Source organism: Papilio machaon, chromosome 14, assembly GCF_912999745.1.
Source record: "Papilio machaon chromosome 14, ilPapMach1.1, whole genome shotgun sequence".
Lineage (NCBI taxonomy): Eukaryota > Metazoa > Arthropoda > Insecta > Lepidoptera > Papilionidae > Papilio > Papilio machaon.
In genome coordinates this window covers 106140-342096 of record NC_059999.1, presented here as the reverse complement: position 1 = coordinate 342096, position 235957 = coordinate 106140, and the positions used below count along the sequence as shown (strand labels likewise).

The window sequence follows — 235957 nt, the reverse complement described above, 5'->3', positions numbered from 1 at the left end:
TTTCTAATTATTTGTATAATTATAATTTACTGCTCATATGAGATACAAGCATTTAACATTTTAATGCGTTAAGATAAATTGCATATTACGTAGATATATTAATGTAAATGAAAACGTTAATACTAAGTACATTTAAAACACCAAGAAGCTAAAAATATTTTATTTGTTAACCTTGAAATATTGTTTCTTTAAACTTTCTGCCTTTCCGTCCAGTATTTATTTCTACGCTTATAATCCTGCTTTGAGCTACAATCAAGAAACATTCAACAATGAAAACAAATGTCTCTTAAGGTGAAGTATACACTAGAGCATTTTCTCAAGCATTTCTATGTAAATGTTATTACGAATGGTATATTATATGTAAAAGCATAGTTTCCAAAGCACGTCTGGTTCGTGAAAGTGTACACTAGAACATATCATAGAGCGGCTCGTTATTTTGTTACAAGTAAATGCTCTAGTCTATACTCACCTTTATAGTACGAGTACGAGTATTAAATTAATAGCGTATACCTCTTTTTTGACGTAGGAACTAATTATCCCAGCTACGATTCAAATAAGAATGTGCATGAAAACGTTGTCATTATGTGTTTAAGGAGTTTCAATAGTTTTTAGTTAGATGTCACATAGAAAAAGAAGTAAATTATAATTTTGTAAATATCAATGTCAAAAATATTTTGTTTTTTTCGTCTTTTCTGTTCATATATGATACAATGCTTACACATTTAAAAAAAAAAGTGAATTATTATTTAATCCCTTAAACATCATGTGACACTATAATTTGTATGTCAAATCGAAATTTTAATTGTTTTAGAGTTAATGAAACCTTTTTTTTTTGTCCAAGGACGTAATTAATTTTATTCCACTCTTAATATGTCGAAGTCTTCAATGCACATTTTTATTAGAAACGCATAGTACATAATATAATATATTTCATAGTAAATTTATGTAATAGGAATGTCCCATGTGATGAATGCACTGCGCGATTTGATACTGTAGATAAATAATTATTGTCAAATATTTTATCATATCAACAAATGAATAGACGAAAAAATATATCTAAAAATGTGGAATTGAGGAAATTATCTTTTGAAATTCTTTCTAGATTTTATAACATGTAGATTTTGATGTAGTAAATCCATATGTTATAATTTATTATTATTCGCGATTATGTTATAAAATGTTTACACAATTTTATTAATTTTTAAAGCAAACCTGTTATAGATATAATGTTGTTTTTAAATCGAAAATATTTATTTTATATTTACCAATTAATTCTAAATGTAATTTTGAAATGACATTAATTTGCTCAAAAAAAACAGTATTTTCTAATTATTTCTGTGATCCCTTTTTAGTCGTAGTATGTGCTCAATATTTGTGATTTTTCAAATATTCCTCTTCTTATACATTCATTTGCTCAAAAGTCGTTATTTATATTTAATAATTTTAAAATTGTTTATTTAAATTTTACTGTTAAATGAAATACATTACACTACTTTTGTGCCAATTTCTAACTTTAATTTGGTTGTAGTTACATTGTAATTTGCGTTTCGTACTATTATTATTATTATTATTTATTTAATCTTACGATCCATTTTTATATGGAATTGGAACTATAATTATATAAATAGATTTTAACATGGTTCCTTAAATGATTCCATTACAATATAACAACAGTAACTGCATACTTAAAATGAAAGTACATATTTGTAAATTCTAAATCTATATATATAAAAGAAAGTCGTGTTAGTTACACCATTTATAACTCAAGAACGGCTGAATCGATTTGACTGAAAATTGGTGGGCAGGTAGCTTAGAACCAGGAAACGGACATAGCATAATTTTTACCCCGTTTTTTATTTTTTTTTTATTCCGCGCGGACGGAGTCGCGGGTAAAAGCTAGTATATTAAAATACTGATTGATTACTTGAAAATGCAAATGTAGTTGAATAAAAAATAATAAAAAAATAAGTGTAAGTATAATATTTGTAATAAGTAATTAAATAATACTTAAACATAATAATTAAATAAATATTTAAACTATTCAAGAAATATCGAATGTATATGATATATTATTCGCCAAACTTAATATTAAAAATTGTAAAATATTTAAAACTATGTAAATACATATTATTAATCAATTAAATAGAATTTGAAATTGTTAAAATGATGATTTATATTGAATTATAGCGTAAACACTTCAATATACTTTTGTTTTGTTGTACAGACGAGTGCAAAAGTGCATTCAAAATTTTCAAACCATGACCAATCTGAATAAGTGGCATGTGGTTTAAACCTTTGAAATTATAATTAAGTTTTCTATTTAATCTAGTTATGTTTATTTTTTACGCGAGTTGTGATGAATCTTAAATATAACATTCTGTTTTTACAAAATGTCGTTTGATTTTTTATACCTTATTCATAATATTTTGAAAATGATGGAATTTATCTCACTGAAGTCTCATGATTTATTTCGATTAAGATCTTAGTTGAAAATGTGTTTGTTTTTATTCTAAATATAAATTAAATTGTATAACAGAAAATTAAATGTAACTTAAAAGTTATGTTGAAAGTTTACACAGGCACTCAAGTTAGCCCTGAATAATACAGGCGGGTGTAAGAAGCGAGCAAACAGGCTATTATACTGAGCAAGTCGCGTCAAACACCTTTTGTTAGGCATCGTACCTGGGAGTTGTGAGCATTCGCTCGCTGTTCACAGCGTACAGTAATAAAGGCAAATTATTTACAATAGAACGCAACATTTCAAAGTTATCTCCGAAAATTTGATATTATTTAAAAAAAAATGTTCGCCGCGTGTTACACTTTCTTTTGAAGCAACTTTAATAAAATCGATACTTAATTTGCTTATAGTTGCATTTGTAATTTATTCCCTTACTAAGGACTACGGAATGGTATTAACATATTAATGTAACTTTACGTTACTTGGTATGTATAATAACATCTTAAAATAACATAAAGATTTCATCACGGTTCAAATCGAGGGGACATTAAAAAATCGCACTAAGGCTACACAAGGCAACAACTTCAGTAAATCTTCGAAAACAAGCGATTTTAGTACGAAATGAATTATCATAGAGTTTCGTACACAGCGCGCGATGACATTTCTAACTGTCATCGCCAAAATCAGTCGCAAACTGTTTATCAAGATCGCCGTGAGAAAAGTTGCTGCTATTTTCAAGATGGCGAAGCAAATCTATACATTTTGTAGTCCCTATCCTTGTACTGACCGTATAGACGACACATGTCCACGATTCAACGTTATGTGTACGGAGCGCGCGCAACGCAATTCTCGCGACGCAATCATGCAATATTAGTTTCCACGATTATATTGCCTTGTGTACGAAGGGTCTAACGCTGCCTCGACAGCTTAATTAAAACAGCAGCGTTGTGTCGGTATTAAAACTGACGCTTTGTGAAGCAAAAAATATATTAATAGCGCCCGCGTTGATTGAAAGAAATCGCTGCGGGTTTTACAGCGCAATAAAAAAGCGCACGCTACATTTATTGCATTTTGATTCATTCAACTTTACATTGGACTTACTTTAGTGATGTAATATTGACAATTATAGCAGGGGTATATTATTTTTATTGTGTGTCGCATTCTTTAGCCAAAAATTGTAACTTGTCGCTACATTTATAGCCTCACTAGCTGTTGTCGTGATTCCGTCCGGTTATTCCGCGCATAAAAAAAACATAAATAGTAACCTATGTATTCTTCCACACTATGTTTTATATGTATGCCACAAGATCCGTTGAGCCGTTCTGGAGATACCTTTTAACAAACATCCATCCATCGATACATCCAAACATTCGCATTTATAATATTAGTAAGATTAATTATCTAATTACAACATAGGTACAGTAAAAGACAGTTAAGCCAAAAAAAAAAAAATATGTAGAAAATTTTAATTCGTGTTAACTGGCTAAGTTCCAAAACAGAAAATATAAAAGACATGTTAAAATTTGTAGGCCAAGAGAAATTATTTTCGATGACAAGTTTGCTGAAATTACATTCTTTAACGCCGCGCTGGTTAGTAAAAATTCATTTTAAAAAACCCTGACTTGGCGTTTTTATACATCGCCTTTCATCCCTATTATATTATGCAACTCGAAAATTATGCTCGTGGATGTTAGATGTGGGTATAGAATATTAAAACTGCTGCATGAAATATAAAAACGCTCACGCCGCTAAACTCAGGTAGTAGACAGAATTAATGGATGCCATTAAACAGTGTCTTGTGATTGTGAAACTTCTCGTACTTCGTCTCAATCAGTTAAGTTAAAAGACCATATTCTAAAAAATATTTACCTATCAAGACTCATATCTCTTAAGACGAGATTATCTCGAGGTTACGCTCGTGTTCATTCGGCCACCGCTAGTGATTGTTTCTCGCAATTCAATTAGTATCGCTACTCCATTCGCACGGCAACCGACAACTTTACGGTCGAGAAATATTTACTTAATTGCAGAAAATAATCTTACCATAGTAAATAAAAGTACAAAATACTTCAGTATTCTTAGTAGTACAAACAAGATAATATTTAGCCTTCCGTGTAGTCACCTGCGTTATCTCTGATATATTTAGTACTATCTATTTAGTGTTATTAGGACGATTTTGCATAACAATAAAACCGATATTATGTGCCGAGAAAACTGGCTGACGAGTGAAATAGCAACCGTAGCTGATACCAACTGTCAACGGCGAAAGTTCGCGCAATTTAAGCTAAGTATATAATGCGTCTTCATAAGCAATGCTGTATTTTTTTCTAAAGCATATAATACAGTAGTAAAGCTAAAAATATTCGTATGGTAACAGCAACGCCAAGTTGTCTACCGCGTCTTAAAAATCGTAGTAGCACTGAACGTGTTGAAATACGACTTTAGTTAGCACATTTTTTGGACACGTTTTAATCACAATTCTAACAGTTAAAAGGCGGTGCTAATTAGTTAAAAGGTAATAAAGAATCAAATAAATTATAAGAAAGTGACCGATAGGAATTATGTTTGTGTACATTTGACCCCAGATTTTCCAGCGCAAAGACCGACGACCCCCCTCCCCCACCCCCACAACGCCGGCTAATGAACAAACAATTCAATTAGTTCCGCCAATGTAACGTCCAAGTGGGGAATTGACTTCGGAATTGCGTAGAGTAGCCGATACTCGTTAAATAGCAGTATATCAATTAACCATATATAAACGAATTCCAATACTGATAGGATTTATACGTTTTTTTATTTACATAATAGGAAAGTTCATCATCATTATCATCATCAGCTCATTATACGTCTCGGGACGGTCTTGGAGGGGCTCGGAGCCTACTTACTCTAAGTTAGGGGTGACTAAGCCATAGTCAACCACGCTGGCCCTGTGCGGGTTGGTTGACTTGACACATATCATTGAATTTCTTCTCAGATATGTGCAGGTTGCATCACGATGTTTTCCTTCACATACATAAGTAAATCGAAAATCGAAAATCGAAAAACACATTGGTACATGGCGGGATTCGAACTCAGGACATGCAGATTGCAAGTCAAGTGCTTAACCACTGAGTAGGGATTGCAATCCGGCGTCATTTTCAGTCCGGCCGGATACGACCGGATTCCCATCGATCCGGCCGGATCCGACCGGATCCGACCGGATTGATTAAATCAAGATGATTTTCGCTTTTTAGTACAAAATAAGTAAGTTAATCAAGTGTCACTGCACTTATATGTAGGTAGTTTATTAAAAATAAATCACAAATATATAAAATCGACTTTATTTCTTAACCAATGTTAAGACAAATAGACAACAAGAAAACAATTAAAATTTAGTAGTGTAGGTAACTAGTAATAATTTTAAGACGTTACGAGTAGCTTAGTCTTTCTAGATTTCACTTTCACAGATAGATCAATTTATAAGTAACAATATTAAATATCAAGTAACTATAATATCTAATAGATACAATTAACCTTACGTAATTAACTGAAATGAGATCAAAATCATTATTAAAGTATTTGAGAATGCTAACAAACAAGTCTTATAGGTATTTATGATTATAACAGATACCATCATGATTTGATGAATCTGTCGAACGAATGAATGGCAAAAATTATCACAATAATGAGTTTAGAACTCTTTAGTTTAATCAACTTACGATAAATAATTATTTTAAGTAATAATTGTAAAAAAATATAAGTATTAAAAGAAAATCAATATTGATTTTGAAAATAAGATCGTAGAAAACAAATATTGTTAATTGTGTCATCAGCTAAACGACTTCTAATAGAGCTGCAAATATATACGCACAACGCATTTAAAGTACCAACTCATGCAACAGCTATATTATTTTCCCACAAACTGCTAGCACCGGATCCGGTTTTCGGATCCGGTATATTGGTACCGGATCCGGTAACCATTAAATGATGCCGGATCCGCCGGATTACCGGATCCGTTTTTCCGGATTGCAATCCCTAAATGTGAGATACGACGGTGCCTTTTCTTACAACATTTATAGTTGAAATGTCTCAAGCACATCTCGTTGACCGAGTAATGTAATTGTGTTAGTGTAGGCCGCTCTTCAAACCGAAAGCCATTAATATTTTACGAACTAAGGAGAAATAGGCAGCGATGTCCGACACTCAAGTATAAAATAAATACATATTTTATAGTAAGATATATTATTCTATTATCTATGTTGTTAACGACAATACGGTTTAATTTCCCAGCGACAACTTTGTTAAATTATTATTATTAATTATTTATATACAGTACACACTACACGGCTTCTAGCAACAATATTTTTTTACTGCTGTATATCAAATATTAAAGACCGCATTCAATAAAAATGTTGATCCACGGGAATATAATTGATTGAAATATTAAATTAACTTTTATCCTATATCTTATACATTAGAATATTTACTTAATAAAGCAGTTCAACGCAAAGTTCGCGATGCATTTAAGAACTGACGGACATTACACATCAAGTCGTAGAAATAAAAGGGCTGAGGGTGTCCCCGCTGAGGGGCTCGGAACCTACCCTAAGTTGGGGTGACTAGGCCATAGTCAACCACGCTGGCCAAGTGTGGGTTAGTTGACTTCACACGTATCTTTGAATTTCATCTTAGATATGTGCAGGTTGCATCACAATGTTTTCGTTTACCGTAAGAATGTCGGATGAATGTACATATGTAACTCGAGAATCGAAAAATACATTGGTACATGGCGGGATTCGAACCCAGGACCTGCAAATTGTAAGTCAAGTGCTTAACCACTGAGCCACCGACGCTCAATCATGCACTAAATGCACTATTATCGTGTCTAAAAACATAGATTTTTATTACATTTTTGAAATTTAATGCATAAAAATGATGTCCTTTGACTGTTTCAAGAAAATAATTTTTAAGTTACAGTTTCAGAGTTCATACACAATTATCTGTTTATTTAAGTAGAAACTTTAATTACAATCTTCTAGCTTTATGAAATGTCAAGTGAAATTAATTTTAATTAAATTACATATAACGCCTTTGATAACTCAGTTTCTCAGCTTAAAGGATACGTACTTGTTGTCAAGATGGAAATCTTAAGCATTCTTCATTTTATAAGGTTAAATTAAATTCTCGTTACAACATCCTGTTTATTGTTCTTTTAGCGTACATGATACTAGCAGTTTTACTAAGAAACGACACGAATAAATATAGCTAAAGGCAAATGGCTCAAGATATACTAGCAGAAAGTATACGGAACACACTTTGAATACGTTGAAAAATATTTGTTTCATAGCACATTTAGAATACAGTGTTAAATGAAAACCACTGATTTTTTTTTAAGTATCAAATATCTGTCTTAGTAAAATATTTTTCTGTTACAAAAGGTAAATCTTGAAGAAATTTTTACTTTTTCAGCATTAGTTAGAGATGCAGGTGTTGCCAACAAATTGTAAGTTATCAGCTACAATATATTTTACGTCTTCAAATATCACACCTCTTGCCAGAAAATTTTTAGTTACGGTTACATCTATTAAAATTTATACGTTTATTCGTACTGTAATAAAATGTTGAACATGTCGGCCATTTTTTTTTTTTTGTAGAATAAAAATATAACACACAAAACCCGTTAAGTTTGCACAACACGTGTTCTGTGTCGTTACGGACCAAAACATTAAAACATGCTTTTGCCATTTCACTGCGCCGTATCGTGAAATATTGTTGAAACAGAATCATAAAAAAATACATGACACATTTGCTAACGAATTTACAAGAGATTTTATAAAAATATTATTTTATAACCGCTATGAGACTCGTAGCCTAGTCCTAATTGACCATTGATTCCAAAAGATCTGCCCCGTGGCGCCCTCGTCCGACGCACTCTCGACTTTAACCAGATCATTGGCCCATCTTGTGGTAGACCTACGCTCGTTACCTGCGTATCAACAACTGTGACTATCTATAAAAGCTAAAACGCAGAATCAATATATCGTACAGTTTTAAAACGTAATTGTTAACACAGTTTTTGTTATAATTAAGCAGTTGCGACAGTAAAGACTTTGTTTTACCATTAGCTTAATACATTTCAACTTAAAGTGGAATAAAACATTTAACACAAACCTGCAAAGGTTTATGAATAGTGTGGTTCAAAAGGAGCAACGCTAAGTAGCGTATGCTAATAGAGGACCGTCAGATGCTGGCACAACGACTACAGCCTGCACACAACGCAAATACACTACGAATTTATTTGACAGCTCCCAATGAATATTCAGAAGGACCTTTGAGGTAACTCAGACCCTACCTGCGATGTTTGGGCCGCATTCCGCTCGTACACAAATTAGTAAAATGTGCTCTGACGGAATTATTTGTTAATAAAGATAACAAAATGACTGAAATTTAGAATTGTACAATAAATATGCTTATCTCTGTAATGGGAGGTTTCTTTTTAAATGTCTTCTGTTTGTAGAAATTACAGAAAACAACTACTCAAACACAATTTTTTGTTATATTTCATGCAAGGTACAAGTCAAGAATAATTGAAGTTCAGGAGGTAAATACACACCGAAATTAAATATATATGCAAACCATTATATTCCCATTGAAATGGAAACCCACGTAAACTAGTACTTGTATATGTTATATATTGGTGCAGTCGCAAAGAGCCATGTACGAGTACGAGGTGTAGCGATATGAAATATGGATGATAATATAAAATGCAGCGGTCGAGGTAATAAGCTGCAGTTCGCTCGAACATTTATCCCTCCTTATATTTTCCAATATTATCTTTCTATATACTACATTCATTTATTTTCAAACATACCACAATACATGATAAGGATCCTCGTAAATAACGAAACTGAACAATTTTAAATCTGATTTAATTCCCCTTTTAATATTATTCAATTGTCTAGTTGTACAATTTGTTTATGTAAATTCTCTTTATTTCTTCTATGAGAGATGAGAGAAAAGACCTTGCCTTTCAATGACACAGCCATTCCAGATCAGAATTAGTTCTTAGTCCCTAAGAACATGGCATAGTTTATAATACACAAAATAGTGTGTTCATTAAAGTGTAGGAAACACGAAGAGATCGGTGCTGTCTGCACCAATAGATTTGTTTGTACAACTTCTATCAAATCAATGTTTCAAAGTTGATTAGGTCTCATTTTAAAGGATTATTCACTTGAATTTTAAGAATTTATAAACATTTTTTATTCTATAAAAGTTGATCTAACACTTGCCGGTGCGGTTGAGGCAAAAGTTTGAAACGTTTAAAGAAATCGAGAGTGGGGAAAAAAATAGAAAAAGTGCTGCTAACTTCCCGCGTTCCAGCGCTTTTGAATATAAAGCAGTTAGAGAGGCGCGGGCGGTGAGCAGTGAGTAGTGAGCGTTTAGCGGTGAGCGGTGAGCGATGGTCGTTTGAAAGCTAAAACTATATTTACATTTCATTTTACACTTCATTCTAAATACACGGAAACGAATATCAAAACCAAAGGAATAGTAAGATTTTTTATATCTTTCGCTCAAATTGTATTATTTCCTACAGTGACTCAGATTTTTATTTAATTTGTTATAATTTAATTGAATCACAAAACAGACGTCGTATCTAATGAATAACAAAAGCTAAGAGGACCATAAACAATGATCTAAAAAATGACTACAAGCTTACAGTATTAGCAGTCGATGGATCAATTTTTTCTTTTGATTTATTAGGTTGAGTAACAAGGTGACAGATACTTTTCTGTTCTCGGTTCTTTTGATGTTGATAAATGGTCGCATCGCTTTTCAATTGAATCTGAGAGTGCACTGTCAACCGTCAGGTAACGACAATAGATTGATTACTGTTGTTGCATGTGAAACAAGCATTTACCTGCGAAAAAACTTTGAATTTAATGATTTGTCTTATAAATGTAAAAACAATATAATACGACATCAAGGTGAGCATTTACAAAAACTAAACTAAACGCTAGGGACGTAATTATGAAGAGAAAGCGAAATTCGTAAATTAGCACGGTTCGTTCCTCTTAATTGCTCGGGGACCGTTTTATCGCGACGCTTTTAACGTAATTCTTTTCGCTCGAATTGTTTATAAAAATTATTTCTATTTGCTACAATAAAGGAAAAGGAAAATATGAATCAAAGTGTCGAGATTTACGAAATTCGTGTACGAACCTTAAGTATTTTTCTTTTTAACACTTCTGTTAACTTCTTTTTAACTCTTCTTCATTTTATCAAGTTTAGAATCATTAAAAAATACACAAGTACTCTAGTTACTAGGAGTATTTTGAGTGTACACTAGTTACAAAATAAACGGGTCGTACAGTGAGATTATCGAGCAGGGGAGTGAGGGGCGAACAGCGAGGGCAGGGATTAACGCTATCTGCTCCGGCAGTTCCTCCTCGATTTGAATTTACGATGAATCGAGGACATTTTATTACTTCTTTTGATAATGTCATCCCATATATGTTTTTAAAGCATTCCTACTCTAAAGAGGAACGATTTATATTTTTATATATTTATAATGAAAAAAGCCAAACAACCACGCAAGCTAGACTTTTATAAAAAATGAGAGAAATTTTCTGCTAGTAAAATCGTGTAACCTATTAGTCTACGTTCAGGCCGAAGTTAGAATCGATTCCGTGCAGTTCTGAGTTATCTGCAGATTGAAAAAGTTTCTTGTCTGTTACAAGCAGCTCTTGATCTTTGCAGATTCGCTAGTTTACTTTGTTTTTATTCCGTTTCGATTAATTGAAGCTTGCAGATATCTTTTTCGTAAATAGTACTGCTGATTTAAAGTACAAACATGATGTGTACGGATAAAGGGGATCTATACCCCTTAATGGGGGTCTAGTCTATAAAACAGGTATAATCCGTAGCTCCCACAATTTTAAATGTACCTCATAATGCTAGTAAGAGGATAAGAAAATATGCATGTTCTTGCTAAACGACGATATCTTATCTTGATATGGTAACTTTTTATTCAAACTCTTCCTTCGTGTTTCCTGCAATGTTTCCTTATAGCCAATTTACGTGTAAACGGTAACCCGCAGCTCTAATTTATTAGCCACTCGCATACATTGTTGTGCCGTGAAGAAATTTGGAGAAAAATAAAAGAATATTTTTTTCTAAATATTTTTCCTACTAGAGATTTGTATTCTGTTGTATGATCTTAACAAAACCATAATAACTTAAACCACTGTAAAGGTTAAAATCTTTATTAACTTAGGAAAATATTTTTTAAAATATAAATATAATACATGATGTAGATTTGTCTCAATCGTTCATTCATTCATTATTATTATCAATCGAAGTATATTACGCAATGTATAAGTTAACCAGAACTTAAAATAAAATGCACACTGGCTGCCAGTATTTTAATGAACATAAATTAACAGGAATGTAATTTAAATAAACAAGGACAGAGAATTTAATTAACTCGTAAAGAAATGTATAAACACTGCACTACGGTCAGTGCCAAGTTAAAACTAAATTAAGTGTTCTTATTAAAATACATTTCGTAGCAGAACTTATGAAGCTCCGCTGCCACGATTGTTGAAAAGACATTGATTAATGTAGGAATAGTGTGGATTAACACTTTGTTACTTATACTATAGCTGTGTATATAACAACTGATTAAATTCGTCTTGCTAATGTTAAAAATGGGAAAGTTTTGATGGATGGATGTTAGAAGGTATCTCCGGAACGGCTAATGGGAACTTGTTGAAATTTGTCGTAAAATATAGACTGGAAAACACATAAGCTACTAAGTTTTTTAAATTCCGCGTGGATGGAGTCGCATATCGGAGAAAGCATATTATCTGTAAATTCTAGGTTAATTTCTATACAATGTAAATTGTACATAATAGACAAAAGTTGAACTGAGAGATTAAAATTAATTTAAGAATGTATTAGAAATAAATTTGAATAGTGAGAGTTGAATTAAAAGGTCTCTTGAATAGTATATTCACATTTAATAGAATTGGTCCACGGTTTATAACTTACATAGTATTGAAACCATTTGAATCTAAACGGCTGCTATATTTAAGTTTATTTATTTATATAAATCATTTGATGAACAAAATCCTATTGTCTTCAGTATACGAGCGTACAATAGACTTAGAAAATAAGGCGTCTTCAACAATACGTACGGGGAATGAAAGATAACAGAGCCATTCTTGTCGCGGATAATATGAACGGAATTGACTTCGGGATTCGAGACAACCGTTGGAGCGACTTAGCGACGTAGCGACAGGACGTAGCGGAAAAGTCAATGGATTTCCTGGATGTTCTTACTTTAATTATTATTCATAAGAAAACGTTTAATATTTATTGATTAAAATTGTCTGTATTAGTCGTAATATCAAGTAGAGTAGATTTTTATAGACACATTTAATAAAAATGACACATTTTAACAATACTTTTGTTTTTAATAACCTAACCTTAATTTAAAAAAACCGACTGACTAAGGAAATAATGGATAAAGTACCGTCATGTATTAATTGCATTTTAAAGCAAAGATTTTATATTTTTTTATCTTAAGACTTTAAATTCCGGGGAAGACAAATCGGATGACAGCTCAGTCGTCAAAATCTGTTCAGTTCAGCCTCGCAGGAATATTTGCGACAAAAGTCTTTTTGTATCTTATTCGTCAATTGTGTCAAAATTAGTATGACGTTTTTGGTGTACATTACGCCTGATAGGTGGCGCTGCACAAATTTCAATAGATTTTTTGAATGACGATGGCGGTTCTTAAAAATATTCGTGCCAGGCCCACAGCTGTTTAAACTCTAGGCCATCAAAACAAAATTACATACACACAAATCCCCATACATACATAAAAACACATGTACGAGTACGTGCAAAAAACATTACTCTCTTGTCAGTTGGGTAAAAAAATTCAGATTTTAACTTTTAGGTATTTATTGTTATAAATAAATAAACATTTACTTGTTGGTGATTTCACGTAGTACCTTATTTTATTTGAATGACAAAGAAGATAACGTTTTTATTTCTTATTTCTATTTGTACATACAATCGCCTTTCTTATTAGAATCGGGCCACGGGCGGGGATAAAATTCTCGCGGGCGATATATTGTCCATTGTGTGCTCTGACAATGCTAGATATTGCCATCACTGCTTTCAAAAGCATGTCGATTTGATAATCCTTGACTTTTTCCATCTTTTGAACGTCAATTGAATACGATTCTTAAGAATGTGTTGGCTGAATCTCACTCGTCTCACACAAAAAACAATTTAAATATGCTATTAATAAAATGAAATTAAAGATATAAATGTAAATTAATAATTGGATACCAGTTGAAAATAGTTTTCAAATATTTAAAGTAACTGAACAAACGCAATGTGAACATATTTTAATATTGGAATCTACTGGGGAGTTTTTATATATTAAATATTACGACCTTATTGACGTTACATTAAAATATATCAAGTGTAGAATACGACAAGAATGAGATATTACTTTAATTCAACCCTTAATACATCCACATAAATTTATATCCAATCAAAATAGGTTGTATTAATAAATTGCTTACATTTCGCAGAATTACGTAACATGAAGTAATTGTTAAACATCTAGGCTTTCAATGTAATTTATCTGAATGAGAATTCCCTTAACGATAATAGTTGACACAGTGAGAAATAAGATTTGCGTACATATAAATACAGCAAGTTTAATATTATTTTGAATTTACTCGGAGATAAAGGAGCAAACCTCTGATGTGCCAGTTGTCATTTAAAATTATTTATATTGAAAGAGACAATATGCAACTCATGTTTATGTCTAATACTGTTTAATTTATAATTTACATGTCGAAGAGTGTAAGTCCTTTTTCCACTGAGTTTAGTGAGAATTTTTCTGTCAACCGTAAAAAGTTTATGGTTCTTCTTTGTATAATTTCAATCGAGAATTTCGCAAAGCAACAACTAAGTCAAGTAAAAGCTGAAGACACGCTCTTGTATAGATTACATGCAATTGATCCGGTCTTAGTACCTTGGTGATCTGATTGCGTCGAGTAGCTCAGTGTCGCTTCGGAATTATCGATATCTCTATAAGTATACAGAGTATGGAATGTTAATCCGATTATTTATTATCTGTAGCAATATTAGGAGATTTGAAAAGTAATTTTACTACACTAAACTGAAATCTCAGAGATTAAATACGAATTAGTATAAATTTATGAATGATATAATATTTAAGGCGGGAAACGTCGGGCGCGATTTTTCTTTTAATATAATAAATAGCCAGTGATCCCGTATAATTGTCATTCCTGTAGACGAATTAATTTCCTTTATCAAACAATAATATTCAACGAAATAACGCAGGTGTGAAAGGTATCATTTTTTTTTTTAATATTGAAAAAGTATATTTTAACGTTTGTATTTTCATATTTTTATTGCATTTGTTATCTTTTGTTTTAAAACATGCTAGGAGATGTCGCTATTTAATATAATATGATCATGATATTGAGTTTCATGTTTACTTCAATCTTATGAGTCTGCAACAAAATTCTGTTTATAGCAATACTACAATAGTACTACGTGGCATTGTTTAAATTTTTGTTTATATTTGCTACTAGACAAAAGATGGCAATGTTGATAACATTACAACACGATATTGAGTTTCAAGTTTATTTAAATTTAACTACTAGGCAATAGATGTCGTTGTAGGAAATGATACAACGCGTTGTTGAGTTTTGCTCTCATTTATATCTAAGATATTTCTGTAAACAATTTATTAGTGGCGCCCTGTCATCCCAAGCCTGGTGATGGTAAATACCTCTATAAGGCAAGCGTTGTGGACTATTAAAAAAAAACTCACGGTATGATATTCAAGGTCAAAGTAAATGTTGTAGCAGCCCGGGAAGATTGGTGATAGGTCGTAAACGGTTTAGGGTTTCGGCGTTAGCGATGCCAAACGGTTAATTTGTTTTTCTCTACTAGTCGAAAAACTCGTTGACTTTGTCAACAAGTTTCTAGTCATAATTATCTTTAATTTCAACTGTCTTCCTAAAATAATACCATATTCAATTTTTTACAAAGCGGAGTAGTTGATTTGAATCCTGAAGTCAATTTTATACTTATTGTCCTCAAAGAATGATCCGACGGGAGACTTGTGATATGATATTGAAACCGTTCACAATGATGCCGGCATAACATAATGCAACTAATTCAAGGATTAAAGCGATTCACAATAGATTCATCTCAAGATCTCGTCATATTAAAAAGAAAACAGAATCCGTCTTTAAATGATTGAAAATTATTTAAATTTTAAAGTAATAGCATCGCCCATAGATGGCTCTGTAGGTTGAGTTCGTTCTTAAATAGAATATTACTTTTTTTTAAATGATTGTTTCGTTATACTAGTAATATGAAAAAGGTAAACAATTATTTCACGCAATATTTTTACATACTTATTCAGAATTAGCTTCTTTACGGGACCACCATAATTCGAGAACATCCTAGCGCGTTTAAGCGAGCTTACAAACGGGCGTAAAGTTAACTTCAACGTCGAAATGTTCTCTTTACAGCCGCGTTTAACTAAACATGTTAGAGGGTGTCTGTTTTAATACGAACATTAAATTTTATGAGTAAACTTATTATCGTCCAAAAGCTAGAGCTGAAATTTCGTAAAAAATTTAGAAGGATAATGTTTAAATTAATTTAACAACTTTATCTGCAAAAAATACAGCAAATGTTGTGCGAAGAAAAAATTGCTATTATAAAAAACTCCGTGAAGTCGTATTAAATTAAACGAAATATTATGCTAAACATGACTGAATAGCGGAGTTGAGACTTACTCAAAAACATTTGTATTTCTATTTGATAATGTTTGAAGTTAAAATATTAGCAATTCAAATAAAAGTATTCAATAATTGCTTCAGTAAGGGGGCGCTGTATTCCTTATTCTCTAAATGTTTTCGGCTCGAGAGCTCAGCGGTATTAAGAAGAGTAGTATTTGTGTTCAAAATAAATTGTTCGAAGCTATTAATAAATTTAGCATTTTGTTTAATTCACTGTATTCTAAATATTATTTTGCCAAAATAGCGAAATGACCCTGCCAATAGCCATCCGCATTTGCAGATGTATTGCCTACCTTTAAACGACAGAGGAGGGGAAGCATTAAAAGAGGATATTACTCCTTCTTATGCGTCCTCTCCTCCACCAAATCCACCTCCCCTTTCCGTACCTTCCTTGCAAGAAAAGGATGGGAAGAGGATGAGAGCCAAAATTATAACTCCGACACGTTCACCCAACAACGAAACAAGCTTCCACTTGACGCCTGTCTTCTGTGTGGTCGTGGTATTTCACCGGGCGAGTCGGCCCATTGTTGCAAGAAGTGTTGTTGTGATGGTGTTGTGTTGAAACATTTAGTTTTTAACGTGTTCAATAATCCAAACAAAATACACACAAAATATAAATTTGTTTTGTATTATTTAGAATATTATTAATTATTTATTTTCCACCAGACTATTGTAATTAAATAAAAATTAGTAATCTCATACTCTTGGTAAAGTTACAGATGTAAAATTTTGTAGGTATGTACCGTATCAATTCCAAAAGGCCGAACGGATCTGAATGAAGTTTGGTACAGCTACAGATTACAGTCTGCAATAATGTAATAGGCTACATTTTAAAAAGAATAATGGTTTCCGTAGCATACATTAGTTTTCGTAACTCAGCAACGAAATAATCTTTTTTTAATATTAATACCACGCGGACGATGTCAAACAAGGTAGTAAACATTTGATATCAAAATTCAGAATGAAATAACAAATCACAGTCACAGAATCGGAAGACGCCCAGCAAATGTCTTATGACTCCAGAGTCCGGGAGCTACTCCAGTGATACATGCATAAATTAAAAACATAATTTGTACAACATAATTCATTTGTTTATCGTGCTGTAAATAATAAGTTTTTTTTTTGTTCGTTTATTTATTTTTAGTAAAGAAATTTTTTTTTATATCATAGGAATTATAAAGATCTTACACGAGGGGGATAAGAACAGGGAGATGTATAAAACATCTCCCTGTTCTTATCTGTTTATAATAAACTATCTGTCGCCCGCGACTCCGTCCGCGCGCAGTTAAAAAAAAGTAAATGGGGGGGGGGGTTATAAAAAATAGATGTTGGCCGATTCTCAGACCTACTGAATATGCTCACAAAATTTCATGAGAATCGGTCAAGCCGTTTCGGAGGAGTTCAAGTTCGAACCCCGTGACACGAGAATTTTATATATGATATGAAAAAAAAAATATGGTAAACATTTATGTAAATTGGATAGAAATCATTATATTATGGAGAACATATTATAATAATTTCAATGTACTCGTAGAAGTTGTTACATCGAAGTGCTACAAAGGGTTTTCGTATTTTAATGACATCGTAACAAAATTCCGTTTTCTTACGAGACAGGAACAACACTTATTTTAAGGGACCGTAAAAAGATGCTTCAGTTTAAGGGGCAATTTCGTTTTCGAAAGGGCTTTGTAATGAAGAGCTAAGCATTTATGAAAGTTTCTCAATACTTTGCATACTTGTGACGAATATGTTAATGCTATTTTTTAAAATAAACTACTAAATGGCCAACACACACGGACTGTTTCAAGTAATCGACAGTTTGAGCAGTCAGCGTTAGACGAACTATCACGTCGTGAAGCTATCAATACTGCCTATTTAAAACAGTCACTAAGTAAATACCTACACTAAATAAGTACAAATATACATTTGTTGTAAAAGATTTGTTTCGTGTAATCGCAATAAAAAAGGATTGGATGTAACGTCGGGCCACGAAACTGTCGCGGCGTTGATTTTATTTATTTCACGCCCGCCTCGAGCCGCCCTTTAATTTATGCGGAGTGTGCACTTTGACAGAAACGAAGCACTCAAAGTAAACTTGGAATTTATTCAACAAAACTATATTTACATGGAGGCTTTTTAAGCATTCGACGCTTTATTTGAAGTCGGTAGTTAGTAACTTTCCCTACAGAAGTTAGTACAGCTACCGCAAGGAAGTTTATGTTCATATACAAAGTTACAATTGAGGGGAATTATGAAAAAAAAAATGTAAAAAGCGAGATCTACAAAAGTACAGACAATTTTAAAACATTAACCTGTTATGCAGTAGTTATAATTATAAATAATATATCATTCTAATACTATGAAAATATAAGACTTTAAAACCTGATCTGTGTAGTAGCAAAGATCTCAAGTGTACATGTACGGCCTCTGAGTGGAGAGCTGCATTTGTGTGGCTGCAGTGTGCAGCGCGAGGCGTGCCGTCCGCCGAGGGATTTGCACCTCATCATCCTTGAACTAATATCTTTTGATCTTGTGAACTTTAGAGTTAATATTTTGAAAGGATTAGCAGCTACGTGTTTCTTTACCGCTGAATTAAATGAGGACATTCTCCTATTTCGAAGTCAAAGATAGTCAACGACGAGTATACCTAGTTTTTAACAATTTATAAATTTTAAGTTAATCCTTATAGCTATTCTTTAATAACGCGATTTCTTTATTATTTTAAAAATACAGAATATTTGTATGGTATATTAAAGAGAAATTTTAACAAAGGCTTAAATGTCAACTAAACTAATTTACATCTATCGAGATACACAAAACACTTTCTAGTTTCAGTAAAGATTTTTTTGATTTTTGCCTTCGCTTTCTCTTCGTTTATTTGAACAAGATTCTTCAAACAAATTTCCCAAACTCTATACAAATGTACATATTCAGATAGTAAATGTAAAATCCTAAACCAACAAATACGTAGTTTCACTCGTTCCACAGCCGCTGACGTCGACGCCGACTGACTGATACAATATTTGTGCCGATACACACTAGATTAAAATCATTTTAATGAATTCCCTTTCTTTCCTTTTGAAATGTTAAATATTTTTCACACTATCTATTTATTCATTTTCATATTTTATATCTAAATATTTGTAATATTGAAGAATTTTAACTGACACAATAAAAAATGTTAGTATCTGGAGACGTGGTCACTAAACGTAGATTTAGTAAGGGAAATTTTTAATTTTTCAATTTATTATACTAAGAAGATGCTTAATACTTCAACCGACTTTGTTTACTACTACACTAAATCGTAACTAGCCACTATTGTATTCCATTGTACTAATCCACAGGGACACCTGAAGATAAAGCAACATTATTTAAAGCTTGTACATTGAGCATAAACATTTGGACATGTACAATTGGTGTACATATTTAACGTATCATCCGCCGCCGCGACGTCCTCTCCACTTTTAATCTACTAAATACGAGTACAATCTGCATTGTAAATGACTTTCATTTTACGACTCAATTTTTTATTCTGTAACAAGAATGTATCTGTAATATTCTCACGAGTCGGAAACTATATTTATATAGTTATTATTTAGTAAGAATACGAAATGTGATAAAGTGCCCTGTGAGTAGTTACAATAGTAGCAGTGGTCTCCTTGTTTTTAATTTGGTCGGATAATAGCCTGTGTAAACTTCTTTTTGTGTTTAAAAATGTGTAAGCAAATAGAAAAATTATAAATATATTTCTTCTTATTACGATTTCCAGCAGTAAGTAATGTTTAAAAGAACAAAATAAAGTTGCAGAGCAGCTCATATTTGATGCAGATTTAGCTCGGCTTTGTGGACGGCGCTCAGAATGCTTGAGACAAAAGGAAATAAATAAAGAATGGACATTGTACAGAGCTCTTGAAACTTCTATGGAAAGTAGGATGACTGCATGTCCTCACTTTTAGTTCATCCTCTATACATAATAATTTGAGTTAAACTATGTTTTCGGTCAAAGATATGCGGAATATTTCATTAGATCTTGTTTACTTTTACTTGAATTTAATAAAATTTAATCACACAAGGATATTTCTCAACGTACAATTTAATAACCAAAGAAATTAAAATAATATGTAGTTATAGAGAGGACAAAAGGCCTACTTTCCTTCAGACAGTTTAATGTCCTGTCCTTATATTCTTAAATGTATTTGGTTGTATATTAACGTCCAAGTGCCATCACCACTTTGTGGCCAGTTTTAGTTCTGTCTCACAGTTGACGTAAATGTATTTTAATGTTCCTTTTTTTTTAAATTAACATTCTGTGCATTAGAATAGAAGAAGGAACTATTTATTTCTGTTTCATCCTGATATACCTTTTCAGAAACATGCTTTTCTTCTATGTCTTCTTTAAAATATAATTAGTGAAGGTATTGAAGTACGGTTACGAACTTGTGTCAGAACTAGCCGCTCCTAAAATGAAATTGTTTTTTCTTTCCAAAATTGTTTCTATCGATCTTTTTATCCAAACTTCTTCCTGACACGACAATTTATTTATAAAAAAACTTTCCTTAAATCGTTTACGATTTCGAGTGTGCGAGAAGTTTCACCCGTGAGGTGGGAATTTCGGACATCAAAAAAATGTCACGTGAGAAAACTTGTTAAACCTTGGTATAGGAGGCAACTCGTTAAATATTGGCGGTGAAAAGGTAAAATTGGGCAAGTTGACACGTTGCGTAAAACTATTTCATATCGTAGACATGTATTTTATAAATTTATTTTGCTACAAAATTTTCTTAAAAGCGTTACTCGTTTACATAATAATAATAATAATTCACATAATTTGTGCTTTATTTTGCTATATTTTAAACTACAACCAGTTAATTTAGATTTTCGTAGAGATCATAAATATGATCGAAAAAAAGACGATGTGATTTACTTAACTGTAAGTTTAACCTCAAAGCTTATGTTTGAAAAGAAATTGTTGAAAAATTTGATAGAAAAATTTGTTGAATAAATTATTTTAAGCGTTTAAAAAATGTAAAAGGTAAGACTTGTGTAGAAGTTCTTCAATGTTTTTAGAGTAAGAAAAAAAGACTTCAAAATGATTGAATTTAAATTTGATCATTCTTAAAAGAACTATACAGAAGTAATTAGTGCGGCCTTGTATTGACAAAGGTAATTAATCACAAGTAAATTTATTAGTTTCTCTCAAATATTGATCAGTCACGGAGGTCTGGAAACAGTGGTGGGCGTTTCGAATCACAACATAATTGTAATTATCGTTACTATCTGATATATTTAAACTGAAGACAAACTAATTAACGTTTAGAGCTGTATCGTATATCTATAGAAATAAAATATTGTCATCTCTATCAGTCTCTAAGAAAAAAATGATATAAATAATGTGAATGGATGTTTTAGACATTAGTTATCCAGCTCTAAAGAACTCCAAACAAACAACTCCAATTAAATTCACTAATTACCTTATTAACTTGTTAAGATTTTACTTTGTGAGGTTCTTGGTCTATGTGTAAAGGCAAATGTACTAATTGTTTGTAACTTGGTTTGTTTGGTAAAATGAATAAATGCATGAAATATAAACAACTAAGCGAAATAGCTTGCAGAGCGTTAATACACTCGATCAATTAACGTCTTTATAAGCAGAGAGTTAATTGGCTCGTAATCCTATTACAACATAATTTAATAGTGCATTACATCTGATTTGGATTGAATTTAATGGAGCTTCAAATTCGATAAACCTTACAGATTATACAAACACATTATCCAATATTGAAACGTTATACAAATTCATAGATTATATTGAACACATTGATACATGTGTCGATTGAATTCAAGTTTAATGTGTTATTTTAAATGACTGACTTGTCATCATGTAAGTATCAGGTAATACTACTTACTATGTATAAAGACAACATCGCGTTGTATAATCACGTCCCATTTGCGACACGCGGCGTCTCAAAACTAATCCTTACTTCCTTACTAATATTATAAATGCGGAATTAACTTTAACTGGCTTTCTCGCTTTCACGCCAAAACTACTGAACCGATTTAAATAAAATTTAGTACACTGATATTATAGAGCCAGGGAAAGGACATATGCTACTTTTTAACGAGGAAAAAGGGCAAGAAAATTTTAACAGCTAGAAGTTTGAAACAAATTTTTTAGGCTGTTAATTTTATATAAACAAATATGACGTTTGTACAAGTTTTATCCTCATGCGTGTAAAACAAGGAAATAGGGGATGAATGTTTGTATGGGAATATGTAAGGATTATGTGATTATTTTGTAAGATTAATATGTTTTAACTTTAATTAAACTAATTAGCCTAACTAATTAAAATGCTACCCGTAGACAGTATTTCACACAGACAAAGTTGCGGGCGCAGCTAGTGTTGAAATAAAACGTCCATACGTTTTCCCTAAGCATTTCCATAGAGCGCATTTACGCGAGTGGCTAATAATTTAGAGCTGCGGGTTACCGTTTTCACGTAAATTGCCTATAAGGAAACATTGCACAGAAACAAAAGGGGTCGAGAAAAGGTTTGCATAAAGAGCACTCGTCCTCAGACACGTTGCTGTCTTTTACAAAACATATATTTCCGACAACAAAAAATGTGCACGATCCTAAAGCGATAATGGTACGACCAGGGATAATGACACGTCTGCTTTGTCCTATTTCTATATTATTGAGTTACAACAATATTTGTTGTTACGTGATATAACATACGCAGAATATTTATTATGCTATAGTTATGTTAAAAAAAATTGAATTTAAATTGTTATTTTATTAAAAAATATCATATTTTAATAGTTTTAAACTTAGAATAGTGAAACTGTAATGAATGTAATATTAATTATAACATTTTATGTACTCGTATATTAAGTTTTTAAACATTTTAAAATGAAGAAACAAAGAGAGACCGGATCCTAGGTCCCTGACCCAAAAATATGTAGTAAGAATAAGAGGACGGCATAGCGCTGGACAGTAAAAGAAAAAAAATATGTTAAAACAACCAAACCTAATACCAATCAATGTATATGTAGTCCAATGTTTATAATAATTTCTTTGAATTCTGTACATTTTTCCCGTTTTTTTTTTCAGGAAAAAATAAATAATATTATAGCTTAATTTAAAACATCTGTAGCTACAGTTCATGATAATGATTAGATTAGATAGAATTTTCGACATTCCATTCAAGTATTCTAATTTGAAGACGGTAATAACTAAAGTTGAGACAATAGGATCTTGTACTCTTGTATTGAATCTGCACATATCAAGAACTATCTTAGAATGAACGAATAAGGAACAACTTTTTCAATCTACCAGCGTCTGTTCCCGCTTCTGCCAAATTGATTTAAACTTCGAATATTGATCAAAGCCGCGTTGTACAATAAAGCTGTAGTTTCAACTTAATTTTTATTAAATTTAAAGGCAGATTAATTTAAAAGAACAGCCTCAGTGTAGCTAGATTTTTCAATATGTTTGACTGCTTTTGGGTTCTTGTTTCCTTTGAGGCGGATACTTTTAATTCTTGTTAGACGTCATTCAATTTATCTTCGGGCTCGACGACTACGACTTACTCACTATTGGAAAAACTGTTCAACAATTTGGCCACTTATATGAATAATTTTGTCACTGCATAAGATTAGCTGTCGCTTATTTATCGAAGGATTTTATTTATTTAGCCCAACTAGAAGCTATTTAAAGGGTTAATGTTATAACCTATCAATTTTTTTTATCTTTTTATCATCGTCAAAGAATATATATTTTATGTTACTGTTATTTAGGTTGACAGATGGTTGCTCTATGGCTGACCCTCGCTCTAAAACATTTGCATAGGACAACTCTTAACGTGAAAGCTTGTTAGATCATAAAAATATAACGAACACCTCGGCCTACTACAACTTTTATATAACAAATGTTAAATGTGTTTGACATGATTTTGTAATATACCTTTTTTATATATAATACACGCAACCTTTATAAAGTTACTGGAAAAAAACTGAATTAAAGCTGACAAACGTGTGGTACTTTCAGTGTAAATTCCGTTCTAGGTCTACTTGATGATAACCTTTTAAGTTTTAAGAAAGCCAACATATTATCCATAATTGACGAAGATAAGCCATATGGCTTCTAACCAGAGATTTGTGCAAGGACCTCGAAAATAAGTTCAATGTACAATTCTTGTATGTTAAGTCAACGTCTAAGTATACACATCACAGGTTAAAGTAAAGCTTTAAGAGCACATAAGCGTCTAAATACATCATGTAATGTCAATATAAGTCAATAATCTTTTGAGCGCACTCTTCTAATATCGTAAGTAGACGAGGTCGGAGCTTTGAGCTTAAGAGTTCTGATTTCCCAAGACGCGGGGATTCCCGCAATCACAGGCGATTCACCTGTTGTGCAATTCGCTGTATTGTGACGATAAAATACCAAATTCCTAGTTTTCTGTCACCTTGTTAGTTCTTTCTAGGCATGGTGATGTTGGTAGCGGTCGCGTAGGTTTAACTTTCGTTGTCAATCAGTTGGCACCACTGTTATCTTGTTCATGTCAACTTTTACCACACTCTACGTCAGTTAGTCCGAAAGAGCAGCTTGATAAGCAGCATTGCAGATTGATATAACTCTGTTGATATAACTCTGTTGTGCTTTATTTTGATTTGTTACAATAATACTTGTTAAATAAGCTGTTTTTATTCGCTCGAATAAAGGACAACCCTCCCTTTAATCTAGTCTAAATGATCGATTGCTTAATTTCCTTTTTCGCGTTTATGGGACGTAGTTTTTTCTGTATATATTTGAATAATAAAGGAAAAGGGTCTGTCGGAAAAGAATAATAAAAGTTGTGTAACTCGTCTTTGATTGCCTGCCTTCCAGTTTTTGTTTAAATCATTTAAATATCTAGTATTTAAAAAGCATTATAATATTAAGAAAGAACGGTTTTATTTTTACTGCGAACAGTAACAAAAAAGATGCTAATTATTGATAATGATAGTCAGTGAACATCACAAAATTTATTATTTGACGTGTATTATAACTGCTAGGTTAAAACTGTTGTCAAAAGTAAGAAAAAAAAATTAAAGTAGTGCGTGCTGATGCTGAAAAATGCAGTCAAATATTAAAATTAATTAATCATGCTCGAATGCAATTCAAAATTTCCTCCAAATTATCACCACCACCAGTAAATCACCACGTCTAAATTACAATCATTTAAATGTATCTGTGTGGTGAAGCTGCTCAAAAACAACTTTTCTACAAGTCCCATTTAGTATTTTGTGAATTGTTAAAATTTATATCAAATGTTTGTCTTAAATATTTGATATTAATTTTACTTAGGAACGTAATTAAAAAACCTACATCTAAAAGATTAGCATGTTTAATAATTTTAATCTTTATTAATTTTTACAATTTTCGAATAAATAGTTTTGAGTTTTCATTTTTATGAGACACTAGCTTTTACCCGCGACTCCGTCCGCGCGGAATAAAAAATAGAAAACGGGGTAAAAATTATCCTATGTCCGTTTCCTGGTTCTAAGCTACCTGCCCACCCTTTTTCAGTCAAATCGATTCAGCCGTTCTTGAGTTATAAATAGTGTAACTAACACGACTTTCTTTTATATATATAGATGTCGATCTGTCATCAAAGTAATCCCATCCTCGGCAATCGAATGCACTGCCGGAACTATTAATCCCGTGGGATTGCGGCCAGCTCGCCGTCGACGCCGCAATTGTCTTTAATTGTTAATTAACAACATGAAACATGCATGATACGAGGTTGGTTATTTACATTACGAAGACTATTTAGATTTCTAACACTAGTATTCTCCTCGAAACTCGCTTTTACTACACTCCAATAACATAACAATCTATTTGGTGATTGGAACTACTAACTACAGCTCTATAATGTTGATTAGCTGTCTCTTAGTTCGAATTTCAAAATGTCCGTTCAGAATTCTAGAGTTATACATCGCAACAAATATCCATGCCCTGCATCTATCCATCCAAACGTTGACATTTATAATTCTAAATAATCTAATTGTACCTGCCACTTATAATTTATTTGACAGCAACGCACTGGGCCTGTCTTCTAAAAGTTCAACCGGTAGACCTCCCGGCGGATAACTAATTAACGTCAAAGCGTGGTCACGATAAATTCCCGCCTTTTCAAGTCCTTCAGTAATTAAGCGGCTCGAAGGCATTTCTTTTGTAAATTTTAATTGTCTCGTCGTAACAAACGATTTCTACTTTAAATAATAATTGTAATAATTATCTTTGTGAATGTAAGTTTTTGAGAGAAAAAAAATTGCATTTATTCAGCTTAATAAAAGCACCCAGAAGATAAATTTAATTTAGTTTGGTCTAATATAATTTTAAATCAAATTTTATTAATTTTTGTGTGTTTTGCCTATGATGATGATGATGTAATCCCGGCCGATATCGGCCACGGCGACTGTCTTCAGCTCCGGTTTTGATGTCGGTGTGCTCGCATGTGGCTTATGTAGCCAATTTTGTTTGCGAAAATCCTCGCACATTGCGGACATGAGAGCACACCGTTCACGTAATTATAGCTGATAGCCGATTGTTTTGCCTATAACGGTAGAGGAAGACCAAAGAAAGTATGGATAGATTGTGTGAAAGAGGATATGCGTAACGAGGGGGTAAATTCAGATATGACGGCTGATAGAGATGTATGGAGGAGTAGTACATACTGTGCCGATCAGGGATCAGATCAATAGGGATAAGGGCAGGTTGATGATGATGATGAATTAATTTTTGTGTTCCTGCACTATAATCACGGATAAAATAGAAAAGTACAATAATTGTTACGCTATTAAACTCTACCCGCCTTATTATAAAACGTGGTCTAACAATAAAACCTGGTTTAAACCTACATTCGAAGTGGTTTATTTAAAATTCATATTACAAAACTTAGTTTAACGTTAAACCTGGACTATCTATGGTAACAACTTTAAACCATTGCGTTCCCAGGTTTAACTATTTAGACCACAGATTTAGACTTATGTCAAAAGTGTAAAATTTAAGGTTATTCATTTGAATTTGCTATAAGCTTAGTTACGAGTTTTGTGCCTTATCGGATTTTTGTTAAAAATCTGATTTGGTTAATTTAATGGACATGGAAGACATTGAAGATATTGAAACATCTCCAATATTAGAAATGTCACGTCAACCTAATAAACGTCAAGTTCGTTTGGATCCTTTTGTCGAATTGTCGAATGAAGATTTAAGACAAAAGTACCGATTTACTAAACGTTTTGCGGAAAAAATAGTGGATCGAAAAAGTAACGCACGATTGTGCGACTAATTGATGCAGTATTTCCTAAAATATTAAAAATTAAATAATTCCGGATTCCTTCTTCCGGATCAAAGAAAGTTTTTAAACGTAGTAGTAAATGAAGTAGTAGGTAATTAATTATTTACTTTCTTCTCAGAAGTCCAATTTGCAGATCATTTTGCATATCGTTGATCCATTTTCAATTAGTTTATTGACAATTACACACGTAAAAGCAAAGGTCGCGCGGGGCGGGCACTTTCGAAAGAATTCCGTTTGACGTGCTTTATTCTATTCCATTGTATATACATACCCGATAAAAGATAGCCAGATGTTACAACTTTCGCAGAAACGGAACGTTTATTATCGAATGACATTTAGTGAGCGAATGATTATCTGTCATAATCGATTGACCGTGGTTCAAATTCTTAGTTTATGAAGTTCTGGTTTGGTCTACGTTTTGTAATACGGATTCATTTAGACCATGGTTTTAGAGATTAAGCTAGACTACGTAGTTCGGGTTTAAACCAGAGTTGTTGAGATTTTTTGTAATAAGGCGGTACAAGTCCATTTCTTATGACCGTATAATAAAGGAATAATTTTTAAGTGTATAAATTTCTAAAGTAATTCTCTTGTGACTTGGGCCACACCGCGAAATGCAGCGATAAGCAATAAATAACGCGAGCTGCAGGCGACCGCTGAATTAGCTTCCCCAGATCTCTCCGCAGCTGTTTGTTGCAGCTTGCAATGCAGAGAGGAAATTGCATTCGCAATTAAGCACAAAAAGCGCTACCGTTTGTCAGGTAGTCACGAGACACCAGAACTATTTTAAAAAGGTCAATGAACTATTCATTGTTTCTGACATTAGCTGTCAAGATTATTCATCAACTAAAACTATTTTTTCTAAAATTACCGCTGTATTTCTTCGTCTAATTATAACAATAACTTTTATAAAGGTATTACAATTGAATTTCTAGTAAAACAAGATTCGTAGACACACTAGCATAATCTATGACAATGGTGTTTAGATGTACTTACAGCAAAATGATCAATTTTATACAACTTAACAAAGATTACACTATTTTTTTTTATCTATACAAGGCGTAGCATTATGTTCGCGTTTGTACAACTCCTCAGCTATCTGAATAAAACATTTTTCATTCTTGCACTCTAATGAGAGTTGGGCCATTCACCCTCAAATGGAATGAGTAAGTGTTAAAAGAGCGCTCTAAGAAGCCCTGTGCAAAGTCATTATGCATAAGGTACTTTTTATGGCATTAGAAGATTCATTTTGTCAAACATTTAATTGATTAATAATTTTTAATTTGTCTAGTTGCTCTTGCTAATGGGATTATGTTCATTTGAATGTTTGCTATTTTACATTGGTAGGCGTTCTGGAAAACTTTGTACGCAACTACGAAGCAAAGGAAATTTTTCTATGGGCACAGTATGCTTGTAATCTATCGTGGCCAAATGTTATTTGGTAAGTAAATAGTTAATCTCAAACTGCGAATGGCCTAACTGGTTAACATTACATAACAGTTCCTACATATTTTTAACAGTTAAATATGATTTATATTTTTAAAATACAATCGTAAAATGATGAAACATGTGACAAGCAATCGCCCTCCGCTTATCAATTGCAACAGAAGAGTAATTAGGACGTTTAGTTATCAGTGAGGCACTAAATATACATCTTAACCTTGGGTTTCCACTGCTGAAACATCCATATCAAATATTTTGATTATCTTGGTTTACAGATTATTAAAAACAAAAAGAAACGACAGATTTAAATATTTAGAATACAAAAAATGTATCATTTTACAACATCTGGATAAAATTATCCACAAAAGAATAATATTTTACAGTTGCCACTTAATTTTTCATTCTGGAACGTCCGAGCGAGTAGGGCTGTCGAATGTTCGCCGAGGGATTTACTTTCTGTATTTTATTAAAAGATGAAAGGTATGTGGTAAATATGTTCAATCATGTTTACCACAAAACTTGATTAAGCTAAATCAACTCATCTATGGCGTTTAACACAGTGATGATTTCTGTTAAATACTGAATCATCATTAGCAAAGGCCATGTCTGTTACTGGTATATTTCTGAATAAATATACATATTATGGATATATTATATAATGTGTGATTTGCAAAATTAATTGCATTGTATTATTTATATAATTCTAACAGTCATTAACAGTGTTGACAACCTTAAAACTAAACTGTATCTCATTCGAACCGCGTCTTTCAAAGGCATTTGTGATTTCAACGAGTAGGAAACCAGAGGAATGAAAATCTTTTATTTAAAATGTATAGTTTTATTACATATTTACAAAAGCTCAACAAATCCTTGCAACATCAACAACGACAGAGGAAAGAAGCGATTTTAAAACTTCTAAGATTTATGTACATTTTTGATAGCTCCTTAGATGTTATTACGAATACTGTAAACACATACATTGGACACGATTTGAAGCAAACAAATGGTAATCAATCGCTTAATGATACCGGTAGAATCCAAGTCCGCCGTATCCACCAAGACCACCGTATCCACCGAGACCACCGTAACCACTTTGACCTCCGTATCCATTGTATCCATATTTGTAGGGTCCACCGCCATAGTATCCATAACCTACATTTCCACCGTAACCTGAAATCAAGCACGATGTCATATGTATTAACAATATGGGAATAAGTTGGGACCTAAATTGTAAATTGAGATTAATGCTTCACCACATTCGCTCCATACAACTATGTACGTATGTCTTTCTTTAATACGTCATTTATATGGTCGGTTTACTATTCGACTAGTTGACAATATCTGTTTCTAATCTGCTTTCATAAATTCCTTGCAGAATGAAAAAACAAATTTTTAGACTTACCGGAGTATCCTTGGAGACCGCTGCTGTAAACTGGGGCATCTGTAACAATCACAACATTTAAAAAAAAATTCAGTCGAATTGATAACCTCCTTCTTTTTGAAGTCGGCTAAAAATCAGTCCAAATTCAATTATGAGTTATAAGGTGTTAAATTACTTGACAAAATAAGACTATTTTTTATTTCTTTGTTTATTATTTTTATGATAATATTATTTGCATTTTATTACTCTAGTATAACCAATAATTGAAAACAGATGGCGCAGCCTTCGCCGTATCGCACGAGCGCCCGCGACCACAATGTTCAATGTTAAGGTTAACGTAATATTATTGATGCAATGTTCAATGTGAAGTTTAATTTCTTTCTCTTATTTTTGATAATGTTACATTACAATTTTCTATTTAGATTACTTTTAATGTTTGTGGTTCATCATATCGTAGAAATTTTCCTTTATAATTTTTAAAATTTAATTTCTTAAATTAAATTTTATTTTACTTAATGTTAATTTTACAAAAACCAAAGTATAAAATAAAAACACGTCAACTGCAACACGAAGACGATTATTCTCTGGATCGTTAACTTTTATGGAAATTAGCCTCTTTTCAAACAGATTCAACAAAAAATATAGATTTACTAAAGTAAAAACTACTCGTAGGTAATTGAATTTCGTTCATAAAAAATATAAATTGATTACACGTGGATTGGCTGTTTTTTCCTAAAAGTTATATTAGCCAGACTCTCATAAATTATTAACTATATTGTTTTTGTTAAACCTCAAGACAGAAAAGATAAACAAAAGTCGAGTTATAGCAACAGAAGAGGCCGCCTTCGGGAATTTTGAAGTCGCTTCAACTCAAAAGTTGGCAATAACAACTAAGTTACTGGAAACTTTTTAGAAGTGTTCCTTAATTCAGGTAGAAATTATTCTAGCATTTCGCTATACTTTATTAGAAACAAGAACATTAATTGAAGAAATTTTGTATCGTTCATAATCCTAACGTTCGCTCAACTGTGGATTCTATACAGCTTGCGGGTGTTGCCAACAATTAATTTTTTGGTGGTTACGTTTCTTTTAATTTGTTATGTATTGATATTATTCAAAAAATGAAATTGGTAGCTGCGCCTTTCAATCAAATCAATCAATTCAATCACATGCAACATGTTATATATAAAATTCTCATGTCACAATGTTAGTTACGATGGTCCTCCGAAATGGCTTTAACCGATTCTCATGAAATTTTGTGAGCATATTGAGTAGGTCTGAAAATCGGCCAACATCTATTTTTCATACCCCTATTAAGTTTTTTTTAACTACGAGCGGACGGAGTCGCGGGCAGCTACTAGTTTCATATAAAAAATTCTCGTGTCACAATGTTAGTTACCATAGTCCTCCGAAACGGCTTGACGGATTTCTATGAAATTTTATATGCATATTCAGTAAGTCTGAGAATCGGCAACTACCTATTTTTATACCCCTGTTAAGTTTTTATTTTTAAATACGCGCGAATGATGGCGCGTGCGACTAACAATATACTATTGTTTAACAAAATTAATCTCGCTATTTATTGCGTTAAATGTTTATTAAATGTATGAACATACAATCTTTAGCTTTATAAATCACTAGCTGTCGCCCGTGACTCCGTCCGCGCGGAATGAAAAAATATAATTATAAGTAGCTTATGTGTTCTTCCAGAATATGTTCTATAAGTGTACCAAATTTCATCAAGACCCCTTGAGCCGTACCGAAGATACCTTCAAACAAACATCCATCTATCCATCTAAACATTCGCATTTATAATATTAGTAAGATGTATGTTTTATCAATAAGTGAAAACATATAAGTACAATGCAGCTACTCATTCCCTAACAGCTAACGTGGGAAACGCAAAGCCTTGACATAACGCATTTAATTATCATTTACTATGTCACCTTTGATTACTGTTTGATAGACACATAGATGAAGACATATAATAGGAAAACTGTATATTATGACACTAAATTGATCAATCTTTTTTACTCGTTTTTGTAGGAATTGTGAACAAAAACTGAAGCTTATATACATCGACTTACATTATTTTCCTGAAGTAAATTGAAACCAATTTTTTTTTATAAAACTTTAGATACTAACAGCACTCGCACTGAATACAAAATTATTATACAATTTCTTAGTCGTACTGTATGCTAATATTAGCTTATAAATTGAAAAAGAATGAAACATTATTTCCAATATTGATACTCGTAGCGACCGACGCCGGCAGAATTTTTTAAATAAGTCCAAAAGAATCGACAATGAGTCAAAGGAAAGTTTAGCTTAGATTTTATTCAGAACTAATGCGAGAGGGAATCAACTATTTGAATAGGAGCTAGTTGGTCTAGAAGCCGTGATCTGAAATCTTTTAGACAGTTTACATTTAGAACTTGTTTTCTAACCAAAAATAATTAAATAGAAAGTAGCAAGTGTTCTCTTACCGTAACCATTGTAACCGTAGTAGCTGTTGTAGAGTGGTGCGCTGTAGTAGCCTAGAAGGTTCCCGCTATAACCGTGGTCACCGTAGCCGAGCCCGCGGTACCCGTAGCCGAGACCATACAGACCTCGTTTTTCAGTCTTCTTAACTTCTTCCTCGCACATTACAGTTACAACTAAAGCAGCAATGAGCTACAAAAAAAAATTATGCTATACAATATGGAACTTTCTAGTTACTACCAAATAACATAAATCTAAACTTGAAGACCATGCTAATAGAGATGCCTAATTATAGAAGACTTTCATTGGGCCCCAAAAGTACCCAAATGAAAATAAAATTACAACAGTCACACTAACCCACCTAGTGTTTCGAGTACATTACAGGTACATGTTAAGACACACCAAACGCAAACATAACCTCACTTCCTTCGCTGAACAAAGTTACGCTTCGGCAACTTCAGTTTGATAATGCTCGATTGTCTTAAAAGCACTTGTGTTTCCTGCTATTTTTCGGACTTTGGTAAACAATAATGCCTTTCTCTTTATCAAATAATGAAGGTGATTTCCTTTGATTCATCCGCCACTATTGTTCTTTTTGATTAAATTCATTAAGAAATCTATTAATTAGTGTTTAAGAAAACCTTTTTTTAATAATAACTAGATAAGAAAAAATAGACCTGCAGATTCTTTGTAAAAAGACGGGTGCAGAAATATGTATGGTTATTCCCAGAGCATGTCACTAGAGTTTTAAGAAAGCAATATTGCAACGATTTATTTATAAAGACGTATTATGAGGAAGGTGAGAAAAGGATCAAATCTGGAGCAGACTGATTATGATCATACAAGAATTTGAAAATTCTTGACTACATAATTCGATCTCATTACTATCTAGTAATGCTGTTAGATCATTGTAGGAGATTAAATCTTTTTTCACAAGCATAAAATACCTACACCTTTTGTGAAAATTTTTAGATTACTAACAATTTTCACAAACTGTGCTCTCGCCGTTTTACCTTCAAATTAGGCGATGTCAAACATTAGGGGCTGATATACTGGGCTCAAATTATGATAATCTGGCATATAACCTTTGGTAAAGCGTCAGGGTTGGAACTGTTATGCTAATGTTATACTTTCCCGGATGGTATGTACGTGAGCCGCTGTATTTCCCCTGATGAAATTCACAGAATTACGTATCATCGTAAAAAAAAAAAATTCTGTCGTGCTCGTATGTAAGCGTTGTGTATTTTTTAATCCCACGTAGTTTAAATGTATTGTTAGTGATAAACCTGCATATTAATTAAACAACAAAAAATGTATTTTTAAAAGACATGCAAATTTGAATCGAAACCAGGCTCTACACCCAAAGTAACAGCAAAGCTTTTGAAAAAAAAATGATAGTTTTAGATAAAGACAACCAAGACAATCATCAATAGCCGGGAAAAAAACTCAAAGCAGACCAATCGAAAATGTTACGGAACTGAATACAGTTAGTAAACCCGACTCTTCAGCTGTTGTGGGTCCGGTAAACTTTATAATAAACAACAGAATTCTTACCAAGAACTTCATGGTGATTGGTTTGTGAGGTTTGTTGGTGCAGTGATGGAAGCTGAGTGGTCACTCGGCGAATGATGTCTTGAGGCCTCGCTTACCGCTTTTATACAAACCTCACGGCGACTCCGATTTACTAGGCTTTTTTATGTTCCAAGGATATTGTGAGCTATGCGCCACGGCGTAACGCACACGTTGGATATTGCTTGGCCTGATACGCGCTCAGTCTCAGTAATATTAGCTCGCAAATCGATTAAAAACCCCAAATAATTAATTCAAATTATTTTATGGTGTAAAGTGATATTCAATAAGATCCGTAGAATTGGGTTTAATTCATGGTTTGATATGTTTCATACCATATTTATTTGATTGCAATTATCTTTAGCAGCATGAAGTTGATTTTCTACTGTAGTTATATTTATTATCGTCGATGTTTTGAAATCGGAAAGTACGAGAAGATTCTTATCTTTAAAAAAAATTATAAAATATGAAGCTTTAAGGTAGATTATCTACCTTGGATGGGGGTGCAAGCGAAACAAAGAACGAGCGAAAAGAAGTTGAGTGAACTTCGATACAGTTACGATACTTTTACTTGGCGAACCTCCTTCCTTCCACCTTCTGTTAAAAAGATAATTATTAGTAAAATAATGTAAGTAAAAGTATATTACAACAAGATAGAATATGAAATTTAAGTAAACGATGTAAAGATTCGTTCTTCTTATTTAATATAATCAACAAAAATATCAAACCGCAACTTTTATCATAAACCGTAAAAAATACAACAACACAGACACATTATCATAATGTTTATGTATGTGTTAAAGGCATGAAGTTTTTGCTGTCTTTTCAACTTATCATAATCAATTAAAATTAGTTCGTATGGCAAATGTAAGTGTTACAATTGAAGTTTTAGACTCACCACAGAACCGTTTATGTTACAAATTATTTTCATGAGCAACGGATTTTAAAATTATTAAAGAATATTTATACTGTCAACATTAATCTGCGTGGCAAAATATACTTAAAGATTAAATATACATTTTGGTATTTAAAAAAATTTAATGATTATTAAAATAAAGTCGTTAACCATGGCTCTCTCGTCTTCATTTGTGACACTATCTTCTCCTTTTTGACAGAAAGACAAGAAACGCATCCATAAGATTACTGAAAATAGACGACATTGGACAACAAACACCCACAAAAACAACAATAAACATACTTGACATAAAATATAGAGTGATTTGTATGAGTGAGGGTAATGAGCTAAGTTTTAACCAGTAAGGTAAATCATAATAAAATTTAACAGTGATAGACGCCAGCAACAAAAACATCTGTTGCACGAATAAGCCACACGCAGTACAATACCACGGTAACACAGAAAATCGAAGTCAAGTCGAAGTAATTCTGCGTTTTGGTTTGATTAGTGTGCGTGCCGGAGGCCTAATTTTAGTCCCTTTTTTTACCCACCCTTTTCTCATAAGGAAATTATGGGAAGAGGAAGTGGATTTGACGGCGGAGGGAACACTAGGAAGGGGAAAAATAATTTTTCTGTGAGTCCCCTCCTCCGTAGATTAAAGGTAAGCTGTCTATAGTCAGTGGTCGCTTCGCTCTTAGGGCAAATTTGGGTGGCCACTTGCTCGTGTGCCGCCTTATGATATAAAAAAATATAAAAATGTGTAATAGTCATTCGGACATAACGCGTGACTTAACAAATGTATCACATAGACACGTCCGAAGCGACGGGACAACACGCTTCGTTCAATTTGAATTTGTATGAAGTATAAATGTAAATTTGATTTGGTCCAGTGAGTTAATATGACACGACTGAACATTGGACGTGCAAATGCTACCTCATCAAATACGAAAAAATTAAGTTACATACATACATGCCTACATGACAGTTTTAGATTTTCTATTTTTTTTTTATATTGAAAAAGTTAGCGCTTGACCACGATCTCACCCGATGAGGTGAAGATGTGGTCTAAAGATGGTACGCGCTAGCATTGTAGATGCCTACTCACTATACAACATAAGAGATGTCTAATATGTTTCCAAGCTATTTCCCAGGCCTTATCCCACTGACGTGAGGTCGGCGTACAAGGTTTTTATAAGCCTTAATGTTTTGCATAAATTTTTACGGCCATCCGCCTGCCTGTGACAATAATTTTTAAAGCAAAAAATGCATTATAGTGTCCTAACATTCTCTTTCAAAATTTCTTTGCTCAATTTATTACTTCTGGTTCTGTTTACTAAAAAAAGGTCATCCAAATAGACTTTCTCTAACGGCAATTAATAGACCATTGTTTTATGTATTCTTTAATCGAAAAGTTAGTTCTGTAAAATTGATGTGCCCCGGGCGCCGCGCGTTGCCGTGGATTCCAAGTGCCTGGGTGTCCTGGTGCTCGGGTGTCTATGTGCCCAGGTGTTCGAGTGAAATTAGTGCACACAATTCCTTTTACTACGCACATTTGTGTTTCTGTCTGCAGTCGTTCGTACAAAAGTTGGTGATGCTAATAAAAAATAAATAAACAGCACAATACGTAACGTTTCCCACGATAGCCGTTTCATTGAGAATGCGTCCTTTGAAGTCAGTGTAGTTATTTTTTACTAACGATCTTTTTAAGATTTCTGAGGCGATACGTGACAAGAATCATACCTACAGCCGACCTTCCCGATCCCAACTTGTCATCCGTTTGTCATGTGTAGTGATTATCCGTTAACTTTATTTGTTTTATTGCCTAGATTTCTATATGTATAAAATACCTAATATTGAAATGTCTAAATGGATGAACATACGATGTGCAATAAGATAGAACCAGATAGCGGCTTCTTGTTTTGTTTCCTGCCTAACATAAGTAGACAGATAAAGATAGTAAATGACTGTTCAATAGGACCTGATATATGTGATTTTGAATTAATTTCCCCAAAATGTTCATTCATTGAATGATAATTAATCTCAGTAAAAGATTCTATCATAATTAAGCTGCGAAATAATTCCAGAAGTACAGAGATCTCTATTTGTTCTTGTACACCTAGTATTTGGTATTAGTTTTGCAGCAGTACCTCACAGTACAATTTTTATTGTTCTGACACGACCTCGCAACTGCTGCGGTGGTCACTGTACCGTCTGCGAACGTGACCACTTTACGCTCTGTGAACCATAGATACGTATAATAGAGAATCGATAGACCACAAAGTAAATAAAAACAATGACAGTTTATGGTCATTATCTTTACCTTTAGTTGTCCATGGCGATATTACGTGTCATTTTCGCGTAGATTGATAGACAGCACAAGATGTTTCAATTCAATTTCATGTTACGGCCAAAAAACGCTTTTTTACTTAGTATTTTTTAAGTAAATTAATTTTCTTAACATGGCGTATAATTATAAACTACGAGATAATTAAAGCAAATAGATGTAACTTTAAATCTCATGCAGCCTAATTTTAGTCCTCTTTCCCTTTTCATCATTTTGTTGTAAGGAATTGATCGGAAGAGGAAGTGGATTTGACGGAGGAGGTAATACATAGAAAGGGGAAAGATTATCTTTCTGTGAATCCCCTCTTCCGTCGATTAATTAACACATCTGAAATTCGGATGTCTATGGGTAACGGTCACTTCACTAGTTCGGTGAATTCAGATGGCCGCTCCCTCGTTTGCCACCTTATGAAATAAAAAATTACATATCATGAACAATATTATCTACAAATCGTTACAAGACGTTCTATACACGTTTCTCACAACTTATATCGCATAGTTTATTAATTAAGACTTCCGTTTGCTAATTAACCTTTCGAGATAATAAAGAATTTAAAATTAAGTTTTTTGGTTACCAAAAAAAACATAAAATTATAATTGTTATTACTCTTTAAATATTGTATTGTATTTATAATACATTACATATACACTAGCTGTCGTTCTGTGATTTCGTCCGCGCGATATTAAAGAAAAAAGTAAGTAGCTTATGTATTCTTCCAGACTATACGAAACAACTGCTACAACTGTACGAAATTTCATCAAGGTCCGTTGAACCGTACTGGTGATACCTTTTAACATATATCCATCCATCTATCCATTTAAGCTTTCGCATTTATAATATTAGTAAGATATATTAGTGCAAAACTTATGGATTTAAATTTAATGGCAATCAGACATCAATGCCATCTATCGGGTGTATTATAAAATACTTTACCTTTATTGTCGGAAAATAAACACATAATCCGTAAACAATTTTTGGGGCGTTTTAAAATATTTTACGCTTAGACTAGACGAGATTTAAGTTTTATATTTCATACTCGGTACATTACTATAACAAAATTATGAATTATGTTTGTTATTTACAAAAGAATTCGTTAATGTAATAACCCTCTCTTTCATATAGGAAGCGGGAGGCGAGTTTTTTTCGCGCGGGCCGGACAACCCTTATGATAATTGCATTTGCAAATATTTGGAAAATAGGGCTATTCCAAATACATTGCAAGACAGGAACATGTTATAAAAAAAGTTCAGATCTATAATTTCCTTTACAAATACTAAACACTTTATTATCGCTAGGACAAATCCAGTCTTATCTTTAGGCGCCCAAAGTATGGCAATCTAAGGATTGTATTTACAATTTGCTTTTAAATCCTTTGCAGGGAGCAAATTTTTACAAGTTCTTTAAAATCTGACCTATAAACAAAGAAGTGGTAAAGTTTTAGGCAACCCTATAGCTATAATAAGGTAACTCCAAATTGTGACGGAGCCATGTGTAGCGGACGCGTTTGTTTGACGCTTTGTTATTTAATAATGAGCATACGTGTTTCGTGTAAATCTCATGTTTCCGCTACGTGTGATTTAGACGACCCCTATAACTTAGTGACAAATTCTCATGTGATTTTCTTATCTGCGTAAATCAGTTATTACCTTTCTCATAACTCCTTACACTTGCCTTGCTCATCTTACCTATCATATTCGATCTTTCAAAAAAAATTTTTTAAGATGTATTATGTTGATGTACGTTTAAATTTTACGCTTGTATAGCAATAGGCTGTGTTAATATTTGCAAGAATTTTACAGGTTTTAAGTAAACAACAATGTACATACTTTTAGTTTAACTACAAAAGATTTTAAACAATTCAACTTTTTAAGTATTGTTAACATAAGCTTCATTTTAAAAACCAAACAACCCGAGTCTCTAATTGTTGAAATTGCGCCATCTATTGGCAGCATATTAAAATAAGTTTTCAAATTATTACATTTTTTTATTTAAACTGTAATGTAATTACTATGTAACACATTCTTATTTTAAAATATAATAGAAAATGTCGAAAAACTTATTTAGCAATGTAAAATAAAGTTATGGCGAGTGATATTCAAGTCGCTTTTCACTAAATTAATAGTTTATTTTCTACTGTATGTTTTTTGTGCCAATGTAATTATACTAGTGAAAGAAAACCAATCTAATAACATCTCACTCGTTGAATTCGATTTCGTTGTTTAGGTTCTAGACTGTCACAATGGAATTTATATACATACAAACCCACATACATAAAAACAAACATACATACTAAAACAAACTTGATATTGATTATATCCTCCCTTTTTTAGATATACTTATAAGACTTACTATGAAGTCGGTAGTCAATTATTTCTAGGTAGAATGGCCACAGTAAAGTGGTTGAGTGACGTCACAATTTTCTCACAGCACAATATGTCTCACAGCTGTTTATGTGTCCGTCAGTACGTGGTACTCGACTAGCACTCCTTCAGGGTTACAATTGCAACTAACATAATGACGATATTCAAACAACGAGAAATGTAATAGGATCAACATAATAATATTAAATTATTAATTAATAGTGGGGTGTTGTTGTAGAAAAATAAATATACTTATTGAGCGAAATTTTTCACAAATGCCTGCAATTTTTTTAATTGATTAAGATCTTTTGGACTGATTGCGTGTCAATTTAAAGAGCTGAGTAGACTCAAAACCGACATAAAAACGAAAATAATATGGAATATACATTGGATATAAGTATACAAAAGTTTATCGTTATCCTACAATCCTACTACTATTATGTAGCATCAACCGGCCACAATAACTGACTCATATTGCATGCAGGTGCCTATATTACAACATTCAAGCTTTATGACAGCTCGTGGTTAGCTGCAAGCGCATGTCTACGAATGTGGTTGTTAATGCACTCTACTGCGGGTGGAGGAAAGTACACGCGAGTGTGACCCGCCCTTGAAATAAATAAGCTCCGGAGATACATAAATAAAATTGTGTTAGTCGCACGAATCGTTCGAAATAACACCTCGTGCGAGCAGCATAAAGTTTGTACACCACTATACTTACATTGTTTGTCCATTAGGCCGCCTGGGCCTGATGGAGGACCTAATGACTAGACTTGATTGATCACCGAACATCACGTCCTTTTATTTACCTACTTACGTACCCTTTGTTTATTACTTGACGCTCGATGCGTAACACATGGCAAGTAAACTAATAAATTACTTATTTGTTTATAGTAATAACGATATTATTTTACTTATGATTTACATAAATTACAAATCATAAACCAATTACTCCACAAAACAAAGATAAGTTATTATTTAAGCTGTCCTTAGCGATTGCATCCGCGCGGAGTTAAAAAAACTTAATAAGTAGTCTGTGTTCTACACTGTGCCATCAAGATCTCTTGAACAAACATCCATCCGTATTTATATTAGTAAGATAAATTTATTAATAATCTTAAACTGTTATTTAATAAACTTAATAAAACAAAACGTTCCATAATTCCATTACGATGCATACATAGCATTAGCACCTGGATCTGTCTCCCTCTCAATTGTTATCAATTTCATCAATTTTTTTTAAATAAAGTGGCCAAAAACAGCGTCAGTTAATTCGACACCCGCCTCTGCGATAGTTGAGGCGGGAGCGAGCGGGTTGTAATCAAAGAGATCATCTCCCAAGTCATCACTCGCTGTTCAGTCGAGTCAGTTAAGACCCTCCTGATGGCAACGAAACATGTTTCAGGCAGCGGACATACTATTCTTAGAGTGATAAACGATAACGCGATATAAAATACTACTTGCGCCATCTATTAATATTTTTCTTAACTATTTGTATAAAAAAATAATCGCCTTAAAACTATTTCACTTATTTTGCATAAAACAATTTATACTTTAAAATATAATAACAAATTAACCTGATTAAAATATGACTGCGAATGTGAAAGAAAATAAAAACACTAACGCCATCTAGTTGTAAGTTTCATTATATTGTTTAAAGAAAAAAATTGAGATAAGAAAATTAAACTTTATGTTTATTATTATATTATGTAAACAATTAACGTATTACGGCTAATCTAAAAAACTATTTGGGTGATTATTTTAATTTATTTCTATTTTATTTTTTACATTTCTTGTATGTTTTGTTGTGTGCTGCATGTACGGTTGGAATAACAAAACAATAACAGGAAACACTTTTAGATCCCTCTATGATTGAATCTCGTTTTAAAGGATTTGTATAAATCTAAGTAATGCGGGACTCATTTAGGAATGATATAGGAAATCTATTGTTCTTGTTACGAAGCGCCTGCTTAAGAGCGACATATTTTCCTTCGATTTTTTTTTATTTCATTACACACTCAATCACAATGAGATCGAGAAGGATCGTTGTCACATAGTTTTTGATTATCTTTTATTGGTAACACAAAAATGATAAAAAGCATTGGTACGATCACAGGGTCCAGTCTGAGTAAAAAATCCCTCAGCTTATGCGAAATGTGATAACCGGATGGTAACTTTCCCAATAATTTGCTTTTAAATTTTCACAGGCGCTGGTTTTTACAAATAATTATAATGTCTTGTTACATTATTAGAAAAACTGTCAAGTCTTAAATAAATAAATTATTATTAATAACATTATTTATTAATAATATTTAAAGTCTTCAAATTTTGTTGCCGCCGCTAAACATATCTGTTCTGTGGTGTACGGGCCATCTGAAAATATATTTAAACACAATTCAAAAATTAAGACATCAGCATTGCTTTCATGTTTATAGCTTTAAGAAATAACTAATAAAAACAAAAATAGTTAAATCTTACTGATTTGGAACCACTGATTAGTCGGTATTCCGGACTCTAGTCTTGCCGCAGAGATTGCTTCGCGCATCGCCAGCGGTATTGCTACTGCCAAAGAAGTTCCCGGTTCCCCAGTAGCTAAAATGCAGAAAACATCACTTTGTTATATAAGTTACAACTACTTTAAAAACATGTTTTTCATACCTTTAGCCCCAAGATAAGTGTTGGTACTATAAGAGTTTTCTCTGAAATAAATACGGAAATCTTGTGCAATGTCTTTAGCTTGCGGCACCCAGTAGGTCCACGTACGATCGGAGAGCACCTCTCCTGTCCTCGGTTCATATTCCATTTTTTCACACGTCCAATATCCGAGACCCATGATAAAACCTCCTTCGATCTGCCGAAATAGTTGGTTTAACAATAAATAATTAATACCACGTTTCAAAACAACGATGGTTAACAATTACCTGACCAACGTCTATTTCAGGACTAACACTTTGTCCTACGTCTTCTAATAGATCTACACGTTTTATTTCAGATTGCCCAGTTATTATGTCGATTTCAACTTCAGTCACAATAACACCATATACTTGAGAAGAATTCTCGTCTCCTAAATTAAGAATTCCTCGACCTTGTAAGTCAATGTTTGATTTATACGCTTTTTTCACAAGTTCCTCCCAAGTGGGGTTCCCACCCATCTGTTGTTTGATCGGTTCCAACCTTCGAAGTAAATCTTCGCAGCCTCTTTGGACACACAGGGCAACGTTAAGTGATGCCACACTTCCTGAAGTTGGAGCCGCATTAGGAGAAATAATTGTATTTTGCCCTTTCACAAGAATTTTACTCAAGGGTATTTGGAGGAAGTAGGCACAAATCTGAGCTAGCTTAGTGTTGATACCCTGGCCTATCTCGATACCACCATGTGTGATAGCAACGGTTCCGTCATCGGAGAACACGGATACAGTTGCAGATGTAAACGTAGTGTTGAGAGACGACCACCTCATGAAAGCTACTCTCAAGCCTCGCTTCAACCATCTGTTTTCTGAATTGAATTTCTGTACGTCCGCACGCCTCTCGTCATATTGTGATTTTATTTTTAAATTATCCCACATTTCCTGAACTGCACTACTAGCCAGGTCTAGGTTAGCTAGACGAACATTGACCGGATCTAGGTTCATTTCATAGGAAATTCTTTCCATTATGAGCTCGGCGTTTGCGATTGCTTCCAACGATCCTGCAAACAAAACATATAAAATCTTCTCTGGACTTGCAAGGAATTAAAATAAATTAATCGTAAGCTTAAATACCTGGTGACCGGCACCATGTGTTCGACGCGGTGTCAGTAACAACGTTGTACAAATTGTAGTTCCAAGTGGCTTTGTTGTAGCAGTTGTTGAAGACCGGCGCGGCGAGCATTATTAACGGCTCATTCACTGTGTATCCGTTGTCAGTGTACAAGTTGGAATTCAAGTATTGAACTACACCTTTGGCGTTTACTCCCACCTGAAAAACAAGTCGACATGCGTGAAATGGAATTGTTTCCTCGTTTCGTCTGATGAGTCTCTCTTTTCTAATATTGAAAGGATGGGAGAGGGAAGGGAATTTGAAGGGGAAAGGGTGTTGTCGGTGCAGGTTCGTGAAGAATCATTGAAAAATCTTACTTGATCGCGTGCTTGTTGTAAGGTTGAATGTTGAAATTGAAGTGAAGTAAAAGATGGCGCCGACGACCGCCGGCCGGTCGGCCGTCGGCGCGAGAGCAGCGATGACAGTGCACTGTCGCTGCTCTGTGGCAATGTTGCCACTTTTTAAATATGGCGTAGACAGGCTGCCCCCCTTGGGTCAGGAGCATCCTGGTCCAACGCAGCAGGTAGTGGGCAGAGGCGGTTGTAGGCTCTGCGCAGCGTCCCGGTTGTGGTGAGGACGTCAGCGACGCGGTTGACACCGTCGCTGCCAGGGTGGACGCCAGTGATCCTTCCAATCAGCCATCGGTTTGGTGGAAGGCGATCATCCTTCACGACGACCATTTCTCCTAATTGCGGTTGCGTTCCTCGCGTGCGCCACTTGCTGCGGGACTGAAGTTCTGAAAGATATTCCTTATAATATCTGGTCCAAAAATGACATTTTAATTGTTGAATTCTCTTGAATTTGCTTAAAGTTGATAATTGATGATTTTCCACCTGAGGTGCAGGCGACATAGTTATTGTTCGTCCAATTAGAAAATGGGCCGGTGTTAAGGGAATGAGATCCGTAGGATCGGACGAAAGAGGAGTGAGAGGTCTAGAATTTAGTATCCCCTCTATTTGTACTAAAAGAGAATTCATATGTTCGTAGTCTAAATGAGTCATAGATAGGACTCGTTTTAGATGGTGCTTTACCGATTTTACTGAACCCTCTGCCAAACCGTTAAAATTGGGACTATAAGCAGGACAAAATTTAAAATTTATATCATTTTCAGCCGAATATGAAACTATATTGTTGCAGTTATCCTTTAAAAATTTTGACAATTCATTACACGCCCCTTTATACTGAGTTCCATTGTCAGAATAAAGAGTTGCTGGCTTACCTCTGCGGGCAATAAACCTGTTTAACGCGTCAATAAAACCTTGCGAAGTGAGATCGGTGACGAGCTCAAGGTGTATTGCCTTTACTGCCAAACATACAAACACAACTATATAGGATTTGATAAGTTGTGCACCACGACCCTTTCTGTTCAATATCATGATTGGACCGGCATAGTCTGTAGCTGTGTTTAAGAATGCGAATTCAGACTGCAACCTCTCCGCAGGAAGTGTACTCATGATTGGTTGGTAAGTTTTGCCTGCAAATCTGAGACAAGTTGTACATTGATGTGTTATTTTTCGGCAGAGGTTGCGTCCTCCAACGATCCAAAATTTGTGCCGCAGTGTAGATAAAAGTAATTGTGGTCCTGCATGTAATAATATTGTGTGGTAATGTTGTACTAATGTTTTTGTTATGTGATGTGATGCATGTAACAGTATTGGATGTTTTGTGTCATAGTCGTAGTTGGAGTTTGACAATCGACCTCCAACTCTAATAAGATGGTCATTATCAATAAAAGGGTTCAATTTAATCAGTTTATCTTTTGGTGAAAGTTCACCTTTCATGAGTAAAAAATATTGTTTATTAAACATATCTAGTTGCACTCTTTTGCACAACACTAATAATGCTAGTTTTAATTCTGAAAGTCTAAGTGGACCAATATGTTTATTATTTTTATTTTGACAATTGTGTTTGAATCTTAATAAATAAGCTACGATATGTTGCATTTTGTTAAAATTTGAATATTTGGTTGTGAAATGTTCATCAATATCTTGCAAGACTGCAGTCGCAGAAATAGGAAAGTTAGATTTTATTTCTGGTAAATTTGAAATATCTAAGTTTTGAGGTTGGGCTGGCCAATCTATGTTTTGATGCCGCAAGAAGTGCGGACCTTCCCACCACATTGAATTGTTGTGTGTTTGTTTTTTCAGACATATGTCCTAACTCTATGTATTCATTCATGAAATTGATATATTCGTTTTTGAAACTAGGATTTCTTTTAAATTTGCGTTCTAAAGAGTTAAATCTAACCAAAGCTTGTTGGCTTGAATCACCCAGACAGTCCGGGGACTCTTTAAATGGAATTGTAACAATAAACTTGCCATCTGGGTGGCGTTTTGTTGTAGTAGTGAAGATCCGTTCGCACTCACTCTCAGCTTTAAGATCGTGCAATTGTTGAGTGACTGGAGCGGCTTCAGATTCAAAAAAATAGTTTAATTTTTCATCAAGCTCGATATCGTTTGTGAAATGGCAATGGACTGTATGTGAATAAAATTGTTTTGATTTTCTTTTGTATGGTAATTGAATTGAACCAGAAACTAGCCAACCAAGTTTTGTTTCAACGAGGATTGGTTTGTGTTTACCCAGAGATATTTGATTTGAAGAAAGAACATTCCAGAATAGATCAGCACCAAGCAACATGTGCACCTCTGACGGCACAGCAAATGTTGGGTCAGCAAGTTGAACTTGGGAAGGAATCTCAAATGAATTGGTATTAATGGGAACCGTGGGTATCAGCTGAGTGATATTGGGAACGATAAAACAGTTGACTTCTGTTTTATAATGATTTTGATATAGAGATGAAATTGTGACGTCACATCTTTGTGAGATGTTGGACGATTGTTGATTTAGTCCTTGGACTGATACACATGTGGAATAACTGGGTATCCCTAATTGCCTTTGCAAAGATTGTGTTATGAAACTGCTAGTGCTACCATTGTCCAATAGAGCACGTACTTTGTGTAATTGCCCAGCATGATCTTCTATGGTGATCATTGCTGTTGATAATAAAACCTGGCTATTGTGTATTGATGATAGTGTAACAGGTTTAGATAGTTCCTGTATATTTGGTAGAACAACACAGTCACTTTTAGAAGATTGATTAACCGGAGGTTCATTAAATTGTTTAGATGGATGCAACATAGTATTGTGTCGCTTTGAGCATAAGCGGCAGGAACTGAGTCTACAATGTTGTTCATTGTGCCCAGACCGCAAGCAATTTGTACAAAGATTCAGGTCTTTTATTTTTGTTAGCCGAGATTCTATGGACATTGCCTTGAACTTAGGACATTGATAGATGGAATGAAAATTTTTGCAAACAGGGCACTTAAATTGTTTTTGTTTAGATGTTTCATTAACAATAAATGTCTTGGGACGGTTGTGAGTTACATCACTATAACGTCGTGACTTAGGTTGTCCCTGAGCTTCTTCAATGGTTTCTAAAAGATCTGCACGGTTTTTTAAAAATTGCATGAACTCTTGCAAAGATGGTACATGCTGAATCCGATTACGCTCAGTTTCCCAATCGCGTATTGAAACTAAATCAAGTTTGCTTGACATCATGTGAATAATTAACACATCCCAATGTTCTGTTGGAAGTTTTAATGTATTTAGAGCCCGTAGGTTTTTATTTACCCAATCTATTAAGTTCCGCAGAGCCTTGGAAGACTCTTGCGTGACAGGCTGTATGTTAAATAGAGCTTGAATATGGTTGTTAATTAAAATTCGATTGTTATTGAATCTGTCACAAAGTAAGTCCCAGGCAACATCATAGTTCTCCGTTGAAAATTCTATAGATTTGATAATTAAAGCCGCTGTATCCTTTAATGAATTTCTTAAATAGTGAAATTTATGTATTTTTGGAATTGTGTGATTGTCGTGTATTAATGATTTGTAGGTGTCATGATATTCTAACCAATCTTGATAGCGACCAGAAAAGGTGGGTAAATGTATTGTTGGTAATTTGATGCTCGGCCCACCTGAATATCCAATAACACCTGAGCCCGACACCGATGCACTGTCATTGCCCGCAGCAGAAGCAGCATTAACAGCGGCATGCCTGCTGAGCAAATCCTGCGCAACAGCCATGGCGCTGAAGTAGCTGTTCTCGAAAGCAGCTCGTTCTGCATACTCGTCATCTGGAATGTCGGTTAATCCTTCTATATCATTCTGTACCGAGTCAAAATCATTGTACATTTCTTGCATTTTCCCATTTCTTATGGTTAATTCATGGGCCTGTACATTATTTATAGTTTTGCTAGGTAATAATGTATCTAGAAATTTTTTAAACACTGTTAGTTTTGATTTGAAGCTTGCTCTAGATTTTTTCAAAGTTTGGATGTCCATTTTGATTGTTAATTGAAAGTAAATTGATGATGCAAAGTTAATTAAATGTTAATGAAAATGAAATAAATTATAAATCCCTGCTGTTGTAAAGAAAATTAAACAAAGTTACATATGCAAATAAAAAATTAAATTGAGGGTAAGTAAAAAAAAAAAAAAATACTTAAATTTTGTAAAAAAACTTGAAAAAAGCAGGCAGAACGTTAGGTTATATTCAAGCAAGCAGATGGCAGAACAACCGAAGGCTCATGAGGGTTCACTCGGCTACCAACCGGCTTAAGCGGGAACAATGACCCCACATGGATTTCTGTAATGTTCGAAATTTAAGTTAGCAAATGGTTAAAATTATGCTGCATTAGTACAAATAGAGGCAATACACCGTTCTAGACCCTTTAGAAATGTACAATAGTTGAATTTTTTTTTTAAAGTTAGTGAAGGTAAGTGGGATGACGCGACAATTTTTAATTTGTTGAAACGAAATAAATTATAGTTTTTTTAATTTGGAATAATGATTTTTGAAATGATTAATAACAAAGAAATTGAATAACACACCTTTAGATAGTTGGTATGATTGAACAAATAGATTGAAAATTGCAATAGTGAGATTTACGTAAATAGTTGGAAAATAGTTGGAACGAACTCACTCATCTCCGCAAACCTCTCTAGGTATATATTGGCTTGATGAATTGAAGATTTGATATTCAGCACGCGTCCATGTCGATCAATCTTCTTTTTTCGACCGCACCGCTTCGAAATTTTTCTTCTTGGCCCCTTTTGATTGTTGAGTTCCAATAGAAATTATTCGAATCCGGCTCGAAACTATGTCGCTGCAGGTTCGTGAAGAATCATTGAAAAATCTTACTTGATCGCGTGCTTGTTGTAAGGTTGAATGTTGAAATTGAAGTGAAGTAAAAGATGGCGCCGACGACCGCCGGCCGGTCGGCCGTCGGCGCGAGAGCAGCGATGACAGTGCACTGTCGCTGCTCTGTGGCAATGTTGCCACTTTTTAAATATGGCGTAGACAGGTGTATTGGAAGGGAAAATATCCTTTTTCCATACATTCCCTCCTCTGTCCGTTAAAGATAGGACACGAATCGGACTTGAATGGGCAGCGATCACTTTGGTATTTTAATGATACCAAGTGACTGCTACTCTCGTGCCACCTTCTGGTACATAAAAGAAACATACCTATATAAAGACAACTTAATGATTTCTAGAAAGCAGATACTCACCTCGTAATTTGTAGTACAGGGACATCTTTTGCCGACAGCTCTGAGGTTCGTTGTGAGATTTTGTACGAAGCGACAGGGCCGGCCAAGGCGTAGAGTGGCGAGGCTGGCGGCCACAATGCCTTGATTGTTTCGCGTCAATTTATACCCATAAGCGCCGCCCACTTGACGGACGTACACATCAATCCTGTAAGTAGATTTCTTATACTTTTAAATTATTTTTTTTAGCCTTTTTATTCCAATAGTTGAACTCGTTTCTGGTTATAGGCCTAACTATTAAAAATTGATGATTTCTACACAACTACTTCTATATAATCTCTCAAAATTAAATATTATTAGTTAAAATCGAGTACATTTGAATGATATCTGAGATTTAGCAACTAAGAGTATTCACCAAAGTAGCGTCAGTCCACAAAATAAACGCTCCGTATTTGTCTTTGTAATGGCGAAAGAAACAGAGTGCTACTCAAAACTTCTCTGTTGACTCTACTTACCTCGAAAACTGTTATTGTTATACCATAACAAGGTTCTGTCTCATCATTCTTCTCATCTCGATTGAATAAATACTCCGCGAAATATATCATTTTTCAAAACATATTTTACTTACTTATTTAGTGGAATATTTAAAGCTCGAGAAATCGCAACCTGTACGCCCATTGAAAGTTGTGTTGCCGCGTGAACTTCTAATCCATCTTCTGATGGGATAGAAACGCTGCACAAAGACTCCATACAAAATGGATATTGCTGATAAATAGTCATGGACCCGTTTATCACCTTTGATACATCGGAACCTTTATTTGTTGCTGTTACTGAAGTATAAAGGCTCAATCTATTCGTATCTTTTATAGCCTCTGTAACATCTATAACTGGTTTCTTAACGTTGCTGTAAGAGACAGTGACGAGCTTCGCCGCTCTGTCCGCAATATGTTGAGTTTCTGCCACAATCATACCAACGGGTTGATTGTAATATTTTACATCACCACTGCATAAAATCTCTTCATTTGTTAAGAAAAACGTATCATCAACTGGACTGAACGAGTTAAGTCCGGGTATATCTTTGGCGGAATAAAACGCTACAACTCCTGGTTCTTTCTGAAAAAGTTTCGAGTAACTTAATAGTCATGCTTATGAAGGTGTTAAAAACTGAGTATATTCTCCGTTTTTAATATGCAATTTCATTTTCCTATAAAATGATTTTCTAATATGACACTTTTCTTACTTTGAATAACAATATATTAAGTAATGTTTACGATCTTACCAGGGCTATGCTAGGATCAATAACGTCTATATGTCCCAAAGGTACTGTGCTCAGCACAAATGATATGAAAACTTCATTTTTAATGGGTGGCAAGTCGTCAGTATAAATTGTTTCACCAGAACACTGCCTCTGAATATAATCAAAGAAATTCACATTATTAAAAACAGCATCAATTTTTAGGGATTGAAAAGAAGTAAATGGCTAGTAGTGGACTGAATAAATTATCACTAAAATTTTCCTTCTTCATTAAAGCTATATCGAAGCTAAAGTAAATTAAAAAACTCATTTACACTTGTATATAAATATGTTATGACATACCAGTGCCTCAATCTTTGGAATGGGTTTGGTGAGGGGCCACAAAGTGGGGTCGGTCTGGATCTCCTGGCTGCCCTGACTCACAGGGCGTGTGTCGTGGATAGCCACTGCTCCAGAACGGTATCTTGCACCGACTACATTTGACGGACAGAGGTGTAGAAGACCCTAAGATATTAAAACATACCTTTAAATCTTCTGAACAATAATATAAAGAGAATAGTTTATTAGTATAAAGCCGTTTGAACAATTTACTATACAAAAAGAAATCAGATAAACACGGTGAAAATGATACAGTAATTCCAGTAACTATGATTTTTACCTTATAAAACAATCCAATGGCAAGCCGTCTTCTATACTCTACGGAAAGCTTGGGCAGCTCCCGTGTTATGACCAGTTCATCGTCCAGTACTTTGATGGCACCCTGTAAGGTCTCGTTTGCAAAGAGATACTTTCCCATCAAGTAATTTTCTGTTTTACTCGCTCTGGTGAACGTCGGGGACAGACCACCGAATACTAACCTGCTCTCTAAGACTTTACCGTTTTCATCGAGTTTGTAAAGAAATCCTGCGTTGGTTATAGCATGGACACTTTGTGATCGTGGCATTATCTGTGTTAAATAATATTGTCACATTAATGTTTTTCATTTATTTATAATGAATGCTCCATATATTGATGATTACACTTATTATGATATGTCATAATTATCTCACCTTGTAAGTAACTAATTTATAGTCCTGAGACAAAGGCGGACAAAGTATGTTCAGGATTATTTTTCCTGTCATATTAACATTTAAAAATTCTTGCATTGTTACAATTTTTTTCTCTGCAGAACTTACTGAAATAATTACATAGATGCTGTTAAAATGAGAACATTATAAAATATAATGCGGTATTTGTGCAAGTAAAAGATCTACTTATCTGGTTTCAAAACACTGTTAAATTTTTATATCACAGACCAGAAATAAGTATGAAATATACTGTATACACTAGCGACCACTAGGTCGCCCGCGACGTCGTCAGTGCAGAATTTTAAAAAATAGCCTATAATATTCCCGAGTGCATCAGATCCCGCCAAAGCCTCGTCAAAATAAGTCCATCCGTTCCGGAGATTACCCGGAACAAACGCAGCTTTGATGACAGACATACAGGTACACAGACAGACAAACAGATAGACAGACAAAGTTTTGTTTTTCGTTATCAGCAACACAAATATTTTATTTATATGTGCACATATTATGATGCACTTGCAAAGAAAATGTACGTACAAATAGTCAATAGTGCTCCAATGGTTTCGAACAAAAGATATAAGTCAGAAGCAAAGTCACGATGTTTATGTTTTGTCATCAAGTTGCCAGCTATGGTGCCGATCTGGAAACCAGTATCACCATTTTAGAAACTTTTAGTTTTAAACATACTTATAAACGCTCCACCCAATGCTCTCCTACATATTTTTAATCTCACATATAGCCACTTAAATTGGTTACTTAGGAATTATTGATAGTCTTCGTAATACTGAGCAAATTACACAATAACATACGGCTAACTTACATTCCTCACAGGAATATGAGCTACCATTTGAATGTGATCGTATAGTTTCCGTAAATAACTGAAATTTTGTTTTTCACTCGACAAAGACTTGAAAATATCCAAAGCCTCCGAAAGTGTAGTCCCAGCTCCTAAAACTAAATTCTGATCCACTACAAATCCTTTTAACTCTGATATTCCAGTGGTATCTATTAACACCTGTGAATATTCCGCTATCGGATATGCCCCTGGAATAACAAAAAGCCTAAACTTAATTTTATAGTATTTTTATACCAAACTTGGGTTTTAATTCTTAAGATCTAAATTTCCACTTTAATTAGAAAGAACAATCAGAAGATTTAAAATATGTTTATTGACTATCAATGCGTGTTTAATATACTATGATATGATAACTTGTATCTATTTTGCATATTAACACAACTGTAGTGGAAAAGGATTGATAAATATTCTCACCTTTCGCTGTGTTGCCTGCAACTAACATGTATGAGTCCTGTCCTTTAGATACTAGAATATTAAAAACTTCATTTAAGTCGTATACCCTGTACCAATCCCTTCCATCTTCCAGTTTAATGTGTACCGTGGAAGCTTTATTAACTTCCTCTTTTAATACCATACACCAGTCATAGTCATCGCAATTCGTTTTTTTGCATCCATCACCCTTCCGCTTACAAATATGCAAGTCTTCTATGTCCATAATTCGTTTTGATGCAGGAGCATCTACTGCGAATGTCTTAAATGCCTCGAGGATAGTCCTGTATCCAGTGCACCTACAGATGTTGCTTCCAAAAGATTGTTCTATTTCAAGCATAGTCAACTTTTTTCCGCTTTGAAGTAAACTGTAACATTGAATATTCTTAGTTTGTCTTAAGGCTAGTTTGAATTGTATAGCAAGATTTATCAGTAAACATTGAATTATATAGTTAGTAGATTTTAGAAGGGTAGCACAGGACCGATCATAGTGGCGATTTTTGGGGGAAGCCGATGCCTAGCAGTGGGCGTTAAGTGGCTGAAAAGAAAATGAAGATTTTAGTAGATATACCTATGCATAGCCATGACCCAGCCGGGGGTGCAGTAGCCACACTGTGTGCCGTTGTGCTCTGCAAGTGTGGTCTGCACTTTGCTGTAACCCGCCAGCCGTCCGCCTGTGCCTTCCACCGTCGTGATATCCCAGCCCTGGCATGACGTCACCAGCACCATGCACTGAAAATGAAATTACCCTCTCAGTTTAGCTATGAACAGCGTGTTTTATGTGGTGTGGCGAAGCGGTGTTACCGAGTTGACGGCGGTGGGTGGCGTGTCCTGGCCCCGCACGGCGGTCACGATGCAGGCGCCACAGCCTGCCTCCAAGCACTTGTACTTGGTGCCGGGCAGCCGTAACCGGCGACGTAGGTACTCCAGCAACGTCACATCCGTGTTCACTTCGCTACCAACTTAGAAAAGAATTAAGTACTTATAACTATGTTGCAAAAACTTAAATGTACTGTACACTTTTCTGCAATAGGTATACATTGAATTGAAGCAAATTAGGCAAATCGAGTGAAATAGACATGATAATTGTTTATCCATGGGATAGAGGAGGAAATGGACGACGCACCTCATCATCAGCAGTATTATATTATTACTTAATCTTGTTTTCTACTTTTTTTTTCTATAATACTTTACAACTTACCTGAATATTCAATTCCATTAACTTTAAATGTAACGCGATCCATAATTACATCAAGCAACTGAACATAAAAAAGAAACTGACAAAAAATTTGCTAAAATATAAACTATGTTCACATTCTTATATTATCATATAAAATTCTTGGTCTTTACTAAACTAATATTTAAACTTCTTTTATTGTAACAGTGATAAAAATGCATCAGTGAATACACAGTTACAGGAAGGGGAAAACACTGATTTTGGTTCCGCAGAAAAAATATTTTGAATACACAAAAAACTAAAGGTTTTTAAGTTTAAGATAATCAAGTAAATTGATACGAATCCGAATTACTACTAACTTACAAAGTACTACTTACAGGCTACAGTTCAGTGGCTGTGCTGGTGACACAAAAACTTGAAGAATCTCTTAATTACAATGTCGATTCACATATACATACTTACATTTTAGGTTTTGTAATGCTTAATCGTATATGTTTGAACGCATCGATTTGTCACGTTCGTGTAAAGATCATGTGCAGAAAAGTACAGGAATCGCCGGAAAGATAGATACGTGAAGAAAATAAATTTCAAGTGCAAATTATTCAAGGTGCCCTTAGTCAAATAAAAGACATGTTTTCATTTTCATAAGTTTGTATTAAGTTTTATCAAATTTCTTGACACTTGTGATATCGTACTAAAAATCTTACTGCATTGTGTTGTTTATTTAATTTAACATTTTATAGGTATATTTTACTTCTTACTAATAATATAAATGCGAAAGTTTAAATGGATGGATGTTTGTTAGAAGGTATCTTCGGAACGGCTCAACGGATCTAGATAAAATTTGGCATTGACGTGGAACATAGTCTATAAGAATATTTTCAAAGTTTTTTTTTTTAATTCCGCGCGGACGGAGTCACGGTCGACAGCTAGTTATTTATAACCAAGAGAAATAAAATTATGATCATATATAAACAACATACAGTTTACGACATTTACTATATTATAGCGGTCGCCCGCGACTTCGTCAGCGCGGAATGAAAAAATGAAAAAGCATTCTATAGTATGCTCGTGTCCATCAGTTACCTCCCCATCAAAGTCCTGTCAACATTGGTCCAGCCGTTCCTGGGATTATCCGGAGCAAAGGCGGTCTTGCGGACAGACATACAACATTTTAAATATTATTTTTCGTTATCAGCAATGCAAATACATCTTTTATACAAAATTCTTGACTTTTTTATAGACATCATTACATTATAGACCAGCCGTCGCCGGCGATTGTATTAGCACATAAAAAATGGAGTGTCTGAAAAAATAAATCCCGCGGCATTAGGGGTACAAAATTGGTGTCGGCTCCAATGGCCGAGGAAAACTTGGAAAACTAGATATCGCACGCGACTCCGGCCGCGCGCAATTAAAAAAAACATAATAAATCTACATCTATGCCAAATTTCATCGAGATCTGTTGAGCCGTTCTTAAGATATCTTCAAACAAACATCCATCCATGCATCCATCCAAACATTCGCATTTATAATATTAGTAAGATAGGTTGTGTTATTAGTATGATTTCAGCATATTTTGATCAAACTGTCTTATTGGTGTACATAATATAGTATCATATAAATCAATATATTTGGCATTTTCGGAAAACTCACCACAAAAAGTGTTTTTTACTACTCGGGAACAGGATACAAATATCGCTGAATTGGGAAAATTACATAGTGCTTAGGGATTTTCGCTTGTCTGTCTTAAAAACTTGGTCTTTATTTGTATAAATGTACATATTTAATAAAAAATAAGAAAGTGTCGAGATATGAACTACGTGAAATTTTAAAAATTTATCAAGTTGCGAGAATAATCACAATTCAAAAATATTTTAGTCTAAAATAAGAATTCCGTGGTTTACAGCGGCAAAAGGAGCCAAAGTAAAGTAAAGACGTTATCTCTTAACTATTAGCAAAGTGATAAGCAATCTGTACCAAATGCCTAATTCATACCTACTTTCTACCTTCTACTTTCTAAAACATTGACAGATAAATATTGTCCGATATACGAAACAACTAATGAGGTGCTCATAAGAATACAGAGCAGCCATTATTAGCGCTTTGCTAGAAACATTCAAAATTAAACAACCGTTAAATTCCACTGCCCAACGGACATTATATTACACACAAATTAATATTGTCGTCTCTCCCATTCCCTTTTAAAACACAGGAATAACAATTTGTTCTAACACAGGTTTAAGGACAATGGAAACTTGCGGTAACGGATAAATGGCTGAAGCAAAAGTACTTTTTCGGTGCTTTTGTAATAAAAATATTATTTTGATCTGAAACAATTAATGCCGCGAATTTGGAATACAGCTGACCATTACACAGGCCACACACCTTACGTTTTGCATGACGAGCAAAATTAACATTTGTAGCCCGAATTACCGTAACGGGAAACGGCACGCGCACTTATGGCTTTACAACCTCAAATATCACATCATCAGCCTGCCCTTTTCTCTGCGGAGGGTCGCGACAACATGTACAACTGTTCCATACATATCAAACAGCTACAATATTGAATTCATTCCCTTCTTAAGTATATTATCTTTCACACAATTTATCAATACTTTCTTCGATGTTCCTGTACCTTTAGATTCTTTCCATCCACATTCAAATTCATTACTTTCTCGTTTATGTGATCGTTATCTCTTCACATAATTTCCATCATCTTCTACATCACTAGTGCAAATTACAAACTTCCTCTAACTATACTCTTACTTAATTTTATCCCTCCTCCTCACACTGCGAGTGTGGTGTGGCAAGAAGGGATGTGTATCCATCAATACGCCGCTTTGTGGCTCATTATGTTATATTGCTTCGCCTTCCTGTGTGCGCACACTCAATAAAATGTAATTTATGATAATTGATGTTAATTGATTTATCAACGAGGTAACATTGTATGTAGTTTCAGGTAATATTAATTCCATTCAATATTCATAAACCTGTGAACATAAGTAGTCAGCGAGCTGTCACAGTTGCTTCTGTCAGTTTTGTTATAGCAGACAGTTATGGATCGCATCACTTTCAAAGTTAATGGAATTTATTATTCGGGTAAGTTGTTGCTTGAAAATATTATTTATAATGGGGTGCAACACGTAGTTTGTTGGTGAAAGTAATACAAGTCAACTTGATTGAATTCAATAATGACTTAATCGAGGAACCTCCATCTCATTACATCAGTAGAAATGGACTATCAGCGGAGAGAGGTTAGAGGTAGCTTGAGTCGCATTGCCATTACAATAGATAACAATGTTGGTATTTCATTGGACCATTACTACCTATCCCTTGCAGCTCTGAAGCTTGATTATTTTCCAGTTGGTAGCGAAGTGAACACGGATGTGACTTTGCTGGATTACCTGCGGCGTCGGCTGCGGCTGCCAGGCACAAAGTATATGTGCCTGGAGGCGGGCTGCGGCGCATGCATCGTGACCGCCGTGCGGGGCCCGGACACGCCGCCCACCGCCGTCAATTCGGTAACGCCTCGCCACACCACACATAACACGCTACTCGCAGCTAAACTAATGGCGTGATTACGTTGTCAGTGCATGGTGCTGGTAACGTCGTGCCAGGGCTGGGATATCACGACGGTGGAAGGCACGGGCGGGCGGCTGGCGGGTTACAGCAAAGTGCAGACTACGCTTGCAGAGCACAACGGTACGCAGTGCGGCTACTGCACTCCTGGCTGGGTCATGTCCATGCACAGGTACATCTATTAAAACCTATTAACTAGACTTTTTTACTGACTACACAAAGCAATGATCTACACAATTCTTTTCTGTCTACTACACAATCTGTACTTATAGATTATCACTAAATATTATTTTCCAGTTTGTTTTGTAGCAGAAAAAAATTGACTATGCTAGAAATAGAACAGTCGTTTGGGAGCAATGTGTGCAGATGTACTGGATACAGACCAATTCTTGATGCTTTCAAACAATTTGCAATAGACGCCCCTGATTCTAAACGAATAACAGATATAGAAGACTTGCATATATGCCAAGAGACCAAAAATGGATGTAATAAGACCGACTGCGAGGACTACGACTGGTGCGTGGTGTTGAAAGAAGAAGTTGATAAGTCTTCTTGTATTTACATTAAATTGGAAGACGGCCGCGACTGGTTCAGGGTTTATGCTTTAAAAGAAGCACTTAAAATTATTTCTTGTAAAGACAATAACTCTTATATACTTGTTGGTGGTAATACAGCTAAAGGTATGAACATTTGATAAATCTATTTACGGTTAGGGTACGGTGTCAGAAAAAAACTAAATACTGAATTAAGCTTTGTAGCTAAGCTATTAAGCTTTGTTAACCACAAAAAATCATGAAAAAATCGTGTCCAAGTAAAACTCTTTCTCATTGAAAAATATTACTAAGTACATGTACTTTTGTCCTTGCACTGTATCGCACGATCCCAGAGCTACTTTTTATCATTTACAATTTCAGATAACTACTTTCAGAATTTACACTAAAGTCTTTTTCTTATTTTTAGGCGCATATCCAATATTCGATTATCCTGAAGTATTAATAGACATTACTGGAATATCAGAATTGAAAGGTTTTGTTTTGGATCAAAATCTAGTTTTGGGAGCGGGTTCGACCTTAACCGAAACTTTGGACATCTTTAAGTTATTGTCTAGCGAAAAAGACTATTTCAGATATTTAGAAAAACTGTACGATCACATTCAAATGGTGGCTCATAATGCTGTGAGGAATGTATGTATATGATATATTTACCCGTTGAAAAGGTATATGTGCACTTTTCCTGAACGTGATTTTAATTTACAGATTGGTACAATTTCTGGAAATTTGATGATAAAACACAAACATCACGAATTTCCCTCTGACTTGTACCTTCTTTTTGAAACTGTTGGAGCACAAGTCACAATTTGTACGTAAGAAATGTTTATATTCAATATATAGCAAATATTGATTTTCTATTTTGACCAAATAATTCAGTGTTTGTAATTAAACATTTTAGTGTCCCATTTAAAAAAGAAAACAGTGACAATGCAGGAATTTTTAAAAGAAGACATGTCAGGAAAAATTATAGTAAACGTACTTTTGCCACCTCTGACGCGTGACTATAAGTTGGTCACCTTCAAGGTAAGGGATGAAAAACAAACATAATAAAAACAATCTTCATATCATTCATTTGTCCGAAAATTTACAGATAATAACGATTTCCATCATCCTCAGCCCACTATGTCCGTCCCCGCTGAGGGGCTCGGATACTACTCTAAGTCAGGGGTGTCTAGGCCATAGTCAACCGTCATACCGGTTAGGCCAGATATATGCAGGTGCTTCACGACGTTTTCCTTCATCGTAAGAACGTCGCATAAATTTACCTATTCATATGTAAATCAAAAATCGAAAAGCCATTGGTACATGGCGGGATTCGAACCCAGGACCTGAAGATTACAAGTCAAGTCCTTAACCCCGGATCCACCGATGTTCTAGATCTCTATGTCCATGACATCAAGAATTTTTCAGATAATGCCCCGAGCCCAAAATGCCCACGCCATAGTTCACGCGGGCTTTCTTTATAAACTGAACAATACCAATACCGTTGTGGAATGCAGACTGGTTTTTGGTGGTCTGTCTCCCTCATTTGCTAGAGCGTACAGAACTGAAAAGTTTTTGGAAGGGAAATTTTTGTTTTGTAACGAGACGTTGCAATCCGCTATTAAGGTGCTTGATGATGAACTGGTTATAACACGGGAGCGACCAGAACTCTCCGTAGAGTATAGAAGACGCCTTGCAATCGGCCTGTTTTATAAGGTAGAACATTGCTATAGCAATCACACAACACACTTATTAATATAAATTAAAGAACTGGAAAGGGCTAGGAACTTGTATTTCCTGAAATTCAATTCAAATATTAGGTCCTTACATATGAAATTGGCGTTTTTCGTACTGGCCACTTTAATCACGAATTTCTCCTCTTTGGTAAGGAATTCCAAATTCAAATTTGTACAGCTATAGACTCATGTATTTGTGGTTCGATGACCGTCATTCATTTGTTTTTTTTCTTCTGTTTTTTTCTGTTTGCGTCACTCATTTTACAAAATGGAAAACTTAAAATATCGCATTATTTACGAGTACGAGTTCCGCCGTGGCACTAGTGCTGCGGAAACGACTCGAAGGGTGAATGATGTGTATGGCGGTCGTGTTGCAAAAGAAAACACAGTTCGTTTTTGGTTCCAACGTTTTCGTTCTGGAAATTTCGATCTGCAGAACAAGCCCCGTGGACGGCCTGAGACTCAAGTTGATAATGAAGAGTTGAAGGCTATTGTGGAAGCGGATCCATCGCAAACCACGTCCGAGTTAGCTGCAGGCTGCGATGTTAGTGATAAAACTGTTTTAATTCACTTGAAGCAAATTGGGAAGATTGAAAAGCTTGAAAGGTGGGTACCTCACGAATTGACTGAAGCAAACCGGCAAACGCGCGTCGACTGTTGCGTTACATTACTAAACCGGCACAATAATGAAGGTATTTTAAACCGAATCATTACCTGTGATGAAAAATGGGTTCTTTACGATAATCGGAAGCGCTCAGCGCAATGGTTGGATCCTGGCCAGCCAGCCAATCCTGCCCCAAGCGAAAATTAACCCCAAAAAAGTTACTTGTAAGCGTTTGGTGGACTAGTGCCGGTATTGTTCATTACAGTTTTCTCAAATCTGGCCAGACTATTACGGCTGATGTCTATTGTCAGCAATTGCAAACCATGATGGAAAAGCTAGCGGCTAAACAACCTAGGCTGGTCAATCGCTCCACGCCACTGCTGCTTCACGACAACGCTAGACCACACACTGCGCAACAGACGGCTACTAAATTAGAAGAGCTTCAATTGGAAAGTCTAAGACATCCTCCGTACTCCCCGGACCTTGCTCCAACAGATTACCATTTTTTTCGAAATTTGGATAACTTCTTGCAAGGGAAAAAATTCAACTCCGATGGGGCAGTCCAAATCGACTCCAAAGATTTTATTGATTCCCGTCCGACTGGTTTTTTTAGTAAAGGGATCAATGAACTACCTATGAGATGGCAAAAGTGCATAGAAAATAATGGTTCATACTTTGATTAATTAAATATATTATATTAAAAAATATTCGACTTTTTGTTCCTCCCATACAAAACGCCAATTTCATATGTAAGGACCTAATATTAAACTAGCATCATTTATCAGCTGTTTATAAGACAATGTCGATGAAAACGTTTCCCTTCACATCACTCATACGTTCGTGATATCACAACAGTAGGTAACAATTATAAATCGTGATTTTTTGCCAGATAACACAATAAGTTTCACTCGAAAAATAAAAAAAAAGTAATACAAAATAGCAATAAAGTATCAATATTGATATTTCTTGTGATATTGATATTTCTTGTGTAATGGACCGAAGTACTGGACAACTTTATCATGGTATTTCTATCTGGTATTACTAATCGACAATTAGCAATTAACTGACTTTAGTGATTTACACAGTCCTAATTTTTTCATTTCATTGTAATGTCTCTGTCTTGGGCCATTTTGCCTCTGACTGTGAACACCACTACCTCAGACCTTTGATTAATTTAGTCTAAAGTAGTTTAACGTTTACAGGGTCTTCTTCGCCTCTGCCCGCTGGATATAGTAGGGCCGCGATATAAATCAGGCGAGGTGACCGTACACGATACTCGCCCTGTCAGTAGCGGCTGCCAAGTTATAAGAACTGATCCAACACTATGGCCTCTCACCAAACCGATACCTAAACTTGAAGCTCTGGTAAATGTAACTCTGATTAATTTAAGCACGGACGGTTGACGTTGAGTTGGTGTGTAATCTAGAACATATCGTTGACACATGAAGACCTGTACATATTTCTAGTTTTCTGATATTTATCATGTGCCACATAAAAATATTACGTCTATACTCATTGGTTTAGTTTCAGAACTATCAGACATGAAGACCTACAGGTCTTCATGAAAATATTGGAAATTTTACAGCTTCTTACAAGAAGCTGTAAAATTTCCAATATTTGTATTATTACATTGTTGAGAATTTCCTTGTCTTCTACAGTTTCTGTTTCATGATTTAGCTGCAATGCTCCGGAGAGGCAGTGTACACGGACGACATGCCGCCCATAAAAAACGAGGTGTTCATTTCATTTGCGCTGAGCACCGCGCCTCTCGGACATCTGGATTTCATTGATCCCAGCAGGGCACTGGTGAGATTGTAACAGTTGGAATATTTAAAAAAAATATCTATCTACTATTAGGTTATTTGTTTAAAATTTTCAGAAAGAACCTGGAGTTACAGCGTTTTATTCTGCAAAAGATATACCCGGATTAAATTCTTTCACACCTTTAGGAAAAAAGCTTTATGTGGCGAACGAAGAAATATTTTGCAGTGGTGAAGTAAAATATTATAACCAGGCAATCGGTATGATCGTTGCCGAGACGCAACAAATCGCAGATCGAGCTGCGAAACTCGTAATCGGACATTACAGTAAAATTAGAAAACCAATTTTAGATGTTAAATTTGCTAAGAACGATCCGAAAAGAGTATCCCTTTACACATCAATAGAAGCAACCGACAGAGGACTAGATGTATATAAAGTTATACATGGATCGATGACTATATACCAACAATATCACTTCTGCATGGAAACACTTACGAGCATCTCAATACCAGTGGAGGATGGACTGGAGGTGCACGCGGCGACGCAGTACACAGAGGCCATACAGGTCATGACGTCGCGCGCCTTGAACATTGACCAAGCTAAGTAAGTATCATAATAAATTTAGATATTCGATATTCGCTAATATTGTCTAACTGCTATTTCAATTTCCTCTGCTGAAAATTGTACTTAAGTTGATCAAAACACGTTAAGATTAAGCTGTTTAGTTATATAGGGTGGATGTGCATGTCCGTCGTGTAGGAGGAGCGTACGGCTATAAAATATCTCGAGCAATCCAAGGCGCTGTGGCGGCCAGTCTCGCAGCGTATCTGTTGAACCGTCCATGTCGCTATATACAACCCCTGACAACAAATACCCGAGCTGTCGGAAAACGACTGCCGTGTACTACGGAATATGAGGTATATATTTTTGTTATGCTTTATAGAAACCATAGAGATTGGTTATTTCTTTTATACCAAAATAATGCATTGTACGTGTTCACCAATTTTCAGATTCATTATGACTGCAACGTTTCCTTTTCCTTTTCAGCCTTGTGTTTCATGTTTATAATACCATGATTTCTGATTTTACTCGTAAATAAGATGGCGTTTACTACAGCTCAATTCTTTCTTTCAATTCAATATTATTTATTTAATGTTGAACTCTTGTGTATACTCAGGTCGGTGTAAACGCTGAAGGTGTTATTCAGTACATAAACTGTGACTTATACACGGACAACGGCTATATAGTAAACGAAACTCTTATTATGATCGGCATCCCGATCTATAATAATTGCTACAAAAAGACGAAGTGGAATTATAAGTTTTATAACACTATTACGGATACTGCATCTAACTCGTGGTTCCGTTCACCAGGTAAATAATCTTTGTTATCGTAACAATACGTGCAATTGAACATTAGGTATCTTCCATATTGTTGCAATACTTGCACATTGCTCCTTTCCAATTCCTTACAGGTACATTGGAAATAATTGCAAACGCCGAATTTATATTGGAAAAAATAGCATATGAAATGTCATTAGATCCGGTGCAGGTGCGACTAGCTAATCTAGATAACGATAACAGAGACGCTATTGTTGAAATGTGGGAAAATATAAGAGCAAAATCTCAATATGACGAGAGACGGGCGCACGTGCAGAAATTCAATGCACAAAACAGATGGTTAAAGCGCGGACTTAGGGTCAGTTTCATGAGATGGTCGTCGGAGAATCCTCAATTTATCTCCGCAAACTTATCGATATTTTACGAAGACGGGAGTGTTGCTATTACCCACGGTGGGGTTGAAATAGGACAGGGTATAGATACTAAAGCTGCTCAAATATGTGCCTATTTTCTAAAAATACCGCTGAGTAAAATTCAAGTGAAACAGCAAATCACTTTTATTTCACCAAACGTAGGAGAAACGGGAGGCAGTGTCACATCCCTTAATATCGGCCTAGCCGTTCAAAAATGCTGCGAGGAAATATTGCGTAGATTGGAACCGGTGAGAAAGACTTTAGGTAATCCTACGTGGGAGGAACTCGTTGAAGCGGCGTTTTTGAATAATATTGATTTACAAGCACGAGGGACCGTCAATCCAGCGGAGTCGTTCCCGTATGATATTTATGGTGTTATTGTGACTGAAGTTGAAACTGACATAATAACTGGACAAACTGAAATAAAACGAGTGGATCTTATAGAAGATGTAGGTCAAAGTGTTAGCCCGATTATAGATGTAGGCCAGGTAAGCCGTATTTATTTATTCGAAATAAAATGATAGCAATTTAAACCGTAGATTTAATTTATCAAGTACTGTAAGTGAATTGTCTTTTCTTTTATAGATCGAAGGAGCCTTCATAATGGGTCTCGGATATTGGACGTGTGAAAAAATGGAATATGAACCGAAAACCGGGGAGGTGCTCTCTGATCGCACATGGAATTATTGGGTGCCACAAGCTAGAGATATACCTCAAGACTTTCGGGTGTACTTCAGGGAGAAGTCACGTAATTACGAAATATATCTTGGAGCCAAGGGTAAGTTATTGGATTATTATAGTAACTCAATATTTCTCTACTAATTTATGGCGGACTCTCTTTCACTTTTCGTTGAAAATTTATACTTACTACATTTTAAGAACCAGAATATTTATTGCTTATCTGTTAATTTATGTTTCCTTTGTCGCATAGTTTTCTAATTTTCTTTGTGCATAGTAGTGAAATTGATTTGCTATGCTAATCTTTACCTTCATGAAACATTCATATTTTCAATGGAATATTTCGAATGTAAATTAAACATGTTTTCAGCAACTGGAGAACCAGCCACGAGCCTCGCGGTGGCGGTGCCATTCGCAATGAGAGAGGCTATCGCTTCAGCGAGACAAGACTCCGGAATACCCACTACTCAATGGTTTCAAATTGGTAAGATATTCAATACTGTCGCCTACTTGATAATTTCTCCAAAAACAATTTCATTATGTTTTTCCAGATGGTCCGTACACCACCGAACAGATTTGCTTAGCAGCGGCTACGAAGTTTGAGGACTTTAAGTATTACTAATAAGAAGATAATTTTTATTCAATAAAATATACTAAATAATGACAATTTATTTATTTAACCAATTACCAACGTATTATTCTAATTATTAAATTACTCATTACAACCTGTTAATATAATCTTAAAGTGGCGTACTTGTTAAATTATATTGTTTTTCCAACGAACGGGTGCGACGTACTACGTTAAAGTAAATAAAAAGAAGTCATCGATAAAGGGGTTTCAATAAAAGAAAATTAATAATTTTAATATTATCTAGTTATAGAGTAACAGTATCAATGAGACTAATTAAATTTGAAATCTTCATATTTGGTATCGGCAGCTAAGCAGATACGTTCCACGGTCCAAGGTCCATCTGAAAGTATAAAAAAATAGATAAGTGATGTTATAACAGACACGAATTAATGCAGAAAATCCTAGCTAATCTTACCAATTTGAAACCATTTCGTAGATGATATCCCAGCGTCTGATCTAGCTGAAGTTATAGCTTCTCTCATGGCGAATGTAACTCCCACTGATAAACACAAAGGCGGTTCTCCAATTGCTGGAAAATATAAATTAATGACTAATAAATGTAAATACTTAGCATAGAAAAATATATTTAATGGAATTTGCTGTTTAAATTTTTTTCTTTAACAATACGTCTCAAGGCCTTCCATAACAAGTATGTTGTTTACTCAGTTGTAATCAAAGACTACGTATTTTATGTTACGCTGATAAAAGTATAAGTAAACAATTTACACATACATAAAACTGGGACAGCGGTAACGTTCTTAGTTAAGTTATATAGAAAATATATAACACCTCAAAAATTATTGAAATATACGGAGTACCTTTAGAACCTAGAAAAGAGGAAGGTCCTTGAGAATTTTTCCTGAAAGCAATCCGAAAGTCCTGCGGTATATCTCTCGCTTGTGGCACAAAGTAGTTCCAGGTGCGATTCGTCAAATTTTCTCCAGTCTTAGGGTCATAAACTAGCTGCTCACTCGTCCAATATCCAAGACCCATAACAAATGCTCCTTCTACCTAAAATAGCATATTCGCCGTGTTATGCGATATCAAACGTCGTTTTAAATTTAACATATCTATTATTCTTACTTGTCCAACATCCACGTCTTGATTGACACTCATGCCTGCGTCTTCTAGTAAGTCAACCCTGGTTACTTCAGACTGACCGGTTAATATATCAACTTCCACTTCAGTCACCGCTACACCATATATGTTGTATTCCTGAACGTCTTTCCGGCTAACAAAGCCGTGTGCCTGCAGATTTACGTTTTGACTATGAGCAGCGACTATTAGTTCCTTCCAAGTCGGATTTCCAAGTTGCTCCCTTATAGGTTGCAATCTTTCAAGCAACTGTTTGCAGGCTCTTTCTACACCCAATGCCGTGAACATCGAAGCCACACTTCCTCCGGTTATGAACCCGTTACACGCAATTATAGTATTATTAGGTTTAATTTTTATGAGGTTTAAAGGTATTTTTAAAAAGTAGGCGCAAACTTGAGCCGCCTTAGTATTTATACCTTGACCCATTTCGATACCACTGTGTACAATGTCAACAGTACCGTCGTCGTGATAGACAGATAGAGTGGTGACAAATATTGGACCTCCGGCTGGAGACCACCTCATCAATGAAAACCTCAAGCCTCGTTTCTTCCATCTATTTTCCTTATTGAACGTGTCAACTTCAATCCGTCGACGAGCATAGTCCGAACTTTCTTTTACTGTATCTATCATTTCTAACAAATCTTTGTAGTTATCTGTATCCAAATTGGCCAAACGCACTTGAAGAGGATCCGCTGACATCTCGTATGCTATTCGTTCCATTAGATATTCAGCCATAACGATGGTTTCCAATGAACCTGATTTAAATACAAATTTAAACAAGAAATACAATTAAATTAATTTAAGTCTAAACTTAAGATATATTCAAAAACATGTGTACTTCGGCAATATTATAGCAATATTGACCAGACTTAATTTTAATGGAATAACAACCTGGAGACCTGCACCATGAGTTGGAAGCGGTGTCAGTGATGCAGTTGTAGGAGGCGTAATCCCAACGCGAGGCTCTATAACAGCTGTTGTACACGCCATCTCCGATCATTATGAAAGGCTCGTTAACAATGTATCCATTGTCTTCGTATAAATCGTATTTTAGATACTGTATAGTTCCTTTATCATCAACTTCCACCTGCAAAATTTTGTTGGACACCGACCATCACAGAGAACAAGATATTTATCTGTTATACTTTTTCATATCGACGATTTGATAAAAATGTTGAAGAAATTTTACCTCAAAAGTAATAGTACAAGGCAGTCTCTTTCCGACGGTTCTCATGTTAGTGGTCAGGGATTGAATGAACCGACAAGGTCGCTTTAATTTTTGAACAACCATGTTACAAGCCACCGCTACTTGATTTGACCGTGATATCTTAATGCCAAAAGCTCCACCGATACGACGAACATAGACATCGATACTTAAATCACATAATAAGATTAAGGTACATATACATAATAACTAACAATGTTTAGGTTTAAAATGAAGATTAATTTTCTTACAAGCAAACAGCGCAATATCGTAGATAAAAACGGGATTTACTTTTACTTAAAAGATATACCAATAACTATTTATTTCTACTGCATTATACAATTTTAAATTTAAAATGCTAAGTACTAACCAGTTTTGTTGCAAATTCAAGGCCCGAGAAGTCGTGACTTGGACTCCGTCTATCCATTGAGATGCGGGATACACTTTTATTCCTTGCTCGGTTGGTTTTGAAACACATACTAAGGTTTCCATACTGAAATGGTATTGACCGTATATAGCGTTCTCTCCTATTATCTTTTTACAAACATCAGTCCCTCTATCTGTGGCGGCATGCGTTGTATACAGAGTACGCCGGCTAGAGTCATCTTTCGCTATCTTAATGTCCAGTACTGGCTTTTGAACATTGCTGTACTTTGCCTTTACTAACTTAGCAGCAACGTCTGCTATATAGCGTGTTTCCGCTACAATTATTCCTATAGCTTGGTTGTAATATTTAATCTCTTTGGCGCACAACAACTCCTCGTCTTTTTCATAAAAGACCTCACCCGCCGGTGTAAAAGAATTTACATTAGGTATGTCTTCAGCTGAATAAAATGCGATAACGCCTGGTTGTTTCTGAAAAGTTTTAAAAATACGATGATTTTAATTCAAATTGTTAATAATTTCTTCACAGTAATCAAAAATTTTATTAAACTTACCAGAGCTTCGCTGGCATCAATGGATTCCAAAGTCCCCAATGGTACTGTACTTAGTACAAACGCGGCAAATACTTCTTTAGGGATAGGTCGCATGTCTTCTGCATAATGTGCTTCTCCAGAACATTGTACCTAATTATTAAAATTGTAACATTAACGTATTTGGTACTAAAAAAAATTAAGACAGCTGTATATCTTACCGCCGCTTCTAATTTCATGACGGGCTGGTTAAGCGGCCACAAGGAAGGGTCGGTATCAAAACTTTGTCTGCCACTCGATAATCGCCTACTATCGTGTATCTCAGTACCACCGGATTGATACGGCGACGATAGTATACTTGGTGGACAAAATGAGAGTAACCCCTGGTGAATACAAATTGTTGTTAAACTTTGAACTTTTTTTCTAATATGCAATTACTTGTAATATGTATTTTGTATCAACGCTCACCTTATAAAACAAGGAAATAGCTAGATGTTTTCGGTATGCTACCGATGGTTCCGGAGGATTGTCAGTTACAACTAGTTCCTTAACTAAAGCCTGTATGGCCAACTGCAATGTGGCGTTATTAAAAATAGTTTTGCCTACGAGAAACTTTTCTGTATTAGTTGCTCTCGTAAATCTTGGTGACAATCCACCGTATGTAATTCTCGCTGAAGATACTATGCCTGTCGATGCAATGTCATACAAGAAGCCAGCGTTTACTATAGCATGCGCGTTCTGCGCCCGAGGTGCTATCTGGAACAGTTATGCAAATAACTTATATCCATGGATATAAGTAAAGGATAGCATCCATGTCATGGATCCAAAGACACACAAAAAAACAAGTGACTTCAATTTACCTTATATGTTACAATTTTATTACTTTTATTTAACGGGGGCAACATCACATTAATTATGACTTTCCCTTCTAAATTTTGATTAAGAAAATTCTGCATATTTAATGTAGTATTACTTAGTATGGAATTTGCTGTAAAAAAAACAAGTATCATTTTAAGAACATAATTGGTACTTGATATGCAATATATTATATAAAGTAACCATATACTACACCTATAGTAACTTGGGCTCCTACAGTTTCCAACAGCATAAATATATCTGACTGAAATTCAGGATTCCGATTTTTTATAACCAAGTTTCCAGCAATTGTTGCAATCTGTAATTAACAGGAACTATCTATGGACTGATTACACACAAACAATGTTTTGGAATAGTTAATGTGACTTACATTGCGCACAGCTATATGGGCTACCTTTTCTAAATGTTCATTAACTGTCGATAAATAGCTAAAATTTTCTTTTTTCGACACTGTCTTAAATATTTCAATAACTTCTGTTATTGTTAATCCTGCCCCAATCACTAAATTTTGATCAATCACGAATTTCTTCAATTCAGACACGTTATTAATATCAATCAATACTAGAGGATACTCAGTTATTGGATAAACTCCTGCAAGAAAATTATTACAATAGTTATGCCGATAAATTATGTCCATTACAGTGTCATATTATTCAACTGTAACCATAACATTACCTTTGGCCGTATTTCCTGCAACCAACATATATGACTTATTGCCTTTTGTTTTTAAGATGTCAAATATTTCACGAACTGTTTCTACTGAATACCAATCTCTATTATCGTGTAATACGATATGTTTGACAGTGGTTGCATCGATGTCATCTTTTGAAACAATACACCAATCATCATTTTTACAAGAACCTTTGCATGTGCTACCGGTACGGCTACATATGTGTAGATCTTCTATGTCTTCTATGGTAACTCTATCAGGGGCGTCGCTGCCGAATTTTTTGAACGCATCCAAAATGGGCCTGTAGCCAGTACACCTACAGATGTTACTCGATAACGACTTTTCAATTTCAAGCCTTGTTATATCTGGTTTACTTTTTAGAAGGCTGAAATTTGTTTTAAACTTCACATATAAGTTTTTTAATTGTTTTCGCATTCATTAGACAATACCAACCTATACATAGTCATGATCCAACTGGGGCTGCAGTAGCCGCACTGACTACCGTTGTCTTTCGCAAGCTGCTTCTGTAACTTGTGATAACCCTTAGCTTGATCTCCCAAGCACTCAATGGTCGTTATCTCCCAGTTCTGGCACGATGTGATTGATACCATACACTGAAAATATACAGTAGAAGAAATCATGGGTAAACAAAAAACAAAAAGCAAAATATAAGTAAAACTGTACTGCGTTCAGTGAAGTGTGCGGCGCGCCGGGTCGCTGCACGGCGGACACGATGCAGGCGCCGCAGCCGGCCTCGCGGCACATGTACTTGGTGCCGAAGAGATGCAACGACGACCGCAAGTAGTCCAGCAGGGTGGTCGTGGAATCTACCTCGCTTCCCACTGCGCAAATATTTTTAATGATAAGATAATTTCACTTCTGTCAACTTTATGGCATCTTTTACTTGTTAATAAAGCTGAGCTTTAATGTCGAATCATTATTTCGTTGTTATCGTCTAATCTCGTTCTTGATCTAATGATCGGATCCGGAAAGAGATAGTTTCAGATAATTTATCAGTGCAAGCGAAGAATTCCGAGACAAAGATGCGTGTTGGGACTCAATCACGATCAGATTAGCTCTTATTTGCTTATTACTAAAACATCAACTTACCTGAATATTTAACACCGTTTACTGCAAACCAAATCCTATCCATTGTGTCACTGTTGGGGGAAACCGTTCTGAAAATGTCTCGATCTATCACTCAGTGATCACTATTACAAATATCTACTCACTAAAACTTCGATTAGAAAAAACTAATTATTTATTTCTAATGTTTTATTTTGTTGTTTAATATTTAATATTCATTACTAATCGAAGCAGTAAACGCTCGTCGCTATTATAATGCAAATCGAATGATAAAAACCCTAGTTACAATGAAACATGTTCAAAAGGTTTGCTTGATAAGACTAAAGTGCTATTTCATAATTTCACACACACACACACACACACACACACACACACTTGAAATTAGGTAAAAAAACTCATATATGTTTGCATGGTAATGGCACATATACATAAACCAAACATTGTTAAGGTGCTCGTGTAGTTAACAAGTAACTATATTGAATAGTAATACAAATATTTTTTTTTATAAATTGTTTTTTTTTTTTGTAGTAAAAGGTAGAAGATGAGCAAGAAGTTGAGCAAGCAATACACAATGCGTTAGAAAATTGCAAATGCGTTTTTAGCCTACCTTTAAAGGAAAAAGGAAAAGATGTATTTACAGAATAAAGATATTTATTTTTCAATTCCTCTATGTTAATCCTATTCTATTCCAAACTTATCTTTATTAGAAAGACGGGAAGGGAAAAAGTGGTTCGCATTGACCTCTAACACACATAGCATCAGATGAGACGCGGATATATTTGCACTTCACGCCTGTCTTCTCTGTATGCTTCTGCATATCGTACCGGTCGAGTGTTTTATTCATGCACCAGCTAACGCTTTTGCATTTGTAATATTGGTTAGATTCATGTATTCCGTTTAACGCATAATACGGCAACAAGCCACCAATTTTCACGATAACTGCTATCAAATAATTTATTTCGAACCCGGTTTTTTATCTTAAGTAGTTATTGTATAATTTTTATCGCATTTACCTTTATAAAGCTTGTTTTTTGCGAATTAAATTCAATGAAAATGTTAATTGATAAAACAGAACACGTAGCAATGTAATTTTATTGCGTGTGTAAGTTTGTTTTACGTTTGTGGGTTTGTATGTATGTAAATTCCATTGTTACGGACTAGAGCCTATGTAATTGCATACGTTTGTCTCGCTCTGACTCTGAAACGACTACCGAGCGTTGTTCGTACGATTCCGGATTATGTCTGAACTTTAAGCAACTGATCCTAATTTGATGAGTGAGGAGTCATCCTATTTTTCTTCTTCCACAGAGTATCATTACAATGGCACATAACAAATACAGTAGATGTAAGAAATAAAATTCAAATTAGTGAAAAAAGAATTCGAATCTTACTCGACTTAATTTTTTTTTCACATTGCTAAATCAATTTTTCGTTGTTTTGGAGTATATCCTAAAATTATAATGTCTTCTATTACATAAAAGTTCCTTCAGTTTTTTTTCAAAGTAAGTAATAAATGGCGCTTCAGCCAGTCGGGGTTTACGTTTTTTTAAATTAGGTTATTCATTTATAATTGAAATGAAACTACAATTTTAATGCAGTTTTTATTTTAAAAAATGGCGTTTACAAACTCTTCATATACTCGTATAAAACTAAAATTAGTAAAATTTAAATAATTCAAAATTTGTAGCGGCTGAGAGACATATTTTTTCATATGTGTAAGGTCCATCTGCAATCAAGAAGTTAATAATGTATTAATTTATGTTATAGCTAGATAAATAGCTCATGTTATAGCTTTACAGAAAAATATTAAATTGTACTCAGTACTCATATGCTGCATATGCTGTAATTAGGTATTGAAAAGTGATGCTGACAATAATATACTTGCCTAAATCAAACCATTGATTCGTAGGTATACCAGATTCTAATCTTGCAGAGGATATGGCCTCTCTTATTGCAAAAGGCACAACTATCGCCATACATGTTGCCGGCTCTCCGGTTGCTATAAAATACAATTAACAGCATTACTTCAAAATGAATATTTAGACCTACAAAAGTGATATTTTCAAATGTTCACTGAATCAGTTGTGGCATATAGTTCAATTTACCTTTGGATCCGAGTATAGCGTCGTTGCTATAAGATCTTTTCCTAAAATATATTCTAAGATCTTGAGGTATATCCCGAGCCTGCGGTACCCAGTACTCCCACGTGCGATTTGTTAATAACTCTCCAGTATCTGGATTGTATACTAAATTTTCCGAAGTCCAATAACCAAGGCCCATGACGAAAGCTCCTTCGACCTGCAAAAAATATACGTACAATTAAAATATAATCAAAACTTTTAAAAAGTTGTAACTACATGTAAGTAAACACAAGTTACATTTTCATGTAATATCAAGTTGCGTTAAGTACATATATGAAGATAAAGTATTTTTAAATGTTTATTAAATTTACTTACTTGACCAACATCTATTTCCGGGCTGACACTTCTTCCAGCGTCTTCTAATAAATCTACCCTTAACACTTCCGTTTGACCAGTTAATATATCAACTTCAACTTCGGCTATTGTTGCACCAAATATGTTATATTTTTGCACATCTGTATTATTAACATGGGCGTGCGTTTGCAGATCAATGTCAGCAGCAAACGCGCTTTGAATCAGTTCCACCCAGCTAGGGTTAGTCATCCGATTTCTGACAGGTTCTAGTTTCAGTAAGAATGCTTCACAAACTTTCTGTACGCCGATTCCCACGTATTGTGATGTCAAGCTTCCACCTGATATGAATGCATTAGGTGCTATGATAGTATTGTTCGCTTTGATTTGAACCATTTCTACTGGTATTTTGAGAAAATATGCACAGATCTGTACAGCTTTGGTGTTTATGCCTTGACCCATTTCGATACCGCTGTGTGTTATGACTACTGTACCGTCATCATGGTAAACTGACATGTTAATGTCCAAATAGAAACTGCCTACAGGAACCCATTTCATAAAAGCAACTCTCAGACCGCGTTTCTTCCATCGATTCTCTCTATTAAATTTGTCAACTGCACTTCTACGTTCTGTGTACTGAGAATTCTTCATAATAGTTTCAGACAACTCGGTCATATCTTTTTCTACTTCAGGATCTAAATTGGCTAAGCGCACTTGTATAGGGTCTAATGAAAGCTCGTAACTTATACGTTCCAGTATTGATTCCGTCATTGCTATACATTCAAGTGTACCTGTAAAAATATAACACATATCTACGTTATACCCAAATATCTAAGAAACAAAATGAAAATATAAAGGGTTTAATAAGGACCAAAATATATCCAGCAACCTCGCAAGGTATAATTTTTTGTTCTGAACATTCAATATATATTTATTAAGTACCTGGAGACCTGCACCATGTATTCGATGGATTGTCAGTAGTGGTGTTAAACGATCTGTAATTCCATCTGGCTTTGTTGTAGCAATTGTTGTAAATGTCTGTTGTGAGTGCTAAGAAGGGTTCGTTTATGATATACCCATGGTCATCATATAGATCGTAATTCAAATATTGCACCACTCCTTGAGAATCTACACCAACCTAGAATCATTCTTGAATATTAATAAAGCTAAAGTAGAAAATTTAGTATGAAAAATCTACAATTAGCACTGTTTAAGTGACATTAAAACTGCTCTGCTTCAGGCAGGTAGTTATAATTATCTTCCTGTTATTGTAATTAACAAATCGTACTTCAAAATTAGTGCTACAAGGCAGTCTCTTGCCCACAGCCCGCATGTTGTTGGTGAGCGACTGTATAAACCTGCAGGGGCGGTTCAGGCGGTGCGCGACCAAGTTGCAGGCTACGGCCACCTGCAACGAGCGCGTTATCTTGTATCCGTACGCGCCGCCGATCCGACGCACGTGCACGTCGATCCTATAAACAATTTAAATAATGTCAAAATTTGACCATGACCTTGGTAAACATAAACTGCTTTTTCTACAACTATACGCAAGTTCTTGCCGATCACAGATATTCTTAATCTTTTGAACATGCTTCCCTTAACAATCTTCTTAATTTTTCCTTTGCTCAAAAACCTTTCATCGCTTAACTTACTTGTTCTCTGGTAGATTTAGTGCTCGCGACGTAGCCACTTGCACTCCGTCCATCCACTGCGTGGCCGAATGCACTTCTAATCCTTCCTCAGTGGGCTTGGTCACACAAACCAGCGTCTCCATACAGAAATGATATTGTCCGTAGATAGTAAACGAACCATTTATTACTTTAATTACATTGCTTCCCCTGTCTGTTTGAGGTATATTCAAAAACATAGTATTTCTCCCTGCTTCATTTTTAGCTACTTTAATATCAAGAAGAGGTCTTTTTACATTTTTATATTTAACCGCTACCAATTGAGCGGCTCTGTCAGCTATTGCACGCGTTTTAGCGACAACTATTGCTATGGGTTGGTTATAATATTTAACTTTTCCGTTACACAAAAGTTCCTCGTTAATCGGACTCAGCAATGAACCGGAAGGTGTAAACGAGTTAACACCTGGTATGTCTTTTGCTGTGTAAAGTGCTACAACACCGGGCTCCCTCTGCGAACAAGAGATTCAAGTAATTAAAAGTGCTAGTGCAAGATTTGCTCTCATTAATTATTTTTTAATGTGGCAATACTTCAAATGCAAACTACTTGGACACTTACCAATGCTTTAGTTGAATCAATGACATCTATATCTCCGAGGGCCACAGTGCTGAGGACAAAGGAAGCGAACACTTCCTGCGGTAAGGGCGGTATGTCTTCCACATACATAGCCTCTCCCGAGCATTGGATCTACAAATATGCTGCTATACTTATTACTTAGGTTTAATTTAAGCGAAAGACTTGAGATTATATATAGGCTTGAAACTGCACATGAGATTACTATAGAAAATCAAATCACATCTAAAGTAACTATTGTTTTTAGAGGAATTACTTAAGTTGCAAATGAATACATTATTTATTATTACTCGCCTGCCCTTCCAGCTTTGGTATCGGTTGATTTACAGGCCACAGGGTCGGGTTTGTATCGAATATTTGTCGGCCGTCAGACACAGGCCGGCTCTCCTTGAGTTTGATCGCACCTGACCGATACCGCTGGTGCAGAATGTGCTCGGGACATAATGTTAATAGACCCTGAAATTTAAAAATATACCTCAGTATAATTTTACATATCGAAAAAAAGGTTAACATTTAAATAAATACCTTATAAAACAATGATAGGGCCAACTGCCTCCTGTATGCGACTGAGGCCTCCGGAGGATTGTCAGTCACCACTAACTCAGAGTTGAGTATGTGCAGCGCACTCTGCAGCGTCTCGTTCGTAAACAGAGCTTTTCCGACCAGATACCGCTCAGTGTTAGTTGCCCGCACGAATGTCGGCGACAGACCACCATACACTATTCTTGTTTCATGAACTATGTTATTGTATCCTTTATACAGAAATCCAGCGTGTACTATTGCGTGAGCGTTTTGAGCTCTTGGCATTACCTGTAATATTATATTCAATTTAGTTTAGTAGCTTAAATATTTGACTGTACAACTTTATAAACAAATGGAAGTGAACCTTAAAAGTCACCACTTTGTAGTCTTTCAGAGGAGGTAAAAGCACATTAAGAATAATTTTTCCTCTCATGTTTTCTTTGAGAAAACCTTGCATTGTCACAACCTTTCGAAGTCCAATTGGATACACTGAAATAAAATTATTTTACTATTAAAAATTACTGTAATAATTTTAAACATGTGTTTATCTGTAATACTTACAAATTGTGATTTGAGCTCCGACTGTTTCAAATAGCAGAAAAATATCTGATGTGAATTCACGATGCTCATGTTTAATCATCAGGTTTCCAGCTATTGTACCGAGCTATAACATTAATATTTAAATAAAATAAGTAAAAACTACTATCATATTCTAATAACTTAAGGGTTGTAAAAAGTTCATCAATGTTTATCTAGTATAAAAAATAGTCATCTTTTAACATAAATTCTCATCATGCACGAACCACCTAAGAAATATTAATTTATTCATTCTCTTTTACCACTGTAGAGCTTAAATCACTTACATTTCTCACTGGTATGTGGGCAACGAGAGTAAGATGATCGTAAAGCTGCAGTAGATATTCAAAATTATTGCGTCTTGACAATCGCAAGAACACCTCCATAGTCTCGCTGATGGTCGAGCCCGCTCCAATCACCAAGTTTTGATCCAACAACACTTGCTTCAACTCGCCCACCATGCTGATATCTATTAGTATTCTGGGATACCGGAATATAGGATATGCACCTGACAACAAATACAATATGAAAATCTACGAGAAACTCGCAAGATGGAATTATGAATCAGGGTAGAAATACAAACCTCCTACTAATCATATTGGTATTCAAATGGAAATGTTCAGATTTCCTAATTAACTGTACTATTATCTATGAATTCAGAGTAGAAAATTGTAAATACATAATTAGACTTAACAATGCAAGTTTGTTAAATGGTCCTGCTGTTTTTTGATTTGCATAAAATAAAAAATGTTTATATCTAATTGACATTAGTATACCTTTAGCAGTGTTCCCGGCGACCAGCATGTAAGAGTCGTCGCCTTTCACTCGCAATATATTGAAGGCATCAATTAATTCCAAAACTCTAAACCATTCGCGACCGTCCTCTAACTTCACGTGAATAACCTTTTGATTTTCTACTTCATCTTTATTTACAACGCACCACTCGTAGTCATCGCAATCGGTCTTACATTCGTCTCCTGTCTTTTTACAAATCTGTAGATCCTCTATATCATATATCTTGTTCCAATTCGGAGCATCTGTTGCGAATTTCTTGAATGCGTGAAGAATTGGCCGGTAGCCTGTGCATCTGCAGACGTTGCTCCCGAAAGACTGCTCTATTTCTAACATGGTACGGTCCTTTTTGCTCTGCAATAGACTTTTGTATTGAGTGTAATATAGGGGAGTGTTATTTACATCCCATTCCTTATGTCTTACCTGTGCATGGCCATTACCCAGCCGGGGCTACAGTAGCCACACTGCGATCCGTTGTTCTCTGCGAGCGTCTTCTGTATCACGTGGTAACCTTTCAGTTTGTTCCCCAGGTGCTCAATGGTCGTCACATCCCAGTCTTGGCAGGATGTTACGGAAACCATACACTGTATTAGAGAAATTAATACAATTCTAACATTAAATTTTATTACATTAAATTCATTTGGTATTACTTTTAATACCGCAAACATAATTCTCTACCGAAATTATTTAACTTTAATAACTGAATACAAATATATAATCAAGTCAAGGTTAATAACTATGTATTTTTTGTATATATTAACTCTGAGATACTTTCATATACGCAACTAATGAATGTCCATTGGCAGCGACGCCTAAATTATGAAGTATTTATTGATGTGGACAGAAAATACTTTTCTGTGAGTCAATAGACTAACAAAAGAAGTTACACCTACCGCGTTGACAGATGTGTTTGTTGCGCCGGGACACTTCACAGCGGACACGATGCAGGCACCGCAGCCGGCCTCGCGGCACATGTATTTAGTGCCCGGCAGACGCAAAATGTCCCTGATGAAGTCCAACAGAGTAGTGTCCGAGCTCACCTCGCAACCCACTGCAACAAACCTTCTATCACTCACTCTCCTGTTCTAGTACACTATTTTTTCCACTTGGTGTTTGTGTGTGCGTTTTCCTACACTCACAATTGCCCATCTATCACCCAACTGCGAAGACATGCATTCTGAATTAATCATGAGCCGCAATAAAATTTTAATATTTAATGTATGGTATTTTGAATGTAGACGTGATTCAGACGGGTGCTTGTCAACAATGGTTTAAAATGCGCTTTATAACTCAAGTCACTTTGTGGCAAAAGTCCTCAAACACGAAATCTCAAAAATTTAAGAATAATTAATTCTCGTTATCATTTCAAAAATCTTGCAGAACGGGATCCCACATGACCTAGGCTGCGGTGAAAGTGCATGACTTGGAATTTTAAAACACACTTCTTAAAACTGAGCATGGCTATGATAATAATTTACTAGGACGTACATTCACTTTTGGTGTAAAGAATAAATTAGATTGTAAGACGTAGAGAGTTAGATGATTTGAGAAGTTCTTTGCTCTTTCCTTTGCAAGTCCTTAGTCAAAGGACTAAGTAATAAAAATAATAACAAATGTTCTATTGTAAGAAAAAGCTTAATCAAAGCGGATAAATTTTCAATGTATTCTTAAACATTTTTAGGTCACAAATTTGTCCGGCGTTCTCAGAGGAGCCTACCGAAAGTCCATTTGTCTGTCTAGTGGTTTAGAAATGCATAGGAGACAAATATTGTTTTTATTTACCGCGACCGAGTTCGTGTATAGTTAAAAAAAAACTGAGTAGAGTCCTAAATGCTACTCCAGAATGTAATGTAAGTCTGTTCCAAATAACGTCGAGATTCATTTAGCCAAACAAGCATCCATGCAGACAAACTTTCGTATTTGTCATATTAATAACTAAGATAATAGAAGATATTAAATCTCAAATGTTTAGTTACGACCATAATTTGTAACTTTTTGATTTTATCTTTTTTTTTAGATGGCTACAGGTTTTATCATTAGATCAATTTAAATTTTTCTCACTGAATTAAAAAAAGTATAACAAAAAATCTCATAAAAACGCACCCGAGCACTCGACTCCATTGACTTTGAACCTGATGCGATCCATGACCAACTGCCACGCGCGCCGCCCGCCAACTGGTCAACACGGTCAGATCACCATGTCGCCACCACCACACAAACAACATGCATTCTGTTTATATAAAAATTAATCTTTGGGTAATCTTATTATTCTCGTGGGTTTCGCGTTTATGGAATTATGCAAATTGTTTGTAAAAGTGGGGTTATAGAAAAGGTACTCAATTTTTTTTGAAACAATAAAAAATACATTTATACAAGAATACAGTCCTTGTCAATTTTTATAGGCTTTGTTGTGCTTCTTACAAAATGTGACTTCAATTAAAGGTCACAGCTGCAATATTTAGATGGAAGTGAAGGAAATATTTAGGTGGATTCAAGAAGATTTCTATGTTCAGTACAGAGCCTCTGTTGTCTCCTAATATGCCGATTGCAAGTCTTTCATATAATACTTAAAGCTTAATTAAGTCATGTAACGAGTACTTTCGATGTTATTAATAGGTGTATCTCAGACCTTTATAATATCAGGGAACGCTGCATCAGCAGTTCCTCTGGTTTTGCAGATGTCTATGGGTGTCGTTGATGACCTCGGTGTTAGCGCTGATAGTTTGATCCTTTCTCTTATAAAAAATAAATGTTGAGATCACTTACGAAAAACTTGTTAAGAGAAAGCGTAAGGGTTTAAGTAATGTCATTTGCTCTAATAACAAAATAAGTAAACATAAATCAGTGAACTAACGCTGAGAATAATGAGCGTATAAACATTTAAAACAGGTTTTAATTTGTCAGATTTTACGTCTTGTTGCAGCAGGTTTTAGTTTTATTTGTTTGTTTGTGGGTCTTCAGACTTATAACTCACTAGCTGACGCCCGCGATTCCGTCCGCATGGAGTTAAAAAAACTCAATTACAGTGAAACCTGGTTAAGTGAGACATCATGGGACCTGCAATGTCGTTTCACTTATAGAGGTATTCCATTTACCCAGTGTCTCAGATATACAGGTATAAATAAATATCTGTCTCATTTACAGAGGGTTCCATTAATAGAGGTGAGAATACAGGTTATTTCAGTTATACAGTTGCGATCATTAAATAAAATAACGTTCAAAATTTGTACTTACGTACTTGGAATTACGTGTGGAATTTGTGGGTAGAATAAGAATGAGTAAACAAACAATGTTATCTCAGTTACAGAGGTTTATGCATATAAAATTTACTCGCTGTCTCAGTTATAGAGGTAACTACGATGATAAATCGAAAGAACAAATCCCAGATATAGAGGTTTACCTCGTCCCACTAACAGAGGTAATTCAGTGCCAAAGTGTTGGGACCTCAGCATGAGTTCCAGTTATGGAGGTTTCTCATTTATCCAGGTCCCACTTAACCAAGTTTCACTGTAGTAGCTGTTAGAAGTCTGTTCTTCCAGATTATCTTCTACATTTGTGCCAAGATCCCTTCAGCCGTACCGAAGATACTTTCAAACAAACAAACCATCCATCCATATAAACTTTCGCATTTGTAATGTTGGTATGACTAGTCCAAAACAAAAATTTATAATTATATTTTATTTGCCCATCCAAAAAACTGGTTTTAATATCAGATAAAGGGGATGATAGGTCCCAACTCGCACTGCGGTACGTTTCGCGAAGACATAAACGCTACTTACGCACAATTTGTTCAATTGCATATTTTAAAATGTAAAAATTTGTAGATAACAAATAAGAATTTATAAAATAATTTAACTTATACATTTGAAACACTCAACTCACACACATTCAATTTTGTTATCAAATAATACTTATCTTGTTCGTTAACGCAAGTTTGAATATACATTATTAAGACTTATTATATTGCGATATACGAATTTGTAATAAACTCACATTTCCTCCACATTATTGTATAATATAATGCCATTACAGTAAACATGAGTTGTTAAGACCACGTTTCCACTAGCGTTACTAGCCACGTTTCAGTCGCACGCCTATTTATTATATTATGTATCTGTGTGTGTAAACTACATATATCCATTTTCATCATTGGCGTAACGGCTAATCGCTTAGTTGAAACGCTGTTTTAGTGTGGCCCCCTTGTATCAAATTATACCATGACGCCACGCTTGGCGGATCAACGCTGAGAGGAAGACATTAAGAAGCTTTGTTTTTAATTCTTTTGTTACGACTATGCGTTAAAATCAGCAAAGGTTGTTTTTTCCTATAGTAACTTAGTAACATTAAATTACAATATGTTGTGAAAATGTAAACTTTGTTAAGCGTTAATACTGTCGCTTCTCTTTTCTTTATTGTTGTATTTTTTTTATGTTTTTATGGATTCAATTATAATAAGGGTGTTGTCATTTAAATGAATTAAAGTTATATTCGTAATGAAGAAAGAAAGGAAGTTAATTATATATAACATTTAATTTTGTTGTAGCCGAAATATTAGCTGCGCTGTTTTCTAAGAGAATAAAGGGGTATTAAAGCATATTCTTGTATGAGTTTCGATAGAGGATATATCTATTATCTATTAGTATAGCTGATCACTGCAAGTATCCTGCTACTTACTTGTAAAGCGTGTATTTTGCCAACTTTCATAAAAATGGATAGCTCGAAAGTGATACACCATTGGCAAGACTTGTGTTGCAGTCAGACTGTTTAACATGATAACTATAATTGAACAACTACCATTCCTACCATATTACCGTGACAGTTATGTATTTGACCGACAGATTCAAGTGGATTACATATATACAGGGAAGTTTCTATTTTAATTACAAAACATTCGTTGAGATTTAAAAAAGTTCTTATGCTTTTATAAATAATGAATTGCATTTATTCGGTTTTGTGAAACAATTCTCTCATGGCACGGCAGTTAGAAATTTCGGTTCCAGCAAGTGGTCCTGTCAAGCAAGTTGTAGGCGCTATGAAGTTTCGATGATTTGTCTTATAGTGTGTACGATGCGCTTAGAGTACGATACACTAAATATTACAATCAAGATTTTATAATTACACTAATAACTGTTCATAAAAATATAGACTAAGGTCGCAATGACCCCGCGAAACAATCAATGAATAAATGTTAAAATGAAATTGTCACAAATAATAATAAAAAATCAGTAGACGAATGTAAAACGTGTATTGCTTAGTTTAATACTTTTAATAACAATCTTGCCGCGGTAGCAAAATTATATTTTGTTTATTTCATAAACATAGGATTTACCAATGGTCACTTTCTTTTTCATAGGATAATCAACTGTAACACTCTGTATCTTTCTCGCAACTTCTTCAATTTCCTTCATTTGTCTTTCTTTATCTTCGGGTTGTTGTCTTCTGAATCTATTTTCGGGCTGCGGGTACACAATTTTTGGCACTTTTTTCTTTCCCTCGGCAGCGGCATTTTGAAAATATTGTCTACAATTGTGAACTATCGGTTCTAAAAGTTTTCTCGTTTTGGGGAAGGTCTTATCTTCATACTTTTTCCTACACGTAGGGCACATGACAAGGGCGTTGTACGACCGCTTATTTTTGTTGAACATATTTTTCAGCTCTATTCCGTATAAACTTTCAAGACCTAGGTTCTGCCCATCCACCGTCACCGATTCTCTAAAATTACTAACTTTTGATCGCTTTATAGTTTTTTTCTTGGCATCTTTTTTCGGCGTCATCGAGGTGGTGGTCTTATTACGGAAAAAAAATGGGAACTTGAAATTTTTCAACACCCTGCAATGAAAAAACACTTTGGATAATAAAATATTTTTAATACATATTTATATATAAAAACATTTAAAAAGTTACCCTTTCTTTTCTGGATGATGGATCGCGGTGTAATCTACGAGGTTATTGTGATAATTAATTTTCGGTTGATAGTGTTGATTACTCGCCGAGTTATCTTTCTTCGATTCGGCCAAAGATGCAAAGTCGTAATCGAATTCCTTTTGATTTGGCAGCTCGTCTGACGCCTTGACAGCCTCCGTGACTTTGGCCACGTCGGTGTCTTCTATGTTAAGATAGTCCGTCCAACTATCACGTCTGTCGTCACCTGAGTTTTGATCCATAAGGTTTTTAAGATTTTCATAATCCATATAATCATTTGAACTAAATTTTCTGTAGCTGAAATGTAATACCCAATTACAACAAGATATGACATGTTTGCTTCTCAAATCAAATTTCTAGACCAACTTGGAATCTCAATTTTAGAAGATCGTCCAAGATAGTCAACAACCAGATAGTCGTACTTCGAATTTCCATTACGTACAGAAATATAATAACACAGACTGTATACGAATAAAAAATATTATTTTTATAATAATTTCATAGTTTAATGAGGTTACAGTTATTATTTCATGATAATTATTGACTACAATTTTGCAAAGTATTTAGGTAAACAGGATCCTGATCCTACTTCAGAATATTTAGCACAATCAATCCTCACTCCTATGCATGTGGTCTAAGGTCATTAGCTTAAAGGTTATTTTTACATACTCTTTCCGCTTTCCGTCGCCGTACTGCAGCTTGTGCTGTTTCTTGTTGCCTGAGTTCTGTATGAAGCTGGCCACGTCGAACTGCGCCACCGGCTCGTTGTTGTCCAAAGGCACCTCGTAGCGTTTCTTGTACAAGTTTCTCTTTTGCGTTTTAAACTTTTTATAATGGCTCACGATGTCGTGTCTATGATTACCCTTCAGTCTAAAATTCCTTGATTCATTATTTATATAATCATAACAAAACGATAAGTGAACAAAAAATAAGTAACTTAGTAAAAAATATCGTAACATCTTTAGCGTGACATGATCTGTCAAATCGTAATGAAATGTTCTTTTAAAACGTTAAATTATCACCATACAAATGAGTTCGTAATAGATAGTAATAGACACAATTTCCTTGCTGAAACCTCTTTAGTTCTCTTCATATCTAAACCCACTGATCTCTATAAATGGACAGGCTATAAACCGTGGTATTTTGTGCCTATTTGATTTGCGCCATTTTGGCGCGGACGACTGCGGTTGGTAGCGCAGGTGAGGATTCTAACTAATATTACAAATAGAATTAACTGTCAAGATTTTGAACTGGCGCGTTTAAAGTCTAAAAGAAGCATAAGCTGGCATTTTCAAGCAATGTGGTTTCCATTTGTGGAGATCACTGTCTAAATCCTAACGATTGGAAGTGGTTAATAGAAAGATGAATAAGCTCGACTGACTTAACCTCTATAACACTCCGAGTCGAATAACACCTCATTCGTCAAAATTGGTTTAGGGTACAGGGTGCCACAATGTAATGGAATAACCCTACTTTTGGACCGGATACCGAATGTCCGGATACTATGATATACTACGAATATATACGTTATAATGTTGAAGGGATATTTCTCATGACCGCAAGGTACACTTCACCGGAGCCGACCCTTACGTGACGCTGCGTAGCAGATCAGATCTGCCTAACGGCGTGGTCACCGTAAATCTCCTTAATTTATGGTAACCATTTGTCGACACTTGTTAAGTTGGCCATAATATATCATGTTACGAGATTGTCTTACTCAGTTTACTCAGATTGTTTCAACCAAATATCCATCCATCTAAACTTTCGCATTTTTAATATTAGTAACTCGCTGAAAACTTTGCGTTTTAATACACAAATATTTTTTGAATATAATTTAGCTGTTCATATTTCCCAGGTCTTTGATGCTATAGATGTTGTTGAGCAATCGATAAGAACTCCGTTAAAGTCAAACTTGAACCGTAATAATTAATTTAAAAAAACGCTTAGTAATTTACACTGTGATACAAAAAAGAAATACCATATTTTTTTTATTTTTTTATATTGAAAAAGTTAGAGCTTGACCACGATCTCAACCGATGAGGTGAAGATGTGGTCTAAAGATGGTACGCGCTAGCTTTGTATATGCCTATTCACTCTACTCTTGAAGGCCCCCACATCGTACTTGGACGGAAAAACTGACGCCGGCAACTTATTCCAATCCTTAGCAGTACGCACAAGGAACGATGATTCAAACTAATGAAATAATATAATCCCACTGAAATCAGAGCTATAGCGGAAATTAATGAACTGTTATGATTTCAAAAAAGAAGGAAAGTATCTAATGATCATAATAAACTTTGGACTTTCGCATAATATGTTAGAGAATCTCGTTCCAAACATAATCTTTAATTTATAATTTGATCATTCGTCTTACAAGAGCTGCCAGTGTCCAGGAATGTATTCAAGTTGTTGTCGTTGTAGCGCTCCGCCTGCTCTATGTAAACGCTAAGTTATGCAAGAGGGGATCGACAAGCTCGTAGTTTGGGAAGGATCATGCCTAACGTTACCTTATTGAAATGTTATAAAAAAAACGGGATATTTATAATTATTATTGTACAAATTTTATAAAAAACTACTTCAACGTCGATATAATTTTATAAGTGACACTGTCGAAACCAAGTACCTGTTATGTAGAATATAATAGAATATAATACCCTCTCGTAAATGACACTCGATAAGGGCAATAAACCATAAATGTGGTCTATCTCTACCAGTAATAAATCAAGATAATCGAAAGAAATATTTCTCAAAATTTGTTTTTTCCTTGTGCAAATTGCTGTATCGCATCGGAGCCATATAAATCCCACATATCCGTATGTCGACTAAATCCTTTAAGCTTATCGGATCAAACATGTTACCTGTTGAGTTAGGACATTATCCCCGAAAATATTGTGAAAATACAAGGCCGTCTAAAGTGAAAACACCTACTGAATTATTTATATATGTTACGTGAAAATAGCTGAGGTAAACCTGCCTTTTGTTAGGAAAATCTGTTATATGCTTCTGTCACTTTTACATAAGAAAACATTTAACAACATTGAAGAGGAAATGTTATGTGTAAACACAAAGGAATTTGGTTAAGAAATTTATATTTAAGGTTAAACAATAATAATATGTTTTACTAAAATGTTCTGTCATCTACTTCGAATACCTTAGGAAAAGATCAGTTATGGAATTCGTTAGGCACGTCGAAGGGCTGAGGCTAGTTGGATGCCGACGTAGAGCCTTCCTTTAAGCGGCGAACGACATTGAAGCCGCGTTCCTGAAAATCCTAAAATATACTGTTATCAAATTAATAGAATAAACTTTATCAACACAATTTCGAATATTTAAGAGAGAAACAATCTTGCTAATAATAATGTAATTTGATTAAATAGAGAAAACGTAATTAGTAATTTAACTCCGACCGGAATCAAATAGAAAAGCAATTCAGTTAAATAGTGTGGAGACATCCGTATAATAAACCCATATTTGATATCTCTGTCTTTTTCCAAAACAATGAGAGGGTCGAAAATTATAATACCATAGTATGAATGTTTCGTCATTCGAAACTCCCATTAAATAAACGTCCACAAAAATAAATTCAGTTTAAATTTAATATAACTAACTTAGCAAGCCCACCTCCATTACTCGCTGACAGAAGTCCTTTTAAAACAAAATAGTACTTATGTGCGATTACTTAACCGCTGAGACTGTACTATGATAAATTTAATTACTTGTTATCTTAAATAGAAGGTAGATAGAGGTCCGAAATAAGTGAGATAGCGCGGCGAGGCGTGCTCCGAACCTCGCCGCAACCCATTAAGGAATTTTGGTGCGGTCGCGCCGAAAGGCCCACCGAACTTACTTAATAGAGATGTCTAGTGCCGACTTAACTTAATCTTAAATAACGTTACTACAGAATTTAAAATTAACAATTCATTCATTTTATAATGTAACATATAACGTAACTATTGTATAACTGAATCTTATCTGAGAGTAATCGCTTGTCTTACGATTTTCTTACATTTCTATTAGATTATAAATTAAAAATAACATCGACTAAGTACACGTTTAGTTGGTTTTCTTCTTACTGCTTACCTTATTAGTTTTGCCGAGTCTTCTTGAAATATACTTCAGTACAAAAAAATCGAATGAAAGAAACTTACGAAGTAGGCTCATTATTTTAGTTTTGGAATAGAATTTTTGATTCAACAAAAAAACAATTACTCGTGTTCGTAATACATAAAGTAACGAGACAGATAATAATTAATTCATTTCTGTGTCGGTGAGCATGCGGCGCGGACGGCGGCGTCAAGTTGATGCAGCTCGGTCCATGCCGGATGAATATTCAGAAAGCCTTTGAGGTCTCGCTCGAGGTATTTCGATAAAACGCGGCAATGCAAATCCACAAAATGTTTCCCAAGTAGTACCGTACATAAGAAAACCTGAATAAACATCGAGGAAAAAAACATGTTTTTGTTTTTTACTTTTAAAAATATGAACAGAATTGAAAAAATAATAGGTATTTTATTAATTTATTTTATAAAGTTACTAAGCATTTTATGCCAATGGCCGCACATTTTCTGTGCTGTGGTTTAACAAATAAAAAAGTTACCGCTCGCTAAGTGAAGGTGATAAAAGATAAATGAATCTATTCCGGTAATTTTGCGACGCAAAATTAACTTGCAAGCTCTTAATCTAATTTTATGTAGACCGTTTATTTATTCTACTTACTTCCAACGTTCTACTAACTCTACCTTTCTAAAAATATGTTGCTTAGTTTTAAAAAAGAAATTACGGTCAATCATCAACATCTAATGAATAATTGTCAAGACTCTATCTAGATCTCTTAAACAACTTCTGGGATAAAAAAAAACCTTACTAAAAGTAAAAGATGTGTTTTATTTTGCTAACCACGAATCCATTTCAACTATTGTCTAACTTATAACAGACGTCAAGCAGAGAACGTAATAATAGTAAATATCTTTAATATTTTTGACAACCCCGAAATCCAATCCTTTCAAAGCGGATTTTATATAAATACCATTTTAAAAAATAGGATAATTTAGATAAGAAAAAACGATTATAGTTGTTATTAATAAAAATTTGACAATTTATAGTGATATATTGGTTATAATCATTTTATATTATGACTAAACTGTAACGACTGTAAAATGTAAACGACATTTTATTTAATTTAAAATATTACAGAGAAAGGTTCCGTTTAGGAATTGAACATAATTTTCAACGACATAAGTCACTAAGTGACAGTCGCCATAAGAGTTCGTCGAAAGCAGTTGAACTTGCGAATTGAAATTGAATTTGAATTTATGAAGTAACTTAGTCCTATTTTGTGAGAAAAATTTATTAAAAATGGACAAAAAAAACATCGCCATCGTGGAGATAACTAGACCGCTGAGGAAAATGTTAAACTATTTTTCTAAGGTATTTTTAATAGAAAATTCATTCGGCATGTACTGCGGAGGATACCGCATCACCGGTTTTCAACGAACCCTAAAATGCATTGTAATATTTTGTAGTTTTGCTTTTGTTATAAATATCTTTGTTGCAGGAATTAGCAAATAAACACAAGATCCAATTACAATCTAAGATGTTATCGTAGATACTTCAAATAATGAGGTACGATTTCACTTTAAATGAAAATCTCCTTTAGTCCACATATAGTTTCAAAAAACTTCACTTTTTTACGGTTTAATTTTTATGGTTCTTAAGTAATCCCTTAAATGTTGCCCTTTTTGGCTGTAGTCTAAACTGTCACAGCTGTATAAGAATTATTTAAAAAAAATTACAAAAAAGTTAGCGATGATATATTTATCTTTTACGTTTTTCACACAATAGCCATTTTATTATATTAAAAAAATCAAAAATTACAATGATATTACAAAATTCTTTGACAACTCGGTGAAAATCAACATTGTTAATGCCATTACAATTTTTTTTGCTAATGATTCTGTAGAATTGAGCAAAAGGTTAAATATTTAAAAGTTAATAATGTCATGGTAGAAATAATTGAAATAAAATTTACTACAATTAACAGCATCAATAGGCGAAGGGAAACAATACGACCCTGTACTAAATTAATAACTTTTTGAACTACTTTTTCAAAAGCATCTGTACAAATATGAGTTGAGCGTATAAATAGGTCGAAAAGATAGGTGGTCGTAATTAGTGCACGAAATGAAGCCAGCTTTACATCGGACATCCGACGCGACGCCAGCGCCACCCCGTAGCTCGCCAATTACCACGAAAAATACACTTTTATAAATCTCACTTCACGTCAAACTATTTTTACAAAATTCTTTTATCATACGTTGTTTTATTCAAGTCTCTTCTAATTCTTTGTGTGCTCTTAAAATGAGAAAAATATTTTTATAAACTGCTTGCTTTAAATGTGATCAAATTTTTATTTAGATTATATAAATATAAAATTTTATATGAATGAACCGTTTCTAAATGCAATATATTTTGAATTATATAAATAATGAATGACTTAAAGCATATGCTTCAATTTTATAAAATACTGAATTAATTGTGCACACATAGAGCCAGCTAAGTCCTAAGAACAAAATAAGCAGCTTTATTGAAGTCACTCTGTATAGATCGATCACTTGATACTGGTTGCTTTCTGAGACTAAAATCTCAACTTGGACTGCGAAGTTCGATACCACGATCTTTAATATTATGTTACTATTTTCATTGTGTTTCGCAGTAAATTGATAGGAAAATGTTACACAAAATATTCTGTAAAAGAAAATAAAATGACGTATTGTATTTATAAGAATTACAAAAATTTAAACGACCTTCCATCAAAAAACTTAGTAAGAGACAAAACAAGCGCCCGCATAATTTGCGAGCAATAGTGCAAAAGTGTGTTTATTTGCGATCGTTTTGCAACAGGCGCTATCGCCCGCACTGGAATAGTAAAATTGTATCGCATTCGTTTTGGAAAATGATAGAAAAAATGCTCAAACATAAAACATCACTTTTTTACAGAAATATATTTTCAAATATGACGACTTACGACTGACAAGTAGTTAAAAGTTTCCACCTAAAACTAGGTTACACCGGAGAGGAATGATTAAAACGCAATCTGTCAGCGGTGCGTAAGGACTCGTCGAGGCAACAGAGCGTGAGGACTCGGCGAGGCAGCTGTGAGAGGTCTCGGCGAGGCAGCGACGCGGGCTAACGACGTAAGAAACCGCCGCACCGGGACCTCAGGCGCGCTTCTAATTGCTGACGGTGGAATTTAATGAGCGATAGAGATTATTTTAACAGTTTCCGCACGCACGTGTAGTTGCTAAAGACGAGTGGAAGCTCAAGTACTGACTGACCTGTACTGTAGTTAGTAACAGTACTAACCATCATATAATTCATACTAACTAATGTTACTTCAAACTTTCGTGGTTTTTATTAATATACTGAAATATCGGGAGCTCAAAAAGCCAAATCGTGGTAAGAATCCCGTTTCTTACGAACAGTAACTAGTATAAGTCGGGGCCAGTGTATTTAAAATTGGGTGTCCTGCATAATAGTTATTCAACACACAGATCAGAGCACTGCACTGTATTTACATAAAAAGAGGGAACCGTTGTTAGTAGTTAAAGATTTCTCGGTAAAGTAAATATAAAAACAAATTCATATTATTCATCATTTTGACATTTAGTGCGCTTTTCTAAAGCGATTTCCTTTTTAACGGATTATTTATTAAAATAGTTGGCTAACGGGCAATGAAGCGAAACCCCTGCAATTGTAGTGGTCGCCCAAGTTGCCTCGTAAATTCGTCGGTGGGCGGAGTGAACGACTTTATGGTTACATTTTGATACATTTCCTTCTTTTAAAATACTTTTAGTTTCCCAAAATATTGTTACTATTTCTAGTTTTAAGACATGGAAGATTTATCATTCATCATGTATATTATTTCGAAATAATTACCTAATTTCTGAAGGTTATCAAAATATTGGCATTCTATTGTTTCTTGAGAAAGGAACTAAAATTAGCGCGGTAATAATACAAGTGACAAAGGATTTATAATCTGTTATTACCGTATCTGTTTAATATATATATAATCTGTATAATATATGGAATAAAAGGCTTTTTTATTTTTATTTTTTATTTTTATTTATTTTATTATTACCGTATCTATACTTTATGCAACCTTAATGTTAATATATTTTATTTATTATGAACAACGCTTGACAACTGAAGCAATCATTTTTAACTACTTCACAAATTGACGAATAATCAACTAATTTTACTAATATTAAAAATGCGAATGTTTAGATGGATGGCTATGGATCTTCGGAAAATATTCTGGAAGGATACATTGGTATATTTATTAAATATTTTTTTATTCCGCGCGGATGGAGTCGAGGGCAACAACAAGTATTTCATAAGTACTTAACACAATAATTTTCGTCCACTATTCGATAGTAAATAAAAGACGAATAATATGTAGTTTCATATTAAATATTTATTAAAATATTACGGCATCACAGTTGTACAAAAACAAACGAATATTTTGGTAGTAATTGTATTTACAATTTACAATTATTGAGAAATTATATAATTTATCAAAACAGTGATAATTTTCAACATTTGTGAACATTCAATAAAATCTGAAGCCATAAAGTATGTATATGACAGTACAAACTAAATCTAAAGACTAAAAGTGTTTTAATATTTAAATAACAAATAAATAATAGTCGAGGATATTTTGAAAGGGTGTTAGGAAATTATGATGATATTGTTGAAAATGGAAAATAGTTTTAAACTTATGGATATATTTTTGATGGAATGGATTTATCTTGATAGAAAAAGTGTAAGAAACGATGATAATATTATGCTATTCAAATTGTTATTTATGAATTGATAAAATATTGATGAGGTTTGTATATATGTAAGTGGTAGATGTGATGATTGGAGATGATGTAAGGTGATGATTTGTCATAATAAGATTTTACATTAAGTACATAATAGTGTTTCTATCTAAATACTTTCACATAATTTATATTAAAATTATTTATGACAGAAATTTATGTACACTTTCATATAAGTTCTTAGAAACAATAATATCATAATTTTACTACTACCATAACTTAGTTTAGTTATACTCTATCATTGTTGGTTTTTATTGAAAATGGATTGTGCATATTTTCCGAAATATTGCACAGCTGGGAATGTGGGAGCGGCCGCTACTGATTGATCTTTGTACCCGGGATTAGGTTTTGAATACTGAACTTGTGGTTGGTACGACTGAGGCTGGTTTTGTGCTAATAATTGGGGTTGAATTTGAAGTTGAGGACCAGATCTGAAGTACGAGAGATTCTCATGGCCTGACACTCCTTGGGAAGGCGCTTGCTGAACGTTCTGCTGATATAACGGATGATGTACGACAGACTGAGCTTGATCTTGAGAGAATTTCGTGAAGCTCACCGGACCCTGAGGTTGTGTCTGATAGTTCTGGAAAAAAAGTTTAATTAACTTGATCCATATTGCAACCAACACGTTTTCTTTTACTTTTGATGTAGTAATAGACACCTTTAATATTATAGTTGAGGCTAAGTAGAAACAAAAATAGGTAAAAAATGAATACCTGTGGCGCAAACTGTTGTCTCTCAAGGACGCTGCTCAGTGCGGGTTGACTGAACACTTTCTGCTGAGTGTCGTCCTGTCGGTACGTGACTGCCGGCTGAATGTACTGGACATTCTGGGCCGGTTGCTCCTGTACGTAGGGCTGCTGATACTGCTGCTGACCTTCCGAATAATACTGCTGAGGTGCCAAGTTATACTGGCCCGCGAGCAAACTCTGTTGATTGTCTGAGTAGAATGTTTTAGGCGACTGCTGATACTGGAGCGCTTGTAGAGCAGGTTGGTTCTCTAATTGTTTATTCTGATGCGCTGAATACTGGGCTGGTGATATTTGATTGTAATTTAACGGCTGCGCCTGAGCTTGTATTGTTTGGGGCAACTGTTGGTACGTTTGTTGCAAAGGTTGTTGATATGCTGGTTGCTGTTGATACGCTTGTTGCAAGGACTGCTGATCGTATATCTGTTGAGTCTGGGCTAAGACTTCCTGCTGTGAAATCTCTGGTTGTGTGGATAATTTTGCATTGTATACTTGAGGGTTGTACTGCAAGTTGGGCTGCTGGAAATGCTCACTGTAAGCCAGCTGCGACGGCACAGGGGCAGACACTTCATATGTTGTTGGTGTTCCAGTCTGAAAAAATATATGTTGAAATTAATATTTAAATCAGGTTAACCGTTAAATCAATCAAGTCTCCTTTATTTTTGACTTCGTTTATGAACTTTTAATACATACGCGAGGCTGGTACACGGAGACGGGGGAAAAGAGCTGGCTGGCGATTGCGGCCTGGTAGGAGGGTGCCTGCCCCGCCAGCAAGTCGGAGAACTTGGAGAACTGCGGCGCTGGCGTCGCGTACTCACGCTGTAGACATATTACAATATACAACAATTGTTTGTCTCATATCGTAGTGTGAAATCTGTATCGACATTAGTTACAGTCCAAAACATCACGAGACTGTTGTTAACAGATGATATAATTTATTGTCTTACAAATTATTTTCGTACAGCAATAGCAAACATTCCTCGTAAATTGTCATTTGTAGTCTGTGCTTGTCATTGACAGATGACTTATAATTTTGCGTGTGCAAAAACACCATAAAATTTTAGAATTCCGCATTCCCTCAAATTATGCAAATGATGAAGTCAAAAACAATTTGGGAGTCGCATTCTGATTTACAGTTTTTTGTTTAGAATATCTTTAAATAAAGAAGTTTTAAATGGTTATTATAATGACTCTTCGTTTTATATCTCAAAGTTAAAATATCATATTTTTTAATTAGATCCCTAAAATTCTAACGGTGCGATATCTACCATGGCATATAAACTGTATTTCGTAAGTTGTAAAAAAAGTTGGACAATAGGTGTTTAAGAGACTTTTCAGTTAATTTGCCAATTTATTTACTTTTACTTAATAAACTATTAACTTGGACGTAATTCAGAAATCGTTAAAAACCAATTAGAATGTATTCTATTGTACAATACCAAAAGAAAAAAACCTAAAGGAGTGGTGCAAAGCGGAGCGTGGACAATCTGATTTGCGGATGTCTGAGGGAGTTATGTAACAAGCAGCTCGTTCCGGTGCATTCACCGAACAGATTTATATTTAATGTTATTTCACTGCACTTATGCAATAATCGTAACATTTCAAATTACCACATAACCAAAAAGAGTTTTATAAATGGTATAATTATATTTGACCTTTTTAACAGACATAAAAACGGAGAAAGTACTTGATTCAATCTAAAAAAAAAGATAAAAGCACAACACACAAAAATAAGCTTTTTAATAATCAAAAGCGAAAATAAATTACACTATTTTTCCATAATCCATAACTGCAAGACTGCAACTATGCAGATAAGATAATGTAATTGTTATTAATGTAGGACAGATATTGTGTTTTATAAACTTTAGGGTAAATACAGACGGAAAACATTTCAACTTTGGATAAGCCACAGACCTCTTTCACGTTTTATTAATAGTAAATCATTGTACCGCACACACCGTGGGAAGCAGTCACAAGGTCGGTAGTAGTTCTTACTAACATCAAGACAAACAATGCGCTTGCGCACGACAGCAAACAGTGTCATTGTATTGTAATAAGTTTCATACTAATCTACAACCACATGAGAAATAATAACTATTTTTGTGACGGCAATGTGAATCTTGAAACCCGGCGATTTTAGTCGCCAAGCAACTTAAGTAGTACAAAATCATAGAGGTTCGTAAATAGCGTGCGTCGCCCACATTTATATCTGTCATCGCCAAAGACGCTCGCTCGCTCGCAACCTGTTTGTCAACATCGTCGTTGCAATTTTAAAGATGGCGGCAGAAATCTATACAGTAGGTATGTAGTCGCTATACCTGTACTGACTGTATAGAGGAGTCGCGTCGACAATTGAACATTGTGTGTAGCGCGCGCAACGCGATTCTCGCGACGCAACAATACGATATTAGTTTCGATGTTATACGTTGCCTTATGTACGAAGAACCTAAAGAGCAACGAAGCCATGCGACTGGACCGCAGATACAAGTAGATTATTTAACAATTTTTTTTCAGTATTGAGTATTATTACTTTCCGCATTATTTAAATTTAAAATCTTCCATTTAAAAATTTTCTTTTGAGTAATGGTCGTTCTGGTTACTTTTGAATAATACAATCCTTTCTTACATTGTTTCTGCAGAAAGCCGAAATGATAAGATGGATGACATTTGTTTGAAACTGGGCTAAAGTCTACAAAATACATTTCAACTTTAAAAAATATTAAAATAAAAGAAGATGATGCGAAGTATTTCACTTAATAGAAAAATTATTATCGTATCAAAAGAAATGCTCAAAGAAAAAGTTTCAGTAGTAGGGATTCACCGGTTCCAGACCCAAAATTTATTTTAAAAAGGGTAGGAATATTTTTTTCAATATCGACCTTATGCTCATCGTAATAAGGAACACCGCTTCTGGACCAAATTAGTGGCGTTTTGCCGGTATCGGACCCGCCGTATTTTTGTTTATGTTTTTCTAAATGTAAGTGTTGTTAATTACCTGTTTCCAAAGTAATTAGCTAATGATCGTTAATTAGACAATGTAATTTCTACTCTAATTGGAAAATCAATAAAATAGATACATGAACTTATTTTAGATTTTATTACATTACATTCATATATTATAACAATTAAAAGTGTGTTTAAACATATTATGCAAAAAAATATCATTATTCATTGTATTTTCACCAAATAAGTTCACAAAATCCCTCATTGTATCACCATGAAACTTGTAGCACAAATACATTAGACAGTACTCGCCACAGAATGAAGTCCAGTCGTCCTGTATCTTTTTCGTATTAAAACTCCATAAACGTGAATTCCTTTTCAAAAAGGCACGATGGGATCCCGATGGTGGTCTACCATAGGAATCAAAATATTGACCAATGTGGTTTTTGTCTATGTGAATAGCTATCCAGTGTGAACCGGGCTTTGTGTCTGGGTCCAAATTGCTTATTATGTATGCTGGAACTTCGACAGTTATTGGTAACCTATTAGCTGCGTATACGTTAAATTTTAAGCTCGGATGAATTTCATTTAGACATTTCTCTATTTCTATTGTATTCATATTGCATACAGATTCACTACCAGCACCATCCGAGTCAACAGATCGAATGTGAATGTACTTTTAATTGCTAGGTCTTAGTATTTCATTTAGTGTTTAAAATCTTTAAAAGCCAATAGGTAGAAATGACAAAAATGCATAAAGATAATTTTTTATGTTATTTATTTAAACCACACACTTGATACATAGTTACTTAAATGAAATGCATTACATATGTGTATTCCTAGCTGCTATAGTCTACGGTTACATTACGGTTTTTATCTATCTCAATAACGTTATCAAACTCTGCGTAAACAATACAATTAATAGTTTGTGAGAGAGTTGAATCAAAACGAACTTCTAATCTTACACTACCATGCTTGACAAGGTTCCAATGACTCGAAGAGTTAGCTGACAAATCGGGAGTTAGATCGAAGGCCAATAGACAATAGCCTTTAGCATATTCTTCCCTAGATATACCATTACCCTCGTTGAGAAAATGAATACCCGTTCCCGAAAACAATGTATGATACGCTGCTGTGAAAATGTTACCATCAAATGATGGTTGTAAAGCTTTTGAAGGAATTTGTTGTCCATCGATATACAAACAAAATGTGTTCATATGATAATTTTCAAAATTAAACGGGTTCTTTGTTAGACTGCCATTGAAAGCTGCGTTATTAACAAACCCAACAATACATCTTTTAGGTACTTGGCCCAAGAAAATATTATCAAGGGTTTTGCCTTGAACCCCCGATGGAATTGTTAAAACTTTGACTTCAGCTCGGGTAATGGGGTATTTAGCTGTAGTAGAAGCTAGAACTTTTTGATGTGCAAGTAATACCGTTGGATTGATGCGTGCTCTACGAACTATAAGTGTTGCATCTGAGATACAAACTTTACATTTTGTATCAATCGAAGATGTCATTAAATTAAAAGCTTCTCTAGAACGAATCAATTTCACTGACATTTCAACTCCATTTATTAAGAACTTTTCTTGATTGAAAATATCCCCATGTAGGTGCCCAATCATTTCAACTTCCTTGCTTTCCGAACACAGCTGTTGTCTTTTAATAAAACCTTCATTTTTCTCATCGGTTGAATTCATATTACCAGCTGTATCTTTGTACCAAAGACCACAAGTAAGATGTGAGTTTTTTGCTGCAGGTGCATAATTTAACAAAGTTTCCATGTAAGCTCTATAGGCATAGGTATTATTTGGAGGCGATACAAGCTTCTGATTAAGATAGACATCCAGTTGATTGAAGAGTGAGTGTATCCAATTATTTACCGGAGCCACTATTGTTGCTGCTGCTAATTTTGAGTTGTCTTGATTAAGGATCTTAGCTTTGATATGTATTAAGGTGTGAGACAAATCGATGTAATCATCACCAGTTCCCGGAACTTGAAATTCGATGGGACCATCGTCAGCAAGAGACGAAATAGGTTTGTAATGAACCCATATTCCATTTTCTATACTGGTTTGTGTAGATGGTAAAGCAAATAAATCTAACTCACTCTTAATACATTCGCAGGAATGACTGTGTGGAAAAGACATTTTAAATTATTTTAAGAAAAAATGTCTTTTATTTTATTTTGCTTCAGCTTGGAGTTAATAGCTTTCAACTTAGCAGCTGATGGCGGAATGAAAGATGATAAGCGTTTCTTCTTAGTTATATACCCCGAACCCGACATTTTCAAGCGATCTATTCTATCGTCTGCTTTACGTTTTAAATTTGATCCAGCTTCTTTTAATCTAGCCTTTATTGACTCTTCCATAGGTCGTGCGCTAATCATATCAGATAAAAGCCCCACACCTGTATTCAAAGCCTCCTTACCAATCACTTTAGCTCCACTACTGAATAAGGGTAAAACAGATCGAAACAATCCTCCTAGAAAACTACCAATCCCATGACCACGTTGATATGGCGCTCCTTTATATATTACTCCTATTCCAGATCCCGCTTGGTGTGTATAATAATGTTCATAAGGACAAGTTATTTGTTGGGAATACATTATAATTTTTGAAAATGAAGCTTTACGCACACTGTTCCGAATTGGAATGGTATTTTTTCACCCGTGCTAGATCTTATATCTATCTCAATAGTATCAAATTCTCTACGCATGATGGGTAAATAGTGAGGTGGTGAAAAAATGTGCATTTTATTAGCACCGTAAATATACTTAGATGGATCTAATGGTATTATCCTTAACAAGGGAGTCATTACATCTCCAACAATTTGTGGAACGATTATATCACAGTAAACGAATAACTGAGATGGTAACCCTAAATGAAGATTTGCAGGGCATTTACCAATATTTATTTCGACTAAATTTATATTTGGTTCAAATCCTAACTGTATACACAATTTGGATGATAATTTTAATGTTTTTATTGTTTCATCCATTACAGTAACAGTCACAAACTTTGATACGTCATCGTAGCGGAATTTTACTTTCTCTTTTATATTATTTAATGCGGTTAGAATATGGCTAATACTATCATAATTTGTAGCTGGAATATGAGTCTTGTAATATACTAAAGAAGGTTGGTTTTCGTTCGGCATTAGCATCATTTTAGAAATATATACAATATTTTCATGATCTTGTACAGTAAACATCGTACAAGGATATTGAAATTCAACTATACCAACAGTCCATGATCCTTCTAATATAATGGGTCTTGGTAGTTTTGTTGAAAATAAAGACGATTTGTTTTCTGGAAAATACATCATTGAACTGTTGCTTGGTAAGGTCAAATAAAAGTTTTCTTTTGTCATATTTCTTTTAAGTCGGATTCCAAAATCCAACTATTAAATTTATTTGGATAACCTTTCCACTTCACTAACACTTGCTTTCTGGTGCCGGTGTAGCGAGATCTTACAATTTTATCTATTTTAAATGATGACGTGGGGTCATAAGATACTTTTTGCAATTCTTTTTCATAAAAAGTTCCATCTATTACTTCATTGTGTAAATCTTTCAGTGTATACACAATCCAAGGAGATCTTTCTATTATAGAAGTTATAATAAAAATTTCATCGCTCCAGTTAGATTCATAACCTTTTCGAAATATGTGTTTATACTTAGTAATTCTAACATGGTCCCCAACATGATACTTAGGTTGCGATGTTCCTATATTTCGTTCAGGTTTTTTCCTATCATATAAATTATTCCAAACAGTCATGATATTATTTGAATTAACATCACAAGGGCACATTTTAATGCTTGAATGAAAACTATGATTGTAGCTGTACAACAAGTCTTGCAGTATATCTACATATCTGTACGTATTTTTGTGAGTGAAATAGCGCCACATTTTCATTTTAAGTGTTCTTTGAAATCTTTCAACAATGCTCGCTTTTATATCAGGATTGTTAGTGGTATAGTAATTAATGTTTTTTCTTTTAAAATACAATTGCACATCTTTCGCAATAAACTCAGTCCCTTTATCAGATTGTAAATGCGTTGGACATGTTTTAGCTTCGTTAAAAATACTCTCAAAACATTTTTTTATAGTTTCAGAATTTTTTTGTTTCATAGACCTAGCATAAGCATATTTACTAAACACATCAATAACACACAGTATGTAGTTGAAACCATCATTATATTTAGAATGAGTTCTCATATCAGATAAATCAGCCTGCCAAAGTTCATTCAAATTTGATAAAATATATTTATTTCGAGGAAATTTTCTATGAACTGTCTTATGTAGTGTATAAGTTTCTTGTGATTGCAACCATTCTTTTACATTTTCTTTGGACATTTTACCTTTCATAGCTTTTGTTAACTTATCAATACTACTGTAACCAGCGGGGTGAGATACATCATAATAAATTTTCTTAATTTCTAATATGGGGTCCATTTCTCCCATTCAATTTTCTTTTTCAATTTCTTAATGTACTTATCTTTTGGAGGTGTCACAGTTAGATCTTCATGCTCTGAGTACTTCTCGAGGTCTTTTAGTTGAAGATTATTTATATATTCAATTCTTTTCGGGTTCCCAATGTATGTTAGCGGTATTTTGATATCTTTCAATACTTCACAAAATTCTTTCCAACCTATTGGATCACTTTTTTTTAGTTGCCGAAGTGAATCGTTAACCAAATCAATTATATTGCTCCCGGGAATTCTTGAACTATTTATGACAACTGCCCCATCATCATTCCAATGAATTTTGTCTTTACTTAAAGATATTGCATCTAAAAGTAACTCACCCTTTCTAATATATGTTTTTGGTATCAAACTAAGAATGTTCTTCGATGAATATGGTGACTCTCTAAGAGACGTATGAAGTGCACTTTCTGGTTCTATCTCTTCTTTGATTGATGACTGAGTTACAACTAGAGACTTTGTATCGCTGTTATTCTTTATATTCGAAAATTCATTTGTTTTATCTGAATGAATTGTTTTACTTATTATTGGTAGTTCATAAGGTTGACGATCTTGCTCAGTAAAATGTAAATATCTTTGTAAAATTTGTAAGTATAAAATACACTTTTCTCTATCATCCATATTGCTCTTTAAAATATTTTTCATTTCAGTATCTAATCTCGAAGTAGGATTAACATTTTCGTTATGATTTAATCTATCTATTAAGCTTGGTTCAACAAGTAACATCTTTTTAGTATGCTCCATTTTTTTTAAAAAAGAGAACTAACTAATCCACTTAAAATTGAACCTAATATAATAGGCAGGAATGCTCCACCTTTCTGAATTATTATTTTTTTTCTTATTTCCGGTTTTCCTTTACACAACAGTGTTCGGAGTATGTTTTTATATTTTTTTAATTTATTCTTTTCTTTTGTCTTGAGCGTTACTTTACCTTGAAGCACGTTATGGATACATTCACAAATACAATTAATTTCTTCCTCTTCACACGATTTTAACAGAGCTTTCCGATATTTCGGTTTAAGTGTATGTAAAGCATTTAACAAATCTTTATGCGTCTTTAGTCTTCGATGCATCATTAATAAATGATGGGAATGTTTTGATTCTTAGCGTATTTAAACCCTTTTTTAGGTATATAGACAGTACAGTATCCATCCGTAGGAAATATTTTGGACTTAATACGACACATATCATTAGAATCTTGTTTGAGATCTATCATCAAATATCCATATGCGTCTTTAGTAGCATCTCTGTAGGCCTCTTCTATAAATTTCCTATCTTCAGGGTACACTTGACGTGCTAGATATCGAATTTGCGTTTTATCACGAGGATTTTTAAAACAGATAATATAACTAGAATTTAGTGAAATATCTCTCTGACCCTTTCCTTGGTGAAATAAGTTTTGGGTTATGTAAAATACACTTAAATTTCTATGATGGCTGCCTTTAGTAAATATATCGACAATGCGACCGTCGGATTCTCTCATGAGGTCATCAATAATTATAAGGTTGGCATCCTTTCCATCGAACATGTTTAAATCTGGTATACCTTGGTAATACTCTACATTTGGTAAGTTATATAAAGGCTGCATTTCATCAAAACACCAAGTAATTTGTTTGAAATCCGTGTTACATACATTTTTATGATGTTTTAAAAAATTTGTGACGAAATTAGATTTTCCACATCCACTTGGACCTGCAACTATGGCGGTGAATGGATGAATAAATTGAAACATTGTAGTCTACACGTCTGGCTACCATGGGACGAGGGAAATTAATAAAAAGAGTTTTATAAGATCATTGTAATATATGCATTTATTTACAGTTAGAATTTAATGAAAAATAATATAAATTCAAATATTATCTAAAACTACTTACATAAATAAACATTTACAAATATTATATACACAAAACAAAAAATGTACATTATTACACAAAAAGTATTTGTTACAAGTTTATCGTAATTTATAATGACCCCAAGCTAATGTGTCCACATCATTTGGTAAAATATATCGTTTGGTGTCATTATACGATAGACAAGTTTTGTTTATTTTCTGAGTAAATATTGTATGTTTGATGGACTTAAATCTATACATACTACACTGTTGAACATTTTTATCAAAAAGACAAGACTTATAGTTTTCCATTTTCATTCGTTTTGTGATACATTTGTTTACTCCTTTTGCCTTAGCTGTAAATTTATTTTCAACGTCAAGAGCGTACATTTTTGAACGTAATCCTACAAATTCTCTAAAAATTTTTCCATTATTTTCGTCTTTAAAATAACCTAACTTCTTTTTATTAAGTTTTGGGAAACCAAATACGTTATCGGAAGCGTAGTCAGATGTATCAAATCGTTCACTTAAGTCTGGTCTAATGTCTTCGTAAAAATTTTCTGTGAAAATTTGGTAAATTAAGCTGTCAGTATCAGTATATAGTAGTTTTAATCTATTCTCAAACTTACTTAACATATATTTGTAGTGGAATTCGTACATTAGAGTTTTAGAAACATCTAATATGCAAAATCCTAAGTAAATGGGTTTATTATGAAATATTGTCGTTTTCCTTAATTGCACCGCAACTAAATTTTCTGAAAATATTGATAAGCTGTGAAATTCAGGTTTGGCAACAAAGTCTTGGACTCCTAGACTTTTACCCCAATTTTCCCAATGTGTTAATAACTTCACATTCACTCGCTTTTCAATATTTTCCATTGTTTTACCAAAAACAGAATTATTCATTAGTTTATAAAAATCTTTTTCGAATTCTGATACAGCTTCGGTTCTTAAATTTGTATTTAAATCAATATATTTCTTAAGCCAAGGACTTTGTTTAAATTTTAAGATTCTATGAACTTTGATTACTTTCATACCTAATTCGATACATTGCTTAAGATTTCTATAGTGAATTTTATATTTGGTTTTATTATTAAGATTGGGTACTAGTTTAATCTCTTTAGTATTTCCTATGCATATATTTTCAGGACAAAGTGGTAAATCTGAATGCAAGTTATGAATTTCTGTAGGATACTCTAAATCCACTTCCAATATGTAACCATAATCAGAAGTATCAAGTACCTGAAAATTGGTTTCGGGATTAACCCATTCAAAACCTCCTACAGGAAGGTATTGGGACATTGCCCAACCGTAAAGATTATTAGCATCAAAATATGCAAGATATGAATTTTGTTGATTTTTGTCGTAATCCTCCATAAATTTATTGTTAGCTTTAGCATATCTATTGCTACATTGAGAGACTCCCCCTCTTATACCTGACCTAATAAATGCAATTTTGTCAATATCTGTTAATAATTCAAGTTCAACTTTGGTGTATTTTAACATAGCATCCCAACTTAAGCCAGGTGCTGTGTAATAATGTGCGGGATCTAAACAATATGTTTTAATACAAAGATTTCTAAAATTTTCAAAAATATCAGTTAACAGTAAAACGTCAGTTTTTAAATATAAGTCAGAGTAGTCTGCCATATTCTTACACTTAAAGTATCTCCAAATATCTTGAGCGTGTTTGTAGTCATCGTCAGTTATGTTAGAGTTAGTCATAGAATTGTAAAATTGATCTTGCTGAGGTAGGTCAGTTAATTTTAAAGAATCGTAAGATGTCATAAATTCGTATGGATATATACCTTTTCTCCTAAGTCGATTGAAATCTTCATCTTTGGGAAAAACCCTTTTCATTGTTTTAAATTGATCATTTTTGAGATTCTTAGCTAATTGATTAAGACTACAGGATAGAAATTTGAAAGAGTCTATAAATCTTATCTCTAGGTTCCTATTTTTTATCTTTATAATTTTTGAAAGTGATATGTATTTTTCTTTTGTTTGTGGAATAATCATAATTTCACCTTCAACAGTATTTAATGCATGAACAATAAAATGTGCGTCATAATGACTGAGATTATGAAGTATTACAGGTATATAACGTGGATTTTGAAACTTTTTAGCACATAATTCATGTGCCACCCCTCTAAATCGACCAGTATTATAATCGAAATCTAAAAAAAATTCTCCCGCTAAGTTATTATCACAGATATAACAATGGGTTGAAGTGTTTATTTTATTATTATCTTCAATCGAAAGAGGCATATGACATTTTTCTTTTATGTTACTTAAATTTTCTAAATCATGACATAAACGTTTCATAAACGTTTCAACACAATTTGGTCCACTGTACGTTTCATATTTTGAAAGACTATCATCGTAGGAACATTTAACATAATACCCGAAACTGTAAACTTCATGTTTATTAATGTTGTTTGTATATGACGTAGAGGGATTGTTTGAACATGTGGCTATTGGATTTAAAAATGCCTCGAAATCAGCATATACAACAAAAGGAATTTTTAATTTTTTTTGAAATTTATCAAACTTTAATTTGTCATTGGAAACCGGTTCATCAAACCAATTCTTTGAACTATTGTTACTACTCGGTAAAACTGTAGTTATGTGACAGCAATCATTTTGTTGATGGTTCAACAATCTTTCCTCACTGGGAAAGTGTAATAAACATCCATCACATATGTAAATGGCATGCTCTTGCTTTGAAATTTGTTTGCTAACTAGTCGTGACAAGTTTTTAATGTAACAATAATGATAGTTTGTTCCATTCGATATGTACAATAAATTGACGTGACGGTTTGCACGTTGTTTGGTATAATACAGTGGACCAATGACATCGTGTTTTTTGTTCTCTTTTTTGAATTCTAACCCAAAAACATTGATACTAATGTTATTTAATTTTTCTACTTTATGTATATCTGTTAATTTAACCGGAAATGATACTCCACTAAATTTGAGTTTATTGATATGTGCTGTATAAGATGATACCCTGTCTACATGTCTTGTGGATGGGTATAAGGCAGAAAGTAATGCCCATTTAAAACATAAATTATCAGAATTTTTGACATTAATTACAGCTTTTTTCAATTTTATATCAACAGGTAAATCTATGTACGAACTACCACGCAAAGGGTTAAATTTGTTGAGATTCATGTCCAAGTATTTTATTTGTTTTAGACTCCAACCGCTATCTTTTTTTTCAAAACTACTAATTTTATTGGTTAAAGTATCACATAACGATGAAAAGAAAATTTCTAAGTCGTCTGTCAGAGAAATGACGTAATTACTAGTTTGAAAATCGAATGAATTTGATATGTTTTTAGTTTCTTGTACAAAATCGGCTAATAAAATAAAGTTAACTTTAAATATAGTATGTTGCGTGATAGTATTTCTAAGCAAACAAAGTATTTCTTCTTTGATAGAATTTAAAAACAATTCCGGTGTTTCAAAATGTAACTCACATGATTGATTAGATTTAGCAAAAATGCGATAAGTAATTATTCTACAACCAAAAGCAGATTCAATAACAGAAACATTTGTTAAAGAACTGTGAATCTTCAATAAATTATTTTTGTGAAGTTTACTTTTTAAATGATTTGCAAAATATCTTCTACTAACAAAAATGTTACAAGCACTACAATTTACCTTATTACTATCATTGATGGGTGCAGTTGATGAAGTTGGTTCTTCTCTTCTTTCGGAAGCACGCTGGTAAGAAGTTGACGCTCGCTCCTCGATCTTTTGTTTTTTAGATACCTGACCATCAACATTATCGTTACTTCTTTTCACAGCACCCCTTCCGATTTGTGATGTGTATCTATTAAAAAGAAAAAAATGTTTAAAACACTATAAAACATTATGTTGTGGTTGTATTTTTTGGTTGTTGTATAATTTAATTGTACTTACTTGATGTTTCTCTCGACTTCGGAGCAAATATCATATAGCTGTTGATCGTAGTAGGAATTGTATAAATCCACTCTTTCTATTTGTTCACAGATATTATACAACTCTTTATCCTCCACGGAATCATTCACCGCAAAGTTTTTAGCACAGTTTTCACTAGCAACATTCATTGATAATATTATTAGCACACCAAAACACAAAATTAGACGAAGTGAGCAGTGAACGATTTGATGTTAACTGATGTAGGCTTAAAGTTTACATATACTATTTATACTATAAACATTTAAAAAACAACTTAATAACTCCTAATTAATTACACCTTTAAGTTCTATTATGTATATAATTATGTAATTACTCCACCATTGTTGTTACCTATTACTTATTATTATTAAAAACAAATTTTTTATAATTATCTTGTTTTGTAATTCCTTTAGTAATGTTTAAAATAATATTATTAACATTTTCAAAGTTTTTGTCTAATTTTTCCTTTGCGTAATATTTAACACGAATGTTTGCATGTTTCCATTGATCCGTTATCGGAATTTTGGATATTTTTTTCAAATCATATATTTCTATCTTCATTAAATGTGTTGCACTACCACCATCGTCACTGTTTGTATTCAAAACAGCTGTTCCATCATCCACAGCTCGGGAAACCGATGTACATAATTTCTTTTTCTTGTTATTTGCTGCCTCAAACAGCTTGTCTAAACTATCGCTCGATGCTTTTCTTTTTGGTTTTTGTTCTTCTTGTATCAGTGTTTCACTGTCTTCTTCCGATACCGGGTAGTAATATTGCTTAAACGTATTTTCTTCAAAATTGTATGATTTCTGAAATAAAATATTTTAACTTATATATACATATATATAAATAAAAGGAAAAAATACATCGTAAAATTATTTTTTATTTAGACTAATTACCTACAAAAACAGTAAAGTATCTCACCTCCATTCTGACGTTGTAAATTTAAACACAACACAAAACAACACCAAACACTGGTAAAATTATCACAACTGATTGTCACTGCAACAACTGAGTTCCAACTAACTTTGAGTTTCTTATATACGAAGTATCTATCAATTACAAACATCACATTAACAACTTGTTTAAACATTTGATAATTTCTATAACATTAATATCACATTAGTGGTTATTATCTTTTATGAGGAATTATTACCACAAATCAATATCAACAAATGACCTCGTTATTGTAACTGTTTTCTTTGTTAAATCTATAGATATTTCGAAATATCCAATTTAGCTTTAAACTGTAGTCAAAGTTTTAACAATTCCATCGGGGGTTCAAGGCAAAACCCTTGATAATATTTTCTTGGGCCAAGTACCTAAAAGATGTATTGTTGGGTTTGTTAATAACGCAGCTTTCAATGGCAGTCTAACAAAGAACCCGTTTAATTTTGAAAATTATCATATGAACACATTTTGTTTGTATATCGATGGACAACAAATTCCTTCAAAAGCTTTACAACCATCATTTGATGGTAACATTTTCACAGCAGCGTATCATACATTGTTTTCGGGAACGGGTATTCATTTTCTCAACGAGGGTAATGGTATATCTAGGGAAGAATATGCTAAAGGCTATTGTCTATTGGCCTTCGATCTAACTCCCGATTTGTCAGCTAACTCTTCGAGTCATTGGAACCTTGTCAAGCATGGTAGTGTAAGATTAGAAGTTCGTTTTGATTCAACTCTCTCACAAACTATTAATTGTATTGTTTACGCAGAGTTTGATAACGTTATTGAGATAGATAAAAACCGTAATGTAACCGTAGACTATAGCAGCTAGGAATACACATATGTAATGCATTTCATTTAAGTAACTATGTATCAAGTGTGTGGTTTAAATAAATAACATAAAAAATTATCTTTATGCATTTTTGTCATTTCTACCTATTGGCTTTTAAAGATTTTAAACACTAAATGAAATACTAAGACCTAGCAATTAAAAGTACATTCACATTCGATCTGTTGACTCGGATGGTGCTGGTAGTGAATCTGTATGCAATATGAATACAATAGAAATAGAGAAATGTCTAAATGAAATTCATCCGAGCTTAAAATTTAACGTATACGCAGCTAATAGGTTACCAATAACTGTCGAAGTTCCAGCATACATAATAAGCAATTTGGACCCAGACACAAAGCCCGGTTCACACTGGATAGCTATTCACATAGACAAAAACCACATTGGTCAATATTTTGATTCCTATGGTAGACCACCATCGGGATCCCATCGTGCCTTTTTGAAAAGGAATTCACGTTTATGGAGTTTTAATACGAAAAAGATACAGGACGACTGGACTTCATTCTGTGGCGAGTACTGTCTAATGTATTTGTGCTACAAGTTTCATGGTGATACAATGAGGGATTTTGTGAACTTATTTGGTGAAAATACAATGAATAATGATATTTTTTTGCATAATATGTTTAAACACACTTTTAATTGTTATAATATATGAATGTAATGTAATAAAATCTAAAATAAGTTCATGTATCTATTTTATTGATTTTCCAATTAGAGTAGAAATTACATTGTCTAATTAACGATCATTAGCTAATTACTTTGGAAACAGGTAATTAACAACACTTACATTTAGAAAAACATAAACAAAAATACGGCGGGTCCGATACCGGCAAAACGCCACTAATTTGGTCCAGAAGCGGTGTTCCTTATTACGATGAGCATAAGGTCGATATTGAAAAAAATATTCCTACCCTTTTTAAAATAAATTTTGGGTCTGGAACCGGTGAATCCCTACTACTAGTTTCATCTTTTTAATGCAATTTTAAAAGTCAACAAATTTCCTCTGATACAAACTAGATAAATGCCAACATGCCAGATTTCCTGGACCCGCTTGACATTTTTAATAAAAGCTAACAACAAACATTTCCACGATTCCTCTCCGTAACGGCTCGCCGGCTGTCCCTCTACAACTGCTTAAATAATTCTACTGTCAAGCTACTGCCCCTTGGCGACTGTTTGGCCAGTAAATGTTAAAAATAAAATTAAAACTTTGCATTGAAGTAAATTTGTCCTCTTAAATCTATAGAAAATTTTAAGATAAAACCCTCTATCTAATCTTTTTAAAATATAACCCAAACAAAGACTCAAAATTGTTTTTTGCTATCGAAATCTACAACTTTATAATTAGTTCTATTATTTTTGTAGAATTATGTATTACACGCTACTAATACAAGTACAAATATATAGTTATGCCTAATATTAATCTATGTAGTTAATGCACAAACATGAGCAGCTAAGGAGCGGCATATGTTGACGTGGCGGGCGGTGGCAAGGGCGCGCGGGCGTCCTGTTTGTTTCGGATGTAATTAGCACGAGCTGCGCCATCGATCTCTGTTTATCTCCGCTTGTCTTGCATTAACAATATTATGCAGCAACAAACAAAGAAACTTTACTTATAAAATAAGTAGTAATTAATTTAAATAGCAATAATACCGACCGATCGTATTCCACGGTGGGGTTAAATACGAATCGTAACGCTCTTCAAGCAGTTGATTACGAGAGGATAATTTCGAAAAGCTAAAAACTTCGTCGTGGCAACGTTTTTGGTGATACCTTACAAAATGAAATAAGCTCACTAATATGATATAAGGGCTGTACCTGAGAGGGAGACTTGTCTGCAAGCTGCTGTTTCGTATCTGCATATTCTACGCCCGCGTTCGCAGGCGAGCTCACTGAAAACAACACCTTATTCAATCAAACACCTCTGCATTATTAGGTTGAAAAATCTTTTCAAAGGATAAAACTATATAAAATTGTTTATCATAATTCCCATATAGTGCGAGGAATTATAAAAAGATAGTAAAATGTAATAAAGTGCAAGAAATAGCTATACTAGCTATTTCTCACAAAGAACCCTTATTGTAAATTTAACCCGAAAAACCACTGAAAAACGCCACAAAATATCTTAACATAAAAGTTAACGGACTAGAAATATTTACAGTTAAGATAAACACGAAAATGTGTTTAATATTTATTTAACAGCAACATTAGCTGCCATCAAAGTTTACAAACAAAAATTCAATCGTATTATTGCCGAGTTATAAAATTTCATTCTGAAAGGTAATAAATTTCAGCAAAAATTTATCGTTCATAGTCCAAAGTCAATGGATTCTCTAACAAATGACTTAAAGCAGTAAAGTTCATTGGTGGGACATAAACCTCGCTGATCTTCATACAAAGTCTAATTGAAAATTTTAGGAGCCGATAGTTTCCACTTCAAGTAACTTCTTTTACTCATCAACATTTTTATTATAACATTTTAGATCAGATAAGCTGTTTGAAAAGTATTATTTTATTTTATACTCAACTCTATATCCGACGATTACAAATATTTTTAAATGGAAATCAATAAAAAATGATTATTAAATATCTACCTGTAGACAGCGCCGGTGCACGTTTTGTCAAAGCATTATTTTCTGTTGACGCATCTTTCCTTAACAGATTTCTTTTGTTGTCAAATTCTCCATTAACTGCCACCATCAACAGGAGAAAGGTTACCTATAGGAAGATATTACTAATAATATTATATACTTTATAACCCTAGAGCCAATCACCTAATTGATAAGGGACTATCGATACGGATTTGTTGTCGTGGGTTTCGATTCCTGCTTCAAACTGATGTGAACCATAGCAGCACAATTTTCGAATTTATATGGAATGATACAAAAACATTAGTAAATTAACTTAATACTGCATACTAGATAAAAGTACACTAGAATACATCGAAACACACGCAGAAATAATACATTTTATAATCTTATGTTTAAATTCATATACAATTTTTAAACATTATATAACTTATTAAATAATAAAAACAACATACATATAACCGCATCTTGGTTGAGCACTATCACTTTAACTCACAATCAATAAACTGACATGCGCCTGCGCAACGCGAGAGAACTAGCCGGTCAGTCAGTCCAGCGGCCGCGCGACCGTTTATATGCCCTGCGTTCTGCGGGGCGTGCTGACCTGTTACAACCCACCTCGTTAATTATTGTTACATTTTTCACACATATTCGTCCCCTTATCATAAGTACTACATTTTCTACTTAAGTTTTCAATGGTAATTTTCGCATATCTTTAAATATACCATATACCAATCACTACCTACCTCTATTCAAATCTATTAAGTTTTTAATAAAAAAAAGCTTAACAAATATGTTGCTAAAGCAACTTCTTTTCGCATAATTTAAAATCTAATATATAAAATTCACGTGTCACAGTTTTCGTCGCCGTACTCCTCCGAAACGGCTTGACCGATTCTCATGAAATTTTGTGAGCATATTCAGTAGGTCTGAGAATCGGCCAACATCTATTTTTCATTTTTTTTTAACTGCGCGCGGATGGAGTCGCGGGCAACAGCTAGTTATATATATATATATCTCGGATAAAGGAACACGTAAAACATTCCGTAACCAAACAAGTTTCGCATACAGCGTACCGTACAATACGAGTAAATCCATGTAGCAGTATTGTATTGTTACACTCAGCGAAACCTTTATTTACCCCAGCGGAGTATTTGTTTGAGTTGACAATCGGCAGGAGTTAAACAGAGTTGGTCGCTTTAATTAACTGAAACAACGCCTCGGAGTCGCTTTTAAACCATTAATTAGAGTTACACTTCTGTTAAATCCATTATGAGGGAAATTGTTTTTGCGAAATCATTTCATGTCTGTTTGTATATCTACTTATTGCCTTTAAAGTTGAACACTTCTAAACTTTAAACACATAAGGGTATTTAACACCAACACAACTGAAGTTAGCCTAAAACATAAACAGATAGCATAAGCTTCGTCTCGGCACATCAAGGGATTTACTGTGAAAAGAGTAGATCTGAAGTTGCAAAATCATCCTATGTTCTATTCCTTATCATTTCAATAGACATCAATTCTGAAGAAGCATTTTATAATCTTACTATTATTATAAATGCGAATGTTTGGATGGATGGATGTTTGTGTGAAGGTCTCTCTGGAGCGGCTCAGCGGATCTTGATAAAATTTGGCACAAATGTAGAACATAGTCTGAAAGAACACATAGGCTACTTACTTATTACGTTTTTTTTTTAATCTGCCCGGACAGGGTCGCGTGCGACAGCTAGTCCATAAAAAGTGTAAAATGACTGGAATAATTCGTTTGTATTAGTGTTTCTTTTTACGTGAATTTATTTTAAACCGTGTATTTAACACAGTCACTCTACTTGATTTTAGTGACATGGAGAAACAAATCCCAAGTCATCCCAATTCTGAAATACATACAGATACAAAAATAGGGTGTGTCAGAGGTCATTGATCATGTAGAGGTCGACATGAGATGTGCAAGTTAGTGTGGCCGCGGGGCGCGGGGGCGAGGCAGTGTGTTATTGATGGCGTTACTACCACTCACGAGGAAGTGACGTGTGTAGACAATTTGTTGCTTTGCTTCGCTCCTTATTGAAGGAAACTGTATATTTATGTTATTTTATGTTTAGAAACTGTATTGCTCCCGGTCAATGCGAAGAACTGACTTGGTTGCGCCTAAACATAATGTAACTAATCACAGTATATCTCTTTGATGATCTCGTCTCTATAACCAACTGCTAATTAAAGAGTTCTTATAATCTTATTTATTTCAAAGCTAAGTAAGTATTTTTTGTAATAGAGTCGTAATAAACAAATTTAAACGGGAACTATACAAAATGCAGAGGTTATTTGGCAGAAGCGAGCGACTGTTGAAACTAATTATATCTCGACAACCGGACTGCACGTGCGAATTATAAGCTAATTAGGTAATGAGGCTGAAATTTCGCATCCGCCCCTCCACCGACTTATTACCCTTCTAGCACACACACAAGAATGAACTAAGCGAAGCGAATCCAACTTTGATATGAACCTGGCAAAGTTTTGAATTATTCTACAGGAGCGTAATCATTTAAGCATATCCAAAAAACAAAAAAGCATAACCGAGTCCAAATCTAACCTGAAGAAAAGTACCATTTTCGTTTTTTTTCTTTCATATGCTTCGGTTCCGTTCTTTTTCACGTCTGTGTGCTACAAGCTTTAAGTTCATCGCTACGCTGGGATTAGATTCACTCGCTCGCACCCCGCTCTCACTAATTACTACGTTTTCATAAACAAACGCTTCTGGTTCCGAGTCTCCAAGTTTCCTCTAATTGTACCCTTTATGGATACAGAATCATAAGCGACGTTACACTACGTTGTTTTCTCAGCTTCATAGCAAAATTGTAAAGAACATCTATTATTATGAGAAATATATAAAAATATAATGTGCCAAGAAATTAAAATATGATCCTAAAGTTTTAAGCATCGCTCACATTAAATCACTTAAGTCTATTATGTAAGGTACAGGTCTAATTAATTACGTACATTATGTAAATCGTAAAACCAAATCCTATATGTATATGTAAGTGTATAATTTTTGTAGTTGTAGTTAACAAGCCTTAGAAGCCTGGGCAAGAGTAAACCTAATGATTTTTAAACAAAACTATAGCAACTTGTTAGGTGTGTAACCCTAAGGTATCTTGCAAATTATATAATATTGTGAACAAAGCTCTTAGTGCTCTACTTTATTAGTATCAAGTTCCTTAACAGCCTTCATTACGATCATTCGCTCGTGACCACGGATACATTATATCTAAGTAAACAGCAGCACTGAACAATTGTTAAATATATGTACATTGTACATACAAAAACTAACTATAGCGACATACAGATACGAAAAGATATCCTCATCAATACATAGTATAAAACAAAGTCGCTTTCGCTGTATGTCCGTATGTATGCTTAGATCTTTAAAACTACGCAACGGATTTTGACGCGGTTTTTTTTTAATAGATAGAGTGATTCTTAAGGAAGGTTTGTATGTATAATAAATGCATAATATAGTAGAGAAACACTGATAAATTTAAAGTTTTCTAATGTGATGTCGTAAATAAGCACGTTTTTTTGCGCTTATATTGCAAACGCTGGCTGAACCCTACGAGATAGACCAAAATAATGTACTACAGTATTGTTCACCTTAAAAAGTTCAACAAAAAAGTCCGCGATGGTATATGTCTATCTCTTAGGGATAACCCAGCATAACCATTTTTATTCTTTTACGAAGTGATTTTAAACAATACAGCATTAATCCTTATCCATTTAAGTACCTTAAATAAATTGTGCATTTATTCTGTAGTAGGTATATTTTGCATTGCACCCGTGCGAAGCCGGGGAGGGTCGCTAGTATAGTATATAACTTAGAAAATGTTATATATACATTAGTATATAAATTATCACATTAAACATAAAGTGATGAGAAATAACATGACAATGGACACTACATAAAAACTGAATTCACCGAAATTGCGAAGGGATCGGTGCCTAATTGCTGTATATAGTAAAATTTTGTTTGTATTTTAGTTCAGAATCTTAAAAAATTACATTACATAATAACGAACATGTAAACATTCAAGTTACATAACATTTCATTGAGGAATCACTTGTAGGGCAACTTGGTTTATATGTCTCTTTACATAATTAAAACTGATATCAACTGATATGTGTTATGTAAAAAGTAGCTGTAATAAGTAATATGTATCATAAAGAACATCCGTAAGCCGTGAACCGTCCGCCGTGTCGTAACATCCGGCCTACGACCAGCTAAAGTCAACTCAACGAATTTCTTGAACCGTAATTACCGTTAGGGATGAACGGTTAGAGTTTTCCTAAGTTAATTTAATATAATATAAAGTCCTTAGATATGACAAAATTGTATCTTCAGATTGCAAAAACTAAGAACTAAGAATGTAGATTGTCGAGGTAATACTGGTTACTTATCTTTTAGATTAGTATTGAGGCCCCGCGGTTCAAAAAAACTAATGAATACATTGAGTATATAAGTACTAGCATACCTAAGCATACGGCAATTTTAACATGCGATTAGTTTGCGCAACTCGCAGCCACGCAATGTGCCTATGTCGACCACATACGAGTCTCCGACGACCTAATTTAATGACAGCCTCTTAAACACACCTCTCTCAGTCTCACATTTAACATTTACACTGGTTTTATTTAACATCCATATTTGGTTAATCCACTTAAATAAAACTAGTCAAATTGTACAAATTATGCGTACACAATAACCTAAAAACTGTCATGAAAAGCAATACAACCAAAAAATTTCTTATTTCTTCAGATTGTTCATTTGTTTTTAGATACACAAAAGAGTGCAGTGGTGACGTCACAGATTTACGCATGTCATCGAAATTAGAGCATTTTGTAACATTAATCAAATTATCAGCGTGGCCATTTTTCTAATTAAAACTTACAAACAAACCAAGATGCAGATATAAAATGAGTTAGTGTATTAATCTAACATTAAAACAATTTAGTTCACAATAAATTAATTTTATAAAACTCAGAGCCATTACTTTTTAAGGCACGATGTATTAATACACCTTCGCTTTACATGAATATGTCGAAAGGTAGGGATGACGAACCAATAGCACGCGTGACATTTGTGGCACGCGACACAATATTTTGGGCACGACCACAGAAAATTCATTACACTAATGAAAAAAGTTTATAGTTACGATATACATGACGAGCGAAAACGAGTGATCCTATCCTACTTAATGTTCCTAATAATCACAACATGAACATTATTTGATTGCTCTTCTTCGACTTGACTAGATATTTCTTTAGAACAATGGCATGTTGATACGCAGAGATCCTCTCCCTATCTAAAGCCCTCTGTCTCAGATTCTTTCCCGTCTATATTAGGTGTTATAACACAAGCTGAGTACAAAATACTGACTGGCTGAAATAAAAGTTTTAATAAAATAAAATCAATTATCAATTTCGTCCACATAATGTACAATTTTATTTAGGTTTCACCAATGTCTTTTCATCTGTATTTCTTTTAAACTTGTAAAATAACAACTGTCTCAAACAGCACATGCTTTCAACTCATATTTTTCCTATTTGTTTTTATAACTTAAAGGAAATCTCGGTAATTTTAGTTCGTAAGTTTTAATTCGTATTAAGTGAATGCCATGTTACATAAGTTACGTTTAAGTGAAGTGGAATTAGATCACATGTTGAACGTTTTTTTTACAAAGACCACTTTCACACTGACGTGCTTCAACCTTTCTTGTTGTTTGTACTACTTTGCTATTGCGTCTTGCGTCAAAAAATCAAATAACTGATATTTTTTTATGAATTTTAAAGAATAAATCAAAATCTTTAAACACCGCAATATATGGCAAAGACTTGAAGATTTTTGAAGATAAAATCGATTGATCCCCTTCACTTCTGGACGCTGCTGTAGGATATATTGCAATATTTTTAGTCTTATAAGGTTCAATTACAACCACACACAAGTAAACTGATTCATTACGTCGACGCTTCAGTGTAAACACGTTCTTTCTCTGGACACTAGATCAACAGGTCAAATTGAGATCGACTTTCACTGCGAAATGTGTGAGCGTCAGGTGCGGCCCTCCGCTTAATATATATAACGTCTTACGTCAGACGTCGTTACGGGCTCGAGGAAAGGCGCTGCCGAATCTTAAGAATAAAAACAACTCGAACAATGAATTCGACTTTTATTTTATTTCGATTGAGACATTTGTAAGTGAGCTAATTTTTTAACACGAAGATTGTTTTTTACAAAATCGGTAGTGCGTCCTAGCAAATCAATAAAACAAGGATATCAAAAGTTTGAATAATAAATTAAGACAGCATTTATAAACGATACAGTAACACACAGGTGTAACCTTATTCCACTGTTCAAAATTAAAAAATATATATATATATATCTAGATTTTTTTATAAATCTACTAGCAAAAATTTTGGCGTACATAATTTTTTAAGGTTTAGTGACTCCGAATAATTTTCCTTTATGCTTATTACAATTTTCCAGTCTGGTTAATAACGATTAAGTTTACGATATCTTTGTCTTGATATAATAATATAAAAACAGTCTTCTCACAAACGCATGAAACACGAACAAATGCCTGCAGAAAAAGTTCTTTATCAAATTAAGTGCACAAGGGATTCTAAAGATAGAATTTTTTTGCAATTTACTACAAAAACATCAATAGATTTATTAAAGAAAAAGCATTCGAATATATATCTTGGGTTTCAACTGGACACTTATACAAAATCATTGTCAACCCTCGCATTCTCGATTTAAAAGGATATTAAATGCAACACGCGACAAACCGTCTACAACAAAAACGACTGCGGAATGACAGAGAAATATTTAAGCAGAGCATTTTTCATGACACAGACCCGCTGCCGGCTACCGAGTGGCAAATGGAACAGAAAGAGACTACGAAAACCAAGCTGTTTGATTAAAATTCGTCTGCAGAACAATGTGGGCGCCAGTTCTTTATTTTCCGGAGCTTTAATTTGACTTCACGGAATGTTAAACTCACTTTGAAATTTACTTTACCCTTTTATCTGTTTTTAGCCATAGAGCCATAGATGCAGTAGACTAAATTAGGCAACGGTTTCCAACAGTTTCCCACTTAAATATTGCTGTTAATTTCAACAACATAAAAAGAGAACGATAGACGAGAAACAATAAGCATTTTTAAAAACGAATCCGCAACCAAACGTTTATACACATTGTTGCTATTTTTTAATAGTAGGCATATCAGCGAATCATGGGTTAGCGGATTTGCCTACATAGAAATGGATTGGCATTTCATGTTAATAATAGCATTGTATATTTATATAAAACAAAAGTATTGTAATTTAATAAAAAATAAGCATAATTAAAGATAATGGCGCTAATTTTGTACGCACAATAAAAATAGAAATTAAACGTAGGATACGAGAGAGATGTAACGAATTCTTTTAACACAAATACACAGTAAACTGTCTACCTGACAAGGTGACAACGTTGAGTTATAACATTGACAAACCTCTAAACATGTTGTACCGGTATTTGCTGAACTACTGGTCACAGTCGAGTAAATCACGGACACACAGACTACCTCATTCAACTATTGAACACATTTAGTGCGGTTGTATCAAGCTCATTAAAAAATTTAAAAATGCGCGCGTAATTTACCCAATGTAAATAACCCAATATTTACAACGGATTTTCGTCCTGCCACTACTACATAAAGGTAGGTTTTAAAAGATTTTTTTACTTTAAAGTTTAATATTTTCGAATATTTCTTCATTGTATATTACAATTCAGTATATTTTATATTATGGCTTATAATAAACTAACAGAAACCGTATCATCTTTACATTGTACTTTACATTTACATAATTTTACTTAATTAAATATATTATTATTCTTTATTTGCCACCTGAATATGAATGTTCTTTTGAAAGTAATTACTTTCGTCTTATGTGTAAGTTTCATAATTTAAATGTATTTGTTTATAGACGCATTAGGTATTCAGTGAATGTGCTAACATCTTGCATATTCTTCAAAAATGTAACAAAAACAAATTTTACTTACTAGTTACTGTAATACATCTACTAATAGTTTCTATATGTCTATTTGTGGATGGATGGATGGATTGTGTGAGAGAGGATATGCGAAAGAAGGAAGTGAGTTCAGCTATAACGGTTGAAACAGATGTACGAAAGACTAGTACATAGTGTGCCGAAGCATCGTAGGGACAAAGACAGGTTGATGATGACTTTCCGTATATCCATATTCGAATAATATTCGATGTAATATTTGTTTGATCGATTCTGATCGTCACGTATACTAAGATGACGCTTGGTCGGCTCGCAAATTCGTAGACCTCAATTGAATCTCAATCTGCGCTTATCAACTTTTGCATAAGACACATGTACAGAAATCAATTAAGTAAAATATAAACAACATAAAGAATAGATAAGAATATCGAGACTTCGAAGTAATATTTTTAGTTCACAATTTTAACACATTTATCGGTCACGTGATTTTTTTTAATTCTGCCACTTTTTTTGTTTTTCACGTGATCTGTTATCTCCTAATTAATTGACCCTTAACCCACACACAATGATTTAAAGTAAAATTAATTTAAATCTCTCTGTTTTCATTTTAATCAATTGTACACGCGTCATCCTTGGAAGAGACAAATTGGCGGCAAATTCTATTGACAACATTCTAATCGGTATTGCCACAAGGCGGGACAGGTAACGGTGCCTAACCTCTGATTTATCTCTGGCCGTGTTAATTATTTAAAATCAAAACTGTCAGCGGTGGCTATGACACGCCACACTGCACGTAAAGGTTAAGATTTAAGCATTTTATTATCTGTTCAGTAGCCCACTCACCTCCTTGTCTTGACCTAGACAGGAAAGTACTAAATTGCCTTCGAAATTGATACAGTTTTAACAAGTGGTTTGGCGCCTTTTTTGAATGGAACGTCACGGTCATTTAAGACAGTAAATTTTTTTAGTCAAAGGGCAACTGACGTACATCCACAACCTTAAGCATAATGTGCTTAGAATAAACCTATTTAATTTATTTCTTGTACTAAAAGCATGTTATAAAAGATTACAACAAAATTATTATACCATAACAGGAAAACACAATTTTTATTTACTTACCAGAATAAACTCTAAAATAGTTTATTGTTAATACGTTCGGCTTCTTGTAGAAATCATTTAAAAACCTTATCTTAATTTGCAACTTTAGTTATGCGATAAAGCTGGTCTCAAACCAAAGATTCCCCATGGCGTGGCGTTCACAAATGACCTCGCGGGGGTGACAAAAAATAAGTTAAGGGTCCAGAAGTTGAAGATTAAACGAAGCACACTTTTTTACGAGAGAAAAGTTTAGAAATCTGTATTCTCTATCATATTTATGCACATACCTATTTGACCCGAAATTTCTAAATATAAATAAAAAAGTAAATAATTTGTCAATGTCATAAAACGAATAAATCTTGAACCGGTCTAGTGGAAGAATTGACACCAACTAATTTGGCGAGAATCGAAGAATTTTCTGGAAGGTAATTTATCGTGGATACGGAAACAACGGCTCGGGAAATGAGACCAACGACTTCACAGCAATTAATAATCTTTTGACTTCGACTACTTTCTAGGTCCAATTTGTTAAATTGCACTTTAGCGGTAGTCGATTTTATTTATATCTTGTTTGTGCAAAATTGAAATGTTTTAGGAACCTGTTAGTGCAACAATAGCAAACCACATTAAACAGTAATATTTTTATGTATTTTTTTTTTATAAGAGCGACGAGAACACCGAGGTGATAATCGACGTCCATAGACATCCATGCATGGTATCCAGGTACACATGCGCATAAACTATTTATTCTGCCATTACAGATAATGTGTACTCTTTAAGAAACTTTAACAATCAACAAGGGCAGTATTAAAGCTTCTGAAATCGGGGTGCAGATGTGAAAGAGGTGTGCCAGGGGTGTGCCTAATTAAAATTTGTCAACTCTGCCTATCCCTCTGGGTTGCGGGTGTTATTTGTGTCGTTGTTAATTAAGATTCTTCTTTTTGTTTTAAATGCATACTTACAAACTTTATCCCTTATTACAACAGTGATATTAAATTTAACAGTTACAGAAAAAAATAAATTTTCAATTGAGCACAAGTCTAGGCTCTTAATTAGTACAACGAGTCAAGTCCCACGAGATATCTTTGAGTTTCCCGCCTTTGTATAGATTTCGGTTATCTTCAATACTATTCTATTTTGACATAGGATTTCTAATTAAGATCTCTCAAACGCAAACACAGCTATAAAATCTATTTCAATTAAATTGTTATACATTAAAATGATAAAGGAAATTACATCAAAGTTACAATAACTTTACTCGTGTAATGTATAATCTCTACGTAACAAACACATAACAAACTATTTTTTAAAGCAAATATTTTATACATACATCAAATGAATATTCTACTGTCATTACACTTATATAAAGACACGCTGTGTCTGTTCAAAGAGAATAAAAGGATTGGTAATATTATGTTTTTATTCAAGTGTTTTGACAGTAGACCGACTGAAATACTCATGTATGCAGAGGTCAGTAGTGACCGTGAATATAACATGCTATTATTTTACCTCGTAGGAATACAGTCCCTTTGAGTTTTAACAATTTAGTTAATTACAATGTGACCTTGTGATACATCCACCTCCACCGCCCCCCGTCACCGCGTTTTATAAATGATGCACAGCATTCAGCGCTTATCGCTGTCCACAAACTTGTCAATGTGACACAGATGTTAGGAATAAATGTTGACCAACTGTCTATGCTACGACCACTATTTAAAACTTATTGTTTTGTTTTAAATAAATTAAAACTCGTGTCGTTTTTAACAAAAAAAAAATCTTTCTGTTTCGTATGATACGCGTGTATGCTGACAGAAAGTGTTAAAAATAAAAAAGATTAATTGCTTAATTAATAAATCCCATGCGTGATATACAGGAGGCTTCAAATTGAACTCTCAGTTACATGTATCGTCAGCTAACAATGTCAGTGACAGGCGACAGGTGATAGGTGACAGGCGGCAGGTTATTACTCGCTGCACCTGACACGCGTGAGTTATTGCTCGAGACACTGACGCATGTCACATTAAGCTGAACTCATCATGACTATAAATACACTACGAAGTAATAAAAGTAGCATTAATATTGTTTTTTAAATGAATACACATATTTACCTCTTGAGTTAAAAGAAAATTAAGATTTTCTTAAGTTTTATTCTTGTTCGAGTTTTCATTTGGTCGATGATATTCGAGGTACGCTCCGCCCTGCTTCGGATTCATGAAATTGTTATATGTATCTTTCAAGTATATTTCATCTTTGCAGATGATGAGACTGAGTGTTCTATTGCTCCTGTTGCTGACTTGCTATGGTCTAGTCGTGAGCACACCGCAGCTGCACCTTGTCAAGCGATCGCTAGACAACGCGAAGCACATCACACAAACTATCATCAAACATGACACGGAGAAGATGGTGCTGACACCTCTCCACACTGTCGTCATCGAGTCTGCAAGAAAACCGAAGTCACAGTCTTTACCTATATCCATTTCCATACCGCATCAGTTACTAGTGTCTAACTTACATGTCATACCGATCTCCAACGTCCACCAAGTCCATGGGAACGCGCACCGTGATGTGCCCACTGTTATCTCGCATACGGTATCTCATGGATCCACAAACGTCACGCACCAGCAGTTGGTACCTGTGTTGATACCCATTCACAATCATCTAGTGCCGGTCCACGATTTGACTGTCATACCGCTACATAGTGTTGTGCACAAGAATACCAAGATAGGTTACAAACTAACCGACAACCACGTTCAAGATGAATCCATTAACAGTTACCGGAACCCGCTCGGTGGGTATGGCGCGGGTTGGTACTTCGGTGGCCACGGCGCTGGACATGGATTCCATTATTCTTATGGATAGTTAATTGTTAACAGCTTTATTGTTTAGTATTACTATGATTATTAATTTATATTCTCGTAATTTATTTATAATGTAATCATTAAAATATTATTTATTGCATATTGTTTTTATTTTGGACGGACTTATTTACCTTTTTTATTATTTATGAACGAAATTCATTCAAGAAGCCAGTAACGAGATAGTTATAAATTAAGAATCAGGAAGCTACAAAATGAATTTTAAAAATAGTAGCAAATTTTCGGCATATCAGATAATTTTGGAGATTGTATTGTGTCGTAGACTTTTGCCAGACATCTCGTGATATGACAATACGTCTGGAAACAGTCTACCAGATAAAAAAGCACTTGACTGTTTTAACATTGAAGTGGCTAATGCATCAATTTATCTTTAAATATGTCTACTTTAAAATTATACTAATTTTTATCGCTGACGAACTACATTACTGTCAACTTGATAACTTACGAGTTATTTCCATAGCTAAGATCAGCTCATGAATGCGTGACCGAACACGTGATCTTCAAAAATGCATTGTATGTACATGCATTTTAATACTCTGAGATATGTGGGGATAAAAGACTAAATGCTAATAATCATCACCACCTAAGAACTGCTAGAAATGCTCAATACTGTGTTACGTGTCTTGACATGACTGAAAGAATTAGATTTTGCAAACATCAAAAGCCAAACTCTGTACCTAGTTACTACAAATACACCTAGCTTTATGTACATGTCACCAGAAATTAAACATCCGAAAGAGATAGTCGAGAACAGGTCAGTAACAGAAGCGTGATAACGTGAAGGTCGGGTCGTGGCCACTATCTGCTATCTCCGAGGCAATACCTCATTGATAGCGAGGAGATGATACCGGCTACTAGCCGTACATAAGGCTAGTAGGATGACATACCGCGTTACCGTTAGCCAACAGTCAGTGGACTCGCACGCCTCAACACAAACAGACCGGTCGCGCAATCACGTTTAGATTAAGCGACAAATTGATTGTGGAAATTAATAATAAAACTCCTCTGAATTAAGAAGTATCAAGTAAGTATATTTAGGTATACCTAATAATTTCATAACAAATTAAATTGCATCGTCTGAATAAAAACTAGACACCTTTCTGTGTCATTAGAATCATGCAAGAGGAAAAGCTGTGGCGATACTTTAACGCTTTTCTGTGGAATACTATTAACGCTATTATTCTATTCTAATGTAATTTGTCGTAGATTATCATGTCCAAAGATTGAGTGTCGTACTTTAGGTACTACATAATTCATATCAAATAGTTGCGGCACAAATTGGATCACTGATTTATTATTTTTTCTTACGAAGTAAACAAATTGTATAACTTTGCAATATACTAAATAATAAATATATTAACATTGCATTTACACTGATCGTGATTGTTGACCTCGTGATGGGTCAAATTATATTGATATGACAATGTATATATACGAGTATAATATTATTTTGTTTTGTTGCAGTTAACAATAGCAGAGACAGATAAGGAACGTCAATTGGTACAATCATTGTTTAAAAGACTATAATCTTACAAAATGAGGTAAGCTCGCATTTTCATCTTTAAATAATTTACAGTTAAATGTATGCAGAACACAATAAAACAAGCTATTTCTATAAATCTCTTTTTTGTTTACAGGTTCCAAGAAATATGGCTGATCTTCACTTTGATGACTATTGTAAGCTTCGTAAACAGCCATTCTCTACACGGTATTGTTAAGCTTTTATTTCTTATTTAAAAATTGTGATATCCTACAGAAAACTTTACTCAAAATCCCTTAACATCAATAATCTGATCAACAATATAGAAATAGTATTTTTAATAGTAGTTAAACTAGTCTTATTCTAATGTTTCTGTATTAACTAAATAATTTTAAGAACTGCGGTTTCCTTGTCGATTGAGCAATTTCCAGTTGTCCCTCTCTTGTGCCTGCCTGCCTCTTTACCTCCTGATACGATATAACGACCAATTTCTGCTTTATTTATCAGGGTATATAAAAAACGAGAAGCTAAGGACGGCTTATAGAATAGTATACCGCTCGCAGCCGTGGCCGGTGGCGCGAGACATGTGCGCGGAAGAAGGAGGGAAGCTCGCCGTGCCCAAATCTGAGGTAACACATTGAAGAATTCATTATATTAGGCTAAGCTTACAGAGATAGATGTACTCCTCTCCTTCTCTAACTTCGTCTGTATCCAATACATCTACACGTTTATTATCCTCGTTAGGTTTTGATACTTATATCGCCTTCTGCTTTAATGTGATCGATATTATTGTTCATGTGCTTAATGATTGTTGCAGGAAGAATTCTTATTCCTGCAGAAGTTAGTACGCGGAATGCACTACCCGGCGGTGACTGACGCCGCTGACAAGCTGGTGGTGTGGCTCGGCATCTCCAACCTGCACGACCATAAGATCTGGACAAGTGTCGATGGTAACTGTCCTACTATAAAATGATTATTTGCTGACTATTTGAATTAGTAAACAACTCTCTTTACTCGCTTCATGAATACGAATGTGACGCGGCGTCTCTTGCCATTCTTTATTCGCATCACACAACAAACATTTTCCTTTTCTCTTGTTCAATTATTCAACATATTGTTATACAGCAGATGTTACTTTGCTTTTAAGTCTTCACTCCAAAGTTCGTGGATTCATCATGATAACAAGACCAAAAGAGCAAGCTCCGCGATACGAGGTTTGGGCTCCGGGGTTTGTGATCTGGGGCAGGAATATAAAACTGTTTGTAGCGCAAGTTGTGCTAAAACACGGAGATAGCGCGCCCGCTAACGAGCCGTAAACATACATATATGCATTTAGTGTGTTCACACACCGACATACAACTCGACTACACTTATAAATATATGTTATATTAGGAACTGAAAGTCATATAACTTTGTAATATTAATTCCGTTAAAAACATAATACACACGCTAAATAATGCCTTTTATTAATTATAAAATAGTTAACAGAAATGTTAGGAGTCTTCATACACAATGTAGTAATGTCTCACCATCTCAAATGTTACATAAATATTAATCTGTTCATTTAGAACATACAAGAATCAGTAATATTTTGGTCTTACGATTTCCGTTTAGTGTGGCCCCACACTTGTTTATACAGCGAACCATTAGCGATAGTGCAAAGTAAATGGCAGACGCATAAACAAACTACTAAAAGGTAATGATCAACTCAGCACGGACTCTGCACTGAAGATGTACTTACTTAAATGTATCTTAATACAACCACATTACGTCATCACGTTAAAATTAATTACTCTATTATCAAAGTAGGTGACACTTTATGCAGGTTAAAATGATCATTAACAATACAACAACAATACTATATCACCTAACTAAATGATCATAATTTAATACGTATCAAGTCAACAGTACATTTGGTGTATTCCAGGTGACGACATCAGAGAGATTGGCTTCGACCGGTGGGCCGGGGAGAACGGATTGACTACCAGGTACATATATTAGTGGCTTTGAGATCACACAAAAAATAGCAAGCGAAATAATTTTAAATAAAATAATTTAGGTATGTTAGACATAGCGGAGTTGGTACTTAAATTATGTGAGAAAGATTTCTAACATAAAAGATAACACATATTTACATGTATTTACTAATCTTAGCTTACAATCACTAAGAGTACTAAAACAGTTCCTCTGTCCTAACCCTGTCCAGCAATGCTGCTGAGGAGCCGCACTGCGCTGCGCTGGACGCGGCGAGTCCAGGCCTACGCGACTGGTGGTGCCATCTACGGCAACCTTTCCTCTGTCAGATGCAACTCGACAACGACGACTGAGCATCACATTTTTCATAGTTTTATATTCCCGGAACTGAGTTGGCATGTCGGAAACTTGAGTCGTCTTCTGCCACACGTGCCAACTCAAGTGCCGGGTAGAAACTGTACTACATTTTCAAGTATTATTTCTACCTTATTGTTATTATATTTAAGAACAATATGTAAAATATTTATTTACATTTTATATGTTAATAATAAAAAGTGCGAATGAACGTTTTAGTTTTCGTCGTAATAATTATTAGATTTTGTAAGAAGGAATAATGTAACATATTCTGTTTGTACTGGCTGTAACAGAAAATCCAAATGTAAGCCAATTTAAATAAAAAGAAAGAAATCCAATTCAACTGAAGTTAAAATAAGAAGTTGGCGTTAAAAGCTCAAGCATTGGGCAGCCGTAATAAAATCACATCGTTCAAATCCTCCTTTTAATAAAACGATAATAAGCGGAGATATTAAACGCTGCCCACTCACCTCCCGCGCCCCCTGGCGGCGGTATTATGTAAAAATTCCAATATAAATGTTAAAGCCGCGCCCCTGAGCTCCGACTCAATAAAACTTTGCAAGATCCCGCGGGAAGTTTTAATTCAATCACATGGGATTACGCGTCTATCTTCATACAACATGTAAGGACTTATGTTACTTATTATTTATGTTTCATATTTCCCGTAGAAAGTTAAGCTTAACTTATTCAAGCTTGGAGTACTAGTATGCATACCAGTAGTTCTTTTACTTTTTGTTCCCACTCTTAAAGTTTTTTTTATGCATAGAACATAGCATATTTTGTTCTATATCACACTCGGTGACGAATTATGTACTTATGAAGTACAAAATTAAAGTAATACTGAATAACGACATTGACTTTATATTATCGGTGCTAGCTTTTGTCTGTGACTTCGTGCGTGTGGAATTAAAATAAAACTTAGTAAGTAGCCTGTGCATTCTTCCAGACAGCGTTTTACATTCACAACAGATTGCACTCAGATCCATGCAGCCGCTTTGAAGATACCTTCTTGCACACATCCATCCAAACTTTTGAATTTTTATAATGAACGTTTTTTAAAACATAAAAATTTTTTTACTTTCACTGCCATCTGTGAACTAGCGGATAAACTACTCTCCAAGGAACAAAACTAAAATTAAGCGCCATCTATTTATGATAACTAATACTAATTTAACTTTTAAACGTGAAAAAATATGAAAATTAACAAAATAATAAAACACACAAAATAATTCGTAGTGTAAATAAAAATATTATTTTAACTAAAATAACAGAGGTTCTTAATTTTCTTTTGACTTACAACTATTGTACAAACTGTCAATGTCAGCGTCAGCTGTGACTGCAAATGTCACTGAAAACTATTTCAATTTTGAGGTTAAAACATTATTATTGTAATTTTATATTATTATTAAGTTGAAGGTAAGAAGTATACTTTATGTGGACCTGTAATTTCAAATCTAAAGTATTATCACCACTCAAATATGGACAAAAATTTATAAGTAAATGACAAGGCTCTATAAATAGTCCTAACCTCACTTGACTTGTTTACTTTCAGATGAATCTAATAAGAAGAGGCTTAAATCTTTTGACTTCAGGAATTCGAACACAATGTTATCAAATACCAGGTACCTACAATTTTATATATATTTGTCGTTTCTTTTTACATTTACATTTTGATTATTATTTTAACTCGGCTAACAAATCTTAGTGATGTTCAAAATTTGGATATTTTATGACTATTAGTGATCTCTTATGAAATATTTGTTGCCTTTAATGTTATTATTTTTCATGGGCGATATAAATTTCAGAATTTACAGATTACAAAACTCCAATAATTTCATAAATGTACCATCTCAAGTACTTCAAAATGTTAGTAATACTAGGATAACATTATAAAAAGAAAAGATTTAATTCTTTGTTTGCTTGCATTGAATAGGCTCTGAAATAACTGAACTAATTTGAAAAATTCTTCACTATCATCAGCCGTTATATCAATATTTTTTTGATTCCGTGCATTGTGGGCAACTGCTAGTATAAAATATTTTGGCAGTGAACTCAGTGAAGATAATAAATAAACCAGATGTTACTAACAAACTAAAAAAGGTGACATTTAGGATTTCCATAGCTTATTGATTTTTTTAATACAGTTATTATCTGCACACCGAACTCATATTTCATTTTTTTTTCTATAAATATACAAAATTCACTCTTAACCATTTTTTAAACATAAGACTAGCTGTGTAAGTCTTTGTCTGTGTGGTTAATTAAGTGTACATAATGTGTCATAATGCATTACCTGATTTAAAGTAAAGCTCTATTATACCAAAATATTATGCAGGTTGATTTTTCATAAACATGAATTCTTACTACAATTTTACACTTGTAATATATAAAATAATCTTATCACCAAAAGACCTAAATTACTTACATGTTAATGCATTGCAATCTAATTTAACTTATATTATTAATGCGAATATTTAGATGGATAGATGTTTGTTAGAAGGTATCTCTGAAAAGACTCAACAGATCTTAGTGAAATTTGGCACAGATGTAGAACATAGTTTGGAAGAACACATAAGCTACTCATTAAGCGTTTTTTAATTCCACGCGGACGGTGTCTAGTCAAATAGTTATAAATATTTATTAAAATTTGATTGATATAAATAACTGTATTATTTGAATAAATGCATTTAATAACGTGGGGATACAAATGAACAGAGCAAACGATGTGGAAGAATGGTGCATTGTTTGTCTTTTGTGTTTATGTACTACATGCTTGTACATAGGAAGCCGGCGGCGTCACATAGCTGTCAATATAGCGGCGGCTCAATTTACCGATGCTCACATCTGCGTCATCAAGATTTCCCAGCTGCCACTTCGAAAGATACGATTGTGGCATTTGTTGTCAATGTGTTAGAGACTATTGTAGCATAGCATTGTTACGGTCAGCGTATTAGCAAGGGATCGTTATATCGCGCCTTTATTTTGCGAGGAACCCTTCCGCGTGGACCCGGATTAAGTCCTGCGGTAACGTTAACAAAAAAACTTCAGTAAACCGATGAAAATATTTCTATTAAATTAAACTAACGCTACAAATTATATCGTGATTATTTTTTATATTTACGATGATTTGACAGTACCTACTCATGATTATATGGTAACTGTAGTTTGTACCTATAACTGCGAGTGTTTAAAAAAATGACTTACGACTATTACAGATTCTTAAAATATAAATTCTCAGTAATCTTCACTAAACAAAACCTTATTACTTGTTATGAAATAACTATCACCATACATACAAATATTATATTCACTTTAATATAAATAGATGAACCACGTACTATATTTGCTGACGCTACCGTCAACCGCACGGTACGGTCCAAACAAAAGGGTTGCGGAGCCAGCGTGAGTCAGCGCGATGACCACAGCCCGTAATCTGCGCCATTCACACCTCGGTCCAGCATTGACCGGCGTGTGCAGCACAGAACTGTCCGCATTGTGCACTTTATGCATTGTATGAGTTGTGCATTGTATGCGCTGTACTGCCACTTTGCATGTGCTCACATATTCAGCAACGTCAAAGACATCAATGCCTCTATCGCTCACCAATGCCACTTTGGTCTGCTGTTACAAATGACCATGTCATTTCCCTCATTGATACCTCTCACTTAGGTGACTATGAACCAGTATCCAAGATCTAATGATCAAAAAAGATTCAATTATTTAACACTGCAACCATTTAATCGATTTTATTAATCGTATAGGCAAAAAATGTTATTGAATGAGATCGCCATATCGCCTGCACTGAATACTGCTACCACTCCTACTGCCTGGGCTCAAATCTCTGTATGATATTGATAAGTATGTGAAGGAGTAACTGAAACAACTATAAACTATGACGATTAATATTTTGGGAAGTAAAAAAAGTTATAGTACAGAGTAAATAACAGAGTTATTTTTTTTAAACTTAAACATGTTGATAAAAATGACCAAATCTATTATATATTTCCACATGCTTCCTATACTTAAAATGGCAAACTCACCCTTTCCCCGTTCTCTGTCCCTCGTCCTAATCAGAAGTCCTTCTCAGAAACTGTGTTGTTCATTAATAAGGTATAGAAATAGTAAAGGATTAGTTGATAACAAAACAGTTATTTGCAGCTCGTGTTGTGTTGTGTAAGTAGCACTGTCACTATTGCGAACTGCAAATGCAATCACAATAGATGACTATGACTTAAGTCTGCCGCACACTGAGCTATGCTACGCTATAAACACAAATTTTATGATCTTATAAATAAATTTTCTTTAATATAATATTGGCTTAATTTGTTTTTTTAATTGCATAGAATTGATGAACCAATACTGCCTCTTCTATATTTATCTTCTTTTTCTGTAGCAAAATGCGCATTCAGGTATTTAATGCCGAGAAATAAAACCATATGACTGCAATGATGACCCAAAAGCACATGTTTTATATATTTTTATTTATTTATGAAGAGATAGAACAATTACAAAATTAACACAAAAATATTTGATTATGTACCAATTTAAAGTTATATGTATTAAAAAATATATATATTGTGTCATGATGAAATATTGTACTTATAGCATTTATATAGCGCCTAGTATGCTCTCGTCCTAACATGTGGCCGATAGAGTTGTAAAATTCCTGTATTCAAAAATATGGTTCACAACAATAACAATTGTTATAATACTCTCCGTCCGCGACAACGCCGCGTTGACGCCGAGGCCAACTCTTGCCCATTGTCATTGTCACAGCGTACGGGTTTTTTGACCAAGAATGGGAGTCAGAGATGGGATCATATTTAAATCTGCGCCCGTCATCTGCGAACAATGCCCACTATTAGCGGATTATAATCTGCAAAAAGAGCAGGTACTTGTAGTCCTCGAGACATGAGCGCGAGCGAATTGTTCAAGAACACTTTTTGTTCTTGTAATACGGTTAGTTTTATGTAAAGTTTTTACTAATAAAAATAGCAAATAATTTAAGTTATAAGGAACAATATACAGATAAACTTTTCAAATAAAGTGTCATGTAAATAGTGTTATGTAAATGATATCGGTGCCCACGATACAGGCTATGCCTAGTGTGGGCATCACAAGATTACCCTAAATAACCATAAATGGTAACTTAATATCCAGATGAATTATGTGTAGTTTTATGTTAGTATAAGGTTTTTTGGTTTAATCTTTTTTGTGTTAATAAAAAAAACTTCTTTTCTTTCATATACGCTTCCGCTCGTGTATTACGGCAAGCGCAATGTTTTCTTGCATGTGGCAGATGCAAAGTGCGCAGTCCCGCGGGACGCTCGCCGGACGGCCGGACACTCACAATCACGTCAGCCGGACACTACGTGACGTGACAGTAATCCGGACACACATTTGTTGTTTTAGTTGCGACGCAAATATTGGCAACATCAGAAATGTGCTCAGGCTTCTTACGACGTCGTAATACGGAACGTCTTAGATTCCCCGTTGCTCTTTATATTCTTGAAGGAATCTCTACTATGGACAAACTAAAAGCGTAAGCAGTGGACACATTTTACTATTAACTTATTAGCAATTTAATTGTCGGTAAAAGGCCAAAGATGCTAAATCGTATCTTACTTACTTACTTACTCCGCTGGTCTTACAGCGACCCAAAGTGGGTCTTGGCCTCCGACACAAGAGATCGCCAGACTTGTCTGTCCTGTGCCTTCTCCTGCCAGTCCATCGCTTGTAGCTCCAGCAGGTCTAGCTCTACAGCGTCACGCCAGCGGTATCTAGGTCGGCCGATAGGTCGGCGGCCAGTCGGGGTCCCGAGATACGCTGCTTTGGCATTCCGATCTTCCCCCATCCTCATAAGGTGGCCAAGCCATCGGAGTCTGTGAGCTTTGGCTTCTCCTAGGATATTCGGCTCGCCCACCAGCGTCTCGATTTCCGCATTGTAGCGGATTCTCCAGCTGCCGTCTTCTCTTTGCTTTGGGCCCAAGATCTTGCGCATTATTTTTCTCTCCGCCACCAGAAGCATATTTTCCTCTTTAAGGGTCAATGTCCAAGTCTCGCCGCCGTATATCAAGATCGGTCTTATTACAGTTTTGTATATTCGCATTTTGGTTCTTCTGCTCAGTAGCTTAGACACTAACACCTTGTGCAGGGCAGCACTACAACGGAGGGCGTTGTGAATCCGGATGTTAATTTCCTCTTCTCGTGTATTGGTATCCGTTATAGTGCATCCTAGGTACTTGAAGTTAGCGGTCCCTTTGAACAAAATATCTCCAATGCGCAGATCTTCACGCTTTTGTCTCGCATTTCTATAGCGTTTCATGTGGAAATATTCCGTTTTGTCATGGTTAAGTTTGAGCCCAACCCTAGAAGCTTCGCATATTAGAGCTCGAACTGAGCATTCCACTTCCACTTTACTCTCACACAGAAGGGCTAGGTCATCGGCATATCCAATCACCCTGTGTTGTCCATTTAGCCGTATTCCGGTGTCTAGTGTCAGCACTTTTCTTATGACATGCTCCAGTGCTATATTGAACAACATAGGGGACAGCGCATCTCCTTGCTTTAGCCCGGTGACTACCTCAAACTCCTGAGTGACTTCGCCTCCAACTCTAACGTATCGTATCTTAGGATAAAATTAAATAAAAAGATTCGTTGCCGACAAATATTAATCTAGTATACCCTTTTCGTTGATGCTGATATTTATATGTAAAAGTATACACTAAACACTTGAAGAACACTTTCAAACAATAACACAAATCGCGCGTATACAGTAGTCAACAGTTTAATATATAATGTTTAAATAACATCGATGTTCTCATGGGATCATCGTAGCGTGTCAATCAAGCGTCCCGGGTCCCGCTATCAGGCCCCGGGACCCGTGGGCAGTCCTCTCCCCCGCTGCGCGCAAACCATACAATTTACACAATAACTGCGCCGCCCAGCCTTACCTCAACAAATGCGAATAACATTTTATACATCTTAATAAAAGGTTTGAAACTTGAAAGAGTTGAATTATACAATAGTTTACAAACTACCGTTTTATCTACTAGCATCAAATTCCATGAAAACATAGACCAATCCCACAGTGACGGGAGGCGTAGCTTTTGGAAATTAAATTGTCAGTAGTTTCTGGGCATATATCTCGTTGAAAATGAGTAATGTTGTTCATTAAATAATATTATCTCAAAGATGATCACCCTTTGCACCTTAAATATTTAAAAAAAAAAGGAAAAGAGTTTGAACTACTCTTCTACCGCTCTAGTCGTACGTTTTTCATTCCTCTTTATATAATTCGTATTTTTTAAATAAATAAGAAACTGATAAATCATGAAAATGTAAGTTAAAGAGTACTACAATAACTATTTATTTATTGTGATATGTAATTTACAACTGTATAACAACTACACTAGGTTCAAATTTGAATTGCGTTAAGAAGTAAGATTGCAACAGATAAGGTCTCGGTATATTAAGGCGAAGCATAGTGCGCGATATAATCCGTGATGCGGCAGAGTGCAGTTGTCACCTGCCAGTCAATCAGTCTTGACTGCACCTTGTTGTTTGTAACGGTGTGATACGATAACGGATTACGGATCCCTACACAGCACCGCAATGTCATGCACACGTATTTCAAAGGTTTTACCTACTGCTTACGGAGATGCGACTATATATTTAGACCCTTATTGACATCATTAGGTCTGAAATTGAATTAATTTTTCTCAGTAAAAACAATATATGTAATTAATTTGCTCCCAACCTATGAATGTGAAAAATATTAAATTCATGTTTCCATATGTAAAAAAATAATGACAAGCTAAAAATACGAGTAATTGTAATTACTTCTGGTTCCAGCTGTAACCCAGCGTGTCTCCCCAGTGGCAGAGGGCGCTGGCTCGTCTCTGGGACTGCTCAGCCGCGCCATGGCCTCTCTGGCGCAGATGCATCGAACAGGACCCCACAAAAAGAACAGGAAGTCCCGGAACCCGCTTAACGGGAATCCTTTTGCTAAGGTACGTCACTATGGTAACAGATTAATATAACACTAATTCGTCAAGTCTCACTTAATGATATTGTAACACTTTTGTACACAGGGTGTAGTACTAAAGACTTTGATAAGAAAGCCGAAGAAGCCGAACTCGGCGAACCGCAAGTGCGTGCTGACGCGGCTCTCCAATGGCAAGGAGATGATCGCCTACGTGCCCGGCATCGGACACAACCTGCAGGAGCACAACATCGTGCTCGTGCGCGTCGGCAGGTATCTACTCTGTGTTATTAACTGCCCACTGCCCACTGCCCACTGCCCACTGCCCACTACCCTCTGCCCACTACCCTCTGCCCACTGCCTACTGCCCACAGATTCATTTGTAAATACAACCCTTATATTAACTACTGAAGTGTGGACACTGTTTTATATTTTTTATGATTGTTATCTAATTTACGTTGCTTAAAACTTGAACTTGGTTATATAATCTTTTTAGCCGACTTCAAAAAGAAAGAGGTTATCAATTCGACCGTATTTTTTTTCTATGTGTGTTATATAATGTTGAATTGAGAGATTTCTATTTCACAAATAAAAAACAACATTAATAAATATTAATATTAATAAATATGTTTACGTTTCAGAGTGAAGGACTGTCCCGGCGTGAAACTGAAGTGTGTGCGCGGAAAGTTCGATCTCTCGCACGTCGTCAAACAGAAGCAGTAGTGTAAGTGTCAATAGGAAATAATATTGAGTGTTGCTACAATAATTATATCAGTTTAGTATAAGGAGAACATTGGTTTTATTTTTATTGTCTGTAATATTCGCCTAAATCCTTAAAGAGATGATAGAGGTAGAGTCGATCACGGCAAAAGTAAACACTACACAAGACAAGGATTATCCTAGAAACCTTACTGAGAGTAAATATCTATGAAAGCTATCCTAAACGGAGTCAATAAATATGTTATATGTTTTGTTCAAAATAACAATAAACCCCTAACTCTCTTCATAAAACATCATAATTGTACTCATTTTTTACGGCGACCTCGCGCGCTATCATTGGAGAGCCGCTCTGTGGCGCACGCGCAGGCCGCGCCCCCGCCGCCCCCGCCGCCCCCACCGCCCTCGGCCGACCCCCCAGTATTGTGCAACACAAAACATACAATAAACACCATATAACACAATAATGGCCTTTGAACATTTACACAGCTACTGCACAACTATATTACTGTAAAAAATTTGGCGCAAAAAAATTTTTCGAGTACCTATTGTTTAATTTGTCAGTTTTGTAAAAAAGTTTATTTTAATTTCATAGATTTGGTGATTTAATATGAAAGAAAACATTAATATTTTACATACAAATGTACATAAAAACTACTAAAATTATCTTTTTAACTGTTGTTTTCTGAGATCAAAATATCTGTATAATAAAACATGGCGTCATCCCTGTTATTATCTTTGACAAAACAAAAATAACAACATATTTTAAATGGTGATTGGAATAACAACATGTTTTAAATAGGGGGATGTATTTTGATATCAAAACTTACGATTAGACATTTAACAAAACTAAGAAAGTTAGTAAGTGCCACAGATATAATGTTCACGGGGAATTAGCCTCAAATGGGAATCGGCTTCAGCATTCTGAGCCGGCGATTGTATTAACTACTGGTTTATGGCTTTTGGTAATCACTGAACAACAGTTAACCCGAATTCTAATCCGATTATACCAAACATTTTATTTATGAATAATAATTAAAACAACGCTGCGTTTCTCGTACAAAGCTTAGCTTTAATAAGGGATAGAAGTTTCATTGTACAAGGTTTTGTGAATAAATAAAAATTTATCGTTTTAATTTTATAATTTTATTAAAGTTGTAGTATAAATGTAGATATCTCTGCCTTATCCTAGCTTATAACTAACATAAATTGCACTAAAGTCTTAAATATTATTTACAAATAAATATTGCACATACATCAAACCAAGTTAATTCTATAATAAATTACATCGATACTATCTGCCTTATGAAATTATTTACAGCTCTTACTACTGCACTTAGACATCAGTTGATCATACTATTTAGTACGAGAAATCTACACTAAGGTGAATTGATGTCCCTCAGTGTGTCCGTGAGTGTACAAGACTCAGTAAGGATACGGCTGGCGACAGCGCACACAAGACTTGGAGGTGAGCTGGCTCTTGAGCTTGGCGAGCTCGTTCCGGAGATAGGTGACCTTAAGCGCTAGATGTATCTCCCTTAGCTTGCGGCGGTCGCGGCTCTGTTTAGCGGCATGATTGTTGCGCTCGCGCTGGCGCCGGTAGGAGTCGTCCGCCGCCGCGCTGCCCTGCACCGCTCGCCGCATGCGAGGGTTGTTGCCCAGCAGACTACCGCCGTTCTTCTCCGCCATCGCCCGCAGCGTATCCTTCTCGAACTCCTGGAAGTCCGGGTCGTCCGACAGCGAATCCACGTCCATGTAGCTCGACCTCTTCCCGCCTGCTTGTACTGCGTGCTGAGAGGTCGGCGACGCCGGTGGTGAGATCATGCCCATGCGTGGACTGACCGGCGTAGTGAACGAGCACATGCTGTCTCCCGATAAAGGCGATGATCGCGGGACCGGTACGTACGTACCCGCAGGATATCCATAGTATGGATGTGGGTCCGGGATCGGATAGGGATATCCATACACTATATTGTTCGGACAGTAATCCGATGTCAGTGTTGGGTTCTTGCACTTGGTTGACAAGTCCAGGGCGGCGTCTTCGGCGTATGGGGTCCACAGTGCCATCTTTGTTATGTCCGACCGGCTCGGGGTATCGATCACAATTGACTACCCCGTCGATTGCTCAAGCGCCCTTCTCGGCGTCGGGGGCGGGGCTTAGCCGAAGGGGACTTACCCCCACCCGACTCCTCCGCAAGGACCTCGCTACCTGATGTATTAACGGGCCTCCGTTAATACAAAACAATAGTTTATTGCGGTTTATTGCGATATTTAATCCTTGCGTAGTTTGGCGGATTACATTCTATTGTGTTAGGTTTGAATTCTACGGCTTACGATATTTTTTCTCAGTTATACAGTTTCCAGAAATTTCTTGTTTTTGACAATTTATTTACTGATAAGATATTTATGAAGACTTATCGTTGCTGAATAAACATTCTGTAATCATACTACATGACAGTAAATAATATAATTTGCAAATGTTAATCTAAATTGAATTATTCAATAAAAGACATTTAACAGTTACGTTTTGTAAACCTAATGTTACATTTTGCTAACCAAAAATATTTATATGTAATGATACAGATTATTTAATATGATTTATTATATTGTGCAAATGAAATTATCAGACCTAAAATATTTTATTATAGAGGCCCCAGTGTAGTACCTTGAGGAACTCTTGTTTAAACCTCAGCGTACACTGATTTTAACTTTTATCTTTATATTTAAGGACAAAAGTTATGCATTTTGAGTTTAGTTACAAGAAGATCTTAGGCAAGTGACGTCCACAAAATTAAAAATTAAAATTAAATTCTGATGATTACCTTTATCAAACGTTAACGAGAAATCTTTTTACATTTTACGATTTCAACTAGTACCTGCAATGCAATACATTAGAAAACTTTGATAACATATGAGTTTTGAAACTTAATGATCTAAGTTACTAAATAGAGGTTCCTATCTTTCTTGACATTTATGTTTTTAGTTCGTAAAATTGTACCTATTATTTTAATTCAAATTGATAATGTCATAAAAACAACAAAAACAGTTTGTTATTTGTGATGTATGATATAATTACGTGCATTAATTAATTTAGTGTTGTAACGTAAACAAATTAGGAGACGATCGATGCGGCAAGAGAATAACAAAATGATTAGTTATCATTAAGATCATCATTAGGCTTGCAGTTGGCTTGTTTACTTCTTTTGGATCAGTTTTAGTGATTCAAAGAATCTTTTATAGCTTTTTGATACAATATAGTTAAGCGTCGTTATCTATCATTACTTTTACTATATCAAATATCGAAAATAAATAATTTGAAATTTAAATTCCTATATTTTTCTCTACGTTGCTTTGTTAAAAGATTGTATTTTCTTTGGTACTATCATAATTTATTTAATTGCGAATGCGAAAAAAAAACTGGAACAGATGTCACTTGGAAAATCATAATTATTTACGCAAGGAATATAACAAGGAGATAATCTGTTTTAAAATTGCATGCGTCGTGAGATCATGAACTGACAGCTTCACAGTAATGTCCGGAAGAGTTTTCATAAAAGTCATTTGACCGTAACATTGGCAACTGTCGCTCATCTTTTGCCCATCCGCAGTATTATTAACATTTTTTTATCTATTCAGATTAAAAATAACTGATCGAAGGATCACAACGGCAATAAAAAAATACGATTTATTGTTTAGAGAGCGAACGATTAATTTTTAAAGTCAAATAAAATAATCAAAATAATTTAAGAATCGAATCTCACTTTCTGTGGTACGGACAGGTTGTGTCGTATAACATTTTTGTTTTTAAGAACAAAACAATGTCATAATCTGTAAGTCGCGTGCCGGCTACCTGGCCTATTATAATCTGCATCATAAAGTGACGTTTGCGCAGCGGCCGCGCCATTGCCCGCCATAAATGGACCCGCATTTCGCTCGGCTCGAGTAAGCTACTTTATTTTACCATTATCAAGAAAGTTATTATAGGTTTAATCCCGAATAACTAAAGTTAAATATTTTATTTCTGGAAGTTGCAACATATTTTAAGTTATAGTTAAAATGGTGAACAAAATAATAAATTTTTGGTCTTAAAAGCATTCCTCCTACAAGAAGAAGCGAAAGTTTAGACAAGTATAAGATGACCGCTGGATAAGAGCGGCGGAGGAAATCGATGTTTGTGATTTGTTTTACGGAAAGTATACATTTATTTATCGGTTATAAATCGATGGGCCCTACGTATAAGGGCCAAAGTAACAAATTGATGATTTTTACTTTTTTATGTTAAGCTACCTCTTAATTTAGTTAATAACATGCACGAAAGGAAATACACTTTTACAGGTATAAATGTTATTAAACATTTAAAGGAAACTTTGAGACCCTCTTCTAAAAAGTTGTCAATTTGCCCATTGACACTTATTTATAGGAGCCATCGAAATATGCATGTAATAATAATATAATTGTTGAATACTGATAAATCGAATCAATAGTAAAATGACGGCCATCTGTTCAACATTACCTGTTTAATCCCGGCTATATAATTAAGGCATAATCCTGGCGATCCCGGCCATAAATACTAAAATCCTATCCAAAGATAACTTTATTGCTTCCGTCTGCCGTAAGCCTGCTGTAAAGCCTGCATTTTCGCAGAAACAATCTTAATATAAATTATATTATTTTTTTGTTACATATCTAGATTAAAATAAGAACTACACATAATTTTTTTGTATCTTTTATAAAAAATCTTTTATTACGTATGTTTCCTTAACACATCTTATTTAATTTACACAATCCATAAATTATTTAAATTGTCGGCTAATGCTGTGAGCTTTCAATAAGGGTTGCGAAAAGCCTCGTGCAAACTGTAATACAAGCTCTCTGCATGTCTCCAGAGATTAAGATAAAAGCAGTTGCTCTGTTTGTTCGTTTGCAAAAACTCACGAACACCCACGGCCAAGTAACGGTAATATAACAATATACACTAGCTGTCTTATTGTTTTATGCGAAAGTGTTGGACGACAGGCAAGTTGTTAGAACTTTAAATCGTTTGAGCAAATGTTTGCTTTGGCTATCGTCCGCACAGGATCTACATTTCCCAGGGGTTTTTTTTCAAGATCTGTGCGTCACATGTGTAAGTCAAAAGATTTACTGAGCCGGATAGATCAATACAAAATAAATAATTAGGTAGGGTTTAAATATAATTTTAAAGATATTTATTATAATATATTTTATTTCAGTCACAAAAATCTTTAAGGATTAATGACATATAAAGCATTGCAATATTATAATATTTGGCTGCATTACCTATTTAATATCGGCAAAACAACTAATCCTTAATTCTTCAAATACCAGCCATAAACCAGAGTCTTGCTTATAAACATGCTTTTTTACCGCTTTACTTTATTCTGATTAAAATAATAATTTCGATATTTAGATTGTAAAAACAAGCGGCTTTTAAAGTTATTAACACACGCCTACCGTACTCCTACAATAATTTTATGTTCTAAACCTTTACTAGCTTTTGTGTCGGGATAGTAAATAGAGGGCTAGCAATTACACAAGTTTGGGTTAGGGCTGCACCCTACGCCGTAGCGCCCCACGTTGCATCGCGTTGGGTAAGGACTTTTGATTGGATTGGATTTATCGATCCAGTGTAGGCAACGCCTCTAGTGATGTGATTATTATTTTTATTTCAACGATGAAATTAAAACATATTAAGGAAAAATATCTGATCGCCAGATTGGTTCGTACCCCCGCGAGTTTTCAATTGTATCAACACATACAGTTACTTTTTTTTCGAAGTATGAGAATTGCGATATTATATTTTAAAGTTACGTCAAGTTAAAGTTGTATTTTTTTACTTCTTATGAAATTTATTTTGTTTTAAAAGTAGATATTCTTCTTTTAAATGGAATCATAAAACATTTAACAAATCGTCACATCTCTTTAACACATGACGATCCTTATTGTGGTATAGATACAGGGCGGTGCATATTAGGGCGGAATGAGCGCTACCCCTATGTACTTCGATAACCCTTTCGCGACCCTCCAACTATTTAATATTCACGTCTCGCGATGTTCATCTTTGCTTCGTGACTTTATTAACCTAAACTATGTTATACCAGTATACTTGAAACTAAGGACAAACCATTCTCACTTTCCCAGACCGTAAATATCTATATTTTTATATAAGATAAGGGGTCAAACGAGCTGAGGGAACATCAAGGTGTTCATCGACGCCTATGGACATCTGCAATACCAGAGGAACCGCAGATACCTACGTTGCCGGCATTTAAGATGCTGATACGCTCGCTTCTTGAAGGCCCTATTTATCATCATAACATTTCTAAGGACATAAGTAAACGATTAAATTATAAAGTTTAAGCTTTTGGAATAAATAGTTCGTTCCTCGTAAGACTTTCTTATGGTTATTAGAAAATCAGACCCTAGAACTTGGGTCTAAAGATTAGTTGGAAATTGAGACGGTTACAAAAACACACAATAATCATTCTCAAACTTGCATATTGAGAGCGTGTGCCTTGTATAATGTTTATATGGATGAAAACATCTGGTAGACAAGTTTATCTCCCGATCTTTCTCCGTAGTCCTGCACAGGCGCAGGCGCACGCGACTCTACGGCTGAAACTCTTTATAGATAATAATCCTTTATTGTAAAGTGTCAAAGTGTTTGATATAATCTGGAGATAGTTGTTAGTATACCTCATCGTACGGGTGTTAAAAGATCTCATCAGATTAGTCAATGAACTGAAGTAGTAAATAATACGCAATGTGTACACGGCTTTACTAAAGTTCGTTTAATAATGACTTTAACCAAAAGTAATCAATCCTGCTCTATACATATGTATATATCTATTAAAAATGTCTATATCTTTCGTTCTGAAGATGTCTTAATAATTAAAACGTAATCCCCCAATTTCAAATTCATTAGATGTTGTTTTGATGTTGTTGCGGTGTGTAATCACTGTCATTAGAGAGACAACAGAGTTGCGAAATCGTTAATTGATCTGTTTATTTACATTTTCTTTCGGTTTATTTATGTACCTATCATACTAATTAAATAAGTTATATCAAAATAACTATTGCAACATTCTGTACCTACTACGTTCAATGTCAGACTGAAGAGTCTTGATGTTGGAAATATGAAATATACTTCCATCCATTATCCATTTCGTGTTGTTTGTCTACATATTTAAATGTTGATTTACATTAATTTTAAGCAATGCTTGGGGATTTTTAAATAAAATGTCAATTGTCTTTGGTTAAAATAGGTTATTTATTTCTATTAAATACTCTATATCATATTTTATCTACAATTTTAGGAACTTTTTCACGTGCATTTCATTGGCTATATTTACAATTTTAAATCAAAACTTACAAATACATTAAAATATAAAGATCAAACATGTTGAAAATCAAACATAGATTATACAAAGCACATTTGCACACAACAGTCTTTACTCTCGAGATGTTGTTAATACACAAGCACTAGAGATATTCCTAACACGTGCACCGCTACCGGCAGCGCGCGCAGACCCGCTCATCGAGGCGCATGCGCAGGTCCGCCAACTTCTTCTTGAGAAAGGTGACCTGGAAGGCGAGGCGCACCTCCCTTAGCTTGCGGCGGTCGCGGCTCTGCTTGGCGGCGTGGTTGTTGCGCTCGCGCTGACGCCGGTAGGAGTCGTCCGCCGCCGCGCTACCCTGCACCGCTCGCCGCATGCGCGGGTTGTTGCCTAGCAGACTGCCACCGTTCTTCTCCGCCATCGCCCGCAGTGCGTCTCTCTCGAACGCTTGGTACTCCACGTCGTCGGAGAGAGACTCAGCCTCGTAGGCGTCGAAGGGTTCCAAAGGTGATGACGACTTGCGACAGGAGCTGGGCGACCAGGCGCCGTGCACCGACTCCGGCGATATTTGCGCTGTGGGCACGCAGGACGCCTCATGGTAGCTCACGTAATACTGCGGTATTGGCAGCCTGTCGTGAGGGGATATCGCCTGTCGAGGGTAGTATCCGGGCACCGTACCGTATCCAATGGCCTCGGGTTCGGGCGAAGCTCGCTCCTTCTTCACGGTCGCTCGGCTAAGATCGAGGGCCTGTTCCGCGTACGGTGTCCACAGCGCCATGGTGCCTGCGCGGAGGTTCGTCTGTGTCGTCTACTGTGTGGTGAGTGCGCGCGAGGCTGTGCCGGCGCCGGGGGTTGCGGTGGGCGGGGCCTGTGCGCTGGGGAGGGGTAAATGAAGGGTTGCGGACCGCTACCTGTGGTGCAGCTTAACGGGACACTCAGCTTCCCGGAAAATATTTGCGTCGCCCTCCATCATAAATAGTGCAAGATGTTTTTATACCGTTCTTGAAAAAAATTGTAAAGATTGGTTAATTCATTAAATTTGTCATATTTTCATATTTTACTGAAAAAGAAACAACTACATGAGTATTTTATTACATTATGATCTAATTATTTAGATGATCTTCTTCTAGAATATTAAATAAACAACAAGTCATCATTCTACATACTGTTTCCAAGGAAAGACCCCATTGGTCTTTTCATCGGTTGATTTGTTAATATTTATTTTCCACGTTAAAAATTTCTTCATAGTATTAGTATATTAACGGCCGTCACGATTGGAATCAAAATTAATGTAAAAATTATATATTACTTTCACAGCTCCAAGGATCCAAGTCAGCTACCAGCTGCGGTGAAACTATAGAGACAAAAGCTGAACCGTTCATATTAAATGCCGTTTAATCTTTCCTAATCGTGTTATTGTATAGCTTACGAAGCAATTATAATACGTAGTCTTAAATAACATACTTCAAACGATCTTGGGTTTTGTAAAGAATAAAGTTATTTCTCTTTCTATAATTAAAAATTTTGCTAATTTATAAGTAGATTAACTTTTTGGACCTTTTTCTAGTGGAAACTAATTCTTTCTTGAGGGTTTTGTATAATTCAAAAGAAGACAGTTATAGATAATAGGTAACTAAGGTAATCTTAGCCTAAACGGGATCGAATTCGAGTAAAAATATTAAAAGGTAGACTTGAGTTCCTTAGGCTGACTCAAGACATTTGACTAACATTGGTAATATAAAAGAACTATGAAAAAAAACTAAATTATCCAGTACTTTTTTTTTCTGGAACAACTTTAATTCTCGTGTGAAAGCGCCGATAAAGAAATATCAGAGGTATCGATGTCCATTGAGGCTCAATAGAGAGATTATGCTCTGTCCAGACCCGTCACAAAACACTCGATGTGTCTCTCCTATGGCCTTTCTAATGCACCCTTTAATATGACCGGACAATAAACCAGACCACCGTGTTAAATGAATTCATACAAAATGGCGGCCGCTGCCGGAAGCTACGACACAATGCGCGGGATAAAATCCCAATGACAGTTGCTTCCTACGACGCTTCACTTGCGTTTGTCAAAAGTTTGGACATCTAATTATATTATCTATGGTCAGTTGCGTGTTTGGGAATTGTAGCACAAAAAATAATTGACAAAATAACATAATAATTTCAATCCTTTCCATTTTAAACTACATTATTAAGCTACATCTTTATCTGATGGAAGAAATTACTAACTCAGAGATTGATACAATCCTTGTCATATTTACTCAGAAATACTTGTTATTTGTTGGGACAAAAATGTGTGTGAATGCATAAGAATGCGCAAAATAGTGCGTATTACTATATTATACCTACAGTTCCAATTCTAACAATATGAATTTCTTGATAATTATTAAGTTCTTACTTATAACATTTAACAACAAATATATGTAGTCCATTCATTTTTCATCTGTATTGTGTGGGAAACGGTGATACACATTTCATCGGGAAACGTAGAAAAAACGTTTACAGTACTCCATTGAAATCATAAAATAGATATCAAATGCAAGTATTATTGCGGGACAGTTATATCCATCGATCTTACACGTCCACAATACAAAACGGTCCCACCACAGAGAGAAGGGTTGCAACAATGCATTGCTATGGCCGCACCGCGCGTTGGCGGGAACGGATGACGCGACACGCCATGCGCGCCAACCGTCATGCTTATGATACGGTTTGTCGATTAAATTTTATTTCAGAGTACTGTATATTACCGTACTGTTTTTTTTTTCAATATCACATTTACTTACCAACAATTAAAGAGACAAAAGCGCTTAAACTTTAAAAACATGCTTTTTTTTATTTTGGCAATATTTTACTGAGAAATCCCGTTAGATTTTTGTCTAAAAGAACCTTTAAATGTAACAATTACTTCTTCTAAAATAACTCAAAATTGTCTAAAAATTGTAACCGTGAAAATTAAAGCTCTTGCGAATTATACAATTTGCATAGAGTATAGTGTTGATTTCAGTTACGAATTGTCTGACAAAGGGTTGGGCCGTTTGCATAGACAATGGCTGACAAATTTTGTTACAATTAAATAGCACTTTCTCCTGCCACAATGGCTTTTATTGAGGACACTTTTGAAAAGAAATCATAGTATCTTTATGTCTTACACAATATAATTACTCTGTGAGTCTGTGTGTTAAATGTCATAATTGTTGCCGATATCATTACGCAAATTAAATTACAAAATTCAAAATTAAAATCAACCAAAGTCTCAACGCGGAAGTTTCCTTTTCCTAGCCATAAAAGAAATACATATTCATATAAGGGCAATAAAATTTTACAAATTCTAATAATTCTGAAATAGTCTGAAACTTATAATAAAATCATTTTTTTCGGACACGCGCCATTTCAAAATAACTAAGTTCTCCCACATAGACTATACCGGTGTACGAATTACTTTTGCATTGTTTTCTTTATCACCCCTTTTTCTCCGCGTCACGCGTCCCGCGTCACGCGTCCCGCGTCACATCTGTCACGCTGAGTGTTGCCAGCGCCACCTCGCGGGACACGTGACAATGTTATTGCAGCGGAAGTTCTCATGACATATTGTTTATACACTAAATATTCATTGATAACATATCATTTATTAAATAAAATCGACATTTTAGATGTTACCTTGCAATATTCTGATTGTAGAATTCAGTAACCTTAGAATTAAGTAAGTTTCCTTCTAGAAACTTCTAGCAACTTAGAAATAAATTTATTATTCAACACTGATGTTATTATTATATAAAAGTAACTTGAACAAAGCCTTATTTCATATTTAGAAGCCCCTACCTATTTGTTCTCACTGTTATTGAAAAACTAAATAAATATCCATTTCTCCCCTGTTATAAATTCATGAACATATAACTTTCTATATAGTATTTGTGCAACAATATACAATCTGTGATTGGTTACGTAACCGTACTCATTCACACGAGTACTATACGATAAGGGCGGGCGTTGCGCAAACGCATCACATCTCGCTTGCATCAGCCAATGAGAAGCGGTTGTATTGTAACTTTACACAAGTTTTATGAATACACCGGGAAAGCATTGGAGCATTTTATTTAAGACGTAATAAAACAATCTCCTACAATGTAGTGTCGTAAAAGTGTTGCATCTTTTTCCTTTGAAACAAAGACATTTAAGAATATAAAGACTGGACATCATGAACTAAACTTTTCTGCTCAATCGCATTGGTACTAACCACTGCTTCTACTCAGTTGTCAAGTTTGAAACGCCGACTCGTGTCACTGTAATAACATACACATGCAACCCACATATAAGAATAATTTTCAATGTTATTGAAGATTTTATAACTTTAAAACTCGTTATTATTCTATCGAAATTTTTATTTCTTAATTGTTTACAATATTTTTTTTTAATTTAGTTCAAATACTAGAATATTTTAGGTCATAAGCCTAATTATTACCTCATTTATCAGCCATTTCCTCAATTATTTCACTTTAAACAAATTAGACAGCGCCATTTCTTAAACTGTTTGAAGGAAAGTGTCCTGTCCATAACTTTATAATATTACATTTGAATCTCTATGCTCTAAATGCAAAAAAACGTATGCCATTATAGAACTACATGCCTTATTTACTGATATATGCGAAAGTTTGATCGTTTGGATGAATGTTTGTTAGAAGAAGAGAGCAGCTTAACGAATCTCGTTGAAATTTGACCCAGATGTAGAAAACTGTAAGAACACATAGGTTATTGAATTCCGCGCGGACGAAGACGCGGTCAAAAGCTTGTAAGATTTTAATATTGAAATATAATAACATCACTCTGATGTTTAAGGAAAAAGATCAGAGAAGAAAACTCTAAACACAATCTCTAAAACAAGCGCATATAAAATCGGTATTCGCTTATAAATTAAAAACTAATCAAATTCTGTTTCATCAATTAATTGGCAAATAAACTTAATTAAATAATTAGAGAGCGATCTCAAGATTACGAATAGTAAAGGATTTTTATAACGGAATATTCAAGAATTCATAGAAAAGGTTTAAAAGAAAGAAGGGGCGCTTAAGAAAGTAATACCCCCACCCCCACCGCCCCACGCACCCCCTTATTAAATATGATAATAAGCTTTGATAAATAATATAATCAATAAAATATTTTAAATTAATGCAAATTTAAGTAACTTGAGGCAATTTGCTGCGCCATCTATTAGCATAATAAAGGCATGCAAAATTCGATTTTCCGCAAAACTATTTTTGAGCTTATCTTTGAAAAGGATTTAATCTCGGAATAGAAATAGATGTTAGATAAATGTCGTCTGTCCATTGACAGTACGAAACTCAACAACAGATCGCGATGGCTAGCGGAGGAGCCCGTGGACCGTCACTGGACAATGGCCGACGCTAAAGGATTAAAATTCTTCGCATAAATTTTTGACGCCTTCCAATGCTGCTTTTGTTATAATTCTTAAGATTTAATATAGATATTTCTTTTGAATATTTATCCTCGCTGTAGCTCCGCAAAATAGCTTATTGAATTTACAGCGCATGCGCAGATAAGTTATGTAATAATAATATTTTTCTTTCACGTTCAATAAAAATTCTAGCAACCGCAGCCTTTCATTTCATGTTTCGGTCTCAGTTTAATAAAATAGTCTTGTCAAGTGCGTTGTGGCTGAAAATTGGAACTCATTTCAATTGAAGTTAGTGTAATTGATAAACTGACGATCTACGATGGTTCCCAGACATTTTTAACGACGGTTCAAATATACGAGAATATTAGGACAATGTTCAGATATATTTATACAAAATATAACCAACTAGCTTTCGCCCGCATCTCCGTCGGAGCGGAATTATAAAAAACTTAATAAGTAGCCTATGTGTTCTTCCGGACTATGCTGTACATCTGTGCCAAATTTCATCCAGATCCGTTGAGCCGTTTCGGACAAACATCCATACATCTGAGCTTTCGCATTGATAATATTACTAAGAAATCTGCAAGTTTTAAAAATGTCAATCTTACATCCGCTTCAATTTCATCATAATTCGGTGTGGTCTTAACTATAAAGAGCCGCCGATGATTGCGTCTTGTGTAAAAAAAATTGTCTCTAAAGCCATTCGTAATTGTAAAGTAAGGGATTCAACATTGACGCAACGAACGCTCGATCGAACACAAAATAACAAATTACCGCCAAAGCGCAGCGGCAGATTATCTGTCTCCTACATAATCTGTGGCATTGTCTGAAGGGCCACCGGAGGACGACGTGACAGGCGCCGGAGGATAACTATCTAAGAAGAAATAATTAAATATTAACTTAGTGCAAGACAGATCCGCCTTTTGCAACCAGTTACGTGATTTTCTAGGAATTAATACAGTTTGTATGGTTACAAAAAAATTAAGGTGTCCGTGTCATGTAAAGTTATTAATACATTTCAGCATAATCATTTTAAGAATACTAACAACAGATTTGTTTTTAAGAAATATTTAAAACAACATTTAGGAAGTAAAATTTTATTTGAAAAACAACTTCCGCCATCTCTTGTTAAGTAGACTGAGCACTTTTACAATATTCAGGCTATCGTATGGTAGATGGCGCTTATTCGTCGTTTTGTCAAAAAATTTATTTTAATTAAAGAAAATTAATAGAAAACGTCATGATATGTATTTGAAATTAATACTGTTTTTTGCTATTCTTTTTATATTTTATTAATTTGATAATTTTTGAAAATTTGTATTGTTATTTTTATCTGTAATCGGCCATTTTGGATTTTGATAATTTGACTGCTCTTCGAAATAAAATAATTGTTATGTTTTTATTCTACCTGCAATCTTCAAATCAAAATTAATAGACGAACACGTCATTCGCACCGGCCTTCCGCCCCAACCGCCGCCGCTCGCAGTATTGTTGCCACAAAAACTGGCCAAGTTACCGTCTCCCAATCAGCTGTCACGTACCTTTGACGTGTTGAATACAAACAGATCTCATTTAGTCGGTCTGATATGCCGTTGCGGCGATGAACGGCACGTTTTCCGAGCAGCTGGGGGGTGTGGCTGGAGTTTTCGAGCAATGGGGCACGTGCGAGAGAACCGTGGTGGCGTGTGCTCTGGCGCGGCGCGTGCCCTGGCCGGGGCTAAAGCTCGTGCAGCGCGCCGTGGAGGCTGCACTGCAGCAGCATGTGGAGGACGACCGCCTGGAGCGAGACGCCAACGACGAGACCCTACTGGCAAGCTTGTTAGCGCCCAGGAATGATGATGATGAAGATGAGGGTAAGATAAGATCAGATATTTAATTGTAATTACTATGAAAATATTTAATCAACTTTCATTTAGCTTTGTGACAATGTTTATGACACTTATTGGGTTGTAGCAAACTTTAGGGTGTATTCTGATATGACATTAAACAAATGAAACAAATTTTTATTTATTACAACAAATCGTATGAGAAGTAAACCTGGATTTTTAAACCGTGCGGAATGTAAATTCACGCAATGATAACAATACAGCTCAGACAAAGTAGCATCAAATGTAATTATATTTAAAAGATGCAATGTATTTTGTGCAATATAAATTATATTGATAGGTTATTAGGAAATTGGTCCCCCTCTCCCTTAAACCTATATAACAAATATATAGAAACAATTAATTTTAAGTATAGCTCAGCTAAGTGGTGTTACTGGAATCTAGACCTAACATAGCAAACAACAATGTAGTCTTGAACTCTAAGATAACACAAGGGTCACCTCCCATATTGCCGTGAACTAGGATGTTACAAAGTAAGTCATATTGTACTGACACTACTGACAACACTACTGCTTCAACATAATACATACAGGTTATGTGTGTAAAAATCTAACACTAAATTTGATTATTGTTTTTTATGTCAAAAGGTGGCAAATGGCAACCTGAATTCGCCAAAATAGCGAAGCGACTGTTGCCCAAAGTCACCCGCAAATGCAAATACATTGCCTACTTTTAATCACTGAAGAAGGGGACACACAGAAAGTGGATATTTCCCCTTCCTATTCGTACCCTCTTTCGTCAAATCCATTTCCCCTTCCCATTCTTTCCTAATGAGAAAATGGAGGGAAGGGAAAGAGGACTAAAATTAGGCTTCTAGTACCACACTAATCAGATGAAACACAGAATTGCTTCCATTTCATGCCTCTCTTCTGCTTGGAAGTGGTATTGCACCGGGTGACCTGGCCCATTTGTCCAACCAACCAATATTGTTGTTGTGGGATCTACCACTGTGAATTGTTATTATTTATTAGAATAGTTAATAGAAAGAAACCTATTACTAGTTATCACATTTGACAATTCTTAAAATGTATATTCACCAATTTTCTAACCAGAGTTCTGTAATTTTGGCTTAGTTACCTTGTATAACATCTTTTCTCCAACCTGCACACTAGAAGCAGCAGACGGCAACAGGTTTTAGTTATGAATGACATCGAAATTGAGTTTATTACTATATATTATGTGACATTGCAGGTGTAGAGCGACTGCGGCAGCTCGTGAGCCTGCTGCCGCTGCTGCGCGGCGACAACGAGCGCGGCAAGGCGGTGTACGTGGCCGCAGTGCCCGGCCTCGTGCAGCGCTGTGTGGACGCGCCGCGCCCCGCGCCGCACGCCGCCTCCGACCTCTGCCGCCAGCTGCTCTCCTACCTCCTCGTACATCCTGCGCTCACACAGCTCGAGCAGAGGTCAGGCACCAACCCCTCCGTATCTACTCCATTCCTCTTATTGAGATAATCTTGAACTAGCCATAGTCATTTAGGTGTAATGTCACATCCCATCTGTGTGCTGTGCAATAGTTTGTTTTGCTAAATCTAGTTTTCCCTTAGATATCGCGAGAAACATGAAATGGTTGTAAAAATTTTTGTATTACCTAAGCGAAAACAATTTAATAAAGAATAACTTGAAAACGTTTCAGAACACTGACACAGTGGCTACGCTACTTAGAAAATCACATATCGGGCAACAGAAACACCGAGTCCATCTGGCAGCAGCGGATAGACCCGTGCCTGTTGCCCGACACCAACATCTGGGGCGCCAACAACAGCTTCAGAAGAACGATAGGCAAAAACGTCGAATTCCGAGGCATCCTGGACTCGACGGAGCACTCCTACACCGATCTCCTGCAAGAGTCGTTCTCCAAGAACGGCCGAGACGTCGACATCAGCTTGGACGGCGAGCTGGCGAACTTCGAGGCGGCGATAGGACAGCCCAAGTCGCAGCGCTCCAACAGCCTGACGCCGCCGTCGACCGACTTCATGCAGATGTCCTCGTCGGCGGAGAACCTGACAGACGAGCCCTTCGTCCAGAAGCCGCGGAGCTTCTCGTTGTCGAGCGAACACAGCCTGAGTCAGCTGCGGCCCATCGGCGGCCTCTTCGGCACCACCGGCAGCGAGACCCGCCTCGACGACCTGCGCTGTCACAACTTCACCGAGCACCCCGGCATGTCCACCGTGGCCGCCTGGCTCAAGTCTCTGCGTCTGCACAAGTACATCTGGCTCTTCACCAACGTCACCTACGACCAGATGATGGCCATGGACGAGAAGTACCTCGAGAAGCTCGGTACGTCGGTGTGACACTGTGACTCGTTCTTCTCTGGATTAATCTTATGATATACGGCCATGTGTGTGTGTGTGTGTGTATGTGCAGGTGTGACGAAGGGCGCACGGCACAAGATCCTGGTGTCGATCAAGAAGCTGTCAGAGCGCGGCGCGGTGCTGGAGGCTGTGCGGGGCGAGCTGAGGGCGGGCGCTGCGGGCGCGGCGGGGGCGGTGCCGCGTGCGCTGGACCGCCTGCGCGCGCTGCTGCTCAGCCCCATGCCGCCCGACTCCGACTTGCCCCCGGCCATCGTCGCCGCGTTGGACCTCGGTAACACTACTAAACTTAGGGTTTCTCATTACCATATAGCACTTCCTGATTCTTTAAAACTATAATAGATGAACTTGCAGCGTCCAAGTGTCTGAGCGGGTGCTCCGGGCCCGCGCTGGAGCCCGAGCCCGACCACGTCGATCCCATGTCGCTCCATTGCTGGCTCGTCGAGAAGGTACCTCACATGAATAAAATTATATTAATCAAATTGGTAATATTATGCACGCTCTCCTGCAATGGGATAGAGAATTTCACCTTCCACGATATTGACCTTTGTTTTTTTAAGATCGACATTAGTGATGATATAACTGTGTGGTGTCCCGCAGGCGCTGCACCACGAGGCGTTCAGACGCGCCGAGCTGCAGGAGGCGCTGCGTCGGCTGCGGCACCGCCTGCCTCCCACACAGTTCTTCCACCACGTCGGGGAACTGCCGCTGCTCGCGCACAGGCACAAGCCCAGGTACACCACCGCTACTGTACCTCACTCAGTACCTCACTCTTACCTCGACGGTAAGTCGCTCATTGCCAATGCTTTCACCAGATGGCGGTCGGGCGCGGCGTGCCCACGTCCGGCGGGGGGCCGGCGCTTCGTGCCCCCGCCCCCGCGCGGCAAGTCCCACTCGTACCCGCCCTTCCCCCCGGCGATGTGGCCCCCGCCCCCGCTGCGCTCGGCCCCGCGCTCGGCCCCGCGCAGCCCGCGCTCCGCCCCCCGCGCCGCGCCCCGCCCCGCGCGCAGCCCACACGACGACTACTCCGGCCTCGACGCGCTCTGTCTGCAGATGACGGAGCAAGCCATCAACTGACCGCAGTACACATACCTGCACTTAGCTGCACCGTGTACATGTGTACACATTACACGTGACGGCACGTCTACTGACTATTACACAAGTGACCGCGTGACAGATAGATATAGATTTCATTATTTATTATTTAAAAACAAAGTCCGAGCAAGACTCACTTGACAGAAACTAATAAATATGGCGGATATAGTTTGTGATAAACTAAAAATCCTTTCCTTTTTTAATATTATTTTGTATAAAATGCGTTGAGTGTGTACAAATCAATTACACGACCATGGCCATGTCTCATTAAAGATTTTAGACATTTAAAATCTGTTCCATACAAATATTTTTAGTTTATACCATTGTATACTTTGAGTATATATTACAATACAAATGAAAAAAAAAATGTCAATTGACCACAAATATAATAGGAGCATGGGAATTTAATTGATTTAAATGAAATTATGTTGACAAACAATAATATAAAGATGTTTGTAATATTGCTGTTTATGGCAACACCAGTGTATGAAGTGAGTGTTGCTCTCTACAAACGGAATTATATCGGAATTGGTGCAATGTGAGAACTTATAGTGCAATTAGAGTTTAATAATTAGTTAATATATTTATAAACAGACATATTTTTAGGCGGTTAGTTGATTTTATTTATTACATTTAAATGATATTGTGAAAATTATTATAACATTGACATTGAAGTAATTTTATTTTGGGCACAGATTTTAATATTGACGCTATGCTTTTTAATACACAATTAATATTTGTATTTTGAAGTGTTATGATATTTTTTTTGTACTATATTTAGTTGTAATTTAATTATCAACTTATGTCCCATTAGTTTTTATATAATATAATATTTATTTAACAATTATAGTAACAAGTAACATAATTATATTTATAAAACATGAATCAGATAAGTGTAAAAATGTTGAACTGTCAATTTGTTATACATTGTGTACATAATTATTGATATTTTGTGCGGGATTAACTATAATGTTGTAATTTATTTTAATTTCAATATTTTATAATAATTTTAAATTATTACAATTAAATTGTTATATTAATTTATTTGGGGACACATTTGAGGGACAACGGACATAGACAATTTATATATTTGACATTTTGTACATAAATGCTAAGGTGAATTAAATTAATTTTATAAATGTAAGTTAGTTTTGGCGCAAAAAGGTTTTTTTAGCAATATTATTGTAGAAAATGTGAGCGAGCGGCGAATTAAGATGTCGAATACAAATTGTATATAAGTGACAGTGGATGAGGCGCATTATTGTGCGGCCCGGCTTTGCGTGCGTGTCATGCGCGTGTCGTGCGCGTGTCGTGCGCGTGTCGTGCTCGTGTCGTGCGCGTGTCGTACAGTGTCCTACATCTCTCTGGTGCTAATGTATGTAGCTGCGTGTCGTGTGGCGACGCCGCCGGAGCTTATAGTGTATAGGAGCTGCGGCCTAACTGAGTGTTTGTGTGCGTCTCGCGAGTCTCACTTTCAAATGCTGCAATCTTTTGTTACAATAAAACTTAATGTTGCAACATCTGGGATACTGTTTTACCGACCTGGATAACTATTGTCTATGACTTTGTAAAGAAATGGCAGCCATATTTTATTCAAATAAGAAAATTAGATTCCATTTGGATTCAAGTATATAATATGCGAGAATAAAATTAATACATTATTAACACAAATCTTCTTAAATTATCTTTTCTCCTAATAATGCAAAAGATTGCAGTATTGGTTATAGTCGTTCAATTATTTACTAGATGAATGAATGTCAATAAATTATGTTGCCTCCATACATTGAACAGCCAAGTAAGCGACAGATGAAACATTTGTTTATGTTTGCAGATTGCAAATTTGTATGAATTGAAGCTTTTCAATATGTTAAGAAGAATTTTTTATATAAAACTGAAGTAACACAAAGTTTGTGGGAGTATTTTTATAAGGTTTTCTTTAGTGAGAGATATCAGTGGAATAGTTTCCCCGGTGATGAGCGAACTTTGCATGTGTATTTTGTTGACTGATTGCATAATTTATGAATGGGGTGAAAGTTGCGCAGAGCATTGTCTTTATTATTTAGTTTTTAACTGCAATATTTAATAAGCAATCATAGTAAATCGTTTTGACTGGATCAAAAATATTTTTGATTGTAAATTGTGAACTTTACTAGTTATACTTGTTTTATGAGGAAGTAAGTTTATACACTCGGTGGTACCTTACCAGTCCCCTTCTTAAGTCATCGACGATTGCAACCTCCAGGAACCGCTTTGACGCGGCGCTTACGAGTGGACGACGGGTAAATGCCGCGGCGAGGCGGTGCCAGGTTGGTGTAATTAGCGAGACCTGTAGAACACGAGACGAGGGTGCTTTGGGCAAACGACCAGTTCATTCACTCGACCTTCCTGTTTTATTTCTGAACACTGTTAACTTTTCCATTTTGCTTTTTACTGTTTTAATGGACTCGGCTTGTTTCTTTTCTGTAATTTAAGCACTGTGTATCTTGACTGTGATAGAGAACAATGAAGTAAACTTCCAATATATATATAAATATATAAAAATATGCAAATGTTTTGAAATAAATCATATTCAATTCGATTTTCATTTTTTATTTTCTATTCAAATAATTAACTGTAATTAAATGTACTTATACTGAGATGAGTTCATATCCTCCTCTTGCGCTCGAGGAGCAGTAGAACGAAATTAGATCCTAATGGAAAATCTTAATAATTAAATAATAACGTTATCAGATAAGGGGCATTAGGTGTTAAGGCTAATACTCTCCAATAAATCACATCAAAACTAGTTTTGTTTCGTTTTGAGGATGTTACGAAAGTGTGAATTTGAGAAAGTGCCTGATCCGAAACTGTAACAAAATGCTAAATATTTATTTTCCTGACTTATAGGAGATTAGATTGTTAAAACATCGTGAACCCTGCGGCCTAACGTCTTCACCGATTTTAAAATAATGGCCAAAATCCTTGTATCCAACGTCACAACGTAATTTACTCTTTTCATTTTCAAGAAACCTTTTAAATTTGACATTGACAATTGTCATTGAAATTATGGCGGTTTTGGTTCATCTTCATCATCATCATTTATTAAATATTAAGATCGAATCGATCTGCGCGATTACTTACAATACATTTATATGAAACGAAAATTGGACACTATTAAAGGGCTGAAAATCTTACATTACAATGGATTTAAACTTGTGTAGAGTGTGTTTAGATAAATCTGCAACCATTTCTGTGTTTAGTAAACAAAATGATATTCAATACAGTGCTAAAATAATGCGGTGCGTCAATATAAATATTAGTGAAGAAGACGGATTACCATCAATGTTATGTTCTAATTGTGTTGCTGAGCTCGCTGTATGCTACCAGTTTGTGCAAAAATGTGAAGCATCCGACAAAACATTACGGTCACTATCCAATGACTATTTCAGCGAAATACAAACAAAAATTAAAGTAGAAGTTAAGCTTGAAAACGTTGAAGAAGTAAACGAATTTGATCACGACTATGATTTGTCAGATGCCGCCTCTGAACATTTGCAGAATATTGAGAAAAAGAAAGGTAAAAGAAAAGAAAGAAAAAAATTGTTTAAAAAGAATGTGCGGAGAACCAAAGCTGCTCCTATACAGTGTGTTATTTGTGGTCTGCTCGTAATTAGCCCATCGGCAATGCAAAATCACATGCGCATTCACACCGGTGAGAAACCATTTGATTGTTCGTTTTGCGAAGCCAAGTTTCGTACGAAAGGTGCAATGAAGCGGCACGTTGACACCTACCATTGCAAGCGCGAAAGAAAATTTACCTGTGAAACGTGCGGCAACAGCTTCTTTAGGAAAAACGATATCATCACACACATGAGGGTGCATTCTGGAGAGAGACCATACGTCTGCCCATTTTGCTCTCAGCGTTTCCGGCAGGCGGCTTCGTTGATACGACATAAGAGGACACACACGGGTGAAAAACCTTATTCTTGTCCAATATGTGACAAGAAATTTGGTGACAAAAATCTTGTCCGGAAACATCAAAGCGTGCACAGTGATGAGAGGAACTTCAGCTGCCATCTATGCAACAAGTGCATGAAATCCAAGACTGCACTGAATGCTCACCTGAATTTACATACAAATGAAAAGCAGAACATTTGCAGTTTCTGCGGCATGGCCTTCGCAATGAAAGGCAACTTGCAAACGCACATACGACGAGTGCACTCTGAGAAGTCGGGACAGTGCAACATTTGCTTAAAGACATTTTCGAACCTTGAGGTGCATATGCGTAAACACACAGGTGAAAAACCTTTCACATGTGGGTTGTGTAATGCAGCATTTGGAGTAAAAAGGAGTCTCGCTCACCATATCATGTTTAAACATGAAAATGCTGAGAAGTTCAAATGTTCCATAGGGGAATGCACCAAAACATTTCCCACTGCCACCATGCTGGAATTCCACCTGCTGAAGCAGCACACCAACCACACTCCATACATCTGCCAGTATTGTTCACGGGGGTTCTTCCGCACCAGTGATCTCTCTAGACATCTTAGAGTTAGTCATATTGACAGTCAAATTAAGCCAATATCTTTAAAACCTTTAGTTGCTAAGCCATGTACATTGCAATATTCAGTTCCAAATGTTATGTAGATATTGTAACTAGATATTTAGTAAAACCGAAGAAGAAAGATCTTTTTGAAGGATTTGAAATATTACATTAGCGGTTAAAAATGAAATTCATTATGATCTCTAATCTAGTATATATAGAATAACAATTCTACTTTTTAGTATAGTTTCATAAGAATTTAAGTAACATGAATATAACAGACATTCCTTTTTCAAAGACTTAATTTTATTTTTAATTGTAAGCCCTTTTCTGTTATGTGCCATTTGAAATTATTGTCATCAATCAACTTTGAAGGTCTTTCTTTTGATATGTACAATTCTGATATATACAAGTGCAAATTTAGGAAATTGATGGAGTTTTGGTATTGTGTATTATTGACTTCACAAATAACAGTATTTTCAAAAATTAAGTTAAAATGTTTCTATAAAGCTTTTTATTATTTATTTAAATGCAGAGATAAGGAGGTAGAAGTAAGCAGAACAGAATATAGTGGTCTGCTATAAATTTCTATATTTATTAAATTAGTTAAACCTTTTTGGGTTGAAATGTATACATAATATTTACTTAAGCATAAACATAAGATATTAAATACTTAGCATAAGCATATTAGTGAGTATATAACTTTACATGAGATATGTCAGTTCTAAACTTTTCTAACTAAATTGAACTGGTTCAATACTATAAGCTAAAATTTATTCTTTAAAAAAAATTGTGATTGTAACTGTTCTAGTCACTAAGATTATATTATATAAAAGACTGAAAGGCATGTTTTTGTCATTAATTTGTATGTCATGTCAACATCATGAAGTCATGACAATCACACTGAACAATAAAGTATTTTTACTTTAAGGACTGTTTCATTTTGATATGATAATTGTAACATACCCACATATTTACGTTTGTGAATCTACACCGTCACAAACGACATACGTGTTCGACTGTCTGGTTACTGTCTGTCTACTGTTCGTCGTCAGGTTGGTCATATGATTTTGAAGTGCTCCCTTCTCGTTTTTTACAATGTTTTAAATGTGAATATTGTGGACAAATTCGGCCGTAGCTACGATTTTAATCGGTAGATTTGATTCCTTGCTATGATTAGTTGACCACAACTTGTATGTTCTCATCACTTGATAGTTGCCTTTAGAGGAATAACGTAATTCCTTCAAGGGCCAAATATACAAACAATTACAATGACTGCATTAGGAACCACACATGCATGGTATGCATTAAATATGCGTTCAGCCTTTAATTGTTGCATTGTCTCGCTGACAAGTTGGTACGCAAGTGACAAATTAAATTAATATTTTATACACGCAACGCGCAAAGTTATTCTAAAACAAATAACAATCTTACTAATTTGGATAACTTAAGAAATTCACTGAGGGCAAACATCGAAATACATTATTTTACTAGAATGTGTACCGGATGGGTAATATTAACAATATATTTTTCCTTTATTGTGAGACCCCTGATGTCACATTTGTTTAATTAAACAATATTTTAAACTATTAATTAAAGTAGAAGGATCTATCACTCACACATGACTTCCCCTAACAGGTCCCGAACAACCCCATCCTGTCCAACTGTCGCACGGTGGTCTCAAATCGGATTTGAGGGACTTAGGGTCAAAGTGTTCGTTACCAGTTTTTTCTTTATGGAAATGAGTAGAGGACATCAACCCAAATAATAGTTGTCATGTACATTTTTTGCCTAAAGGTTGTAGTTTGGACAGAAAAAAATAATCATCGTTTTTTTTGTATGAAACGCATCAAAAAATGTTAAATTGTAGCTAAGCCCTGTTTGATCCCACCTTCAAACCTTTTTTTTCTTAATCCCTGTCTAGTCTACTATCGTTACACATAGTAAACTTGCGCAACTAGCTGCTACTCTTCGAGATTAAACGATTTAAAAATTTGCAAAATCAGGATTATTTTTAAAATATTTATTTTGTATTTACATATTTTATTTGCACCTACTTTATAAAGAACTGAATAAAAATTTATTTAAACTATGATTATAATGTCAATATCAAACATAATATCAAAAACTAGTGTCTAAACTTACTCACTATTGCTATCACCATGTTGCAATTGCAATGTATCTACATCTTGAAATTTGATTTCTGACTCTCTCGAAAAAGGTAGCAGCTCTTTGGCTCTTGGCGATAGAACCATTGCATTTTGATTTCTCATACGAGGTCTTAGCGCTGAAATCTTCGGATCAGACGACAACCTTTATTTACTTCAACCTTTTTGAATTTTGATGGCTCCGAGTGTTTCTATTTCACCTCTTATACTAGTTCTTATAGCTGCCAAATTTGATTTCTGACTCTGTCGAAAAAGGTAGCAGCTCTTTGGCTCTTGGCGATAGAACCATTGCATTTTGATTTCTCATACGAGGTCTTAGCGCTGAAATCTTCGGATCAGACGACAACCTTTATTTACTTCAACCTTTTTGAATTTTGATGGCTCCGAGTGTTTCTATTTCACCTCTTATACTAGTTCTTATAGCTGCCACTGTTGATTTTGTTTCTTTTGTAAATTAAAAAAAAATAGGACGACAATAGAACGTTGAAGACGGTCGGTCATTTTCCCAAACAATACTTCCATCAGATTTCTGCAGCCTTATTGGAACTAGACTAGCCATAAAAATACTAGTCATCAAATTCTTCATCTGACTTCTGTTTGTAGTTACTTTGACGGGAAGCTCCATCTAAGCCCCATTTACTAATAAGCTGTAATTCTGCAGTAGAGTCCAAGTCAAAAGCAAGTACATCCAGAAGTCATGATACTGTCAAGTTCAGCAGGGGCTTGAAGTTTAATGGATGCTCCTTCATTAGTAATTGTCTTGTCTTCTTTGTCTGGATAACACTGTAATTTGGCTTGCTTAAGCTTAATAATATGACGGATACAGCTCAGAGCCAGTTTCGCCCACTGCCTCTCTAAAATTGATGTATTGCCACTTCGATAGTTTTAGGGAAACAAACAATGCTTAGATGGAGCTTCCCGTCAAAGTAACAGGAAACAGGAGTCAGATGAAGAATTTGATGACTAGTATTTTTATGGCTAGTCTAGTTCCAATAAGGCTGCAGAAACCTGATGGAACTATTGTTTGGGAAAATGACGGACCGTCTTCAACGTTCTATTGTCGTCCTATTTTTTTTTTAATTAACAAAAGAAACAAAATCAACAGTGGCAGCTATAAGAACTAGTATAAGAGGTGAAATAGAAACACTCGGAGCCATCAAAATTCAAAAAGGTTGAAGTAAATAAAGGTTGTCGTCTGATCCGAAGATTTCAGCGCTAAGACCTTGTATGAGAAATCAAAATGCAATGGTTCTATCGCCAAGAGCCAAAGAGCTGCTACCTTTTTCGACAGAGTCAGAAATCAAATTTGGCAGCTATAAGAACTAATATAAGAGGTGAAATAGAAACACTCGGAGCCATCAAAATTCAAAAAGGTTGAAGTAAATAAAGGTTGTCGTCTGATCCGAAGATTTCAGCGCTAAGACCTCGTATGAGAAATCAAAATGCAATGGTTCTATCGCCAAGAGCCAAAGAGCTGCTACCTTTTTCGACAGAGTCAGAAATCAAATTTCAAGATGTAGATACATTGCAATTGCAACATGGTGATAGCAATAGTGAGTAAGTTTAGACACTAGTTTTTGATATTATGTTTGATATTGACATTATAATCATAGTTTAAATACATTTTTATTCAGTTCTTTATAAAGTAGGTGCAAATAAAATATGTAAATACAAAATAAATATTTTAAAAATAATCCTGATTTTGCAAATTTTTAAATCGTTTAATCTCGAAGAGTAGCAGCTAGTTGCGCAAGTTTACTATGTGTAACGATAGTAGACTAGACAGGGATTAAGAAAAAAAAGGTTTGAAGGCGGGATCAAACAGGGCTTAGCTACAATTTAACATTTTTTGATGCGTTTCATACAAAAAAAACGATGATTATTTTTTTCTGCCCAAACTACAACCTTTAGGCAAAAAATGTACATGACAACTATTATTTGGGTTGATGTCCTCTACTCATTTCCATAAAGAAAAAACTGGTAACGAACACTTTGACCCTAAGTCCCTCAAATCCGATTTGAGACCACCGTGTGTCGGCTCCCTCCCAAAATCAACGACGCGTAAATCCGCGCTCGAATTTCAAACTCACAGCGCGCGGCCGCTGTCGGTAACAGCGCAGTCGCGTCGGTAAAGCGGCACCAGGTGTTGTGATCCTTTCTCTTTTCTACAGGTAACATGGAGCCTCTCACTCTCGCGCCAATTAGTCGAGAGGTGATCCGAGAGGCCGTTAGCCCGCGGCCGGCCGACGCGACGCACGTCCCGCTCCGCCGCAGACAGTCGCATTCGCGCCGCAGACCATCGCAGCCGTGTCAAGTGTCGTGCTCGTGATGTTGTGATACGTGAAGTTCCACTGTGTTTCCATTGTTGATATCGTTCAAGTGTGTCACTATCCGCCATGAGTGAAGTGAGTATTTAAACTGAAATACCGGAATGCGCCCGCGCTCCAGTTAAGCTTAGGATCGGCCGCGATCGCATTCGCGAGTTCGTAGGTCGACGGCACCGGCATGGGATACTCTCGCAGTGGTCGGATCGGACGGTGGCCGACTGCGCTCTGCTCGCCAGCCGCCAACCGCGAGTTTTCCTGTACGATGGACACACATGCGGATTTGTGACCTTTAAAATGGATAGCTTTTTACCAAGCGTCGCAGCCGGCAGTCGTTCGCGGCCGAGATTACCTGTACTGTTATACATCTGATAAAGACGGTTTATCTTCGATGCCGTTCGATTTATGCGATCGAATGTTCCTGTAGCGAATGACGGCTATTGTCTTATCATGTAACATACCTACAACACAATAATTGTCGATTAAAGCGACTTTAATTCGTTTTGGTTATTTATTCAACTGAAACGTTACAAATTAATGTCCTCGTACCCACATCTCCGCTACATCGTGCACGTCAACAACAGTTATTTCAATTTACATGAATAGTATGTCAATGTGGAATGTATGTAGATCTCAAATGATGTCTGTAAAACAACTAGCATAAGAATATCAATAAATAACTTTGAGTCTTTCATTAATTCATTAATTTTTCTATATTATTATAGAAATACAGAACCAAGAAATAAAAACCATGTGACCTAGTAGACTTGAAACAGTAAAGGTATTGTGGTACCGGGCTGAGGTCCCAGCGCCAGTCGGGCCAGTGCACTTGGTGCAACAGTACACTGCTCGACCTCTAAATCAAATCACTGCTAAATTGATATCCACTATTGAGGGCAATTAAATTTGTTCATAGAAAAGCATAGATTTCTATTATGATGCGTCATTGATCAAAGCAGAACGTAAGATTTGGTAAAATTCGCGTAAGAAGAAAAGTAATGTCGTTCAGTTCGATAAGTTGAACGGTAACAGCATCGCCTGTTAATCTAACAGTACATAAACGTGTTTCGTACATATCAGCATAAATGATTGAAATCACGTCATGCAGCCGTGGCGACCTTTTCAAACCTAAATACCTACCTACCTACCGGAGTTGCGAGTCGGCGCACGTTTTTATATTTACTGAGATCGCGACGTCTCCATTAAAACATCTGTTGCAGAAACTGTTGAATTTATTTAATTTGTGATTAATCCAAATGACTCATGGTTTGTACTTTTCAATTTAAACTCGTTAACATTGGCGGCCGATGGCTAGTGTAACGACAGCTCGTATTGAAATAAGTCTAGACGTCTTTCATAACATACATTAAAAAGGCCTTACTAGTAAGGTATATAGACTGGTTTTGCGCGATCTATTTATAAGGTCAATAGAAACAAGTATATCAAAGCATCGAGAGACCGAGACATACTTTACTCGGTACTATCGCGTTCTCTGCGGCGACGCGATCTGAGGTATCCTCGCTCGAGTGTATCGTATTTACTACCTATGCAATTTTACTGGGAGTGTTATCCAGTCACCGGAAATTTATTTTAATCTCTTCGTTTCAGGCGTCGCTGAAAGAAGATCCTCTCTCGAGGATACAGAGGGAGATAATTGAGGTGACGGAGAGGGAGCGCGAGTTCAAGGAGGGGCACTTCAGAATGAACAGGCTTCTGTCGGAGTCCACCGTGGACGTGGCCAAGCAGAACGGGCACGTGAACGGCGACGCCACGGACAAGCCGCAGCGGACTCTGAGCCGCGCCGTCTCCACCTCGCAACTGCTGGGCCCTGTCACGCCCTCGCCGCCGCCGCCCACGCAAACGCTGCTCCACACGAATGGCTATACGCGCAGGTTCACCCCGCAGACGGGGACCAAGGGCATCATGCAGCGGTTCATCGCCAGCAAGGGAAAACTGTCCGTGGGGACGTCCCCGGTGTCGCCCACCTCGCCCGTGGGCCTGGCGCCTCAGCCGATACTCTCGCCGGCAGCGCTCGCGCCTATCACGATAGCGCCCGCCGCCATCACGCGGACGCCCGAGGGTAAGCCCGTCCGCAAGGGGTACGTGCCCGTCGAGGAGAAAATACAGAAGGAGCTCCAGGAGATGAAGGACAGGGAGCACGAGCTGAAGAAGATGAGGAGAAGGCAGAAGCCGTTCGACATCGAGCTGAGCGAGAACGAGACGAGCTCGGAGTCGGAGGAGGAGGAGGGTGTTGTGCCGGGTCGGCTCAAAGCCGCAAGATCCATCGGCGAGCTGTACGCAGCGCTCGGCGACGAGGCGCGCTCGCCCTCGCCGCGCACCGGCTCCGGCCACGACTCGTTAGGTAGCCTTAAACCGGCTAAGTCGCTGGCCGAGCTGTGCGAGCTGGCGCCCGGCCAGGAGTTCCTGGCCCCGAGCTCGACGCGCCTCATCGCGCAGTGGGAGTCCATCATCCAGCAGAAGCAGGAGGCAGGCGCCGCCTAGTGTGCCACGAGACGATGCATTAAGTTAAATCGTGTGATCTACTCGTTACGTAACACGTTAGGCTGTTCAAATTGTAAGTGTCCGGTGTGCGCGTGACATCGTTGTAAGAGCTCGGCCTCCCCGGGTGGTCTCCCACGATTCGACCGCGGGTTGATCGATTTCCCCCGAGCCGCGAATGATGTAGATGGAGGTTATCATATCGACAATTATCTCTCGCGCGGTGGAAAGCAGCCGCCATATGAATTCGTTTTCGAAGTGTGAGTAAAGTTGGCAAGTTTCTTTCTATTGTTCGCGGCCGTCGGTTTCCGAAAGAGTTGTCGTTTTTGCGGCGGCGATTTCCCGCGCACGGCGGCTGGCGGCGGCAGCGCTGCGGCGTCGGTATTGTTCCCGCTTCCCGCGCGCCTCCGACACACCCGCGCCGTGAAACTGTATCATGTGTAAAAACCGACTAATAACCATTCAAATCGCTGCTAGCTCTGTATTGTCGTTTTATTGTACTTATATAGATTGCATAGCGTTTCCGAACTCAACGACTACAAAAAACGTCCAATACTTCACATTTGCCTTTTAATCGCAGCATATCATGATTATTTTATCATATGTTTTGTGAAGATATGTACTATAATGTTCATATATTTTACTTGTTATCGTTAAAATGAACTATGGATATAACAAAAATATTTTTAAATCAAGGAAATGAAATAAAATCATTAATTTTTATATAAAAAATTATAATTTATGTTATAACTAAGATTTTAAGTCACTCGTTATAAGATTGTCGCGGGCCTTCAAAATAGAATGTAATTAGTAAATATAAAAAAAAATTATCTACTTAATATATGTTTTCATGAAAGGATCATGCCATTTTTATATCTGTAGGTAATTTCAATATTTAGTAGGAATTACGCACTGATAGTATTCTACCGCCGGCGGTTTAATAAACAAAAAAATAATTACTATGCACATACGTACGTTTCACACAAATATTTATGTATAGACTAAAAAGTTTTACAGACTGACATAATGTTTACAACACGACAAAATATTACCTAGTCGTTGTCGAAATTTCAAAAACAATACTATTATTTATTTAAATTTTTATTTTAATAATTAACTATTTGGTTTTAAAACATCCACTTCTTATTATGATTAACATTCTTTTGTAAATAATTTATACTTCGCATTTAGCCCTTTATTTATTTTTATTCTATAGAAGAAATTTATTATTAAATAGGACAAAAAAATCAACTTTTATAATTTTTTTTGTACTTAAATAAATCTGAAATTAATTATTTATAGCGTAAAATTTGCAACTTGTATACAACAAAAAAATAATTTCCTAAACTATAAAAAATTGTAAATTTAAAGTGTCAATTAGTGTGCCTTATTGTTGAAAACATTGATCATTGATAATTTATGGGAATTAGCACAACTTTATACATTTGCCTTACTATTTTTACATTATGATAAATCGAGTTTTTTATTGACATTGTTACAGAAATTGTTGTGAACAAATGTACAATGTATTGATACTATTTCAGGTATTGTAGAACATGTACTCTTTTTAGGCAAATTACCTAACATAAACATAATAAATAACAATATGATTTAGCAATGGGCAAGTTTGATTTTTTGAACTTTATTATAGTTCACAATATATTGTTATATAAAATCTACAAATCTCCTAAACAACTCAATATATCCCTTTCTTGTATTAAAAAAATTCCTATTTATTTGAATAAATATATACTAACGATGTGATATGTGAATGCCTTGAAAGTTGATAGAATATTTTTTTGTATTTTTACTCGCGGCCTCGTGACGTTTTAAAATAATATTGTAACTGAATTTGTACACATACATTTACAAATAGAGTATTTATATTGTGCATAGTAGAATAATTGTTAAATTATGTTAAGGTTTTTGCAATAAACGAGGTTTTAAAAGCATATTTTTTTTAATCTTTAGTATATTTCTTACAATTATTGTAAATACAAGCTGTCGCCCGCGACTCAAAAACTAAATAAGTAGCCTATGTTTACTTCCAGACTATGTTCTACATCTGTGCCAAATTTCATCAAGATCCGTTCTGGAGATACCTTCAAACAAACATCCATCCATCCATCCAAACAAACACAATACATCCAACATTATGGCGCAGATTCATGCACATTATTTGAACCGCATTATACCAGTGTTACCCTCTAATAAAGGTATGGCGCTAACTAAACATCCGTCCTTGCGACACAACCGCCGAGTGTGTGAAAGTTCATAGGTAAAGAAATTTGAAGAATGTTTCGTGTGATTGTAAGTTTGTAAAACATGACGCCATTGTTTTATTTTCATTGGTTTAAACCAAAGATGCATACTTGAAGAGTTTGAGAAAAAGGCGGGAAAATACAGCTTGCATCAATAACTCCAGTCTACTTGAACATATTACCAAGTGATAGATATTATAAAATCGCCTTTTAAAAAACAAAAAAAAAACTATAAGCCTTTTTACACAATACAGTGTCAGCCGATACACTTGACAAAGGAGAACATAAAGGTTCAACATTTGTATGTATTAGGCAGTAAGTAGGTGACCGCTGTCGTCTACAGTGCAATCGTCATAAATCAGCAGAGATAAAGTGGGACAAGAAGTGTTGACACATACGCTAGCCTTGCGCGCGACGCGATGGATAGACATTATGCCGGACACACACGTTACGTATTACATTCGTAACTTACTCGCGAACCTTGTGACCAAAACTATGTCATGCCTGCAATGTCACATGTCAAATCATGTATTTACAATGTATCTTCTATTATTTGTCGTGTATCGAGACGCGACGCGATTGTTTTGTAAACCACGTATCTAATTGTGTTTAGTTATAATTATAAACAACGACATAGCAATGATTATAATCAAGAGCGCTGGCTCAGCGGCGAGCAGGCTTGTGTCTTGCGCTCTAGGGCAAAGGGTTCATCTTTACAAAAGTTTCGATTCACTAAGTTCCTTCTCACTCATACTAGGACGAAGATTTTAAAGTCCCTTGTTCGTTTTTTTTTTTTCAGTTTATAAATTTTCATAATTTCAACCCTGAAGTAAGATACCTCGTGGATAGTTGTTCACGTGTAATGTACCTCAGTTTGTTATATGTTGAGATTAAGTATATTACGAGCTGAGCGTGCGATCACGACAAACTTTATACCATAGCAACGTTTCAGTTAGCACCTGACTGCTCGCTTATCGCATTTTATATAACTACAGCAAATTGTCGCTCGTTACGTCTGTACGGACACGTGGACCGGCAGCTTAAAGACAAATTGAAGGTTTATTATTAAATTAAATATTGGTATTTTACTACTTTTTTTAGTAATCTGTCGTTAAATTTATCTATTTACGATAAAACAGTAATATACAACAGATTTTTTTTTAAATTCTAATTGTGTATAATTTTTTTTCTGCGTAAACTAATGTTGCTGCACACAAAAGTTGTTGCACCACAACTTACTGAAGCTCCCACGCGGTCGCACACAGAGATGTCGGTATTCCTATGTAATGGACCGTTTAGAATATCCGGTCGACAATTCCTAACAATTCGTATCAATACATATACTGGAATTAAAATATTTTTTAGTTGAACGTACTGATGACGCATCATTGTAACGAATTTCACTGTTTTTAAATAACTAATCAGTAGATTACACTGCAGTTGTTCTTTTGTATTACAAGTTATCGAACATCTAGATTATTATGTTTATCGTATATTTGTGGTGTAACAAGCAGAGTTGGCGCGTTGCCGCTCCGCTCCTACGCAAATATCGTAACATTCCAAAAATGCGACGTTGCTGTTTTGACTTAGTATTGTTTACTGCGAGTGCGAGAAAATTGATTCGTTTTGATTCATAAAACTATCGTTTGTTCTTCATTTAGAGTTAAATTAATAAAATCACTTCCATTACGAAATATAAATACACTAATACATAATTAGTGTATTAAATTAATACAAATAATACATAATTAGTACACAAATTATTAAGAAACTAATGAAAGTTAGATGAAAAAAGTATTAAACTTGTTTCTAGTTCAATTATTTTACAACACGCTTACTACCAACTTGCATAATAAAGACATAAACGCGTCCGATAGAGAAACGTGGAGCGCATCATCTCGTTCCCTACGAGATGACTACTGACATGGCGGCGCGAGGCGAGCCGGCTGTGGCGCTGGCGGTACGCGCCTTAACTGTTTAATGTCAAGTTCATATTTAATCGCCTCGAAAACACTGACTCAAGATTCAATGAGGTCTTCGCGATATACTTGACATAGATTTATTGCAAAGTTTATCATTATATTGAGCTGTCCTACATGTCGCAAATAGTAAGTATTACACAAGGAAAACGGAGCGACAGAAATCAGTTCGTGTTCTGATAAGACTATTTTAAACTGGAAAAAAGTTTTGACCGCAGATACACTGCTCAATGTGACTATAGCTTTAAATTTTAGTTTGACAAATTGCTACAAACTATATTTTCAAAGACACTTTTGTTGTTAATGAGCATTGGTTTAGCTTTCTAAGTAAAAGTAGACCATCGAAATGAATTAGCGATGGCTGCGATATGAAGCTATCGCAATAACTATACCCCTCCCCAACCCTCCTCACCTCACCGAACTTGCCGAATAATTCGCCTAAGTGAAAGAATAACGAACTCGGATCATTGATCTAAATTAGGAATGCAAGTAACATAAAAGTGCTGGCTGTTTTCCTTAACCGACTTCAAAAAGGAGGAGGTTCTGAATTGGTTTGTATGTTTTTTATTTTTTATAAATACAATTCGAACGAACACCTTCGACTTACGAAATACAACGACAAATATCTTTCAGTGTTAATATTAAACGCAAATTACCTATTTGTAAAAGACGTATCAAAAGTAACCTATCTTCGTATCATTCATCAGGGGTGTCAGAATGATTTATTATGCAAATGTTTGATGACTTGCGTAAAGGTCAAGTCGCGGATGAACTCGTCAAGTCAGCGCTCGTGGCGGTGACGGCGGCGCGGCAACCCTCCCTTGCGTAATTGGATACCGACATAAAAACCACTGTTATTGACATTTAATAATAATTACATACAACAAAATCAAATATTAAACTTCATTTGTTTTTTATAAAATCTGTTCGTCGAATTAACAATAAAGATCGGGTGACAGGTCGTTATACGTGAGAAAAGTCGGAATTATAGGAATTTTTGTCTTTCACACATTCAACTGAGTGAGATGTATGTATTTATTATTGAAGGTGTTTGAATTACAATATTGAAACAATGTAAACATGATTGTGAAAGCATAAAACATTTTAAAATAAGAAAACAAATTATAAACAACTTACTCGTACATTATAATTGCAAATTATTCAAATATTTTATTAACTCAATAATCAGATCACACAATGGAATTACTTTTGCAGTTGATACAGCTTTATGTAAGGTAGTGTGAAGATGTCCACGTGTCTTCATATTAGCACAACTTCCACCGCCCACATTCATTATCTATGTGAAATGGTCCTGTGGCCACTTCACACCCATGGTCATAAGGTCATCATAACGTTGGCCTTATAGTAGTAGAACACGTTCGTATAAAAGGTACCGTTTTGGATGTATTGTTTTAAAAACTAAATTGATGTTTCTGATATTTTAAAAATATTCGTAACAATTTTTTTAACACCAAGTATTCCTTACAGGCTATAAGCCATTAATTATTAGACTACATTAATTATTTGATATTTCAGCATTGTTTATTGAACATAGAAAAATATTTCATACAGGTTACTATTGAGTTATGTTCTTTATCTAAGGAGGTATAACTTCAAGGTAAAAATAGGTTTTAATAAAAAACAACAATGAGAATGTCGCAACTTGTCGACTTGCCATTGTTTTACTGCTATGATTTCTGCACGCACCATTAACATTAGACCTCTATTGCCGTGACGCCTTGTTTAATACATGTTGTCATCCCTTTCATTGTCTATGACAAAACAGAGACAACAATATGTCTTAATACAAATGTCACGACAGTAAAAGTACGGTAAGAACAACTTCATCACAACGGAAAAAGACTAATTGCTACCAACGCCAAAGCAACCGGACAAATTACAATTGTTGTTAATCACGCTATTCGATCATACCTCTCGCGTTACAATTCATTTAGTCATTATTATGTTATTATCTTTTGCTTTTACCGCCTTACGAATGGTTAATTGGTGACTAAGGAAATACATATTGTAGATTTTTCAACTAAATATATAGTAAAAGATCACTCGACGACTCTTGAGTGACGATTAGACTTCGTATAAAACACATTTAACATAATATATCCATGCTCTGATAGAACGCATTTGAACAGAGAGCCTGGCATGAAAATTTGCGAGAAAGTATGTCGTATAACGCATGTCGCAAATATTCATAATAGACCCTCAGGTATCCACGCTCAGATAAAGAAAATTACAGATATAAATTGTTAGCATGTCAAGTTGTTGCGTTATTCGATGAACGCAGTTACGCTTTGATATAGCCGCGCCCGGTGCCGCGTTAAAATTAAAAGCGAATCTTTGTCATTAACTTTATCGTAATCTTTAATCTGATAATTTATAAGAACTCAAGTATTCCTTCGCTGACAAAACAATCACTTAATAATAAATGTTAAGAGAAAAGACAGAACTGTAAAAGTATATTGCTTTTTACTTTATTTGTCAACATTTATCTTTCATAGTCAATCAATGAATAACTTTAATTCCGCTTCCTAAGTAATGCGTTATTCACGTTTCTTATCAGATATTATTAATTTAGTTTGTATAGTTTGGACGTAAGATATGTGAGAGATTATGGCGGTGGCCTTGAGTCGCGGTGCTTCCCAAATCAATATCGTCCCATCGGTTGATAGGTGGCCACATTTACTATCGCACGATATTGGGCACGACAGGGACGCACTAGTAACGTGTTAACATTAATTAGATTACATTTGGTAACTTTTTACACTTTGATACTTTGTAACACGACACAATACGTGAATAAATATTATTTATTTATACTTTACAATGATTTAAGGCTTTAAAAGTCAATGACGATATTAAATATGAAGTTGAGAAAAATTATAACTTTCCTATCATTTTATATTAAAAATAGAATGTAAACTTTGTGTATTTCTAACTTTAAACGAAGCCTTTAGGAAATAGAGAAGCCTGTCTCCATCCTAAAATCTGACCCTGGTTAAAACAATTTATCTACGCGTAGGTGGATATGATAGCCGCAATGAAGTTCATATATTACTTTATTTTTTATATTAATCTATATGACTTGCTCATAACTAACTTTAATATTGTGATAATATGTTTATTATTATCTTCATGGCACCAGGTTAATCTTATGCTATGGAAATGTCGCAGTACAACAATAATTAAACAAGAGAAGAAATTTTCATTGTGCATTATTTTAGACTTACAATTTACTTATATATGTCACGTTGTCGTAAACTTGATTCGAGAATCAATTTCAGTATGTCACAAATTATCTTACTGGTGACAAATAATTTCCTTTAAAGCAATTATGACGTGATTACTTCACAGAATGTTCTAGATTTATATACGTTCTTTGTCGATGATTTTGTGCCTTATCAAAATACTGTAATGTAAGAGGCTATTAAAAATATCATATCAGTTTTAAAATAATATTCCATTGTTTCTTGTCGATTTCAGTCACTCAGCTTGTTTACTTTGAAGAATGAAGATACAACCAATAAAAGGATAAATTACGATTATATATACTGTAGATACTAAACTATATGCGGAAAAGAAAAAAGCAATATTTATAATGACGCAGAAAATCCCCGGCCAAAGTTTTCGTGACAGTGGCTTTAAGTATGTGATTTTCTTGGAAGAGACGTATTAACCAGATGTGTCATTTGAGTATTTACCACCCACAGGGAAAATAAGATATCAACCCTTCGTCGGCGTGAGGAAAGTAGTCGCTGGTACATTATCTTTGGACACTAACTTTATTACCATTTCATACCTTAACTCGAATCATACAGGTCAATGTCTCCGTACATTTTTAGAGTCTGAGGCTAGGTTTTGATAAAGGCTGTTTTAACATAAAGAAAGTGACGAAAGAAGCATTATTATGTCGTGTTAATAATGCTAGAGCATGTGTTGGTCGCATAAAGCAACGCAATTCGTCACGCGCGCATTCGCACGCTGTTAATGTGGAATTAATGTCTCAAGCAGTCTTTCACTATGCCATTACCAATCACATAATTACTTCATTATATCATAATGTTCGTTCGGCAAAATTAAATAACCTTAAACGTTATTTTAATTATGTAATATAATAAAGGTGAAAGAGGCCAGGAATTATGTTTATTCGAAGATCGAAATTAACTTTAGGAATCACGTCAATGACTCAGTATAAAAACTCGCAGCTTTGATATGCAGCTACTTTTGTAACAGTGCGAATGCTTACTGCTTGCTTACTGACGCAATACTGTTAACTACGGATTTCTGACAGCTCAAACCGCTCCTGAAGCCAAAAACGGTACTGCCCGAGCCACACGGGCCAGTAGGTCGCGTGCCCGAGCAGTCGCGTGGCTAAATCCAATTTAGCGGCTAATTCAAAAGAATTTTGAATATACAGTTCACATCTTTCCTATGAGCAACGGCATTGCTAGCCTTTTTAATATAGAGCGAAACCGCAACGGTGAAAAATACCTCAATAACAAAAATACAAAAAAATTTTTTTTAGGTAAATTATGAATTAAAATTTCAGATATGGTTGAAAATTCTTGATATAATTCGTCATTAATTAATAAAAAATCTCAACTATACCAAAAACCTTTTCTCGTGCTATGTGTATGTGTTACACTAACTAACGCGTGTTTGAAAAAGAAAAGGATAGAGATAAAGGAAGTAAAAGTAGGTTTGTTTGTATTGTCTATCTCGTCTGCGCGGCCGCAATACACTGGTTGTTACAACACAAGGATTCAAGCTTTCTTCATAATGTTTAAAAACCGTATAATTGTAGTTTTCAGTGACGCCAGTAGCCCAGTGAAGCCCAGATGTAAAAAAAATTAATAAACACAAATAAACTTTAGTTTCATATCTGAAATAACTCCCCTGATTACTTTTTAAGGTCGTTGACCTCAACACGGCGTCGGATATGCAAAGTACTTAATCTTAAACACAACAATAACGCTGGAGATGTTTTCTTGCAACCGACGCTTGTCGGTAATCCCTCACAATTTCAAATGACAGACGCTTCGTGTTCGTGCAATGCGTCGCTCGTGACCACTCTAACGTGCATTGTCCACCGCCAGCCAGCACGTGCGGCCAATACAAGCTGGGGACGTGACACCGCGACTAGCAAATATATTGTGCAACTTAAGGTAAAATTCACTTTCAGAAACAAAGATAAATCTCGCCAGATAGGAATTTGTCGAACTGGTTTGGGAGCCTTGAGAGACTGATAATCGTCGGTAATGCAGCGCTAAAGCGCTGGAGCTCTTTATTGCACTGAGGCTAAATTTGCATAGCAACAGAATGCGTTGCACATTTGCACTCTTAATGCACAATCTATACTGCACTGTTACCTCACATTCAGACCTCGCGAGTGACCTCCATGTGTCTGTTCACAAAGCACGCTTCTATTGAACTTGAAATTGTTTCTTGTATCCGGATATTTCGTTGACCTTTCTTCTACTTCTTATGTACAAAAACACAGGGATATAGGTGAAACTGGCTAGATAATCTTTATACTATTTTAAGAAATTAATCACATTTCATTTTGGTTTTTGATGAAAACTTTGCTATTGTCTGTTATACGTATCTGTAGTAAAAAGCCAATAATGTGTGTAATTGCGTGTTGTTAATTCTAACTCTGACAGAAACTAGCATGTTATTAACAAAATGAGCTTATCCGTGAATTTTGTAGGTTTCCCGAACGTCAATCATTTAAATACAGCCATTTTTATCGTTTAGAAATCAAACAGGACTTGAACAAATTGCTTCCTGACAAATTCGGCGGAAGCAATTTGGAGATTTCTTTTCCAGTTAATACAAAAAAGTAAGGTAAAATATTGACAACTTTCCACTTGCAGCATACGTTGTTCGATCAAAGACAACTGTGCCGGAGTCGGGATTAGCTTACCATTAACTGCTATGAACATTGGATCTTAAAATAGGTAGTTGTACGCACGACTCAACGTGGACCTTTCCCCGCCGCCGGCCCCTTGTCCCTTCCGCGCCATTACAGTAACAGTCATTTCAAATTCTTGTGTACATTTTACACATTAACTGTAACAACAAGCTCGTTAACGGAACCTTATTGCTTATACAGACACACTATTAGTATGTATTTTTGATGTACTCAGAAGACGAAGATAACCTAATCTTTAAACATTTACTAGACTATGATTCCACCTGCAAATCTAATTGCATAGTTTACGCTTCATAAGTTTCGACTTCGAATGAGACATTTATTCGTTTCCTACTTCATAGACTTGATTTGTAGTAGTAAAGGCTGCGCCACAGTGCCCGCGGCCACCGCCAGCCGGCGCTGCAGCGCGGCGCACGCGCACATATTATCGACACGACAATATCAACGCGATAATTCACACTTCAAATTGCAATTTATTAACTTTGAGGTATTTCTACAACTAGAAGTTTTTTCAAGAACTTATTATCTGTATTCCACTAATATATTTTTGAATGAAACTAAACAGTTATTCAGTCACATATATATTATGCGTATTGCATATGCCTTGCGTAATCTGCTAATGCGTTCGGAAATTGACGTCACATTAATTTAATTACTTTAAGATTAAATTTTCATAATTATTAATTAAGAATTAATGTATTCAAGATGGCCGTTATCATTTTATAATACTTTGTCGTGGGTTAACTATGTTGTTATTGAAATGTAAATGAACCCGTATGTGATTTACTAAAAAACTATTTGCTGAGTAAGAATTTATATAACAATCCTCTAAAACCTAATAAAAGGAAAATATGGAAAGAAACCTGAGTTATTAAAATGATCATCATTCTGTTAATTATCTATGCATGTGCACATATAATTTCCTACACAAATAAGTACAAACAACTAAGGTACTACTGATGATGCAAGTAGCGCGGCCGGCGCTCAGATCCGGTGCACTTATATTGAAGGTTACTCGTACTATAATTATAATGTGCCAAAAAATATGTTTGTGGCCCCGCGCCGCCAACCGGGGAAACATAAAGCCTTCCTTCCTCACTGTGAGAAATGTTTCCTCCGATTTATGTTTTATAAAACACGAAAATTCGACATCTAGAAAAATTATTAAGCCTTTTTGTATGTAATGTTAGTTTATTTCTTATTCGTTATGGCTGTTCAGTATCTTAATTAAAATAAATAAATAAAATTACGATCTTTGCAAAAATAATTCTTTATAGAGAGAGAGAAGGAAGAGATTTCGTTTTCGTACAAGTATTTTAAGTATGTAAATTGACAGTTACTTAGCCCTGATAAAATAATATTCGTAAGGTTAAGTATTGTGTAAGAACAAGGACTAGTGTTTCCCATGCCGAGTGGCGATACCATTGTCTGTCGACACGACCTCCTCGCGCCTCACTCCACGGCGATAAAGATCACCACGTAGCTTTTTTTTTCAACCAAATAAACCAGAGCGTCTCGTCTGCAGTGTATGGTAAACAGCAGCTTTCCCACGCCGGTTTTCACGCGTCAAGCGATTCGCTCCGATCCACCCCGGCCCACCAACCGCCGCCCGCCGACAGGCGCTGGCACTCAACTATACTATTTGTTTAGTTTCAATCTAGCATGTAAAGGCGTTATCAACGTTTGAATTAGAAACAACGTGTTTGCAAATCTCCTATGTGAATACATCTTTAATGTTGTGAGTGTTTTGTATGAGTCTTTCAAAAAGCTACAATATAATGTATGAACAAAGATATTTATATAATTTGGTGGCGACCCAAGCCCGATACATTCAACCGTCTTGTAAACTAACATATTTATAAATTTACATATTCCATTGTCACGATCTTAAAAGTAAACAATAAACAAGTAATTAGTCGTTTGTTATGATGTGTTGTCACATAGGCATCCAGATTGGAGTCGAGTTATGCCATACCTGGAGAGTATAATTTTGTATGCATAGCACTGCGTGAGTTTGTCCTTGTAGACGCCACTTGCATGCTGATGACACCGTCCTGTGACAACACGTTGAGCAAACAGTGTTATTTGCAACACGTAATGCAACATGTTAAACACTTAAGTTCTGGAAAAGCTCTTAAACAAAAGTTGATGTACAATTTAAAGGTCAAACTACAGATCTTCGTTTGATTTTCTTATAAAAAACTTGTTACTGTAAACAAAAAAATTCTAGCCAGAGTTAATCATGTCCCGTCTTTAGCGAAACCTAAGCATTGAAAGACCTGGATAATCGATCAGATTTTATTTTTCTAGACTATCAATTCAAGTTTGGTGAAAGTATAGAAATGCTTACTGAAAGCACTGCACTGATGTTGACAGTCACGAAAAAAAAAAGAAATTGATTTTGGCAATAAAATTTCCCGTTATCTTCAATTCTTATTTGACGTGTAATTTGATACATTATTTGTTATTATCATTGGCTTTCACGTTTTACTTTCATATTCTTAATGTTTTAAATGTGTTTCCTGCGAGCTGCGGCTCGTAGTGAACTTAAGCCTATTTCTGTACAATTTCCTTTTTGCTAACTAATTCAATAGTCATTTATTGCCCCGCCAGTTCCAATGGCGGTCGACGATAAGATTTTTTTTAATTCTAGGTATCTTATAATAAAAGTTATTCACAAGTATATTAACCAACTGATTTAAATAGAAGAATATAAAGTGTAATGTAAAAATATATATTTTCGAATCGATATACATACATAAGTAAATACTAAACGTCAACTTTTCTTTGCTCTTGACCTGTCCCATATCCGTTATACTACAACACGGATATTGATTATTTTGATACGTTTAATAGTGCAGTGTGATCAGGTCGCAATATGGCTTCTATACATCCGCTGGTCTGATCAACAATAAATGTAATATTAATAAATAATGTAATATTAATAAATAAATAAAAAATAACATGTTTGAAGATGCCATTACGAAAAAGGAGAAATAAATAACATTATATTTAGCAAACTTATTTATTATACTTATTATACAAATACCAAGAAAACATAAAAAGGGCGTTGCTTATCATTTAATTCCGGAACATTCCGCGATTTATCTTCGATTAGCGATGACTGCGACAATTAATTTTACCTGAGCCGTGAACCTCTTTACTGCAGGCACAAAGACAAAGCAATTGGAGGGGAGCGGAGTGCAGGAGAAGGGGGTGATATCGATATCGAATGATAAGGCGATAAGAGGCGCGGGGCCGCAACGCCAGCTGTCGCGATATCGCGACGTTTGACTCATCGCGATTCCAGCGCAAACAAACATATCGCAAAGCAAACGAATGCGGCGATAATATTGTGTTTGTGAATAGATTGTTGCAGCAAACTTGTGCCTTGTTTATTTGTATAACATAATCTTGTTTATATACAAATAGTAGCTCATGTGTTATGTCTTCTGGCCTCATATTGCGTGAGATCACACTAAGTTGGACAAGACCACAACGAGATCTACTCCGTGTTGCAAACATTTGTAACACGATAATGCAGGAATTGTTGCAATATGACACTATTCGCCGTACGACATTTCAGTATTTCATAAAAGTGTATATACCGTTTTAAAGTAACTGAATTAAACTTACACACCATTGTTATCAACACCAAGATCAACTGCACGTTATTAACTGACTGACTGCCCGACTAGGAAGGTTTACACCTATTTTTTAGCCGACTTCAAAAAGAAGGAGGTTATGTCCATGTCAAAAGCTTCCATTCACGTTTGTAAATTTTTTGCTAGATAGTTGAGTTCGCCCTCGAGTTGACTTTCAAAGCAACGGTATAGATTCGTTTTCAATTATTGGCAAAGATTAAATATCAACTATGATATGTAATGTGCAAATACTTGACGACATTGAAGTGCCGTTAGTGCGATGTGCTGATTGCCCAACGGGGCATTGTAAAGCTATATGAACCTGCATACGTACGTCACACCGTCAGATATATTACACCGTTTACACTAGCCTTATGAAAAGTATTTGTTCACCTTTTAAATTGGTATTAAATTGCTGATTAAATCTTTTAAAATTACACGATTATGTGTGTTTTTGTTACTCAGAAAGCACTCTTTCAAAGACAAAACAAAAGTAAATCCAATTTAACTTCTTTTTTTTAAATCGGAGTTATCATACTCCTTTCTTTATGAACGTTGAATGTGTAAGTAATTTGAAGGTAAGTGGGAAGTAATAATAAGTACACTTTAATTTGCTTACATTAACATATAAAACTCGTTTCTAGATTGTTTCTCACGTTACGTTTTACCGATTTAAATATAAATCACTTCATGGAATAATAGATGGCGTTGCTCGATGCGGGTTGCGGCGACATGCGGGTGTCATGGTGCGCCGCTGGAAGGTCAGCGAGAGAAATGGGTCGAGGACAACCCATGCGGAGGTAGGGTCACCAGCATCGTAAATTCCACAAGTTTTGTAAAATGGTAAATCACTATTACTCATTACACTGACTTATCATCAAACCTAATCTATTTACTTACATCTATATCGATTAATTAAGCATATAGTCAATTTCATAAATAATTATAAGTTAATTTATTGTTAACGTGGTTGTGTTGTGTTGGCAGCCCTGCCGGGTGGCCTTTGTCGCAGCCGCGCCTTTCCCTGACATCATTCCGGCGAACCTTTGCTTTGCAGCCCCTAGCTCACAGGCCCCCGCCCCCAAACCCCGGCCCCGGCAAGACATTATGCCCTCTACGTACATTTATAGATAAGGACTTCACATAATATAGAGCATTCACGAGAATAAACGTGACATAGACAACTTTAACCTTATGAAAATTGTCTTTGAACCCTTTGACTTGCTGTAGTCATCTTTCTTTTTTACGGTATTGATTAGTGATGCCACAAAACAAATGACATCGGGCCCGTTTTCTGTGACATCGCTCGGTTTCTAATTACGCAAATTCGTTACAAAACAAATTGGTTCAGCTCTTTTTTCGCTTGCCTATTGACTCAGTGGTCGCTCTCAATTTATTATTGTAATCGTGTTCGAATCCTGGTTTGTTCATACAAATTAAACTAAAATACACTTACAAAATAAATACCCGCTTAAACTACCAAGTTCAACGACCGTTGACATTATAAAGGAAGCAACGTGACCACTTTTTTTAATAATCGAAAGCATTTTCTCTTTTAAAAAACGGTTAATGAACTTTAATTTCTTCAAAATTGAGAAAAAATACAGTATGTTTCGTCCATATCTTGAGAGGCGAGTACAGTTCCATTGCCTAAGAATAAAGTGAAAGAAAGGTATTTTTGTACTTGTTGTCAACCAAGTTGTGAAAAAAAACGAATTTAACTTTACGTTCAACTTTTCCATTATTTCATATTTATCGTAATTTTATCATCACGACAAACTGTCATATATATAACAGAAACTATTCACATCTCCCTGTACACAGACATTTTTCCATAAGTTTCTTGTTTGGTGAGGTGTTTAACAATGACATAGACAAGGCAACCCTTGCCCTGCCGCACTTGTCACCTATTGCCTGTGCTTTTGTCATGCAAATGCGTGTGCCGCCCTCTGCAGAGAACACATCTCATGTGTAACTGTGACCAACAAGCTGGGACATAGCAGAATATTTATATAAACATTAGATAAAGATTAGATAACTCAGCGTTTTTCAGATAAATATAGAAAGTTTGTAACATTACCAAACAACTTAAAAACATATTTCCAGTTCATCAAGAGAGAATATCAAGTGGTAATTACTGTAAATATAGGTTTAGTTGTTTCTACACATGACTAACATGCGAACTGCTTCACGCTGAATGGCGGAGGAAAGACGTCTGCACGCGATCAGCTGATCACACCAGCTACAGTGGCAATCAGGGTCTTAAATATAATGAGTGAAGAAACGAAATGATTTAATTATTGTTAGGAGTTTACAGTTTACAGCTTAAATGAAAAGCTATAGCCAGTAACAGGTATACAACAGTAGTAAAAGCATTGTGAATTTCTTTGTTCAACGCCACTGCGCTGCGCCACCCTTCTGTTGCAGGCTGCGAGCTCTTGTGAACCGGTTTGTTATCACCGCGGGCTCCGAGCACCACACCCTCCCGCAACCCCTCCCACCAGACATGCAAATATTTGTGTTATCTCACAAGCCTCCTGCTGCCTGCTAACACGCTAGCTTAATGAAACTCACAGACAAGGAATTATGATACGAAACTTGACATAGGATGAAAGCAAAAAATCCTCGGCTGCTTAAAATTTTGACTTTAGAATATTTTAAAATAAAGTATAAAATAGATGTAATTAACAATAAGATGATTTGCAAATTATACAAATTGCTTTATCACATCACCGATCTCATAATGTTACAATGAGTTGACATTTGAGATGTTGCACTGCGATTATCATTATCACACAGCGTCGACCTCTGACTGACTGAGAGACACTTTGCTACGAAATTCTCATGATATTTTGATAGTAATACGAGTATAGCGTGAGATGAGCTCCACACTGGCCGCTGTGTACGCTGCAGTCACGCGGGAACAACCCAACGAAATGTTACCAAAGTTTATCATCATTGAACGATACGGATCTGCAAGAAGTTGGAGTGCTAAAGTGTAATTATTTAATAATTTGACTACCAGTGTCTCGGTACTGGATACTATTCTTTAGGTATGCCTATAGTAGGAATGGGTGTGAATCAAGGGGACTTATAGAGAAGAACTGACAACGACTGAGTTTGCGTTAGGTCGAGGTCACTGCACTCCCGGCAGTTCTAGAGATTTGCTGTTATAACATACCATACTAAGGTAATGACCACCGCGTTTACATTACACAATGTGAGATTATTTAAACCGGAGAAGGAATCACATCTACCGGATGCAATCAAATAAAAAGCGGCAGTAAAAGTTTGCGATGTGTTACCAATTCATCTGTATATAAAAACTCGATGTCGAAGTGTTTGCATGTCTGTAATTGTGTAACTTCAGTCGCGCGTCGCGTCGCACTTACTCGACCACATAATTGCTTTATGCCACGCTTTTTATTTTATAAATAACCATTAATAATTTTATTAATTAAATAACGAATGTGTTTTCTTTTTTTTGTGTACATTTTTTTTTTCTATAAAATAAATGTACACGCACTGACTGGAAATTAGAGAGTTCAGCTGCTGGCACCTCACAAAAACTCTGACGAAGAATTTCGTGACATTTTTATATAAATGTTAATTATAACATTATAATAATAGACTTAACTTTATCCTCTGCACACTTAACTACATAATGCATTAACTTAACTTGGTCCAAACCTCGCAATTTCTTTGCAGATATGTACAGATTGCATCACGATTTTTTATTAAAGTTATTAAAATCTCATGTATATTTTGATAAGTTTCTTTCTAGGTGGAGATGCCACACTTGTTGCAGTCGTGAGCTGGATCAGTACCTAGATGCTGAGTCATCTGATCGTAACAATAAGAACTCAAAACTTGACGAAATTAAACCGCTAGAATATATCGCGTTAACAATATCGTCACGCGACAGTACCGTACACAGCGCTGCCGAATCTGTGGCAGACCGTTGTAAATAAAATTCTGTATCTGGTGACAACGAAGTCCGGATTGGACTATGAATGTAGCAACAATAATAAGAACATTATTGTTCCACCCATAGTCTAATCCTTACTTTGCTGAGTAAAATTTCGCTTGAACAGTATTGTCTTTTTTAACTACTTCTTGCTACGTACTAGATAATACCTGTTTAAGTTACGAAGTGTTAACACGTCGACGGACATCTACAGTAGTGGGACACTTTTAAGTTTATTCCGATAATTATGCGTCATGAAGTTGCAAGAACGTAATATACTCACGTACGAGTATATTCGACAACTGCTGTATCAAAAGCTACTTTCTCGATTTCATTTACATTAAAATGAGAACCAGTGACATAATGTAATGTTTCTTGCGTCATGCTCAACATATGACTACGGCGCGATTATACCTAAAATGAATATAAAATCGAAGTATTATCAATCATTATCCATGAATTACCTAAGTTTGTTTCGCTTAGATAAGAAAACACAGACAAACACTTGATTTTGGGAAATTTAGGTAGATTAAGCCGGCTTTAGGTAGAGCCGAACGCCGAGAGCTCCTCCGGTAAAGATAGTTAAATTCATTGCAGCAGTGAGCCCTGCCCGAGACGTCAGCCGCGCCGCATCGCTGCATCGTCTAGACGTCACCTCTTCGAGATGCCGGTCCCTCTGAGATGCGACGCGATACAAAACCAGTTTCATACTTTTCAATTATTGAAATTTCACTGCAAATATTTTGAAAATATTCGCCTGATAAAGCACTTTCACCGCCGCCTATGGCCCACCGCTTCGAACTACACAATACGCTATGATTCACCCGCGGCGTTGCTTGCGTTATTCTCCCCTGCTGTTTTAATTTAGCTTTTTTTTGAAAAATACCAATATTCCATCTTAGTTATACCAGAAAGATAAAAAAGGTTATTTTTAATATTATCCTACATCGTACATCGATGACTGTACAGCATTTTGTTCTAACAAAGTTACTGTTTCGAACAATTAAAAATATACAAGTTGTGGGGGTCGAGGACCAGCAACTGTTGCATAACAATAAAGCTCTTCAATTTAAACATTATGTACGTAACAAAAACAGAAACAAGTCAGAGTGAAATTACAATCTAATTTAATTCAGCAGTAAATGTGTGAAACGAAAATCGTGCGAACGTTTAACTTAACTGCTGGGTTTTGAACAATTTTATAAGTTAGTGCATTGTCCGCGTTACGCTGCACTTACGGCAATGAAAGTACTCATTTTACGTTTGGCAATATTCGGTGATAACTTAATGCACTCCCTGTGAAAGTAAAAGGCTATTTATAATAAATATATATTCGGCACGTTAGCGCGGCTTTCGATTTTGACGGCGTGTGCGAACACCAAAGCCCGCCATTACCAGCTAAATATAATGACAGCTGCGACAGTTACGTTCCTTTTTACATTCGTATTTCTTTTAATTAGTCATTAATTTTTTATATCCTAACAGCCACCGTAATTATTTCACAATTTAATTAAATTACGAAAAGGAAAGAAAGATTATTCTTGTTCAGAGTATTTATAACACGAGACGATATATTATTTGATATTAATTTATTTATTATTCATTCTTATCATATCACGTAAAGTATAGCAAATACAGTTTTTTTGTAACTCCCATTAATAACAAAGATTGTATTTTATTGTCATTTCATAAGTACAATGAACGCAGTTATTTTTTTCCCCACGTGTCCGAGATGTGGATGTCGTCTTGTCCCGGTGATATTGCGGCTGGGAGCAGGTTTGTAACTGTACAGAACGCGACCGCGGCCGCAGCACGACGCCTTTTGAGGACTTCTCCGTAACCACCGCAGCGATATTTATCACTGCCGATACAAAGTAACGCAACTTTGACACTATCACAAAAAGGATTAAAGATTTCACAAGTTTTATTGCTAATAAAGAACAGAAATGTAAAAACAAACAAATTAAGAAATTCATTAACAACGCTTTCATTTTATTTCGCACCGATTTATATTTTTTATGTTAATAGATTTAACATAAAAAAAAAAAACATTTTTACGGAGCCGACAATATCAAATCTTACTTTCTCGTTCTTTTCATTCATTTCTTGGAAACAAAAGTGAATCACCAAAGGTTTGAACATTGGAACAACTAAGTAAACTCTTCAAACAGTGACTAATAGCAGTGCTTACAGATTATTTCTTGTATCATAATTAATTGTACATAATACGCATGTTACGAGTAGTATCGTTTTATTTACCTATAGTCTCGAAGTACCTACTTGAACCATCGATGATATTTTGCTGCTCGATGGTGATAAAGCTAACGTAATGCAATTTTGCGTAATATAGTTTTGCATTGACCGATGACGCGATGATAATCAAGTAAATAACCGAAGAAAGTTATTTGTGATGGTGACTTGACGCGGACGAGTTGTATCCGCTTCCGATGTGGACAAAAAACGAGGTTAGGTCAATTTTTCCGCCCCGGATGTAAGGTCGCGAGCAGATCTTTCGTTTTCCTGTATCTGTTGTAAAGATTTCTTTAAAAAGATTAATCTCTTTTTTTCTAATTATATGACAGCTAGGCTTTTGGCCCACAGCCACACACCACACTAAAATCAATTACATACTTTTACAATTGTCTTTCTTTTTTTGTGTAAGGACTCTTAGGTAGCTGGTAATTGTCGAGCAATTACCAGCTACCTAAGAGATTGCAAACATCACAACAACTACCTTAATCATCACCTTTATCAGTAGCTACTGCTGGATGGATAAAATCATAAATTAACGTTTTTTCTCTATACCTTGACAACCTCTCAACAAAATGATAAGATGTGGTATAAACAAGTGTATGGAGTCCATGCTGTATGTGTATCGCAGTTTGCACGACCAGCGTGTGTCACTGAGTCACTGTACAATGTTCACAGCGCGGTTGTTGTTACAGCTGGTGCTTTGCAAACACCAGCTTCTGACTCATGCACCTCCTCTGCCACCGCGTCACCTTCTCACTCTCTATCTGAGTGCCGGTAGATATCGCTGCACATCTAGTTTACGTATTCAGTTAAAAGCGATTGTAACGGTTATGGAGCTTAACCTTAAATACGTTAAAATAGCGTTAGTAGAAAAATGGTTTTAATCTTACCTTTTTTTTTGTAAATATACGTCTTATTTATTAGCTAAACAAATAACAAAATGATAGGATCATTACTTACCTTAATTGAAATAAACAACTTGAAATGAAATTCAAAGTCTGAATAACGCCATCTATTTATAAAAAGGAATTTTAGAAAAGAAGAACAATTTATTTTATTAAAAGACAAAATTTGTTCGAACGACATCAATATGAATGTGTTTTTATAAAATCATGTTCTCAATGTATCAAATAAGCTTATAAGCGGTACTCTACAGAATTTATCGAATGTTTTCATTGCTGCCTATGTTAAAAAAATAAAGCAGAGCCATCTATGACCAGTTTTTGCAACCAATACCATTTCAGATCCGGCTTTGACGAATTTAAAACTATTTTAATGGTTCTCATTATAGCCAAAAGATGTCGTGAAAGTAAAAAGAACTGAAACAAAAATGTTTTGTTTAAAACTACTTTTTTGCCACAAAATACTACATTTCTTATGAAAATAAAAGATTGATTTTTAATCTAAGCAACGACATGAAAATTATGAAATTTGACGGCTGATGATGTGTCACCGTTTTATTAACCCCATTTTGTTACGAAATCAGATAAGTATATAACAAAGCGTGAAACGGCATTGAATGCGATTTCTTAATTTAGATAATTATTGTAATGAATTACAACTATAAAGTAAAAATTTAGAGGCCAAAGATCTTTTCAACTATTAAAATAACGTGACAAATGATCAATGCCTTGTTTATTTACCCGTATGTTTTGTTTTTAATTTGCGCAATCCGATACAAAAATCATGGATAAAACGATAAAGTTTCCTTGGTGTTAGCATCGTTAGTGCTGCGATCAGCCTGCTTCTTGCTAGAGGTGGGGCAAATAATCTTTTGCCCGGTTCTATATTTGGAGCAATCGTTTTCTGAGTACTAAATGTTTGCGGAACCAGTGAAACATTATTGCAAGCGACGAATTGAGTTCAGGCAGTTAAAAGAAGTTCTATAATTTCTCAACAATACTGAAGGATTTACTTCAATATCTCGTTGTAATATATTTTTCAGGCTGTATTAGTTTCAGCGATCAGTGCCAGTGTCAGGCCGGCGGCGGGGGTCACAAGCAGCCCCCACTGCCCCGCGTGCTAATCAATTTGTGGAGCCTTGACATCTCGCTTGCCCAACATTCTGTTTCTTCTAGCGTTTTCTTTGGAAACAAAACAAAAAAACGTAGGTGCGAGTTAAGCCTTTCCATTTCTCAATGAAACATGAAGCGGATACAACGAAACGTAGATATGTTTGTTTAAATGAGTATTTATTAAATCTTTGTTATGTAACAAAATGTTATTTATTGCATTACTAGCTTTTACCCGCGACTCCGTCCGCGCGGAATAAAAAATAGAAAACGGGGTAAAAATTATCCCATATCCGTTTCCTGGTTCTAAGCTACCTGACCACAAATTTTCAGTCAAATCGATTCAGCCGTTCTTGAGTTATAAATAGATAGATGACATAAAATGTATGGAAAACTGTATCTCAGATCCTTGTTCCCCGAATTAAGATCAGCCCAAGTGTGTGCGAGTACGACTGCTGATATATAAAATAATTAAAAAATAAATAATGAAAATCCTTCATAGTAACATAAATTCTCTATCTTTGCATTTGAAAATCATAATCTTACTGTAATATTGTAAATGCGAATGCTTAGATGGATGGATGGATGTTTGTTAGAAGGTATCTCCAATACGGCTCAACGGATCTCGATGAAATTTGGCTTAGATGTAGAGTATAGTCTATAGAACATATAGGCTACTTTCGTTTTATTACACGCGGACAGAGTCGCGGGCGCTAGCTAGTAAATATATAAATTTTAAGTCTTAACAGACAAATTAAAAATAATAATTTCGATATTTGGGTTACGCTTGTTTGAGAATGAAAACAAAATAAAAAAATAACCACATCGCCGTTTATTGAGGGCAACAAAAGAGACCTGCGTTACGGAAATTAATTAAAAATGGTATTGAAATAAGCTTGCGTTGATTCATTGTTACGTACGTTAAATGATTAAATAGATTGTACAAATGTAGGTCGCCGTGGCCTGTCCAGTGCTTAGCGCCTAGTGTCTAGAGTTTACTTATTCATATCTTTTAAAAATTTACATATGTACATTAAGCACTTATTAATTTCTAAATAACAACTAAACTTTATAACTAGTAGAATAAAATTATATAATATCATTTTATTCCTTTTTACTCCTTTTTTTCTTTTTAGATGATTTTGTACAGATGGATACGGTACGTGCGTGTACAGTATTGTGTTCACACTGTCAGTGCACGTGCGTGTGCGCTGCTCGGTCGCACACAGCTGCTTCCATAAACCTGGACTGGACGTATGGTATTCCGGCTAACCTAAGTACGAAGTGATCGATATTCTGTTCTAAACATTCTACACGTACTTGAAGTTGGTGAAGAAAAATGGCAAATTGCTTCGTTCAAAAAAGCTTCTGTTGTTCAAACACTTGGCAGACTGTCGTTTGTTGAGTAAAGTAATAGTTTGTCTTGTCTTAGTCGAATATAATAATTAAAAGAAAAATGCTTTTTATAAAACAAGCTTTTGTAACAAACATGTTCTTTTAAAACAACAAAAAATAAAAAAACAAAGCACTCATCAATACGATTTAAACTAGCCCAAACTCGATGAGGTGGTTTCGTTTCATTGCGAAATTCTTAAGGCCAGCTCCATCATCAGACAAGCAACATGTCATCGTAATCGGGACAGATATGTTTTGTGACGTAATACTTTAATCATCTTTATTGTTATCCTGACGAGGGTGAACAACGTCTATCCAAAAGCTTAGCTAAATACATTTAAAATGCGAAATGTTTACACTGAAATATCATAATATAAATAATTCGGCGCGCAATCAAGCGTGACGGTTTGGGCAACTGGCCGCCGGACAAAACTGCGCATGCGCCGCTCCCGCGCGACACTCGCTGCGCCATGCCGCGGCCGCCGCTGCTGCCTCTGCTGCTGCTGCTGCTGCCCGTGCTCCTGCCCGCGCTCTCGCAGGACACCAACGACCACGCTATCAACGACACCGTTGTTGACATCGGAAACAGGACATCGGTTATATTGATCGCCAGCAACGACACATTTCTTGATGCTGCCAACGAGACCCTTGCCGAAGGCGACCACGAGCCCGTCGTGAGGAAGAAACGGACCTTCGGAGACATAGTGTTTAGAGGATTGGCCGATGTTTTAGGATACAGTGTCGCGAGAAAACCTCAAGAAATAGCTTTCCCGCCGCCGCTCGCTCCCGTCCCCGGAATCGACTTGCCGCTTCAGGCCGCTACGCCCGCTCCAGCCCCAGCGCCCGCTCCCGCTCCAGCTCCCGCTACCGCACCCTGCGGCTCACCCCGGGCTGCGGCGCCTCCGCCCTGTCGTGCCCAGGCTCCGACAACCGCGGCCCCTCGTCCTAGGGCGGCGCCGCCGTGCCCAAAGCCCCGGGCGGCTCCGAGACGCAGGCCCCGACCCCGACCGTCGCCGCCGCCGCCTCCGCCACCCTCGCCGCCGCCTTGCGCCCAGCCCCGCGCTAATCCCTCGACCGCTGCGCCCTGCGCCCCCGCCACCACACCGACTCCGCGACCTTCTGCACCGAAAGCCGATAATCTAGAAACTATCACCTCTAATTTCCGTTTGCATTTCAACTTCAACAGAGCCCCGGCAGGGGTCGCCGCCGTTGCCGCGCCCGCGGAGGAACAGGCCGAGGAACAGGAACTGGAACAAGAACAGGAACAGGAGCAGGTTGCACCAGTCGCTATTGAGCCGCGCGCCGCTCGTCTGCCGCCGCCACAGGCAAGGAAGCCCCGGGTCTACGTCGACGCATTTGTCGTCCAAAACGGAGTCCCTCAGAAAGTCGACACCCTCGACGCTCAACACCTTAACGCGCAACGATTACCTCTCGAAGACGAGTACCTCGTATATGATTACGAGGAACTTCAACAACTGCCCGACGACGACTATGAGGACGTGCAGGAGTCTCGCGACAGAACCAAAGCCGTGAGCGACTTCAGCGACGCCGTCGACAAGTTTTGGGAACCGAAAAAACGGGGCAAGAAGAAGCTACCATCGAACGACTATCGCAACGTACACTTTGGCGACCGCGACCTTGCCGAGCTGATCCGGAGACGTGACGATAACGATTCGCATCTGAGCCTCAAACGGGAACGACCGAAGTCGAAGACAAAAACCGCCGAGGACGAGGCTGAGGAGGAGACGGAGTCCACAACGACCACCGAGGACCCGAAGCGGCCGCTGCGGCCGCGGGTGCTGCCCCCCACCGAGCACAACCCCGAACAGATCGACACCGTCACTGTGAGGGTGCCACCCATTTACAAAGAGAGACGCCCGAAAAAATTAAACCGCGAGAGACCGCAGCACGACCTCGACCACAGGGACCACTACGAGGAAAGAGACGCGCGCGACAGGTCCACGGAACGCGATGACGACGACGACACCGAGGGAGAGGACAGCACGCGGGCCGAGCGCACCCAGCGTCCCGCCCGGCGCAAGCGTCGCAAGCAGCGCCGGGACAAACGCGCGGCCAGCGGAGAGCCATACACTGCTGGGGACTATGATTACTACGGAAACAAACTTCCCATATCGGACGAAGAAAAGTTTTTTAGAGGGCTAACTATCCCCCCGCCGACGAAATACGCCGAATTCGCTCGTCTGGAGGAAGGGACGGAAGTTGGATACTTTTTAGATGATCACGAAAGAATTCGGGAGGATCCGGAGAGGGTCGCGGATGATGAAAGATCCGGCAACAACTACCGGGCCGACAGCTCCGAGCGCGCCGACGATTCAGGGGCGACCGACGAGAAGGAGCGCTTGAAGGAGGCGCAGGAGGCGGAGAGCGCGGAGGAGACGGGACGCGCCGACGACAGCGGGCGCGCCGATGAGCGCGAACGCACTGACCGCCTGGGCCCCAACGCGCGCGTGCACGAGACCGGCTTCCAGAACAACTACTTGCGCGCCACCAACGTTCAGGTCGATGACCCGCATCCGCACGTAGCTTCCGTCAAGAAGAAAACCACCAAAATCGGCAAGGCATGAGCCGCTCCGCCCTCGCCACGCTCCATGTCCCGCGAGCATCCGCCATACACATTATTTATTTGAATTCTCACCCCCAGGGACACAGGGACTTGTACGAAGTCTTTACCTCCTAACTTGGTCACGAGCGCACCGGTCGTGGAGCACCGGTCCTGCCTCGGTCGTCTGTGATGTGTTAGTTATAATATATTAAGTTAGGTCGTACACGCGGAGGAAGTATTCATATTTTTATACTTTAGTCTAAGAATATTGTATTTAAGTTTCTTAATAAAGCGTTTCGTGAAATTCTAGTTGCATTATTAGTTTAAGCGCGGCTTCGAATCGATGTCCAACGACGCGTGAAATTCGATTTGACATCGAGCAATGACAGCGTCTGTCGGCAACTGGGTGAAGGTCTGCACGTTGTATTGAAATCAGAGCTGTGCGGCCGTTGCGCCGCTTGCAGCTGGCTGATTGCTTCTCGCTGCTACTGCATGCGCTGTAACACGCTCGGCGCCATCGTCAACTCCCCGATACTTTTTTCTTTTAATCACTCAGTGAATTTGATTCGATTAAAAATAGTTGTTTGAATATTTTAATTAAATGGATAATCTTCTAGGTCTTTGGTGGATTGTAAGGACAATCTTAAACGAACCATTTCACAAAAATAAACGTAACAGTACAAGCATAGCACAAGCTCAAATCGACAACAAAGAAACTGTTTTATTTCTGTATGAAACGAAAGATTTGGTTTCTTATCGTTAATCTCATCCATAAATAGATATTTCAGAATTATTATAGAGTTTGTAGCAAATAGTGAGCAGACACGCTCTGCAGGCGTCACGCCGACAGCTGGAGGTGGCAATGGAGAGCTGATAACAAGACTTCCTTGAGTCGCTGACGCCATATTGAAGTAGGACTTTTTCTATTCAATTTTTCAAATCGAAACAAACATCATTCTTATCCTTATTTCTACGTGACTACACTGTTACAAATGAATGATAACAGTTTACTAGGTTTAGTCAAACTTTAATCGTTAATTATGCTATGTTACCGTGACAGGTAAAGAAATGACTTACTTTGAAAAGACTTCAACGCGTGCGCGCGGCGGCGCTGTGGCAACCGGCCGGCGTGTTCCGCGCTCCGTGCTCGCAATCAATGTCCACTGATAAATTACAGCTGTCGTAAACAAATGCAACTTTCTCAATAGTTCCTTCTACAACATCTCTGTGCAACAATAGACAAAAGAAAACCCAATAAAGTAAAAGTCAGACCGACTGAAATAAAGGCAAATCGTCTTATCCAACTATTACACGATACTTACTATACGAGAAAAACCATTATCCTACTTCGGTTTTTAAACACAACTACTTAATATTGAAACACATTAGTTGGTAAAATAAATACCTACCTGTTTTTATGTTTACAGATTAAATAAAAGTGTCCCAATCTCCAAATCATCAGATTGAATATCAACGACTTCTTTATATAATATTATCTTTATTTTTACACATCAAGGTCGAGTTAGAGATATCTGGATTAACAAAGCAAGCTGTAAGTAGGGCGCGTACTGAGATATCGCAACAAATCTTCACACGATCACACAAGCAACGCCTGGCGCCGCGCCAAGCTACAGCGGCCAGTAGGGCAGGAGTAAGTAACCAGCAGCCACTGGGGCAGCGTCTGTTCTCGGGTTCACGTCACGTCACAACATTACAGTCTCTGCCGTCGTCATGGTGTTTACATAAGCAACTTATTTAAGGCGATTTGCATGCATTCATCACCTGTCCGTTACAAGCTCATACTTTGTAATCTAAGAAAAAACGCACAGATACAGTAATATATTGCCAAACAAGACATTTTAATATAACACGATGAGTTGACAGGATATGAATAAACAATACTTTCACTTTTACCCGCGAAATGGTCTGCATGTATGGCACACAGCTGTCACGCACACGACACGCACACGACAATGTCACGGCTCTGTGCAAGGACTCACAGCTCGCAGGACTCACAGTGACTTCTTTAATATAAGTGATTACGAAGTGGTCCATATACGGCATGACATCTGATAATAGTCTCCATGACGACGAAAGACAACAAACAAACCCTTATTGAGGTCGTAAACAATCAAAGCGCACTTTTTACGTAAACACATATAATGTTGTTAACGTAACGTCTTTTTAAAAATCAGCTGATCAGAAATCGAAGTTAGGTTGTATTACCTAACCCGTTAGCTAGTGCAGAGCTTGCGACATTACGGACCGAAGTTCCTCGTCCGACAGCAATCTCTCGCATGCGCGTGATCGCACTGACAACGCACGCAGTCCGCACAGGTCATGATGGCAAATATATCATAAACTAGCTTTTGCCCGCGACTCCGTCCGCGCGGAACAAAAAAATAGAAAACGGGGTAAAAATTATCCTATGTCCGTTTCCTAGTTCTAAGCTATCTCCCCATCAATTTTCAGCTAAATCAGTTCGACCGATCTTGACTTATAAATAGTGTAACTAACACGACTTTCTTTTATATATATAGATAAACAATCATCAATAATATGCAACTCAACTCAAATTCACCTTGTACTTTAACACAATATTTTGCATATCGCATAACAGATTTCAATCTATGTAGTGGCGTATGTCGTATAGTCTAATTGTAGTACAAGTATGTAATATTGTACTGTATTAATACTTACTGAGATTACAGATGACTTGGTAAGGCTAAGTCGCGGCAAGGCGGTTGGGACAGAGCAACGATAGTGAGAGCGGACGAAAGTACCGGCATATTTGGTAACCGCGCGCCCCGCGCATGCCGATGTCAAGCCGCAGGGGCGGATTCACTGACACACTATTAGCCAGTCACGTATAGACACCGCGAAACTACAACCTAAAAATAACACTGGTTGGCAAAAAGAGAATTCGCTCCTCTAAGTTTTGATGCCCAACTATTGTAGATTAATGTTTTAATATTAATTAAATATTTCATGAAAATAAAAATAGCACGTCAATTTTAAAAATTAAGGCGGTTTAATCAAAACAAAATAGCCGTGAGAAAGATCCGATTGAAACTGTGATTACAAAATAAAAGATGGTAATTTTGAAGGATTTAAAGATCAAATAAAATTTAAAATTATTCAGAAATTTAAAAATATCGATAAACTTGAATTATTAGAAAAAAAACCAGACGTGATACACAAAAACTCAGTAATAGATTCAAGGCATTAAAATCACAATGTTCATGAAGAAATTTCTTATAGGTGAGTTTTGTTCTCGACCAGAGTAATTAATCGAATTTTATCTGTACATAGATAGAGTACGGCCCTGTCGGAACTGGTACAATTTTCACTCGATTACGTTTCTTAATCAATCGGTATGCATTGTTACGTGCGGGTTACGGGAGTGACGGCAGCGGCCACGTGCGCTCGCCGCATCGCCCGCCGCTACCGTCTGATACAATGTCAACTCTATTGCAAGTTCATACGACACGTTTTTGTCGTCGCAGTTGTCGGTTGAATTAGTTTGATAGAGGCATACATTTAGGCATCGTGGAAAGCCGCGGAAGAGTGCGGGACGAGCCGGCGGCGTCCGTCCGCAGCCGGGTGAAACTCGGACGCCAGCTACATACTAATGCGACATCTTCGATGTTATAAGTATAGGTGCGCACCCTCTGAGCTTCTGGTTTCTGAATGAACGTCGCGCCGACTGGCCGGCCGCCGACATGAAGTACAATGCAGTAAGTATCGTGTGTTGCGGTGCAGTGCGTGCAGTGAACTCGTCAGTGATTTGATGTGCGATAGTGTTACTATGGTACTAAAGCTCGTGGTGTATTTCAGATCGCGCTAGTGCTGTGCGCCAGCCTGTGCGCCGCATACGGGGACCTCGTGCACCTAAAGGCGGCCAAGGCAAAGCTGCTCGGGAGTCTGGCGGACAAGGCCAGGCACCACAAGCGCGGCGTCCTCACCGCGGTGCCGCCTTTTAAGTTAGGATACGATATTCCCCGGGTATCTCATTCTGTCGTCAAGCCGCTGGTAGTGACATACCCTCCGACGGCAGCCGTTGCCACGGTCAAGGTCCCGCTCACCAACCCACTGGTGCCTCGGTATCCGTTACCCCTCGGTCACAGGGTGCCAGTTCCGCACCCTCATTACGGCCTCAAGTTCCCCCATTCGACAAAATCCGTGGTGGTCTCGAAGCCGGACCATCATTTCCATCATCATCATCATCACGTGTCCCCGAGGCCGGTGGTGCCAGTGGTGCCTGTGGCACCAGCGCCAGCCCCCGTCCCAGCCCCCGCTCCCGTTCCGGTTCCGGCGCCCGCTCCGTTGCCGGTCCCGGCTGCGCTCCCGGCGGCGCCTTTCGTTCCAGTAGCCCAGCCCACCGCTGCAGTAGGGCACGTGGCGCCCTCCGTTCTGTTTCAGTCGACGCCGGCTCTCTCCTTGCCGTCGGCGCCCGTCGGCCCACCACCGCTTCACGTCCTTCCTCCTAACCACTTTCATCTAAAACCTTTGCTTCCCGCAGCTGTTCCCATCCAACCGGCTCCGGCTCTCCCCACACCTTTGTTTCAATACGCGCACCAATTCCCATACGTACTACGACACGGCGGGGCGGTGCAGACTTCGGTATTTGCCACCTACCCCAGATATCCTTTCTTTAATTACCAGTCTCCGTTGTTACCTATAGCTCCAGCGGCGACGGGTGTTCAAGGTGTCGGACAAGTATTGTTAAACAGACCCCAAGTTTTGCTAGAGAGACCTCAAGTTCCCCAGTTCCAGTTGCTGCCTCAGGGCGGCATAGTGCAACACGCCACGAACGTCGCCGTGGCTCAGACGCCCGCTCTGCTGCACCCTGCGCAACCGGCCCTGCCCACCACCACCTTGCACCTACAGCCGACTGTTCCTCAACCTGCGGTCCACCTGCAGCCCACTCAGCCGTCGACCACTTTGGACCACGAAGGCTGGTCGCCTGTCACTCCACAGGCTCATGACTTTAGTCCGACTCACACCCCGGAAGCGCATTCTTCGCAGGCTCAACCCCACCCTCAGTTTACGCAGGAGCAGGGGACTCAAGTGTACGAGCAGCATACGGGTGAAGGCCAGTACAGTGACCTGCACGACCAGTTGCAGCACCACATACAGCAGCAACTGGAACAGTCGCAGTACGGGCAGCACCAGCTCCACCATCAGTACACCACCCCGCAGCTGGGACAAGAGTACGGCGTGCCCAATCAAGAATTCCCACACCAAAATCCTAACTACTCGTACCACGGTCAAGAGTACGCGCCTCACGATCAACAATACATTCCCAATGACCAGCAATATATTCAAAACGACCAGCACTTTCTTCAACAAGGGCAACAGTTTGGACACTCCGATCAACAATTTATTCAGCAGGAACAGCAATTTGCTCAGCACGATCAACAGTATGGCCAGAATGATCAACAATTTGGACAACACGACCAACAGTTTGGTCAGAACGACCAACAATTTGGACCACATGACCAACAATTCGGGCAACACGACCAACAATTCGCTCAACACGACCAACAATTTGGGCAACACGATCAACAATACGCGCAACACGACCAGCAATTCGCGCAACACGACCAGCAATTCGCGCAACACGACCAGCAATTCGCGAACCACGACCAGCAATTCGCGCAACAAGACCAGCAATTCGCGCAACACGATCAACAGTTTTCCCAGCAGAGCCACGAGTACGAGGTGGGTCAGCAGCCGGCGGCGGGATACGGCCTGCCACAGCAGGGGCTAGAGAGCCGCGATGATGGGGGCCAACAGTCCAGCCAGCAGTACCATAACCACATCCCACTCGGCCTGCAGCCCCCCATCAACGAGCCCCTCGACCACTTCCGGTAGGCCGGCCTATGCCGGTAGGTTGATGTGATGGCAATGTGCTTGCTGGCTCTCGCTAGTCGCATATCTAGACATTACAAATATATCACATCATGTGTTTAAATGTTGTTGATAGGGATTTTGATGAAATAATTGTTTGCAAATGTTTGCTCACTCTCATGTGCCACGTTTTGTGTAAATATTGCCTAATAATACTAATTACTTGTATATTTAATTAACATAGTTTTAGAACTAATTATTTATTTATTTTATAATAAAAGATGAAAATAAAAAGTTTCGCATTATTTAATTGAGTTCAGACCAGTTAAAATAACTAAAAAGAGTAAAATAAAAGCATACATTCAAAGGTCTTCGAAGCTTAGAACTCGAAATCCAAATTAATTTCGCTTATTAATTAAGTTTAACAATGTTAGTATATTCCTCTAGGAATCTTTCTTCGTTTTCCCCTAACGGTAAACTGAATACTTGACATTTAAAAGTTTTTTTGCGAGCAGAAAAATGTAGGCGCTTAACAGTTATTTATGAAATATCATGAGCACAACTTTGGTTTTGGTTCTTCAATGTGGATTCAAGGGCTAAGTCTAATCTGGATTATCCTTGGGGCCAATATGTACGTTTTACCCTTTTGAAACACTTAACTTGAGAGATTTTTTGGTAGAGGATTTCACACGTTCACTTACACATATCGGGTTAACTTACTTCCTCATATGTTAAACACTGAAATATTTTACTGGAAAATCACGCAATTATTGGATTAATTAATTCATTAAAAAATAACGCCTGTGAACTTTTTCACAGCAAAATTTATCACTTCCTTTCTATTCAAGTATGTACTTAGTGTTGTAATGTCGGAAGAAAGCGATTGTATGTCTTCTGGGCACTAGACTGTACAATGAATACGCCGCCGCAACAAGATACACGTCAATTGATATCTGATAGCACAATAAACAGACATCATGGATTTTATTGACAATTCCATGATCATCTCAGCAAAATGTTTTAAAGACAATTTATCATCATTAGCACTAAATTTAGATGAACTTTTTGAAAGTCTCAGAGTACGCCCAAAGCTTTATGGTATATTTGGTTACACGGCTGCGTGCTGTTTCGCAGTAGTTTGTTTATTTTATAATTGGTCTGTCCGAATATTATTATCTGATGTTTATACATATGTGTTAATTTGGTTTGACGTTTGTTTCATACTTGAAAGGTACAGCGCATGTACGAATTTTGAAGTAAGAAATAGTGTATCAAAATGGACGTAAATTATACGCAAATACTTACTTATACTATTTACAAAACAAGACAGGTCTGCGCTCCGCATGGCTTTGGAAATTTACCACTTTTTAAATTAGTCGTAAAAGTTGAAATACCTTAACGAACAGTCGCAAAACTTGTGAAACATGCGTTATCTGCTACTTATTTTAGTAATATTTCAAAATATGCTAAAATAAGTTGATCTACATACAATCAGATGATTTCTTTTTAATTTATATAAGATTACTAGCTGTCGCCCGCGACTCCGTCCGCGCGCAATTAAAAAAAAAAATGAAAAATAGATGTTGGCCGATTCTCAGTCCTACTGAATATGCTCACAAAATTTCATGAGAATCGGTCAAGCTGTTTCGGAGGAGTACGGGAACGAAAACTGTGACACGAGAATTTTTATATTTGATATATAGGTATGTATGGTTTTTATATAGGGTTTTTCAACAAGAACTTTGTTTTTCAATTGGGGCCACACCAACAACATGACAGTTGTGACATTAGGTTTTTGACCTATTCGTAGTAGATGCTTTGGCAATTGCTACAATGAATTCAATTTCGCTCGGTAATCGCATTAAAATAATTAAAATCCACTATGAAAATGGTGCAATTTATTGCAAACCAAATTTCCCGATCGCATAATTTCACAAAATTCAGCTGTTAAATGGCCAGCCAGATCGTGTGATTTAACACCACTGGATTATTTGTTGTGGGGCTATGTTAAGGTCTATATCGAATCGATCGCGGCCTTAAAACTCAAAATCCGTGAAGTGATCAAGATCCGAAATAGACCCGCCATTTTGCCAAAAAGTGATTAAAAACTTTGATGAAAGAATCGACATCCGTCAGCGTGGTCGTGGTGGACATTTGTCAGATATTATTTTTCATTCATAATTGCCAAACTTTTCTCTTCGTAATACAATAAAAATTTGAATCGTATTCATCTAAACTATTTGCTTTATTTTGTTTTAGAAAACAAAGATCTTGTTGAAAAACTCTATATATCAGAACACCAAGAGAAATATTTACAGTTAGATCTTACAAATAAGTGCACTATGTATGTATGTATTTCAACGTATCGCACGTACGAGACATCGTGCCATTACCTCACTTTTGTTAGGCTTTAAAATAAAACCTCGCGAGCTTTAAGTGTTGAATCAATGAGCTGAAACAACACACATCATATAATTTTATTACTCTCGGTGGCTTAGAATTAAACCAATAACTTAATAAGAACTGAAAATAATACCCCTCGTGTTCGTACTCCAGCTACAATAAAGTTTATTCATTTTTACTTTACCCGTAAAACCTTACTCAACAAATAGTGTAAACATTTTAATTAATTCTGAAGGATTTTAAATATATGATTATGATGAATTGCGGCAAAACAAGTCACCGAGTATCGTTGCAATATAATCCTACTTTCACATCACACTGTCCGTGTGCTCTTGTTAAAAAGTATTTCACAAGCCACTTGCATTTACTAGAGTGTTGCGGCATTATTTACAATAATTATCAAACGGATCAGCAGCGACAGTGGCCCGGGGCGTGTGCACCTTGTGTTGCCTCGCGTACTCACTGCACTGCATATACCAATGTGTACACAATTTTAATAAATTCGTTCGATATCGCCTTAATATCACATAATATCATTTATAAATATATATAGGTATATCAAAGAGAATGCTTATTGCAGTTTTATCGCAAATTAACAGCACACAAACTCTTGCGCAAGCCATTTATAAACCTCAATGTTATGTTTTTAACCAACAATTTAACTTTCGTAATTCTTGAACGTAATCTGTTTAAATGATAAAAATAAATTAATAATAACATGTATTTATGTACAGGTAAAGAATTATGCAAGTTTAAAATTTCAAGCATTAATAATTATTGAAATTCACTTTTCACAATCTTACCTTCTTGAGCCAAATAAATGGAGTTTATTTAAAACAATGTTTATTTAAGTAATGATGATTGTCAATATACCGTCGCGTCGTCTAAGAAAAAACACCCTCAGACACATTCCTAAAGAAACATTGTCAGAACGTATGGCGTAGCGCCTACTAAATCCGTTAAGCAATTATATAAGTTTCCAACTAACACACTATGTGAGGTTTTGAAGTACTTGTTATCGCCCATCGCACACAGCAGCTTAGTTAACAGATTACTAAATAACTAATAAGACTGACAGGTTATTTTTATTAAATCTGCCCACACTTAATTTAATTTTGATATCTTTTAAAATCTGTATGAAAATGTATATGGGTAGTTGTTAAGGAATGTACGTTCGTTACTACGTAACACATTGAAATAAATAAGGATGAATACACTATTAATGTCTCAGGAGGATAAAAAGGGAAAATACGGATCTATGAAATGAACTGTATGGAGACAATTAGAACGCTAAATATTTTCATCATCAGTAAAATTATTAAGTTACTAAGTAATCCTTCGTATAATCTACATTTATTATACCAAATAAACTGATCTTTCTTGAGTACGACTTCGATTTCTTTTTTACTTAGGTCTGATTAAAACAAAGCCTAACACTTTAAACAGTTGTACCATTTCATACGTTCTTTCATAATTGTTGTTTTAACAGTGGTAGACGCCAGCAACAACATCTACCGGTGAAATACCACGACCATACAGAAGACAGGCGTGAAGTGGAAGAAATTCCGCTTTTCGTCTTATGAGTGTGGTGCCTAATTTTAATCCTTTTTCCCTTCCCACCCTTTTCTTATAAGGAAAGGATGGGAAGAAGAAGTGAATTTTTCGAAGTAGGCTATGCATAGGAATGGGAAAAATTATTATTTTGTGCGTTCCTTCCTCCGTCAATTAGAGGCACCGCATCGGCAATTTCATATGTCTATGGGCGGCGGTCACTTCGCTATTGCGGCGAATTCAGGTGGCTCGTTTGCCACCTTATGAAATAAAAAAAATTATAGTGTTTTGAACAGTTTAACTTGACTTAACTGTTTAAAGGTGATGTTTGTTATGAAAACAATTTAATTCGAGCATTGTGTCATTGAGTTAATGAAAGGTGTGCCATCCACCCCGGCGCTGCCACCCGCCGCGAAGAGGGGCTGCGCGCCCGCTCGCGACTGCCGGCGTATATATAAGCTGCGTATGCGCCAACTCTGCATCCAGTGTTTTGTTCACCCCGGCACAGCAATACCTACTCCTGCAACATGAAGGCTTTCGTAAGTCAACTATTATTCATTGCCTTACATAAAACAACATTTGAGATACATTATTCAGATTAACTCGTGTTATACGCGAGCTTTCACATAGATATATTTTTAATTTTACCTTTATTTTACCTAATTATAATTTTATTTTTATTTTCAGGTGTGTTTGTTAGTCCTGGTGGCCGCAGTGTACGGCGCAGAAGAGGAGAAGAAGAATGAGAAACGCGGCCTCCTCGGCCTTGGCTACGGAGGTCACAGCCTCGGCTACGGAGGCTACAACCTGGGATACGGGGGCCATAGCCTCGGTTACGGGGGCCATAGCCTCGGTTACGGGGGTCAGGGTCTCGGGTACGGTGGCTACAGCGGACACGTAGTCTCAGCCCCTGTCGTCTCAAGCAGAGTTGTCTCGTACAGCCTCGGCGGACATGGAGGCTACAGCGGACATGGAGGCTACAGTGGATATGGCGGCTACAGCGGATACGGAGGCACCAGCGGAGGCTACAGCGGCCACGGAGGCTACAGCTCGCTTGGTCTCGGCCACGGCTACATACACTGAGACAAACGTCACACACGTAAAGCCAAGTTCTTCAGCATCTTACAGCTAGATAAAACTGATAGCTTAATATATCCACAGTTGGAAATTGTCAGCTGTCGGCGCTCTCTTCTCTATATGTTGTAATTTGTTGTATGTACTTAAGAATGGCTGCGATATAAATTTTGTTATTGTTAGTGTTTAAGTTAAATAAATTTTAAAAAATTAACTACATATTTTTTATCTATGCCCAAATTCGGATTGTAAATATGTATGTATCGGTTACTAAGATACTGATAAAACTATGATAAAAGCAAAATGAATTAAATGAAAGAATTATAAATTCTCTTAAAAGACACTCGCTAAAATAATATAAAACCTATAAATCTTATAAAATAAAGTAGCTTTCGTGACCTCTGTTTGGCTTCTATTTTCTGCCAAGCCACGTAACAGATCAAACTACGATTTTTGCCATTAAATATGTGGGTATTTTCGTCGGGTAGTTTGTGTACATTATTCATTAAAACAAAGTTTAGTAAATATGATTAGACAACGTTTCTCTGATCTCCTTTTTAAATTTACCTTTTTTTGATTTACGTACCCATTTAAATTTGAGAGAATTGTAGATCTCAAAAAGTATTAAAAGAGAAAGCTTTTGATAGAGGTTAAAGTTGAATTCTACACTACAATATTATCCTAACGAATAGTTTCGAAGACATCAAGATCACAAACATTAAGAGCTGCCCAAAACCGGGTCGCCGCCGGACGAGGCCGTTTATACAAAGATTACTGCTATCAGACAAGACTTGCTGCGCCCGGGGGAAACCGGGGAGTTCGCACTAGTATTGCAGAAGCAGAAAGTTAACGCTTTCGCTGCTCTATCCATCTATACTATCTATGTATTGTCTTGTAGAACTGTACTTAAATCTTACTAATATTATAAATGCGAAAGTTGGATGGACGGCTGTATGGATGGATGTTTGTTTGAAGGTATCTAAGGAACGGCTCAACGGATCTTGATGAAATTTGGCACAGATGTAGAACTTAGTCTGGAAGAACACATAGACTACTTTTTATTCCTTTTTTTAATTCCTGGCGAACGGAGTCGCGGGCGACAGCTATTTTATATATATATACTAGCTTTTACCTGCGACTCCGTCCGCGCGGAATAAAAAAATGCACACAAGATAAAAAAGTTCCTATGTCCGTCTCCCAGTTCTAAGCTACCTCCCCATCAATTTTCAGCTAAATCAGTTCGACCGATCTTGAGTTACAAATAGTGTAACTAACACGACTTTCGTTTATATACATATATATATATATATATATATATATATATATATATATATATATATATACTACTACTACTAGTTGTAGATCTCCAAATTCCATCATTACTGAAGTTGAGGGCTAGCCTTCCACAAAGACGAGATTTTCGCACACTACACTATTGAAAACAGTTTTTTTTTTATTTCCGCACAGGCGGAGACGTGCGCAACAGCTAACCTAACCTATAAATTTGTTATATCAATAAAACTTACTTATGTTTTCTTCTTTCTTTATTAACTAAATGTTAAATTTCTATTTTGCTTAGGTCTGATTAAAACAAAGCCTAATAAATTACACAGTTGTAAAATTTCATACGTTCTTTCATAATTGTTGTGTTTTGAACAATTTAACTTGACTTTACTTTATGAAGGTGCTGTTTGTTATGAAAACAATTTCGAGCATTGTGTCATTGAGTTAATGAAAGGTGTGCCATCCACCCCGGCGCTGCCACCCGCCGCGAAGAGGGGCTGCGCGCCCGCTCGCGACTGCCGGCGTATATATAAGCTGCGTGTGCGCCGACTCTGCATCCAGTGTTTTGTTCACCCCGGCACAGCAATACCTACTCCTGCAACATGAAGGCTTTCGTAAGTCAACTGTTATTCATTGCCTTACATAAAACAACATTTGAGCTACATAATCAGAGTCACTCTGGTTATACGAGAGCTTTCAGTTCGATACTTTACCTAAATATATTTTTGTTCAATTTTCAGGTGTGTTTGTTAGTCCTGGTGGCCGCAGTGTACGGCGCAGAAGAGGAGAAGAAAAATGAGAAGCGCGGTCTGCTCGGCCTTGGCTACGGGGGTCACAGCCTCGGCTACGGAGGCCATAGCCTCGGTTACGGTGGTCAGGGTCTCGGATACGGAGGCTATAGTGGACACGTAGTCTCGGCCCCAGTCGTCACACGCAGAGTTGTCTCGTACAGCCTCGGCGGCCATGGAGGCTACAGCGGATATGGAGGGTACAGCGGATACGGAGGCTACAGCGGAGGCTACAGCGGCCACGGAGGCTACAGCTCGCTTGGTCTCGGCCACGGCTACATACACTGAGGCAAACGTCACACACGTAAAGCCAAGTTGTTCAGTATCATACAACTAGATAAAACTGATAGCTTAATATATCCACAGTTGGAAATTGTCAGCTGTCGGCGCTCTCTTCTCTATATGTTGTAATTTGTTGTATGTACTTAAGAATGGCTGCGATATAAATTTTGTTATTGTTAGTGTTTAAGTTAAATAAATTTTAAAAAATTAACTACATATTTTTTATCTATGCTCAAATTCGGATTGTAAATATGTATGTATCTGTTACTATAATACTGATAAAACTATGATAAAAGCAAAATGAATTCAATGAAAGAATTATAAATTCTCTTAAAAGACACTTTCGCTAAAATAATATAAAGCCTATAAATCTTATAAAACAAAGAAGCTTTCGTGACCTCTGTTTGGTTTCTATTTTCTGCCAAGCCACGAAACGGATCAAAATAAGTTTTTAACCATTAAATAGGAAACTATTTATTCCGGATAGTTAATGTAAATTTTTCATTGTAATGAAGTTTAATAAATGTGATTAGGTATCGTTTCTCCGATCTCCTTTTTAAATTTACCTTTTTTTGATTTACGTACAATAAGCCATTAAAATTTGAGAGAATTGTAGATCTCAAAAAGCATGTTTATACTAGGTTCCTGCTATCAGACAAGACTTGCTGCGCCCGGGGGAAACCGGGGAGGTTCGCACTAGTATAGTCATATTGAAGAAGCAGCAAGTTAACGCTTTCGCTGCTCTATCCATCTATACTATCTATGTATAGTTTTGTACAACTGTACTTAAATCTTACTAATATTATTAAGGCGAAAGTTTATATGGATGGATGGATAGATGGATGGACGGCTGAATGGATGGATGTTTGTTAGAAGTTATCTCTGGAACGGCTAACGGATCTTGATGAGATTTGGCACAGATATAGAACATTGTCTGGAAAAATACATAGGGTACACACCCGGAAAGAGTCGACAGCTAGTTTTTTTACTATTAAAATAATATAACATGTCACACCAGGTGGAGGCACCAGCGCGACCTGCACAAGCTTCAAACAGGTACAGCATTTAGGACTGATTTCTTTTCTATCATATTTATACTCGTAGCAGGAACCTAGTATAAACGGCCTCGTCCGGCGGCGACCCGGTTTTGGGCAGCGCTTATTGTTTGTGATCTTGATGTCTTCGAAACTATTCGTTAGGATAATATTGTAGTGTAGAATTCAACTTTAACCTCTATCAAAAGCTTTCTCTTTTAATGCTTTTTGAGATCTACAATTCTCTCAAATTTAAATGGGTACGTAAATCAAAAAAAGGTAAATTTAAAAAGGAGATCAGAGAAACGCTGTCTAATCATATTTACTAAACTTTGTTATAATTAATAATGTACACAAACTATCCGAAGAAAATACCCACATATTTAATGGCAAAAATCGTAGTTTGATCTGTTACGTAGCTTGGTAGAAAATAGTAGCCAAACAGAGGTCACGAAAGCTTCTTTGTTTTATAAGATTTATAGGTTTTATATTATTTTAGCGAGTGTCTTTTAAGAGAATTTATAATTCTTTCATTTAATTCATTTTGCTTTTATCATAGTTTTATCAGTATCTTAGTAACAGATACATACATATTTACAATCCGAATTTGGGCATAGATAAAAAATATGTAGTTATTTTTTTTTAAATTTATTTAACTTAAACACTAACAATAACAAAATTTATATCGCAGCCATTCTTAAGTACATACAACAAATTACAACATAAGATAGAGAAGAGAGCGCCGACAGTTGACAATTTCCAACTGTGGATATATTAAGCTATCAGTTTTGTCTAGTTGTATGATACTGAACAACTTGGCTTTACGTGTGTGACGTTTGTCTCAGTGTATGTAGCCGTGGCCGAGACCAAGCGAGCTGTAGCCTCCGTGGCCGCTGTAGCCTCCGCTGTAGCCTCCGTATCCGCTGTACCCTCCATATCCGCTGTAGCCTCCATGGCCGCCGAGGCTGTACGAGACAACTCTGCGTGTGACGACTGGGGCCGAGACTACGTGTCCACTATAGCCTCCGTACCCGAGACCCTGACCACCGTAACCGAGGCTATGGCCTCCGTAGCCGAGGCTGTGACCCCCGTAGCCAAGGCCGAGCAGACCGCGCTTCTCATTCTTCTTCTCCTCTTCTGCGCCGTACACTGCGGCCACCAGGACTAACAAACACACCTGAAAATTGAACAAAAATATATTTAGGTAAAGTATCGAACTGAAAGCTCTCGTATAACCAGAGTGACTCTGATTATGTAGCTCAAATGTTGTTTTATGTAAGGCAATGAATAACAGTTGACTTACGAAAGCCTTCATGTTGCAGGAGTAGGTATTGCTGTGCCGGGGTGAACAAAACACTGGATGCAGAGTCGGCACACACGCAGCTTATATATACGGCGGCAGTCGCGAGCGGGCGCGCAGCCCCTCTTCGCGGCGGGTGGCAGCGCCGGGGTGGATGGCACACCTTTCATTAACTCAATGACACAATGCTCGAAATTGTTTTCATAACAAACAGCACCTTCATACAGTAAAGTCAAGTTAAATTGTTCAAAACACAACAATTATGAAAGAAAGTATGAAATTTTACAACTGTGTAATTTATTAGGCTTTGTTTTAATCAGTCCTAAGCAAAAATAGAAATTTAACATAGCCACGTCACCGCGTGCGCGGAAATAAAAAAAAAAAGTTTTTTCAATATGTAGTGTGCGAAAATCTCGTCTTTGTGGAAGGCCAGCCCTCAACTTAAGTAATGATGGAATCTGGAGCTCTGCAACTCATAGTATATATATGTATATATATATATATAAAAACTAGCTGACGTTGTGTATAATATAAGTAAGATATACTAACGCACGCATCGGTGGCGCAGATATTAGGCGCTTGATCTGGCCGGGACGAAATCTATACGCCCAGGTTCGATCCCCGTCATATACCAATGTGTTTTTAGATTTTCGAATTGCATATGTACATACATTTATACGAAGTTCTTACAGTGAAGGAAAACATCGTGATGCAACATGCACATGTCTGTGAAGAAATTCAATGATATGTGTAAAGTCAACCAAATCGCACTGGGCTAGCGTGGTTGACTAAGGCCCAATCGTCCTAGTTTTGGTAGCCTCCTCGGTGGGGACATAAATATATGAGCCGTAGAGAGACAATTGCTAACTAGATCAGTGTTCTTTGAATATCGTAAGTGTTGGCGTTAAGAGAGGAAATGTTATTGTTTGTTATGTAAATACGTCTAGATTGAATATCTTCTACTCGGCCAATTACACAAGAGATCGACACACCGTCGTGTTACCTTTCCCACTTTCTGGCCGGTGCCCTTCCCGAGCCCTGCCTCTGCCTTGTCAAGCGTGTCGTGTTAAATACTATAATAAGTAAGAATCAACTCAACAATGTAATAAGATAACCGACATACAACACGTATTATGTGTCAAAAAATAAAATAATTAATTAAAAAAACCTTTTATTGGTAACATTGGTTAAAAAAAGTTAAAAGGTCGCAAAGCTTTTACTGATAAAAAGTTGAAGATATCAGGGAGACACTGGAGACAAAGATACTAAATTAAACACCGATTTCTTCTAAGATCGCCTTTTCATAAATTTTAGGCTTCTAGGACCTCATAGTACCACGAAGTACCATAAAGATTTTAACCGAATCACTCTGTTGGGTAATGTTTTGGCCTGCCTTGTATGTAGTTTTGTACGTAGGTACATATGTAACTTCCATTGTGATCACCTGAAGCCTAAACTACTGAACCAAATTTGACGGGTTAGTTGTTATTCGATTCGTAATCTTCCCCAGAGTGTCATACAGAAAGTACAGTCAGTCAGTTAGTTTTGTTGTTGTGACGTCATAAGTTTCCACCGCCGCAACACTTGTAGAAAAGATGTCTCATTTATTTTTTCAAACATAACGTGCTCTATGATCATATATCTGTGATAGGAACTATGTCTTTACAGTTTTACAACGTCATTGAAGAAGCTGCAATCTACTCGCTCTTATAATTTTGAAACTTAATTTTGAAACTAAAACTATTACATACAAGTAATGAGTCATTGATATTATAAAAGCTAACATATCCGCCCTAGGTACTTGGAGACCTAGATGTGTGCTAGCGGTGGGCGGGTCGCGGCGGGCCGGTGCCGGTGCGCTGTATATAAGGAGCGGCGCGCGCAGCCGCCTGCACTGTTCCTGCGCACCCCGCCGACACTCTACTTGACAATATGAAGGCTATCGTAAGTTATATCCTGGATTATATTCATAGAACTTAAATAATCATAATTCAAATATTTTTTTGTTTTGGTCATTTTTAACTTAAGGTCCAGAGGTTATTCTAGGCTCAGGCAATATAAAGTATATGAAATTAATATAATTTCCTTACTACGAAAAAGCTACTTGTCTCGTAAAATTGTGCCCCAAAGCGATTAGTGAAATATGTAAAAATCAGAAGGAATAGCCTGCTGTAAGAGATTAGCATAATGAGAGTGCATTGATCGTGTGCAGGTGTGTATGCTGCTGGTGGCGCTGGTGGGCGCGGCGTGCGGCGCCGAGGAGAAGAAGAACGAGAAGCGCGGCCTTCTCGGCCTCGGCTACGGCGGCTACGGCGGCCACGGCCTCAGCTATGGCCTGGCCGCCGCGCCCGTCATCAGCCACGGCGTCGCGCTCGACTACGGCGTCGGCCACGGCATCGGCTATGGCCTGGGCGGCCACGGCCTGTCCTACAGTATCGGAGGGCACGGGTTAGGCTACAGCCTGGGCGCCCACGGGCTGGACTACAGTCTAGGCGGGCACGGGCTAAGCTATGGGCTCGGTGGACACAGCGTGGTGGCGGCTGCGCCTCTCGTCAGCCACAGTGTGTACAGCGCGCCGCTGCTCGGCCTCGGACATGGCCACGGCTACTTGCATTGAGCCCCACGCCCCCTGCGCTCGCCTCGCCCGTGCCACCAGCGTCACCTTTCGGGATGTCGTTGGTCGCCGGCGATGTAGTCTGTAAATTATATTTTCTTGTATATATTTAAGGTAATTGCGTGCTCTTCTGTGCCAAATTTTGTGTCTGCTGGTGTCTATTCTACTAAGTTCAATAAATTTTTTAAAACGTACTCTTCTCTTTTTATCACCTAAAATAAAAATAAATAGAGCCTTTCATAACAATTATCACAACACACACACTTCTGTTCCACAGAATACTATAGCAATATAATACTAAATCTATGTAAACATAAATAGCTAAAACAAAACATATCTAATTTAGAATAACATAATACGTAGTTTACACCTAAAGCAGGTTTTAGCTTTAGTCAAAGGACTCAGAAAAGTCTTTTTAGATCCTTTCTTTACTTACTACCTCAGAAATTCCAGTTTCATAAACTGATTTAAATTGAATTTAAGTATTAGAAAGCAACATATCGTATAGACTGGAAAGATTGTAACTTTGCATATTGCCTCGGACCCCGAAGACACAAGATAAAGGATATTGTTACATTGAATACAATCCCGTTGTTGAATGTGATTGCAGTGAGACGCGCCGTGTAAATAAATCTTATGACATGATTTTTTGAAATCCTTTTTGTTGTTTAATTTAAATAAAAATATACAAATCTTACATCTTAAATATAAAGTTATGCATCACCTATTTACTTACTTCTGCATAAACAAACATGTTATAATTTACGTTAAAGCGGCAAATTGGTAAATAATTATGTAAATGCATTGCAATGCCTCGCCGTCATTTCTCGTCAGCGTCGATTTTATTAAAAATAAGGTTTACACAAGCTCACAGGCTAAGTTGCGAGATAAGATTTGAATTTAAACCAACAAAAATGAACGGGGGCGTTTCGGGTGTTAGCGGTGCTTGAAGAAGAAAGGCGAGGCACGAGTACTGGAACTAGAGCGAGGGGTGCGGGTATCACGCGGGCTGGTCCTGTCGGCTTGTGTAACGCGGTGGCGGCGCGGGCACTGCGGTGGCGCACACTCACTGCGACTCACTTACATACATATGTGGAGCAACTTTGCTCAATTGGTTCCCTATCGTAGAACAACTTTCTCATTTATTTAAAGTATAAACAAGCGTTTGCATTGTGAAATGTGTTTATTTTACTTAAATGTATGTATTTAACGACGTCATGTCCAGGCCGCAGACAGCCAGCCGCCGCCCGCCGCCGCCGCCGCCGACCAGTATAACAACAACTTGATACTTAGATGTGTGCACTTTGAAGTGTTGATTTACAAATTGCTCTTTAAAATAAATAGCACAGAGGTACTGCATACATAAAAATTACTATTTTGTCGACGATCAACATCAAGCAAAGTCATCATCATCTTGACCTTGTCCCACCTACGTAGGGTCGGTGCACCAGGTTCCCGTCCTCCAAATGAATCTGTCTGCCGTCATCTCCATTGTCACCACCTTCTTGATCATGTCATCTTCCACGCAATCCATCTATCTCTTCCTAAGTATTACTCATAAATTAGCACAAAGACATGGACCGTTCTTTGATGTAATCATATTATAGTTTAGTTATGGAACCATCGCCGTCGCCGCGCCGTCTCCTAGACCAACAGTCTTACACGAAATATAGGTCCTGCTCAATCTGACTTAATTCAAAGATTAATTGAGAGATTATATTTTTCAAATCTTACTAATATTATAAATGCGAATTTTTGGATGGATGGATGGATTTTTGCTTGAAAGTATTTCCAAAACGACTCAACGGATCTCAATGAAATTTGGCATAGATGTAGGTCATAGTCTGGAAGAATACATAGGCTACTTATTATGTTATTTTTTTAATTTCACGCCGTCGGAGTTGCGGGCGACAGCTAGTCATACATAAATTAAAAAGAAGAACAATGTCTGTACTTTTTTACTTTTGAAACGTGTTAAATAATTGTTGCTTTTTAAATGTCAAATGATATGTTTCATGTTTGTCGAAGCTAACTTATACTACTAAGTTATAAGATGTGTCCGGTGCGGCGGGCGGCTGGCGGCGGCTGGTGGCGGGTGGCAGGGGGTATGGCGCGATGTGGCAAGCGGAAGTGGCGGCGGCGTGCTGCCGGAAGTTGCCTCAGAGGCGCACAGCGCGGGATGCAGCCATGTCATTGCCATCGACTACTGACACGTCACCAAACAGAAGCTTGTAGGTACTGTATGATGCATAAAATGCTTCACTGTAAACTGCCATGTGAGGTTAGAAATATAGTTAGTCGCCTTATTCCTGAGTAGTTTAAATTGTTATGACTACATACACAGTGCTGGTATTTATAAAAATGGCGTATGGAGCTCTCGCGTTGTTATGTCACCAGCGAACTAATTATTGTCAATGACCTAGGCTAACGCATTATAAACCTAACTTGACCCGGCTTGGGGGCAACGCACCGGCTAGTGGAAACTTTACCATTCTCTTTTCACCTTCGCGAAAATTTCCACTGCCCTGATGTGAGCGCTCCCGAGCTGGGCACGGCACAGAGAAACAATTACGAGACAACCATGTGAATATTAATACTATTATTCATTAACTTAAGTATTATGTATTACAAAATATCCTTTTTATCATTTTTAAAAATATATTTTGAAAAAAAAAGAAAAAACAAATAGCCTTTTAAGAGCTTTTGTCAATTTTTTTGATACATCATTCCTATTAATGTTGTATTTGTCGAACAAAAACATTAAATTATCGGTAAGCTTGTGAATATTTCAATCTGCATCAGTAATGTTCATTACTCCCTATTCACTACTTGTCACAACGCTGGTGTTCAGAATTCGTTAACGATGACATTCTATTAACATTATAATATGTGTACATAAGTACATCAAAAGCAATCAACTCCATAAAGTTATGTACAAAATTGCGACTATTTTGCCTACATCGTCGGTTCAATCTGATGCTGCGTTTATGTTTCAATGTATTGCTTGCCCAAAAGCTTGCAGAAAAAATGTTATTATTTAGCTACCACGATTATCTAAATTTACCGCGATGTCAGGCTCTTGGTGATCCTGAAATACTTTTAATAATAGACTTTTAATTTAATAATAGAATAATCTGTGAAAATAATTACAAAAAGGGGGCTAATATTTATTATACTCTATTTTATTTGAACAGCACTGAGTAAGGTTCTATTCGTGTACAAACTATTATTTTAAACATACGGCACACGTATGTAATTTTAAGAAAACGTCACATTAATTAAATAGCAGTGCGTCACTCCAGTAGCTGTGTGCGTGTGAAGGCAGCACGCAGCACCTCGCCGCGGTTGCCACAGCTTCGCATTTTTTGTGCTCCTTTACAAACACGATCTTCTTACACGAGCACTGCGCACTAACAGATAATTTAAACATAAGAAATTAGTTTTTTACGCAAATAATTAATTAAAGAACGAAATTGAATATGTTTTAATAGTACTTATATAATGAGGTGACTCATTGAGGTGAATCTGCCAACATGTGTGTAATGGAATCTTGAATATTATTAAAATTATTACAATTTTGAAATCAAATTAATGATAAGGGGAAAGGATTTGCTCCTAAAACACAAGGCTCAGCTCTTTATTTCAGGTGCCAAGGTTCCCACATAATTGTGTAAATGAGGGTCACAATACCGCATTTACTTATTTATTACTTAATATTTGTTACGTACGCTATAAGGCTAATCTCGTTCACTTCATACAGTCAAACTTCATTATTATTCCGATATATTAATGGCTAACCAAACTATTGATTTACCGACCGGTTCGGAGACGAGCGCGCCAGCCGCGGACCATCTCTGACACAGCAACTTGTCGTTAGAATTACCAAAGCTACTAAGTTATGTTAGTTGTCAAACTCTCGCTTAGAGTTCGTTAAGTCATAATATACCAATCTTACTATTTTTATTTCTCTTCTCATCTGATAACACACTGTTTGCTGCCAGTTCTTATATAAATATATAAACATAGATATTTTCTTATTATTATTTCTCTCATAGTAATTTTATTAATGCGATAATAACTGACTAAATAGTTTAAATTAAATAATAAGACAATTTTTAATATCACTTACTCATTTACATTATACTTACTTGTCTTAGAGGCACATAATTTTGATAGGAAAATGAATATAAATTTTTTATCGTCTTTGATTGTGCCGTAAGTTTAACAAGTGAGAGAAATCATAACAAAATGGAATTTGAAACATTTGGAGATGTTCGAGGTATGATAGTTTAATGTTGTCGTTTGCAACCGGACTTGGCCTGGCTCAAGGACGCACACGACAGTCGATGAAATATCGTACCGAGTTCCGTACTCGTTACATGAACCATCAACAATACGTTGGCACAATTGTTTCAGAAGTATTACACGCCACCGCAAAGTCTGTGCAAAACTAAAATACATGACTCAATGTAAGCTACATACGATTTACCGCCGCGACTGAAGTTCCCACATTATATATTATATTAATTTAAATTTCCATTGAATAAAAAGAGCTAATAAGTCAATGTTAGTAAATAAACAAAATAAATTCAGAGGAAATCGTTAGTTAAAACTTTTTGATGAATCATATGAATTTTAGGTTAAAAGGAATACAAAATAACAAATATATGTCGATTACGACACACCAACCAAACAGAATTTTAACATTTACTTATAAAAAATCCACATTTACTGATTTAAATCCTCTGGAAAAAAATTGTACAATTCATTGTCGTTGGTAATAACGTAAAGCAAATAATTGCCGGCCTTGAATATAGTTTATGTAATCAATTGCAAGTCAAAGGGATTCAGTCCGTGGTCCGCTGGACCCTAAAAATATGCCTATGATTGTAAATCTTAACATTTATTTAAATCATAGGGTCCAGTTTTTGGGCGCGAGTTTTATTTACTCATTATTATTATTTGCTGGCGGAGTCTGTATTTAAGAGATGATGACTATCCACTAGTGCTCACATTGTCTCAGTTCCCGCTTCGCTGCGACGACACACATTAGCAAAATGAAGTTTCTGGTGAGTTGCTATTAATTTCGAATGGCGGCGTCTAGTTTATTGCGAGTCAATATTATTGGAATATTTTGAATAATATTCCTTTACTTTAAAAATGCCTAGTACCAGGGAAAAAAAAGACGTTCGATCCAAGTTTTTAATACAGTGCTTTCAGTGATGTAACGAATATCGGTAGAGGTTAGTGACCCCCTTGATATTAGTTGTGAATCTGTATTGGTAAAGTCAAGCTCCTCTCTTTGTTAATAACTGATCAGTGTTTTAGCGTATTTGTAAGTTACTGTAATATTAGCCAATTTCATTTTGTGTGCGTGTTTTGTGTATGCAGGTACTGACAGCGTTAGTGGCGGCGCAGCTTGTGGCAGCAAGCAGCGGGCCGGCTCCGGCGCAGACGCGCGACCGCCGCAGCTTCCAGCACTACGCGACCCCGCAGCTCTACGGCAACGGCAATCAGTACTACACGGTACCTGTACTTGTCATATTGTTGTAATTGTACTTGTTATATTTGTATAAAAATAATAGCAAAAAAACAAGTTTGCAATAAGTGCAAATAATATAAAAGGCGCTTAAGATATTAGTGCAATAACATGTTTTTTAACATTTTGCAGCTTCACAATGTAAGGCGCTGCTGACGGGTATTATCCATCAGTAGCGGCTTAAATTCCAGCGCTATTATAAGTAGTAATAGTAATAATAAAGTAATATTATATTCTTACATTTCACTTTTCCTTTTATTACATTTATTATATAGTAAAAGTTGGAATTATGGATTTCAAGGTTTTTTTTTTTTTACCGTTGCAGTCGCAGGCAGGGTACGAGGTGTCGCCGCAACTGTACTCCACGCAGGTCTCCCCCAAATTTTACAACTCCAGAACTGTGTCGCAAGGCTCCGTGTACCGACTTCCCTCCACCCCCTCCTCCTCATACTACCCCTCGTCACAGACGTACACGCAGTACACGTCTGCGCCGCGTGTGCAGTATAGAGTGCAGGCGGCGCCAGCGTACTCGCAGGTGTCCGTGCCCGCCCTCTACAACGCAGAGCACTCGGAGCACGCCTCCTCCTCCTCGCACTACCGCCTACAGGCCGCCCTGCCCGCTGCTCTCACCTTAGCCCAACCCTCAGCGCAGTACGCGCAGCCGTCCGCCCAGTATGTGCAGTCAGCGACACAGTATGTTCAGCCCTCCTCCGCGCAATACGTGCAGTCCTCCTCTACGCAGCATGTTCAGCCCTCTGTGCAATACGTGCAGAGCAACGCACAGTACGCGCAACCCTCCTGGCAGCAGGGCTCATGGACCGCCAACAACCCTTGGTGTTGACCTCATAACCTTTTTAAGATTTAAGAAATAAAAATTTTGTTCACAGTTTGTTTTATTATTTACTAATCTCATCATCTAGATTGCGCTCATGATAATAATCAATTTGTTTGATTCGAATATTCATATAATTTGAATATCGCATCAAGTCATGGGCAATGTCATCAACTTACTCACGGAATGAATAACTTTACGCCTGCTCTCATTCTATTGGTCCGATTTCTATCTAAGAATTAGGAAAAACAAGTTGTTGTCCTATTAAGTTTGTAAAGATTTTTGTTTTTTTTTCATATGTAAAGCGATAATAATCTAAACGAACGAAAGCAGGTGCTACTGCACCTTGTTTGGTGAAGAATTCTTCTGAAAGAAGCGTCCTCATCCTTCCTCATCCATCCTTCAACAGTTGTATAATGACTCGGCATCGGTATGAGCAGGTGACATCAAGGCCGACTATATGCCTACGACGATATCTGTCTATTGAGTTTCATATAGGAGCGTTTGTATATTATATTAAAATGAAATCACACAACGGTTTGGTGTTCCTTATAACAAAATATCAATTTAATAAAATTTTTGTCTCTGTCTGTCTAGTTTCAGAGATTCCGCATTTATTTCGGGTAATCTCCCTAATGACTGTATACGGATTTTGACAGTACTTTTAATGGTAGGTAGCTGATATATGCGGGAGTACCATTGGTTATTTTTTTTTATTATTCCACGTCGACGAAGCCGCTATCAACAGCTGCTAGTTTTTTTTTTTCATAAATAGATATACATTAAATTGCTATTGTCGCTTTTTTTTAAATGAAGACTACATTAACTTAATATTGCATTTTGAATAGATTGGCAAAGTTAACGATAAATGGAAAAATAGTACATGAAAAACATATCGGTTCACCAATAACTCCTGTTTTGTTTGTCAGTTAGAATATAGTCACTAATTTTATCTTTTTTTTTAAAAGGAAATGTAATATCTGTGAACACTGTGAATAGCCTGATGGAACAAGGATTGGTTTTAAGACAAACTTTAATGTATTAAATGTTAAGTAAAAAATACAAGGGATGTTTAAAATATTGGCATAAGACTAGGAGTGGTTTAGGTCGTACTCGATGTTCTATCGTTTTGTACCAGAAAATGATACATAAATAGAATTAATAAATCCAAATTAAAACTATGTTAATGATAAAATCTTAACGATTTAAAATTTTAATTAAATATTACGAATTACTATAAATAGTAAATACCTTCATCTTTGCACTTTCCATACATGGTACAGTCCCGTTCGTTGGCGTTGTTCCATCACAAAGTCTTATTTGTCGCATCGATATATTAAATATTTTAACTACAGCCTATCTACCACAATACAGTCACAGTCGGGATAAAAGTACAGATAACTCAGAGGTTTTTTTTCTGTTTATTTGTACGAAGGGGCGAAGATTAAGTTGATTGCGAGGTGCAGAGCTTTTCTATAAGTGTAACACTGCGAACGAAGGCGACTGTACCTGTATACGTACTGCGGTGCGCGGTCGCCTTCGCTCGGATCCTGTTTTCTAATAATACAAGACACTGCCTATTATTACCAGACAACATGTTTATGTCTATATAAAAGGAGACTTGTTTTTCATCAACTAAATCATTTAAAATGTTTTTGGTAGATGTTGGTTTTGTTGCGAGGAAAATGAACATTCTGGTGAGTTCTGAAACTAGTTTTACAAAATATTTTAAATTAAATAATGTTAATCTTAATTGTAACAAATAGTAGAATTACTTTCAATCGTAAAAATAGTTTCGTGTTTCGTAAATCGTAAAAAACTCAGTACATTTCTTGTTCTAAGTTTGGCGAGCTAAAGCGATGTCGCTCAAATATTTCCATGTTAGAATTTTCCTTTTCTCTTACCATTTGTTTTTAAGTACATCGAAGGAACTGTATACTAAGGTACCATAGTCCTGTCTAAAGCACCGTGTGTTGCAGGTGATCCTCGCGGCGCTGGCCTCGAGCGGCCTCTGCAACCTACTCGCTGGGCAGCAACTGTCCACCGGGCAACAGCTGCCCGCCCACCAAACCGTCTACATACAGGAGTCCACGGCGCCGGTAACTATGTTATTACTGTGAAATTACTAAAAAGAGTGTCAGTTCTCACCTGTTTTGTGAGAACAATCAATCGTACTCGATGAATGTTTTTATGTTGTTTGTAACCTGTAATAAAGGTGTATTGGTATATTTTTAGCCCAAGACCGTGACCGAGTACACGACGGTGTCGTCGCCCGCCGCGGCTGCGGGCCAGTACGCGCATGGCTCCAACGCGGCCGGTGCTAGCCTCTCTAACTCCTACCCCACCACCTTCACGGGATCTGCAAGGAACTTTGGCTCCGCAAAGTCCATCTCCTCTTTTCCGTCGTACTTCCGCACCTACCAGCGGCCGGCGTCGCAGCAGACGTACACGTCTTACGTAACGACGCCCTCGTACTCCACTACGGCGTCACCTATATACTCTACCGTTTACTCGACTCCGAGATCATCAACGTTCAGTTCGGGCCCGGTTTCAACGGCCGCGACTCCGGTGACCAGCTACTCCGCTTCCTACTCCACGCCCACTGTCTCCACCTTTTCGTCGAGCTTCCCCGCCTACGTCACGCCTACAACTGCTTCCTCCTACCCCGCCTACTCTACCTCTGTATCGTCCAGGTACTCGCCCTTCGCCAAGGTGTACTCCACGCCCGCCACGGTGACCACCACATACCCCGCGGCGAGCGCCTTCAAAAGTTCAATCGCAGATTACAACGTTTACTCGAGCGCCTCTCCTCAAATTTTTAGAGATTCGTCTCGCCCGGTGGTCACACAATTTTCGTCCCCCGGTCTGTGGACCTCGCAGGGAACACACCACAGCTTCTCTTCGAATGGAAATGCACCCGTGACGATTCAGAAGTCGTCGACATTCACCCCAGTCAAACCGACGCTCACCGCGTATGCGGACACGGTGACGCTGTATCCCCACTCCAGCCAATACAACACAGTTGTCAAAAATTTGGACTCCCAGTATTTAACGCCACAGTACTCCCAATACTCCCCCACCACTAACGTCGTAGGTACGACGGTGTACACTAAGCCCGCTTATAATTCGTACTCGTCGATTTCATCGGTGCCCACCGTTTACTCGACGCCGGCGAGCTGGGCTGTGTACCCCACGGCGCAGTCTGTGAGCCTACCCGTGGCGAAATCCTACTCCTACTCCGTGCCCGCAGCGTCGCACGGCTCCCACTGGTCCGGCACCTCGCAGCTGTCCTCCTCCTCTGCGTACAACGCGCATCCCTCGGCCTACACCTACACCTTACAAGGGGCGCCCCTCGCACGCGAGTACCACACGCTGGAGACGCCACACACGCACTCCTGGAACACCGTCAACTCCTGGAGCTCGCTGCCCGCCGTCAAACATCTCTATGTTTCATAGATCCAACTGAAATAAATATCTGATTCATTTTATATTGTTGAATGAATATAGTGATATCACAATGAAAATGATTGGTCAACTTTATAAAAAATTAAAAATTATATAGAGCCTATTATATTTCCTATCACCATGTCTTGATTTTCTTTAGTGAAAGTAATTGAAACTGATATTTATGAGCTCTAAAAATAAAATTTGTTAAAGTGCTAATTATGTTATTTATTTCTTTTGTGTTTTATGCCAATGACTTTGTAGGACATGGTCGCAATCGCAGACTAATGCGAGCCTATGTACATGTGGAGGCGCTCCGCCAAGTGCCGAGTGCTGCACCAACTACTGTCGATGTTTGTTGTAGGACATGGTCGCAATCGCAGACAAATGCGAGCCTATGTACATGTGGAGGCGCTCCGCCAAGTGCCGAGTGCTGGACCAACGACTGTCGATGTTTGCACAGATTGTTGTATTCTATTATATTAAGTAAGCATTGCATTCAAAATTCAGTGAGATCTTACTTGTATTTAAAAAAAAATTACGACACAACTGTAACAGAAATCAACGCATAGGTTGTGGCTGTTTTTTTCCCACTAATTATAATATACGGGGATTTTTGTAAGAAAACGCTAACATATTAAAACATGATCAACTTATGTAACGAAAAAAAAGAACGGGATCCATTTTATATGTAATGTCACTTTTGAAAAAATTTGCAATTTAATATCTCATTTTATGAATATATAACATTTTTAGATACTGGTTTTGAAGACGTGACTTGATTTCGCAACGACGACAAGTCTAAAATTTCCATTTTCGATTTTTTTTTTGGCACATCATCGTTTCTAATAATTTAATATAGCTATCTATTACTTTAAATGAATGTGAAAGTTCAACGTAGTGTTTACCATTAAAATGAAATTCCAATTCTATATTCTTATAAGTTCTTTATTACTAATCAACTTCCTCGTCATTAAACATTGAACCAACTTAAACACTATACAATATCTTTTATTTTTAAAAACCTCCTTCTCCGACCACATGGACGCTAATCTCTACTGACGTTTTGTTTTTTTTTTAAACTTTTGACAATCAACTTTTAAGCAATGACAATTAACAATTTCAGTCACATATTTTTTTTTTGAAAACTTTTGACAGACAATTTATTAATCTAAGACACAATTAATCTAAGTTAATTTATAAATTATAATTACTAAGCCGAACATCTCAAAAATCACAACATTCGGCCATCCTACTGCGTGCTAACTCCGAAGCACGCAAAATCACAACATTCGGCTCATAGTAAAATAAGACATACAAAATTTTATAATAAAATTATAATTGACAATTTACATTATAATTGACAGATTATTTAACTGAATTAACTCTTGTTAAACATCGGCAAATACAAGGGTATTCTTCCACGATTCAATTAACAATTTCAAAAGAAGAAAAAAAAATAAGAAAGGAAATGTATATATCTAACTACTCCTTATCGGAACTAGAGTCAGAATCTGAAGTAATTGAAGGAGAACGAGAGGATCTGTCAATTTCTAATGATCGAATATTAATCCAAGGACGCATTCTATCCGCAGCTATAACGGTTACGTACTTTTTTGACTTAAAACCAGGTATATTCGAGATCTCATACCGGTCATTTCCCAAGCTTTTTGTCACCTTATAAGGACCACAGAACTTGGGCAAAAGTTTTTTGCTTTTACCATCATTTTTAAAATTCGTTTTGGTAATTTTTACTAAGTCACCTACCGAAAATGTAGTTGCTGGATATCTTTTGGAATCATAAATTCTTTTTTGGTTTTCTTGGCTCCGTTTAATATTTGTCGAAGCTTCTTGTCTAATTTTTACTATATCTGTCGGTGTAGTTAACAAAGTTGACGGTAACTGATCCACCGATTCATTGCTCAGAGCTTCATCAGAAGTAGTTAATGACGATTGACCGATTATAGGGATCTGAAGAATATCTGAATGCCTATTTGTTGCGAGATCTCCAACGACGGGCGAAGATCCACTGATTATCTCATTGTTTGCGGATGGATTGCAATCTCCTTCAAGGTTTTCAGTTGTCAACATATTATCTTTGGGACCGTTGAATTTGATTCCAAATAATAGTTCCGAAGCACTTTTTTTTGTTGAAGCATTAACAGTATTGTTAATACCCCATTGCACTTTACCCAACTGCTCGTCCCAAATGCGTTCGTCTTTGCCAAAATTTTGCGTGGATAAGGCTTTGAGAATTGTTTGGTTAAATCTTTCGGCCTGACCATTTGCCCTGGGACAAGCAACTGCGTTGAGTACATGCTTAATACCCTTGCTGTTGCAAAAACTCTTGAATTGAGAAGAGGTAAACGCAGTTCCACGATCCGAGATCAACCTACGCGGTACCCCGAAATCAGTAAATAAACCTTCGAGAACTTTGATGACGTTCTTGGTTTTAGTGTCCTTGACGGGTCTTGCAAACAGGTATTTCGTAAAACCATCGACAATCGTCAAAACATAGTTATTTTGCGACTTACTTCTTACAAAAGGTCCAACGTGATCTAAATGCAACGTGTCAAATGGCACTTCTACTTTAGGAATGGGGTGTAGAAGTCCACTATTAATTCGTGCTGCAGAATCTTTATTATATGCGCAGTCAATGCATGCAGCGACATATTTTTTTACATAGCGTCTCATCTTGGGAAACCAGTACCTACTCTGAATGACCTCCAATGTTTTGGCAAATCCAAAGTGGCCAATATCGTCGTGGTTTGCTTTACATATCTGCCATCTTGCGTCTTTGGGGATCACTAAACGATGGTTTTCTCCAACCCTCCTATGTAAGGAATGATTCTTAACGACGTAATTCTTTTTTATTTCTAAAACCTCTTCATTAAGATCAGGCTTTAGAATTTTAAAGATTCGTTCGAGTTCGGGGTCAGCCATCTGTAGTGTCAGTAACCAGTTTTCTGTATTAATGTTTAGCGTATTTAAAATCTCTAGAGAATTGTCCTTAATTGGAGGATTTCGGCTTAATGCGTCCACATGTCTCATTCCACAACCTGGACGGTATTCGATGGTGAAGTTATATTCACTAATTTGCAACCACCACCGTGCTATGCGGGGTATTAAGTCTCTTTTTGTGAGGGTTGTTCTTAGAGCATTGCAGTCAGTGAAGACGCGAAAATTCAGCCCTAAAAGGTACGGTCGAAACTTCTTTAGTGAACATACCACAGCAAGAGTTTCCAACTCGTAAGAGTGGAAATATCGTTCCTCTGGTGTGGTTTGTCTGCTAAAATATGCAACAGGCTTAAGCACTCTAGGAGAACTTTGCCATTGCATCAGTATTCCGCCCAGTCCTAGCGAACTAGCATCTGTATGCACCTCTGTCTCCAACTCTGGGTTGTACAATGCCAATAAAGGTCGCTTAATTAAATGATTCTTTAAGCAAGCAAAAGACTCCGCCTCATCGGAATTCCACCGCCACTGTGAATCCTTTTTCAGCAGCGCCGTCAAGGGTCTGGCAATTTCCCCGAAACCTTTCACAAATCTACGAAAGTAACTTGCCAAACCGAGAAACTGCCGCACTTCATGAACGTTACATGGCACGGGAAATTCTTTGACAGCCTTTATCTTTCTTTCACTTGGCTTAATGCCCTCCGATGAAATGTCGTAACCGAGATATTCAATCTGAGTGTCAAAGAAACTGCATTTTGATGGGTTTAACGTAAGTCCAGCCTCTTGAATCACTCGCAACACATCTTCAAGTCTTTCAAGGCCTTGATCAACTGAGGCAGAAGGAATGAGAAGGTCATCCATATAAGCGTTTGCCGATGTAAATCTACGAGGACCTAAGAGGCGATTCATCATCTTTTGAAACACTGAAGGCGCGTTTGCCAGCCCAAACGGCATACGCTTGAATTCGTAATGTCCGTCTGGGGTGACAAATGCAGTTAAATGACGACTCTCCTCTCCCATCGGTATCTGGTAATAACCAGATGCCATGTCCAGTGTGGTGAAAAATTTGTTACCACTCAAATTCGAAAGCTGGTCGTCTATTAGTGGTAAGGGATATTTGTCTTTTAAGGTTTTATTGTTGAGAGCTCGGTAATCAACACAAAGCCGAAGTTCACCATTTTTCTTTTTAACCAACAAGATGGGACTTGCATAATTTGAATCTGACTCTTGAACTATGTTGTTTTCAATTAAATCGTCAATTATTTCTCTAGCTTTCTCGCGTTCGTAGTGTGACAAACGATACGGTCTGTAAACAACTGGGGATTTGTCATGTAACTCTATGTTCATAGTTGTGTTTTTTGCACAACCCAACTCGCCGAGAGTGGTTGCGAAACAGTTTCTATACTTTTGTAAAAGATTATACAATCTGTCACGAGCATGTTGATCTACCTTTTCTCCTATCTTTAGGTCAGTGTCGTTTAAGGGTGGAAGTTCGATAGTCTTATCCTCGTTTGTTGTATCTAAACGAACCCGATTAACGACTTTAGATTCAGCTATAGGGCTACACCTGGCGACCAACTTGTTCGCCTTAAAATTTAGCGCACTATTTGTCAATGCTGTGATAAATATTGTAGTTCTATTGTCTTGGACATGAAAACAGCCTTGGTGCAAGTGGTGCTCTTGGTTTGGACTCATTCTAATACTTCCGTCTATGTAGACATCACCCGTATAAGGTATGTTAGTATAAACTTCTACCAAGCCCCCTTTTTTGATGACCACATCTTTAGCAACGTACAAATCGAGAGCATTAACAGTTTCGTCGGAAACACTAACGGGAGTATGATAGAAGACAAGACGATCTTTGTCTTTCATCGCGGTCACGGTTGCCATTTCAGTAAAGTTCTGCCCTATCAACAGAGGTGTGATTAAATAGACATCGTCGACGGCTAAAACTTTTAATTTAGTTTCGACGTCATCAACTCGAACTTGAATAAACGATTGAAATTTCGGGAAGACTGTAGAATTTCCAAATCCCCTAATCGTTGGTAAACAAGTGTCATGTTGCACGAGACCGAGAGTTATTGCATCTGAATACCTAATCAGACTACATTCACTCCCAAAGTCTATGTAAGCGTTCATTGTTACTCCATTGACACTAACATTTTTGTAGAATTTATTGTTAGTGTCGTCCGAGATATTCGTGTTATTGACGTTAGAAGAACATTGATTCGCATAACAAGAGTCGCCCTTACCGCAATGACCGATAGGTTCTTTTGAGTTTAAGTCTGATAGTTCACTAGCAACAACCCGTAAAACCCTTTTGTCTAATGACTTGGAACTGTTTTGAGAGCTAGTTTCAAATGACTGCAGTGGCCTTCTATTACAAGCTTCTGAATTGTGACCTACTCTACCGCATTTCACACATTTAATCAATGGTTTACTACAAACGTTGTAGCTATGACCTCGTTCACTACAGTTAAAACACACTAGATCACTACCACTACCCCTACTAGAGACTGAAGGTCTACTCTGATTGTTTTGCCGCAACTCCCTTCGTTTGAAAGAATTATTTAGCGTTCCCCGATAATCTTTTAAATGTATAGGCTGTTGTGAAGATAAATAATTAAGCAGATCCTCTGGTTCCTCACATTTTAATGCTTGAGCACCGTTCCTAATAGAACCATCCGTAATTCCGTATATGATACAATCTACCGCCTTACGACCGACAATCTCGCACCTACTTAATAATGACAACTTTTCGTAAAAATAGTCTCTCAAGGTTTCCTCAGTGCGAGATTTTCGGTTTAACATATCTTCCAATAGCATAGCGTAATTTATATCGCTCGGAAAAGCTCTCTTAAACTTTATTTGCCACTCCTCCCAAGTGTAATCGAGTGATGGCAAGGATTCGTACCAGGTCTTCGCTAGCCCGTGTAATTTTTGTAACGCATAATGTGCCGTTTGTTTATCATTCCAATTATAAATAACTGAACATTCATTCACCTTCCGCAACCATCGCTCCACATCCTGAGACTTATTGTTAGGATCGAACTCTGGTACCACGTTATTATTATTATTTTGAGTGTTTTTACTTGAATTTTCCTGTAGTAATGTTATGATCTTCACAAGGTCGTCCGCCGTCATACCTCCAGACATTCTCTTTCGTTTGCTGTTTGCTTCCTCCTCGGAATCATCGGAAGTCAACCTCTGATGTCCCCGACGAGTTCGCTTCGGTGTATAGCTTCCATCGCCATTTCCTGAAAATGCTTGCACTTAACGTTCTTGTCTTAATTTTAACGTTTTTTTTTTTTTTTTTTTTTTTTGTAATTGTAACTCAAATTATGTATGGCGAATTTGACTTGTAACGTTATATCCTGAGGCACAAATTTGTGATCTGGCTAATTGTGACGCGTGTCACCTATTCATTATTCACATAACACCTCACCTATATGGCCATTAACTGCTCATACAACAGCACAAATGCATGGCTGTTGTGAGATTTATTCTACTAATGATATTCATATAACAGCACACCTACATGACTGTTGTGAGATTAATTCTATTAATAATATTCATATAACAGCACACCTACAAGGCCGTTAACTGTTCCTACAACAGCACACCTACATGACTGTTGTGAGATTAATTCTATTAATAATATTCATATAACAGCACACCCACATGGCCGTTAACTGTTCCTACAACAGCACACCTACATGACTGTTGTGAGATTAATTCTACTAATAATATTCATATAACAGCACACCTACATGGCCGTTAACTGTTCCTACAACAGCACACCTACATGACTGTTGTGAGATTAATTCTACTAATAATATTCATATAACAGCACACCTACATGGCCGTTAACTGTTCCTACAACAGCACACCTACATGACTGTTGTGAGATTAATTCTACTAATAATATTCATATAACAGCACACCTACATGGCCATTAACTGTTCCTACAACAGCACACCTACATGACTGTTGTGAGATTAATTCTACTAATAATATTCATATAACAGCACACCTACATGGCCGTTAACTGTTCCTACAACAGCACACCTACATGACTGTTGTGAGATTAATTCTACTAATAATATTCATATAACAGCACACCTACATGGCCGTTAACTGTTCCTACAACAGCACACCTACATGACTGTTGTGAGATTAATTCTACTAATAATATTCATATAACAGCACCTACACTTAAGAAACAGATCTAAACAGGCGAGAATTAACAGTAAAATAAATTACTATGTGTGTTGAATTATTAGTTATTTATTTCACTAAATTATAATTGGGATCAAAACACTTAAAACAATGTTTTGTTTTTTTTAAAATATATATATTTTAATAAGTTCTTTTTTTATATATAGGCCTGGTTTAAATGCATAATTACACTGTACTGGAAACTAAGAGATAAAATGAGAACAAAAAAAAAAACGGTTGTACTCAATTAATTGACAGACTTTCCAACAGACTTTACTTTTGTGCTCTGAATACTTCATCTTGGAGTAAGAGTCTATAATTACAACGTGTCCTGTACACAATTTATTACAACCTCCAATGTGCACTTTTGCGTCATCGATATTAAACATTAATACGACACATATGCATCAATATCAAAGAGTTCCTCTAACTAAAAGTATTTTGCCAATAACTCGCTTTGAGAACCACTTCAGTTTTTACTATTCTTAACGAATACTTAGCTTGAAATCATTATTATAATAACATCGAATAATACTCACGGTTGTTATCCGACATGGCGCGCAGATCTTAATAGCACTTCTGATATAAAATGAAATTCCAATTCTATATTCTTATAAGTTCTTTATTACTAATCAACTTCCTCGTCATTAAACATTGAACCAACTTAAACACTATACAATATCTTTTATTTTTAAAAACCTCCTTCTCCGACCACATGGACGCTAATCTCTACTGACGTTTTGTTTTTTTTTTAAACTTTTGACAATCAACTTTTAAGCAATGACAATTAACAATTTCAGTCACATATTTTTTTTTTGAAAACTTTTGACAGACAATTTATTAATCTAAGACACAATTAATCTAAGTTAATTTATAAATTATAATTACTAAGCCGAACATCTCAAAAATCACAACACCATTTTAAATATAATACATACATACATACATTTTTAATATAAAAATAATATCAATAATAAACAATAAAACAATAAACAAATGAAGGTTATTTAAATAAGGACGAATGTCGACATTATATCGAAGTAATAGCTATACAGATACAATTCTTCTTCTTGACGACCACGTGGTCGTGGCCACACGTGGTCAAGTAAATGCCGCGACCCTATTCACTAGACGTCTCCACAGTTCCCTAACTGCTTTTTAACGCATACATGCAAAGAGATGTCTGATATAATTAGAACGATCAAATGAAACAAAATTATGGTATTTAAAACTATAATAATTCCAAAGCTGAAAATTGGTAGGAATGTTCGGAACACCAGTATATGTGAAACCTGATTAGTCACCATCGATCCCCAACATAGAATTAGGGTTATTCTACCTTTGCATGTCTAAATTGAGTGGATATTTGATAAATAAATACAGGGTGGGCCAGAATAAAGTTCATTTTTGAAACCCATATAAAAAGACTGATAATACGAGTTTATTCAAAAAGTAACTTAATTTAACATAAATTTAATTTACTTCTTGAAAATAACATCGTCTAGGTGTTCCCCGTCTACATAGCCCAAACCATTGGACCTTGAAACTTGAAATTTTGCACAGTTGTTTCTGTAATTACGTACCCAAAAAGTAACAGTTTGTTTTTGCAAATAATGCATAATATCTCTTTAAAAAACAAACTCTTCAAAACAAAAAAAAAACAAAAGACAAATATTGTAATTATGTTAAGCTAATGAATGCGTCCGATGCGGTGCGGAGCGGCGAGGAAGATTGAGAACAGAGCGGACAGCGCACAGCGGCACAGAGCAGAGCGATACCACTTTTATTAATTTACTTAATTATATTATTACAAGCTGGAGGTCGCGATTTAATTTACCGTCGATATTTCATTATTTGGTCATATGAAGCTAATTTGTTACATACAAACATTTTATAACATAGAATAATTACACCTTCTTTATTTTGATTTAGGGACAAATTGAAACATTCACTTTTCAATACAACAGTGACCGTTAGTTGGATTATTTAGGCTTAAAACATACTAAAGTATGTACAATATCTCGGCCGCACGAACACAAACTTATCACTGATTCATTTATTATAATTCAAAATTCGGGAAGCGTTTCATTGAGATAATTTGTCGATACACAACAATACTAAAATCCTCTCGGCGCATAGAAAATAGACTGAAATAATTCCCATTACATTTAAATACAGTTTTAAGTAATTCCTAACTAAATCCTCAGTAGATCTTCAGTAAATTATATAAGCAGAAAAAAACTTAATGTAAAATGGATGAAAGTCTTCACATTAAATAGAAATTCGCTTCGACTATTTGCCACGAGAGCGAGTAGTGTATGATTTTTGCAACAACATTATATTACTTTAATAACTTAAATAGAAAAATATGACATATCTAAAGTAGCCAAAGTAGTAAGTAACCTGACTTTGTTAGTCAACTGAACTGAGTATGATAAATCTCAACCAGAAGTCTGGTCGGAGTTTTCTTGCTAAACGAGCATAGATTTTTGATTGTACATGATTTTTCATCCGCAAATGGAATGTGCCGTTTATCTCGATTTAAAGTATTCACATTGGTATGTGAATATGTCAATTTTGTTAAGTGATTAGATTTCAATTCTCTCGACGACACGGGGGTTGTGGAGATCAATTACACTTGTGTTTTAATTACTGCACTTGGTTTCTACAATCATGATATACTTTGTTAATTTAAACTGGTTCGGCTTTTACAAACAATTCTGTCTAATATAGGTCGTAACAGAAATAAATTGATGAGATGAGAATTTAGCGATAGGCTTTCAATTTTACGTTAATTTTAATTTTTCGACATCCTTGGCACATCGACACATCGACCTCAGGATTTCGAAAATCGTCTACGATTTTGAGTTCATTATAATTTTGAGATGGAATTTTAAATTAGCTAGCAAGCGGAGAGTGGGTCTCCCCGTGTGGGGGGACGCGAGGCGGGAAGGGCGACAGCGATTGCTCAACCCTACCGCTTTTTTGAATTAATCACATTTAATTTGGTATAAATGTCTCCAAAACGAAAATTTTGATATCACAAGTTTGTGTGTCATCGGCAGCAGTCGTCTCATCAGCAACATGAACACTTTCTACGTGAGTAGTGTCTTTTGTTGCACTCAGATCTACTTCGCTTCACTTTGTAAATAAGTTGTAACCAACATACATATATAGGAGTCAATACAATGTGCCAGCGACATGGTCCGCGCACTCACTGACACATCTCTGTCTGGTCTACATGAAAATCAATAACATTATCATTGGCCACTCGACAGGACGCAGCTTAGTATTTTGTCCAAGAATTTTTTTATGAAACAAAAAATAATTAATAACTATTAACGAATATTAAATAAAAGAAGTTAAACATTTTGGATTTCTTTTAGCTAACTTTTTAACGTTACAAAATAATTTCTAGCGTTTACCAAATGATATGTGAAACAAATGACTCAAATTTAGTTTTGCACTCAAGGCCTCATTATAATTCGAGAGTTGATGCAAACGAAACCTATCAATATGTCATATTTGCATATCCCGCCGTGATTTATGGCGGCCGTGTGGTCGTGCGGGGCCACGTCTCGAATAGAATTATAGTTACATTTTTGTGTCTTTTATTAATGGGAGCGGTTTATGTGTTGCGTGGTCCGTTACGACATCGCACCACTGTGGCGAATCAACTAAATTGATTTTATTAATGGCCGCTACCTTTACACCTGAACTACAAAAACATCTTGACTGCACACATACTTCTTTGAATACGCATCGCATAAGTTACGTAATTTACTCAACATAACTCGAATAACATAATTATGTTGACCTCAACATGTTATATGATTCAAGTTATGGTTGTTTGTTGTTGGCATATTGTTGTCTTCGTTTTTTAAATGAGAATACGAGGGAAGTGCTTCGAAAGCTAAAACCCACACATACAAATAGTAACGCAACGTCGTATCGCTGTGACTGTGAGCGCTAAGCAAAGCTGGCGTCCGGCGCTTTCTCGTTGCTTCATATTATTTTCTAGATTATTAGCGTTCGTGTTTAATGTGACTAATATGACAGGTTTATGTTCCTTTTTTTAGTTATGAAGAACGCGATCGGAAAAGCAATTGATTGAGAATAAATGGTCTCATTGCAGGTATTCGCCTTTGTGACGGTGGCCGCAGCGGCGGCGGCGGCACCGGCGGCGGCGCCACCAGCAGTGACTGGAGAGGCGAGCGCAGCTGCGGGAGAGACGCGCGACAAGCGCGGCCTGGCGGGCGAGGCGCTGCTGGCGCCCGGTCTGCACGCGCCACTGCTGGGCTACGAGGCTGGCCTGCTGGGCGCGCACGCGTCGCTCCTCAACCCGCACCTAGCGCACTCCCTGCACAACCCACTGCTGGCCTCCTCGCTCTACTCCCCCCTCTACGGTCACGGCTACGGATCCTCGCTCTACTCCCCGCTCGGCTACGGCTACGGCTACGGCTACCCCTCCGGCCTGCTCTCCCCATATCTGGGCGGTCACAGCCCGCTGCTGGCCTCCCCCTACCTGGGCGCGCACAACCCGCTGCTGTCCTCGTCGCTGCTGGCGCACGGCGCTCCCGGCCTCACCATCGTCAAGTCCTCCGGCGGCCACTCCAACTCTAACGGCCACGGTCACGGCAAGCAGAACTCCGAACATTAAGTAGCTGCCAAAATTTTGTTAATTATTTATATGTTTTAAAATAGTAACAAATTTTTAAATACATATTTTTTTACAATAAATGTTTTTCTTTTAATTCAATTGATACACACACACACACACACGCACACACGCGCACACTTGGCCAGGCTTCCTGTGACGAATGGATACATATTCTTGTATATCAAAGCGTATAAAACTACTTTTCTAAGCTAAGATAAAAAAAATAGATGGTAACAATAACAATGTACATAATATTTGTACATAGATAATAAATAAATAAAAAGCTTTATTGACGGGACTTAAGCTATTACATAGCTGATGTGTGCGGGAGTTACTTTGGCTATTTTGTTAATAAATTACGCGCTGACGAAGTCGCGGATTAGTCTATCTTAAAGTGTCGAGGCAATAAAGCCGAGCCTTTACTCTAACATGTTATAGTTTTGATTAATGGTGTTTAGCAGAGGAGGCTCACCTCGGCGGAACATGCCGCCATTACATGACGGTTGCGTAACGAGCACAGCTGGCTCACAGCTCACAGCGCGTTCACATTACTTCAACTCTTCTTTTCAAAATCATCGCACCGCCTCGACAGCAAAAGTTCAAGCTCTTTTCGTCTGCTTCCGTGACATTGGTATATGCTGTAGTACCTCTTTTATCTTACGGTAGCAGCGCGCACTTCACAACAAGCTTGAGGAACCGTAAGAATGTATAAAGGAAGGCTCGGGTCGACATTTTCCAATTTGCCGTTTTGTATCCGGCTCTAGTCTTGTCGTGGAGTTCTACGATAAAAAGCTAGTAGGTCAACATTGTATGAACGTATTAAAGTCCTCCTTTTGGTATACTGCAATAAAAACTCGCTTACGGCAGGTCGCGTTTTCACCCGATATGCTGCGCCAAACACAGTTTTAGGTATCGAAGAGCGCGCTCTCCTCCACCCGCAGGTGGCCCGTCTACCTCCTGTCACTGGACTTGTTTCTTTAATCCAAATATATATTTAAAAGGTGTTTAACCGATTAACAAAAATCACCAAAAGGTGTTTTATCCGGGAGTAATCTTAGACTTGTATATAATATATCCTATTTGTCTATCAAGTTACTCGAGGGAAGTTTGTACTGGTGTCAGTGCATAAAATTATGCTTTGAAAAATTAAACACATCACATACAATGTTAATTGAATGGCAAAGCTTTACATTAAGATGTTAAAATAATATATATTTTTCGTTGAAAACAGTTGAGAAATCTAAATAAGATTTCACCTAAACGTTTCTACTTCATATTATTGTTTTCTCAATTTATTTCCTCGTTATTCGCTTCCTTATAAACGAAGGAGAATCATCATCGTAACCTATAAAGTTTCTGGAACAATCGTATTCGTGATTTGTTGTTGTCGATCGAAATTTAAATAAAAATATCAAGTCATTATAATATGTAATTAGTTGTTATAATTCAATTCGTATCCGATGTCCTTCCTAATCTCCATTAATTGAGGTCTCAGATATACGAGCGACAAAATCAAAACATATCTTAATTATATTTATGTATTGAATGGCATCAAATATATAATAGCTGTAAGCGATACTACGAGTATATCATTGTACAACATTTAACTAATGTACTCGGAAGTAAGTAAATTATGACAAATATTATTATCAATATAGCGTAGATGTATATGAATGTAGAAGAAACGAAAGAGGTGTGTCAAGACCGCGCCAAATTAAGGTCCGTGATATCAGCCTACCCTTCTCGATTACTGGCGTGAGTTATGTTGTTGTTGTTGACATTGTTGACATTTTCGAAATATGGATCAAAACACTCGAAAAGAACAAACATTTCAATGTAGAGATGAACACGCCCATCATTTGTTAATCGACACCGAATTAAAAAGAGCACGAATCACAGTTTGAACACAAAGTTTATAATTATATACATAATGTATATATAATTAAGGACAATGAAAAATATTCATCATTTTATAATAATTATAACAATCTGATATAAAAAGCTAAAGTTGTTTGTTAGACATCTCTGTGCCATTGAATGTGTCATCTTTGTGCCATATAATACATACATACATACATATTATAATACCAACATATATCCTGGTTTACATAACTTAAGTAACTTATTTAATAAGTACTTATTCTTTGATTAATCTTACTTCTATAAGTAAGTATAAAAAATTAATGCGAAATTTTAGATGGATGAATGTTTGTTATTAGATATTTGCGGAACATCAAATCAACAGATCTTTATAAACTTGAAGGGGCAGGAGGGCCTTCATCAGAAATCATATTGTGCGAGTATAAAAGCGGGTATGTCGGCAGGTGGGCGTGAACAGATTACGAGTCCTTGTTGCAATCGCAGTTGTTTAATAAGGGTTAAGTAACCAAAAATACACAGTGGAATGAACACTGTAGTGTCTAACCAACGCGACATCAACTTAATTAAGCGCTAGATTTAATTTGTTAATTAGATGCTAAGCGATTCGTCGCAAGCGTGGTGCGCGGGCGCCGTCTCGAACAACACTGTTCAATGGCCGCCCTCACAACCATCGACAGTGACGCTTCGCTTGGCTGAAAAAGTCAACCAGTCATTTGACTTTGGCGGATATGCCGTCAAACTTTATTAACGATATAGAACAACATCTGGAAGAACATATAACATAGGCTATAAACAATGCTGGAAATACGTTTGATTGACATATTTACTCGATAACTAAGTAATGGTTCAACATAACTTATTGAAATTTATAATAGACTAGCTGTCGACCGCGACTCCGTCCGCGCGCAGTTAATAAGCTTATATGACACGTTCGTAGATTTACCATAGCAGCGCCATCTGTTGATTACTTACTCAACCCAGTCGAAAGGTATCGACATCTGTTAGAATCATTTGGAGTTAACAGATAAATGTGACTGTCAAATAATAACAGACAAATAATTAGCAATAAATTAAAATTGCGACTATAATTTGAGATTTAAACTATCCTATCTCTCAAGTTGGATCGAACTGCACATGGTGTGTGAATTTTATTATAATCGGTTAAGTGGTTTAGGAGTCTATTGAGGACAAACATTGTGACACGAGATTTATATATATTAAGATATAAATTATAGTCTCAAGTAACACATGAAATACATTTCTAATTTTATTAGTAATGCGCAGGAAGTCGCGTGCAAAAGCTATTTGATTATATTAAGGGTGTTTAGCTCTAATCGTATATTTAAAATCTTAATAAAATAATGTGGGAGGAAAACAATCTAATCCTTAACATCTTCGGTCATCTCAATGACATTAAAGTGTATTTTATTTCTGCAAATGCAAACCAGTCGTTGCAAAAACGTCGGTCACACGGCCGTGGACTACGATTTCATTATAATAAAACATGCCGCCGACACTTTATCAATGGACCTGACAAATATGTTGCGAAACACTTTTGTGTATCAATGTCAAAACACTGTGTGGAATTGTTTACGATTATCATGTTTATTTATTTATTTAATTCAATGAAAATTTTTAAAATTAGAATGATTTGTGAATAACGTTTACATTTAAACATAATATAGTTTTAGTAGAGCTTCTTATAAACGGCCGTTGAGCTCACAAAGATATGTTACAAAAAAAATCAGTGAAAACTGTCCGAAATCAAAAGGCCAAAAATAGAATTTCACATTTTAACATAAACCAACAAAGTTCTATTCTATACGATGAGTTTTGTTACAGGCATTTATAATCAGGACGTAGATGTAACATTTTAATGTAAACATGTAATATAATTTATAATCCAATAAGATTAATTAAAGTTTACGAGGTGATCAGACTTCAGCGCGGTATATGTACGAGTATGTATGTATGTATGTACATCTTTTATCAAATTATACAAGTTGTAACATTACCTAACAGTTATGTTACACTCCAAGTCGGTCGTCGCACAGTTCATATAGTACATTGTAAATCATGATTAATGAGTACATCTCACTGACATAGCAATTACGTTGCGGAAATGAGAATCTCGTAAGCATAATTAGCAAAAATCTGGCCGAAGTCACGACACGACAAACTCCTGAACATACTCCTGTAGACACTCCTGTACCAAACAGTGCCAAATAAAAATTATTAAACTTTAATTTAATATACGGCCAGGCGAGTGCTTTTGGTTGGTAAGCAAACAACACACGTGTAGGGGCGGTAATATAAGGGAGCTAAGGATACCTGTATACCAACAGAGTCATAGTTTAAAATTATATGGGTACATGTTTAATAAAGAAGAATAAAATAAATAAATCGCACAATTGTCTAGTTTGTGTAATCAAGCTCCTAGCATTAAAGAGTTTATTGTTATCCGCGCACATTCTTCATTGTTTCATTTATTTTGTAAGACGCACTAGAAAAGGAAGACTTTGGCTCCTTAAATACCGTGAACGTTTAGTATATGCAGTAATAAATATTTATTATTGGTGTTAGCGCTGCATTGCTAACGAAATGCATGAGGAGACTTATTTACGGCTTCCGCCTCTTGTGAAGTTCTCAAAAAATTTTGCCGCTCAAATTTTAAAAGGAAAGCAAAACAATTTGCCTCTTGAGCATTGCATTTTGGTAGGCGCTGTGGTCGGCGAGCAAGTGTGTACAAGGCGTGACAGGCGTCGCGGCTTTTACTAGCCTGGCTAAGTCCATTGCCGTGCTCCGAGTCGTATCCGTCAGTTTCGGAGATGCAGAAAGCAGGTGTGCAGAAAGCTGAGACGGTACACTCTATGCGGTGTTTGAAACTGTTTAAAAGCTTTGATGAAACCTAATTCAATATTTTGCAAAGTTCAAACTTATGATTGCAAAGACATGGTTAATCGTAACTGAATTAATTTTAAAGTATTTAACG

At 36.2% G+C, this 235957-nt stretch overlaps 25 protein-coding genes and 1 non-coding gene across 32 annotated transcripts; 15 read left to right on the top strand and 11 right to left on the bottom strand.

Moving 5' to 3' along the window:
- Positions 1–29946: 29946 nt before the first annotated feature.
- Positions 29947–34579, bottom strand: LOC106710128 (cold and drought-regulated protein CORA). The gene is made up of 4 exons (XM_014502114.2): positions 34513–34579; positions 32964–33150; positions 30499–30537; positions 29947–30266 (listed from the first exon to the last, which is right to left on the bottom strand). Exons 1-4 carry the CDS (start codon positions 34522–34524, stop codon positions 30115–30117), a joined length of 390 nt encoding a protein of 129 aa, XP_014357600.2. The 5' UTR covers positions 34525–34579; the 3' UTR covers positions 29947–30114.
- A 7849-nt stretch (positions 34580–42428) lies between these two features.
- LOC106710136 (xanthine dehydrogenase/oxidase) lies at positions 42429–52830 on the bottom strand. Its single transcript, XM_014502125.2, has 13 exons — positions 52613–52830; positions 52330–52432; positions 51775–51899; positions 51384–51671; positions 51068–51229; positions 50750–50878; positions 50099–50583; positions 49495–49678; positions 43888–44083; positions 43048–43814; positions 42785–42977; positions 42605–42718; positions 42429–42499 (listed from the first exon to the last, which is right to left on the bottom strand). The coding sequence occupies exons 1-13, from the start codon at positions 52637–52639 to the stop codon at positions 42429–42431; spliced, it is 2844 nt and encodes a 947-aa protein (XP_014357611.2). The 5' UTR covers positions 52640–52830.
- On the bottom strand, positions 44239–48302 carry LOC123721652. The gene is made up of 2 exons (XM_045681006.1): positions 47899–48302; positions 44239–44660 (listed from the first exon to the last, which is right to left on the bottom strand). The coding sequence occupies exons 1-2, from the start codon at positions 48263–48265 to the stop codon at positions 44386–44388; spliced, it is 642 nt and encodes a 213-aa protein (XP_045536962.1). The 5' UTR covers positions 48266–48302; the 3' UTR covers positions 44239–44385.
- A 78-nt stretch (positions 52831–52908) lies between the features above and the next one.
- Positions 52909–54354, bottom strand: LOC123721660 (xanthine dehydrogenase-like). The gene is made up of 5 exons (XM_045681051.1): positions 54279–54354; positions 53882–54039; positions 53649–53809; positions 53063–53445; positions 52909–52919 (listed from the first exon to the last, which is right to left on the bottom strand). The coding sequence occupies exons 1-5, from the start codon at positions 54319–54321 to the stop codon at positions 52909–52911; spliced, it is 756 nt and encodes a 251-aa protein (XP_045537007.1). The 5' UTR covers positions 54322–54354.
- Positions 54355–57281: 2927 nt separating this feature from the next.
- LOC123721659 (probable aldehyde oxidase 4) lies at positions 57282–59032 on the top strand. The gene is made up of 5 exons (XM_045681050.1): positions 57282–57356; positions 57621–57778; positions 57848–58008; positions 58134–58516; positions 58797–59032. The coding sequence occupies exons 1-5, from the start codon at positions 57314–57316 to the stop codon at positions 59030–59032; spliced, it is 981 nt and encodes a 326-aa protein (XP_045537006.1). The 5' UTR covers positions 57282–57313.
- Positions 59033–59303: 271 nt separating this feature from the next.
- On the top strand, positions 59304–65530 carry LOC106710091 (aldehyde oxidase 1). Of its 2 annotated transcripts, none has more exons than XM_045681004.1 (10): positions 59304–59410; positions 61912–62073; positions 62387–62515; positions 62589–63073; positions 63204–63387; positions 63648–63843; positions 63945–64711; positions 64809–65001; positions 65272–65385; positions 65453–65530. In XM_045681004.1, the coding sequence occupies exons 1-10, from the start codon at positions 59315–59317 to the stop codon at positions 65521–65523; spliced, it is 2397 nt and encodes a 798-aa protein (XP_045536960.1). In that variant the 5' UTR covers positions 59304–59314; the 3' UTR covers positions 65524–65530. The 2 variants fall into 2 exon arrangements, with proteins under 2 accessions (XP_045536960.1, XP_045536961.1); XM_045681005.1 differs by lacking the exon at positions 59304–59410 and adding an exon at positions 59926–60085.
- Positions 65531–65739: 209 nt separating this feature from the next.
- LOC106710109 (xanthine dehydrogenase-like) lies at positions 65740–71464 on the bottom strand. The gene is made up of 17 exons (XM_014502086.2): positions 71402–71464; positions 70976–71133; positions 70745–70905; positions 70297–70676; positions 69992–70212; positions 69817–69919; positions 69606–69733; positions 69214–69501; positions 68967–69128; positions 68770–68898; positions 68202–68686; positions 67817–68000; positions 67519–67714; positions 66616–67382; positions 66351–66543; positions 65948–66061; positions 65740–65872 (listed from the first exon to the last, which is right to left on the bottom strand). Exons 1-17 carry the CDS (start codon positions 71442–71444, stop codon positions 65802–65804), a joined length of 3783 nt encoding a protein of 1260 aa, XP_014357572.2. The 5' UTR covers positions 71445–71464; the 3' UTR covers positions 65740–65801.
- A 1568-nt stretch (positions 71465–73032) lies between these two features.
- On the bottom strand, positions 73033–80172 carry LOC106710107 (aldehyde oxidase 1-like). Its single transcript, XM_014502084.2, has 17 exons — positions 80062–80172; positions 78852–79009; positions 78382–78542; positions 77943–78322; positions 77454–77674; positions 77152–77254; positions 76955–77079; positions 76594–76878; positions 76363–76524; positions 76054–76182; positions 75462–75946; positions 75098–75281; positions 74752–74947; positions 73834–74600; positions 73483–73675; positions 73263–73376; positions 73033–73103 (listed from the first exon to the last, which is right to left on the bottom strand). The coding sequence occupies exons 1-17, from the start codon at positions 80102–80104 to the stop codon at positions 73033–73035; spliced, it is 3777 nt and encodes a 1258-aa protein (XP_014357570.2). The 5' UTR covers positions 80105–80172.
- A 3070-nt stretch (positions 80173–83242) lies between these two features.
- Positions 83243–84839, bottom strand: LOC106710127. The gene is made up of 3 exons (XM_014502113.2): positions 84550–84839; positions 83863–84177; positions 83243–83787 (listed from the first exon to the last, which is right to left on the bottom strand). Exons 1-3 carry the CDS (start codon positions 84837–84839, stop codon positions 83253–83255), a joined length of 1140 nt encoding a protein of 379 aa, XP_014357599.2. The 3' UTR covers positions 83243–83252.
- A 7871-nt stretch (positions 84840–92710) lies between these two features.
- LOC106710137 lies at positions 92711–111646 on the bottom strand. Its single transcript, XM_045680887.1, has 5 exons — positions 111565–111646; positions 111116–111239; positions 110340–110413; positions 93476–94327; positions 92711–93342 (listed from the first exon to the last, which is right to left on the bottom strand). The coding sequence occupies exons 1-4, from the start codon at positions 111574–111576 to the stop codon at positions 94181–94183; spliced, it is 357 nt and encodes a 118-aa protein (XP_045536843.1). The 5' UTR covers positions 111577–111646; the 3' UTR covers positions 92711–93342; positions 93476–94180.
- A 10597-nt stretch (positions 111647–122243) lies between these two features.
- LOC106710125 lies at positions 122244–123175 on the top strand. The gene is made up of 2 exons (XM_014502111.2): positions 122244–122326; positions 122525–123175. The coding sequence occupies exon 2, from the start codon at positions 122525–122527 to the stop codon at positions 123125–123127; it is 603 nt and encodes a 200-aa protein (XP_014357597.2). The 5' UTR covers positions 122244–122326; the 3' UTR covers positions 123128–123175.
- Positions 123176–123996: 821 nt separating this feature from the next.
- On the top strand, positions 123997–127150 carry LOC106710121 (secretory phospholipase A2 receptor). Its single transcript, XM_045680962.1, has 7 exons — positions 123997–124168; positions 124609–124685; positions 124782–124852; positions 125132–125253; positions 125442–125574; positions 126552–126612; positions 126831–127150. The coding sequence occupies exons 2-7, from the start codon at positions 124681–124683 to the stop codon at positions 126949–126951; spliced, it is 513 nt and encodes a 170-aa protein (XP_045536918.1). The 5' UTR covers positions 123997–124168; positions 124609–124680; the 3' UTR covers positions 126952–127150.
- A 1133-nt stretch (positions 127151–128283) lies between these two features.
- Positions 128284–135721, top strand: LOC106710119 (40S ribosomal protein S12, mitochondrial). Of its 3 annotated transcripts, none has more exons than XM_045680947.1 (5): positions 128284–128323; positions 128505–128574; positions 134807–134964; positions 135046–135209; positions 135578–135721. In XM_045680947.1, the coding sequence occupies exons 2-5, from the start codon at positions 128505–128507 to the stop codon at positions 135657–135659; spliced, it is 474 nt and encodes a 157-aa protein (XP_045536903.1). In that variant the 5' UTR covers positions 128284–128323; the 3' UTR covers positions 135660–135721. The 3 variants fall into 3 exon arrangements, with proteins under 3 accessions (XP_045536903.1, XP_045536902.1, XP_045536901.1); XM_045680946.1 differs by having other exon boundaries at positions 128290–128368; XM_045680945.1 differs by lacking the exon at positions 128284–128323 and adding an exon at positions 128385–128411.
- A 1357-nt stretch (positions 135722–137078) lies between these two features.
- On the bottom strand, positions 137079–137720 carry LOC106710092 (D site-binding protein). The gene has a single exon (XM_014502069.2). It carries the CDS (start codon positions 137718–137720, stop codon positions 137079–137081), a length of 642 nt encoding a protein of 213 aa, XP_014357555.2.
- Positions 137721–143165: 5445 nt separating this feature from the next.
- On the bottom strand, positions 143166–144015 carry LOC106710093. Its single transcript, XR_006756285.1, has one exon. It is a non-coding gene; the product is annotated as an uncharacterized LOC106710093 (transcript).
- A 5785-nt stretch (positions 144016–149800) lies between these two features.
- Positions 149801–162609, top strand: LOC106710094 (protein Smaug). 2 transcript variants are annotated; one of them, XM_045681026.1, is made up of 8 exons: positions 149801–150280; positions 151505–151715; positions 151946–152589; positions 152677–152895; positions 152976–153070; positions 153222–153355; positions 153437–153556; positions 153632–154321. In XM_045681026.1, exons 1-8 carry the CDS (start codon positions 150028–150030, stop codon positions 153696–153698), a joined length of 1743 nt encoding a protein of 580 aa, XP_045536982.1. In that variant the 5' UTR covers positions 149801–150027; the 3' UTR covers positions 153699–154321. The 2 variants fall into 2 exon arrangements, with proteins under 2 accessions (XP_045536982.1, XP_045536981.1); XM_045681025.1 differs by lacking the exons at positions 153437–153556; positions 153632–154321 and adding an exon at positions 162578–162609.
- LOC106710133 (zinc finger protein OZF) lies at positions 156786–158410 on the top strand. The gene has a single exon (XM_014502120.2). The coding sequence runs from the start codon at positions 156897–156899 to the stop codon at positions 158340–158342; it is 1446 nt and encodes a 481-aa protein (XP_014357606.1). The 5' UTR covers positions 156786–156896; the 3' UTR covers positions 158343–158410.
- Positions 162610–162635: 26 nt separating the features above from the next.
- LOC106710105 lies at positions 162636–165920 on the top strand. The gene is made up of 2 exons (XM_014502082.2): positions 162636–162811; positions 164339–165920. The coding sequence occupies exons 1-2, from the start codon at positions 162803–162805 to the stop codon at positions 165230–165232; spliced, it is 903 nt and encodes a 300-aa protein (XP_014357568.2). The 5' UTR covers positions 162636–162802; the 3' UTR covers positions 165233–165920.
- Positions 165921–194891: 28971 nt separating this feature from the next.
- On the top strand, positions 194892–197330 carry LOC106710111 (serine/threonine-protein kinase WNK2). Its single transcript, XM_014502089.2, has 2 exons — positions 194892–194990; positions 195091–197330. Exons 1-2 carry the CDS (start codon positions 194976–194978, stop codon positions 197128–197130), a joined length of 2055 nt encoding a protein of 684 aa, XP_014357575.2. The 5' UTR covers positions 194892–194975; the 3' UTR covers positions 197131–197330.
- Positions 197331–201548: 4218 nt separating this feature from the next.
- LOC123721643 (shematrin-like protein 2) lies at positions 201549–202318 on the top strand. The gene is made up of 2 exons (XM_045680928.1): positions 201549–201599; positions 201748–202318. The coding sequence occupies exons 1-2, from the start codon at positions 201588–201590 to the stop codon at positions 202141–202143; spliced, it is 408 nt and encodes a 135-aa protein (XP_045536884.1). The 5' UTR covers positions 201549–201587; the 3' UTR covers positions 202144–202318.
- Positions 202319–203944: 1626 nt separating this feature from the next.
- LOC123721644 (shematrin-like protein 2) lies at positions 203945–204670 on the top strand. Its single transcript, XM_045680929.1, has 2 exons — positions 203945–204032; positions 204159–204670. The coding sequence occupies exons 1-2, from the start codon at positions 204021–204023 to the stop codon at positions 204492–204494; spliced, it is 348 nt and encodes a 115-aa protein (XP_045536885.1). The 5' UTR covers positions 203945–204020; the 3' UTR covers positions 204495–204670.
- Positions 204671–206263: 1593 nt separating this feature from the next.
- On the bottom strand, positions 206264–206891 carry LOC106710114 (shematrin-like protein 2). Its single transcript, XM_014502092.2, has 2 exons — positions 206826–206891; positions 206264–206699 (listed from the first exon to the last, which is right to left on the bottom strand). The coding sequence occupies exons 1-2, from the start codon at positions 206835–206837 to the stop codon at positions 206364–206366; spliced, it is 348 nt and encodes a 115-aa protein (XP_014357578.1). The 5' UTR covers positions 206838–206891; the 3' UTR covers positions 206264–206363.
- A 1794-nt stretch (positions 206892–208685) lies between these two features.
- On the top strand, positions 208686–209630 carry LOC106710097 (glycine-rich protein). The gene is made up of 2 exons (XM_014502073.2): positions 208686–208766; positions 209035–209630. The coding sequence occupies exons 1-2, from the start codon at positions 208755–208757 to the stop codon at positions 209437–209439; spliced, it is 417 nt and encodes a 138-aa protein (XP_014357559.2). The 5' UTR covers positions 208686–208754; the 3' UTR covers positions 209440–209630.
- Positions 209631–214404: 4774 nt separating this feature from the next.
- On the top strand, positions 214405–215855 carry LOC123721650. Of its 3 annotated transcripts, none has more exons than XM_045680977.1 (3): positions 214405–214505; positions 214828–214962; positions 215307–215855. In XM_045680977.1, the coding sequence occupies exons 1-3, from the start codon at positions 214494–214496 to the stop codon at positions 215814–215816; spliced, it is 657 nt and encodes a 218-aa protein (XP_045536933.1). In that variant the 5' UTR covers positions 214405–214493; the 3' UTR covers positions 215817–215855. The 3 variants fall into 3 exon arrangements, with proteins under 3 accessions (XP_045536933.1, XP_045536931.1, XP_045536932.1); XM_045680975.1 differs by having other exon boundaries at positions 215301–215855; XM_045680976.1 differs by having other exon boundaries at positions 214828–214968.
- A 1553-nt stretch (positions 215856–217408) lies between these two features.
- Positions 217409–219360, top strand: LOC106710110 (flocculation protein FLO11-like). The gene is made up of 3 exons (XM_014502088.2): positions 217409–217504; positions 217787–217906; positions 218043–219360. The coding sequence occupies exons 1-3, from the start codon at positions 217457–217459 to the stop codon at positions 219261–219263; spliced, it is 1389 nt and encodes a 462-aa protein (XP_014357574.2). The 5' UTR covers positions 217409–217456; the 3' UTR covers positions 219264–219360.
- A 10075-nt stretch (positions 219361–229435) lies between these two features.
- On the top strand, positions 229436–231152 carry LOC106710116. The gene is made up of 2 exons (XM_014502100.2): positions 229436–229523; positions 230560–231152. Exons 1-2 carry the CDS (start codon positions 229509–229511, stop codon positions 231082–231084), a joined length of 540 nt encoding a protein of 179 aa, XP_014357586.1. The 5' UTR covers positions 229436–229508; the 3' UTR covers positions 231085–231152.
- The last annotated feature ends 4805 nt before the right edge of the window (positions 231153–235957 follow it).

Bases quoted from the DNA above. Each gene is read 5' to 3' on its own strand.
- LOC106710128 (XM_014502114.2), bottom strand. The intron at 30,538-32,963 runs GTAAGAGAACAC...TGATTGTTACAG, and splicing joins CTACGGTTACAATGGTTACG to ATGCCCCAGTTTACAGCAGC. The intron at 30,267-30,498 runs GTAAGTCTAAAA...GCTTGATTTCAG, and splicing joins CGGTCTCCAAGGATACTCCG to GTTACGGTGGAAATGTAGGT.
- LOC123721652 (XM_045681006.1), bottom strand. From the start codon at position 48,265: ATGGACATCCAAACTTTGAAAAAATCTAGAGCAAGCTTCAAATCAAAA. The intron at 44,661-47,898 runs GTGGGCCGAGCA...AATATCTTTCAG, and splicing joins AGGTGTTATTGGATATTCAG to AACTTCAGTCCCGCAGCAAG.
- LOC106710136 (XM_014502125.2), bottom strand. From the start codon at position 52,639: ATGGTAGCTCATATTCCTGTGAGGAAT. The intron at 50,879-51,067 runs GTATGTCATAAC...GATTATATTCAG, and splicing joins TTCCAAAGATTGAGGCACTG to AGGCAGTGTTCTGGTGAAAC. The intron at 42,500-42,604 runs GTAAGATTTAAC...ATATATTTTCAG, and splicing joins TAATCAGTGGTTCCAAATCA to ATGGCCCGTACACCACAGAA.
- LOC123721660 (XM_045681051.1), bottom strand. From the start codon at position 54,321: ATGGATCGCGTTACATTTAAAGTTAATGGAATTGAATATTCAG. The intron at 53,810-53,881 runs GTAACACCGCTT...TTTCATTTTCAG, and splicing joins CACCCACCGCCGTCAACTCG to TGCATGGTGCTGGTGACGTC. The intron at 53,446-53,648 runs GTATATCTACTA...TCAATGTTACAG, and splicing joins TGGGTCATGGCTATGCATAG to TTTACTTCAAAGCGGAAAAA.
- LOC123721659 (XM_045681050.1), top strand. From the start codon at position 57,314: ATGGATCGCATCACTTTCAAAGTTAATGGAATTTATTATTCGG. The intron at 57,357-57,620 runs GTAAGTTGTTGC...ATTATTTTCCAG, and splicing joins TAATGGAATTTATTATTCGG to TTGGTAGCGAAGTGAACACG. The intron at 58,517-58,796 runs GTATGAACATTT...TCTTATTTTTAG, and splicing joins TGGTGGTAATACAGCTAAAG to GCGCATATCCAATATTCGAT.
- LOC106710091 (XM_045681004.1), top strand. From the start codon at position 59,315: ATGCAGGAATTTTTAAAAGAAGACATGTCAGGAAAAATTATAGTAAAC. The intron at 63,074-63,203 runs GTAAGTATCATA...TTAGTTATATAG, and splicing joins TTGAACATTGACCAAGCTAA to GGTGGATGTGCATGTCCGTC. The intron at 63,388-63,647 runs GTATATATTTTT...GTGTATACTCAG, and splicing joins CGTGTACTACGGAATATGAG to GTCGGTGTAAACGCTGAAGG.
- LOC106710109 (XM_014502086.2), bottom strand. From the start codon at position 71,444: ATGGATAGGATTTGGTTTGCAGTAAACGGTGTTAAATATTCAG. The intron at 71,134-71,401 runs GTAAGTTGATGT...ATATTTGCGCAG, and splicing joins AAACGGTGTTAAATATTCAG to TGGGAAGCGAGGTAGATTCC. The intron at 69,502-69,605 runs GTAAATTGAAGT...TAACTGTTCCAG, and splicing joins ATAAAATTGTAACATATAAG to ATAGCACCTCGGGCGCAGAA.
- LOC106710107 (XM_014502084.2), bottom strand. From the start codon at position 80,104: ATGGATCGCATCAGGTTCAAAGTCAATGGAGTCGAGTGCTCGG. The intron at 78,323-78,381 runs GTAAGACATAAG...TCAATACAAAAG, and splicing joins TGGGTAATGGCCATGCACAG to TCTATTGCAGAGCAAAAAGG. The intron at 74,601-74,751 runs GTACTTAATAAA...ATATTTTTACAG, and splicing joins TACATGGTGCAGGTCTCCAG to GTACACTTGAATGTATAGCA.
- LOC106710127 (XM_014502113.2), bottom strand. From the start codon at position 84,839: ATGTTACGATATTTTTTACTAAGTTACTTATTTTTTGTTCACTTATCG. The intron at 84,178-84,549 runs GTATGTAAAAAT...ATTACATTTCAG, and splicing joins GGCGACGGAAAGCGGAAAGA to CTACAGAAAATTTAGTTCAA. The intron at 83,788-83,862 runs GTAACTTTTTAA...TTTTCATTGCAG, and splicing joins CATCATCCAGAAAAGAAAGG to GGTGTTGAAAAATTTCAAGT.
- LOC106710137 (XM_045680887.1), bottom strand. The intron at 110,414-111,115 runs GTAGATATTTAA...TGTTGTTTTCAG, and splicing joins TGCACCGGCGCTGTCTACAG to TGAGCTCGCCTGCGAACGCG. The intron at 94,328-110,339 runs GTACAGCCCTTA...ATATGTCTACAG, and splicing joins CAGACAAGTCTCCCTCTCAG to CGTGAGTACGCGACGCCAGC.
- LOC106710125 (XM_014502111.2), top strand. From the start codon at position 122,525: ATGATGAGACTGAGTGTTCTATTGCTCCTGTTGCTGACTTGCTATGGT.
- LOC106710121 (XM_045680962.1), top strand. The intron at 125,254-125,441 runs GTAACACATTGA...TGATTGTTGCAG, and splicing joins TCGCCGTGCCCAAATCTGAG to GAAGAATTCTTATTCCTGCA. The intron at 126,613-126,830 runs GTACATATATTA...AACCCTGTCCAG, and splicing joins GAGAACGGATTGACTACCAG to CAATGCTGCTGAGGAGCCGC.
- LOC106710119 (XM_045680945.1), top strand. From the start codon at position 128,385: ATGTGGACCTGTAATTTCAAATCTAAA. The intron at 128,412-128,504 runs GTATTATCACCA...GTTTACTTTCAG, and splicing joins CCTGTAATTTCAAATCTAAA to ATGAATCTAATAAGAAGAGG. The intron at 128,575-134,806 runs GTACCTACAATT...TTCTGGTTCCAG, and splicing joins ACAATGTTATCAAATACCAG to CTGTAACCCAGCGTGTCTCC.
- LOC106710092 (XM_014502069.2), bottom strand. From the start codon at position 137,720: ATGGCACTGTGGACCCCATACGCCGAAGACGCCGCCCTGGACTTGTCA.
- LOC106710094 (XM_045681026.1), top strand. From the start codon at position 150,028: ATGAACGGCACGTTTTCCGAGCAGCTGGGGGGTGTGGCTGGAGTTTTC. The intron at 150,281-151,504 runs GTAAGATAAGAT...GTGACATTGCAG, and splicing joins TGATGATGATGAAGATGAGG to GTGTAGAGCGACTGCGGCAG. The intron at 152,896-152,975 runs GTAACACTACTA...ATGAACTTGCAG, and splicing joins CGTCGCCGCGTTGGACCTCG to CGTCCAAGTGTCTGAGCGGG.
- LOC106710133 (XM_014502120.2), top strand. From the start codon at position 156,897: ATGGATTTAAACTTGTGTAGAGTGTGTTTAGATAAATCTGCAACCATT.
- LOC123721650 (XM_045680975.1), top strand. The intron at 214,963-215,300 runs GTACCTGTACTT...TTACCGTTGCAG, and splicing joins ACGGCAATCAGTACTACACG to TCGCAGGCAGGGTACGAGGT.
- LOC106710110 (XM_014502088.2), top strand. From the start codon at position 217,457: ATGTTTTTGGTAGATGTTGGTTTTGTTGCGAGGAAAATGAACATTCTG. The intron at 217,505-217,786 runs GTGAGTTCTGAA...CGTGTGTTGCAG, and splicing joins CGAGGAAAATGAACATTCTG to GTGATCCTCGCGGCGCTGGC. The intron at 217,907-218,042 runs GTAACTATGTTA...GTATATTTTTAG, and splicing joins TACAGGAGTCCACGGCGCCG to CCCAAGACCGTGACCGAGTA.